The sequence below is a fragment of the Protomyctophum parallelum genome (assembly GCF_964188405.1).
Source record: "Protomyctophum parallelum genome assembly, chromosome: 20".
In the NCBI taxonomy this organism is placed as follows: domain Eukaryota; kingdom Metazoa; phylum Chordata; class Actinopteri; order Myctophiformes; family Myctophidae; genus Protomyctophum; species Protomyctophum parallelum.
Window position 1 is genome coordinate 44,786,182 of NC_139718.1, and position 288,358 is coordinate 45,074,539.

The window sequence follows — 288,358 nt, forward strand, 5'->3', positions numbered from 1 at the left end:
CACAGCCTGATGGTGGCGCTATAGTGTAGCAGAGTGACGTTGTTGACGTGAGTAGACGTTGTTCTGTTTTTAACCAGTGGTTCTCCATCATTCTCTTGTCAAGGACCCCCATTTTAGGTATTTGTCCACAGACCCCCAACCCATATAATTATGCCAGGGACCCCCATACACATGTCCATGTTTTTCCTCCTATTTCTTTTGAAATGAGCATTTCTACAAGCTCACAACAACACGTCACATCATCCACAACACTTTGAGAGTTTGTAGATCTGCTATTTTGAAATAGCCGATGTATTCTATACTATTAGTTTTAGTTTAGTTTATTTGCACATGAAAAAAAGCAAAGGTAAAATCAAAAGGGAAGAAATACGTTTGTATGAAAATGTGTCAGTTTGTCACTTATTTGTGTGTGTGTGTGTGTGTGTGTGTGTGTGTGTGTGTGTGTGTGTGTGTGTGTGTGTGTGTGTGTGTGTGTGTGTGTGTGTGTGTGTGTGTGTGTGTGTGTGTGTGTGTGTGTGTGTGTGTGTGTGTGTGCGTGCGTGCGTGCGTGCGTGCGTGCGTGCGTGCGTGCGTGCGTGCGTGCGTGCGTGCGTGCGTGCGTGCGTGCGTGCGTGCGTGCGTGCGTGCGTGCGTGCGTGCGTGCGTGCGTGCGTGCGTGCGTGCGTGCGTGCGCGCGCATGTGTGCACCTTTTTTGACTAGAGAAGGCTTTAATGACGCGGCCATTAAATATACCAACCACTCCCCCATATACCAGACAGTGGTTTTCAACCTGCGGTCTGGGGACCACCAGTGGTCCTTGAGGGGGTTCCAGGTGGTCTGGGGACCACCAGTGGTCCTTGAGGGGGTTCCAGGTGGTCTGGGGACCACCAGTGGTCCTTGAGGGGGTTCCAGGTGGTCTGGGGACCACAAGTGGTCCTTGAGGGGGTTCCATGTGGTCTGGGGACCACCTGTGGTCCTTGAGGGGGTTTTGCCTTTTCCAAGTATCACCGGTGCAACCTCGTTACATTTTAAGTAGCACCTTAATACATTAGGGGCCATATGACTAGATAATCTGAGCCTTTGCGTACACCTGTAAGGTATTCGAGGCTAGGGCAAGTGCTACAGGCTGTGATGGAGTCTGAAGAGGTGGGTTTTCAGCCTAAGGCGGAAGATTGGGAGTGAGTCTGCAGCTCTGATTGCAATGGGAAGGAAGTGCATTCCATAGTTTGGGATGTGTGGTGTGTTTTCCCGTCATTTTCCTGATTTATCCCGGCATTTTTATTTTATATTCTTTAATGGAGGGACATACAGGAGGCTGACATGAAATGGGGAGAGACATGGGGGGGTGACATGCAGTAAAGGCCGTCGGGATCGGGAGTCGAACCCGCGGCACACTGCCAGACTGGATTACCAGCCAAGGTGCCTGGACCGCTGAGCCACGGCCCAGGCCTGTACTGGTGTTTTTAGTCAATGTTCTTCCAGCTTCCCTGCGTTGCTGATCTGAGCGCCCGGGAGGGTTTGTAGAGTTCAATCAGACTTGAAATATATGGGGGGGCCATGGAGGGAGCGGGGGAGGGGCAGCGACCGGGAGCCAATGGAGGGAGTGGAGAAGGGGGAGGGGCAGCGACCGGGAGCCAATGGAGGGAGTGGAGAAGGGGGAGGGGCAGCGACTGGGAGCCAATGGAGGGAGTGGCGAAGGGGGAGGGGCAGCGACCGGGAGCCAATGGAGGGAGTGGAGAAGGGGGAGGGGCAGCGACCGGGAGCCAATGGAGGGAGTGGAGAAGGGGGAGGGGCAGCGACCGGGAGCCAATGGAGGGAGTGGCGAAGGGGGAGGGGCAGCGACCGGGAGCCAATGGAGGGAGTGGAGAAGGGGGAGGGGCAGCGACCGGGAGCCAATGGAGGGAGTGGAGAAGGGGGGAGACATGTGAGAATTTAGCCTGGTTGAAGACCAAGCGAGCTGCGGCATTTTAGATTAATTGGAGAGGCTTAAGTGAGCATGCCGGTAGGCCAGTAAGGAGGGAGTTACAATAGTCATGTTTTGACATTCAGTTGTTGTTTTTTTGTCACTGTGTTTTCCACAGACCACAGGGAGAGATTACGTTATCAGGAGATGGACTCACATTCATCCACAACAGAGGATCAGCGACAGATGGACCAGAGACATGGACCACTTGATGCAAGACTCAACCCTGTAGTAAAGTTGTACAGGATATGTACAGGTATATGTACTTATGGTTTTTCTCCCCAATGTATTTGTTATGTTGACACTGCTTATTGCATCCTACTGACTCTGGTACCAGTGAGGAGCCCCCACCGGGAGGACGTAGAGGCTTCGTCCTACTGACTCTGGTACCAGTGAGGAGCCCCCACCGGGAGGGCTCCTCGCGGTAGGGCTTCGTAGAGGCTTCGTCCTACTCCTCCCCCCCAACACTCCCTGCTGACGGTGCCGCCCCAGCCTGTAGGATTCTTTCCAGTCCCAGTGATGCAAACAGCCTGCATCCTGCATCCTTAGACTCACTGCATTCAGAACAAACAGCCTGCATCCTGCATCCTTAGACTCACTGCATTCAGAACAAACAGCCTGCATCCTGCATCCTTAGACTCACTGCATTCAGAACAAACAGCCTGCATCCTGCATCCTTAGACTCACTGCATTCAGAACAAACAGCCTGCATCCTGCATCCTTAGACTCACTGCATTCAGAACAAACAGCCTGCATCCTGCATCCTTAGACTCACTGCATTCAGAACAAACAGCCTGCATCCTGCATCCTTAGACTCACTGCATTCAGAACAAACAGCCTGCATCCTGCATCCTTAGACTCACTGCATTCAGAACAAACAGCCTGCATCCTGCATCCTTAGACTCACTGCATTCAGAACAAACAGCCTGCATCCTGCATCCTTAGACTCACTGCATTCAGAACAAACAGCCTGCATCCTGCATCCTTAGACTCACTGCATTCAGAACAAACAGCCTGCATCCTGCATCCTTAGACTCACTGCATTCAGAACAAACAGCCTGCATCCTGCATCCTTAGACTCACTGCATTCAGAACAAACAGCCTGCATCCTTAGACTCACTGCATTCAGAACGGACACAATCATGTCACCCTCCGGGGGTCCTGGGATGCAATTTACAATGTAGGCATTTAGCAGACACTCTTGATCCAGAGCGACTTACAATTAACAAAAAGCAAGAACAAAAAGCATGTCATACATCACATATATAAAAAGTAGTTATCATGAATCATGTATAAACTAAGAACGTAACAGTGGAGTATCTATGTCAACTATACATACTATATTATATATTATACAATATACATGTGTACTATAAAGTGCTATGACTACATAAAATGCAATTATAGTGCTGTCTACGTAACGAGCTAAAAGTCTGTCTAAAATACTATAAGTCGACATAAAATGCTATCTAAGGGGCTAGGCTAGGGCAAGTGCTACGGGCCATGGTGGAGTCTGAAGAGTTGGGTTTTCAGACTACGGCGGAAGCCAGTACTGTAGTCTCTAACGTTGTTGAAGTAGGACTCATAAAATGTCCCTGGGACCACCCTTGGGTCCCGGGACCCTTTACATTGAAAAAGACTGTAGGATTACGTGGTAAATGGTGCATTTATATAGCGCCTTTATCCAAGGCCCTTTACATAGATTGTGCATCAATTCACACATTCATACACCGATGGCGGCGGAAACCATTCAAGGCACCAGCCAGCACATCAGGAGCAATTAGGGGTTCAGAGTCTTGCTCAAGGACACTTTGACTCTAACTCTGGGGGAGCCCACAGGGATAGAACCGGCAACCTTGTGGTCCCCATCCAGCCACTCTACCGCTGAGCCACTGCCGCCCCCTTGGGACGTGCAGTCCCAATTATCACCCTCCCCACCTGGCTTCCCTCCCGGGCCATGGGGGGCGTGTATAGCACAGCCCAGTCTTTGAAAAGACAAATATTAACAAATAAATGAATGTAAATGTAATGCCTTTACAACCTCTGTTCCCTCTGTCATATTCTATCTACATTTTCAACCCATGTCACATCAATCAAAGTCATTATTAAAGTCCTTATTCACGTCACAAAGTCCTCAGTATTAAAGTATTTTTTGTATTCCTTCATTCCAGTCCAGTGTGTGGAGTCCAGTCTGCAGGTGAAGATCAGTTCTCCAGCCACGACTGGTTCTATTAAACAGGAACCTGAATTCCACCTTAAACAGGAACCTGAAGACCACCTTAAACAGGAACCTGAATTCCACCTTAAACAGGAACCTGAAGACCACCTTAAACAGGAACCTGAAGACCACCTTAAACAGGAAGCTGAAGACCTCCTTAAACAGGAACCTGAATTCCACCTTAAACAGGAACCTGAATTCCACCTTAAACAGGAACCTGAATTCCACCTGGATCTCAGTAAGTTTAAAGCACTTCATTTATTTTATTGGTTAAAGTGTGTCGGTACTGAGGGTGTAAAGATGAACCGATATGAATTTGTTATCGACTTAAGCATTAAAAAAACAATAAAAAAGTATTCTGAATGTGACGATGGTTTGGTTGTAAAAGTATTTATGGGTTCACAGAAGCTTTTCAGTTAATTCTAATTCTACTTCAGTAACTAACCTGCTACAGAAGACTCACTGATCTAACATTTACAAGTCATTACTTTCTAAATGGCTCCAAAACTGTGGAATGCACTTCCCATTGCAGTCAGAACTGCAGCATCACTCCCAATCTTCCGCCGTAGTCTGAAAAGCCACCTTTTCAGACTCCATCATGGCCCATAGCACTTACCCCACCCCCTTAGATAGCATTTCTGTAGACTTAGATAGCATTTGATACAGACTTATAGCATGATATGTAGACAGCACTATAATTTCATTGTATGTAGTCATAGCACGTCATAGTACATATGTATAGCATAGTAGTATAGATGTATAGTTTACATGTATAGCTTCATTATATAGATATTCCACTGTTACTTTCTTAGCTTACGCATGTTTCTTGATAAATGTTTTTATGTGATCTATTCCCATGCTTTTTTGTTCTTGCTTAATGTAAGTCGCTCTGGATTAAGAGCGTCTGCTAAATGCCTAAATTGTAAATTGTAAATAATAATGACTACGTCTCATTCAGCTCGTCTCACATCTTCTATGAGAGCGCTGCAATGTAAACAAACAACGACCACACTATTTACAGCACAGAGCGCAGTCAGCGCACCGTCACACTTCAATGTTGGAACATGTGGACAGAGAGTAATTGCGAACGCAGTGAGCCACTTACTATGACAGCAAGGGCTGAATGTCTGTGTGTGTGTCTGTCCCACTGTTACACCACCCGCCCGCCACCAGAGGGCGCAGCTGTAGCACACACACACACAGGGCGCAGCTGTAGCACACACACACACACACACGCACACGCGCACACACACACACACACACACACACACACACACACACACACAAGCTGCGTTCGCTTCACGCGTTTGCGCGTCTTACTTGTCTGTTGATACTTCTTCCAGACACTACTCTGCACTGAGGTACAAGATTCAAACCTTTTATAGAGTCTCTTTGTATTATTCTTCCTAGACTTTCTGCACGTCCCTGTGTGTAAAGAGGAGGCTCCACCTGAAGAGGAGAGGAGCTCCAGTCTGGTCCAGGAGGAACCACAACCTCCACACATTAAAGAGGAACAGGAGGAGCTACTTCAAAGAGCAGAAGAGGCTGGTGGGTCAACGTTGACATTACTAGCAGTGAAAAGTGAAGATGATGATGATGAAAACAGAGAGACAGAGCCTGTAGCCGGCACCTCAACTGAACACATGAAAACACAAGCTGATGTAGAGGACTGTGGAACATCACAACCAACTAGTGATGAGCAGCTCCTCTCTTCACACTGTTCTGAATCTGACACTGAAGACAGTGATGAGTGGGAGGAGACTAGGGGAGATCAGTCAGCTTTAAACACACTGAAATCACAAAACACACAACATGTGGGAGGACAGCGCAAACTGTCCCAGGACCTGAAATCATCAAAACAACCTGAATCCATGAGGAGTCATACAGGGAAGAAACCCTTTAGTTGTACAGAGTGTGGCAAAATGTTTAATTGGAAGAGTGTTCTAAAATCACACATGATGATTCATACAGGAGAAAAGCCCTTTTCGTGTACAGTATGTGGTAAAGGCTTTACTCAAACGGGTGCTCTAAAAACACACATGAGGACTCATACAGGCGAAAAGCCCTTTTCGTGTACAGTTTGTGGTAAAGGCTTTACACTGAAAGGTAATCTAGAAAGACACATGAGGAGTCACACACGGAAGAAACCTTTTAGTTGTACAGAGTGTGGCACAAATTTCTATTGCAAGGAAACTCTAAAAACACACATGAGGATTCATACAGGGAAGAAACCCTTTAGCTGTACAGAGTGTGGCACAAAGTTTAATTGCAAGGCTGGTCTAAAATCACACATGAGGATTCATACAGGAGAAAAGCCCTTTCCCTGTACAGTATGTGGTAAAGGCTTTACTCAAACACGTCATCTAAAATTACACATGATGACTCATACAGGCGAAAAGCCCCTTTCGTGTACAGTATGTGGTAAAGGCTTTACTCAAACAGGTCATATTAAATTACACATGATGACTCATACAGGTGAAAAGCCCTTTTCGTGTACAGTATGTGGTAAAGGCTTTACTCAAACACGTCATCTAAAATTACACATGATGACTCATACAGGCGAAAAGCCCCTTTCGTGTACAGTATGTGGTAAAGGCTTTACTCAAACAGGTCATCTTAAATTACACATGATGACTCATACAGGAGAAAAGCCCTTTTCGTGTACAGTATGTGGTAAAGGCTTTACTCTCAGACCTGTTCTAAAATCACACATGAGGACTCATACAGGCGAAAAGCCCTTTTTGTGTACAGTATGTGGTAAAGGCTTTACTCAAACGGGTGCTCTAAAAACACACATGAGGACTCATACAGGCGAAAAGCCCTTTTCGTGTACAGTATGTGGTAAAGGCTTTACACTGAAAGGTAATCTAGAAAGACACATGAGGAGTCACACACGGAAGAAACCCTTTAGTTGTACAGAGTGTGGCACAAATTTCTATAGCAAGGAAACTCTAAAAACACACATGGTGATTCATACAGGCGGAAAGCCCTTTCCGTGTACAGTATGTGGTAAAGGCTTTAATCACACAGGTACTCTAAATTCACACATGAGGACTCATACAGGAGAAAAGCCCTTTTCGTGTACAGTATGTGGTAAAGGCTTTACTCAAACACGTCATCTAAAATTACACATGATGACTCATACAGGCGAAAAGCCCCTTTCGTGTACAGTATGTGGTAAAGGCTTTATTCAAACAGGTCATCTTAAATTACACATGATGACTCATACAGGTGAAAAGCCCTTTTCGTGTACAGTATGTGGTAAAGGCTTTACTCAAACAGGTGATCTGAAATTTCACATGAGGACTCATACAGGAGAAAAGCCCTTTTTGTGTACAGTATGTGGTAAAGGCTTTACTCTCAGACCTGCTCTAAAAGAACACATGAGGACTCATACAGGAGAAAAGCCCTTTTCGTGTACAGTATGTGGTAAAGGCTTTACTCACTCAGCTACTCTAAGAAGACACATGATGACTCATACAGGCAAAAAGCCCTTTTTGTGTACAGTATGTGGTAAAGGCTTTACTCAAACAGGTACTCTAAAATCACACATGAGGACTCATACAGGAGAAAAGCCCTTTTTGTGTACAGTATGTGGTAAAGGCTTTACTCAAACAGGTACTCTAAAATCACACATGAGCACTCATACAGGCGAAAAGCCCTTTTCGTGTACAGTATGTGGTAAAGGCTGTACTCACACAGGTCATCTAAAATTACACATGATGACTCATACAGGCGAAAAGCCCTTTTCGTGTACAGTATGTGGTAAATCCTGTGTTAACACAAGTCATCTAAAAAGACACATGAGGACTCATACAGGAGAAAAGCCTTGACAATGAAGGGATTTTTCGCCATAATGTGCCGTTTAAGTCATATTGTTTCTTTATTGTTAATGGTGTTTAATGTTTGTGTTTGCACTGTTTGTTTTACATCACCATCACATCACCTAATCAACATGAGGTAGACTTTAACTGAACACTTTGATTGCCCGGGGTTATTTAATCCATTAAATCAGAGCGCCCAGCGATTTATAGCAGCGGAGCACTTTTACCGACGGACCGGATGTTATCCCGGTTCTGAGGCCAAATACAGATTATTATTAACATGAACTAATACGACGACCACTGACATAGAAACATAGGTTTTAGTAATATGACAACCACTGACATAGAAACATAGGTTATACTAATATGACAACCACTGACATAGAAACATAGGTTATACTAATATGACAACCACTGACATAGAAACATAGGTTATACTAATATGACAACCACTGACATAGAAACATAGTTTAACTTATAATAATATGACAACCACTGGCATAGAAACAGGTTTTTCAAAAAGCTGTTAATTGGGAAAACTGTCTAACTGGTATAAGCTGTGAAAGAGAAGTCCAGTTCTGGTCCATTTATTGCATTGTGCAGCACAGATGGATCAGACACGGACGCGTTTCGGCATCAAGCCTTCCTCAGCTTGTATATAAATAAAACAATGCAACAATTGGGACACATTTATAGAGCGGACCAGGGTGTCACAGTCAAAGCGGTCCATCTAGAAAAGCGGCTCTGATTCGTCTGTCCGCGCTGCAACAATGTAATAAATGCACCAGAAGTGGACTTGGGAGACTGGGAGTGCTGCATGGCTGTCTCTATATTTACACTGATTCTTCCTGAGCCGTGCACTCGGTAAACCATGTCCTATGCATTCATATTCATGCAATAATTGTTCTGTTCATTGATATGCAGTAAATAATGGTGTTGAGCTGCTGGGTTTGTGTAGCTGTTCACTGTGTGTTGACATGTATGTTGTTCACATTGTTACATTACCACAGTACAATATGGTAGATTATATTGTTACATTACCACAGTACAATATGGTAGATTATATTGTTACATTACCACAGTACAATATGGTAGATTCTATTGTTACATTACCACAGTACAATATGGTAGATTATATTGTTACATTACCACAGTACAATATGGTAGATTCTATTGTTACATTACCACAGTACAATATGGTAGATTATATTGTTACATTACCACAGTACAATATGGTAGATATTTTTTTTTTTACATACATACAGATTCTACTGTGTTTACATTCTACATAGTATTGTTTCCTTATAGCCTTAAACCCTTTCATAACTGGGGAAATTAATATTGGTAATGTTTGTGTTTGTTTTAATAAAGTTTTAATAAAGAGAAACACTACAGGTTCTCTATGTGTACTTTATCAGCTTGTAGATCTGTTTTTTTGCTTGTTTTCTGTTTCATTTCCAGTGTTGGGCATCGTTACTTTCTAAAGTAACGTCGTTAAGTTACTGGATTACTGCCCATAAAAAGAATCCCTTACCGTTACAGATTACCATTTTAGAAAAGTAACAAGTTTTTTCCGTTATTTTTCGTTACCAGACAATTAAAACCCATTTTTTAATGCTTGCGCAAGTTGGTTACATTGTATTAGGCTACTGCCTACCGTCATTGCGCCGCATTATCACGGCCTGGTTAAAAACGAGAATGATACACACCATGAACTGACCATAGACAATATATCCCCTTTACAGCTCTCTCTTTATTAACGAATATAAGTCGCCACAATCGCCAGCCTATACACGTAGGACTGGACAGAAAGAGCTAGTGCAGAGATAGTACAGACATTCAGACAATGCCATAAGGCTGTTGCGCTGCGCTCTGATGCCCTCTCCACACCGCGCGGCCGTGGCGCATGAACAACAATAACAACTCCACGTGTACCCACGACGACCCACGTATGAATTAGATAGTTTATAAGAAATGGCACGGCGGCCATCCTTGCAGGCAGTGACAGTAACATAATGAGAATCCTGTAGGCTGTAACCTGTTCATTTTGGGGGGCATCGACAACAGCCTGTTGATGATGAATGATACTATGAAACTTAACAATTCATTTACTAGTACTCACCTAATGTCATGACGCCGCCACGGAGGATATACCATGTTTAACGTAATTCCAAAGTGTTTAGCCTACATTGTTTAAGTCATAGACGCATGCGGTTTTTATGAACTTTGGCTAAAAGCATGTTGTTTTTATTATTCCACTACCACCCGGCACCACTACCACTGTCATGGTAGCTGGCTACAACCGAAACAACTTCCTCTTCCTCTTCAAAATAAAAGCTGCTTGTAACAATACTTTTATTTCTTAAGTGAACTACAGGATGTAGTAGACGCAGGATGTATATTACATGGTATAGTGGGCTTTGAAGGATATATCACACAGAAGGCAGGAGAAATAAACTCTGCAGGCAGTCGGGGCTTTATTATTTTTAAATCTTGCCAACAGAATGAACAGGGACACATTATAATAACGGGATTACTTTTTTGGAAAAGTAACTAAGTAACTAACTACTATATTGCAAAACTAACTAGTTAGTTTATTCCGTTACCAATAAAAGTAGTCCGTTACATAACGTCGTTATTAATAGCGCCGTTACACCCAACACTGTTCATTTCTATCTCACAGTATGTAGAATGGGTACATTTCATTATTTCACAGTATGTAGAATGGGTATATTTCATTATTTCACAGTATGTAGAATGGGTACATTTCATTATTTCACAGTAGGCTATGTAGAATGGGTATATTTCATTATTTCACAGTATGTAGAATGGGTATATTTCATTATTTCACAGTATGTAGAATGGGTATATTTCATTATTTCACAGTATGTAGAATGGGTATATTTCATTATTTCACAGTATGTAGAATGGGTACAGTTCATTGTATTTCACAGTATGTAGAATGAGTATATTTCATTATATTTCACAGTATGTAGAATAGATCAATACATGATTGTTTGATTCTTATTTTTTACAGTTTACATAAACAATTACAATAAACCCACATGATGGTTTGCAAACAATGATCAAGTGAATACCAAACTTGACACTCCAGATCCTTACGGGGCAGATTACATAATATACAACATCAAATCAAACACACCATTAGGCCTGTGACAGGAGACACATGTACCTACTTGAAGAGCTGGGATTGTCTTCTACTCCAGGCTCTAAAAACAAACTGGGCTGTCCTAAATACTTCATAATTAAATAACCAGTCTAACTTCTCCATCATCTTCCCAGAATAGATCAGGATTTCTTTGTTGCATTACCTCAAACAGTGGAAACCTCAAATCATCATACAGGGTACAATGAAACAAAATGAAATTAATTTTCCACATAATTTAGGTCACATAAAATACATAATCTATTCTCTTCTGGGACTGTTGAAAACCGCCCTACGTCAATAGCCAGAGGCAGGATACAAGTTCTCAACTGGGCACACAATGACCGCTGGTTTCTACTAGTTCTCAACTGGGCACACAATGACCGCTGGTTTCTACTAGTTCTCAACTGGGCACACAATGACCGCTGGTTTCTACTAGTTCTCAGCAGGACACACAATGACCGCTGGTTTCTACTAGTTCTCAGCTGGGCACACAATGACCACTCGTTTCTGGTCAGAAAGGTTTTGACATACAGTCTAAACTTTAGACCATAATAATGTCATTTGACCATTTAACTTTGTAATTACTAAATAGTTTTTGGTTCAACCTATTGATAATTTACCACAAAGCATATTCTGACAGATCTGCCTCTCTATAAATATAAAAAACGTCCTTCATCCAGGGGCCATTGTGTGCTTATCCTTCATCCAGGGGCCATTGTGTGCCTTATCCCAATTGAATACCTTTTTTGTTAACCTATCTTCTGGCAGATTAATGAGAGGGGATCACTTTTCCCTTTTTACAATTCAGAACTAGTATATTCATATGGTCCCTGTACCCAACATGGTGTACAATTCAGAACTAGTATATTCATATGGTCCCTGTACCCAACATGGTGTACAATTCAGAACTAGTATATTCATATGGTCCCTGTACCCAACATGGTGTACAATTCAGAACTAGTATATTCATATGGTCCCTGTACCCAACATGGTGTACAATTCAGAACTAGTATATTCATATGGTCCCTGTACCCAACATGGTGTACAATTCAGAACTAGTATATTCATATGGTCCCTGTACCCAACATGGTGTACAATTCTCAATGCTCTTTCCTGGAGTATACATACCAGTTGTTCTATAAGCATTCCTCCAAACCTCAGTAAATCAAATACGGGATAGGGCACTACAAGTCAACATTGAACAATATAAAATATACAACTTGCCACCAAACCAAGCAGAATATAGGCTTTTCTGCCATCTTGTGGTGACAACGGGTCATAGCAGAATACATTGTTTTCACTTTAAATTGCATGAGTGAAGCTTATGTAAAACATAACTATGAATATTGCCAGCTTTTCTAATGACTCACTGGATTCTTGTTGAGTTATTAATTTTGAATAAAATAATAATAATTTATCTTTTTCTTGTTGATAATATTAATTGGTGTCAACACATTAACATTTACTCCAGTACTGTTAACTACCTGCAAATAGCAGATCTACAAGCTCACAACGTGGCACAATGCAACATATTGTGAGCTTATAGATCTGTTTTATATAGTAAAACTATAGTATGTGCTGCCTATCATTCTGCTAACACTGTGAATACAGTAACATCTGAACGTCTACATAACAGTGAATTCTCAGATGACTGTCATCAGCATAGAAATGGAACGAAATGCCATGTGTTCTGAGGATGGACCCTAGCGGCAGGAGATATAAGGAGAAGAGCACTGGGGCTAAAATAGAGCCCTGTGGAACACCATACGACAACGGCGCCGGGGAGGATTCTGAGCCAGCAGCGCTGACAGACATGGTTCTGCCCGTCAGATAGGACCTGAACCACCCTAGCGCAGTTCCACATATACCCACTAGGTGCTGCAAGCGCCATAGCAGGACGTTGTGGTCGACTGTGTCGAACGCAGCCGTCAGGTCCAGCAGGACAAGAATGACATAGTCATGACATCATTAGCTATGAGGATGTCGTTAAATACCCTAACTAGTGCAGACTCTGTACTATGCCGGGTTTTGAAGCCAGACTGGAAGACCTCAGGGATCTTATGCTCCTCTAGGAAAGACTGTAGCTGGGCATAGACAACCTTTTCTAGTATCTTGGAGATAAACGGCAATTTAGATATGGGCCGAAAATGAGCCAACACAGTGGGGTCGAGGCCTGGCTTCTTAAGCAGTGGTTGCACTACAGCATGTTTAAAACACGTGGGAACAAGACCAGAAGAGAGACTGCTATTTATGATTTTCAGGACCATGTGAGCTACGCTGGGGAAAACCTCTTTAAAGAGGCGAGCCGGGATAACGTCGTGAGGCGAACCTGAGGCCTTTAAGTGGCTGACTACATCCTCCAAAAAGGACAATGTTACAGGTTCGAACGAGCTGAGCACGGCGGGACATGGGACACAGACAGAGGGGTCAGAGGCAGGAGCAGAGATGAGGGCCCTTGTATTTTCCACCTTGTCAATGAAAAAGTGCAGGAAGTCATTACATATGTCAGATGATTCAAAACAGACAGGCTGAGCGATATTAAGAACTGAGTCAATGGTTTGATAGAGTACACGTGGATTAAGACGGTTAGACTCAATAATATTCGCTAGGTGATCTCTTTTTGCCTCTTTGACAGTGTTCTGGTAGAAGAGCCAGGATTCCTTTAAAATCTGAGAAGAAATCTGCAGCTTATCCTTCTTCCATTTACGTTCTGCTTTTCGGCACTCCTGTCTAGCTGCACGGGTTCTGTCATTAAACCAGGGCTCGGGCTTTGCCCTGGGCAGCTTGGACTTCAATGGGGCCACAGAGTCCATTATGGTCCCACACGAAGAGTTAAACCAAGAGCACAGTTCCTCTGTGGGAACAGCCGAGACAGACGGGGCACACAACTGTTCAAAAGCAGCTGAAAAGCGACTAGCAGTGCGGGGGTTAAGAGTCCGACAGAGTCTAGCAGGAGCCCTAGATCTATTCTCCGTACAAGAGAGAGCAACATCAAACAGAACAGGGCAATGATCAGAGAACGTACTATCACAGATCTCTAGGTTAAGAATAGGCAGCCCATATGAGATAACGAGATCTAACGTATGCCCACGATCATGAGTAGGACCCGACACATTCTGCACCATGTTAAACGATTCAATAAGGTTTAGGAAGTCCTTCACCATCGGTTTATCAGGGCAACATACGTGTATATTCAGATCTCCGAGAATCAACACTCGATCATAGTTGGGCAATATTCCAGCCAGGAAATTGGAGAAATCAGTCACAAAATCCTTGTTGTATTTAGGGGGTCGATAAATGAGTGCGCACAAGACCTGCTCAATACGACCCAGCTCAAACACAGTCACTTCAAAGCTGGAGAAAGAAGCAGAACATTGCTTGCATTTAATGTCATCCTTATAGATGACCGCTGTTCCCCCACCCTGCCTGCCCGAGGGCCGCGGGGAGTTGAAATAGGAACAGCCGGCCGGCAACAGTTCAACGAGGGCGCTGCACTCACCCGCCGCCATCCACGTCTCTGTCACACAGAGGAGATCCAGGGCGCGGGAGCTGAAGAAATCCCTCAGGATAAATGTTTTATTTGTCAGCGATCTGGCATTCACCAGGCCAATCCTGACAGGGGCTGGAGCCTTTGATCCGGAGGAGTTAGGATCGCGGCGCAGTGACCGCAGATTGCAGAGATTCACCCCGCGTCTCCAGAGCTGAGGAGCGCAAGGACGGCAGGGCTGGAATAGCACCTCCAGGCTAGCAACAGGAGCGAGGCAGGTCGCGCTGGGGACCTGGCGTCGTTGCAGCAGGGCGGAGGGAGACGATAATCCAGGTTTCACGTGAGACAAAGACGAAAAGCATACCCGGGCTTTCAGCTTCACCAGCTTGCCACTCCGTTTGCCACGGCGGCGGAGACGTTTCCTCCTCGGCGGCGGGGACGCGACCGGGAGCAGATGAGTCGGGATTCCTGTTAGGAGCGGCGGCACGGTTTTTTGTTCGTTGTGGTAAAATTAACCAATAATCCTGGCATTTTGTCGGATATCCAGGAGGGATTGGCGATCATACACCAGCAGAGACTTAATCTGAACAGTGCCAAGGATTAGACACGGCAGAAACACAAACCAAAACGAGAGCAGGAGACGAGCAGCCAAACACACTGGCGCCATCACTCTAGTGGGTGTGGGACGGGGGTGGCACGGTCTATGATGAATTCCTGTTCTCTGAAGACGACTATGAAGAACGCATCTCCATGATGGATTGGACACAAGTGACTCCGGTGAACCAAAAACAACATTGTATTCGCCGTCTAACTATGATTGCTTGGTCCGTTCGCTCATCTTTGCCTACATATGCAGCTCTGATGCCGACGTGAGGAGTCTTGTCTGGTCCTCCATTATTGATATTAATGGGCTAATGACGACCACGATTCCATTTTCCACACAACGATATCCACCTCTGCTAGCATATGACTCAAGCTAGGCCACGTTTGATAAATCAAACTTTTCCCGTACCCAGTCTCTAAACAAGCCAACACGTCCTGACCTTTTAATAGAGTAGCTAAACACTAAAACCGCTAAAACCATCGACACCAATAATATGTCCACCATGTTCCATGCATTTGTCCAAAAAGACACTGAAAGTAACGCCGGTATTTTCACTTGCTGTCGCCATTGTGGTACTGGTTTGGATTCCCTTCGGACTATTTTCATGGTATGCACAGTGCTTCAGACCGGAAAGGGGAGTGTCCGCTCAGATTCTGAGTCTTTCTCGCCCGCCTAGTGGCGAAAAATAAAACTTCTGGGAACTCAGATTAACTAATGATTGACGCGACCATGGTTTTACCTCAGTAAAACTATACCTAAATCTAACCCTAACCCTAACCTTAACCTCAGTAAAACTATACCTAAACCTAACCCTAACCTTAACCTCAGTAAAACGATACCTAAACCTAACCTTAACCCTAACCTTAACCTCAGTAAAACGATACCTAAACCTAACCTCAGTAAAACCAACACAGTGGCTGGAGGGCGTTTCCAAGAGGCCGGGCGACCGATCGTCGAACTTACCGACTGCAACGTCGGTCGGCTCAAATGGATTTCACCCTTGCTGTCCACTCTCTCTCTCCTCCTCCTTAACTCCGCCTCTCCTTTCTCACAGTCGGGCCATGCTGCCTGCCTTGTGTGTGTTGTGTTTGACCATGGGTGTAGGGCAGGCCAAAAAGCCAAACTAACCAATCACGTATCGATTCTTCTAAAAAAACCTTCTTGCCATTTCTGGGCATTTTCAGGGCACCAAAACCATCTGGGCACTAGGGACATGTGGGCACCAGGACAACTGGGCACTAGGGACATGTGGGCACCAGGACAACTGGGCACTAGGGACATGTTGACACCTGGACAACTGGGCAGTTGTCCATGTGCCCACATGTCCCTAGTGCCCAGGTTTCCAGTTTGGGAAACACTGACTGTTCTACCTGCTAAAGTTTTTCAGAGGCAGATCTCACCAAGTCAAGGGTCTAATCTCTAATGTCAACTAAATTAGAGGTCCCCGATATGAAAAAGGTTGATAATCACTGCTATTAATACTAATTACAGAATGAATAACTTTGTTTTGATGGTTTGACAGTTTTACTGTTAGCTGCAATACAGACTTAGAACTTAGCACACTGTCACACACACACACACACAAACACACACACGAACACACACACGCGCGCGCGCGCGCGCGCACACACACACACACACACACACACACACACACACACACACACACACACACACACACACACACACACACACACAAGATACCAGCAACCAGGAATGAAAAAACAAGCCCAAGCGATGTTACAAGACAACACAAGCCCAGAATGACGAAGTCGCTTACAAAAAGCAAATTTGCCTGCCCTCAACAGTGATATACTTCTCCAGTACAGCAGTGCAGAACCGAGAGAGTGACATTCTTTTGGATGTATTAAACTGCGCAACTTTTAGCTTTTTTGATTGGATTTGCGGATCGATTTTTTTCATTTTCTTTTATTTCAATATGCCCCCCCTTGCCACATGCCCCTGTGCAGCTTCACATAGCGGCCTATGGTAAATCCGGCCCTGGGCAGTGTGCTGCAGCAACACTGCCTGAATTGCATTGAAATTGACTGGCTGGCCTGGCCTGAGCTTAGGAAAAAAGGCCACTAGGAGGCAGGCCACCCGGTCCTCCCGACGGCCAAACCGGGCCTGGCATGTACTTTTAAATAACCATAACATAACTTTTCAACCGATTTTCAAACGGTTTGGTTTGTTATAAACGTCAGAGACATCCGCATACTTATATGCTTTTATACGACGTTCATATAAAAAACTAAATTAAGCAGATAAGTGTCCTTATCATAGCCACGTTGACAACGTTTGTAATTAACCAACCCGTTTGTAAATCCGTCAAGATTTGAGCGAGTATGACTGTTTTTGTTTGAGCTGCCCCGAAGCAAGATGGCCGCCGGGTGAACTACGTCAAGACTTCGACTTGAGCCATCTAGCCTTTATCTATCATAGATATATAAAGGCTAGATGGCTCCCTTGGGTCATCAGAGATCCTAATTGTGTGCCAAATTGTAGGCTAGGCTATGCGTTTTGAGTAATTACCAAAACTGTAGGCTAGGCGGCCATTTTCAATTTTGTCAATAATTCACTTCCTGTTTCAGGTTATTTGGGGCACCCATAGAGTATTAAAAGGATAGAGACCCCCCTTAGATAGCATTTCTGTTGGCTTAGATAGCATTTGACACAGACTTATAGCATGTTATGTAGACAGCACTATAATTGTATTGTATATAGTCACAGCACGCCATAGCACATATGTATAGCATAGTAGTAAATATGTATAGTTTATATGTATAGTGTATGTATAGTTTCATTATATAGATATTCCACTGTTACTTTCTTAGCTTACGCATGTTTCATGATAAATGCTTTTATGTGATGTATTCCCATGCTTTTGTTCTTGCTTAAATGTAAGTCGCTCTGGATTAAGAGCGTCTGCTAAATGCCTAAAATGTAAAAATGTAAAGAGACTAAACTGGCGCGAAGCTCCGCCCCCTCCGCTATTCATGTCAGTGGAAGTTGCTCAGTGGCGTTTTGAAGCACACGGAAGACTGCCGGAAGTACCGTCTATTTCCGCATTTTTCGCTGATTCAGCATTTGGACACCAAATTTTGGTGTCCGGAAATGCGGAAATGCGGAAGTGCAAACGCCGTGAACGCGCCTGAATCCATTCATGAACGAGCGCTCCATGTCGAGTACGAGCAAAGACAAAAAAGAAAAAACAATACATAGATTTTCGTCTGTTTACATAGCGCACAGGCGCTGAACCAGAAACTTGAGAATTCTGACATTATCTAGGGATTTATATCGAAATGTTAGTAAAGACTTAGCAACTAGGTGGTCTATTTTACCCCTAAAATTAATGTATCAATATAATAAAACAGTTCCATCTGGGCAATGTTTAATGTTACAGTGTACTGTACACATGACATGATGGGTCCATTTGGTTCCATTGTACACTCACTTGAATTAGATTAACACTATAAGACATTTACTGTGTATGAATTCATAAATTACAGACTAAATGAAAACCACAATCTTTGAACATCTTCTGTTTATTAAAGGTATATTCAGTGATTTCACTCAAAAAACCTTAGGTTTCGTTTTTGGCTGTGGGACCCAGCCTTTCGTCCAATCAGGATAGAGAGTCAAAAACGAAACCAAAGGTTTTTTGACCCCCAGGGGTTAACTGGGGACAGGGAGGAACTCCTTATATGGCCAGCACACTCTATAGTAGGGAGGATTATCACAACAAAACAAAAAAATAAGTGATATTTGAATTAAGTGAAATCACTGAATATACCTTTAAACTCCAGGCAATATGAGGCAGTGCATTATGGTTCTTAGTACCTCACCAGTTGTGTAAAGATGCAACAGAATCAACAAACTCATTTCAATGAGGGAAATTATAAAATTACGGTAGTTTAAAAAAACACCATAAACTAAAGCATCAACAGCATGTAGTGATCCCAGGAAAATATCGTTCCCATCAGAAAGTAGGCTATACATTACTTTTCTTTACCTACAGCAGTGGTTCTCAAACTTTTCAGCCCACCCACCACCAAACAGTCTACCGGTAGTTTAGCCTAATCCCTTCCTAGTGACAACATAAATGGATCGGATCTGTAAAAATTCTTAAGAAATAAGCATTTGTACATTTAAAAACGGTGTAGCATTCTAGCTGACCTTGAGGCCTACAAAAAATAAGCTTTTTTTCTTATCAACTAGTCAACTACTACCAACAAGGTCAACTAGTGGATTTACTAGTTGAATAGTCGACTAGTTGCTTAAAGTACACTACATAGTTCTCTTTTGTTTTTGGACACAAGATCAGAATTTGTGTCCTCATTACATTATCAATGTATGGAAGTCAGATATGTCACACATCAGATGATTTCACAATGCTTAACATGGAATGCAATCTAATGCACAGTGAACATAAGGATAAAATAAAATAAAATATCTTCACATAAATAAATTTGCCCTGGCCAGTTTTGTGGTGTTTTTATTATTTATTTAAATAAAACCTCCGTAAAGCTATGATCTAGAGTAAGTACAAGAGGTAGTCTGACTCACTCTAGATTGTAGCTTTAAGTGATTGAACTATACTATCTAAAAATATATCATTTCCCAAAGTGGTAAAATTAACTCCATCACGCAGAAATTGGCCAGGGCAGTCAAACTTTATGTGAGGATGAGCAACAATGCTCCCACCTAATTCCCTAACAAAAGTAGCCATCTTACTGTTCACCCATTTTCTGGCCTTGTTTATCATCCCAGGACTTGCAGCACCTCGCCACTGGCATCTCTGGGTGAGCTCAGAGAAGATGATCTTCATCTGTGGGAAGGTGCTGCAGGCCCTTCTTCATCTCATTCAAGAGATCAATGCTCTTCACATTCGCCAGGTCGTTACCACCACAGTGCACCAAGAGGACATGTGGGGCTCTTCCTCCTTTCAGGCCACCCCAAACCAGGAGACCTGGGCATTGAGTCCAATATTGGACCCCATGGTCTGCCTGGCTCGCTCTTCCCCACGCCAGATATAGCTGCTTCCAATGATCCATATATCTGTGTGTTCATTACAAAAAAATAAAAAATACAAAATTAGATAAGTAAGACTTGTCCATTAGGCTACATAAACTGTCCATGGTTATTGTAGTTCACATTTGTATAGTTATTTTGTATTTAATTATATTTTCAACCCTTAAATCAATGAGAGTTTAGACTTGCCCTGAGGTCTTTCCAGATGTGCAGCAGCACTGTTAGCAGACAAAAGCACAGAATATGAAATTATGTCTCCCACCTGTACTGCTCTACAAGGCCGAGTACGTAGGCTACTACGTTTTTGGACATATCGACTTATTTGGGTAACATGGCATTGGTCCGACCTCCCGTTGGCCCGACCTCCCGTTGGTCCTACCGGTCGGACTAAAGGGAGCCCCTACCATTCCCCATAGCCCGACCTCCCATTAGTTCGACCCGTCTGGCAGTTCGCACTAAAGGGACGTCCCGTTGGTTCGACCTCCCGATATTCCGGCCACTGTCAAAACAGCTTTTTCAGAGCGCATTAAATGTCTTGTAGGCCTAATGTCATGTACATGTCTTGCGCGGAGATATCAGAACCGTTCAAAGCTGCTTTTTCAGAGAGCATTAAAGCAGCTAATCAATAGCTCATAGGCCGCCTGACATTGCATTCGCATTTGATTTAGGCTACGCACTGTGAATGTGTTCAGAATGTGTGCACCGAAAAATAGCCGATCTGCAATCTCACAAGCATGCATAAGACTGTCTGTCTGTCTGTCTGTCTTGTCTTGTCTGTCTGTCTGTCTGTCTGTTCCTTTATTGATTCCTGTCGGTAAATTAATGTGCCATAGAAGGCTATACATACAGGCTTTATATTGTCTATATATAACATGGAACGGATCGTACTGCCCTCTGCCAAGGCGCACGATGCACGCACGGTCTTCCCTGAGTGCTGCATGTGGTCGTGTTGGGTTGCGTATTTGTACTGTAGGCCTATAGCCTATACAGCCTATACTGTCTATATCATTATCCATAAGGACCCCTCCCCAATGGAAACAATTGGGCGTCTATCAACGCAGAAAAGACGGCGCGTGCACTGCGCCTTGGCATGCAGTGTCCGTTTCATTAACAGTTAATGACAGACAGTTTAACACAGGCTACGTATAGGCCAGACAGACAGTCTAATAAGTTATCGCTTGTAGATCGGCTATTTTCGGTGCGCACATTGTGAACACCCAGTGCGTATAGCCTATTGCCTTATCAATAATTTGATTAGGTCAGACATTAGGCCTACTATAAATATGGTGGGTGTTTATCAGTTTATCATGTGATTAATGTACGATGGATGCACAACCACATAGGCTATTATTTTGTACCTTGCACCTTGCGTAAAGACATTAACGTCTATAGGCCTATACTTCATGTGGGTTAATTAACGATAAAACATGTGAGAAACACATGAGCATTTAACTACAACTACTAATGACTAGATACTCCAATCTGTAAAATCATCTGAAACTAGTGAATACAAGCAGAGAGACAAATCATATATTATGAACTTTTATATATAGTTCAATCACAACATTTGTTAAATAAAATGTAACAAAAAAATTCTTTTTTTGTGACCACCACTCTGGTGCGTTATCCACTCAAAACTAAACAAATGTGCGCTCACATTGAATGCTGCATGGAACAAAAATCTCTAAAATAAAAATAATTGGCATATAGCTCTTGCCACTCTTTTTTCCAATATGAAACTTAAAAGAAGAAAACCATAACGAAAGAAATAAAAATGCATTTATTTCACATGAAATTGTGAAGTGAATACTGGATCGCCTCCCAGTACTCATCCAGGTCGCGGACACCCTGATTATAGTTGCGTTTCAGACGCGTAATTCTCTCCTCCAGGCGCCTCCATTTTCTCCTCTGTGTTGGTCTGGCCTCCCCTCCAGGGGGGCAGTCAGCCAGATATTTCGTGAAGCCTCATTTGAAATCGGTAGTTCATATAATGGCCTGTTGTGGCGCTGGACCGGACCCAAAAAGCCCCATAGCTCCATAGAGGCCCATGTATTTTGGCCCAACTTCACCTAGACTGTATTACCTTAATAAACATGGTCATGAATACTTTCTTCTTCCAGTCACTAGTTTAAAGTCTCATTTCTAATGTCATAATATTCTTTTTGGAAAATTATGGTCCCATTAATTAAAAAAATGACCATAAAGAAAAAAAACCATCGCGTATGTTCTGAGGGGCGTGGCTACCATTACAGTCTATGATCGGGATTCCCCTCCCACTCGAGTCAAAATAAAAACCAACGGAGAAGAAGGGGGGAAGTCCCGCCTCGTTGTCTGGGCAGCCAATGACCAGCTGGTATACAAAACGGAGCCAGCCAATGGCCAGCTGGTACCAAAGATGGCGACTTACATCAGGAATTAGCATATTATTACAGGCTTCATTTTACGTTCATGTTAGACCCGGGGAACGCTTTGTCCATATTTTTTACAGTCTATGCTCCCCTCTCTCAGCAGCTGCTGTTTGGACCTCCGTCAGCCGCTGTTGGTCCTTCACCTGGCGCAGGAAAATCCAGATGGATGGATGCTGCCTCTGGAGTGCCGCATTCCACTTCTGATGAAAACCTATAAACAATACAAACAATGGATGAACAGTGGTGGAAAAAGTATCAAACACTCCGTTGCAAATCAAATTAGCCTAAATAACGTGAGTAAACTTTCAAAACAACGAATTGGTTTCAAATATACTTAAGTAAAGTAAAAGTATAATCATTATGCAGAATGTACCATTTCAGGTTTTAAAATGTCTAAATTACATAACAATCTTTTGCAAATAGCCGATGCAAATGTATAAATGCAATGATTTAAGACGTAATTGTAATTCTTTCTAAATGAACTACCCGAAACGTCACTATATGCAGGCTAACTATTTGTGTACCTTATTGCAAAGTTTACTCAAACTCACCCTCGACATGGTTGTCTGAGTTCCTGGTGAAAACGTTCCACAACCTTGGAGGGAACAGGCTGTTTCCATCAATATAATTTCGCTCCAAGTATTGAATGAATTCAGCCAGCCTAGGGTAGCGCCGTCTCACTCTAACAGTGTGCGCCGATGCTGCATGGCGGTGAAAATTCTCACGGACCAAAGCCAGAGGCAGGTACCCCATCGCCATGAATTTTCGAATGCATCGCTGCACACTGTCGTGCCTTCGATATGGGCCTGCAAGACCGAGCTCCTGGACCCGTCGCCAAAGACTTTGGCAGAAATGAAAATAACATGCTGTTGGCCGACTGTCAGGAAGCTCGGTCTGGATAGCCAGCAGCAGGGAGCTCTCGAAATCTGTCACGATGCGCGTAGGTCTCCACTGGTGCCCTGTCACGCGACGCACCCTGCGCTTGACATGGGCCAAGATTTGCCTGTATTGGCCGACAGTCTTGCCGGTCACTAGGCACATCACCAACGGCACCACTCTGCCCAGATAGTTGCCATGAATTGTGACAAACTGTCCGTAGGGCCTGGGGCAACTTTTGAACGTGCCATCCATATAAATATCCTGGCACCTATATGAACGAATGAATGAATGAATGAATGAATTAATTAATTAATTAATTAATTAATTAATTAATTAATCAAAACGTTTTGAATTTTATGAATGTGTATACAGTTTTAACTCTTACCTGCCGAGCTTCTCAAAATTCCGCCTCTCTGCAAACACCAGAACACCCCAGGCATTGTCCTGGTGTGACAGAAACCGCCTCCCACGCCATGTCTCGGCCCATTCATTTTCTATCTCGACGTCATCCACGTGGTGTGGAATAGGAGGCACAAGGGCTGCCCGGGTCCTGTTCAGTTTGGACCTGACCGTTCCGAATTCGGGCACCACGACGTCTTCCTCAGCATCCCGAACAACCGCATCATACACCCTCTTCACAGGCCTTGAGGGGTCTGCCTCTACGGCGTCCACCATGGGCTGTTTGATGGCGCTGGTTTGGATCAGAGCCATGTCAGTGGGGTGGCCGTGCTCTGACACATTATGTACCTGGATATTGGCACCCTCCTCGTCCAGGTCAAAGACCTGTGTCTGCAACCATCCACTGCAGCCCTTCCTCCAACATCGCCAATAAATATTTTCTCCCTTCGCCTTATTTTTGCAATAACGGTACCCATCGTGTATGAGCATGCACCTTCCCTCCCTTATTCCCAGGTACGACATATGCCATGGCTGATTTGGAAAGAAATTCCTGCCACGAGATGCTCACCTTATATAATACTTAATACAGGTGCTGTGCATAAAAGTGATTGCACTCAAATTGGGTTTTGTGCGTAAAGGTGATTGCCCTCTAGGTGTTGTGCGTAAAGAGATTTCCCTCTACAAATTAATACATAGGTGCTGTGCGTAAAAGTGATTGCACTCAAAGTATTAATGCGTAAAGAGATTTCCCTCTACAAATTAATACATAGGTGCTGTGCGTAAAAGTGATTGCACTCAAATTATTAATTCGTAAAGAGATTTCCCTCTACAAATTAATACATAGGTGCTGTGCGTAAAAGTGATTGCCATATCACGCGAAAAGCAAATGGCGAGGGGCGCACAGAAAGCATGGATGCATAACCAGCCAAGAGCACTCGTATGATTTTATATTTTTACCTACATGTTACCGATTTTGGATAATAATGATAACACCCCTTCTCTATTTATTTATTTCCATTTTACTATAGTGTGCTATTGAACCATGAAGAAACCACTTGAGTAGCCTATTTCAGCACCATGGACAGCTAATACACCGGATTTAACAAAACAATTAATGGATAATCTCTTATTGTCAGAATGAGTATAGTCATTCCAGATTGTTTGGCTGCAGCCATTGCCATACTATAGATTTTTTTTTCTGACGTGTTTTGGCATGCAAACTTTGTTCTCTCAGATCACTGCATCAAACTCAGCACAGAAAGCAAGGTTTCATTCTACAAGACGACAGACATACTATAGAATGTCTTTGAATCTTATTATATTGTATATTGTATATGAATATATATCTAATACTACTGTTAACGATTCATTGCGATCTCAAGCATGTACAACTTGGCCAGTTATCCAAGACAGTTGGTGTGCATTTGACAGACTCGTCTGATTATTTTTTTAATGGCATGTAACTAAGAAAATGATCGGATGAGGAGAGAGAGAGAGAGAGAGAGAGAGAGAGAGAGAGAGAGAGAGAAGCACTCAAGACCGCGCGTTGGCAGAGGGCAGTATACGATCCGTTCCATTTTATATAGACAATATATAGCCTATGTATGAATAGCCTTCTATGGCACATGAATTTACCGACGGGAATCAATAAAGGAACAGACAGACAGACAGCTTGTGGATTTTTTAAGGTGGATTTACAAAATAATAGCCTATGTGGTTGTGCATCCATCGTACATTAATCACATACTGATAAACACCCACGATATTTATAGTAGGCCTAATGTCTGACCTAATCAAATTAAAGCCCATACAGGCCAATACTTTAATTGCAATCGGATTCAGCAATAAGACAATAGGCTATACGCACTGGGTGTTCACAATGTGTGCACCGAAAATAGCCGATCTACAAGCGATAACTTATTAGACTGTCTGTCTGGCCTATACGTAGCCTGTGTTAAACTGTCTGTCATTAACTGTTAATGAAACGGACACTGCATGCCAAGGCGCAGTGCACACGCCGTCTTTTCTGCGTTGATAGGAGAGACAGCGAAATCCATTCACGACGGACGACGTACGTCGCAACGTATATTTTTCCGTCGCGACGTATATTCGAGTACGTCCTGGCGTAAATATCAATTCGTCCCGGCAGAACGGACTCGTCGCGGCTATATCTACCCGTTTGCGACGTAATAGGTTGACTATTATTTTCCGTCGCGCCAGAACGGGACTCGTCGCAGCTATATCTACCCGTTGTGGCGTGAGCTGGACTCGTCGCGGCAGAACGTGACTCCTCGCGACTATATCTACCCGTTTGCGACGTGCGCCTCGCCGGTCCGGTCTCCAGGCGAGCCTGAGTGGTTCTCTGGGGTTCCAGCAGGCCTTTTTCCGCGCGCATCGTGCCCGGGGAACGGCCCACGCGCCCGGGCCTGGCATCACCGCGTGCACCTTGCCGGTCCGGTTCCGTGGAGCCCTTCGCCGTCCTCAGGCGACCCTGCGTTCCAGAACTGTCACCTCTTTTGCCCAACCGAAAATAGAAGATCTACCAGCTCCCCCGCGTCTGTGGACCCCTGGGGATCACGGTAGTCCACGGGGGTCCGTCTGTGTGTGTGTGTGTGTGTGTGTGTGTGTGTGTGTGAGCGTCTGAGCGCTTGTGCTCCTATCCGTGTGCCTCCCCCCCCCCACCCCATGTGGACCCTTGGAGGGGGGGGGGGTCCCCCCTTTGCACTTGCTGCGTATAGGGGGGGGGGGGGGGCTGATAGATAACCTACAAGGACATATGAATTTAATTTATATACACGGCTATATTCAAAGCTCACCGCGCTCGTATAGCGCATTGACTGTCTGTCTGTCTGTCTGTCTGTCTGTCGGCCGGCATCTGATCTACAAGCTCAGAGCGCGGTTCTGCGCAGCCCCGTGCGCCTTGTGGATCAGAGCGCACGGGGGTTAATGATAATACCCCCGGGCGGTACGGGTCCCCGTGGACCCTTGGGGATCAAGGGGGGCCACGGGTGTCCACGTTTGCGGAGACGCTGCCTTCATATTAGCCTACTTTAATAACAAGCAGCTGATCTACAATTGACAATTTGACATGTCATTGCGTCGTATTCTGTCTGTCTTTCACGCACGCACGCAGACATGTCACAGACCACCACATAACCATATTTGTATGGCCATATCGTTTATAGGCCTTATAGCTGAATAGCGCCGGCCGTCGGGGGTTCATTTGGTTCCAACCGTCCCATTATGGTCAACACTTATGATATGCTATTGCATTCTTCCAACTAAAGATTTAAATATTAATCTGGCAGCTCCGAAAATAGCAGAAGATGTAATGCAGTAAATGACATGGCACGGACTGGCTCAGAAAATCTCCCTGCATCATTATATCCAAAACCAGGCCTATACTGAATGTAGGCAATTGAATTCCATTACTTTTGTTTAAATCAACTGAACTAGACCAATAAAATAGTAGGCTAGTATTTATGTTTTTCGTTAATAATAATACATGCTGATTATTATTGAACGGTAAGTACGCTGGTATGTACGCTATGGTACACTATAAGCTTGTATATCTGTTTATTTTAAGCATGCCGCCGCATTCTGTCAGAATCTCGTGTGTGTGTGTGTGTGTGTGTGTGTGTGTGTGTGTGTGTGTGTGTGTGTGTGTGTGTGTGTGTGTGTCGCACGCGTGCGTGCGTGCGAACTTCATGACAGTGGTGCAGCATTACATTGTATTTTGATTTGAAATAAATAATGATGAATAGATGTCTATACTGTTGCTTGTGTGTGTGTTATGATATAGGGTTAGCTGGAACACACGCCCTGTATGATCTGTGGTGCGCATCTACAAGCTCCAAGTGTTGCGTCCACATGCAGCGCGTTGTGAGCTTGCAGATAGTCGGTGCCCCACTATAGAGAGATGGTAGGGTAGTGCCCAAGCCTATTCCTATATGATCTGTGGCTATATTAAAGGCCTTTTATATGTGATCTCACATAATGTGCGAGTCAGAGCTAACGTTACTCAATGATCATTTGCCGACTGATTGATATCACAGCACAGCGTGTGCTGAGAGAGAGAGAGAGAGAGAGAGAGAGAGAGGGGGGGGGGGGGGGGGGGGGATGTGCTCCGTTCATTGGCTCTATATAGGCCGTGCGAGACAGGATTATTTTAAATAAATATGTCTCTGTCTCTGCGTCTCTAGAGCTATAACATATATAGCACACATGTGCACACGTGTGCTATATTAGGCGGCGGGTGCGTTTTACCTTTGGGTAGGCTGCTATAGAATTGCGTTGGGGGGGGGGGGGGCTCTCGCCGCCGCGGATTTATTTATTTCCCAGATGGTCTAAAAATGAGTTATTTAGCATACTTTTACCAATGAATTAGCCTATACACAGACAGCGACTTTTGGACGTCTTTTTCTCAAGTCTCGAGTCAGTCAGTGTAGATTACCCCTCCAGGAGTAGCGGGTCATGGCTCTTCACAGACGGCACAGAGACAGCAGTCATTCCGCTGAACGTGTCAGTGTTGCTGCAGTGGTGTGGACTGTGAACCGTGAACCGTGCGGCACTGGTGGTGCTGCTGAGTGCTGACAGCCGACTCACAGCTTCTTCTTCTGAATTAGGCTACTTTATCTTTGCCTTGAAAAATACATTTTGCGTTTTGCTGTTTCCCAAAACAAACCAGCGCACGCTACTCTTTGCTACAAAGCGACTGGAAGGACGAGGTTTACAGACATACCAATAGTAGTCAATCATATGCTGATTAGGCCAGTTGCTGTATAGTGTAAATAGCCTATCCGATCAGCGATCACCAGGGGGCAGCGACAACACATACACACACACACACACACACACACACACACACACACACACACACACACACACACACACACACACACACACAATAGCCTTCTATAATGCTGCGCACATATATTATATATATATAAAAAAAATACCCAGCATAATTTTTGGGAAGGCTAAGCCTTCCCTAGCCTTACGCACCCGCCGCCTATATATGTTATAGCTGTGCTGTGATATCAATCAGTCGGCAAATGATCATTGAGTAACGTTAGCTCTGACTCGCACATTATGTGAGATCACATATAAAAGGCCTTTAATATAGCCACAGATCATATAGGAATAGGCTTGGGCACTACCCTACCATCTCTCTATAGTGGGGCACCGACTATCTGCAAGCTCACAACGCGCTGCATGTGGACGCAACACTTGGAGCTTGTAGATGCGCACCACAGATCATACAGGGCGTGTGTTCCAGCTAACCCTATATCATAACACACACACAAGCAACAGTATAGACATCTATTCATCATTATTTATTTCAAAACAAAATACAATGTAATGCTGCACCACTGTCATGAAGTTCGCACGCACGCACGCGTGCGACACACACACACACACACACACACACACACACACACACACACACACACACGAGATTCTGACAGAATGCGGCGGCATGCTTAAAATAAACAGATATACAAGCTTATAGTGTACCATAGCGTACATACCAGCGTACTATACCGTTCAATAATAATCAGCATGTATTATTATTAACGAAAAACATAAATACTAGCCTACTATTTTATTGGTCTAGTTCAGTTGATTTAAACAAAAGTAATGGAATTCAATTGCCTACATTCAGTATAGGCCTGGTTTTGGATATAATGATGCAGGGAGATTTTCTGAGCCAGTCCGTGCCATGTCATTTACTGCATTACATCTTCTGCTATTTTCGGAGCTGCCAGATTAATATTTAAATCTTTAGTTGGAAGAATGCAATAGCATATCATAAGTGTTGACCATAATGAGACGGTTGGAACCAAATGAACCCCCGACGGCCGGCGCTATTCAGCTATAAGGCCTATAAACGATATGGCCATACAAATATGGTTATGTGGTGGTCTGTGACATGTCTGCGTGCGTGCGTGAAAGACAGACAGAATACGACGCAATGACATTGACAATTGTCAATTGTAGATCAGCTGCTTGTTATTAAAGTAGGCTAATATGAAGGCAGCGTCTCCGCAAACGTGGACACCCGTGGCCCCCCTTGATCCCCAAGGGTCCACGGGGACCCGTACCGCCCGGGGGTATTATCATTAACCCCCGTGCGCTCTGATCCACAAGGCGCACGGGGCTGCGCAGAACCGCGCTCTGAGCTTGTAGATCAGATGCCGGCCGACAGACAGACAGACAGACAGACAGACAGTCAATGCGCTATACGAGCGCGGTGAGCTTTGAATATAGCCGTGTATATAAATTAAATTCATATGTCCTTGTAGGTTATCTATCAGCCCCCCCCCCTATACGCAGCAAGTGCAAAGGGGGGACCCCCCCCCCTCCAAGGGTCCACATGGGGTGGGGGGGGGAGGCACACGGATAGGAGCACAAGCGCTCAGACGCTCACACACACACACACACACACACACACACACACACACAGACGGACCCCCGTGGACTACCGTGATCCCCAGGGGTCCACAGACGCGGGGGAGCTGGTAGATCTTCTATTTTCGGTTGGGCAAAAGAGGTGACAGCTCTGGAACGCAGGGTCGCCTGAGGACGGCGAAGGGCTCCACGGAACCGGACCGGCAAGGTGCACGCGCTGATGCCAGGCCCGGGCGCGTGGGCCGTTCCCCGGGCACGATGCGCGTGGAAAAAGGCCTGCTGGAACCCCAGAGAACCACTCAGGCTCGCCTGGAGACCGGACCGGCGAGGCGCACGTCGCAAACGGGTAGATATAGTCGCGACGAGTCACGTTCTGCCGCGACGAGTCCAGCTCACGCCACAACGGGTAGATATAGCTGCGACGAGTCCCGTTCTGGCGCGACGGAAAATAATAGTCAACCTATTACGTCGCAAACGGGTAGATATAGCCGCGACGAGTCCGTTCTGCCGGGACGAATTGATATTTACGCCAGGACGTACTCGAATATACGTCGCGACGGAAAAATATACGTCGCGACGTACGTCGTCGTCGTGAATGGATTTCGCTCCACCTGGTTGATAGACGCCCAATTGTTTCCATTGGGGAGGGGTCCTTATGGATAATGATATAGACAGTATAGGCTGTATAGGCTATAGGCCTACAGTACAAATACGCAACCCAACACGACCACATGCAGCACTCAGGGAAGACCGCGCGTGCATCGTGCGCCTTGGCCATTAATTTACCGACGGGAATCAATAAAGGAACAGACAGACAGACAGACAAGACAAGACAAGACAGACAGACAGACAGACAGACAGACAGACAGACAGACTTATGCATGCTTGTGAGATTGCAGATCGGCTATTTTTCAGTGCGCACATTCTGAACACATTCACAGTGCGTAGCCTAAATCAAATGCGAATGCAATCTCAGGCGGCCTATGAGCTATTGATTAGCTGCTTTAATGCGCTCTGAAAAAGCAGCTTTGAACGGTTCTGATATCTCCGCGCAAGACATGTACATGACATTAGGCCTACAAGACATTTAATGCGCTCTGAAAAAGCTGTTTTGACAGTGGCCGGAATATCGGGAGGTCGAACCAACGGGACGTCCCTTTAGTGCGAACTGCCAGACGGGTCGAACTAATGGGAGGTCGGGCTATGGGGAATGGTAGGGGCTCCCTTTAGTCCGACCGGTAGGACCAACGGGAGGTCGGGCCAACGGGAGGTCGGACCAGCGGGGAGCCCCCCTTATTTGTGTATCCTGAAAGTAAAATTATATATAATTCTTATACGTAGTCTATACCCAAAGAATATGTTAGCATATGAAATGAGTGTAGGCCTAATATCATGCCAATATCTCATTTGGCAGACCAGTTGAAACACAAACTGTTATAAACTGTTTTAAATGTTTCAGTTAAAAGAAAATGACTGCACTTTGGTACGTGCGGGGCAGTGCTCATATAGGATTTGTGAAACATCATCCATTTTTCCAGATATGAATTAATCTGAATATAAATTACACCTGTTTTTAACTTCGGATATGTGCAGCAAACGGCATTTATGATTTATGACATCCAAACTCCAAATTGAACATTGTACCATTTAGGCCTATAAGGAAAATATGTTTATTCAGTCGTCTAATCCTAAAGTTTATACAGCTGTAGGTAGAATGTCTTTTAATACAACAATTGTGTTTGCTGTCATTTTCTTTCTTATAGCTCAGTAGTGACTCTGCATGCACTCTGTCAAATGTGGATTTTAATTTCTCAAATGATCCTTAAAAAGCAGTTTCTTTGTTTCTTCGTGGGATGTAGGCAGTAGGCTATATAATCAAGTTGAAATAGAAGATCTGAACCTACCGTAGCCTACCGTTTATCACCAAAATCCCTCAAATTGGTGCAAAGTTCTGCTTTCGTCTCGATCCTTTGACCACCGACAAGGCGACAATCATGCGTACTGTGTTGAAGCAGAAGCCAGCTATATGCAGATGCATCTGTAGTCTCGGGTCACTGTGACCAACACTGTGACATTTAATGTTTGTCAACATTATAGGAAAAAGGCTCCTTTCCCACGGAGGAGTCAGGGTACGGGGGGAAGGTGTGTTTGTGTGACTCTGTGTTTAGTGCTACGAACGTCTTTTGGACTGATGCGACTCAGTTAAGGAGCTCCCGACAAGACGACAAGATGCCAAGTTGTATTGCTTTTGACTGCAAGAGTAGATATATCCTGCGAGGGTCGAAGAAGACCGTGTCTTTTTACAGGTAGGCCTATGTTAAAATGTGCGTGTGACTGTTAGGCACCCGACAATCATAATGTATAGTTTAATCGCTGTTTTACAGAAAGGCTGCTGTGAGTTGTGTTATTTGAATTTTCGCCTAAACTATAATCTATATTCTGCTTGCCATGAGGATGACATGGCCCAGGGGTCTGCAACCTTTTCGGCATGATAAAAGTGCCTTGTCTTTATTTTCTTGATGGATCGCCGTGCCATATCGACATTACAAGACACCACATCCAAATTATATATTTCCATCCGATTTTGATTGTTCATACACAGCAACCTTTCTCTTCTTCTTTAGAAACATTTTCTTTCACATCAGCATGTATGATTTTTATACTCAATTATTTCCAGTCAGAGTTCAATGAATGTGAGTTTAAATTATTGTAGAATTATGTGCAGGATGTAATTTGCATACAGATGTGAGTGAACTTAATTAAACTGTAAACCTTTTTTATATAAATTTTAATTTAAAAGAAAAAGCATCTCTCTCACGCCAGTGATCACCTGTGCCAATGTTGGCACCCGTGCCGGTTGCCTACCCCTGTGACTATAAATCAATTACGGTATAAAGTTATAATATAGGATATCAGTGCACTGATATCCTATATTATAACGTTATGGCATTGACCAACGACAGATAGTTCAGAGCCCATTGTGTAGAATTAGAGAATGGGTCTTCATTTCACTTGGAATTGTCTTCAATCTGTATTGGTGTTGGCTGCTGAGTATTGTGGAAAGTAACTAACATTTCCAATTACAAAAAGTACAGTATTTGATGTAGGCTATAGTTGAGTATTTCTTTTTTCAATACTTTCTAGATGTTAAGAAAGGCCAGTATTAGGCCTACTGACAACAGTTGATCTAACCTTACATTTAAATATTATAGAAAGCATGATTTGAGTAGTCATGATATATGTGACTATTTGGGAAAATTGGGATGGCCTTATATTGTAAGCATAGTAAAGATCTCAACTGCTTTAACCCTTCCATTCTGTTATGGTAACTGCTGACCGTTGACTGTTTTTAACTTTAAATATGTAAAACGTACCCTTTATCTTTCTTTATTGGAACAAGGCTTCATGATATTCTAAGAAAGTTATTTTAGGGATACGCAAATCAATGAATTATCTTCATTTTACTTTTTTATGGTCTTGAATGTCAGTGACCCTAATGATTGTGTGTAGATTTCTAGTAAATTAAGTAATGCAGATGTGTAACAATAATTTTACTCTTGAGAGCGTTTCATTTTGCACTAAATTTAGGACCACTGGTTGAGACCCACTGCCCCAGGAAAGAAACCTTTAATGTTGACAAACATTGAATGTCAAAGTGATGTGTGAGAGTGCACACACACACACACACACACACACACACACACACACACACACACACACACACACACACACAATTTACAATTTACAATTTAGGCATTTAGCAGACGCTCTTAATCCAGAGCGACTTACATTAAGCAAGAACAAAAAGCATGGGAATACATCACAAAAAAGCATTTATCATGAAACATGCGTAAACTAAGAAAGTAACAGTGGAATATCTATATTATGAGACTATACATATAAACTATATATCTATACTACTATGCTATACATATGTACTATGGCGTGCTATGACTATATACAATGTAATTATAGTGCTGTCTACATAACATGCTATAAGTCTGTATCAAATGCTATCTAAGTCTACAGAAATGCTATCTAAGGGGGTGGGGTAAGTGCTATGGGCCATGATGGAGTCTGAAAAGGTGGGTTTTCAGACTACGGCGGAAGATTGGGAGTGATGCTGCAGTTCTGACTGCAATGGGAAGTGCATTCCACAGTTTTGGAGCCAGAAGGGAGAAGAGTTTGGGACGTGTGGAGCGTTGTCCCGGCGTTTTTAGTGAGGGTACTTCCAGCTTCCCTGCGTTGGCTGATCTGAGTGCGCGGGAGGGTTTGTAGGGTTCAATTCACACACACACACACACACACACACACACACACACACACACACACACACACACACACACACACCTGACAAATGTATACAGGTCAAGAAAGGCCAATCAATCGATCAATTCCACTTCATGAAGAGTAAGCATGTTTTTTAATGCTCTTTGCCGAGCTGTAGTCTAGTAGCCAGCCCATAGAGCCCCATTGTGAACCCGGACATGTTGAGTACACCAAGGTTTTATGTTAGAAATGTTTAGTATGGATCCCCATTATGTAGAAACCGCCGGATGCTAACTTGCATATGTTGAGCAATTTTCATAATTGCCATAATATGTGACCATACCAATTACAACCTATAGAAGGCAAAATATTCAAAATTTAATCATGCTTTATGTAGCATGTGACATGTCAAACTAGGGGGTTGAATCCATTCCAAGCATTCGTTTTGCAAAAAGAAAAAACACTCATTGGGCTAAAAACAGCCAAGTGGGAATGGCCGTTTTAAGCCCAATGAGTGTTTTTTTTGCAAAACGAATGCTTGGAATGGATTCACCCCCACAAAACCCCCACATGCTAGATAAAGCATAATGAAAATTTGAATATTTTGCCTTTTATGGGTTGTTAATGGTATGGTCACATACTATCCCAATTATGAAAATTGCTCAACATATGCAAGTTAGCATCCGGCAGTTTCTACATGCTGGGGATCCATACTAAACATTTCTAACATAAAACCTTGGTGTACTCAACATGTCCGGGTTCACTTTTTGGCTACTACGCTATGATGCCATTTAAATACATTTACGTTTTTAAAGAAGCATTGTTCTGTGGAACAATTTAATTGACCTTTTACATGATCTATCTTCACAGATTTCCTCTTCGTTTCAACAAGGACAAAGGTAGACCGCGTCATTGGGTGAGCAATGTCGGACGTGAGAATTGGACACCAGACCAACACTCCAGGCTATGTGAGTATCACTTTGAAGACTGGTGTTTTTGTTCAAGCCCGAGTGGGAAGAGGTGCCTCACTCGAAGCGCTGTCCCCACACTTTTCAACCATGATGACAGTACGTCCGAGAGACACACGGTAGGTGGTGGTACAGAGGAGGTGAGTGTTACATTTTTTCCGTTTGCACATGATCACAACTACGATCACAAAACTATTGGACATATTGATGATTGGGTAAGTGTGGTAGTTGTCTCAGATAATCTTGAGATAGGGCAGGAAGAACAAGATGTCTGTTTTCCTGCAATACAAGGACACAGCTCAGGAGTTAGAAGACACTATTGAACCAGAGTGCAATCCCCATGGTTTAGCAGCTAATTCTGTTAGTGACACAGCTCAGGAGTTAGAAGCCACGATAGAACCAGGTGATAGGCCTACCCATAGTTCAGCAGAAAGTGATTTTGATAGCGACGACGAGTTAGACAATGAGGTTGAGCGCAATCCCTTATATGAAGAACACAGCTACACTGTGTTTTTATCTCCAAAAACAATGAAGCGTTGTTGGCTTGACACAGAGGATAGACTGCAGGTTAGTGAAAAGAAAAGGAAAGTGGAGAAACAGAGGACCAGACGACTTAAAAAAAAAAAATCCACCCTGTCTGGTGTCCTCCATGAGTTGAAGCAGCAAGTGCTAATTTCCACAAGTTGTGCAGACATGCTGGAGGCAACACACAGTGGTGTGATAAAGGAAGTCATTGATAGAATGAAGACAAGGAAAAGGTCTAAAGTGTCAGATAGTTTAAAATCATTTGCCATGACGCTGCACTTTTATTCTCCAAGGGCTTATGAATATGTACGTCGCTGTTTTGATGATGCTTTGCCTCATCCGGACACTATCCGGACTTGGTACACCAACATTTCTGCAGATCCAGGATTTACAACACCTGCATTTTCTGCTCTCGAGGCTCATGTGAAGGACAGGAAACAAGAGGGTAAAGACACCTTGTGTGCTCTCATGATGGATGAAATTAAAAAGCATGTGGAATATACAACTGGAAAATTCCATGGATATGTGGACCATGGCTCTGGCGTAGTCGATGACTGCTTACCACCAGCCAAAGATGCCTTGGTTCTCATGGTTGTTGCCATCGACAATTCCTGGAAAATTCCAGTTGCGTACTTCCTTGTTGATGGATTGTCTGGTGGGGAGCGTGCCAACATCATCACAGAATGCCTTCTGAGACTCCGTATGATTGGAGTCCATACAGTCTCCTTGACGTGCGATGGTCCATCATGCCATTTTGCCATGTTGAAAGCCCTTGGTGCAGACTTAAATGTCCATAGCATGAGGCCCTCATTCATTCATCCTGCAGATAAAGACAAACAAGAGGATGAAGAGAAACAACAAGTGCATGTTGTTTTGGATGTGTGTCACATGCTGAAGCTGCTAAGGAATGCACTGGCAGACATGGGTGAATTTCAAAGCCCAACAGGCAAAATAAAATGGCAATACATTGTGGACTTGGTGAAAATTCAAGATGAGGAAGGGCTGTTTCTTGCAAACAAACTGAAGAAGGCGCATCTACAGTGGGATAGACAGAAGATGAAGGTCAAACTTGCAGCTCAGGTTTTCAGCAGCAGTGTAGCTGCCGCTCTAGAGTGCTGCAGGCAACTCACGGACCCAGTTCAACCACAGTTCAGTGGTTGTGAGGCAACTGTGGACTTCTTGAAAACCATTGATGCAGCTTTTGATGTTCTCAACAGCAGGAACCCCCTGGGAAAGGGAAACAAAGCACCAATGAGAACAGCCAACAAAGAGCGTGCAGTAGAAATCCTGCTAAAGGCAGATAAAACACTTTTTGAACTCAAGGATGACAAAGGGAAAGCGTTGCATTCTGGGAGGAGAAAAACTTGTGTAATTGGCTTCATAGCCAGTTCCAGAAGTGTAAGAAGTATCTTCCAAGAGCTTGTGGAGAAGCCCAATTCCCAATGCAAGTACCTCCTCACATATAAGCTCAGTCAAGATCACCTTGAGCTATTCTTTTCTGCGATCAGAGCACGTGGTGGGTTTAACAACAATCCAAATGCAAGACAGTTCACTGCTGCACGTCTTCTGGTTAAGCATCAGATGAAGACACACACAGGTAATTGTCTCGTCCTAGACAATACCAAGGTCTTGGAAGTGACATCTGCGTCAGCTAACACTGCACGTAGGTTTGACCTGAACCCTGTTGTGCCTGACCCGTTTGACAACAATTACGTTCCAAATGCTGAGTTCAAGAAGGAAAAACATAACTATGACTTGCAGAGATGCTTTGACAACTGATACCACTGAACATCGCCTGGTCTTCTTAAAAGATCGTGGAGGTTTGCAGAAAGCATCTAAGGGAATAGTAGCTGTGTGCCTAGAATCAGAGCGTTGTTTTCAAAGGATTTTGGCTATTAACTCTGGAAAGCTCCCAAAGGGAAAAGGTATAACATCACAGGTTGTCCAAGAAGAACTGAAACGGAGTGCTGAACGCAGTGCTGATGAGACCTGGTTCCCGGAGCTGAACGATCACATGTTTGAAACAACCATTGAAGACAACCATGTACATAGCTTGGTGAGAATGGCAGCGTCTATCTACTGCAAAATTAAGATGCACCATTTGGCAAGACGGGAAACATAAAAGATCCAATCAGCACCCGTTAGACATAAACTCACCAAAATGATTCATCACCTTCACCAGTAGCTACAGTACATGTTTGTTCAATGATTGTTCAACATGATTGTTCAAGTAGGAAAGTAATTCTTTGTGTGTTCTAAGTTTGATTTGTTGTGTATGGCCTATTGTACATTATGTTTGTGTTTATGTAAGCCTTTGTAATTTATATACATGTCTATTTATTTTCTAAAGTGAAATCCCCCTTTAAGTGTTTATGTAAAATATTTCATTGTGATTGTGTATGTTCACTATGTTTCTTTTATTTATGTACAATGTCATTACATACTATCAACAATAAGGACTATAGGTGTCTTCTATTTTGTTGAAATATACCGAGTTGATGGCTGATGGAATTGTTTCCTTGAATTTATTTACAGCGCTCTCGGATATACTTCTGCCAAGGACATTTTTGTCCAGTGGTGTATAATCATTCAATGTAAAATCGAAGGTTATCAGATAATGGTCAGAGAGGTCACGATTTTGTGAGAAAACTGTGAGGTGCTCTATTGTAATACCATAGACCAGAATGAGGTCAAGGGTATGGTTGAGAATGTGGGTAGGTTTATCTACACACTGAGAGAAACCGATTGAATCAATCAATGAGATGAACGCTCTGTTTAGGATATCAGTTCCTATGTCCGCGTGAATATTTAGATCACCAATTAAGATGATTTTATTAGACTCAAGGACTAGACTTGATAAAAAGTCAGAGAACTCAGATATAAATAGTGTGTAGGCGCCGGGAGTGCGGTACACTGTGATGAACATTAGGGGCTTGGGTGTGAAAGGTTGAGAATCAAGCTTTCAAATGATTTGTATAGGTGGCTTTGATTCTAGGACTAATTGTTAGGCTTGAATTGAAGATGGCAGCAACTCCACCTCCAATTTTACCATTGTCTCTGGGGATATGGGCATTGGTGTGACTTAGTGGGGTGGCTGTATTTAAACTGACATATTCTTGCTCACCCAGCCACGTTTCAGTCAGACAAAATAAGTCAAGACAATTGTCTGATATGATTTAATTTGCAGTGTTCCTTTTTTACATAGAGATATAATATTTAGAAATCCACATTTGATATTTGTATTTTGTGGTACTACTGTATTGGTTTTGATTTGTATCAGGTCTGTACAGCTCCTATTTCCTTTGGTTTGTTCAGTCTATATGATTTGTTCAGCCTGTACAGAGACTGTATAGTTTGTATAGAGAGCTGTGTAAGACTGCAACTCTGTTTCCTGGTCCCAACTCTGGATGGTCATAATGTATCTATAAAATCGTCCATATTTCTAGAGATGAGCTTTGCACCGTCCCAAGTTGGATGTATGCCGTCTCTCTCTATCAGACCAGTATTCCCCTCAAAGGTTTCCCAATGATTTATGAAGCTCACGTTATTATCTGGACACGGAGTCCGACACTGTCTTTGCGTATGTGCAAACTGACTCAATATTTATCTTCGTAATCTCAGATTTCCGAAGTCGAGTGTCGTTGACCCCGCAATGAATTACAATCCTATCATAACGATTACATTTACATACTGATAACCAGAGTTGTGTTCTTAATGATACGCCGCAGCTTGTGTTGCGGGCCATCAAGTGGAACTGAAGTCTCACTGTCACACTCAACGGGTGTAGCAGCGAGTGGGGAAAAAAGTTTGAAACGTGAAGTGGTTGGTGTCCCGTGTGCTTTTGTTTACTTCTACACTTTCGACCAGTATAGCAACCACCAAGCCGTCCTGGTGGTCCTGTTTGTGTGAGCCCCGACCAGCCACGGTCGGTGACCTCGAATAGTGGTGGGCTCCCCGTGGCTGTGTGTGAGCAGGGGCTAGGCTAACGTTTGCGCCGCTAGCTAGAATTGTTTCCAACTCGCTGAGCCTCGCCTCCAGTGCCGCAAACACGCTGCACTTGTTACACACGTCCGAAGCAACAAAGGCGTCAGGGCTGTAACTATACATATTGCATACGGCGCCAGAGAGAGGGCTAGAGCGAGAGGGGAACCTGCCGGGAGGGAAGGGGTGGTGGTGGTGGAAAGTCATCGCAATCGCTCGGCCAAGCCGACAGAAGGAGATGGTCTCCTTTCAACCTGTTTCACAAATCACATAGTATGTCTTGGCCATAGCCTACACATTATTTCAGGCGTGTGAGATATTTTTATGTTTTGCTTCAATCCCTGTACTCTCTTTTCTAGGTGTGGGATGCAGGGAGTGGTGCTCTCCTTCAGAAGCTACCCGCTGACCAGCCGGTGTTGGACATCAGCCCCTTCGTCGTCAACGGAGACCACTACCTCGCCTCTCTCACAGAGAAGACGGTCAAAATATATAAATGGGAGTGAACACGAGTGGAACGTCATCAATCTGAGCGGCCAAGACGGAGATCTCCGCCCTATCAAATCCCGCTCATCGCCCCGGACGGAGGTTAATCAAAAGACGGAACATTAGCAACAGAGCGCACCAGTCTACTGCGTGGGAGCGTCGATTGGTCAACATTCAATGTCATTTCCGGTTGGGACATCATCCAAAGTGTCCCCCCTCCCATTTTAATGTATGGGATTGACAGCTAGGTTCCTACAAAGAGGCTACCCGGCTGAGTGGATCAAAAAAGCCTATGACACGGCATTGAAACAATCTCGGGCAGATCTCCTCAAAAAGAGCGAGAGAAAAGAAAAACAGTTTTCGGTCACCTGCATTACCACTTTTTCTCCCCACTCGGGCGTCATCAAGCCGGTTTTTAATAAACACTGGCATGTCCTGACGTCTGATCCTGCTCTAGCGCCGATTTTCAAACACAAACCCTTGTTTGTAAACAAGCGAGGGCGCAACATAAAAGATATGCTTGTTCATGCAGACCAAAGGCATGCGCCTCTACCGGCCAGCCAGACACTGCTAGCCCCGCTACCCAACAGCAATTACCGCTGTGGCAGTTGCGCCCAATGCAACAATACATATAAAACTTATCATTTTGGCCACCCGCACTCTAACAAATTGTTTCCCATCAACCGTGTCATTACTTGTGCTTCCACTCACGTCATTTACATGCTGCGCTGTCCTTGTGGTCTAGCCTATGTGGGCAAAACCACTAGGAAACTTAAGATAAGGATAAGCGAGCATAAAAGCTCTATTAGAAGAAATGATAGAGACTACCCAGTAGCGGTACATTTCAAGGATCACAAGCATGACATATCTTCTTTACGTTTCTGCGGCATTGAACAAGTTGATCCGCCACACAGAGGTGGCGATCATGATTTGCTGTTAAAAAGGCGTGAAGCATTCTGGATCTTCACACTCCAAACATTGGCACCTAGAGGCCTTAATGATGAACTTTTATTAAATGTCATGCTGTGATCTTTGATTTTATCCTTCAGTTTGCTCCATTTAGTTTTTAACTTATTGTATTGTTGATGATTTGATTTTGTACCTGGTTTTAACCTCTTGTAAACTGTTCCCTTTTCTCCTTCACAGGGAAAGTTTCTCTTGAAGTTTCAACCTGCAATGTTTCTTGATCATGATTTTTGTATACCTTATTTAACAATATTACCATTTGTATACTGTCTTGATTAATATGGATTATTATGATTTTTCTTATTACTTTGCATGGGTGTATTGAGTTTTTCATATGACATTTTTGTTCTCATTTAACCATATGAGTACCTGTCACCTTAAGTTGAGTGATGTCATGTCATTTCTTTTGTTCTGATAGGCTTACCTTTAGGCCAGACAGCCTACAAAAAGGATGCTTGCTCATTTGTGTTCATAAAGATAGCCTGATGAAGGCCGCATAGGCTGAAACGTTGCTACATTTCCCTTTAAATAAATTGGTGGTCACTGCATTTGAAGACAGTGTGCGGTTGTTTTTTCCTTGTTCATTTTTGGGGCACCGTACCCTCTCCTACGCACCTGTCGCTTGTAGGTGTGCAAAAGCTTTGCATTTCAATGTATGGGATCGAAAATCTTAAAATGTGAATAACTCTTGATCTAAATCAATAATTGCAATTCTAACTAAAGAATATGTTTCTGACGGCCCATCGCGGTCCCGTCACTAGTCGCGTTAGATGTAATCATTTGGTTGCCGATCCTCCAAAGGGTCTTTTGGCTACATGTACTGTAGCTACTTTTAGCTCCTTCTAAGAGCTGTTTATTATGTTTATTTGCTATGCAAAATTATGCAAGTTTTTAATGCATGCCCCAGCCAGTTGTCGGTGTCCCTTTTATTCCCATATATGGAGTTCTTTGTCAGACATCCACACTAAAGACTACACAAAATGTTCACGCAGGTTTACATTCTTTACGGCGACAATATAGGATAAAGGACTTAACGGGAAGTTAACTTTCACTATCTTAACCGAAGCATATAAAATGTATGCTGTGCACGACTACGGGTGTGTGTGTGTGTGTGTGTGTGTGTGTGTGTGTGTGTGTGTGTGCGTGTGTGTGTGTGTGCGTGTGCGTGCGTGCGTGCATGCATGTTTGTGTGTGTGTGGGCACGTGCATAATGTTCATTTCAGCTTTATTTATTCAGGGAAGGCCAATTGAGCGCAAGTTCTCATTTTCAATGACACACTGATTACAGGAAAACAAAATGACAATATGACAACATTCAAATGTTCATAGCGCACAAATACAGACACATTTCAAAGTGTTATTGAACAAGTCTTTGTAGATTACAGATCACTTACAGATCACTCACAAATGCAGATCACTCAAATGTCCAAGTGATAAGTAACTATACTGGTGGTTAGGGTTAGAATATATGGCCCTACTTGCTCTAATTCTGTTGCGGTTATGATAAGAGTTTTGTTGCATTACCTTTATTATAATGTAGTTTATGTTTATGTATCAGGAAATACCTGAGTTGCACATGTCCATTGTTTTGTAGGGCACTGTGATAGTAGCAGGACAAGTAGTGAGGCAGACCATTTTCTGCTAGTATCTCCCTTGTTGAGAGAGTAGAGAGATGAATGTCACCCATTAGCCCCCCTCTAGGATGTGGGAGCTGGATGAAACTGCCCCCGCCTCCAGAGGCGACAGTCCCGGCCTCCCCACTAACAAAGTGGAGCAGCTGGATTCGATTGTCCTCGCCGCGGCGGCTGGGCCGAACACAAGGCATCCTTCGGCCAGCTCCACTCCAGGCCCCTGGATAACGATGTCCAGAGGGAAACATCGGAGCCCCCCCCCCCCCCCCCCCCTTCATGAAGTGAAGCGATCTTCCCTTCAAAACATCCTGCACAAGCTCTTGGAATTGTAGGAGTTCAGGCATTACATTATTTTAGTTTGACCCGGTTCCACACAGATAAATAGTGTGACAATAACTGAACTACACTATGCTACACCTATGCACTGTGAGGCGTTGTGAGCTTGTAGATCAGCTATTTTCACAATGTTTGCCTTTTTCTTACGTCATTTGGTATTTACTTTGTAAATGTGCAGATGACCTGTATACACTTTATGTTGGTGTGTGTACTATTGAGTGAGAAAACAATGTTGCACAATGCACATTAAGCTAATCATCTGGCTCATAAAATCTGGCTCATAAAATGTACTGAACATGTCTTGACTACAGTCGACAGGACTTAGGAGTTGCAGGAAGGATCTCATGGTTGTCCTTAACGAGGACTTAGTTCTCAGGCAGTTATAGTTTTGCATTTGAGAATTAAGAGGCATGTATGAGACAAATGACACAACATTCCACAGCTGATCTTTGTTTGCAACACTGTCATAACCTTTGATATGATCATCCATCTTTGGAATTTCACAGTTAATGCATGTTATTTCTGAGTTCTGATAAAGACATTGTGTTTCTATCACATCTTTACTGTCAAAATTCTCAATAAAGGTTACAGGTTTAGAGGTTGTATTGAGAATGGCGCCTCTGCATATTGTACTATTTTAAAACAGGGTAGGGGAGACGGGGGTAATGTGAGACACTTTTTACATTTGCTCCCCTGTAGGCGAGCTAAAATGATATATCAGTCAAATTTACATATTTCCCATTCATTTGGGATGTTTCCTAAAAATGGAAATGATTAGAATGAATCCAAGACAAAGGGCAGTGAACATATGATTGTTTTAAAAAAAGTGGTCAGGTGTCTCACTTTACCCCAGGGCTGGGGTAAAGTGAGACAGACCATCAAAATCAATGGGGTAAAGTGAACCACTTATTCTTTTCACTTTAAAACTACCATAAAAACACTTGTTTTAACAGTTAGAACACTGACAGCTAGCTTGACAACCACACATTCCAAAACTAATGTCAGACTAATAACAGAATCATGGGAATTGGTCATTAACCACATTTTCTTTCTAAACACTTGAAAGTAAGTCTGAACAGAATCAAAGACAACATTCTGTAATTCAAAATGTTTTAATTAACATTCAAATGATTAGAACACAACACACACACACACAATTCACATCTCTACAAAAAGCAACACTTGCTAAAAGAGATAAACGTTTCTCTCGGTCGAAGTTTCCCCCCATTTAACCATTAAGACCGGGAATGTATCTGTGTCACTTTAGCATAGTAGACAGCAATTGGGTTCGGAACACTTGACCCTTAGAGCAGGCTAGTAGGGGCTCAGCACCATCAGAACCAGCTAGAACAGCTACAGCTACAACTAGGTCTACTCTACATTCCAGCCAAGGTTACAGTTTGTAAATACATCAACGATGTGATTATAATCCATTTCTAATGGATGAAGCCTTGGCCTGGAAGAGAGGTTATCAGGTGGTCTCCAAACGTCTTAGAGTGTTTCAACCCTCAACAACTACACTCTCCAGTTGGCGGGTCAGCAGTGATTTGGCCAAGTCACTGCCCCTCTCCTCCAGGCCCCCAGCTATAGACAAATCTGTGGAGGGGCGCCCCGGGCACAGCCATCACCGAGGTGAAACCAGCTATAGCATTGGCCACACCCGGCCAACAGGGAACGCAGTGACCTGCTGGCCAGGTGCAGCAAACCAGTGCTGACCACACCCCAGCGACCAGCTCGCCCAGGGAACCCCCCGAAGATCCACCCACTGTCCTTTCTGTCATGCCTGAACCAACAGGAGGCTCCCTCGGCATTGTGTGTTCTTGGGGGACTGCAGGCACTGAGGTCTCTAGGACTATGGTTTGCCTCATGCCTAGGGTTCTCCTACGTACATCTCACCAGACTGTTCGTCTGTGCGGTGTGCATGTGTCCATCCTTGTCCAGTGTCCACACTTAGCCTTACTCTGGTGTATTTGAGTCAAAGAAGCCTTATCTGTCACTGGCATTGTTGTTGTCGTTGAATCTGTCCTATCGAGTCTCCCTTCCTCCCCTCCTCTCGGGAGACTCTGGGGGTATTGCTTATTTGTACGTTCTGTAGCTTGCTTGGTGCCCTCTTGCGAGTGCTGCGACAGGGGTTGCTGGCCCCTGTTACCCCGCCAGTCTTTCCTGGAGGTCAGCTGTCTCTCCAGCGTCACTGACCTTCCTCGGTTGCCATCCAGACTTTCCTGGAAGTCACTGGTTTCTAAAGGTGAGGATTTGCTCTCTCTGTGTGGTTCCTCCACGCTGTTTAGGTTGTGGCAGCTTCTTCGCCACATCACATTTCAGAACATGTGCCACATCGTTTTCCTTTATAGCAAATGTGGGTCTCTCCCATGCTTTCGTGTTTCCCAGGATTCTTCTGATAATTTGTGCAATTGTGCATATATTTCTGGTGAATTATCTTCTTTTCTGCCTTGCTCTCAGCGGCTGCCTTCTCCATCTCTACAAGGGCGGTTCCACCCCATGTTGTCTTTCTGGTGTATCTTGGCATTTTCTACAATGTTTATGACATAGAAAATAAAACATATGCAATGTAATATTAGATTAAAATATGTTTAAAACTGAACTTAACTTGTGCCTCATGGTGGGGTAATGTGAGACAGTGTCTCGCTTTACCCCAGAGCATTTGTCTCACTTTACCCCACACCCACATTTTGGTAAACAGGACCTCTTTTAGCAATACAGGCTAATCTTCAGCTAGCAGCAATCTCATGGATGTATATGATGGTAGTTCATCAACGTGTATGATTTAAGTTTTTCTACCTGAATTAATTTGCTTTGACACAACAGCTGATTAAGTTGACGACAAGAAAATTTACTTTTACATGCAAAAAACATATTTTTGTGAAAAAAACATGCTTACCACAGCACAATAAGGTCCTCTCCTCCATGGCAGGTAGGAAATGGGAGGGGCTTCAACATATAATGGTCACATGACACAAATGTCTTGTGGTCATGTGATACAGGGGGTGTCTCACATTACCCAGTGTCTCACATTACCCCCGTCTCCCCTACTATTGAGCTTCCAGGACCTGAAAGAAACATTTAATTTACATAATCAGGACCACTTTACGATACCCAGTTATATCTTTCCTTTAAGCAAAATGACCCCAGCAAACTCATAATCATGCACAACTGTTTAACCGGCATAAAAAAATTGGATGGCACAAAACTTTTTACAACTCAACGCCCAAAAAAACTGAAATCTTGATTATTGGCCCTGATATCAGCTCAAACCCCATTCGACAGTCCCTCGGCTCACTGGCAGATAATGTTAAACCCACGGCAAAGAACCTGGGTGTATTTTTGATAATAAAATGAACCTAGACTTCCACGTCAAAAAGGTCACCCAGTCCTGCTTTTATCATCTACGCAACATCACTAAAATAAAGCCAATTCTCACGCCCCCGGATCTAGAAAAAATCATGCATGCATTCGTATCTTCCCGCCTTGATTACTGTAACGGACTCTACACAATGCTAAGCCACTCCTCATTATCCAGACTTACCGTAGAGCACACATAACCCCGGTATTAGCTGGACTGCATTGGTTACCCATCAAGGCCAGAGTAGATTTTAAAATCCTTTTAACCACCTTTAAGGCACTTCATGGACTGGCCCCACTGTACATCCTCAACCTTTTAATTCCTAAGGATAATGTGAGACCCCTCAGGTCCTCTGATAAAGAACTTTTAAAAATCCCAGTGACCAAGTTAAAGGACAACTTTAGTTTTTTTCAACCAAGGTTCATGTTTTAGTTTGTTATTACACTGATAAAAGTGGATCTGACAAACAGTAAATGTAACATGATTCAATCTGTTATGATTAACAAGCCACATTTAAGTATGTTCGTTTACAAGAAAATGTCAAGTATTTCGATTATCAAAAATACAAGAACGTGTGCATTTATTTATGCAATGGATTTATTCACTTAATTCTACCCAATATTGTTCTGTACCCTCACACAATGGTCAAAATGCATTAAAATGTACGGGCAAATGGTTATTAGGAACAGTAAATGTAACATGATTAAATCTGTTATGATTAACAAGACACATTTAAGTTTTTTGTGTACAAGGATATGTCACTTTTTTCGAGAATCATCTCTTATTAATAATACAAGAACGTGTGCATGTATTTATCAAATGGACTCATTTACTTAATTCCAACAAATGTTGTTCTGTACCCACACAAAATGGTCAGAATCCAGTAAAATATACAGAATTAAGCCTTGGAAACCTGGACACGCCCCTTCAATAACCTTTTCCCATTCAAGAAGTCCTCCTGTGTCCTCACATCAGACGCCATTTTCACAGCACCTGCACAAACTTCACTTCACTCTTCACTTCACCATTTTTCACGTTTATTTAAGGTAAGATTGAATAATATTAGCCGCATTTGATTGAGGTTCAATTTAGCAAGTGTTTACATTATGTTTTGTTTAGTAGCAGCTGTAAAAAACTTACTGTTTGCTGCTTTACAACACACATCAAAGCAGACGCACGTGTGACGCCAGTGACGGTTTCGCACCCTGACATTTTAATGGACGCGCTACGTGTGAAAATAATATAATATAATAATATAATAATTAAATGTTTAAGGCCTATTCATAGTTTAGTTGTGTGTTTTTGATGAACGTGCTACTGCAGTGTATACCTATACCCTCCATGGCCAACACTTCCTCAAATTGAACGGCCGGGGGGAGCACACCGAGTACCTAGCCCTGGTCCAAGGCTTACAGTAAGCCTTGGACCAGGGCTAACCGAGTACCCGGCCTCGGTGTGGCAAAGTAGAAACGTGGAGAGAGTGTTTTGTAACAAGCTAGCAGTGGTGTACATTTATTTGTGTCAAATAGTCTGTATGGCTGAAGATAAATGAACACATGACGTCGGTGGGAGAGTTGTTGCATACCGGGCGCGTTTTGCGGAAAACCGAAACGCCACTTAAAAATCCGAATTCGTGCACTGTGTGTGGAGATCTTTATTGTGTGTTTTGGACACACGGCGTGTTGTTTTGTGTCAGCTGAAGTTTCATGTCAGATGGTTTGTGTTGCGCTAAATCTCAACCATGCGGGGCTAAACTGAAACAAGTTGTTTGCATGTATATCGCTGCCTGCATGCGAACCGGCCCACGAGATGATTTAATCCCACTTGTAGAGCATACATGTATGAGTCTGTAAAAAAGCTGTGCTCAATTAAATGTACTGTTAAAGCGATGCATGCCCCTCCCTCTCTCTCTCTCTGCTACTGCGTGTCGAGTGTTTGATTGATTGAAATATTTATTAACAGTTTGCAGAATGACAGTACATTTCAAGCACAAACTCAATACAAAGACTGTTAACTGTGAGCAGGCCCTGTGCCAGGATGAAATGACTGAGGGGGGCAATTGAGATTTTTGAGGGGGCACAAAAAACGTTTTTTTCTTATTTTGTCAATGTCAATAATAAAATATAAAACTCCACAGGGGGGCAAAGGGGGTGTTTGCCCCCTTAAATCAACCTCTTTGCCCCCTTAGATCAAAAGTGGATTTGTTTAGTTGCAGACAAAACAATGGTACATTTCCAGGCATTCAATTAACACATTGAGTGCTACATTGTGAAATTTTCTCAGGCTTGGTGGTGCTGAGCGATTTACATTGGGACTTCTGAACTTTTTCGGGGCCCACAGCGAGGGGCCTCTTATAGCGAGAAAAGAATTATGAAATAAATGATGATTCTACCATCTTCCATTCTGGAGATGTTGACCTTTTTCTAACACCTGCTTTTGACTGCACGCTGCTCGCTTGAAAAAACAGCAGAGATATGGAAGGTTGAAGTTGACAGACATTTCAGTTCATTTTTTTTTTTTTTTTTTTCAGTTCAACAGACCGATATAAAAATGAGCACAAATACTATCCTATACATACCATACACCGAATGAAAGCCCTGAATGTCTACTTTTAGGAGGAAAACAGTACACATTGTACACATATACAGTTTGACAGTAATTGGTCATTGAATTCAGCTTGTGTCCACCAGAGATAACTAAGACTAAGACATGGACCTGAACTGCTCAATATTCACAAAATAAGGCCTATAGCGACATATACATACTATATACCGTATGAAACATAAGACTCTCTGCTTTCATAAGAAAGTGAATGTGAAGTGAGCAGTGCAACATTGCACTGCTCACTTCACATGGGTGTGATTTTTATTATTATTACAGTAGAAGTATTTTTCTTATGAAAGCAGAGAGTCTTATGTTTCATACGGTATATAGTATGTATATGTCGCTATAGGCCTTATTTTGTGAATATTGAGCAGTTCAGGTCCATGCATTTTCTGAAATCCTCTCGTATTTTAGACAAGACATGGACCCGACAACTAAATATTCACAAAATAAGGCCTATAGCGACATGTACATACTATATACCATATGAAACATAAGACTCTCTGCTTTCATAAGAAAAATACTTCTACTGTAATAATAATAAAAATCACACCCCTGTGAAGTGAGCAGTGCAATGTTGCACAACATTAAATGAATGGCGGTGGGAGGGGATTCAGATTTTACAGGGGCCAGTTTCGAATTGCAGCCTTCCGTAGATGCCGGCATAGAGGACTATACTACACATTTTGCAGGTGTGTGTGTGAAGCACACCTGCCCCAAATATAATGTCATTGCTTATTGGCTACATTTATGTACCTGCTTGTGATTCATGCATTTAAAGATATGTCTTTTTATCAGATGTCTGATAAGTTGTTTAACTATGTTTTTACTGTGTCAGTCTTCTCGACCGACCGGCACCCCACCCCACCCCACCCAGACGTCAACTGCAGCCTGGACTGGAGGCGTTCACATGCAGTCACACAGGTATTCTTTTGAGCTCTGGTCCTAGATTTGTTTTGTCTGACTTCTATGCTTAGAGAAGTATTTCTCACATTCTAGTTTAAACTGCTATTTCGAGCATGCACAATGTACTGTAGTCATGAGGTTTCACTAACAGTTTTTACTGTGATTTCAGGCTTCTCGACCGACCGACCCACGCCACCCCACCCACCCAGCCAGCCAGCTGACGTCCACTGGAGGCGTTCACATAGTGTCACACAGGTATTCTTTTGAGCTCTGGTCCTAGATTGGCTGTTTGTTTTGTCTGACTTCTATGCTTGGAGAAGTATTTCTCACATTCTAGTTTAAACTGCTATTTCGAGCATGCACAATGTACTGTAGTCATGAGGTTTCACTAACTGTTTTTACTGTGATTTCAGGCTTCTCGACCGACCGACCCACGCCACCCCACCCAGCCAGCCAGCTGACGTCCACTGGAGGCGTTCACACAGTGTCACACAGGTATTCTTTTGAGCTCTGGTCCTAGATTGGCTGTTTGTTTTGTCTGACTTCTATGCTTGGAGAAGTATTTCTCACATTCTAGTTTAAACTGCTATTTCAAGCTTGCACAATGTACTGTAGTCATGAGGTTTCACTAACTGTTTTTACTGTGATTTCAGGCTTCTCGACCGACCGACCCACGCCACCCCACCCACCCAGCCAGCCAGCTGACGTCCACTTGAGGCGTTCACACAGTGTCACACAGGTATTCTTTTGAGCTCTGGTCCTAGATTGGCTGTTTGTTTTGTCTGACTTCTATGCTTGGAGAAGTATTTCTCACATTCTAGTTTAAACTGCTATTTCGAGCATGCACAATGTACTGTAGTCATGAGGTTTCACTAACTGTTTTTACTGTGATTTCAGGCTTCTCGACCGACCGACCCACGCCACCCCACCCACCCAGCCAGCCAGCTGACGTCCACTGGAGGCGTTCACACAGTGTCACACAGGTATTCTTTTGAGCTCTGGTCCTAGATCGGCTGTTTGTTTTGTCTGACTTCTATGCTTGGAGAAGTATTTCTCACATTCTAGTTTAAACTGCTATTTCGAGCATGCACAATGTAATGTATTCATGAGGTTTCACTAACTGTTTTTACTGTGATTTCCGGCTTCTCGACCGACCAACCCACGCCACCCCACCCAGCCAGCCAGCTGACGTCCACTGGAGGCGTTCACACAGTGTCACACAGGTATTCTTTTGAGCTCTGGTCCTAGATTGGCTGTTTGTTTTGTCTGACTTCTATGCTTGGAGAAGTATTTCTTCTCATTGGAGGCTCATTGGCTATTTCAATACAAGGTTGTAGATCAGCTATTTCCTTTTTCTAGGAAAATCTTTGAATGTAGAGAGACTACATTTTTTGGAAGCGTTTTACCCATTGCTGGCTGTCTGAATACGATAAAAACAAAGTAATTAAAATGTTGACATATTATTGCTTATAGCAGCTTTAATCAGACCGATGCCGATTAATCAAACAACTAGAATTGGCCGATACTGATTTTATGTGGCGTGCACACATAAAAACATTTTAACAAATACTGTACACTTTGAAACAATTATACCTCCTTATATGACAATAAGACCTGATGATCATGTTTTAGGGTGGGAAACAATCATGGCACTCCATCTTTAAGTTTCTGTCTGACTCAAACAGTTAATCTGTGGTCTAATACAGTATGCGACATGCACAATAATAAACTCTTTGTATAGCACTTTTCATGGCGTCAAATGCAGCCCTCTATATTATTTAACTCATCCACGCCTTTAATTTTTTTTATTTATATATAAAATAAATAAATAACTAGCTTCGGTGGCAACGAGGGCCAAAACTGGTATCCACCTGGTGGCACTGGATGTTTGTACATAATTATAAAGTTTTGTAATGGACATCCAATTTAAATCACCAGCTTTTCCATTTATTTGTTTTACTTTTGAGGTCGGACTGACTGGCAGACAACATCCTGGCCGTAAACTGGGCGCCATGGGGTGGATTTGCAAGATCTGTTCTTTTGTTGTGCCAGAAGAAAAGGAACTTCTGAGGCACTATATGTTAAGACATGGCCACAGCGAGGTCTTTCACTGTTTACATTCCAATTGCCCCAGCTCCTTCCAAACCTTGAGTGCCCTCAAATCACACTTGTTAAGGAATCATTCAACAAGTCAACAAGTCAATAACAAGTCATCACAAGAAGGCATTTGTTTCAAGTGTGAACTTTGCAGTTCCAGTTTTTCCACTGAGAAGGATTATTTCCAACATCTTGGAGTTCATCTTGAGAAAAATGAAATGGTGCGCTGTGTCTATAAAGACTGTCATTATGAGGCAAATGTTAAAGGAACTTTTGCATCACACAGATCCAGAAATCACGCTGCACATTCTTCAAGTAACTTCCGTGCTGAAATTGTGCATAAGTATCAGTTAAACATTGCAGATATTGAAGAAGCACATTCTTCTGAGACATATGAGGATTCAGGGGCACTGCCAATGGCACATGATGATGCAGGGGCACTGCCACATAACGGTTCAGGAGTGTATGAACGTGAAGAATTAAAAGAAGATGAAATTGAGCTGAAATTAGGCCACCTTTTATTAAAATTAGAAAGCATTAGTAATGTGCCAAGCACGTGCATTACAGACGTTGTTGCAGAGCTACAGTTTATATCTTCTTCTGTGTCAGGTCCTGGTATAAGAGATACTGTGAAGTCTTGCTTGAGGAAACATGATTGTGTGCTTGAAGAGTTGGTTGTCTCGGATTTAGTAAAAGATTTGAGTGAGTCAAATCCCATAAGTACAGCTCTAAGAGCTAATGGTCGTCTTGCGACGGCTTACAAAAGACAGGCCTTTTATAAGAAACATTTTAATGTGGTTGAGCCTGTAGAATACATCCTAGACAAGAAAAGTGGTCGAACTTTTCAGTATATTCCCATTCTTCAGTCATTGTCACAGATATTGAGCCAGAAAGACATACAGGAGAAAGTGTTCACTTCATACTCTACTCATGAGGGCAGTTACAGGTCATTTCATGACGGCACGCATTATAAAGAAAATGCACTGTTGTCCAGTGAAGAAATGTCTCTTCCTCTCTTGTTTTATGTCGACGACTTCGAGGTTTGCAACCCACTGGGAACCTCAAGAAATAAACACAAGATAACTGCTGTGTATTGGGTATTGGCAAATGTTCCATCACAATTTCGCTCTACATTAAGGTCAATTTATGTAGCTGTGCTTTGCAAGGCTGTGGATGTAAAGGAGTTCGGTTACGAGGCAGTGCTTGAGCCACTTTTAAAAGACCTTGTCCAGTTGGAAGAGGAAGGGCTCTTTATTCCTCTGCTTGGAAAGAAAATCAAAGGCACTATTATTAGTGTCTTAGCTGACAATTTGGGTGCCCATTCAATTGGTGGCTTTGTGGAAAGCTTTTCTGCATCTCACTTTTGCAGATTTTGTTTGGTGAAGCAGTCAGATTTTCAGGAAAAAGAAGTAAGCCTTGGATCATTCAGAGAGAGAACAAAGCAAGAACATTCTGTTCATGCACAGACGGCTATTGAAAGTCTCACTCACTGCTGTGGTGTGAAAAAGCACTGTCCCTTAACAAATAAATTAAAATATTTTCATGTTCTATCAGGGTATCCACCAGACTTGCTCCATGACCTGTTTGAGGGAATAGTACCTCTGGAGCTGGCTTTGTGCCTTAAAGAGCTGATTAATAAAAAATATTTTAATTTAGCTCATCTAAATGATGAAATCCAAACGTTCCGTTACAAGTGGACTGACAAAGCAGACCGCCCACAGCCTGTGCCCATTAACTTTGCCAAACGTAGGAGTATCGGTGGAAACGCTCATGAAAATTGGTGTTTGTTATGTCTGCTCCCTTTTCTTGTTGGTAAGAAAGTGCCAGAGACTGAACCTGCATGGCATCTTCTAATGCTTCTTAAAGACATTGTTGAACTAGTGGTTTCTCCGATTCACACAGATGACACAATTGGATACCTTTGCAACTTGATATCGGAACACAGACAGATGTACTTAGATATTTTCCCGGAGTCCAAACTTATACCAAAGCATCATTTCCTTGAACATTATCCACAGCTAATCAAGGCTTTTGGACCAGTTGTAGATCTATGGACCATGAGGTTTGAAGCAAAACACACTTTTTTTAAGGAAGTTGTTAGACATACCAGATGTTTTCGCAACATTCTACTGTCTCTTGCTGTTAAGCATCAGTTCATGCTAGCTTATCATCTGCATGGTACAGACATACTCAAACCTGCCCTCAGTGTCTCAAATCTGTCCACATTGCCTTTGGATATGCTCAAGGAAAGCTTACAGGAAGCAGTGCAAAGAAAGTTTCCTGGAGAGGCATGTGTTCAGTTGGCCAATACAGTGACTTGCTATGGCACCAGTTACTCAGTGGGAATGATCTTGCCCTATGGATCCACAGAGGGGCTTCCGGGATTTGTTGAACTAAGTCTGATCTTCATTATACATGGCCAACCTGTATTTGCTGTGAAGTGTCTACTTTCATGGTACAATGAACATCTTAGGGCTTGGCAATTGGAAGACACAAGACGGATGACAATCCTTGAGCGACAGGAATTGACAGACTCCTACCCTCTTGCAGCATACGATGTTGATGGAAAACAGTTTGTCACCTTGAAACGTCACATTCCTATTCAAGAATAGGTACTATTACTCCTTTATTTTATTTTTCATTCACGCACGCACACGCACACAAAACTTAAAATTTTAAAAATATATAAAAAAAAAATAACAAAAGAGGAAAAAAAGCTCTGTCAGACTGCCACAACAGCTGCGTTCGCTTCCCGCGTCTATATACTGTAATTGTACTAACTGATTATTGCTGTCCTAAATTCAACTTAACCAAGTGTGGTTTTGTTTGTTTTCTCTCCTAATATAGAATCATCATGTCTGCCATACTGCGTGTCATGCTGAGAGAGAGCATACTGAAGTTTCGCTTGTCTTCTGGAATCCCTCAGACTGTGGAGGAATTGAGGCAAATATTAAAAGAGTCCTATGCAATTGAAGAAGAGTTTAACATTGACTACCAGGATGAAGAATGTAATGGTGCTTTTTTCACGCTGCTTGACACCAACGACATAGCGGACAAATGCACAATCAGGGTCACCTTTGCTCAGCCAATGATCAACCTATCAGAGCTATCTGTTGTGGATCCTGTTGCACTCCAGATGTCCAGTTCTGCAACTTTATCCGTTTCCAGTTTATCTGAATCAGATACCATAATCCTGACTCCACAGAGAAGCTCCTCCGCCTGTTCCTTTACAACTACCTCGTCCGGTGATGCCACAACTGAGGCTTTTCCAGGAGCCAGCAGCTCCTCCCTTCGTGATGTCACATGGCCAGCTGAGTTTGACATACCTAAATTCTCCACAGACACTCCGCTAATTCTAGAAGCTGGGGATGAAGCTTACAGAAAGGATGGAACCCTGTTAAACCTTTTTACAGTAAAAAGGGACATTCTGCAAAAAATTGTAGAGACTGTCTTTGCCTACACTCCCTATCCTTCCACCTCACAAAATGATCAGGTGTTTAAGGCCCTGATTAAGAAGCATCCATGTTTGAAGGACCGATGTTCGGAAAATGGTATAAAATGGTGGTTAACAAAATATAGAACCAAGATAGAAAATTACAGAGCAAAGATGAGAGCCCTCCCAGTACCAGTACCAGAGCTACAAGTGAACACTCTAAAGAGAAAATCAGGTGCAAATAAGACTCCAGCTAAAGATGTGAAAAGGCAAAGAAGTCGGAGACGAACTACCTCCCACGTCATTGTGTTGGTGAAACAGATGAAACTCTTGAAGCAGTCAGAGTGGAGCTTCTCTACGAACACAAGAAGAAAGGCAACACCAAGGTCATCGGTGAGAAGATGGACAAAACCTTCTCATTGCGTAGAAGTGACATCATCATCAAGAAACCACCAGTGATTGACATCCAAGCTCGATGGCCTGCCCTGTTCATGCCTTCCCAGGTGTGTTTTAGGTCATTACTTTGCAATCATCATTGCTTTGACAAATTGACACTTAAATTATCCTGTCATTGTGTGACACTTCACAGTCTAAATGTTCAAAATGCAATGTTAAAAGAGCACTTAACCCATTTTAAACCTTAACTGCATTGACTATTGGTCATCAGTAATGCTCATTAAAAGATGGCACCAATTTTGTCAACTCCAGAGGTGGGCTATGGACAGTTAAGAAACTTTCCTACTATCATTGATAAGCAATAACCAAAGTGATGCGTCCCTTACAGAACATGGGTTGCCGTTATAGAGTTAGGTTTCTTCCTTTTTTTTGGCCTGTCTCTCTAATGAATTGATGTCTTTCTGTCTCTCAGATCGAGCACGAGTTCTGTACAATCACCCGTAAAGTGCTGCAGTCAACGTTCTTGGGGAAGTTGGATCTATACACTCCAAAGCTACTGGGCCTGTACCGGAAGAAGGGAGGAGCTCTCGGGAAGAAGCTAGATGAGACACTTGGGCTCAATCCCAATTCCCCCCTTCGTCCTGGCCCTTAGCCCTTGCCCTTGCTTATGCGCGTTCACGTGAGGGGGAAGGGTTATCTCAATTGTCTTTGGATGGAGGGGAAGGGCCGAGGGTGAGGGGTAGAATCCCCTTCGTTTGAAGGGATATCTCGACGGGACTTCAAACGGAGCAACATCACTGAGGGCTGAAAGGCGGACGAGGTAAGAAGCCTTTTATGTCCTTTATTATGGAAAAATATTATAATAACCAATATTATTTGAATGTATTAACAATCTGCATCGCCAAAAATATCGCAATCTCTAGCAAAGGTTAACGTTACTTCACGTGAACTAACGATATGATACGGCGTTGCATTCATACAACGTTACCCATTCATTTGGCGCCGCATCGGCGCTTTATTCTTTTTTATTTATCGCAGGTGCGCCGGTGATACAACTCGGATGCAAGCTAGCTTATTAGCAGGCATCAGTCCGACCCCCCAGCTGAGACCACGATATGTCAACATTCTGCTTTTGGAGCTCTTAAAAGCCGTGAAATAGCCTACTGTACCTACATAACGCTGTCACTGCATAACGTTGGCTACTCGCTGCAGTGATAGCTATGGTTTTATCATGACCAATGTTAAACTAATCCCCACAAGTTGCAAAACTTGCATAACTAATTAGCAATGGTGTTTTTTCCCCAGGCAAACCAGCTACGGAACAGATTGCAAGCTGCTGTGCAGACTGTACATTGGATGGAGATGAATCACAATGGCATTTTCATTGATAGAAAATGACTCTGTTCTTAATGATATTAAAAACAATGAACAGTGACCACAGCCCCTTCTTTCTATACTGTAAATTGTTTTTCCTTTTTCTAACCCTGTATATATATCTGTACCCATGCTATACAAACTGTTAATACAATAATCAATTAATCAGGTACAACTGTTGAGCAGGTGTCAGAATGAGCTATATCTAGATGAATTACATTCTGCATGGTGGGCTACCAACATGAGACAAAATTACAATATATTTATTTCATCATAACCACAGCAATGTTATATTTACGTTCCATCTCTACAGCTTAAATCAAATGGAAAGTAGTTTCCAAAGTGGGTTATGGGCTAAATGATAGTTTGTACACTCTCAGAGTTAATTAACATTGATTTTACAATATAAATTGGGGGTCCTAGAGACAGAAATGCCATCAAAGTTTGGGGACCACTGGCCTGTAGTGAGCTTGCAGATCAGCTATTTTCTGAGAACAGGTTGTATATCAATATCTACAAGGGACGTTCAATATTTAGGGACGTTCCAATTCCTAGGGGGATGATTTATCTCCCTACCCCTTGACACTCATTATGTAGGGACAAGGGGAAGGGGCAAGGGCTGAGGGGTAGGGTTAAAAAAGGAATTGGGAAAGGGCCTTGAAGTCTTAAATATGGCAAGTACTTGCAGTAATGTAACATATCGGTATAGGAATGAAAGGGAAGGTGTGCAATGGTCATGAGACCACATATGTTATATGGTTTAGACACAGACAGCTATGTTATATGGTATTCAATTCAATTCAATTCAATTTTATTATAGTGTCAAATCACAACGAGTTGTCTCAAGACACTTTACAACCAACAAAGATCCACCCAGAGCAAGCAATATTGCGAATTTGCGACAATGGCAACGAAAAACTCCCCTTTAGGAGTGGAGAAAACGTCAGGCAGAACCCGACTCTGGGGTGGGCGGCCATATGCCTCGACCGTGTCGGGGGGGGGGGGGGGGGGGGGGTAGAGGGAGAGAGAGAGAGATAGACAGAGAGAAATAGACAGAAATAGACAGGTGGGCTCCGTGGAGGGGTCTGGTCCACATCTGGTTGAGCTCTGTGAGGCCGGGTCCAGGTCACACTTCTGGTGGGCTCCATGAAGAGGCCTGATCCACGGTCACACTCGGCAGTCAGTTGGGGGTTAATATTAGAGGTCCACAGAACTGCGACGGGGAGGACGAAAAGAGACTCCGGGGAGAGATTCCCCGGATGTTGGATTAGTGGCAGGCCTTACTGGAGCCTATATAGTGTATATTACAAGTACTGCTGGGAGACAGACCCACACAACAATGTACGACTATGTATGGTATCCAGCTAGACTTGGAGACAACCCTAGCTATAGGCTTTGTCGTAGAGAAAGGTTTTCAACCTAGTCTTGAATGTGCAGAGCGTGTCAGCCCCACGGACCGAAGCCGGAAGAAGGTTCCACAGCTGAGGTGCCTGGGACCTAAACGCCCTGCCTCCTATTGTAACTTTTGATATTTTTGGCACAGTAAGCATTTTTGCATACTGTAGACGCACTGGTGTTCTATTTGGTTTGTAGGGATCAATTAGATCTTTGAGATATTGTGGTGCCTGACCATTGAGAGCTTTGTAGGTAAGAAGAAGAATTTTGAACTCTATTCTGTGTTTGACAGGGAGCCAGTGTAGGGAGGCCAGTGAAGGAGTGATATGGTCTCTTCTTCTGGTACCTGTCAGCACACGCGCCGCAGCATTTTGAACTAGCTGTAGGCTTTTCAGAGACTTACCTGGGCAGCCTGATAATAGCGAGTTGCAGTAGTCCAGCCTTGAGGTAACAAATGCGTGGACAAGTTTTTCTGCGTCATTTTTGGATAAGATGTGCCTAACCTTTGCAATATTTCGCAGGTGAAAAAAGGCAGTCTTTGAGATTTGTTTGATGTGCGATTTGAAAGACATATCTTGATCAAAGGTAACTCCCAGATTCTTTACAGTGGCCTTGGAGGCCAAGGTAATGCCATCTAGGGAAAAGTTCTCATCGGCTAGCTTGTCTCTTAGGGGCTTAGGGCCGATCACGATAACTTCCGTTTTGTCAGAGTTGAGAAGTAGGTAATTACGGGTCATCCAACTCTTTATGTCTTTAAGACATGCTTGAAGTTTGACTAATTGGTCCGTTTCGTTCGGTTTCATCGATAGATATAATTGAGTGTCGTCCGCGTAACAATGGAAATGTATAGAGTGTTCCCTGATGATGTTGCCCAGAGGGAGCATATATAAGGAGAAAAGTATTGGTCCAAGCACAGAGCCTTGTGGGACTCCGTATTTGACCTTTTCACGTGTTGAGGAGCCATCATTGACATCTACAAACTGAAATCGATCAGACAGATAGGACTCGAACCATTTCAGTGCGTCACCCCTGATGCCAACCAGATTCTCCAGTCTCTGTAGCAGAATGTGGTGGTCAATAGTGTCAAATGCAGCACTAAGGTCCAGCAACACCAGTACGGAGAGGAGGTTATTATCTGCTGCAGTCAGGAGGTCATTTGTAACTCTCAGCAGTGCCGTCTCAGTGCTATGGTTAGCTCTGAAGCCTGACTGAAAGCCTTCTAATAAATTGTTATGTAGAAAGTCACATAACTGTTTGGCGACTGCTTTCTCGAGAATTTTGGAGAGAAATGGAAGGTTCGATATAGGTCTATAGTTCGCTAGAATGCCTGCATCAAGAGTAGGCTTTTTGAGTAGAGGTTTGATTACCGCTACCTTAAAAGATTGTGGCACGTAGCCTGTCACCAAGGACATATTGATCATATTGAGTAGGCATGTACCAACCGGAGGCAGGACCTCTTTGAGTAATCTAGTCGGAACTGGATCCAGGGTACATGTCGTTGATTTTGAGGAAGATATCATTGAAGTGAAATCAGAGAGCTCGATTGGAGAGAAACTATCCATATATATATTTGGGTGTGCGGCCATCTCTGAGACCACCATATTTGGAGGCAGTCCAGTGGGAGCCGAGAGTAGTTGTAGATCAATTTGATCTCTGATAGTTTCTATTTTGCCATTGAAGAACCTCATGAAATCGTTACTATTGAGAGTTGTAGGAATACGTGGATCAGTGGAATCGCAGCTTTTTGTCAGTTTTGCCAAAGTATCAAAAATAAACTTTGGGTTACTTTTGTTTTCCTCTATTAGGGATGAATAATAGGTGGTTCTGGCCGTGTCGAGAGCCTTTTTGTATATTTTGAGGCTATTCTGCCAGACTATACATGATTCTTTCTGTTTGGTTGAGCGCCATTGTTTTTCAAGTTTGCGAGACGTTCGCTTGAGGTTTCTAGTTTCCGAGTTGTACCATGGGGCTAGCCTTTGTTGCTTTATTACCTTCCTTTTCAGGGGAGCAACAGAGTCTAGCGTATTTTGAAATGAGCATGTGACACTATCAACAAGTTGATCGAGTTGAGGAGGACTATATGTGTGGAGGTCCTCTATTTTGTTGAAGTATACTGAGTTGATGGCTGATGGAACTATTTCCTTGAATTTATTTACAGCGCTCTCAGATATACTTCTGCCAAGGACATTTTTGTCCAGTGGCGTATAGTCGATCAATGTAAAATCGAAGGTGATCAGATAATGATCAGAGAGGTCACGATTTTGTGGAAAAACTGTGAGGTGCTCTATTGTAATACCATAGACCAGAATGAGGTCAAGGGTATGGTTGAGAATGTGAGTAGGTTTGTCTACACACTGAGAGAAACCGATTGAATCAATCAATGAGATGGACGCTCTATTCAGGCTATCAGTTTCTATATCCGCGTGAATATTTAGATCACCAATTAAGATGATTTTATTAGACTCGAGGACTAGACTTGATAGAAATTCAGAAAACTCGGATAGAAATTGTGTGTAGGCGCCAGGGGGGCGGTACACTGTAATGACTATCAGCGGCTGTATTGATTTCCAGCTTGGGTGTGAAAGGTTGAGAATCAAGCTTTCAAATGATTTGTATGTAGCTCTAGCTCTAGGACTAATTGTTAGGCTTGAATTGAAGATGGCAGCAACTCCACCTCCAATTTTACCATTGTCTCTAGGTATATGTGCATTGGTGTGACTTGGTGGGGTGGCAGTATTTAAACTGACATATTCTTGCTCACCCAGCCACGTTTCAGTCAGACAAAATAGATCAAGACAATTGTCTGATATGATTTCATTTACTATTGTTCCTTTTTTGCGTAGAGATCTAATATTTAGAAATCCACATTTGATATTTGTATTTTGTGGTGCTACTGTATTGGTTTTGATTTGTATCAAGTTTGTAGCCTATGTACAGCTCCTATTTCCTTTTGTTTTTGTTTGTGCAGCCTATATGGTTTGTTCAGCCTGTACAGACTCAGAGACTGTATAGTTTGTATAGTTCTGATTTGTAGGACAGGTGGGGTAGGCGGCTGCACTGGAGGAAGCACAGAGAGCTGTGTAGGACTGCAACTCTGCTTCCTGGTCCCAACTCTGGGTGGTCATAATGTATCTATAAAATCGTCCATATTTCTAGAGATGAGCTTTGCACCGTCCCAAGTTGGATGTATGCCGTCTCTCTTTATCAGACCAGTATTCCCCTCAAAGGTTTTATAATGATTTATAAAGCTCACGTTATTATCTGGACACCACCTAGACAACCAGCGGTTGAGTTGGCGCATACGGCTAAACATGTCATCATTAATCATGTTTGGCAGGGGACCAGAGAAAATTACGGAGTCCGACATTGTCTTTGCGTATGTGCAAACTGACTCAATATTTATCTTCGTAATCTCAGATTTCCGAAGTCGAGTGTCGTTGCCCCCGCAATGAATTACAATCCTATCATAGCGATTACATTTACTTTTAGCAATAAGTTTCAGATTTGATTCGATGTCGCCCGCTCTGGCCCCGGGGATGCATTTGACTATGGTTCCTGGAGTCTTTAATTTCACGTTTCTCATTATAGAACTACCGATAACCAGAGTTGTGTTCTTAATGACACGCCGCCGCTTGCGTTGCGGGCCATCAAGTGGAACTGAAATCTCACTGTCAACGGGTATAGCAGTGAGTGGGGAAAAACTGTTTGAAACGTGAACTGGTTGGTGTCCCGTGTGCTTTTGTTTACATCCACGCTTTCGACCAGTAGCAGCCACCTTGGCCCAGCCGTCCTGTTTGTGCGAGCCCCGACCAGTCGCGGTCGATGGCGAAGGAATGCCCCTCGACCGTGAATGGTGGTGGGCTCCCCGTGGTTGTGTGTGAGCTCGGGCTAAGCTAACGTTTGCACCGCTAGCCAGAATTGACTCCAACTCGCTGAGCCTCTCCTCCAGCACCGCAAACATGCTGCACTTGTTACACACGTCCGAAGCAGCAAAGGCGTCAGGGCTGTAACTGTGCATATTGCATACGGCGCAGGAGAGAGGGCTAGAGCGAGAGGGAAGTCCGCCGGGAGGGAAGGGGTGGTGTTGGCGGAAAGCCATCACAATCGCCCGGCTGAGCCGACAGAAGGGGACGGTCGCCCCGCCAAACAGCCAACCCGAGTAGCGATAAGATCGCCACAGAGTAGGATAGATAACAGTGACAGTGTGTGTCTGAATCACAGCAGCGCAATACAATAATGTTTGGTGTTTGTCCCGTTCGTGCTGCTGACAACAACACAGCCGCCAGACAGCATACAGGCAACACAGGAAATGACGCAACAGGCTTACCGTCTGCGAAATGGGTCCGAAAATGTGTATAGACACAGACAGCTATGTTATATGGTTTAGACACAGACAGCTATGTGATATGGTTTAGACACAGACAGCTATGTTATAATATGGTTTAGACACAGCCAGCTATGTTATATGGTATAGACACAGACAGCTATGTTATATGGTTTAGAGTAGACACAGTCACACTGAGGAAAATACAGGAAACAGAGCTGTAGGTAGCACAGACTAAAATGTTGAGGGTCTCTATGGGAGTAACAAGGATGGATAAGATCAGGAACTACTAGTGCATCAAGAGGGACAGTGCATGTTAGATGTTAGGTAGATAAAGCCAGAGAGGCCAGACTGATTCTTTTTTGTTTGGACTGTCATGTACAGAGGAGGGATAGTGAAAATATATCGGTAGAAGGATGCTGCTGTTGGAACTGCCAGGCAGGAGGCCTAGTAAGACCAAAGATAATTTATGGAAAGTAGACTTGCAATAGTGTTGTGGTTAGTTTAATGCACTTCTGCATTCTAATATCTGTACTGTACAATCTCATTTCATGTTTGTAGGACCACAGCATTGAGTCCCGTAGGGAAGCAGTCATCAGAGGCCTCATCGTCTTCCTTGGGGAAAAGGCAGAGGACTTGATCAAGGACTACACGGTAATGAAAATCTACCTCTGTTCTAAACTCCTTGCTAAAAGGCCTAGCCTATATGAGATAGGATTTAATATCCTGATAGATGACTACATTGTGAGGTTTTCACTGTCTGTGATGATTTTGGATGCCATATCATCTGCTGGTGTCGGTCCACTGTGTTTTATCAAGTCAAGTCCAGAGTCAGCCTTCTACCATGCGATTTGTTGTTGACAAGCTTTATGGAGATGCTGATTTGCTTTTCTAGCAAGACTTGGCACCTGCCCAGTGCCAAAACTACTAGCGGGTAACTGGTATACTGACTGTATTGTTATCTATGTTGGGAGAAGGTGTGACACAACAATACAGCTGCTATCAAACTGGGCTTCCGCAGTGCAGACTGCAGAGAGAGCAAAGACAAATCTATGCACCTTTTGTTTTAGCATATTCTCACTGTCTCTGTTTTTCCCAGGTATTTGATGAAGATGATACTGCAGCTGTCCAAGAGGCCATCACTTCAAGTGTCCTGAGCATCGTTGTGTACAGCAGAGGTGGTGCAGGTCTCGACAGAACGGCCGGAATAGCCATCGAGGGAGCTGAAGTCCTTTTCGGTATCCCAGATGTTCCAAATGCATGCAGCTACCTCATGGGCTTGATGTATGCCTTGGACCTTAGCTACCCCAAGAATCTGAAGTACACTTTTGAAGTATTTCAGAAAATCTTTCTTGAGCTGGACACAAGTGACACAATGTCGCCCAAAGTATATAGTTTGAATACATCGTTAAAGTTCTGATCTTTTCATGGAGACCAACAGTTCTGATCTTTTCATGGAGACCAACCCAAACAATTAAAAGTATGTTTTAAAGGTCATTATGGCCTAATGTTTTCAATGAGGATAGCCCTCAGGGCTACTTCTAAAATATTTAAATGTGCTAAGGTCATTATGGCCTAATTTTTTCAATGAGGTTAGCCCTCAGGGCTACTTCTAAAATATTTAAATGTTCTAAGGTCATTATGGCCTAATGTTTTCAATGAGGATAGCCCTCAGGGCTACTTCTAAAATATTTAAATGTTCTAAGGTCATTATGGCCTAATTTTTTCAATGAGGATAGCCCTCAGGGCTACTTCTAAAATATTTAAATGTTCTAAGGTCATTATGGCCTAATGTTTTCAATGAGGATAGCCCTCAGGGCTACTTCTAAAATATTTAAATGTTCTAAGGTCATTATGGCCTAATGTTTTCAATGAGGATAGCCCTCAGGGCTACTTCTAAAATATTAAAATGTTCTAAGGTCATTATGGCCTAATTTTTTCAATGAGGATAGCCCTCAGGTCTACTTCTAAAATGTAAATGTTCTAAGGTCATTATGGCCTAATGTTTTCATTGAAGCTAGCCCTCAGGGCTACTTCTAAAATATGTAAATGTTCTAAGGTCATTACGGCCTAATTTTTTCAATGAGGATAGCCCTCAGGGCTACTTCTAAAATGTGTAAATGTTCTAAGGTCATTATGGCCTAATGTTTTCATTGAAGCTAGCCCTCGGGGCTACTTCTAAAAAAATATATATGTATTGCTATGTTCCAAAACATTACCTCTGAGACACACGTTCTGTGTCAATGGACTATTTGAAGGCAGCTATTTTTGAAAGGTTTTATTTATGTTTTTGTTATGCACTTATTTGCTTTTGTTTTGCACTGACAAAATTATACACTTTTTTGTTTCTTGGTTATATGCACTGATAATGTATAGAAAATATGTCCTTCCATGGAGGGTCTATGTTCAAATTGGAGGAATGAATAAATGTTTTTTATGATGCCATTTGACTCATGCTGTGCGGTGCCGTCGGACAAGACAAACATTTGTTTATGATTATTTTCAGTTTGTAATCAGAAGTTATAACTTTATTACAAACTGAAAATAGATATTTTTATCTGTATTTATTTTAGAAGAAATGGTTTATTTATTCTATATATATATATATATATATATATAGAATAAATAAACAATTTCTTCTAAAATAAAGAAATACACCATTTTTATCTGCATTTCTTCTATAGAGTGGTGTTCATATAAGACAAGACAAACATTTATGTTTATGAGTATTTTCAGCAGAAGTTGTATAGAAAAGAACATGGTCATAGGACATAAACATTTGTTTGAGTATTTTCAGTTTGTAATCAGAAGTTCTATAACTCTTACAAACTGAAAATACGCATTGATCTTTTTTTTATAAATGGGGTGGCATTTCTTCTACATAGAAATTCCACCCCAGTTTATTAAAACAAATCAATGAATTTAATTGAGTCAAAAAGTTACTTTTATTATACAAGACTAGTTGTTGTATAAAATACTTAATCCATTCAATTCAATAGTACATACATTTTCCAGTAAAATCTACAAGACATGTCCAGTAAAGTTTACTGGATCTACAAAATATGTCCAGTAAAATCTACAAAATATGTCCAGTAAAATCTACAAGATATGTCCAGTAAAATCTACAAGATATGTCCAGTAAAATCTACTGGATCTACAAGATATGTCCAGTAAAATCTACAAGATATGTCCAGTAAAATCTACAAGATATGTCCAGTAAAATTTACTGGACATATCTTGTAGATCCAGTAAACTTTACTGGACATATCTTGTAGATATTACTGGACATATCTTGTAGATTTTACTGGACATAACTTGTAGATTTTACTGGAATTTGTAGACTATTGAACTGAATCGATTACGTATTTTATACAAGAACTAGTCTTGTATAAAAGAGTAACTTTTTGACTCAATTAAATTCATTGATTTTTTGTATGTGCCATATTTTTATCAGTGTAGATAAAGTAAAAGATGAGTGTTCATCTTTTTTTCATTTGCTGCTTTCTTTCGTTTTAGGGATTTTAGCTGTTTTTGACAGGGGGGCGGGGGCATTCGAGCATGGGGCTAAATATGTATTTTTTTAGGCCTACACTTTTATGGTGATTAATTTTTTTATGGTTTACTATAGTCCCAATAAACGCCTGGAAATTACATCTGGCCACAGAAGATCACAGGATCTACTGAATGTGAAGGTATAGCCTACTGGGGGAAGGCTTATACTGTGTGTATAGGCTCAATATGTCAGTTTGTCACATTCAATAGATCCTGTGATCTTTTGTGGCCAGATGAAATTTCTTGGGGTCTAGTAGGACTATAGTAAATAATAAAAAAATAAATCGCCATAAAATGTTGTAAAAAAATACATATTTAGCCCCATGCTCGAATGCCCCCGCCCCCCTGTCAAAAACTGCTAAAATCCTTAAAACGAAAGAAAGCAGCAAATTAAATAAAATGAACACTCATCTTTTACTTTCTCTAATAACAACCTAAAACATGAACCTTGGTTGAAAAAAACTGAAGTTGTCCTTTAAAGACAAAAGGTGAGGGCCTTTGCAGTGGTTGCACCTACCTTGTGGAACGCTCTGTCCTTGCCTCTGATAAATTCCAAGTCAGTTGACATTTTTAAAAGCAGTTTAAAAACGTTTTTATTTCGTAAATACTTTCCCCATGTTGTCACTTGATTTCCTCTGCAGGTCCGTTTGTTTTGTCTCAATTTTAAATCTTTGAGTATTGATTATGACATATGTATGCATGTATATTATGTATATATGTGTATGTGTATATGTGTACATTTACATGTGTATATGTATGTGTGTATGTTCGTGTTTGTGTATATATGTATATATATATTTATTGCATTATTTTACTACTATGTTTGTTTTAACCTGATTGTTTTATATTGTGTTCAGCACTTTGTAACCTTGTTTCGAAAAGTTCTCTATAAATAAAATGTACTTACTTACTTACTTACTTACTAATATATTAAAGTCTAACTCATGTTGCTATGATTAGGTGATGTAATACAAATGGTGTCAAAACAAACACTCAATTCTCTTTATGTCATTTAATGTTTGTGTTAGGGACAAGATGAAGTCAATTCTCCCTTGAACATTGAACTAAAAACAAATTAAACCTGTATATAGGAGGGCGCCCCTCAAAAACACAAATAAAAAGTATGTCATCATGACATCACAGGTTAATCTCTACTCCTTGAGCTTTTGGGCCTGTGGCTCCCTGGGTAAAAGGGTTTCATGCAGATAGCATTAAGACTTGCTTATGTTGCTTATGTGGCTAGCGGGTTCGTCACTCTGCTAAACAATTGATAGGAATATGAACCAACCAAGTGGAGTCCACTTCGTTAAACTGGAGTTTCCACTGCATATTTATCTCAACATTAAATATGAAGACGGAGTGATTTTTATAGTGCTGTCTTTTTGTTATATATTTACTGTCAACTTCATCATGTGTTGTTCAGCACAATAGTTTCTCCTTCTGATTAAAAACTGTTTAAAGGCAGAATAAAATGCATTAGACACGTCTGAATGTGGATTTATTCATCACTATGCACGTAAGACAGTGAATGTGAAAGAATAACGGCATGCACAAGTCCTTCAACTTATTGAATTAAACTAGATATTAGCCACACTAATTCAAACATACTGCAGCTTTCTTAAAACAAAAAATGAGGAAAACTAGGTAAGCATGCAGGTTTATAAAGTGCAGTGTAAACAGGTACAGGTATTCACAATGTTGGTGAGCAAATAGTGATCACAAGGGGGTTCCACTGTGCCTCAAGCCTGTAGGCTCTCAGGAGCAGGACTGGTAACAGGTAGAAGGAAGGCAGTGAAGCCTTTTATTCAACAGGGTGCAGGGTGCTCCTTCAAACCCAGCAAATAGTGAGGTTTTGTGTGTGTTTACTGTAGGTGTCATTCATCACAGTGTTAGTTTAAAGCTGCACACAACATGCAACATAATTGTCTGTCGGGTGGAAACCTCATGTCCAAAATCAGCAAAAAGTGTTGATTTGTGCCGTGTTTTGAGCTTGTGGATCTGCTACTTTTGATGCTTTTGTGACACTGTTGTATGACCAATTAGGTTGTTAAATTACGAAAACGAAAAACTGAAAAATTTAACAGATAAGAGGTGTCTGCCAGAGACAGGTTTCTGGCCAACAGCAACAATGCACAACTCTTAGCCACGATGCAAACATGTGGTTAAAAAGGGACAGCAAACCAATGTTTTGATGGAAGCGTTGGTTTCCTGTACCTTTTCAAATACATAAATGGTAAAATGGTAAATGGTGCATTTATATAGCGCCTTTATCCAAGGCGCTTTACAGAGATTGTGCATTACATTCACCCATTCACACACACATTCATACACCGATGGCAGCGGAAACCATGCAAGGCACCAACTAGCACATCGGGAGCAATTAGGGGTTCAGTGTCTTGCTCAAGGACACTTCGACAGTAACTCTGGGGGAGCCCGGGTTCGAACTGGCAACCTTACGGTTACCATCCAGGCACTCTACCCCTGAGCCACCACCGCCCCTATAAATACATGTTACATACATCGTGTGTCTGGCCTCCTCCTCCTCAAAGTGGCACTATATGTACTGTATCTATATGAATATATGGTCATGTTGTCCAATCTGTATGGTAGAACATGTTAATATAACTTATACAATTAGGGCGTTTGTATTTGGTCTCCCTGCTCCTCTTATTGAGACATATACTGTGTCTAGGTGTCGAGTCATGACCTTTGACCTGATCCTGTGTTGGGTATTGACACGATTTGTTTTACCTGAAGGTCGATATTAAATGTGTCACCTCATCTGATCAAGCAGAGAACTAAGGTGTGCCTACTGTAGCTTTAACACATCAGGCATACTAGTTCTAAAGTCCTCGTTTATTTTAGCCCACAATGTAGGCATTTAGCAGATGAGTTCCACAGTGTAATGACTTTGGGACCCAGTTGTAAAGCTACGGCTGCTTAGGCTATCGTATGCCCATCAGAATCCTCTGATGCACACACCCTGCTCACACGCCTCACAGTGGGACTCCTCATGGGGGCCGTTGAGCTCTCTTTTGAAGGGCTCTTTGTACTTTTTGGCTGGCATTTCATCGTAGAACTTGACCCCGATATTCTCCATCAGGTGATCCAGGAGGACGTTGATGTCGGCGGGGGAGAAGCACGCCTTCTCCATCGGGGCGTCGCTGCACTGCCTGCAGTTCTGGCGTAGAGGCCTCACCTTGACGGTTCCCTGGCGGCCCGTAAGGCGCATGTAGAACATCACCATGGCCCGGCAGTAAGCTAGTGCATACAAGATATCTGCACATTTATGCAGTTACAATGAAATTACAATTTCACTTAGTAAGAGACCACACCTTCGCTCAAGTTCAACCATTTATTGGTATATTGAATGATGAAAGGGGGGAGGGGGGGGAACCCGGGATGGGTGAGACTCAGGATGGGGGTGTAGTCTCGGGAGAGGACGCTGTGTAAGCGCGCTCGGAGAGCGGTCGTCTCTGCTCCGGAACTGCCCGGGTTCCTGAAAGAGAAGGAGACAAGTGTGATTATTGAGGTGGAGGTAGAAGGGGTGGATGGAGGGTTTGTTCTGGATCACGTAGTGAGAACAGGTAGATGTTGGCGCACAGGTGTATTTATACTGTGGTGATTGTGGCAGGATTGGCCAGGTGATAATGACGGGCAGGTGAGTTTGATAAGGAGGGGAGTGATTGATAAGGAGGGGGGAGTGGTTAAGGTCGAGCGGAAGGAGGCCTCTTCTCCCGAAACTACGTTGTATAAATACAACTTCCCTTCACTTAGTAAGAGACCACACCTTCGCTCAAGTTCAACCATTTATTGGTAAATTGAATGATGAGGGGGGAGGGGGGGGGACCCGGGATGGGTGAGACTCAGGATGGGGGTGTAGTCTCGGGAGAGGACGCCGTGTAAGCGCGCTCGGAGAGCGGGCGTCTCTGCTCCGGAACTGCCCCAAAAAGAGCTTGCTGGGAGACGAGTGATGGACTGGAGGGAGGGAGCGAGTGAGGATCTCGAGAATGGGGAGAGGGTTTAAAGGCGGCCTAGGTGGAGATGGGCGTTTTGGACATCCGTGATGTTGGTCCTGATGTAGGACTGGTAGGCCTGGGAGGACCAGCGGCCGAGGATTCGGATGAGGTGGTCCGAGAGGCCTCGTCTAAACGCGGTGGTGGCTGCGCCGATGCGGAATGAATGGCCGGAGTAGAGCTGGGAGGGGAGGCCAGACAGAGTGAGGATTCGGCGGGGGTGCTTGTGGAACCAGGAGCGGGTGGCGATGGAGCCCGTCTCTGTGGTGAACAGGGGGTCGTGTGGTGAGGCGTTGAGGGAGCATCTTGTGGAGACGTAGCGGAGAATGGGTTCGTGGGGGCTGAGAGGGGGATCTGTGCGGAAGAGGTGGATTGCTGAGGTACGCCCGAGCTGGTCTGTCTTGCTGTGTTTGAGGGTGAAAGTGAGGGAGTCGAAGGAGTGGAAGGTGATGTCGGAAAGGCTAGGATGTCGGGAAGGGTCGGGAAGGGTCGTAACGGGCGGAGGAGGAAGTGAATTCTGCGCAGCGCAGGAACCCGAAGAAGGCAAGGAGGAACATGCATTCAAGGGTTAGGTCGACCAGGGGGGACAGGTAACCTGAGCGGAGCGTAGTCAGGCATTTGAGGAGTGTGTCGGAGGCGAGGGGCTGGCGGCCGGAGGGTGCCGGGGCTTCGGTGCGGCGAAGGCCTCGGAGTAACATGATGATGTGGGGGTGAGTGACGGACGGGCATGGTGACCCGTGGAGAAGTTTATGGAAGAAGTTGATGCCGCTCAGGTATACTTGTGTGGTGGAGGTGCGAAGGCGGAGGTGGGAGTGGGCGTAGGTGACGAAGGCTGCGATGACCGGGAGGTGAGTGGAAGGGAAGGTGATGCTGGAGATGGAGTGGAAGCGCTTGAAGGCGTTCCAGGCGGAGAGGTAGGTTGTAAGGGTAGCCGGCGAGAATCCGTTGAGGATGTGGTGTTGAGCTTGGATGGTGAGCTGACGGATGAGGGGGTTTAAATGAATGTTGTCGCCGAAAAGGGAGGAACTGGCGTGGGTTGGGGGTCCGCCTCGGGGGCGAGCTGCCGAAATCTCTGAAATGAGAAACGAGAGAGGGAGTCAGCTATCTGGTTGTGGTGACCTGGGACGTGTGCCGCACGGAGGATGAATTGGTGAGTGACGGAGGTCCAGGTGAGGCGGCGGAGGAGAGGTGAGATGTCGGGGGAGTTAGAACGGCCTTTGTTTATTATCGCAACGGTGGCTGTGTTGTCGGAGTGAATGAGGATGCTCCTTCGGGACCATTCGTGGCCCCAAAGAAGCGTGGCTATGACGACTGGGTAGAGTTCGTGAAGGGCGGAGGAGGGGTGGGTGGCGGAGTGAGACAGGGTGGTGAACTCTGGTGGCCATGCTGAGGCGAACCAGCGGCCTTGATAGTAGCCGCCGAAGCCGATGGAGGGGGCTGCGTCTGTATAAAGCTGGATGTCTTCTGGGTGGGTGGTGAGGGTGTCGTAAAACAGCGTGATGCCGTTCCACTTGGAGAGGAGGTGGTACCAGAGGCGAAGGTCGGTGCGGCATGGCTCGGTGATGGTGATGAGGTCGTGGAGGGAGCGTACGGAGGATGCTGTGGTGAGGAGGTGGGATAGGAAGGGACGGCCTTGGGGGATGATGCAGAGGGCGAAGTTGAGGTGACCGAGGAGGGACAGGAGTTGCCGTTTGGTGCAGCGGGGCGTGACCAGGTAGTTCTGAAGGAGGAGGGTGATGCGGTCTAGTTTCTCCTGGGGGAGGGAGGCTTTGAACGCCACGGTGTCCAGGGTGATGCCGAGGAATTCAAGGCGGGTAGCGGGGCCGAGGGTCTTTTCCTCCGAGAGGGGGACTCCAACGTCTGCAAAGACGGACCTGAGGATGGAGAGGCCGGGTGCGGGGTGGGGGGGAGGGGGCTCGACGATGAGGAAGTCGTCCAGGAGGTGTACTAGGTGGGCTATGGGGTGGTTGTTGATCAGGATCCAGCACAGGGTGTCTGAAAGTGCGTTGAATATTTTAGGGCTGCTTTTGCATCCAAAAGTGAGGCGAACGGCGAAGTAGAAGGAGTCCTTCCACTGGACTCCGAAGAGGTGCCAGTAGTCGGGGTGGATGGGGAGGACCTTGAATGCATTAGTGATGTCGGCTTTGGAGAGGAGGGATCCGCGGCCTGTGAGGTGGATGAGTTTGATGGCGTGGTTGACGGTGTGGTACTGCATGGAGAAGTCGTGACTGGGGATGAGACTGTTGATGCTGGGGATGTGTGAATTGTGGGTGGTCTACGACCAGGCGCTTCTTCCCTGAGTACTTACGGGTGGCGATGCCAATCGGACTGATACGATACAGAGGGAAGGGAGGCTCGTGGGAGGGCCCCATCATGAAGCCCTCCTTGACCTCTTTGGCAAGCAGGGTGTCGACCGTTGTTGGGTCTTGGGTGGCTGACAGGAGGTTGTGGGAGGTGTGGGAAGTGGTGGGGATGGCTAGCAAGCCGGGGTGGAATCCGTTGGTGAAGCCGTTGGTGAGGAATTGTACGAACTGGCGGTCGGGGTGGTTGCGGAGGGTGTGGGAGAGTGCTGGGACTTTGACAGGGGTGCTGAGGTGGCGGCGGGCTAGTCACGTGGGGTTGTGAAGGCATGCTGCACGGCCGTGAGCTCCTCCACAGAAGGAGCAGGCATGCAGCATCCTACAGGATGACTGAGAGCAGCCAAGGTGGTTGAAATTGTTGCATATCATCCTGCCGGATTGATAGTAAATGGGCCTACCTTGCTTGTCTGTGGCTGTGGTGGGGGAGATGAGGCTGTTGGCGGGTTGTTTGGGGACTATAGGGGGCGGGGGGGCTGCGGAGTATGGGGGGGGTTGGGCTGCGGAGCGGGAGTGGGTGGATTGGGCTGGAGGGTGGGCGGAGGAGGTGGATGTAGAAGCGGATGCAGGTTTGGTTTTGGGCTTCTGGACGGCCGTGATGCAGGCGGAGGCGGGGTGGGAGGGAGCTCTACAGACCTCACAGGAAAGGGAGGCCCTGGACGCGAAGACCCTGCAATAGAGTTCGTGGTCCAGGACCCCCAGTACACGGTCTGGTTGAACTGCTGAACGCACGCAGCCGCCTGGGTGGTGAATAGGACGTGGTATGTGTAGTACCCCGTGCCGCCGAACCGAATGGCCAGCTCCAGGACCAGGGTGAGGTACTGGTCCAGTTCGGCTCGGCGGCTAGGGTACGCGGAACACACCACGTCTCTATACAGAGAGAATGCAAATGCAAATTCTGTGGAGGTCAGGTCCCGTGACCGTGTGGGGAGGGGTTGGCGGAGTTGTGCGAGGCAGCCGAGGGGGGTGATGAGTTCTCTGTTCCTGATGGGGGTCTGTGAGTGATGGTTGAATCAGTTCTGCCAGGTCTACATACGTACCATTCAATATGAGGGTGCGGAGGTGAGGCGGGACTGGGGACGGCCTGGGGACGGCGGCCTGCGGGGGGGCAGCCAGGGTGGCTGATGCCAGAGTGAAGGTGGGGGCCGGGGGCTGGGCGGAGGGCATCTGGAAGGCGGGGGGGAGGGAGGGGGGAGGTGTCTGGGAGGTTCCGAGGAGCATGGAGGAGAGCATCGAGAAGACCTGGGCTGGGTCGGGAGGAGGCGTGGCCTGGGTGGTTGCCGTGGTGGCGGAGAATGCAGGGGGGGGCGGAGCCTGGCCGAGTGCGGCGGGGGGATGCTGGTGTGGCAGGGGGGTGCCCTGAGCACCGAGGCGTGCTGGGTGATGAGTGGAACGAGCCCTGTGGCGCTGGGTGCGCTCGGGGTGGGCAGGAGGGGGCGAGTGGTAGCGAGCCTGGCGCTGTGGGGGCTCCAGGTGGGCAGGAGGGGGGGAGGGGGCCGGGCGGCATCGTGACTGGCGCCTGGTGGGCTCCGGACTGGCGGGGGGAGGAGGGGGTGGTGGGCGGCGGTGAGGCTGGCGTCGAGCCTGGCGTTGGGTGGGTTCCGGGTGGGCCTGGTGGCGGGCTTGGCGCTGGGTGGGCTCCGGGGGGGGAGGTGGCGAGCGGTGGCGAGACTGGCGTCGAGTTTGGCGCTGGGTGGGTTCCGGGGGGGGAGGTGGCGAGCGGTGGCGGGACTGGCGTCGAGTTTGACGCTGGGTGGGCTCCGGGGGGGGGGGGGGGTGGCGAGTAACGGAGAGCCTGGATGGGTGGGGGGGGGGGAGGGGGGGGGTGGCGGTCTCTGCGAGGCTGGCAGGCGGGGAGGGGAGAGGGGGAGGTGGGGGTCGAGTGCCCGCTTGGCGTTGCTGAGGACGAGGGTGGGGAGGAGGAAGGGGATCTCTTGCGGGTTCGTTGTTGAGATCGACCACGGCGGAGAGACAGGGGGGGGAGGGGGAGACGGTGTGGTCCTGAGGTGCTCGGCGATGGACTTGAGGGGGGGAGGGAGGAGGCACTTGCTGGCCTGAGGGGAGAGAACGGGAGGGGGGAGGGGAGTTGGAAGAGGGCGAGGTGCGACGCTGCGACCAGCTGCGTGACACGTTTCCGCGACTGCCTGCGTGGCGCGATGCCTCACCTGCCGGCGTGCTCGTAGGGCGGGGAGGGGGGTGTATGGAAGACTGCCTACGTGAGGAGGGGGAGGGGAAGGAGGTTGGAAGTGGGCGAGGTGCGTCGCCGCGACCGCCGCCTGCAGTGCGTATTACGCGCCCGCCTGCGGGGCGCATTGACACACGAGCCAGCGTGCTTGTGGGGGGGGGGAGGAGAGAGGGAGGAGGGGGAGGAAGGGTGGTTCGTAGCAGGCGGTGCGTGCGCCGGCCGGCGTGTGTGTGAGGGGGGGGGGGAAGTGGGCCGCACACGTGCCTGTTGTAGCTGCCGGGAGGCAGGAGGGGGCGGGGCCGCGCCGCGTCCAGGTTGGCTTGGTGGTTTCGCCAGCCATAGGGCGAACAAAGTCGCCTTTCTGTCTGTCCTCTGAAAAGGAATCCCTCTGGCCGTGAGCAGGCGCTGGAGTCCGGACACCGTCCAGTCAGCGACAGACAAATTTAGTTGGCCGAAGCTGGCTATGACTGGGGCGACCGAGGAGGAGGATCGCGAGGACGTGGCGCGGCTGCTTCTGCTGCTGCTGCTGCTCGGTTCCGCCGGCCTTGGCTGTGCCGGCGGGACCGAGCGCGAGCTTGACATGCCGGTGTCGGGAATAGCAGACACGGCACGGCTGGAGCTTCCTGACGAAAATAAAACGTCTTCGCTATCTGAAGCGTGAAGCTCCAGCTCGCGCTGATTGCGAGAATCCATTTGGTGGATTTTTTCGCTGCAGCGGGGCTGCGGCTTCCTCTCTCTTCTCTTCTTGTGTGGAGAAAAGAAAAGAGAGAGAAATCCAGCGAGAAGCGCAGCTGCTAAGCAGCACTTTAATGTTCGGTGTAGGACACGAACACGGGTATTTTATGCTTAAATCACGACAGTATACAAATAAATGCACCGAGTAACGAGTGATTTAGCTTAGATTGAGAGCAGTAGCCTATAGCAAATGAAACGAACGTGGATGATTGACGGGTTGTCAAAAGGCTTACGTTTCGTATATGCAGGTCGGCGGGGACAGCAAGAAGAGACTTCTGGCTTGTCGGGTTCTGGATCACGTAGTGAGAACAGGTAGATGTTGGCGCACAGGTGTATTTATACTGCGGTGATTGTGGCAGGATTGGCCAGGTGATAATGACGGGCAGGTGAGTTTGATAAGGAGGGGAGTGATTGATAAGGGGAGTGGTTAAGGTCGAGCGGAAGGAGGCCTCTTCTCCCGAAACTATACGTTGTATAAATACAACTTCCCTTAATACCAAATTGGCCAAATTGTCAAACATTGTGAAAATAGCTGATCAACAAGCTTATAGTTTGTGAATACCCATGTCAAACTTGAATGCCTAAGTGTTTGTCAGGGTGGGGGTCCTCAGTTCAAATATGCTTATTTTGGGGAGTCGCATGATCGCATCCTGAAACGTTTGGGAACATATATAGGCCACTAACCTTGCAAATGCAACCTTTTTACATCGTTTCCAGCCAAGAGGTGGTTTGTTCGGCACAATACTATGGTCAAACTTCAAACGCCAAGAGTCACCTCGGTTGAGCTTTGCAGCCTTTGCCTGGAAAATGCGCACCCACTTCCCTGGCATGATTAGATTTACAGAGAAATAGAAAGTAGCTATATTGTGTAACTTCTCCAGGTGTCTGTGGGTGTGTGCTGTCTGCAATTACTGCATTTTAATATAAGCACTGCAGGCAGTACACTGTTGCCAGATTGTGTGACCTGGTTGTGTTTTGGTTAAAATGAAACTAATAGATTTGTCTCCACCAGGCCGAAGGCATGGGGAGAGAGTATGTTTTGCACTCCGTCCGTGTGTGAGTGGACGTGTGTGTGTGTGTGTGTGTGTGTGTGTGTGTGTGTGTGTGTGTGTGTGTGTGTGTGTGTGTGTGTGTGTCATACAGCACTTATCTGTTCGTGTCCTGTGTCGTTTTGTATTACCTATCACTTGAGCAACCCTAACATGAACTTGTTGAGTAATAGTCAAACCTCCCTCCTGAAATACCAAAGTTATTCAACAGCATATTGCCTGCCTATAAAATGACATTGAGACAAAGTTCATTGTAAAGCTTGGAGCAATCTTAACGGTGCACAAGTCTTCAATGAACATGAATCTGTCTAATGCCAAATACAATACATCTGCATTCCCGCTCGGCTGACGTTACATTTGCGATGAGACAGTGTTTATTGTAAAGCTTTGAGCAATCTTAACGGTGCACAAGTCTTCAATGAACATGAGTCTGTCTAATGTCTAATATAAGACAACTGCATTCCCGCCCGGCTGACGTTACCGGTACATTTGTGGTGCGATAGTGTTTATTGTAAAACTTAGAGCTATCTTTACGGAGCACAAGTCTTTATAATTAACACTCTAAAATCATTCTAACATCTAAAAACACACACACACACACACACACACACACACACACACACACACACACACACACACACACACACACACACACACACACACTTGACTTTGGATGGTTGCTGTCACCCCACTAGTGACTCAGTTGAGCTGATGTTCCTGACACTACTGGTAAAATTGACAGACACACACACACACACACACACACACACACACACACACACACACATACTTGACTTTGGATGGTTGCTGTCATCCCACTAGTGTAGTGACTCAGTTGAGCCGATGCTCCTGACACTACTGGTAAAATTGACAGGCACACACACACACACACACACACACACACACACACACACACACACACACACACACACATGACTTTGGATGGTTGCTGTTATCCCACTATAGTGACTCAGTTGAGCCGATGCTCCTGACACTACTCCTGTTGATTGACAGGCTTTTTGGATGAGTTGAAAAGAGTTTATGCCATGATACGTCTGTGATTTTTCTTTTCTTCTTTAATACACATAACTTTCCTCCATGCATTAAGGTTTGGTATGGCTGCTGTGTTGTGATGACTTCATCTTCTGGTTTGAGCTGGACACCTGTGACCTTCAAGCTAAAGTTTACATTATAGCTATAGATATATCTCTCATGACAGCATGTATTTCACACAGTTAACAATTTCATTTTTATTTTCTTCTATTTTCTCATTCTGTTCTCATAATATTGATATCACATATCAAACGTTTATCCATCTTTATGATCTTTTTTGTGCGTAATTGAGTCTTTGCAACACAATTACACATTTGGAAGAAATGTCCAATATTGCTAATCACACCAACACACACACACACACACACACACACACACACACACACACACACACACACACACACACACACACACACACACACACACACACCAATGTCATCCCAGTAAAGAGAAGTCCTGCCCAAGAGAACTCCTGCGCTTCAGCCAGCAGAATTTAAAAGGGTTCGTCACTGCTCAACAGGGACAACTTGCATCAGATGCACCCAATTTCATCCCCTCTCTCATCACCATTTCTCCACCACTGAGAGTAACATAAAATGGCAAACAGCAGGTGTACACAGCAGATCTACAGTAGCACAAGTTCAGCAAGTGACCTTTCCATTTTAGCTATTTAACGTATCAAGTGGTTATTGAAATATCTACAGCATCTGGTGTCTTTTCATTAATGCAGTTTTACAAATATTTTAGATAAAGTTGTTCGTTTAGACTGGTTTAGACTGTATTCTATCTCCATCAAAGTGTTCTGGCAATTTTATATTTTGTAATGCTTTATCTTCACAGATAAAGCAAGATATCACAGTGTAGTGACAGGTTCCTGAACCAAGTTCACAATTCATATTGTTCAGCCAGTTCAATTAAAATTCTGTCTTCAGATCCCAATTTTGTTTGCACACAAATGGAATAGCCTACATGTATAGTTTATGTCTATGTATAATCCTCACACTTAGTCCAGTGATCACAAAGCTGATTAACTCACTAAGCACAGAAGCACTTGTGAACAATGTATACGTTTCCCTTCTTCAAATATGGAAAATGACTGAGTAAAACTAGCCTTTCTGTCTGGCAAATGACAAAAATAATAAATTTTGATGTAAATGTAAAATCAATGTGAAAAAGCTCAGTCAGCAATCTTTATTATAGGCTGAGTAAAGGGAATGTGCTCTGTATATTCTAACTATAGTATGGACGCCCCCTAGTGTCCATGTTTGTTCATCTTAAATTCTGTTTTACAAGGTGACAAGATGACAAGATTTTTTAGTTTAAAGGTATATTCAGTGATTTCACTTAGCCTGGGCACCATTTCATTTCGGTATATGATCCGGGCTGGAGCCGGATGATATGCTTACGTCATGTTGTAGGCAATGGTTTGCCTACAACAAACAGGATGACAGGCTTCACAAACAGGAAGTACCCAAAATAATTCCCCCTCCCCCGCGATCAAAATGTTAGTTTCCCCCGACTTTACTCGCCAGTTGCCATTGTGCCGCACTCCGCACTCTCGCTTCGCTACGAGTTGGATTGCAATATGGATATACCAAACGAACTATTCAAAGAAGTAATTGAAGAAACTTGTCGGATTCATAAAATTCCTGATTTTAAGCCACTACAGCGGCTTTGCATTAGAAGTTTAATTGACAACAGAGACGTTCTTGCTTGCTTACCAACTTCTTTCGGTAAAAGTCTTATATTTCAATCGTGGCCAACGGTATGCAATCTTCTAGGAAAGTTTTCGGTCAAATGGCCCAATGATGGAATTGTGCTAGTTATCTGTCCGCTTATCTCGATCATGGAGGATCAAGTCCAGCTACTGAACTCCAAAGGCATATCTGCGGCGCGTGCAGGAAAACAAATGGACATTGACGAGAGAATAGCAAAGGGAGAGTTCTCTATTGTATTTGGCTCACCTGAACTTTTTGTTGGAAACGATTACTGGAGAGATGTGCTACAAAAACCGTTATTTCAACACCGTTTACTTGGCATAGCAGTGGATGAAGTGCACACTGTGATTCAGTGGTGAGTAATCCATTATAACAATGAAACGGCATGAGTTATTTGTTTAGGGTAAAATAAGATGGTGAATATTAATATAATTGTTAATGTAAGGCTAACATGCTTTATGACTTTTGTTTTTCCCAATAACTGGCCTAGCTATTACTACTACAAATGCTAATTAAACAGTGTAATACATAGGTAATTATATTTTTCCAAATACAAACTCAGCTGATTTTATCTTCAATATATCCTGAATAACAGAAAAAAGTTGCCTGGAATTGTCTGAGTGTTAAATGGCCTGTACAGTAGTAGCCTGGGAACCCCCCCCCCCCCCCCCCCCTCACCAGATTTGCATTCTGCCTGACCCCTCAGGCAGAATGCAAATCTGGCGAGGGGGGAGGGGTTTACCCAGGCTAGTACAGTAGGCCTATGGCCAGTTTGGCCACCATAGACATCCAATATAAGGCAATATAGTGGCTATGGCCAAATATTTGTTGTGTGCAACTGCTGTGGGTTAAGCTGAAAGCACTGGTCTGTGATTAATGTTTGACAATCGTTTTTTCTTTCTTTAAAAGGGGCCAGGAAAAGGGAGGTGGAACACCCTTTAGGAAATGGTGTGGCCTTGTAGGTGAGCTTCGTTCACTACTCCACAGACGTGTACCACTGTTTGCAGCAACAGCAACTGCATCAAAGAAGACCAGACTGGAGCTAATCAAACTTATGGGAATGCAGGACTGTATTGAGATCAATGTGTCTCCAGATCGGCCAAATATCAGACTTGCCGCAAAGAAGGTGACATCTGATGCAGCAAAGACATTTGCATGGTTGTGTGAGGAACTGCAAACAAAGGGACCAAGAGCAGAGAAAATAATGATATACTGCAACAGCATTTCAGAATGTACAGAATTATATCATGTTTTTAAAACTGTTATGGGAAAGGGTTTTTGCTATCCACTGGGTGCTAACGATGTTTGTGACAATAGGTTAGTGGATATGTACCATTCTGCAACTGATGATGATGTACAAGAGCATATCACTAACTCCCTGAAAAACCTCCAAAAACTCCCTGAAAAACCTCCAAAAACTCTCTGAAAAACTCCACTCTCAGAGTGGTAATTGCCACATCTGCACTAGGTATGGGGGTCGATTTAAAAGGCATTCATATGGTAATCCACTATGGACCAGCGAGGGAAATAGAGGATTACATGCAGGCCATTGGAAGAGCAGGGAGAGATGGTGCAGACTCCCACGCTCTTATATTGTATCATGGCAGACAATTGGTGTGGGTATCAGACCAGATGAAAAAGTATGTGGAGACCATAACTTGCCGCCGTGTGAAATTGCTTCACATTTTTGATGAGGAAAAGACAAAGCCACTTTCTCCAGGTCATGGTTGTTGTGATGTTTGTGCTAAGTTGTGTGATTGTGATGATACATGCAATGGCAGACCTAGTGCGATGGAGACTTATGCCGATGAAAAGCTGGCATGCAGAGAAAGGAGTGTCAGCGGTGCACAAAAGCAAGAACTTCACATGCTTTTACAGGACATGCTTGTATTAAACATTGCAGAACCGGCACTTCCCAGCACAGAGTCACTGTACAGCTGCACAACTTCTGACTCCAGTCAACAGGAATTAATATCTGAGGTGGTTGATAACATTTGTATTTTGTTCTCATTGGAAGACATTTTTATGAACACTCAAGTGAGCACCATGGCACAGGCAAAGCACATTTTACAAGTCATCTGTGATCTCTTTCATGATGTAGAATCTGAAATTCCATAATTCTATGCATATTTCATGTGTGTTGTGTGCTCATGCATCCTGTTGTCATCTATGGGGGTGCTAGAATACTATATGCTTTGCTGTGTACTCTGAAATAAAACATCTCATCACTCCATCTGCCGTCGTGCTGTCTCACAAACTTTCTTCAGTGCTCTCACTGCTCTCACAGTTTTAACAGTATGGTATGAACCAGATACAACAATGACATAGCTTGAATGATGATCAAAAATGTACGGTGTATATAGTGCAAATCCCCTAATGATGGCTGGTCACCCCCCCCCCCCCATTATTCCCTTCTGTTTAAAAAAAGTAAATGTTTTTCTCAGGACGCTGGAATTATAAAAATGCAGAAGACAATCAGTGCAGTCAACACAACCCTTTTGATATTTTGTTAAACCTCAAAAATCCTCTAATCAAGATAAGCAAATTAGCAATGGAGTTTTCTTTTTACCTAAAACATTTTTATAACATATGTCATTCAAAATTGTGTTTTCCACCTGGTTCACCTGACGAATATAAATATGCAAACCTCAAAATCCTGTCACGTTATAGCATTCATATTTGGGTGCTTACTTTTACACACTTATTCATCCTCACACACATTTCTAAACATACATTCAAGTTGACGCATGTATGTATTGAAAAATAAAATGGACTAAAGATGCAAAAATCAAAAAGCATGTGGATCAAATCTGTTGGAGAAAGCATTTATTCACATGGACAAAAATAATTCCAATGCACTGTTCTTACCTAAAAGATCACCAGTGTATTCGAGACCCTGCAGTGCTTCTTTTTCTCTTACATTTTAAGTGTTATAAGCAAAAGCAAATAGTTATCCTTCGCATGCGTGCGCACACACACACACACACACGCACACAAACACACAGTGGAGGGCAATATTGAAGTGCATTTAGTTGAGGACTAAACATGAACACTTGAATATTTGTATTTTTGGATACTTACTTACTTACTTTAAATCCACTACGTTTCAAAGTCAGACCGCTATACAGCACTTTTGAATCAACCTTTAAAGAAAAGAAATATTCTAATTAAAGCACTTTATCTCTTTGTCAAATATATTTAAAAAGATTATGTATCAGAATAACATTAAAAACACAATTTGGAAATGATGCGCACGTGCATGCGTGCGTGTGCGCACACACCCACACACACACACACACACACACTTTTTCCACACAGAACAAGTCAGGGGGGAACAAAGACGACACAGGGGTGTAGCCACCAAACACGAAGGCAGCAGTTATTAAATTGCAGTTGTTCAATTTTAGTTGACATGGAGGGAAGGAATAGCTGGCACTTTTTTTTTAGTGTACATCAGAGAGGAACTGATCAATAAAGGCCACTAGAGTTGCTTTATGGGCCATCACTCTTTTCTCATTGATCCATTTTTTGACTTCTGCTTCTTTTAAGTCACGGATTGGGTTTGCCTTCTGTTTTTTGAAGCAGCTGTAGGACCTCCCTGGCATAAAACGGAACACCTTGTGTTGATGAAGTATATCAGCCATGAGAGTGATGTCTGCTTCTTTGTTTGCAGCAGTGTGTTTCCCCGAATCAGGTTTTAATTCACAGCTTTGGTCAAAACACTCAACAAAATCTTTCATCTCACCAATGGTTTTGCTCATAGCCTGTGCAATGGGAAACTGTACATTTGCCCCAATCCGTTCTATGCATTGTTTTGTGTAGAGCACATAATGCTCACAGTTCAGATCCATGGACATATTATTGTGAGCCTGTCCACTCGGGTTCACTGTTCGGTTCCACTTGATCCGGTGAGCTTCACTGGGACTGAGTCGGGCTTGGAGGTCAAATTGAAGTTTAAGGGCTTCAAGGCAGTAACGATGACGGCCTGCCTGTTTGAAGTACAGCATCTTAAACTTCCACAGGCTACAAATCCTCTCTCCATCGCCCTCCTTTATCGCATCTTGGAAGTCACGTTCAAGCAAAGCCATCTTCAGGAATGCAGAGTGATAATTCCACACACCATCTGTCTCTGTCATTGATGCAGCCCCCTGTGGCATTGTTGCTGTTGGTCTACCATGGCAGGTGAAATGATGGACCTTTTTTTCGTGTTCCGTCAGCTGTTTTGAGTCTTTGAATTCTGGATGGCTGCAGGCATCAAAGAGGCACCTGAAAATGACCTTAGGCTGAGGCTCAGTGTTCGCTTTAGAGTTTACCGTGATATTTTCATTCAAAATGTACTTTGACACAATGTTTGACATCTGACAATCAAACCACTTTTGATCTACAAAACTTGGTGGGCAGTTATTTTTTGGAGAGTCAATTTGTGACTCCAGGGTAGCTCCAGGGTAGCTGCCATGATTAAGGCATCAGTCACATCATGAATGAAAGTGTCATTTGCTCTGTAGTGCTCTCCAAGTGCTGACTTATTCACATCTTTCCTTTTAATTTTGTTACGAAGTTGGGACATTGTACGTACCTATGTCAACGGCGGAAGATTGGTTGTAGAATAATTTGTATATGACGTCATTAAAATTCATACTGCAGTGGAAGTCAGCCACTGTTGTGATGATTCCATCCTGTCTTTTCTTTTTGGTGCTGCTGTTATTGATTGCAAGTATGGCTTTGTCCGAATTTTGCTTTGTTAGCTGATCTCCCGAAATTGTGACTCTGATGGGTTTCATGCTGGTTTGGCCGTACCTTTCTGATTTGACATAGGGCACGTATCTGTCATGGATGTACTTGATAGTGTCGATCATGTCCTCTGACTTCTTTTCATCTACATCTAGCAAACCCAATGGTATCGTTTTGGTTTTCTGGGACATGGTTGTGGAGTATATGTGTGGCAAATGCCAATTTAAATTGTCTTTATATTCAGCAAAGATGGGAAACAGACTGACCACCACTCGACCAACACATTTTTCGAATTCCGTTTGGAGGTACTTGTTGTCCAGATCATTTGGAATTATTTCCTCAAATGGGATATCAAGGACTGACCTTTGAATGTCATCCGGAAGATGGGCAGCGCTGACTCTCTCCCGGCCGCCTAACAGTAGTAACCAGTGATAATCAAGTCTCTGATGAGACGTTAGGTGAATCCCAATTGGGAGTGTAGACACTGAGAAGTGCGTATTTCTGGGTATATGACGTCACAGCGCCGCGCCCGGAGTGCTTCCCAATCCACAGGGCTCTAAATACTCGGTCATCTAGTGCACTAGGGCCGCGCACTAATTTCCCCCGCCCGAGACCGCTTCCTAAGACCAGTGGCGATGTACCCTGCCTGGCTGAGAACCTTGCAGTGTACATCGCCACGGCGCAGCCGTTCTGCGCATCCGGCATTTCTATTTTCTCTCCCTTCGCCACCAGCCCGAGCGCAGCAAGAAGAGGAAAAACATGTCGGAAACTAGTAAGTTTTATACTCTTTTATACTACTTTTAAAAGTGTTGTTGTGTCACGGAAGGTAATTTTAATATCTTTGGGATAGTATTTAGTTATTTAAGATATCAAATGTATCATGACACAGCCAAATAAAAAATATCCACCGACGTTGTCGGAGATTTTCGCGTTACAGTAACCCGGGGACTGGGGGCTGCCAGCAGAGAGTTTTTATAAATAACAGCTATTATATTATTGTTATTATTATTATTACTACGTCGAGTCTATGGTCGAATCTGATTTAACCTGACTCCCTGCAAAGAAAAAAGAGTCACACTGGTGCGTTCCTCCCGACCAGTCTGTTGTGTTATTCACACCAACACAACAACCTGTTCTCGGGACAGTCAAATGCCCAACATGGTGGTAGTAGTAAAGTAAACGTGACTGAGATGTTACGTCTTTAAATGTTGTGCTTAAACTAAACATGCGTTGTTGGACATGTCACAACGAGTCCGACTAGTATTTGGTTTAAATGGCGCAGCCTACTCTGGATTATTTTGGGTCGGTAAAAGCCTAATTTGACGTGGCCTAATGTATTTTTATTGCATTTCTCAGCAATACAAGACGATTCAACTGAGGGCCAGGGCCAGGCCAGTGAGGCTGCCCAATTCAATTACAAATGTAAGTTGTGTGTGTGTGTGCGCGTGTGTGTGTGTGTGTGTGTGTGTGTGTGTGGGGGGGGGGGGGGGGGTATACACTCAGTCAAATGTTATAAATTACTGTAGAGCAGTGGTTGCCAAAGTGGGGTCCCCCAGGCAGGCAGGTACACTCAGAGTTAAATTAACTTTGATTTTACAATATACATTGGGGTCCCAGAGATAGAAATGCCATTAAATGGGGGTTCATAGCCTAATTCAGGTCAAACTGGGGGTCCCTTGAAATGAAACTGTTTGAAAACCACTGCTAGAGCTGTAAAGACATTTTTATGGGGGGTCTGTCCCTGGCATATCTTTTCTAATGGGGTCCGCAGGATAATGAGTATCATTTTGGGGGTCCTTGACATGAAAAAGTTTGGGAAGCACTGCTATAGAGGACTAGATGAGTAATGTCCCAAACTCTTCTCCCTTCTGGCTCCAAAACTGTGGAATGCACTTCCCATTGCAGTCAGAACTGCAGCATCACTCCCAATCTTCCGCCGTAGTCTGAAAACCCACCTTTTCAGACTCCATCATGGCCCATAGCACTTACCCCACCCCCTTAGATAGCATTTCTGTAGACTTAGATAGCATTTGATACAGACTTATAGCATGTTATGTAGACAGCACTATAATTGCATTGTATGTAGTCATAGCACGTCATAGTACATATGTATAGCATAGTAGTAGTATAGTTTATATGTATAGCTTCATTATATAGATATTCCACTGTTACTTTCTTAGCTTACGCATGTTTCTTGATAAATGTTTTTATGTGATGTATTCCCATGCTTCTTTGTTCTTGCTTAATGTAAGTCGCTCTGGATTAAGAGCGTCTGCTAAATGCCTAAATTGTAAAATGTTTTTTTTTTTAGGGACGGTGTCTTCAAACAAAAAATTCATCCAAATGAGAAGGGACCACGAGGACCTGTTCACAGGACAGAAATTCACAGCAACTGCTGCGTGGAGGTTTGTGGTATTTCGTTTGTTTTCTTTTCAAAACACTTCTATTATGACCATTAAATATTCGGTATAAGAGTTACAGAGACATACCGTAGCTCAAATAAAAGCTAGAATCCTCTGCTTTCACCAGGAAAAGAGAAAACATTTCTATCATGCTTTGTTTTAAAAATGTAGCCATTTGAATGAGTCTAGCAATTTTCAGTTTCACTTTTCAGTCTCGTTTTTGATCATTCATATTACAAGACACATATCACTTTTGTGAATATCCAGCAAGCCGAATTGACTTGATCTTTCTATTTTTACACAACACAGGAAGGAAAAAGCTTCTTTACCTAGAACAAATTATTAGAATAAATTACAGACAGAATGGATATTTCAGAATGAAACTGACATTTCGCTTCACAGCATTTGAAAGTGCTGACGTACCTGTGGTCAAAGCCATTTGCCCTTCCGGGTCAATCCACCCTAGCCATGCCCGTAAACTTGACGCTTATGTAAACACCTGCGCCACCCCAAGGTTACATAAATGTGTTTGTGGTCATTTGGCCCTTGCAGTCTCTATTGTGTTAATGTGGTGTATTTACTTTAATCTCTTAGTGCCATTCTGGAGAAAATGGATCTTGCCGACAAAGTTCTTCCGAAGCAGGCCAAAAAGAAGTGGGAGAATTTCAAGGCCAAATATAAAGTAAGTATGTAATTATACCTATAACTGTTTTTAATCATGACATTTAATAGCACATGACCTGGATGTTCCCTCATCAAGCTCAAATCTCAATATTATCCTCATAACAGCAAGTTATTCATTTCTGTAGTTATTTGGTTACAGCCATTTGGTTACAGTCAAGTTATACTACAGTATTTGGCTCCACCTGCATCTTAATGCCTACAGTATGTGGCTTTCTTCATAAAATGACAGGTAAAATCATTTCACATATTTTGGAATGTGAAAAGAAATCAAGTAGCTATTTAGCTGACTGGAGTGGAGAGTGACCTAGCATTTAGTTATCTTTAGTGTAACAGAGCCTACTGCCTGTCCAGTAGTCTACACTGACAATTAGTATCACTTGTAATATGGTTACTGCACATACTATAGCCTAATAATAGTGCACAACATAGATACTGTACAAATTCTGAAGTGTATCTTTAAAATTTTACCAAAATGGAATATTGGATCCAAATCTTTGTATCGTCTTTGCTAAACAGTTAGAAAAAGGCACGGAACAAGACCCATAATGTATAAAGCCCACGGCAGAAGACCTTCAACACTAACTGTTGTTCAACAGAGAGATGATGTTCATTAAACCCTGGCAAACCCAAATTCAATATACTCTCCTCATCATATATCATGTTGAGAAAACTACTCCAGTAAGACCAGAGTGAGAGCATGCAGTCTCGTCATGAAGACTGAATAGGATACAACATTGTTGAATAGGATACAACACTGTTTAAAGGAGAATTCCATACTAAAAGGCTTTCTTACCTTTCTTTGTAGTTCATCAAAGAGGTCCAGGTGTTATTTTGTGCAAAATTCGCTTATTTCCATCTAAATAAGTAGTAAAGTGTGCCGCTTGGGTTATTATTTACATTATGAAGAGAGGATATATATACAAAAAAAATATAATTTTGAGCGATGGAAATAAGCTAATTAGCACAAGACCCCATACATCCCATTAAATTCAATGCAATTCATTTAGGGTTTATGGTAGGGGAAATAGCCAATAAGGAGCTTTTGCACAAAATAACACCTGGACCTCTTTGATGGGGACGTAACAACTACAAAGAAAGGTAAGAAAGCCTTTTAGTATGGAATTCTCCTTTAACATTCATTTGTGGGAAGGCCAGCACAATTGATTGATTGATTGATTGATGGATTTAATAGTTTATTAGACATATGTTAGGTTATAAAGTTCAACTGGAGCCACAAACCACCAGGAAACAGGATTTTGTATTATCCAGTTTTATTTGGATAATAAAGGTTGACATTCAGATCAACTTTGACATTGACACTTGTGATGATTGCCTTGATGGTTATTGAAACAAGTTCAAAGACGCATAGGGAATCATCTGTTCATGCACACAGCAAACAAGGGTGGCTGCGGGCTGTGCATGTGTTTGAAGACAAAAGGACAAGTGAGCATGATCCAGGCCTGCTTTATTGGGAGGAAGTGAGGGAGGCAGTGAGGCACTGCCACAAGTCCTTCCTGAGCCATGGTGGGGTCTCCTTGTGGAGCGGAGGGGAACTTGCCCTTTACAGTTTGTGACAGCCGCCCCCGGATTTGTGCAGCAAATGCGTTCCTTGATCACTTGAACAATAGATTGCCTGAGGAAGAGAGGAGTCAGGCCGCCCCATCAACAACATTTCACACATTTGGTGTAACAGGGTCAGGGTCAGCAAGGTCATTCCATGCATTACGGCCACAGAAGCCAAACGGAAGTTCAGAGCTTTGGTACCTTGAATTTGGGGTAACTACTTGACCGGGTGCACTTCGGCAAAGATGAGATGTATTTAGGACAATCTCCAACGATGAGATGTATTTAGGACAATCTCCAAGGATGAGATGTATTTAGGACAATCTCCAACGATGAGATGTATTTAGGACAATCTCCAAGGATGAGATGTATTTAGGACAATCTCCAAGGATGAGATGTATTTAGGACAATCTCCAAGGATGAGATGTATGTAAGGGGTTTTGAGTTCAGAGTAACCTTCCACTTCAATCAGGACGGTGTGTATGGCTGTTTCTGTTGTTGGTTTCTTCTGGGATTTAAGGGAGTGGGATTAGTCTGGAAACGGGGGGTATGTTGTCTGGGAAGAAGGAGACGTTCAGCCGCCCAATGGGACACGAACTTGGGGCTGGTGAGAGGCATTCAGCCTCCACGTGTTGACCAGATCTTCAGGCTGGTGACAAGGGGTTACCTCGGGCGGACGGCCCGGAGGCTGGATAGGAGCGGAACTGGCCGCCCCAATCAGGAACGAAGGTGGTCGGGATCCAGGGGACCACGGCCGTCGACACGACCACTCTGGCGGTCGACCACTGTACGGGAGCCAGACTGGAAAACCGCCGACACTGGCAAATTCGGTCTCTCTGCCACTCTTGAACACAGGAAGTGATGGCCTGGGTATCCCATATGCAGAGGCTATAAACAGATCCATGGAGTTGGGGGTTTGAACCTGTGGATAAGCAGATTGTGGCTGCTGGTATGATGTGGCTTCTAGCATTGGTGGTTGGCTACTACTGATAAAACTGGGCTGTACAGGGCCAGGCATGGATGCAGTATAGGCTGGGGCATGGACAGTAAATGGAGGTGGAAGTACATGGTGAGTAGAGAGGGCAGAGTGTGTTACACTGGCAGCTGCATGGTGACTGGAGGATGGCATTGTCTGGGCAGACCTGAGAGGGATGGACAGCGATGCAGCTTGGGCATGAGCTACATGGGGAAAACTGGGAGCTTGAGTAGGGCCTAAGGGCTGCATAGTGGCTTGGGCAGGAGCTACATAGGGCACACTAGGAGCCTGAATAGGGCCTAGCCCTAAGGGCTGCATAGTGGCTTGGGAAGGAGCTACATAGGGCACACTGGGAGCCTGAATAGGGTCTAAGGGCTGCATAGTGGCTTGGGCAGGAGCTACATAGGGCACACTGGGAGCCTGAATAGGGTCTAAGGGCTGCATAGTGGCTTGGGCAGGAGCTACATAGGGCACACTGGGAGCCTGAATAGGGTCTAAGGGCTGCATAGTGGCTTGGGCAGGAGCTACATCTTGCTGTATTGATTGGAGCATGGAGGATGTTGGAGATGGCTGGGCGGTTGATGATGTTAGGGGATGTGAGTCAGCATTCATCGTTCTTGAGGAGGCAGGAGTGAATATGGGGGGCAGGCCATAGAATGAAGAGGTGGCTTTTCCATCAGGAGAGGGAATGAGTGCCGCAGCTCCCTCAGGGTGCTCATCAGAAATTATATTCTGATGAATAAAGCTGGAAACAAGTTGGGCTGACTGAAGCTGGTGCTCTTTCATGCGGATGCGTCGGTCCATGTCGACCTGTCTGACGATTCTCTCTCTCTCCTTATGTGCATCCTCTTGCGTGTGCTGAGCAGCTCTGGCTCTCTCATCAATTGACTTACATTGTTCATCAAGCTGCTTTTCCTCCTGTCGTTGCCTTTTAAGCTCCTCTAGTTCATCTCTCCTTTTCTTCTCATCCAGAACACTGATTTGGAGATCACTTAAGTGTGAAGCATGGCTACTGCTGCTTGAATGCCTACTTAATTGGGACCTAGCCTGGAGACTAAAGCATGATTTTCGAGTCCTCCTGCTGTGAGAACTTAGGGCACCGAGGGACAGTGCAGGTGGCCTTTGCTGTGAAATACCATACCAATCAGGGTGGCGTCTATTCCTTTTAGGTCTAACATCAGGACCTGGAAGGGCGTCATCAGGTGGTGAAGGGTTTTGATCCTCTTTGTGAGAGGAAGTTAATGATGGCTTTGGTGAAAGGTGAGGCTCTGTTTGTGTTTGGTGAGGTATAGTTGGACTACTAGGTGTAATAGTTTGAGACTGTGGGGTGGCTTCTTCTGTGAAAAGCTGGGTTGAGTCTGTTACACTAGTAGCAGGTATACTCTCAGTGGACAGGGCTTCTTCACCATTCTGTGCATCGGCCATTGTAGGTGGTCACTGTGTGGTTGTGGCTCAGTTTCCGGGTCGAAGGACCATTTTGTTAGGTTATAAAGTTCAACTGGAGCCACAAACCACCAGGAAACAGGATTTTGTATTATCCAGTTTTATTTGGATAATAAAGGTTGACATTCAGATCAACTTTGACATTGACACTTGTGATGATTGCCTTGATGGTTATTGAAACAAGTTCAAAGACGCATAGGGAATCATCTGTTCATGCACACAGCAAACAAGGGTGGCTGCGGGCTGTGCATGTGTTTGAAGACAAAAGGACAAGTGAGCATGATCCAGGCCTGCTTTATTGGGAGGAAGTGAGGGAGGCAGTGAGGCACTGCCACAAGTCCTTCCTGAGCCATGGTGGGGTCTCCTTGTGGAGCGGAGGGGAACTTGCCCTTTACAGTTTGTGACAACATAAATGTAAAATCAGCAACAGAGTACAGTCATACATTCAGTCCAAAAGGGATAGCACAAAAAAGTCCTTGCGGTCTTGTTGCAATCAGTTCATAGACAAAACCAGGACTACTGGTCAGAGTACCAGAGACAGGCCTTCACATGCAGCATCAGAAAGATTGATGAAGTTGTACATCGGCTGCTCTCGTACCCAGATCTCTTTGCATATGACGACAAATATCATAAATAATACCTAAAACACTACATCTCTAAACGAAATATAGCAGCTATAAAACAAATAATTAGAACAGCAGACCAGTGTCTATGTCAAAGCTTACTGAAGTAGTTTTTCTTTAAATACATGAAAGTGATGACAAGTCATCACTTTCAATAAATAAGAGTTATGACATACTGAAGATACAGATTTTTTTCCCCATCTGAAAATTATATTTTTATGCAACTCCTATGCAATATCACAATAGTACAATATCCCAAATCATGGACAATATCCAGTCTAATATCATGATATGGATATCATATTGATACAAGGGATGTCCCAATCAGAAATGAATAACTTGATTATCTATATTTATGAGGATAATATTGAGATTTGAGCTTGATGAGGGAGCATCCAGGTCATGTGCTGCAACATAATAATAGTTAGTAGTTCCACTGTAGGCTTTCCATATTTCTCTGTACTATTGTTGAAGCGGCATCTATTTGTTCACAATTTATCATTTCTCAAGTTTGAACCTCTCAGAGCTTCCATTGTGAATCTACATGACTTTAAGTGCCTCAACCCCCAGACGGACAGGCTTTATTTTTAGTTTGAGCTGTATAACTTTAAATAACAATTTCACCACTTTTGCAGTAAAATATTTTTATACAAGAATCCATTTCATGTATGGGAGGCCTTAGAGATGAGGAAAAACTATGTTGTGTTTGGTCCTAACTCCGGTAGGGGTATGCCGACTTCTGGGGGCCATTGTCGCAGTACTAAATAACCTGTTAAGCCAGTGGTTCTGAAATCTTCATTTTCCACTTTCCTTAGGAGTGCAAATATCCTAAGACTGGTGAGGGGGTGGATGGCAAGGCCACAGCTGCCTCATGGCTTTATTTCGCCCAGATGGACGAGGTTTTGGGGCAGAGGCACTCAATCAACCCCCCTGTCCTGCTTGCCTCCGCTGCTGTGGACACTGCTGTACCTGCAGCTGTACCAGAAACAGTAGTGTCTGCGGGTACAGCTGGAGAAGGGTCAGGGACACCAGGGCCCAATGTCCAGGCTGGCCAGAAAAGAAAAAGGGTGAGAGATCATGATGAGTTCCTGGAACTAATAAAAGAGGACATGAAATTACAAAGGGAAGCGGAGGAGAGGAGATCTAGAGAAAGCGGAGAGAGAATGGACCGGCTGTTTTCTTTACTGGAGAGAATGGTAGATAAATAGTTTAAAATGTAGTAGAGTAGAGTAGCCAGTTCACGTTCGGTGCAATCAATTTGTGTTAAATGTACTTTTTATTTATTTATTTGTGTTCTACTGGAATTAATTTATTAATTTATTTATATATTTATATATTTATTTTATATTTATATTTATAATTTTATATTACAATAAAACAAACTTTGGCGCGCTACTAGTCCTACATACTTACACCTAGAAAGTCAGCCTGCCTTTCCCATATATAAAAGCATATATAACCTACCCAATACTGGTTACCCCCATCTGGCAGCGTCAGGTAACAGTGTTTTGTAATGATTTCCATTGCCTTTTTTTTTAATTAACTTAAGCAGTTGACATTTTGTTTTAAAACTCTATGAAACTTGACATGGTGCACCATGATTGCATACTTGTGTTCTCCTCAATTAAGTGTAGACGTTTACACTTATTTTTTGAAGTTCCTATGACTTTGTAAATAGTTGCATTTACTGAGAATTGTTCAAATGTTATTCATACAGATACTTTACAACTGAATAAGTATTCACTTTTATTTTGGATGACAAAAGCACAAAATAAAGTGTTTAACTTGATTTCTCCAGTGTTTTGCATTCCATTTGACCTTTATTTCCTATTTATTTATTTGGTATAAGACATGACATAATGCACCATGATTACATAGTTCCTACTGACTTTGCAAATACGGTATAACATTTTCTCAGAGTTGAACTGTTTTTTTCACCAACGGCAGCAACTAGGCTACTATATTCAGCATGACTTGCCCATCAAACTGCAACATTAATATTGGTTACAAAATATATGGATAACTAGTGATATCTCTACCACTCAGACTGTGGACGAAGGGCATGGCACAACACTGTGAATGTCCCAACGCCACTACCATTTCATGTATAGGCAGGTATGCATTCTGGGCTGTTCTTACCCACAGCTCTGGGAGGTCGCTGAGGTATGTTGCACCATATGCATTCTGACTCTTTGGTGATGTAGGGTAGGCTCCTGGTTCATACCACAGCTAATTTGATGAAGATAAGAGTGAGCATTATCAAGTTATAGGCTTTCTTTTTGTCTCTTTTGCCCTATTCGGATTTGCCTTTTCAGAGATTGGGGTGGGATTTGTTTGAACCCACCCTGTAGCTTTCCAGTAGCTAGTTGACCAGGTTGTCCACCTAGGTTGTGATCAGTGATGGTCCTAGATATCATTTCTGGTGCACAACCTTTCACAACGCTCCAAGTCTGTAAAACCACTTTGCCCCCTGGGTATAAGGCAGAATACCCTGAAAAGTATTTTCTTTGGTAAATGGTGCATTTACAAATGGTGAATATGAGTGAATGTAAACACCCACTGCAGTTTCACAGTCAGTGAAACGGGGAAGTTAGAAATGAGAAATGAGAAATGTCCGCTTTACAAGCATGCTAACAGCCAATCAAATACAGAGAGCTTGTTATATTCTTGAGTTATACCTGAATGAACACAACGAGGCATGTTTTCACCAAGGCTCGTCTACTGAACTATGAACTTCACAGGCCAATCTAGAAAATAACGATTAGTTAAATATTCACATCTTGAACCAGAGCCAGTCATTCACAAAATCAGGTCATGTCATTTTTTGGAAAGCACAAGCCTGAGCGGTAGCAGATGTCACTAGATAACATGCAGAAATATGGGAGATGTGTTACCAACAATAGATTCAGGCGTCAGACAATCGATTAATAACGATTGCATTTATTAGATTTCTTTTTACCAACTCATTTATTCCACAAATTACATGTACAGTATATCCAGAACTGAATCCCTTCCTTGAGGTCGATTCTACAAATGCCTTCCAAATCCTAACAGTTCTCTGTAAAATGTATGTTCCTATATCAGTGGTATATAGCGCACATCCAGTTCCTGTCTGGTGCTGGACTAAGGTAAGTACAGTGAAGAGAGGAGAGTCCGCACACAGGTTTGCTCCAAGGTGTTTGCTTTTTATTCAATACATAAATAAATAATCAATAAATAAATAAATAAGGCACAACGTTTTCGGCCGTGAACGGCCTTCATCAGGTGACCTATATCAGTGGTGTCATAAACCTCAGAACGATGCTCTCAGAGACATTAACAGGACTTGTCTGACTTGGGCTCAAGCATGGAACCATGGTTGTGCAGAAACCTTAAAGATAATGGAGGTGTACACAAAATTAATATGCAGTTGTATAAAAGGTTGATATATGGTTTTGGACAGCTGTATTTCTTTTTATACCACATTTTCTGCCAATAATTCTGCTCTCGAAATAAGAATCAGAAGAAAAATAATATTGTACTGGTCACCCTTGTCTAAAACAACTTTGATCGAGGCACCAAGTAAGAATGAAGTGATAACGGACATAAAAAAATACAATACAAATAAGCTGGAACAGCCTCACTGAAAACAGCACCCCATCGAAAAACAAGACAAACAGCTTCTGCAAGCAAAACAAGGCATTTTAAAAACAGAGTTTTAGTTAGCAAATAAGGCAGGTTCACATGTATTTGGCATTGCTAGTATAAAGAATCATGGTCCTGAGTGTCTTTTTAAAATCAAGCGATTCAAACATGGAGCCAAAAGGTAATGCTACTGTACACTGGTGTCTTTCTCATCTAGAAAGACGACCTAAATAACAACAATGTTCTCTCACCAAAGATGCAATTCAATTGATTGTTTGGATGGAATACATCGATACAAAACACATACTATCGCTTTCTGCCCCATTCTGTGATTACATTTATGGCTTTGCACAGACTCGATAGACTAACTGTACACAATTAATTGCTGCCACACGTGGCCAGCTAATCGCTACATCCAAAGAGTTCCATTCTAAAATGCCATATCATCCTCCATTTGAGTCCCCTAAAGAATTAGCATCACACATAAGCACACATTTTATGACACTGAAGTAATGAACCTTATGAAGGCATCTGCTTACCAACTACAAAAATGTTTGACAACAGAACTTGTGCTTAAACATATTTCTTCCCCAAAATGGAGAAAAAGCATTTTGGAATAGAACTCACCATTTCCTGTCCCACATTGACTTCCAATTCAACCTTCAACAAAATACAACAATGGCTCGAAGGTTCTTAAAGAAAGGCACAAACTAGGCTTCCGGTTTACCTTGCCAGTCCTGTGGCAGAAAACAAGTTTCAAACATTCTCTCAACATCCACAGAGAGAAAATAAATGAAGGAAAAATGACAATAAAAAGCTCACATTTATACAGACTGTACAGCTTCCAAATGATGCATAGAGGGGGAAAAAAGTTAGTAAAACATGTTCTTTGATGGTGTGGACACACGGCCTGAGTTTCGCCTGAGCAGAGAGTCTCTGGCAGTCTTGTTGGACCTCCGTGAACTGGACCGCCTTCATGGACGGGATGCCACAAATGAGACCCTGGTGTCCTCTGGCTAGCAAGTGGGGCATCTGGGGTGTGTTCCACTGTCCACCGCAATGTTCAGGTGGGTTTGCAAGGCAGGCTGAATCGACGGCTGCCATGTCACTGGAACATTGTTTTTAGAAAGAGGCAAGAATAGAAAACATTACAAATATTTCCTACGGTAAATATTCAAAACCTTTCTAAGTAAATGGGAATCAGTAGATATACGGTACATCTGTTCGACTTGCCTGTTAATAGTCGTGGTCAACATTTTGCACCACCTCCTCCTCCAAACCATTCACCTCCGCAGTCAGCTGGGCGTGCCACAGGTCCCCGCTGACTGCCTCCAACTCTCTCTCCCCCTCATCCTGTCCCTCATCTTCCACCTGCTCGTCCTCCGGTGCCACAACATCCCCTGCGTCCAGACAGATGTTGTGCAGGACGCAGCATGCTGTTATGACCTGAAATCATATGGTTGGGGATGAATTACAGTTACTGAAAAAGTCTTCTTAACCACATTAAGCCTATATTTAGTTGACTGGTGTAGGAACTCTATAGGCTGTTCAATGATTACTTACATAGGGTACGAAGGTGTGGTGCACCTCCTGCGCATGGAGGAATATGGACCGCCACCTGGTCTTCATCATACCAAAGGCACGCTCAATAATGCCGCGTGCCCTGGTATGGTGGTGGTTGAACCGCTGTGCGGCATCGCCAGGTACTGGCCGTCTGTAGGGAGTGATGAGAGGGAGAGGGAGTTGGAGGCACGGGTAACCTCCATCTGCGAGGATGAAGTGGTTTGGAGGAGGGTAGGTACCTAGAATTTGAAATTACAATTTAGGCATTTAGCAGACGCTCTTAATCCAGAGCGACTTACATTTAAGCAAGAACAAAAGCATGGGAATACATCACATAAAAGCATTTATCATGAAACATGCGTAAGCTAAGAAGGTAACAGTGGAATATCTATATGATGAAACTATATACCTGAACTGTACAGTGGGCTGTAGCGCAGCACTCTGGCGTCGTGCACCGACCCAGGCCAGCCCACGTACGTGTCCAGGAAACGGCCCCGATGGTCACACAGTGCCTGCAGAATAATGGAAGCAAAAAGCTTCCTATTCTGGTAGCACTGGTGATCGGGGCCGTTTGGTGCAGTGATTCGGACATGGCAGCCGTCGATCGCTCCAGCTGCTCTGCTGAAAGCAGCGTGTCTAGCCAGCCTTGCAAACCCACGGGTCACTTCCTCCAGGGCTTCAGGGGTACTGGGGAAGTAGATGACCCTGTGGCGGTTGGCCACCACCTCCCTTGTGACCCTGTGAACAATGCGGTGGACAGTGGAACGAGGAATGTCAAAGGCATCTGACACAACCCTGTATGATGCTCCACTTGCCAGCCAGTAGAGAAACACCAGGGTCTCAAACGTGGCACCCCATCCATGGCGTCGGTCTAGGACAAGGAGATCCAACAAGACTGCCAGGGACTCTCTGCTCAGGCGAAAATCAGGCCGTGTGTCAACACCATCAAAGAACCTGACCAGGACAGGCACATGCAGATTGACCCTGCAGTATGGGCCTCTCGGACCTCTTGGCTGAGTTAGGGAAAGAATGAGAAGAATTAGGTTGGTCGGTCTTACAGTGTATACTAAACCAGTTTTAAATAACTGAGTGACAACATTTGTAAGATTTGTTTTAGATTACACAGTAAAATAATATTGTTATAAATGTAGGCTATCCATTTGGAGCTGAGAGCTGGCCTGGTTTAACCTTTTCATTCATGTATGCAAATGTGATTAACTAAGAGTAGCATTCTGATGAATTCATTTCTCTCAGTTGAATTAACATTTTATACCCACTGTACAATAGGCTATATAGGCCTATGTGTTTTAAATGTAAAAGTAGACCTATATTGTCAAAGTAAAATGACATTATAGCAATAAACTTAGCCTATATGAAAACGAACTAGCTTTAGCTGGCTGTAAAGGTATATAGGCATACACACATTAACCATGAACTTACTTACTCATCATTTGTCCTTCCCAGCCTGAGATAGAACAAGCGCCGACGAGGGCGCTGTTGCATCTCTAACTCCTCCAACATAAAATAAAGTAAAAAATATAAAATAACGATGTCTAAATCCATCTTGCTGGCAAGAAAGAAATTGAGCACGAGCAAATAAAACGACTAACTGGGTCTGTAGGAGACTGACGTCACTGACGCGGGAATATAGAAGCGGGAATTTATGCCAGTATATATATAATATACAGAAGATCTACAAGCTCTGCATAGTGCCGCCGCGCTATGAGCTTGTAGATCAGTTATTGTTGGTGCCTGCTGTGCTATCTAAGAGACTGATCGTTATTTATCCACCAGGGGGTGGTGGTGCAGATGTGATTTCATTTTTTTATTTCTCCCCGGCCTCCAAATATCTTTTTGTGATAATTCTCCCCCAAGGGACTACAGGAAAATATATGACACCCCCCCCCCCCCCCCCCCGCCATAAACGACATGTATATATATTCACACCAACATTATGAGAAAATAAAAATAACACCACAAATGAAACGCAAATTGAGCAACTATGATCTAGTTTTCATATTAATCTCTCGCTGTTTTTCTTTCTCCTACCTCCTTCCCAGCATTGTATTGTATGGATCGGGTTTTTTTAAAACTCCCAAAGCACCCGTTTATATATATACTAGCTAATAATCCATGCTATATTATTTATGAGCAGCAAAATCAGTTTAAATACTAATCAAACAGATGCGACGATGGTCTGTATTCTGTAAAAACATTTATCATTATGAAGTGCATTATGTATAGCAGGCTATAGGCTATGCAGTTTGGTATATCCTTCCTTTCAGCAACTCTTTGCAACGAGTCAGGACTCAAGCCAAATCAGATTCGACATAGTAATAATAACAATAATAGACTTTTTATAGAATAGCTTTTATTTACACTGCACCCGACACCCGGGGAAACAAAACAACTGGAAACGAAACGCATGCAGGCTGCAAACATCCACAACAGACACACACGGGCACCACGTCGCCCTGCAAGAGAAACGGGGGGAATCGCCTCGGCCCACGCCGACAAAGGAGAGGTAAAATCGGCTACAGCTCCCTGCTGACAGCCCCCAAAGCGAGACCTACGGTTCTCTGAATTCTCCGACGCCGTTGTGGGATATTTTTAAATAGGCCCTTTTATGATTAATTGACCACATACATGAAGTTTAAACAACTAAATACTCCCCAAAAATTACTTGAAAGTAAATTCCGTGGGCTAAAAAGGTAGTTTTAACTACTTTTAAGAACACTGCAGTCAGTCCGTGTAAACAGCAATGGCCGCCAGTCGAGAACGCTGGGGCACCGCTTGGCTCCGCCCAGCTCCACTCGGCTCCGCCCAGCTCAGCCAAGTGAACGCTGTCCCAATCCACAGCCATGCCCTCTGCGTGTGCACTATGCCACCTCCACAGGGTAGTGCCAGTGCAGTGCCCTACCCTATCCTACCTAGTACCGCACCTTGTAGGGTGAACACTCCCAATTGGGATTCACCTATTGTTATGGTGTGGGGTCGGACAGAACGATCCAGGTTGTCCATGGTTATTTGAAATGGTGTCAGTGAAGTGGCCTGCAGATGAAAGAGCATAACAATTAATAACTTATTTTAGGTTGACAACACATTTTCTGTTACAGTCCAATATTGTTTTATACTGTCTCCAAAAACCAATGAATACATTAATGTAATATCAAAGCCATACCTGTATATCAGCGCCTGGCAACATTCTTTGACTCTCTGGCTCTGCTGCTGAGGTACGGGTGGGTCTATCCTCTTGTTCAGAGTCTTCTGAATCCTCAACATCAACCCATTCATCTTCTTCTGGCCTCTCATCAATGCAATCCTGTTCTACATTGCTTCCCTCACATGCTTTTTTCCATTCCAGGATCTCTTTGTCAAACGTTCCACCCATCTCTTTTAGTTTCTGCAAAGTCAGTTTGTACGAGACACAAATGCCTTGTGTCCGAAAACGGTGAAAGCAACGTTTTGTCGCTCCTGCATGCCTTAATAACAGTGAGTTGCGGAACATGGGTGCACACATACTCCGTGAACGAGCATTAAGCATCATTGCTCCAGCCATAGTTGCAATCCGTTTTTTTGTTTTAGCCTCAGTAGTGTCAGTTGTGGTGGGCTCTTTTAGTGATTTTGAAGTAGCACTTTCGATGAACTTAATTAATGTTGGCGCACTTGTCCTCCATTCCTTAACTAAGTCCTCCCAATGGAAGTTCTTGAGGGACTGTAGGGAAGTTTTACGTAATATGGAGCCAAATGCAGTACGTGTGATGGCAGCACACTCTTTTTTTAAGAGATTCATCACCTCTGAAATGACCAACTCACGAAGTGCAGGTACTGCCATCAGGTCATTTGGCAGGCATTTGAAATGTCCCTCTGCCGCATGGTGTGCTATCCTCTGATGTGCCCCCATCTTATTAACCTTCCAGTCCTTCCTCATTCTGCGATATCGTCGCATGACAATAGGTGTGGTTGGAGGTGCCACAGGAGAGATGTCCATCTGTGTATTACACACTAAAGTCAGCAAACACTTACAAAAGTAACACAGGCAGTATTTAAAATAATTATGATACAGTGTAAATACATTAGTTTAGAAAAAAGAATACATACAGACTCTGGGGATGTGAGCAGAGTGGTAGCAGGCTGTGGTTGTGAAGCAGTAGGTGTCCTTTCTGAAAGGCCCCCAGCATCACCCTAATGAAAAAATATATATGATAGTAGACCAAATAAAAAAACATCATATCCACACAGTATATAACAATCTAGCACACTCCTAATGGAAAAATAATGCTATTCAAGATGTTATTGAATATATTTGAATTATTTTTTGCTTACATTGTATTGCACTTGAACAATTCTCACCTTTTTCTGCCCAATTGCTGAAGTTGGAGGTGCAGCAGAAGAGGATGATGATGCCTTTGCTAAAAGCACCCTAGGAACGATCTAAGGGCACAAAAACATAGTGGCCAAAATCAAAAACATCATATCCACCCAGTTTGTCTTCAATTGACAATCCCCCAGGTTTATAATGGAGGGATTACGGAAATAACACTAGATAAGATTACATTAAGACTACATTAACATGTAGTGCATATATTAAAATTTGTATCACGCACATTGCATTCAACAATTCTTACCTTTTTCCATCTGACTACAGCAGGTGAGTGAGGTACAGAGACAATCGCCGTCTGTGCATTAAACACAAAAGTGTAATCCGATTTATATACTTAAAATATACAGTACAATTACATTACATCTATGTTACATTTAGGTTAAATACAAACCTGATCAGACTCTGTGAATGTCAGTGGAGTGGTATCTTCTGTTTCTTGTAGCCTTACATCAGGCGCTGGGGCTGATGCAGTAGATGCATTTGCTATAAGGATAGCATCCTAATAGAACAAAAACATATCACACATACATACAATACAAAATCTCTCCAAATACAAATCGAGTTAAATAAAATTGATATGCCTCAATGGTGGCACAAATGTAATAAATGGTTTCTTACCATGCCCAAAACATGAAAGGTGCACAAACACAGAGAACGTCATGTGTGATGTGGTGAAAACGTGGCAGGGGAATTCATGTGCGACTGCAATTTATCAAGACAAACGTTTACCTTTGTAGGAAACAACATCTCTGGAGCCTCTGAGCTTTTGTGCAGTCCAGAAACTGGTCTGTCAATAGCCTTCTGAAATGACATATTATGAAATATAACCACAAAGACATAATTTATTTTTAATAATTAAATCGTATTAGTAGTTTATTTTTCATGCTATTAATCAAATACCATACAGTGGCAATCTATTCTCTACACAGGAAAAAGACAAACCTGAGAAGACTCTGTGACTGTCGTGTCCCGTTGCTCCACAGCAGGCGAGGGGCCTGATGCAGTAGGTGCCTTTGTTAGAATTCTCCCAGAAACAGCCTAATAGGAGAGGGGGCAAAAAAATACACACACACACACACACACACACACACACACACACACACACACACACACACACACACACACACACACACACACACACACACACACACACACACACACACACACACACACACACACACACACACACACACACAATTCTCAACAACTATGCAAATAAAGACTAAAAGTGGTTTTTAGGAAAGAGAAGGGAAAACGTGGCGGAGAATTCATGTCAGTGTCACATGAATTCTCTGACACGTTTTCCCAAATCACATTATGTTGACATTTTATTATGTACAGCGCTTTGGATAAAGGTGACAAACCTTTACTGTTCTCGGAGACCACATCACTGGAATTTTTGAGCTTGTCTGCACTCCAGAAACTGGTCTGACGTCAGCTTTCTGAAATGTTGTAAAAAATAAAAACAAAACTAAATAAAATTTGTTTTGTTTTGTAATTGCTTGCTGTAAAGCACAATACGGTGTACGACTCTAAGAGGAAAAAAGCAAACCTTGACAGACAGTGGGACAGTGACTGGAGTGCTAACTTCCGGTTGCATTAGAGCTGGCGAGGAGGATGCTGTAGAAGTCTTGGCTGAAAGGCCCCTAGCAGCTTTCTAATAGAACAAAAATATGATATTACACATACAATAAAAAATCTCTCCAAATACAAATACAGTAATATATTCGATATGGCTCAATGGTGGCACAACGCACACACACACACACACACACACACACACACACACACACACACACACACACACACACACACACACACACACACACACACACACACACACACACACACACACACACACACAATAACAATTCTCACCATCTATATAAAGACTGTAAGTGGTTGTTACTCAATGTGCTTCTATGGTGGCTCGGATAGAAGTGTGTATAACACCAAGAGGTACGCAAACACAGTGACAGAGAACATCATGTGATTTGGGAAAACGTGGCAGAGAATTCATGTCAGTGGCACATGAATTCTCTGCCGCGTTTTCCCAAATTGCATGATGTTGACATGTAAAGCGCTTTGGATAAAGGTGACAAACCTTTACTGTTCTCGGAGACCACATCACTGGAATTCTTGAGCTTGTCTGCACTCCAGGTCTGATGTCAGCTTTCTAATAGAACAAAAATATGATATTACACATACAATAAAAAAATCTCTCCAAATACAAATACAGTAATATATTCAATATGGCTCAATGGTGACACACACACACACACACACGCACACGCACACGCACACGCACGCGCACGCGCACGCACACGCACACGCACACACACACACACACACACACACACACACACACACACACACACACACACACACACACACACACACACAAATTGTTACTCAATGTGTCTATGGTGGCAATGTAATAAGTGGTTGCTTACCAACATCAAAGGTACCCAAACACAGACAACATCACGTGATTTGGGGAAATGTGGCAGAGAAATCATGTGCCACTGCATTTTATCAAGACAAACCTTTACTTTTGGAGGAGACCACATCACTGGAATATCTGAGCCTCTGCTCTGAGAAACTGCTTTCTGAAATTTGAAAACAATATTAAAACATGAACAAAACAGAAAATACTTTTATGTGACAGACTTTTGTTTTAGCTTACTTTGAAACACAATGCAGATGCCAACTCTATACAGTGAAAATTCAAACCTGGGCAGACTCTGTGGATGTCGTCAGTGGAGTGATAACCTTTTCAATGTCCTGTTCTATTACAGCAGGTGAGGGGGCTGCTGGAGGGTCAACAGGTGTTGCTAAAATTCGCCGAGTTTCCTGAAATAATAAAAAGACATAAAAATATGTGGCACGAGGAGCAGCAGGTGAAGCAGGAGCAGTCTGCAGTGAATACACCGGTAGAACACTTCAATGACAGCCACCCTAGTGCATGATGAACTAATGCTATTCTCGATATTCAATATATTGAATTTAATTTGTCACTTACTTTCAATTTCCTCCAATTTCTCCGCAGAAAAATAGTAGGACCCGGAGCAGGCGGAGAGGTAGTATTGGGAATGTCAATCTCCATCTGTACAGTAAGTACAACAGTAGAATAACATGTAGAACACAGCACATACATTACACCATGATGTTACATTATGGAAAATTACTAACCTGGACACCCTCTGTCATGTCTTGTTGCATTACAGCAGGTGAGGGGGCTGCTGGAGGGTCAACAGGTCTTGACCTTGTCCTCCAATCTTTCTGCTGAAAAATAGTAGGACTTGGAACAGGCGGAGAGGGAGTATCCATCTGTACATTAAGTACAAAAGTAGAATAACATGTAGAACACAGCACATACATTACACCATGATGTTACATTATGGAAAATTACTAACCTGGACACCCTCTGTCGTGTCTTGTTGCATTACAGAAGACGAGGCTGATGCACTAGCGCCCTAATAGAACATAAATAACAATAAACAATAATAGTTATAGCAAAAGCCGAGGATATAACATCAGTTTCCCAATCTACAAAAATAATAAATAAAACAACAGTGTAAGTAATTAATGTTATTTGTACAGAAATTGATGTTGTGCATTGTCTAAATTAGAAAAACAAATCATAGTGGCATTTGTTGTTTGACTCTCTGTTTCTGTGCATTCTTTTTATAGAAGTCAAGACATCAGTTTCATTCACACAAATAAACTATAACTTTTATATAGAATGACAACTTTCTATCCAGGTCCATTGGTCTTGCCCACTTCCATAAATGTTTTCATTCTTTAAACATATATATAATATACACTGAAGGACTTTTTATGGTAAATTGTAATTCTGTTTATTTTAATGTAATCTAGAGTGAATGCACGGTTGTTGCATGGTTGTTATGCTTTAATGTATTTATTTTGTGATATCTGTAATGTAGTTCTTATTTAAATTTTTGTATGTCACCCATTCTTGAGATAAGGGACAAAACTTTTTTCAAACTGGATTTTTTTTTTTTTTAAGATACATTCAAATCAAATGGATGTATTTGTAGACACAGGTCTCAACTACCAATATTGAGAAGGAACAGGTTTTTCGCATAACATTTCTTTCTAAAATGGGACATTTATGCACTTAATACCCGATTCATGTCAACTCCGTCAGACACACTAAAATACCTTTTAATTGAATTTGATAATTTCAACAATAATATAAAGTCCTCAGTTCTCTTATAATGGCTTTCAGTAATCAAGTTAAGTAATACAATTATTTTAATATTGTTTTTTTCCAATATCACACTATTATGAAATATCCAATTTCTCAAATCCGTCATTTCAACCTCTATTTTCAATATTATAACATGAAAACCATGTAAAAAAAAAAAAATCATCATTACGTATCATTTCAGTTGGTGTTTCAATACATATGCACAAAATATTTAACATCACATTTTCTATTTCTTTGGAAATTAACAAAAACATCACGGGACGAACATCTGACGGAGTTGACGAACATCTGACGGAGTTGACAAGTTTAACTGATTTAGGTTCTAGATCACCTAGGATCTTGATTCTGGTGACTAATCCCACATTTTCAAGGATGAGGAATACAGTGGTACTATTTATATTGGCCCTGTGACCATGGCAGCCATTTTCAAAATGGCAGCCACCTGCTGTTATCTTACAATAACTCAAGTTCTACACCACCTAGGATCTTGATTCTGATGACTAATCCTACATTTTCAATGAGGAGGAATACAGTTTTATCTATTTAGATTTATCCCGTGACAATGGCAGCCATTTAAAAAAATGGTGGACCTGCTATTATTTTACCAATTTAGTCAGGGAATAGGCCTATTATCAGAATAATGTCAAATCTGTGAATACATTTCTTACCAAGAATTTTTTCACCAATGTGTTTGTAAAGGTGTCTACTAACATATCCCACATTGGTTTCTATTGAACCACCCTAGAGGCATTTTTGACAGCTGCTGAAAGTTGGGTACCATACCAAGTGGCTATGGCAAAACTAGGGAGTCTATGGCCAAACTAGGGGTCAAACCCCTTGGGCTAAATTCGGCCATATATCCACTTGCCCAAATGTGCTGACCTCATTTTGTGATGATGGCTATGGCCGTTTTCAGCCCAAGGAGTGTTCTTCGTGCATAGCTAATGCTTGGAATGCATTCAGAATCATGAAAACTCCCTAGTTTGACATGTCACATGCTACTTAAAACATAATGAACATTTTGCCTTATATAGGTTGTTGATGGTACCCCAACTTTCAGCAGCTGTCAAAAGGTCCCCTAGGGTGGTTGAATATAAAGCAATGTGGGATATGTTAGTAGACACCCTTCCAAACACATTGGTGAAGAAAATTCTTGATAAGGAATTTATTACCAGATTGTATTAATATCCCCTGACTAAATAACTCATCTTCTAGACCACCTAGACCCGACTTCACAAACAGAGACCCGATTGACACCTAAACAACAAGTTTGGACAGCCCCACCAATTAGTGTTACGGAAAATAGCAAGTGTCTACCCTAGGCCCAGAGGGAGACACAGAACTTAGATGCGGCTCACATGTTGCACGACTCCTCAACAAGCTGCCACCAGGGATGAGAGCTGAATTCTGCCGCACAATGCTCTGCGGCCCAGGAGCAACCAACACCCTGTTGGAGTTCTCTGAGTGGTTGAAGCATGAGTCCTAGCCATATAGCCTGTGCAAAGGCAAACACCTTGAAGACCTGCTTGAGGTGAACAGTGAGCAGTGAACAGTGAGCGAAAGACTGAAGACAGAAGATCTGCCTTCAGGACTATCAGGCAGGATGTGCAGACACTGAAGGCATCAGTGTCGTTCTGTGTCCCCAGCATGTCAACCAAAGCAATGTTACCAAATCAAAGGAGCCTTCACCTCAAGTCACCTGGGGCTGGGTGAGCAATCGTATCCTGTATCTAGCCTCACAACTAAATACAGACACTTGGCCAGACTGCCGTTTGAAAGGGTCAAACCCTTCATCCTGATTGGGGAAGACCACCCCACCTAATCACACCAACCAAACAAGTGAGGTTGGGGCCTCCAGGTGGGCCAGTAGCCATCTGCACAAGACTGGGCTGGACCCTGCAGGAAAGCAATCTCCAGCCAAGACAATGTAAGTTGACTATAACAGAGCCCCAGAACAAAGAGCTCATGAGAAGGATGGAGAAACACTGGCAGGAGGCCACCAAGATACAACGCCACACTGCAGTGGCCAGTGAAGTCAAACTGTGCGTCTGTACCTGAAAGAGACAAGTCAAAGGCCAGAAAGCCCACCTCCTTTTAATGTCCTGTCAGTAGCAACTCAACCTGCACCTGAAATAAGCCCTGACCCCTCCCAGAGAAAGTTCATCCTTGAAAATGTAATGATTAGTCGCCAGAATCAAGATCCTTGGTGGTCTAAAACTTGAGTTATTGGTAAAATAACAGCAGGTTAGTGGTCACTTTGAAAAACAATGGCTGCCATGGTCACAGGACAAATCTAAATAGTACCACTGTATTCCTCATCTTTTAAAATGTATTATTAGTCGGCAGAATCAAGATCCTATGTGGTCTAAAACTTGAGTTATTGTAAAATAACAGCAGGTGGCGGCCATTTTGAAAAACAATGGCTGCCATGGTCACAGGACAAATCTAAATAGTACCAATGTATCCCTCATCCTTGAAAATGTAGTCTTAGTCACCAGAATCAAGATCCTAGGTGGTGTAGAACTTGAGTTATTGTAAAATAACATCAGGTGGCGGCAATTTTGGAAAATGGCTGCCATGGTCACCACGAGACAAATCTGTGATGGCCCTATAGCCAAAAATGTTCCTTAAGGCATGCTCTAACTGTGTGCCAAATTAGAATACGTCCCATTATTCAAAAACTATAATTTTATTGTTTTAGGAACACTTTTGTCAACTCCGTCAGATACATGTCAACTCCGTCAGACACAAAACCTGACGGAGTTGACGTCTGACGGAGTTGACAAAATGTCATTTGTTTTCATCTTAACCCTCTGTAGTACAATGTAGCCATTTTGTTTTTGCTTCATTTGTTAGCTAAACCTAACCCTAAACTTTTATAATAAACATTATTTTGGAATTCTTAACAAAGATCATAATAATGTCCTGACGGAGTTGACATGTAAAAGCTGTGACCACCCTGATATCAACATTGTTTGTTTAAAATATCAAACAATTTAATGCTTTTCAGACCAGGTGCTCCACAGTTGCAACAAATACAAACGGGACTTGGAAAAGGAGTCTTCAGGCTAAATCTGTCGACAATATTTTCTGATTAATTTAAGACTTTTAAAAAACCTGACGGAGTTGACGGGAGACGTGGGACACACATTTGATATGAGATATCTAATGGAAAATATAAATTAAAATTATTGTGTATATTGTTTGCTATGTTGTTGACAATCTACTTTAATTTAGTATGTATATTTATGTGATTGTGACAGTATTAGACACTTTTTTAGCAGTTTGAAATTATGACCACTTGCTGGGGACAGGCTAAATACAGGCGTTTTTGGGTACAGTGCCTGCTTTTAACTAATTCAGATGGCATATGAAAACAATTATAATGAAATTAATGGCATAATAATACACAACTGTATTACATTTAACTTTGCAAGTGCTTTTATTTTTATTAAATTTATTTATTTTTAACAATAATAAGGCTCTTATGTGTGGGACATGTTTTTTCCACTTTTGTCCCTCATCTCAAGAATGAGTGATGTATATTATTCTGTGAGGACCCCAGGAAGAATAGCTGTTGCCAGGTGTAACAGCTAATGGGGATCCTAAATAAACTAAACTAAACTAAATACACATAAAAACAAACATCAGAAATTAAGAATATAATATAAAATGCAAAAAGAACATAATCTCGTTTTCAAAACGCTAAAGAATGTGGAAGTAAAGTTAGAGAAAGAGAGAGAGAGAGAGAGAGAGAGAGAGAGAGAGAGAGAATGGGGGAGGGGACCCTCCCACAAATAACAGTAATGGATCGTATATTATAGCCATACCAGATCACCTCTGGAATTTTCTGTACCTTGTTGTTATTGTATTGCATTAACTGTCGACATGTGTATGTTGTAGGCCTATCAATGTTTTCTTTACTTTTTTTCATTGACCAACGTACCCCCTTCTTCCTTTTTTTTGTAAAATGTAAATAACAACACGTACAATGTAAATTATGCACAAAACATTTCACACAATGTCACCCATGTTTTCAATTATGTAAACCTTGATGTTACAAATCTGATTCTGATGTAGGCCTATCATTTGTGAGCAATATGAAATAAAAACTGAAAATGAGAAAAAGGGGAAAAAGTTGGCCTATAGCCTATTAAATCAATTTGGTCATGATTGGGATTTTAGAAAGTCATAGGCTATGGCATTTAAATGTAGTACACAGTATTTTATAATGTTTCCAATTATGCCTATAATGTCCAAGCTTAATGCATTAATATGACATTATACACGCAGTTTAAAGTATGTTACATTACCGTTAATTCAACCTCCAAGGGCGAATCTTCTCCAAAAAGTTCTTGTGGTGAACGAACCAATTCCTTTCCGCATCTTTTCCGTCTTGTTGGGTCTCCTTTGACATTTTTGGTCGGGGTTTTTTGCGATGCCATTTCTATATCTTTTCTTTAGAGGTAAATCTTAGAGTATACTCTAAGAGGTAAATAGATCGACAACAGGAGGACCCGCATATAACCTGTAAGTAACTCAATTACTTGCGCATGAGTGACTCTCTCTCGTAGCCGATGAGAATAGAATTTCCTCGTGGGATAACAAACTAAACAAAACGTATAACAAAGGGATAGCAAAGACGCTAAATAATCTCTAAAAAGCACACTCACATTTATATTTATTTTGTATTTTAAAATTCAGCGAAACTAAACTACGCCGCATCAGAAGCATATTAATTGGTAGGAACTAGAATTATGATCGCGGGGAAGGGGGAATTATTTTGGGTACTTCCTGTTTGGGAAGCCTGTCATCCTGTTTGTTGTAGGCAAACCATTGCCTACAACATGACGTAACCATATCATCCGGCTCCAGCCCGGATCATACGGACTTTTGGAACAGAGACCAGGCTTTCCTCAGAGGCGGTGGAAAGCCTGGTGAGGCGAGGTTAGATTTCACTCAAAAAACCTTAGGTTTCGTTTTTGGCTGTGGGACCCAGCCTTTCGTCCAATCAGGATAGAGAGTCAAAAACGAAACCTAAGGTTTTTTGACCCCCAGGGGTTAACTGGAACTCCTTATATGGCCAGCACACTCTATAGTAGGAAGGATTATCACAACAAAACAAAAAAATAAGTGATATTTGAATTAAGTGAAATCACTGAATATACCTTTAACAAAAAGGCTTTGTGAAAATGCTCAAGGTCTACCGAATAATTGCCATACAGTGTTCAGTAACAGCCTACAGGGGTCGTATCGCCAGCCGTTTCATAAACTGACAATACCAGGTGGGTTGACAATTTCATACTTGATGATTGTGTACTTTATTAACAGTTTGCCGAGTAAATTAAAGCACAGAAAGTAGGCCTACAGTTTAATACAAATACAATGCTAAAAGGATTGAACCCAAGAAAGGACTACTGGTATATGGCTTATTGTTCCCATTAATAATAATAAAACGTTATTTGTATAGCACCTTCATGACATGAAATGCAGCTCAAAGTGCTTTACAGAGCAATGGAGAAAGAGGCAAAAGCAAGGCAAAGACATTAAAAAACAAGCAGTAATGCTGTAGTATATTGGGCTACTAGAGTACCCGTACGGGGAACGCGCATGGTCACGTGATACCGGATGCCGGTCAGTTGTAACTTGTGATTCAACCTGAAGAACTATATAAATGATTGACTCATTGATATTCCAAATCTGGTGATCCTGTCGACTTATTCTTACAACAAACATACATTACATGGTGTCAGAAGAAACTAGGAGAGAACGGCAAGAATGGCACACTTCAAACCACCGCCGAATTTGAGCCTAGAAGGGAATCTAGCCGAGAATTGGAAAACGTGGCTGCAACGCTATGAACTTTTCTGTGTCGCCAGTGGAGTGGCAGAAAGGACTGAAGTGGTGCAATGCGCGACATTCCTTCATGTGGCGGGGGAAGAAGCCATAAAAGTGAGTAACACGTTTGTTTTCACCGACGAGGAGAAAGACAAGATTGCTGTTTTGAAACAGAAGTTCAAAGAATACTGTGAGCCGCGGAAGAACATGCCGTACATAAGGCACATGTTTTTCACTCGTGTACAAGGTCCGTCAGAAACAATAGATGCCTATGTTACAGACCTGAAATATAAAGCGAAAGACTGTGAATTTGGCAACCTGTGCAACTCATTGCTACGTGACAGAATTGTCTGTGGGATACGTGATGATCAAGTAAGAGCCAGATTGCTCAGAGAGGCGGATCTCACGGTGGATAAAGCACTCGATGTGTGCCGTGCAAGCGAGATAACTTTCACACAGATGAAGGCTTTGCACGATGAAGTCGACGTGCACAAAGTTAGCACTACAAGAGCCTATAGAAAGGGAGGCAGCAATACAAGAGAAAGCCCCATGACGAGTGAAAATAAAGTTGACTGTGACAGATGTGGCTACAAGCATGAGCAAGGGAAGTGCCCAGCCTATGGACAGACATGCAGGAAATGTGATAGGAAGAATCACTATGCAAAAATGTGTCGTGCGAACAGTCAACCGAAAAATAGGAAGATGCATGTTGTGGAAAAGTCTCATGACACTGACGACAGTGAGACGGAAGAAATGTTCATTGGAACAATAGAGATGAAAAGCATTGATGCTGTTGAAAATGCAAAGAGTGACCAAGACAGATGGTCTGAAGAGTTGTTAATAAACAAAAAGAGAGTCAAATTTCGAATTGACACTGGAGCTGACTGTAACGTCATGTCAGCAAAAACGTTTCACATGTTGGATGTCAGTGGAAAGCTGCGTGCATCAAGCTGCAGGTTAGTGGCATACTCTGGCCACAAGATGGAGCCCTTGGGCAAAACGTCAGTCACCTGTCAGTACAAGGGCCAAAAACACAAGATTGACTTTGAAATCATTGAAAAAGAGGCACCAGCGATCCTGGGAAGGGAAACGAGCACAAAGCTGAAAATGGTGAAGAGGCTGTACAGCACAGAGAAGGAAGACAACATACAGAAGAATTATGAACATCTCTTCTCTGGACTTGGCTGCTTACCAGGTGAGCACAGCATCAAGATTGACCCGGAAGTGAGGCCAGTGATACATGCACCTAGGAGAGTCCCAGTTGCTCTAAGGGACAGAGTTATTGAGCAGCTTCATAAAATGGAGCAGTCAGATGTGATCACAAGGCAGTCCGAGCCTACACAGTGGGTGAACAGTATGGTGACAGTAGTCACACCCAAGAAGATAAGGATTTGTATGGATCCCAAAGATCTAAACACAGCAATTAGAAGAGAGCACTATCCACTCCTCACAGTGGAGGAAGTGGTGTCACGCATGCCGAATGCAAAATATTTCTCAGTTTTAGATGCAAACCAAGGGTTTTATCAGATTAAACTGGATGAAGAGAGCTCCAAGCTGTGCACATTTAACACACCCATTGGACGATATCGCTTCAAGAGGCTTCCCTTTGGCATCTCGTCAGCGAGCGAGGTGTTCCAGAGAGCTGTGGCCCAGATGATTGAAGGATTAGATGGCGTGGTCAACATTATTGATGATTTGCTGGTGTGGGGGGACACATTACAGCAACACGATCAGAGGCTGTTAAAGCTACTGCAGAGAGCAGATGAAAATGGCCTGCGATTCAATAAGAGCAAGTGCAAATTCAAGATGACAGAAGTCAAGTACATTGGCCATACACTGAGTGCAGAGGGGCTAAAGCCTGATGATGAGAAAATAAGAGCCATTGTACAAATACCCCCACCTGCTGACAAGCCAGCTTTAATGAGGTTCATGGGGATGATTCAATACCTAGCGAAGTTCATTCCTAATTTATCTGAAGTCTCTGCACCTCTAAGGCAGCTGCTGCAGGAAGAAACAGAATGGCACTGGGAGGAGCCTCAAGAAAAGAGCTATGAAAAGCTGAAGCGACTGATTACTGAAGCTCCCACTTTGAAATATTATGATGTCAACAAGGCTGTGACGCTGTCTGTGGATGCCAGCTCGGAGGGCATCGGGGCTGTGATGCTGCAGGATGGTCGACCTGTGGCATACGGCTCAAGGGCGCTCACAGATTGTCAACGAAGGTATGCTCAGATTGAAAAAGAGCTCCTAGCCATAGTATATGGATGTGAGAAATTCCATCAATATGTATATGGCAGAGAAGTCCAGGTGGAAAGCGATCACAAACCGCTGGAAAGCATTTTCAAGAAGCCACTGCATCAGGCTCCCATGAGGCTGCAAAGGATGCTGCTGCGACTTCAAAAGTACAACATTGCAGTGGCATACAAGCCAGGAAAGGAGCTTCACATTGCAGATGCGTTAAGCCGTGCATATCTACGTGAGCAGAAAGAGAATCTTCTGGAAGAGGAACTGCAGGTGAACTGGATCACGCCACAGTTGCCTATATCAGAAGAAAAACAGGAAATGTTCAGAAATGCAACCGCACAAGACCCTGTACTGCAGGAGCTAAAGAACATGACTATGCAGGGATGGCCAAAAGACAGGTCTGCTGTGCCAGACAGCGTTCAACCGTTTTGGACATTCAGAGAGGAGATCAGTTTTGCCTCAGGACTGCTATTCAAATCTGAGAAACTCATTGTGCCGCAGCAAATGAGAGCACAGATGCTTGACAAGATACATGAGTCACACTTGGGCATGGTCAAATGTAAGGAAAGAGCCAGAGATGTTCTGTATTGGCCAGGCATGTCCGCCCAAATTGAACAAGTTGTAGCACAGTGTGCTATCTGCAATGAGCACAAAAGTAGCAATCAAAAAGAGCCGCTGATCTCACATCCACTGCCGACTAGACCTTGGGAGAAGGTTGGCACCGACATGTTTCACAGCAGTGGCTCTGAATATCTTCTATGTGTCGACTACTTCTCCAAATACCAGGAGATAATGAGGCTGAGCGACACCACCAGTAAGGGTGTTATAACAGCCATGAAGTCCATGTTTGCCAGACATGGCATACCAGACATTTTGATTTCCGATAACGCCCCAGTATATGCCAGTGCGGAATTCAAAAGCTTCGCACTTAGCTGGGAGTTCAGTCATGTCACCTCAAGTCCACGATATGCACAGTCAAATGGACAGGCAGAAAAAGCTGTGCAAACCGTCAAGAGACTGCTCAAGAAGTCAGGTGACCCATACATAGCGCTTCTGGAGTACAGAAATACACCACTGGAAGGTGTGGGCCTGTCGCCTGCCCAGATGCTGATGGGACGTAGGCTCAAGACAAAACTACCAGCGTCCACCTCACTACTCACACCTGAGGGTGCGCTTGAAGTTCACAACAAGCTGAAAGAAAAGCAAGCTAAACAGAAAATCTACTATGATCGTCATGCCAAACACCTACCTGAGCTTCATGCTGGAGAAAATGTGAGAATGCAGATGCAGTCTGGGGACACTTGGAAGCCAGCTGTAGTTCTGAGGAGTCACGAACAACAACGTTCCTATATGGTGCGTACACCTGAAGGCAGGATGTTCAGAAGGAACAGAAGACATCTCAGAGGGACTGCTGAGAGAGAGTTTCCATCTTCTGATGCTGAGCGAAACGCGGATGTGGATATGAACTGTGACAACCCAAGGCTTGCTGAACAGGACAATTCACACGCACACACCTCAGCACACACTCCACAGGAACACATTGAGTCTGCTCGCTCTCCCACTCAACCATATCGCACTAGATCAGGGAGACAAGTCAGAACTCCAGCGAGGTTCAGAGAGTAGGAACACAAATGTGGACGGTTTATTTTGCACTGAATCTGGGTTTTTACTGCATGGTTTTGTGATGTTATTTGCTGAAGAATGTAAAAAAAAAAAAAAAAAGGAAGCTGTATCTGTGAATGGTGACATTGATTTTTTTCCCCTAATGTGTTTGAGTAAACAACTTAAGAAGGGGGATGTAGTATATTGGGCTACTAGAGTACCCGTACGGGGAACGCGCATGGTCACGTGATACCGGATGCCGGTCAGTTGTAACTTGTGATTCAACCTGAAGAACTATATAAATGATTGACTCATTGATATTCCAAATCTGGTGATCCTGTCGACTTATTCTTACAACAAACATACATTACAAATGCAATACAGTGCACTGTATTGCATTACTGCTTGTTATTCATGAGGACATGGATAACAAAAAAGATCAATTAAAAGCAATGTTGCCTACAAGTGGGTCTTGAGCTGTGCTTTAAAAATGTCTACAGAGGCTGCCTGTCGAAGGTACAGTGGGAGTTACATTGGGGTGTGATTATTCAATACCATAGAACCATATAAAATGGTTAAGTTTACTGTTGCTACTATTTAAAACGTCTCGCTTTGGTGACAGTAATTTGGAAGACGCACATATTACAGCAGTTACAATTAAGAACATAATATAAAAAGGAATGTATCGATTATAGAACTAGCCTTAATTGCATCTTTATTCATGACGAGAGTCAGAAAAACACGAGCTCCCACAACATAACGTGTCAGTTTTAGTAGGCTACTATTTAATTTTTAGTTTTGGTTTCTGAAAATGCATTTTCTTTTCAATAAAAAGCTGGAAAAACAAGGAGACTCGTGTTATTGCAACAAACACTATATAGCAATGAGTACTTTAGTATTAGTACTAAAATGTGGTGGAAAGCCTGGTGAGGCGAGGTTAACTAAAATGTCTCGGATATTACTCTAAGATATTACCGTATACCAAATTGTCCCTCTCGGCTCGCCGTACTGCCTCATCATCATCAGTGACGAGACAGCTAGCTCAGCTGCTAAGTTGCTACAAACAGTAAACATGGCTGCTGACGTTCAGAGCGCCGCCGTGGTGACGGCAGCAGAGGAGGATGAAGACAACATTCTGTACGATCTGCTCATCAACACGGAGTGGCCTCCAGAGTTGGACACTCAGGTGGGTCAGATTGACGCTTCCCGAGCTCCACGCTGCGCCGTGGAGTGCGTGGGGAGACGTCGGAGGAGCGTGTTACATGCATGTTTGCTGGAAGCAGGTCTCCGACAGACAGTCAATGGCGGAACCTGGACTTTAGCAGTTGTGCCATTTTACAACCCCGCACATCTCTACATAAACGTTCAGGTTTCAAACACAACGTGCTCACCCCCAGAGCTACGGGTGTTAGGACTCTCCTCGGGTGGTGTAGAAGTACCCGTATCGTCCCTTTTGTTCAATAAAAAGCATTTTAAAATCGCTGGCCATTTTCTCCCTCATAAATTTATAATGGAATCAGAGTGCAAAACACCTCCCCAACCGATAGGGGCGCCTAGTTGAACGCATAAGACGAAAAAAAATTGACAATGGCCACCGATATGATTAAAATCCTTTTTATTGAGCGACAGTGAAGATACGGGTACTTACACCCAACCGAGGAGATTCCTAACATCCGTAGCTCTGGGGTGATACCTTTATATTTGTAACCTGAACGTTTATGGAGATGTGCGGCTTGTAAATGGAGGAAGTGCGTAGGACAGGCTAAAGTTTTGTTTATATACTCCTGGCTGTCAGTTGGATTTACCGAGATGGCCACGTCGCACTTTAATGACAATCATTCATCATCACAAGTTAAAATTTGGTTTTTAAGTCTTTTTCATATCCATTATTTATTTGCGCCACCAGTTGATGACATTTAGCCTCTCAGACCTAAAACTAAATAACATGTTGTTGTCGTTGGATAAGACTTTTGTCCACTATTCCATTCTGTATTGATGTTGGTACCATTAGAAGAGATAACAGGCACATGTTGATCAAAATAACAATTCTTCTACATCCTCCAATTGTGTAGACTTCTTGTAAATTAAGTAAGGCAGATGTTTAACAACAATGGAACTCTTGAGAGCATAAAATGAAACCAAATGGACCCAAGTATCTAATAACTTATTAATAAGGGTCCATTTAGGTTGCCAACTATCATTTAGCTGGGGACCACCTGGAACCCTCACAAGGGCCACTGCAGGTTGAGAACCACTGCATTAATATGAAACACATTGTTTTTTTTTTAATTATTTGTAAATTAATTATGACAAATCCTTTATTCCAACATGTCTCCCCCTCTGTGTACAATAAAACTAAAAATACATTTGGATATTAAATCCGGTGTCATAATGCTTCGTCACTCTCTCTCTCTCTCTCTCTCTCTCTCTCTCTCTCTCTCTCTCTCTCTCTCTCTCTCTCTCAACTAAAAAGCAAATGGTAGATCTTCCTTTTCCTCGGATCGAGACAGCTCACACGACAGGTTAAATCATTAGGCTTTATACTTGGCTAAAAGTAGTAAGTTTACATCAATCTGAATAATAAAGTATTGATGTTGTTTTCCCCTCCATGTTTATTAAATATGAGAAATTATTTGTGTTTCCCCTCTATGTTTATTAAATATAAGAAATTACTTGTGTTTAACTTATACTTCCTGCATAATAGAGCGTCGCAGTCCCTCCCCCTTTCAGAAAAACGAGTGGCCCAGGAAATGAAAACCCAATGCATTGGGTTTTCATTTCCTGGGCCACTTGTTTTTCTGAAAGGGGGAGGGACTGCGACGCTCTATAGGCTAGTAAATAACATGTAAGTGGGTGCAGTTATACATATTACTGTGTCACAGTTCGTTCATTCAACATACAATGATTATTACTACGTCCTTACAGTGCACGTCACGGGTATTTAAAGGTAGTGTAAGTGATTATCTTTGGTTACAATTAGTGTTAAAAAGCACTATATTGTGATGGTACTCATTGCTATATAGTGTTTGTTGCAATAACACGAGTCTCCTTGTTTTTCCAGCTTTTTATTGAAAAGAAAATGCATTTTCAGAAACCAAAACTAAAACTTGGAAACCAATTTTTATAGAGAACGCAGTCAGGATACAGATTAAACTGGTGAAATTGTAAGTGATGACACAAATAAATGACTGGGGCGCGGTAGCACTGTAGTCGGTAGTGCTGTCGCCTCACAGCTGGAGTGGGTTCGAACTTCGATTCCTGCTGGCGACGCTGAGGGAGTGTTCTCTCCTCCGTGTCATCAGTACCCATAGCCGAGGCGGGGTCGGCGAAAGGGCCTTTCTGTGTGGAGTTTGCATGTTCTCCCCGTGTCTCCCTAGTTACCTATCCTCACAAAAACATGCAGTAATCCTGGTCTCTAAGCTGCCTCCCCCTGGCCAGCCAGGGCGCCTGATGGAGGGTAAAGGAACTGGTCGGAATAACGTGTTCCTTCCACTCGCTATGTCCTACCGGGGGAAATCCCCCCCCCCCCCCCCCTCCTGGCAGGTGAAAAGAAGCAGCTTGGACTCCTCATGCATAGAATGAAGCACGAGTTCAGTCCGCTGCTCTTCCCAGGTTGGCAGAGGAAGTGTAGTGCCCAGGATTGCATTAGATAATTGACTAGTGATTTAACCTTTTACCAAAAAAACCTTTTGTTTTAACCAAAACATATCACTTACACTACCTTTTAATGGAGGTCATGTAGTTTAATTTACCAGCATAAATTAATTATCAATCATCATATAAGTTAGTGCACAGTAATCATCTTCAGTGTTAATTTAATAGTTATTTGATTTGACATTGTGTACAAATTAATGGAAACCAAATTGACCGATAATCATATAGACTAATTTCTGGGAAAATAGAGCGTCGCAGTCCCGCCCCCTTTCATGACGACGCCAGGCCCAGGAAATAGTTCCCAATGCATTTTTCCTCATAGACATTTCAAAACGTATTTATTTAAAGACCTTATAAGCGTAGTACAAAGCCAACTCTTGTCGTGACAAATCATGACAACAAACACAATATTTTGGACCAAACAAATAATTACAAAGAAGAAAAACAACAAACTGCCGTTTTCTTCTTCTTTCTAATTATTTGTTCAGCCTGAATAATTGTGTTTGTTGTCATGATTTGTCACGACAAGAGTTGGCTTTGTCCGCGACGTAAACGTCTTTATATAAATACTTTCTGAAAAGTCTGAGGAAAATTAACGGGGATTTATTTTCCGGGTCTCTCGAGGGGGCGGGACTGTGACGCTCTATAGCAGCAGACTAATAACAGGGCGTTGCACACAGAAGTTGTTCAGTTCTTTGGCACACGTCCATGCCATTGTGCGTCAAAGTGTGAATCTGTTTTAAAGGTTCCATTTGGCTCCATTTGTTTTAGTATAGGTCTACACTACATTTGTGCACTCTCTGACTGTTTAATATTTGATGTATGACATTTTACATCTTAATAAATAACTTTGTAATTTATTTGCAGCTACGAGGACACAAGGAGCAGAGCTCCTCCGTCATTGCAAAAGCGGTGACAGGTAAGAGCTGAATGACTAGTACTTTATGGGTGCGTTCTGGTGATGGACTCAGTTTTTGGAGTGCATGCTGGGCGGTCACGTCGCAGAGCACACCGAGTGTGGCTTATTTACACACTTTAAACAGAACTTTTTTCCCTGGGCCATTTTTCTCCTCCGCAGCGATGCGCGCAGCATGAGTGCACATGCAGCGGACAGAGAGAGAGAGAGAGTATACAGTCAGACTGGCTGGCACACACTGATTGAATATTTTATTTACATTTGCATTAACAACAAAAAAAACAGACACACACAGGGCTTGACGCTTAGCATTTTTCCAAGTAGCACGTGTGCGACTAAGTTGAAGAATCTAGTAGCACACAAATTATTTTAGGAGCACGATGAAAAGTTATCAAATAATGTGTTTTTGAGGGGCGCTAGCCCCTCCTATGTATACCGGTATACATAGCTTTAGTCCCCACACATCTCATGATTTGCCATTGACAATTAAAGGGGAATTCAGGTCAAATGTCCACTAAATGTTGTCCCCACACGTCTCAATATTTGCCATTGGCAATGAACGGAGAAATTTGGTCAAAATTCCACTAAATATAACGTAAATTAAACATTAAATGCCATTGAAAGGAAAATGTATGTCATATGCAAACGAGCAAATTAAACCAATCACAGCTAGGTATTCTGATGTACAAGATGATTCATGATGATGTATGATGATAAGAGTGTCCCTCACTTCACCCAGGTGTGATTTTCCTTTAATAAAGTGATATGAGGTAGGGACGGGCAATATGGCAAAATATTGATATTCATCAGGATATCATTTTTATATAATCTATATAACCAATTTGTTTTTATGCTGATAGACTATTTATTTTTTATGCAGATAGATAGATAGATAGATTCATTAAATTATTATCTATATAGCTATCTATCTACAGTATGTTGATCATGGATGCATGGATTGATAGACAGACTATCCGTTTTTATCCTGCTGTTCTATCATGTGATATTCGATGCAGGGCAAGATGCTCGATTGTGAATTAAATTGTAACATTCTCCTTGGCTTTGACTGCTTCAGACAGAACATCTGACACACAGCTACAGTAGACTATTAATTTACTAAGCTGGTAACTTACTCGGCTGCCTACCGTCACACAATGGATGGACCACTGATATTTATCCAGCCAGGTCGGTGATTACTAATATCATTCATGCTGTGCAACACATGCTTTTGTAAGCGACGCTAAGGATTGTTTTGATCGATAATAATCCATCATGTGCGTGCGCGCGTGCACTCTTTATTTGTGCGTGCAGCCGTGCACAGTGTTTCTCCCGCGTTTGGTTAAAAGTTGGCGTTTGAACTTTACAAATAAGTTTAGTATTAAACGTGTCGGGGACGCTATCATGCTGCGTTCGCTCTGACGCTCTGTGCTCAGTGCTGCCTGCGAGGGAACAACAGACGCACAGCACAGAGTGCTAAAAGGGGGAGGGCCGAGGGCGGTGCGTTGGAAGCAAGGGGAACAGATCTTCAAGCTAAGGATGCATCGAGCCTCGACACGTTAGCTTGTAGATCTGCTCTTTTTGGCGAACGACACCGCCGTACTACAAATATAAATGTATGTATAGAACTGAAACTAATAGAATGTGTATTGCGGGATCAGAGCCTTAATTGTCTTTATCACGATTGAACGGTCAAATTCTGTAGTCGCACCAGTGCTACAAATTTAATTCTACAACTCGCACTGTGCTATTTTTAGTAGCATATGCGACTACCTAGTCGCACTGTCGAGCCCTGGACACACACACACATGATGATGACTTCATATCTCCCGGGGGTAAAGGGGGGTTTTCAGCGTCTGGTGCGCTCATGCGCCCACATGTGGCGGTTAAGACCAATAGCTGATCCGCACACTTTTCCACACGTGGGGCAGGGGTGTGTTGAGCCTGGTTGGATAGTCCCTGCAGCGCACTCATGCCGCTGCCTGCGCTTCTCTGCGCGTCTCAGGGATGTCTTCTCCTCCAAGCGGGAGACACCTGAGTTGCAGGAGGAGCACCAAGCGTCCCGGTCTTTTTTTATCCTTTCCAGGTTTGAGGGTGGAATGTTGCAGCTCTTTAGTAGCACCTTTATGTGGTCCTTCTGTTGGCCTCCTGCAGACCTCTGGCCGGATTGAACCTGGCTGTAAAGGACCTGTCGAGGTAGACGAGCTGCAGGCATGCGTAGCACATGGCCTAACCAGCGGAGCTGTCTGCGTGTCTGTGTGTGTGTGTTTGCACACACACACACACACACACACACACACACACACACACACACACACACACACACACAGTAGCCTACGGGTCTTCTCGTATAAAATCGGACATTACACATAATGACCGACAGACCCGAGATCTGAGGGGGATACGTCCGATTCCGACCCTACCCGAGTGATTACAATAAAACACGACTCCGACCCGAGTGGGTCTCGGGTCAACTTGGGTATTTTCGGATTCGGGGGACCCGGTGAAGAGCTCTACCTGGAACTACTGTACACATTTCCAGATGGGGGTCGGCGGCCAAATACATATCGTTTTGGGGTTCCTTGACATGAAAATGTTTGAGAACCACTGACATAGAAACATATAGATTTTTCAGAAAACTGTCAGTATTTAGAAGGCATTTGTAGAATCGTCCTCGGGTCTAAATGGGCTAAGCAGTTAATGTGTTAAAGCCTTGGCCGAGGTAAATGATGAACACTTGTATGGTGATGTTCTAAATGCTTGCCTTGCTGGCTTAGCTTTCGCCACCCGGGGAGCGCTCGGGACAACGCAGTGATCCACGCACACTGGACAACCTTCTGAGTAGGGTCGGTCAAGTGTGGGCACTCGGCACACCTGGGGTGCGCAGCACACCGGATCTTCGAACGACAGCGCACTGAATAAACGGACGAAAAGAGTGCGCTCATTGTGGATTTCTGAACGCACCCTACATAGTTGTATGTGCTAGCTTTGTTGTTCACACGTTTGTGGACTTAAAAATTAGTTTGCAATAATTAAAAGTTCATACCATTTGTGTGTTGCAGGGCCCTTCCGTTTCTTCCTTCACTATTTGTGGTACAGGTGAGTCACATTTCATTGTGTTATTATCATCAGCTTCACCAAGTTCCCGACCAATTTCGGCGTGCACCCATATTTTGGCGTACGCACAGTTGATAAATGAGGGCCATAGTAACATAGTTCCATAATGACATTGCTGTTCCTTGGAGTGGTTGCACCACTCAAAAAAGTATGACATTTATAGAAGTGTCACTAATTTCAGTTATTTGTCATATCTGCCCTGTGCAATTTTGTATTACGAACCATAAAAGGCAAACAAACACAATTAAATTGTTAATCGCAATGATTTGTGTGAAAATTAATCCTCAGCTTCGTAATCGTGACCGACCTGACCGAGTGTTCAGTACATTTATTGTGTCTTTGTGCTCATTGGCTATGATGTTGTATTTGCTGGTTCAAAATGTAACATTGATGATGTGGTATTGAAGTGTAATTTTTATTTCTGCCTCTTGGCCAGTTCCCACTTTTTACTGATTGATTTTACTGGTTAAATAAAGGTTAAATAAAAATAAATAAAATTGGCTGACTTGCCCTGTGTCGCAGTGCTCATTGGCTGCCCGCTCTGTGTCTCTGCACTGATTAGCTGACTGTCGTGTGAGTTTAGGTGCTGCCACACTATCAACAGAGCCGCGCACGTTTTCGGCTGCGTGCAGCTTCAAAACCGGGTTTTTAGACAGCTGGTGGATGGAAAAAAAGCTCCACTTCCGCGGACGACTTGTGCGACGGCCAGCTTCCCGGAAGTGCTCTCCTCCGTGTCAATCTTAATTCCCATCCACCAGCTGTCTAAAAACCAGCTGTGCACACGCATCACAGCTTCTTCTGTCCGCGGCGCAAAACCGCTTTGCGCTTAGGTGTGGAAAGGGCTTCTCTGTGTTCATTGGTTGACTGCTTCGTGTGTCTCTGTGCTCATTGGCTGATCTCAGTCCCTCCAGCTCGTTCCTGCCTCCCGGGTTGGTCCGCCTGGCCAGCAAGCAGATCAACTGGCAGCTGGTGCTGGGAAGGTACTGTACAGTACACACACACACACACACACACACACACACACACACACACACACACACACACACACACACACACACACACACACACACACACACACACACACACACACACACACACACACACACACACACACACACACACACACACACACACACACACTTGTTTATTTCAACAGCAAATCTTTATTTTAGTTTTAGTCATAGTCAATTTCATTTTCAATAGTTTTCATTTAGTTTTATTCACATTATTCACCTGGGACAATTTAGTGTTAGTCTAGTTTTAGTTGACTAAATGTCATAAAATTGTAGTCGACTAAATCTACAGTTGATTTAGTCGACTAAAATGTATCTTTGGTGGGCCTTGATGCTGTCTTAATGACTGGTTTTACACTGAAAATAGCTGATTGCAGCGTTGATCTAGCCTAGATCTGCTAATTTGCAGTTCTGCTATTTTGTAGATCTGGCTGTCATTAATTTAATTAAGTTTTAGTCACATTTTAGTCATCTGAAATGTTTTTTAGCGTTATTCTAGTTTTAGTCGATTAAAATCATACGACTTTAGTTGACAAAATCCACAGTTGATTCTGTCGACTAAAATGTATTTTGTGAACTTGTAGATCGGCTATTTTCAGCGTGCAGCCAAGCAGCGACGTAGAGTCTGTGGGGGCCACGGGGCCATGGCCCCCATGAAGAATCCTAGGGCCCCTTTCGGCCCCCATGAAGATTTTCGTGGACATTTTACATTTACATTACATATTTTCTGGGAATTCCGAACATTTTGGACCTCTCCGCCGGCAATCTGAGAATCCCATCGTCAAATATTCGGGAAAACAGCGCCTCCCCTGTTGTTCCTCAGGCAACAGTCTGTCTTGAGAGACACCGGCCGTCCAAGAGGTGTTAAAAAGTGCTAATCTGTTTCTTTTGTAGTTGTTCTTGAGGCGTGACATAAAGGGCGCGTTCGGAAATACCACACCGGAGCACACTCGCCTATTAGTTTGCATTGCACAGTGGGCTCAGTGCGCTATTTCCGAACGCGCCCAACACTGATCAAGAATTCACCAAAGAGACCTAACCACAGACTAGTGAGGATTGATCAAACTCTTCGGCTCTGCAGCCAAGCATAAAAGGACTTGTCTTTTAGTTCTGCTCGATCAGCAAATAAGCCTTTAGTCTCTTTTTTGAGCATGCCATTATACATTAGATCAACATTTTAACCCATTTAGACCTGGAAACGATTCTACAAAATGTCTTCTGAATCCTGACAGTTTTCTGAAAAACCCATGTTTCTATGTCGGTAGTTCTCAAACATTTTCATGTCAAGGAGCCTCAAAAATATATGTAATTGGCCGCCGATCCCCATCTGAAAATATGTTGTTCCAGGGACCCCCCCAGAAACAAAGATTTGAGTTAAAAACGTTCACTCTAAAATAATATATATTCAAAGATTCGCGCCACATTTTCACGATTTTTCAAAAATAGCAGACCTACAAGCTCGTAGTGCAGGCAGCGCTATGAGCTTGTAGATCTGCTATTTTTCAATAGCTAAAGTATAACATAATGCTTGAACACCAACAGGGGTTCCCGCCCGAAATGGGTTAAATGTTAAATGGTCACCGATCTCAAGTCAAACCTTTTTCTAAATTGATTAGAAACTGTTGAACTTTTTGACAGAACCATGGGTCAAAGCATCAGCAATCGGTGGTCTAGGGATCGACATCTGGGATCAATCTTGTCACGCTGTTCGTTACTTTAAGATTATATAGTATTTTGCTTAGTTGGTCAGCAAAATAATGCACAATGTCCAGTCTGCAAGGACCTTTACACCCCTAGCTGCATCCGTACATCACAACTCTTGCTGTTATCCGAAATGAACTGACTTGAGAGAGAAAAATAAATTAACGGCCCTTCCTCTGTTTTATTCTTTCATTCTCTTTCTCTCTCTCTCTCCCTCTCCCTCTCCCCACAGTAATGGCAAACTGTTGGCAGTTGTTCAAGACCAATGCGTGGAGATTAGGTAAGTGTGTGTATGCACTGTGTGTGTGTGTGTGTGTGTGTGTGTGTGTGTGTGCGCGTGTGTGTGCATGTGTACGTGCGTGCATGCGTGCGTGCGCGCATGCAAGCTAGCTCCAAGGGCAAAAAGGTTGGGAACCGCTGATCTATTTCATAAAATGTCACACCGTGCCCTTGGGTGTTGTCATATCGTAATTATGTGTGTGCGCATACGCACATGTCTCTACAGGTCTGCGAGGGATGACTTTGGGTCAATCATCGGGAAGTGTCAGGGTAAGACCTCTTACAAATGAATGCTCTCTTAAATGTCCTATTGTATTATTATTTTAAATGTCCTATTGTATTATTATTTTAAATGTCCTACTGTGTTATTATTTCCGACCTGTCTGTAAAGCACTTTGTAACATTTATGTACAATTCATTCATTGATGAGGACAGTGTCGTGATCTTCATAGATCTACAAGCTAACAATGCGTTGCCAATCGACACGTTCGCTTGTAGATCTGTTCTTGTTGCATGCGCACAAATGTGAGATACACGCTTGCAAGTCAAGTCATAGCAGATCTACAAGCTCATAGCGCGGCTCGAGTGCTGCGCTACAAGCTTGTAGGTCTGCTATTTTTGAAAAATCGTGAAAATGTGGCCCAAATCTTTGAATATATATTCTTTCACAGTGAACGTTTTTAACTCAAATCTTTGCTTTTGGGGGGTCCCTGGAATTACATATTTTCAGATGGGGATCCGTGGCCAAATACATATAATTCTGGGGGTCCTTGACATGAAAAAGGTTGAGAACCACTGATTAACAGTTTGACTGCGGAAAACGATTTATCAGACTTTTAATCAACCCCCCTTCACTGCCGAGATTGTTGTATTACCTTTAGAGCATACGCTGAATTATTTGGGCTTTTAATCCGCGGAAATCGAGCGAAAAAAGCTTCCTCTGTCTGTTATGAACGATCGTACCACCCGCCATCTTGGTACACCCGGAAGACGCAGCACAGGAGCCTCCTCCATGAGGCGTTGAACCCCATTCGTTTACATTGGCCTCAATTTCCCAGAAGCCCTAGCAGCCCACAGCATGTGACGATTTCCGGTTTCATCTCAAAACAGATGCATCTTCTCTCTTTCTCCGCGGCGATGACGGATTTTCTTTTTTTTGTTTACATTACGGCGGATTAAACACATAAAACAAAAGGCGCGTATGTCCGATATGGCAGCGACAATAACCTGGAGTAATCCATTCAAAGCACGGAAACTGTTAATAAAAACAGAGGTTTTTAGGAAAACTGTTAGGATTTAGAAGCCTTTTTTTTTTTAGAATCGTCCTCGGGTCTAAATGGGTTAAAATACAAAATTCAACAAACTATAGTTTATAGTGAATAAATAAACGCCCACCAACACACAAAAAAATACTTCCTGACTTATTGTGTGTGCACGTCGTTGACAGTGCCCAAGGACCCTCACCCACAGTGGCGCAGGGTGGCATGGAGTCACGACTGCACGCTGCTGGCGTACGCCGACAGCACAGGCACCGTGCGCCTCTTCGACCTGATGGGCAGCGAGCTCTTCCTCATCCCCCCGGTAAGCAGTAGAACTCTTCCTCTTCCTCATCTCCACGGTAAGCAGTAGAACTCTTCCTCTTCCTCATCTCCACGGTAAGCAGTAGAACGCCACCGCCTGGAAAATAGAACTGGTTCTATCGGCGCGCCAGGCGAGGCGCCAGCGCGTGTCGGACGCCGCCGGTGTGCAATAGGTTCATTGAAAATAATGGAGGCGGCTGTTTTGACGCGCAGCGGTCGCAGAAGGTGTGTGATGGGCTTAACTCTTCCTCTTCCCCACGGTAAGCAGTAGAACTCTTCCTCATCTCCACGGTAAGCAGTATAACTCTCGTTAAACGCTCGTTTAAACCATGATTCTTGTCATTTTCTTATTGACTTTCAGGGCCCAGGTCTGATAGAAGTGTTGCAGATGATCTAGGAGCTGCTGTAGTCCTTTACAGTTGGACAGCAGCACCAGATCATCTGTAAACAGATGATCTGGGAGCTGCTGTAGTCCTTTACATTTGGACAGCAGCACCAGATCATCTGTAAACGGCAAGCATTTAATCTCTGTGTTTTGCCGAGAGTTTAAGGCCAGTGAGTCCTCCAGTGATTTTGCCAATTCATTTATATGAATGTTGAACAAGGTTGGACTTCTTAGATCGTTGCCCTGCATTTAGGGGAATACATCTGTTCTTTTGTTGCCAATTCTTACTGCACATTTGTTATTTGTGATACATTGTTTTAATGTGTCCTTCCCCCCACGCCACTTTAAAAAAAAAGTGGAATAGCAAAGCCCTCATGCCAAATTGAGTCAAATTCATTTTCGAAATCTACAAAGCAGGAGAAATGGTTGGATTTGTGTTTTTCTACGAGGGTGTGTAAATGTGGTCGGTGGTTCGAGGTTTTGGTCGCTCTCTCTCTCTCTCTCTCTCTCTCTCTCTCTCTCTCTCTCTCTCTCTCTCTCTCTCTCTCTCTGAAAAGCCACCTTTCAGCAAGCCAAATGGAGAGGAAATGATCCCTTGAGGTGGCCTTACACTAACCGATAATCGGGCATTTTTGACGCTCGGGGGTGCCCGACTCAATCGGGAGCGATCCCCGGGCATAAATTATCGTCTATCTGCACGTGACCCATTGGCTTGATATTTGCTCTTCCCCCGCAGCCCCCCCCTCCTCTCCTCCCCTCCCCTCTCTCCTCTCCACTCCCTCGGAGGCAGAGCATCCTGTGGGTGAGCTGCGCCCGAGTTTTAAAACCGTGTAATGTGTGCGGCATAAAATAATCGTATGAAATAATCAGGCCCGATTATCCTGTAGTGTCTGGCGCTATTTCAGATTGAATAAAAATCGGCTAGTGTAACGCCACCTTTAGGAACCCCTTCCTTCTCCCCCAACCTGTACATGTTTTTTGGGATGATTTGAAAGTTGTTATTTTTCATGTCATGTAGGGATGCTCCGATCACGTTTTTGTGGGCCGATCCCGATCTTTTTTAATATATTTTTTTAATATTGTTAAAAAAAAAAAAAAAAAAAAATCTTTTACCTGGCAACCCGCGCCCCGCGGTCATTTTCCGCTAACCTGAGCGGGGCTCCCTAGCCTGCTGGAGGGGCTCCCATCATCCCATGCACCCTCGAGAGAAAAAAAGAGGAAAATAAATGCAGCCTTGAGCCTACCAAATATGTTGTGCTCTTGTGGAGCTGCTTGATCACCTCCTCCTCCTCCTTTCCCCAAATTGCCAATCCCAATAAATCCAAAAGTAGTGTGAATACTTCCACAGCCTAATTACTAAAGGATAAACTATCAGTCTTATCCGAAATCTGTCAATTTGTGTCAACTCAACACGTGTCGACAACGCATTGTCAACAGAAACAGAAGCGGTGTGTCACACCAAAAGTGGTGGCCTATAGAATCCTGTAGCCTACATTAGAATCATCACGCGATCCTCACCCCTACACAGCTGCAGTGACGGATTAACCCCTCTCAAGGCCCTGGCGCTTCACCAAATCAAAAGGCCCTACAGATTCAGCCAATTAATTAATTAACATGCATGCGTTTAGCGCATATCCACTACTGCCTGTGCTGCCCGCTGACACACAAGGCACTGCCGTACTGGGCACAGCCTTTTCAACTTCAGTCTCTGCTAAACTATTATGTAAGGACTAGGAGATTACTTTATGGTTATTAATACAGTCATTAACAAGAAACATGCATGGCAATGATGAGATGGGGAAGAAACGATGCTGTTTCATGTATTTTCTTATAGCCTACACCCTACTGTATTCAACAGCCAAACAGCTGATTGATGGACCACGCATATCATACCTTCCTGAAAAAAGCTATTCAGGTCCTGTGGGTGCAGCGTCACTGAAAACTTTCATAATAGCAATTAAATAAATTTACTCACGAGTGCTGAAATCGTGAAATGGAGGATGTAAGAACACACTTTTGTTGCATTAGAGCAGGGTAAATATGAAGTTTTGCGCCACGGTCTTGTGTTTATATTCCTTGTATATAGGCTGTATGTTATCGTAACAACACACGTTGTGTGTCGGAGTTAGGGGGCCTTCCTGAGCAAGGGGGCTTCTGACGGCGTCGCTTACTCGCCTCCCCTCTGTCAGAGGAGGAAGCGACGCGCAGCCGTCCGGGAACCCCCCCAAACCGACTGCCCTCCCGAAAACTAGCTGCTACGGAAACTCACTGCCACTGCAGGCAACATGCACATTTCTAAGAAAGTTGTATCAGGGCACACTACTTGTCTAACTATTTGGATTATAGTTAGCTCCTTTTGCTGCTGCTCAATGAGAAAAAAGGTAACGACTGGACTGGAGCTCCCTCCCTCGCTGGGGTGAAGACGTGCGTGCTCTTTCTCGCTCTCTCTCTCTCCTCTCTCTCTCCCCCCTCCCACCCTGGGGTGTGTGGGGGGGTGGGGGGATTCGTTGCGCTGCCAGTGCTACACTTCTCCATTAAGCGGTGCAGAACCGAGAAAGTGACACATTATTTTTGGATGTAAACGGCGCAGCTTTTTGCTTTGGAGATCGGTTTCGCGGATCGGTGGATTTTGCATGGCCGATCCGATCGATCGGTGATCGGCCACCGATCGATCGTAGCATCCCTAATGTCATGATTATGAATTGAATACCCAGGACCTGAATGGAAAGGAGACATTTTGGACTAATACATCAATCAATCAATCAATCAATCAATCAATCAATCAATCAAAGTCTCTCTCTCTCTCTCTCTCTCTCTCTCTCTCTCTCTCTCTCTCTCTCTCTCTCTCTCAGGCGGTCAGTTTCCCAGGTGATTTCAGCTACGCCGCGGCCGGTCTCATCTTCCTGGAATACACGGCCAGCGCCCAGTGGTCAGCCGAGCTGCTCGTCATCAGCTACGGAGGCGGGCTCAAGAGCTACCTGGTCAGGTGAGCGCCAATTGGCTACCGGGGGCGGGCGTGTGTGTGTGTGTGTGTGTGAGAGAGAATCTAATTAGAGGTGGGAGGCATTTGTGGCAGATTTACTCCTTGTCCTCACAAAGCACTGGCTTGTTTTTATAGCTTCATCTTTTAGTGCGCACGCCACACGCACGCACACACACACACACACACACACACACACACACACACACACACACACACACGTCTGTCTATTTGTCTGTCTTTCTCCTACAATGTTATCATTGTTTTCACAGCATTGTCTAGCAATTTAGCCTCTTAATACTGCTTCATATTTAGTGCTGTGTCTCATTTATTCAGACACCCAAAGAGCCTTTTTGCCACAGAGTCTGAAACTTAATTTAGTCCACTGCAAACTCCATAACACATTCAGTGATGTAAATAGGTTTTAAATGTTTTTGCACTCTCTGTTACAGAACCTTTAGGGTCCACTTGGTTTACTTCCTAACTATGTAGCTGGAACTCCCACTATGATAACCACTGTCCTACACAGTCTGTGTGGACATGCACGCAGGCACACACACACACACACACACACACACACACACACACACACACACACACACACACACACACACACACACACGTGTGACTCTGCCCCTTCCCCTATCAGTGTGGGAACCAACCAGAGCTTCCAGGAGAACCACAGCTTCAGTTTCTCCGCCCACTACTCCCGCGGCATCACGGCGGCCGTTTACCACCCTGGACACCGGTGAGTAGTGACCCCGTGACCCCATGACCCTGTGACCCCGGAGTCCAGCACCATATGTGACTCTCTTTTTTTTTTTTTTTTTCGGCTTACGCCTTTTATTGATTTTTTTGAAGGGACAGACAGTAGGCTGACAGGAAACGGGAGAGAGATGGGGGATGACATGCAGTAAAGGCCGTGTCGGGCTCGGGAGTCGAACCCGCGGCACACTGCGACTGGATTACCAGTCAGGTGCCCAGACCGTTACGCCACGGCCTGGGCTGTGACTCTTTGATACAGAGACGGGTCACGTGCAGCAAGACAGACGAGCTGTTCAGGAAAGGAGAAAAACTGTTCTTTCACTGTATTTCATGTCAAGGACTCAAAAGAATTATATTCAGTCCCCCCCCCCCCCCATCTGAAAATACGTTGTTCCTGGAACCCATCGGAAGCAAAGATTTTAGTTTTAAAACGTTCGCTCTGAAAGAATATATATATATATTCAAAGATTTGTGCCGTGTTGTCACGATAAAAAAAAAAAGGCAGACCAGACCTACAAGCTTGTAGATCTGCTATTCTTCAATAGCTAAATCATAACATAATGCTTAAAACACCTAAAGGGGTTCCCGCCCAGAGTGGGTTAATAGCACAGGCAGACTCTTCACATACTAAAACAGTGGTTCCCAAACCTTTTCATTTCAAGGACCCCCAAATTGACACTTATCAGCCCGCGGACCCCCCATTTGAAAATATTTGCCAGGGATCGCCATAAGAGATTTTTACGGCTCTAGCAGTGATTCTCAACCCGTTCAATTTCAAGGACCCCCAGTTTGACATGCAGTAGTCTATACGGACCCCCATTTAATTGTATTTCTATCTCTGGGGCCCCCAATTTATAGTGTAAAATGTAACTAACGGGTCCATTTGTTTCCACTTGTACACTCTCAGAGTTACAGACCCATAAGGTCCCATTGGTTCCAAACTAGCATTTAGCTCGGGACCCCCTGGAACTCCCTCAAGGATCCCTGAGGGTCCCCAGACTCCACTTTGGGAACCACTCTCTACTACAGCATGTCTGAAATAAAATAAAATAAATGCTTAAACATGTAGCTAGGTGTACGGTAATGTAGCTAGGAGTCCACAGAAGTGAACCTTTCAGGCCTGTTTTCTCAACTCACTGTTTTCTCCTTAGCCATTCGTCATTCTCAAAGGGGGGCCTGGACTGTGACGCTCTATAGTTAATTGATATATATATATATATTATTTTTTTTAAATTTTTTGTTGTTGTTACAAGTAATTTGTTACATTTCTATTATTAACTTTCATTGTGTTACGGGTCGTACAGTTCCAGGAGAGTAAGGGAACCCTCTTTGAGTAGTTTCAGTTCGTCTTAATCCGTTCGTTCCCAGTTACAGGGTTCATGATAATTATACATCAGTATTCCATTATTTTTGTTGCTTAATCAAATATTTATTTGACCATTGACGATACAGGGCCAGGCAATGGCATCTTTGTATGTGCGTTCCTCGGCCACACACGTGCGCACGCGCAGAAAGTATTACATTTAAAGAAAACCACCCATAAGGTAAATCAATATAAGGTTTAACCCCAAAATAAATTATACAAAAGGTTTTTCAATGGATTCTGGTAGTATTGGGCATGCTAAAAGTCTACCAAAATCTACTCCCCAGAAAGCCGTAATATTCAAGATTGCGTCCCAGACGGAGTTCAAAATGGCCATATCTCAAATGGGAAAACATTTGCAGTATTTTTCAACTTATTCTAGTACCTCTGGACATGCTTAAGAACATACTACAAATTTAGGAAAATATACCTTCGGGAAAGGCGTCATTTCCAAGATGGCATTAAAAATGGCAGGCTTATAAAGCTTATAAACAGCTATAGCCTACTTATATGAACATACAAAAGATTTAGGAAAATACACCTTCCGGAAGGCTTCATTTTCAAGATGGCGTTCAAAATAGAAGCCGGAACCGCTATACTGTATATCTCAATAGAAAAAAATGGATACAAATTATTTTTCACTTAATTCTGGTAGTATTGGCCATAGGTGTGCTGCCCCGTGGGAGGTTAGGTTTAGGGTGAGGGTTTGAGATAGGTTGTAGTTGTAGGACTAATGACTGGTCTAACCAATGACTAGTCTAAACCAAAAACTGTCTAAACTAAGTACTGCACCCAATTTTATCAGTGCATAGCAAGGAAAAATGTGCTTTTTATTTTTTTCTAATTTCGGAAAAACATTCGCTTCCTATACTGTCTCTCTCCATGTCAGGCTGCTGCTCATTGGAGGATGCGAGTCATGTGACGAGGGCACGTCCAGAGCGTCACGCTGTGGCATCACAGCCTGGAGGTCACTGTCGGGGTCACCGTACTACAAACATGTGACCAGTTACTATGACGACGTCAGTGGGGTGAGCGGCGAGCACGCACGCACCCACGCACACAAACACACACACACACACACACACACACACACACACACACAGTCACACACACAGTCACACAAACACACACACGTGCCGTGCTGAACTAATTAGTTTGTATCGTGGATGTAGCTCATTTCGCCTCTTTCCCAAGCGTTTTCGCTCGGTGTCGCCTGGTGTCGCGGAACATCCACGCCCATTTCAACACCATCAATTGTTCTGGGTGCCTGCCATGCAATGGCAGAAACACAGGTTGAAATCCGCAACACATACTTAATCGCAATAATAATCAAGACACGAAACTTTGACGTCTATGGCCGGCCGCACGGTTTACCAAAGCCCCACAATATATACATCGAAACGTGCGGCTCGGCCGGGAATGGTGTGCTTGTGCTTTTCTTTCCGTTTCGGGTTACCGTGCCGACGTAATTCGCAATAAACGACGCGAAAAATGCCCCATGCAAAGTCAATGGGGAAACGCGGGTAAAAACAGAAAACGACACGTTACTTTGGAGCCACATTACTCTGGCATAATGTTACGTAGAAACACGATTTAAACCTCAAACAGCACACGAGGCCATCGACTTTGTTGTGGTTCAGACGGAATTCGAATACGTTGCACGGTTTGCCCGCTATCGCAGTTCAAAGTGTGTGTGGTCTGAGCAAAAATCTCGACTCTCAGTGTCGCACGGCCAGAGAGAGAGCGGGTCAGAGGGAGAAGCCAATCTGAAGACTGTAGCGAAATTCTCCAAACAAATCGTCATCACGGCCAAAATATTAACTTTACACGCATGGGTTTCGGTAATTTTGTAGCCACACTCGTCCTCTTTCACCCAATGTCACAACCACAGCCCAGATTCATACGGTACGTGAACTACAGCCCTGAAAGCGACAGGTGTACCATCATAATGTGTCATACAACTCCATGTTAAATGCATGAATGAGTCAGCAATTTTTTCATCACAAACACAATTTCTTAACTCGCTCTCATAACCACGTTTTTTATCGTACCAATACCACGATCGCACACGGCGTACCTCAATGTCTCGGGTCACTCACGGCGAAAACAAAAATTGCATTTGACGTTTACTTTTTGCGATAGAGCAATTTGTTCGGACATACGTTCTCTCACTGAGTCAGTGTGGTTTTAACTTTCAATAGTGTTTGCATTCGCATAGACTAGCCCTAGCCCAGGTGAAATTGATACTTTGTTAATGATTCAAGGTCAAGTTGACCACCTCTCAAACACGCGCACACAAGAACGCACATGCACGCACATGCACACATGTGCACGCACACACACACATTGAAAGTCAATGGAGAAAATCGGGGAAACACGTAGCTCTGTCATTTCTCGACCGTTTCAGAAGCAGGGCGGCTCGCCGGAACCGGGCCGCCCCCCTGAACGAAACCAAATGGACCCTTACAGCTCAGACATCTTAGCATTAGCATGTTAGCATATTAGCATTAGCATGTTAGCATATTAGCATGTTAGCATATTAGCATGTTAGCATTAGCATATTAACATTAGCATGTTAGCATTAGCATGTTAGCATTAGCATGTTAGCATTAGCATGTTAGCATTAGCATGTTAGCATGATAGCATTAGCATGTTAGCATATTAGCATTAGCATGTTAGCATTAGCATGTTAGCATATTAGCATGTTAGCATTAGCATGTTAGCATCAGCATGTTAGCATTAGCATGTTAGCATATTAGCATGTTAGCATTAGCATGATAGCATTAGCATGATAGCATTAGCATGTTAGCATTAGCATGTTAGCATGATAGCATTAGCATGTTAGCATGTTAGCAGCATGTTAACATTAGCATGTTAGCATGTTAGGATTAGCATGTTAGCATGTTAGCATTAGCATGTTAGCATTAGCATGTTAGCATTAGCATGTTAGCATGATAGCATTAGCATGTTAGCATTATCATGTTAGCATATTAGCATTAGCATGTTAGCATATTAGCATGTTAGCATATTAGCATGTTAGCATATTAGCATGTTAGCATTAAAACAGGGCTCAAATGCTGCACAGACTTGGCGAGCTTCAGGCACCCAGTAAAATTTCTTGAAATTTTGTTTCTAGTTAACCTTACATTCTAACGTGAAGACGTTAAGTTACTATCATGGCTGGAAATGGACAGATCTAGGTTCAAGGTTCAACTTTATGGTCAACAAGACCAATTTCAAGTAAAAGGCACGTCAAATTAATTGTGTCAGTGTTGATTTTGTCGACTAAAACAAAGACGAAAAATATTCGTCGACTACCTTTTTTCACTGACGAAAACTAAATGGAACCTAAATGAAAACTAAGCTATGATGACTAAGACTGAATCTATTGACAATTTCGTCAACAAATAAAAACTAGACTAGATGGGAAGGGACTAGTGGATACAAGAGATCCAGTATAAGTAAAAGACAAGTAATTTTAAACTTTGTTGCATGCTGAAAATAGCAGTTCTACAAGCTCACATGTCTTAGCGTGATGCATTGTCTTGTCTTGTCCCTCTGACCCGCTCTCTCTCTCTGGCCGTGCGACACTCTAAGTCGAGATTTTTGCTCAGACCAAACAGACTTTGAACTGCGATAGCGGGCAAACCGTGCAACGTATTCGAATTCCGTCTGAACCACGACAAAGTCGATGGCCTCGTGTGCTGTTTGAGGTTTAAATCGTGTTTCTACGTAACAGTATGCCAGAGTAATGTGGCTCCAAAGTAACGTCTCGTTTTCTGTTTTTACCCGCATTTCCCCATTGACTTTGCATGGGGCATTTTTCGCGTCATTTATTGCGAATTACGTCGGCACGGTAACCCGAAACGGAAAGAAAAGCACAAGCACACCATTCCCGGCCGAGCCGCACGTTTCGATGTATATATTGTGGGGCTTTGGTAAACCGTGCGGCCGGCCATAGACGTCAAAGTTTCGTGTCTTGATTATTACGATTAAGTATGTGTTGCGGATTTCAACCTTTGTTTCTGCCATTGCATGGCAGGCACCCAGAATTATATAATTAATATAAAATACTACCTGACCTGTATTGACATGTAGGCCTATGAGCTGTTTGAGAGTGTAAAAGTGCTATATAGTATGCATTATTTATATTATGAATAAATAGTAGTCATTACATCTACTTGCATTATGATATGATTTAGTTGATCTTAATGGTTTAAAAATATCACGGTGTATCAGTGTTAACTTGGGGTACTTAATTACATTGACCATTTAGCAGTATGAAATTGACAAAAAACTAAATCTAAATGTTAGTAAAGGTATGATTTGGAAAGTATACATGATTTGAATGAATCTGCCATCTGCACTCTACCCTACCCCTTCCAACGTATAGTTCATGCCATAAGGTTTTATAGGTTTAACAAACAGCATACACAATATTAAGCCTTAAATGTCAAATGTCCAAATCATAACCTTGACCTCATTTCAGACCATTTTACAAAGCACACAGGCTTCTCAGTACCCACTCTTCTGGTTTAAATTCACATTTACAGTTACTAAGGCAGTAGCCTGGAACTCACCTATGCTTTTTATGGCATAGGCAGCTCCCGGCAGGATCCGCCGGGAGAAACTATGCGCAGCTGCGCGACATGAGACTAATTACTTAGAGCGACAGAGAGAGAGAGAGGAGTGTGTGTGTGTGTGTGCGTGTGTATGTCAATTTTACAAAGGTGCAGACGATCAGAAATCAGCAGAGAGTGAGCAATGTTTGCGCTACTCTATGCCGAATTGAAGTGGACTCAGACCCAGACTTTTTTTTCATCCCTGGAAATAAAAAAGTCTGGGTTTCCGAGGCTACTAAGGCAGTGGTTCCCAAAATGGGGTCCTGGGACCCCCATGGGTCCTTGAGTGAGTTCCAGGGGGTCTCCAGCTAAATGATACTTTGGAACCAAATGGACCCTGATGGGTCTGTAACTCTGAGAGTGCAGGTCCATTTGGTTCCATTTGTATACTCTCAGAGTTAAATTAACAGATTTTACAATTTAAATCGGGGGTCCCAGAGGTAGAAATGCCATTACATGGGGGTCCATAGACTAATGCATGACAAACTGGGTGTCCTTGAAATTAAACGGGTTGAGAATCACTGCTAGAGCCTTATGAAACCCCCTTTCTACTGGCCAATCGCTCACTCACCTTTGCAGAGGTAAAAAAAAAGAAGATATCTGATGTTTGTTTTTTATCAGAGCTTCATTGAGCCTCGGAGCTGATGCGAGCATGGGCGTAGTGTGCGCCCAAAGTCACCCCACGCCCAATACAAAACAAAGATGAATCCCACCCGTAACGTAGAAATGGTCGGAAATCCCAGTACAGTCAAAATATGAGCGTAAATTGCTTAGTTAATCGATGTGCCCAATGTGTCAAACAAATAAATGTTTACACAGACACGCAGTTACATTAGTGTGTGTGTGTGTGTGTGTGTGTGTGTGTGTGTGTGTGTGTGTGTGTGTGTGTGTGTGTGTGTGTGTGTGTGTGTGTGTGTGTGTATGTTAGTCTCAGAAGAGAGGATTCTTCAGGCTGCCCAGCCTCAGGCTTTTCTCCAGACAAGGAGATGAACAGGTACCTGTCTGTCTGTCTGACTGTCTGTCTCGATTCAATTCATATAGAAATGAGCACGGAATGTGATGTATACTGATGTATGATGACATGTGTCTGTGCGTTCGTGCGTGCAGGATGGAGTGTTCCGGTTCAGTCTCAGTCCGGACGGCAGTCTGCTGGCGGTCATTCACTTCTCTGGTCGTCTGTCTCTGTGGGAGATCCCCTCGCTCAGACAGAGAGCCTCCTGGAGCCAACAACTGCAGGTGTGTGTGTGTGTGTGTGTTAAGGCTGTCCCCATGCATTCAAGGTTCAAATGTTCGCTCGTTAGGGTTGGCACTCAAATCTTAATTACTGTTTTTTTTTTTATATTATTATTATTATTATTATTATTTTTTTATTAACTTGAAAATATATCTCGGCGAGAATGCGATATGAGCATGTAAAAAAATTTCTAACGCATTCCTGTCAGAAGTTATGATTTTTTAAAGAAATCTCTCCTTGTTCTGCTGTTCCATTGAATGGAATGTCTGACGCGTCTCTCTCTCTCTCTCTCACACACACACAGTCACACACACAGTCACACACACACACACACACACACACACACACACACACACACACACACACACACACACACACACACACACACACACACACACACACACACACCAGCATGATCGCTGATAGGGGGAACTGTTCTTACTAGCAGCCATAATATATTAGCATATGCTCTCTAGCATCACATAGCCAAGAAGGAGTGAACTCTGATCATTGTTAAGCAAAACGGTCACAGAGATTCTGCTTTTTCCCTGTGCCCACTTCAATGCGTTTCTGAAGCTGCATTCATACACATTTGGAACAAATTAACGAGGGACAGCTAATGAGCAAGCTATGCTGTCAACTCGCAGATCAGGCGTTTTCGTGGAGCCAGTGATTTGACGCTGTGTGTTTGTGTGTGTTTGTGTGTGTGTGTGTGTGTTGGGAGAGAAGAGAGAGATTGATAAAGAGCGGGGGAGACGCGCTGCGCTCTGATCGAGACGGATATCTCAATTGTTATTTTTTAAATTAATTAGAATCAAATGGTCCGGATATTCGCTCGAAAATTCCTGCCGAAGTTCGAGTCCTAAAAAAAGGTCTAGGGTACAGCCTTAGTGTGTGTGTGTGAGTGTGTGAGTGAGAGTCTCTAAACAGGCAACACGGGGGAATCCGCCAAACATGCAAATTATTGGCCGAAACCGAATACTGGATATAGGAAACAGTTGGCCGAAAACCGAATATGATTAATATTATATATATATTTTTTCCCTTACCATTGCTGTCATGGCTGTACCTTAAAGCTACCTGATTTATGGCAAAATAAATGGTTGTGGCAAAACTTACCTTAAATAATAATCACTATTATGGGTCCATAAAACATTTTTTCAGCTCTTTTGAATGCATTTATTGCATACACTATTCGGTGATATATTTTCTGCCTATTCCGGCCGAAATCGAATAGGCCGAAAACAATTTTTTTGCCATTTTCTGCCGAATATTTTCTGCCGAATATTTTCTGCCGAATATTTTCTGCCGAATATTTTCTGCGGCCGGATATTCGGCGCATCACTACATGCAATGTTGCAGGGCCCTCACGTTGCGGAGCTCCTAGAACCACGCTCACGCTGCATTGGTGAATGCAAGCGGACCATGTACAATTTAGGCAATTAGCAGACACTCTTAATCCATTCTCGGGGCGGGAACCCCTTTTGGTGTTCTGTGTACAGTATTAAAAAAAAATGATTTTCAGAAAGCTTAGGTCAGGATTTAGAGGGCTTTTTAAAATTGGCCTCAGTCCAACATGGATTTAACCGTTTAACCCAGAGTGACTTAGGCCTACAGTAAAAAGTAAAATGTTAATACATATAAATCATCGAGGATAATTCGTAAGCTAAGAACCTAACATCCGTGTAACAGTGGAACACCTATTTAATGTAACTATGAGTATACACTACAGACCGCTATGTCTACATAACATGCCCTCTAAATGACATATTGACAACAGCTGTCATAGTGAAGTATCTAAGAAGGGAGAGTGTTCTTTCAGTGCACCAGAGTTGAGATCATTTAGGCTTATATGATCCTGGATGGCTTGATTCTAGGCTTAAAGTAATTGATATAAAATATATATTGTGTGCGTCCTTAAAGCTATGCTCTATACGGTCATGCATTTCCCTCAAAGTTCTCTCTCTCTCTCTCTCTCTCTCTCTCTGTGTCTCTCTCTCTCTCTCTCTCTCTTCTCCCCTTACCTCCCTCTCTCTCAACCTTGCAGCCAGGATTTGAGGACATCAATCCGGAGTGGAATGCTTCTCTGGAGAAGAGGAAGAAAATAAAAGGTGGGTTTTTGAAAAACCTGCTGTGTTGTTGTTGCCGCTGACACGAGCAATTTTTTGGAACGGAAAGGGCAAAGGGCCTTTCTGTGTGGAGTTTGCATGTTCTCCCCATGACCCCTAGTTACCTACCCTCACAGAAAAAATGCAGTAATCCTGGACTCTAAAACCACCTCCCCCACCTCCCCCAGTTCGCGAGACATGGCCAAAGCATTTTCGGGGGTCCCCAGCCAAAAACTTTGAGAACCCCTGCCCTAGTGGACAGCGTTGTATTGTAATGCAATATATCATATTGACCTATTTAGTTTATATGTCAGTCGTTCGCTCTGAAAGAATATTATATATTCAGAGATTTGCGCTACATTTTCACAATCTCAAAGCAGATCTACAAGCTTGTAGCGTGGCACCGAGTGCCGCACTACGAGCTTGTAGATCTGCTATTTCTCAACAGCTTAATAACAATAATGCTTACAACACCAAACAGGGGTTCCCTTCCCGTCCTGAATGTGTTTAACCCATTCTGGGCGGGAACCCCTTTTGGTGTTTTAAGCATTATGTTATACTTTAGCTATTGAACAATAGCTGATATACAAGCTCGTAGCACGGTGCCGAGTGCCGCGCTACGAGCTTGTAGGTCTGCTATTTTAGAAAAATCGTGAAAATGCGGTGCAAACCTTTGAATATATATTCTTTCTGAGCAAACTCAACTTTTTTTTTTAACTCAAATCTTTGCTTCTGGAAGTTCCCTGGAACAACATATTGTCAGATGGGGGTCGGCGGCCAATTTCATATAATTCTGGTTGTCCTTGACATGGACATGTTTGAGAACCACTGACATAGAAACATGTTATTTTTTTAAGAAAACGGTCATGATTTAGAAGACATTTTGTAGAATCGTCCTCAGGTCTAAAAGGGAATAAGGCTTAAAGGACAACTTTACCGGGGCGCCTGATGGAGGGGAAAGGAACTGGTTGGAATAACGTGTTCCTTCCACGCGCTACGTCCAACCAGGGAGCAACTTGGACACTCAAGCATGAAGGAAGCATGTGTTAAGTCCGTTGCTCTCCCTAGGTTGGCGGAGGGTGTGTAGAGCCCAGGATTAGATGATTGACACAGGGGTGAAAAATGGGTTACAAAATCGTGGGATAAAAATATATATATTAAAAAAAAGGACAACTTTAGTTTGTTCATGTTTTAGGATGTTATTAGAGAAAGTAAAAGATGAGTTAATTTATTTTCATTTGCTGCTTTCTTTCGTTTCAGGGATTTTAGCTGTTTTGTACAGGGGGGCGGGGGCATTCGAGCATGGTGCTAAATATGTATTGTTTGTTTTACAAAATATTATGGAGATGTTTTTTTAATTATTTACTATAGTCCTAATAAACCCCAGGAAATTAGATCTGGCCCCAAATAAATCACAGGATATACTGAATGTGAAGGTAGCCTACTGGGGGGAAGCCACACTGTGTCATATAGGCTCAATGTCAGTTTGACACATTCAGTAGATCTCGTGATGTTTTATGGCCAGATGAAATTTCCTGGGGTTTATTAGGACTATAGTAAATAATAAAAAAAAAAAATCGCTATAAAATTTTGTAAAGAAATACATATTTAGCCCCATGCTCGAATGCCCCCGCCCCCCTGTCAAAAACAGCTAAAATCCCTAAAACGAAAGAAAGCAGCAAATAAAAAAAAATAACACTCATCTTTTAGTTTCTCTAATAACAACCTAAAACATGAACCTTGGTTGAAAAAAACTAAAGTTGTCCTAACCAAGTCCTGAATGTGTTAAACCCATTCTTGGCGGGAAGCCCTTTTGGTGTTTTAAACATTGTTATCATTTAGCTATTTTAAAAATTGTGAAAATGTGTCGCAAATTTGGAATTTGGAAAGTTTTTAACTCATATCTTTGCTTCTGGAAGGTCCCTGGAACAACATATTTTCAGATGGGGGTCGGCGGCCAATCTCATATAATTCTGGGTGTCCTTGACATGTAAATGTCTGAGAACCACTGGCATAGAAACATGAGGTTTTTCAGAAAACTGTCAGACATTTTGTAGAATCTGATCTCAGGTCTAAATGTGTTTTAACCCATTTTGGGCGGGAACCCATTTTGGTGTTAGCATTATGTTATGCTTTATATTGAAAAAAAATTGCAGATCTGCAAGCTCATAGCGCGCCACCGAGTGGCGCGCTACGAGCTTGTAGGTCTGCTATTTATTTATTTATTTTTAAATCAAAGAACCACTGACATAGAAACATTAGCTTTTTTCAGAAAAATACATTTTCTAGAATCTGATCTTGGGTCTAAAAATGTGTTTCAACAGAGAAGGAGCAGTACTTCCCCCTGGTGGACGTGAGCTGGTGGAGCGACGGCGCTCTCATCCTGGCCCGCTGCTCGGGCTCTCTGACCGTGTCGTCGGTGCGCACGCTGCGCAACCTGCTGGGCAAGTCCTGTGAGTGGTTCGAGCCGGCGCCGCGCCTCACCGCCGCGCACGACGGAGGCTTCCTCAGCCTGGAGGTACAGTTTTGACGGCACATTTTTTTAAAATATATTATGGTCTTTTGAATGGTTTTTCATTTAGTTTTACTGTACTTTTGATTTTTTTTTGTCAAATAGGTTTTTATTGAACAGATTATAAATTGTTACACAAACATTATGATATGAAATACATTTTTCTTTTATAGAAAACAAAGAATGAAAGAAAATACAAAGACCAAAAAAAAAGACAAAGAAATCCCTCAACCAATTTACAATTACAATTTACAATTTAGGCATTTAGCAGACGCTCTTAATCCAGAGCGACTTACAATAATCAGGAACAAAAGCATGGGAATACATCACAAAAGCATTTATCATAAAACATGCGTAAGCTAAGAAAGTAACAGTGGAATATCTATATTATGAGACTATACATATAAGCTATATATATACTACTATGCTATACAGTACATATGTCCTCATACCCTCAACCCTCCCACCCATACTGCTCAGTGACACTATAGAATATATAGATACTATAGAATAAGATGATAGAAAGCTCATGGAAAACATCTGAAAAGAAAATGGCGTACAGTCAACCATATCAATGGTATCCTGTCTATTATTTTTTTCTACTCAAGTAATGGACAAGGGGCAGCCAAACCTTATCAAACTGTCTCTTCCTGTTTGTACTGTTGATTTTGTGACTAATTTTGACTGAGGGACTGCCATTGGATCTTTTTAGTTTTTTTCTTTTTTTATGTCGTATGAAAGCAGGGAATCGTAGCTTCAAATTTACATATTGGTTGTACAGTTTGACCCACCAGTTTTGGAGATATGGCTTATAGAGTAATGTCTTGCAGAGAAACGGCGAGTTAAGAAAACAGGCTTGAAAGGTTCACTTCTGTGGTCTCTAACATTACACCTACATGTTTAAGGCCAAGCAAAATAATTTGTTGGTCTCCTGTTTTTTGGGCAGAGTCGGTAGGGAATTTATTTTAGTATATTAAAAAATATATATATTTTTTTCCCTACAGCAATGATGGATAGGCTTCTTCTTTAATAACTTCAATATTTTCCCGAGTATAGCTACTAGCTAGAGCTACAGGTTAAAAGACAAAAAACATAGCTAACGTATAGCTAACGTGGAAACATAGCTATTCAGTGGATTTTCTGGGGTTTGGAAGCCTTTTGAGCTCCAATGAAAACAGGCAAAACAGTGAAAACAGTGACATCTGCTTTGACATCCAATTGACAGGGATTTGCAGGTTGTGACAGTAAAATCAGAGCACTTGTTTGAGCCAGAAAACCCCCAGACATTGAACCTAAAACATTTAAGAATAATTACAAAAACGTAATTTTTTTTTATGCCACAATCCCTTTAAACAAACCTAAGTACAGTTCCACGGGTCACGTTTGCACGCAATTCTACTTTTCCCAGTGCGAGGTGGGCGTGGCTCACAAGCGAGGCCGTGCGGATGGCGCGGAGGACAACGAGGAGACGGGCGGCGACGAGTCGTCGGACTCTGACGACGAGACGTCTGCCAGGGCTCGCTACCTGGGCTACGTCAAGCAGGGCCTCTACTACGCCACGGAGATGGAGCGCTTCGCCCCGCCGCGCAAGCGCCCGCGCACCCTCGTCAAGAACTACCGCCTGGTCAGCCTGCGCTCCACCACGCCCGAAGAGCTCTACCAGAGGAAGGTAAGGGGAGGGAGGGAGGGCGGTCGACCTGGTGGGGGGCCTTGAGGAGGTTCCATGTGGTGGTTCCCCAATTGTTTGTTTGTTTTTTTGTCCATCAAAAAAGCCAATTTGAATTACTTCCTTTGAACAAAATGGAATTCACCTGTCCGATTCCCATATCCTTCCAAACACAGCTGATTTTCATTTTTCATTTTCATTCAAGATGACATCCAGACAGTGTAATACTCATTTTAAACGTAATCAGCACACTCAAATATGTATCTGAAAACATCATAGATTAGAAATAAGCCACGTGGCAGCAAACAAGCTGAGCTGTGCCGGCTTTCTCTCCCTTGTAAACAAACAGACTGCACCCGTGTGCAACACGGCTAGTAATGTCCCATAGCCCGAAGGGATGCGACACTCTGATTGGTTCAGTAACGTACAGGCTTCCGTTTCAGAGTCTGAAACTACGAAATAAAATGACCCAAAAAGTAATGGCAGTCTGACTTTAACTGTATATGCCCGCTAAACTTGAGGTTTACGGGCAAAATACAGTGCCCATAATTGCCCGTTAACTCCTCTTTTCATGCAGTGATGGTAAACGCAAGGTTGCCAGTTCGAATCCGGGCTCCCCCAGAGTTAGTGTCTTGAGCAACACTCTGAACCCCTAATTGCTCCTGATGTGCTGGTTGGTGCCTTGCATGGTTTTCTGCCGCCATCGGTGTGTGAATGTAATGCACAATTTATGTAAAGCGCCTTGGATAAAGGCGCTATATATAAATGCACCATTTTCCATTTATTTCCTACTACTGTGTGTGGATATAATCAAATGCTTGTTTTTCCCAGATCGATAATGAGGAGTATGGCGAGGCTCTGTCTCTGGCTCAGGCCTACAGTCTGGACTCTGACCTGGTCTACCAGAGACAGTGGAGGAAGAGCACGGTGTCTGTGGCCTCCATACAGGACTATCTGGTACTACTAATACTATTTATATTGACCCGGTATACCACCAGTGTTGTTTTTGGCAGCAAATTTCAATTTTAGTTTAGTCATAGTCTTTGGAATGAAACTAGTTTTAGTCACATTTTAGTCACCTGGAATGTTTTCGTGTTGGTCTAGTTTTAGTCGAACATAATGTGTTTTGGCGGGCCTTGATGCCGTCGTAATGACTGTTTTTTTACACTTAAAATAGCCGCTCTACAAGCTCACAACGTGTCGCAGCACGACGCGTTGTGGGCTTGTAGATCTGCTATTTTCAGCATGCAACCAAGTGGAAATAACTTATACTGGATCTCTTGTCCACTTACTAGTCCCTTCCTAACATTTTAGTCTAGTTTTTATTTGTTGACGAAATTGTCAGTATATTTAGTCTTGGTTTTAGTCATCATAGCAGTTTCCATTTAGTTTTTGTCGGTGAAAAAAGGTAGTCGACATTTTTCGTCTTGGCTTAGTCGACAAAATCAACACTGTCTGGTAATGTATTATAAAAAATATCATTTATATTGACCTGCTCTACCACAGACAGTGGAGGAAGAGTACTGTGTCTGTGGCCTCCATACAAGACTATCTGGTACTGTTTATATTGTTCATATCCATATTTATATTGACTTGGCTAAGAAACTGCATCGTCAATCGCACTGTTCTTGCTGGCATGCTTGTCAGTGTTGGCATTTCAGTTCACGCTTTATATCACAGACATAATGCAGTTTGTATAATTATGAACAATAATAAAATGTAAATTATATACAATACAATATATTTTCGTGAACGGAAATGGCAGCTTCCTTACTCTGATGTCGGGAGGTGTCGTTCCAGTCTATATAGCATTCGGAGATTGTGGAATAGTTGTCTGGCTAGGCGAGACTATAGGTCTCGCCTAGTCATAGGCGAGACCTATAGTATTCTTCTTTCAGAAGACTTTTGATTTATTTCAACGTCAGGCATAAATGGGTTCAACCTAGAGGGCAGCACGAGTCCACCCGGACCCGAATACCCGAGATCCGACCCGAGAACCGAGCTGGGTCGGGTGCAAAATATTGACGTGCCGTCGGGGAACGGGTCGGTTCCATTTCAAAGCTACGGATCTCGTTTCAGGTATCTGAAATGCAGAATACCCGAAATAACCGCGAGGATCCGAGATTTATAAATTAAACCCTTCAACTTTAAAAATAGGTTTCAAAAATAGACCTGCGTGTCCATATTGTCTGTTGAACAGAGTCAACGAGGGCTGGGTCTCGTCATGCACCTCGACATGAGCGAGAGCGCTCTCTCTCTCTTTCGCTTGCACACAAACACACACACACGGCTATATAATTAATGCAATCATGGCGGCCCCCTTCAGCGAGCGAGGTGAAACGCAAAGCAACAAGCAATGTGGGACTAACCTCGCATCACCAGGCTTTCCACCTCGGAGGAAAAATGTGGGACAGTTTTGTTGTGATTGTCAACAGCTCTGGTAAGAATGTCGGTCGGTGCGCAAAAATGCACTATAGCCTATATGCAAGTTTGCAACCCTCCTCCTCCGCTGCGCTGTCTCGAGAGGCGGCGGCCTGCACGTTGCTCATAGAGAGCATTCTCATGTCATGTTAAAGCATATAATATTGCAGAGAACACACTACGGGTCCGGATCTCGGATCGGATCAGCGCCGTTTTGGTCAAAACTTCTCGGCTCCGTTTCGGACCGGATCCAAAACTTTCGGGTCCGGTTCTGGGCCGGGTGCGGCCAATTAGAATGTTCTCGGATCGGGTCGGTTTTGATATCACCGGGTCCTTTTCGGACCGGGTCCAATTTTATGGACCCGTGCTGCCCTCTAGTTCAACCCCTCCCCTTCGTCCTTTCAGAGTAATATCAGGAAGCGTTCGTGGGTGATAAACCTTAGAGTATATATTAAGTTTCTCAAAAGCGCATGAGGCGATTTCACTCCTCCTTCCGGGTATAGGAACAGAGTGCATTTTGGGATTGATTGCCCCAATAACATGAACACGCTGGCTGTTGACTATCATTGCGCCGTTTGCGCGCATTCACGTATGCAACATTCGTTCGCGTGTCATGGGCCCAATAACACGAACGTGCGCAATGATAGTCAACGGACCAGCGCTGGCTGGAGCTGCAATGACAAATTCGGCCACTATTTCCATTTGGCCTCAGGGTTTCCTCCGGATGCCATCTCTATTAATATATATTCTTAGTGCTAAACCCTTCCTCTTTCTCCTTTTCAGAGTAAAATCAGGAAGCGTTCGTGGGTGCTAAACCCCTCCTCTTCCTCCTTTCAGAGTAAAATCAGGAAGCGTTCGTGGGTGCTAAACCCCTCCTCTTCCTCCTTTCAGAGTAAAATCAGGAAGCGTTCGTGGGTGCTAAACCCCTCCTCTTCCTCCTTTCAGAGTAAAATCAGGAAGCGTTCGTGGGTGCTAAACCCCTCCTCTTCCTCCTTTCAGAGTAAAATCAGGAAGCGTTTGTGGGTGCTAAACCCCTCCTCTTCCTCCTTTCAGAGTAAAATCAGGAAGCGTTTGTGGGTGCTAAACCCCTCCTCTTCCTCCTTTCAGAGTAAAATCAGGAAGCGTTCGTGGGTGCTAAACCCCTCCTCTTCCTCCTTTCAGAGTAAAATCAGGAAGCGTTCGTGGGTGCTAAACCCCTCCTCTTCCTCCTTTCAGAGTAAAATCAGGAAGCGTTTGTGGGTGCTAAACCCCTCCTCTTCCTCCTTTCAGAGTAAAATCAGGAAGCGTTTGTGGGTGCTAAACCCCTCCTCTTCCTCCTTTCAGAGTAAAATCAGGAAGCGTTCGTGGGTGCTAAACCCCTCCTCTTCCTCCTTTCAGAGTAAAATCAGGAAGCGTTCGTGGGTGCTAAACCCCTCCTCTTCCTCCTTTCAGAGTAAAATCAGGAAGCGTTCGTGGGTGCTAAACCCTTCCTCTTCCTCCTTTCAGAGTAAAATCAGGAAGCGTTCGTGGGTGCTAAACCCTTCCTCTTCCTCCTTTCAGAGTAAAATCAGGAAGCGTTCGTGGGTGCTAAACCCCTCCTCTTCCTCCTTTCAGAGTAAAATCAGGAAGCGTTCGTGGGTGCTAAACCCCTCCTCTTCCTCCTTTCAGAGTAAAATCAGGAAGCGTTCGTGGGTGCTAAACCCCTCCTCTTCCTCCTTTCAGAGTAAAATCAGGAAGCGTTTGTGGGTGCTAAACCCCTCCTCTTCCTCCTTTCAGAGTAAAATCAGGAAGCGTTTGTGGGTGCTAAACCCCTCCTCTTCCTCCTTTCAGAGTAAAATCAGGAAGCGTTCGTGGGTGCTAAACCCCTCCTCTTCCTCCTTTCAGAGTAAAATCAGGAAGCGTTCGTGGGTGCTAAACCCCTCCTCTTCCTCCTTTCAGAGTAAAATCAGGAAGCGTTCGTGGGTGCTAAACCCCTCCTCTTCCTCCTTTCAGAGTAAAATCAGGAAGCGTTCGTGGGTGCTAAACCCCTCCTCTTCCTCCTTTCAGAGTAAAATCAGGAAGCGTTCGTGGGTGCTAAACCCCTCCTCTTCCTCCTTTCAGAGTAAAATCAGGAAGCGTTCGTGGGTGCTAAACCCCTCCTCTTCCTCCTTTCAGAGTAAAATCAGGAAGCGTTCGTGGGTGCTCCATGAGTGTGTGGAGCGCGTTCCGGAGAACGTGGACGCAGCCAAGGAGCTGTTGGAGTACGGACTGAAAGGGACGGACCTGGACGCGCTCATCGCCATCGGCAACGGAGAGGACGGGGGCAGGTGGGCGTGGACGCGCACGCGCACACACACACACCTACACACCTGTGTCTTGATTTGATTGATTTGGGGAACTATTTTTTTAATGCTAATATATCGGATTCTTCTTCCAGGCTGTGTTTTTGAAGAAAAAAAAAAGAAACTAGCTTGATTTGCGGCTCATTCCTATAAAGGCTATGACCGTCGCTTACAAACATCCACGGAATACGTGACGTGGAGATGTTACACTTCCTAGTTGAAATGAACCCGTGGCCGTGCTCGAGTAAGAATTCAGCCACCGTATGGCGGCGAGTGTGTTAATACACGTTCCTTCCAACACCATATGACTTCAGCCCTGCATGCACACTTTGAAGTGCACTTGTTCAGTGGATGTCTATGCGTATGATTTAGACAAGTAGTACTGCAAGGGAGTGTGTGCTATATGCCTATACTGTAAAGTGTGCGTGGTCCAGGTTCATCATGCCCGGGGACGTGGACCTGGATGACGTTCCCTACGAGGACTTCCTGTCACCGGACCAAGAGCTGGAGAGGAAAAAGGAAGTGGAGAACAACAAGAGACGAGAGCTGCTGGCCAAGGTCACCTTCAGCAGGTACTGAGCACGTGTGGCATACAATACAATCACACCCTTCAGCAGGTACTGAGCACGTGTGGCATACAATACAATCACACCCTTCAGCAGGTACTGAGCACGTGTGGAATACAATACAATCACACCCTTCAGCAGGTACTGAGCACCCTTCAGCAGGTACTGAGCACGTGTGGCATACTTAAGCAATAAGCCACGAGAGGTCTCAGGTTACCGGGTCTTCTACCTCCCAGCCAGTGCTTGATGCGCTTGATGTATTTACGGGGCTGCCTGGAGCCACACATTCACAGTCATATGAGCCGGGCGGTGCTTAGACGCCCGCACGGCATGCGTTTGTAAAGCAATCAAGCGCTCCCCTTCCCCAGTTCAGCTACAAGGCTGCAGTTTGATACAAAGTGATTGAAGCAGTGGGTTATCGGTGAAATTTACACCGGTCACGTGACGGTAACCAGCCAATCAGAATGAAGTATTGGGACTACCCGTTTTAGAAAATACAATCACACCCTTCAGCAGGTACTGAGCACGTGTGGCATACAATACAATCACACCTGTGTGCAGTGAGGGGCCGCTCTTATCATCATACATCATCTCATTCCGGGCCAGTCACAATTTCCGTCCTCACCTTTACTTTGTCTTCAATGTTTGCGTTTACACTATGACCTAAAATTTGACATAATTTGACTATGACGTAAAAATGTACACTGACGTAACATTCTCCATTCATTGTGGATGGGAATTTAATGGTTTTTTGTATAGGACAAAGTTTGTGGACATAGGAGGGGCCAGCGTGCCTCAAAAATCTAGATGCCTCATTATTGCAACCTCATTGGCCGCTGTGTGTGTGTGTGTGTGTGTGTGTGTGTGTGTGTGTGTGTGTGTGTGTGTGTGTGTGTGTGTGTGTGTTGTGTGCGCGCACATGCACGCGCTCTCACATGCAGGTTGACTCTGGAGCAGAAGGAGTTGTGTCGGAGTCGTCTGAAGCTGCTCTCCTACCTAGACCGACTGGCCACATATGAGGTACTACTACTATTTATTTATTTGACAGGGACAATGCTCATTACTCAACATGTCAGTTTTCACATCCATGTAAATGTGCGGCATCCCCCGCCGCACCATGACTAGAGACTGCAAACGTGACTCCAGAAAGTCCCACTAAGGTACAACACCAACCCGCTGTCACAGGAATAGTAATATATGTACAGAATTGCAATTCCGTACATACATGTTGTAGCTAAACAAAATTTGGCCCAGTGCCTCGTTCAGTTGAGTCACGGTGGCATTTGGACTCACCAAAGAGTGTTTCTTGACGCGCTCGCCTCGCCCACAGCCTGGTTCCTCCAAACATGCACCCGTGTGTCTACTGTTTGTGTATTGTCCTAATTCCTACGGTTGTGTGTTTCTAAAGTTCCTATATTCTTTCAGTGACGGTGGTAGCGATAGCTGACGGACGGTAAGAACTGTCGCATCTCTTGCAGTCAAAACACGCCGGCTAACACATGTGTGTCTATTTTATCAATGAGTAAGTAGGTGCCGTGCTCAGCCCACCACCAATGATTCAACTGCCCTCTAGTGGCCTGGCGGAGCAACAAAACCACCACCATATAAGTAGTAATAATCAAAAATATATCAAAACACCCATATTGGCTCCTACAATACAAGACCCAAACATCTGTACATATGACACTGAAACACGTCCCCGTAGACAATGACGGAGGGGCGCCGTCTCTATCCAACTTGAGCCACGTGAGGCACCGCCGGGTGAGGCGCTAACCGAGCAATTCGCCGTGTCGAGCGTTGCGGAGTTCGGTAGAGCCCCGTCTGAGTTGTATAACCAATAGGCAGAGAATAGTGATGTCAAACCCGAACTCACCCCTTCAGCTCCAACCGAACACGGTGAAATTGCACTTCCGTGTTTGTGCAAGTCATGCCTCTGTCAGTATTTTTTTGTACGAAGTTGCAATTCCGTACATATGTACTATTTTCGGTGAGGTCGCGTTGACAACACGCAAGACAATGGAATGCAAGCTGACATTATAGTGACTCGAGTCATTTCTTGTTCTTTTTTCCTTAATGTCAGAATATCGCAGCAGAAAGTGCATGCCATTTTTCACGGTTACTGCATGGGACCAGAGAGTGCTAATGATGTCCATGTTGATCTATCGTCCACAATAAAAAAAAACATATGTTGACTGCTAACAGTGTTTATCATCGAGAGGAAACCAATCCAACCATACTAAACGACATTGTCCTGTTAGATGTCTGTCTGTCTGTCTGTCTGTCTGTCTGGACATTGCCATGGAAACCACGTCCCTGTCAGATTGTTTTGTAGCTAAAGGCTATCCATCGGACACGGACACACACACACACACACACACACACACACACACACACACACACACACACTGTAAACACACCCCTCTATCACCAAACTTACCCTCTTTGTCATCTCTCTGTGTGTGTGTGTGTGTGTGTGTGTGTGTGTGTGTGTGTGTGTGTGTGTGTGTGTGTGTGTGTGTGTGTGTGTGTGTGTGTGTGTGTGTGTGTGTGTGTGTGTGTGTGTGTGTGTGTGTGTGTGTGTGTGTGTGTGTGTGTGTGTGTGTGCGCGCGCGCGCATGTGTGTAGGAGATACTTGGAGGAGCTCACGTTGCAGAGGAGCGATACGACGCACAGTTCTTCAAGAAGTTCCGCAGTCAGAACATCGTTCTTTCAGCAAGGACCTACGCACGGGTAAAATAAACCTGTTTATCTTAACAAGGACCTACGCACAGGTAAAATAAACCTGTTCATCTTAACAAGGACCTACGCACAGGTAAAATAAACCTGTTTATCTTAACAAGGACCTACACACAGGTAAAATAAACCTGTTTATCTTAACAAGGACCTACGCACAGGTAAAATAAACCTGTTTATCTTAACAAGGACCTACACACGGGTAAAATAAACCTGTTTATCTTAACAAGGACCTACGCACAGGTAAAATAAACCTGTTTATCTTAACAAGGACCTATGCACAGGTAAAATAAACCTGTTTATCTTAACAAGGACCTATGCACAGGTAAAATAAACCTGTTCATCTTAACAAGGACCTACGCACAGGTAAAATAAACCTGTTTATCTTAACAAGGACCTACGCACAGGTAAAATAAACCTGTTTATCTTAACAAGGACCTACGCACGGGTAAAATAAACCTGTTTATCTTAACAAGGACCTACACACAGGTAAAATAAACCCCCTGTTTATCTTAACAAGGACCTTCATGTTATACTATAGCTATTGGAAAAATAGCAGATCTACAAGCTCATAGCGTGGCCCCGAGTGCCGCACTACAAGCTTGTAGGTCTGATATTTGAAAAGTCTTGAAAATGTAGCGCAAATCTTGGAGGTGGTCTCTGGAACAACATATTTTCAGATGGGGGTCGGCGGCCAAATACATATAATTCTCCTTGACATGAAAAAGGTTGAGCACCACTGACATAGAAACATAGGTTTTTGTCCTTTTAACCCACTTAGGCCTAATAGAATCCATTGATTTTTTTTCTTTTATCCCTTATTATGGTTTTTAACCATATACTGGCCCATTTAACCCATTCTGAACGGGAACCCATTTTGGTGTTGGCATCATGTTATGCTTTAGCTATTGAAAAATAGCAGATCTACAAGCTCATAGCGTGCCACCGAGTGGCGCGCTACGAGCTTGTAGGTCCGCTATTTTTTTTAAATCGAAGAACGATTTTTAGAATCTGATCTCAGGTCAGAATGGGTTAATCAGACCAGTGTGTGTCCAGTGGAAACCTCATATGAATCTGATCTCAGGTCAGAATGGGTTAATATTAGATTAATTGCAAACGGACCACTAGGGGGCGAGCCCAACTCGTTTACGATGCTTTTTGAAAACCCTATAACAATACCTAACACCATGCCAAAAATCTAAAACTTGTCAACAAGTGCACGATTATAACACATTTGGATTGGTTCATAAAGCAGTGCATGTTGGTTATCTCTGGTTTCTAAAGGTGTGTGTGTGTGTGTGTGTGTGTGTGTGTGTGTGTGTGTGTGTGTGTGTGTGTGTGTGTGTGTGTGTGTGTGTGTGTGTGTGTGTGTGTGTGTGTGTGTGTGTGTGTGTGTGTGTGCGTGTGCGTACAGGAGAGTAACGTGCAGGCTCTAGACATCCTCTTCACGTATCACGGAGCTGATCTCCTGCAGCATCGCCTGGCACTGCTCTACAACTTCCCAGAAACCACCTCTCCTCATGAATACTGCCCCCTACTGCCTGAGGCCTGGTAGGACGCTCGCACACAAATACACACACACACACCCACACCCCGAGCAATCTTCGTTCCTACTCTCACCTATGGTCATGAAGTGTGGGGTCATGGCCGAAAGAATAAGGTCGAGAATACAAGCGGCATGAATGAGTTTTCTCTGACGGGTGGGCAGGCATCTCCCTTAGAGATATAGGGTGAGAAGTTCAGTCAACATTATTGATCTGTTGTATATGAAACCATCATAAAGCAATTCAATAATATTCATATTGTATACGTTACAATCTTGATTGTGCTGTGTAAATCAATGTGACATTGCAACATGACAAGGCTTCCTCGCCATTCCCAAATAGACTACTAAGATGCGACAATACCGACAGACCATTAACGTATCCATCAAATTTGCTTTTTTCAGCCAAAATGTAATATATAAATGTATTTTTGGGGCTTTTTTCCCTCTATCTTTCCCTATATTATGGGGGGGGTGGGTGGGATTTAAACTTTTAGCCAATTGCAGTGCGAGGTTCAACCCAGCAATTTGAATGAAAACGCTATGCAATTTCATTGCAATGTATAATATTATGCCCATATCTTAGTTTCACCATTGTTCATGTGAAATGGAATGATTTAATATGTAAGCCTATTGAAATGATGAGAATCGCTATGCATAGCGCATGGTTGGGTGGTCCGGCCGGCTTGAAGCATGCATTCAACCTGTGCTCGCCAATGGTGACAAGCCGTCACGGATCATCATAGCGATTTTTCTTCATTGCAATAAATAACCGTGGACAGAGTAGTTCACATGAACGATGACATTTTTTTAATGTTATATTTAGCCATACGAGCGCAATATCTATAGCGTCCCTCCCAGCAGCAACAACAATCCCATAGCCTGAAGTGACCTGGATCGGCCAATAGAATGACAGTGGGAGGGGGGGGGGGGTGGAGCTATTTGAATTTTGTGTACAGACAAATCAGGAGAAAATCTACTTTGTTATCGACATTTCTTTATCCCAGCAACAAACTCGCGGGGAGAAGAGATTCAGGGATTGCCAAATGCACTTTTTTGACTAGTTGCACTTTATCAAGGGAATGTGTGCAATATCTCTGTTTTGTATGTTGGGTGTTTCATGGTGTTTTTCCTTTTCTTATGTGAACGTGTCTGTTATTTGTATGCAGCTGTGACTCTGTCTCCAAGACAAATTTCTCCCAAGGGAGACAAATAAAGACAACCTTGAACCTTGAACCTTGAGAAGCAAACCACGCCTACAAATTTTTAGGAGACCATTTGTAGGCTTTGTGTACCATTTCGCATCTATAGTGGCTCCAATGAAGTTGGCCCATCTTCATAAATGCACCATCTTTGGTCACATCTCATTGATGTTTTAATGGCCACTCTGCATTATGTTCGCACACGACAAACGACAAAACAAGAAGTGCTTGTTCATCCTCCGTGTCTTAGGACTCAGTGCTGTGCTCTGTCCGGTCCGTTGACACACCTGCAAGTATTGATTTAGTGTGTGTGTGTGTGTGTGTGTGTGTGTGTGTGTGTGTGTGTGTGTGTGTGTGTGTGTGTGTGTGTGTGTGTGTGTGTGTGTGTGTGTGTGTGTGTGTGTGTGTGTGTGTGTGTGTGTGTGTGTGTGTGTGTGTGTGTGTGTGTGTGTGCACCTCAGTGTGGACGATAATGGAGAGCTGCAGTTGATTCCGTGGGACGAGCAGAGACACAGAGATATGGACTGGTGTGAGGCAGAGGAGTGCAGGTACGCATGCACGCAAGTATGTCTAGAGTCTTGCTGTGCTATTAACTCATTTTGGACAAAACACTATTTTTGTTTTCCCTCTCTCTCTCTCTCTCTCTGTGTGTCTTTCTATGTCTCTCTCTCAGATCGGTGTTGGATCAGACTCAGTGTGAGGACGACAGCGTTCTGTACGAGGACGCTCCGGAGCTGCTGTGTTTCCGTGCGGCCACCCCCTCCATCGATCAGCTGACCCACTGGTACGGCCTCCGAGCCCAGAGCATAGACGCATGCTCCAGACAGGTAGGAAGCTTTTCACTGTGACACACTGCTCCAGACAGGTAGGAAGCTTTTCACTGTGACACACTGCCCCAGACAGGTAGGAAGCTTTTCACTGTGACACACTGCTCCAGACAGGTAGGAAGCTTTTCACTGTGACACACTGCTCCAGACAGCTAGGAAGCTTTTCACTGTGACACACACACTGGTACCGCCCCCGGGCGCACATCATAGATGCATGCTCCAGAGAGGTAGGAAGCTTTTCAATGTGACACACTGCTCCAGACATGTAGGAAACGTTGAAAATGAGGGCTTGCCCTCAACTGTATTTCCGAGTATAAATAAAGGTGAGAAAGAAAGGAAGGTTTTCACTGTGACACACTGCTCCATTCAAGTAGGAAGGTTTTCACTGTGGCACACTTCTTGCTCTAAACGTAAACAAACCTTTCTTAGTTGTCGGTCCTAGTGGTAACATTTTAATAAAAACTACAATAAAAATAAATGAGCAATAACTAACTTTATTGTGTGTGTGTATATAAAAACGAACTGAAATTATAGACAAAATGCCCTTGGTTTTCATTTGTGGATGGATTGCTGGTGGTTCATCTGTAATTGAATTCATTTTTTTATGCTACCGTTTGCTGAGTTTTTATTACACAATACTTTTCAATCCTGCACCTGACACACAACCAAGGTATGAAACGACTAAAACTAAAGCCCAAACCACACCGCTAGTGACTTGAAACAAAAGGACCCTTATGACAATAAACCCTGAGACTGTACAAATGGACTGGTATGGGTCCATTTGGTTGTAGGTACACCCCCAGGTAAGCCATTCTCATTATATAGCGCACCTCACACACAGCTGTCAGTTGGGGGTGCATACTTAGTTTAGACTAGTCATTGGTTAGACATGGGTTAAGGTTAGGTTTAGGTTTGCTGCCCCATGGGAGGTTAGGGTTAGGGTGAGGGTTTGAGATAGGTTGTAGTTGTAGGACTAATGACTGGTCTAACCAATGACAAGTCTAAACTAAGTACTGTCTAAACTAAGTACTGCACCCGTCAGTTGTAGTGTTGACATTGGCTGGGCAGGTATTAAAGAACATCTCTCATATGTGTCAAAATCGCGGTCCGCGGCAGTCTGCATGGGGGTCCGTGGGTACAGCGGGGGTCCCCGTCTCGACTGAGACTCAACTGTGTTACTGTTACCCATTAACTCAGCGGGTGTGCGCTCATGCAGGTCACGCACTGTTTAGCTGCGCTGCGCTGTTATTCTGAAACAAGTTGGCCTAAATACTTCTGAGGCATCATGGCGGCGGGTTAATGCAGCCAATGATAATGATAGCTTGCTAGCACTGCACAAAAAGCATGGAATGCGGATGTGTATATTACAGGAAACTCCCGTTAAACTTTACAAACAACTCCGGTAAACTCCCGAATTGTACCATCACACCTGTATATTACCTTATATTAACTGTATATAGCTGCTAAACTTGAGGTTTACGGGCAAATCTCGTGCCCATAATTGCCCGTTAACTCCTCTTTTCACGCAGTGTAGTACGGGCACTACGGCAGCCAATGGGAGAGATAGCTTGCTAGTCCAGAAAGACACGATTGTTCATAAACCAGCTCTCTAAACCAGCTCTGGTAAAAAACTATATTCCAAACAACTAAAACTAAACCAAAATGTGCCACTCAAAAATCCAAAACTAGTATAACCGTGGTGCTCTGTCATTGGTCGGTTCAGGTGGACTGTGTTCTCTGTCATTGATTGGTTCAGGTGGACTCTCCTCTCTCTCATTGGTTGGTTCAGGTGGAGTCTGCTCTCTCATTGGTTGGTTCAGGTGGAGTCTGCGCTCTCATTGGTCGCTTCAGGTGTTCTGTGCTCTCTCCTTGGCTGTCTCAGGTGGACTGTGCGCTGTCATTGGTGCGTCTGGGGAAGGAGCGTGACATCCCGGGGCTGGAGGGGCTGTGTGACGACCTGGTTACCATGGAGACGCTGGTGTACGAGACGCGCTGCGACCTGAGCGTCACGCTGCGACACCTGCAGCAGCTCAGTGACATCGACAAGCTCCGCCTCCTCATGAAGAACGTAAGCTACGCCCCCTCCTCCGACACCATCTTGGGCAGACTTCACATACTAGAGCATGTCTGAAATAAATATCAGAGCTGAAATAGACATGTAAATATGAAATAAATGCTTAAACATGTAGCTAGGTGTAATGTTAGAGACCACAGAAGTGAACCTTTCAGGCCTGTTTTCTCATCTATGCAAGACATTACTCTATATGACATATCTCCAAAATTGCTGGGTCAAACTGAACAACCAATATGTCACTTTGAAGCTATGTATTTCTGCTTTCCCATGACATGAAAAAATGAAAATGTAAAAAAAAAAATCAATGACTTAGCCTCGGTCAGAATCGTCATGTATAATTGAGAATCACAGTTCATATCGAATCGGCACCCTAGGTATCGATGTCATATTGAATCGGGGGGTAAGTGAATCCCCTAAGGCCAAATTCCAATACCCAAAATCTCGGCCACTTGCTCACTCACACTCGGTCACTCCAGCATGGCAAATTATGGTGAAATTGGTGACCTGCAGAAATATGTGACCATCTTGTTGACTTCACACAACTTACATGGATCCATCAAGCCATAATGCTACTTACGTTAGCATCGGGTAGCTAGCTGTTGTCACAACACTGGGTCGCCCATATTAGATCGCCGGCACCATAATAATCCATCCAGTCTGTTTCTTTCAATCGACTGTATCTCTTATTCCTTGTCCCAGATGGGTCAAAACAACCTTTCTTTGACGGCACAGAGCCGACGATGTGGATCCCTCCAGTGCCCCGGTATAGATCCATTTGGTAAACAAGGCCTGTCCAGGACCCGTTTCACTTACTAGTTTATGTTCACTTCCGGAAGTCTGTAAATGTGGCTTTTCAAAATAAGAGCTCAACTGGGAAATATTCTTGCGTGAATTTGATCCTCAATAAATGCTAGCGGGCTAAGTGTTAAATGTGTGGCCTGAATACCGCTGGGTTGAACTCTGCTAATGAACAAACTGCAACGTTTTGCATTCGGACCGACGGACACTGACATTATGTGACGTCTACACGATTCAGTCTCCTCCGGAGCGCTACGTGAAGGACGCCTTCCAGTGGATGATGCCCTTCCTCCACCGCTGCGAGAGACAGACGACCGGGACCTCCAAGACGCTGCTCAGAGAATACCTGGTCGGCCTGGCCCTGACGGACCTCACGCTGCCTCTGGGGGTGTTCCAGCACTGTAAACCTGACGTGAGTAGAGAACAGCTGGCCCTGACGGACCTCACGCTGCCTCTGAGACCCCCTTTCCACCGGTTGGTTCCGGTTGGAACCCGGTTCAGTTCTTTTTGGTTCTTAGTCCATGAGCCAGAGCTCCAAAATTGGAAAGTTAATTATGAATTGAGTGTGCAAAACCATACCTATATTAGATTGTTATCACCATGACACTTCCCCCAATTGATTACTTACACGAAGACAATGATTTATTGTATTTTTACATTTTACATTTTTAGATATGCAAATGAGGCATTATGTAGGAAATTATGCAAAATAAACAAAAATATGAAAAAGGTACTACTGTGGAAGGGTTATCATGTATTAATTTACTTGTATTGGACCTATAAACAATGCAATATAGGTTTAGTTTTCCCACCAATTTTGGAGCCATGGCTCACTAAGAACCAAAAATAACTGAACCGGTTCCCATTGGGAAACAACTGGTGGAAAAGGGGTCTGAGAGTGTTCCAGCACTGTGAACCTGACGTAAGTAGAGAATAGCTGGCCCTGACGGACCTCACTGTGAACGCACACACACACACACGCACGCACGCACGCACGCATGCACATACACGTGTGACATGTAACAGAGTAGCATTCCTCTCCTCTCAATCCATCTCAGTTTGATTCAAAGCTACATTCATTGCCATAGGGAACATGTGTCTACACTGACAAGCGTGTCGAATGAAACAAATGCGCGTATACAATGTACTATGCATGCATATACAGCAGTGGTCTGCACCCTTTTTGAAACAAAGTGCCTCGTTTTTTTACTTCCTACATAGTCAGTGTTTCATGTCAACATTGATTTTAATGACATTTCCAGCATACTTTTGATTGTTCACGGATGCAACCTTATGCCCTTAAAAACCTAATGTAAATTATCTTTCACAACTGTCAGACGTATCAGTTTGAGTGAGTGTGTGAGTTTATTTTTATCTTATTATTATTGATATTATTATTATTTTGTGTATTCTCTCCTATCAGTGCCAACAGAAGATCATGGGCGATCCAGACCAGTTGATGACGGTGGCTCTGGAGTGCATCTACAGCTCAGAGAGAGACGACCAGCTCAGTCTGTGCTACGATATACTGGAATGTCTGCCTCAGAGGGGATACGGGTCAGTGCACACACACACACACACACACACACACACACACAAAAAAAATGGCTGGGTTAAAATAACCCATATTGGGTTATTTTTAACCCCCCTCCTGGTTTACAAAGGGTCCTATTCAACCCCTGGGTTATTTTGACGCAACAAAATGGGTTATTAATTTTGGCCCATAATTTGGGTTATAACTTGGGTTATAAAAATAACCCATTCAGAGGGTCAGCATAACCCAACTTCCAAGTTATTTTGACCCATAATGTCGGTTATGAATGAAGCATTATTGGTTCAATCAATCAGTCAATCAATCAATCAATCAATCAATCAATCAACCAATCAACCAATCAATCCCAACTCTCTGAGCCAACAATAAGGTTACAGAAATCTTATAACCCATGAATTGGGTCCCTATATCCTAGGAAATTGATATGGCTGGGATGGGTTACATAAGTGTTTTTACTGTGTATAGTTGCCTGCAAGAGGCATGAACAATCTTTGTTGGAGCAACCATCAACAACAAACCCTTTCCAACAGATACTATACATATGAATGGGAAAAGGGGAGAGAGACTGACCAAACAAACAGACATTTACATTCATGGTTTTGCTAACAAATCACATAAAACAACATATCACCAAATAATACCATAACAAAACACTAAACACAACGACCCATAACATACACATTCTAATATTCAAATAATAACACATATAAGAACAATAACACACGGTCCTTGGCACCCCAGTGTATGCTGGGAAATGGACTTCCTCTAACCACTCCCATGGGGTGTGACCTATCCGACCCAACAATTGGGTTACCCTCAGAAAAATAACCCAGAAATCTTAACCCACTTTAAAAACCCATGAATTGGGTCCCTATAACCCAGGAAATGGTTATGGCTCTGGAAAATAACCCAGAAATATAACACAACGCAAGTAACCCAGGAATTGAGTTACAGAAATATCCCACATGTTTTTAGTGTGCACACACACACACACACACACACATACTTTCTTTATTTGAATCCGCAAATTACAATTAATCTGACAGGGAAACGAATATAATGCGGTTGACAGTTCATGTTCACTTAACTCCTTTGCTGCCCCTAGTGTTAGCTAGGGCTGCAACTAACGATTAATTTCATAATCGATTCATCGGCCGATTATTTAAACGATGAATCGATTAATCGGATTATGGCACCTTTTTGCAATTACTTAAAAAAATTAGCTTCAAATTATTTTAGGCATGTTGTAACTAACAATAAAGACAATAAAAATGAATACTCATTCAAAATTAATATTTTACCCCCTTTTTTATCCAATTTGATTTCATTGCCATTCCTACTTGTAATGATACTGTAATCTGTAATGTTGACCGTGTATACCTGACTGTCTCTTTCCATTTCTATCTCTGGGACCCCAATTTTTATTTTTTTATTTCTATGGTAAAATCAATTGTGAGTCCATTTGGTTCCATTTTTGCACTCTCTGTTACAGACCCTTTAGGGTCCACTTGGTTTACTTCCTAACTATCTATAATGTAGCTGGAACTCCCACTATGAGAACCACTGTCCTACACAGTCTGTGTGGACACGCACGCACGCACAGTCACACACACACACACACACACACACACACACAGTGCACACAAGTTACAATTAGTAGCATGCTAGCTGATAGGGGAAACCGTTCTTATAGCAGCCATATTGGCATGTTCTCTAGGGTCTAGGCTCTAGTATCACATATTGCTAAAGTTAAACAGCACTGAATAAATCATTGTTAAGCAAAAACGTTCACTTCACGGAGATTTTTGCCCTGTGCCCACTTCAATGCGCTGCTGTGATTACACAGGTGGAACAAATGAGGAGCTAACGATCGTTAGCAAGCTACACTGCTATAGTGCTCGTCGTAGACAGCCTGCAAGCTCACAGATTCAGACATTGTGGAGCATTTTTTGTCATAAGACAAACAAATATGGACAGTGGCCGTGCTCACAAATGCCATGTTTTGGGACCTGTTTGGGGCATTTTGCAAGCAGATCATCGCAGCCACAGAGCTGACGCTCTCCCTCTGTGTGTGTGTGTGTGTGTGTGTGTGTGTGTGTGTGTGTGTGTGTGTGTGTGTGTGTGTGTGTGTGTGTGTGTGTGTGTGTGTGTGTGTGTGTGGGGGGAGACTGAAGTTGGGAGAGATGGGTAGATGCGGACCGGGCGCTCTGGTCACGTTCAAGACAATGGCTCGTTCGGAAATAGCGCACTGAGCCCACTGTGCAATGCTAACTAATAGGCGAGTGCGCTCCGGTGTGGTATTTCCGAACGCGCCCATTGTGTTGTGTTTATACCGACCCGTTGCATATTGTTCGTTCAGCCTAGTGCCGTTACTGAACGGTAAAAAGAAAGCAGCTTTACGTTACATTTTAATGTTGGAAAACACCCGCGATAATAATCGATAAGATAATTCGGTGGCAACGAATTTAATTATCGATTTTTATCGATTTAATCGATTCGTTGTTGCAGCCTTAGTGTTAGCATGCTGTTACTGCCCAATATGCCGCCCGTCCAGGCCCACTATGCGGAGCTTGTTGTCCTTCCAGGTTAAACAGGAAGGTGGGGGCCTCCGGGAGTAGGTGAACACCACTCACATTAGCCCACAGCCTTTAGCTAGCAATACAACCAGCTACATTTTTTCAGCGATGCGATACAACATCACAAATGATTTACGATTGTCGGGTGCACGGCAGCGCACCATGGACGGCTCTCAAACCTTTGGAGATATGGTGCTTTGAAAATCGGGTTATAATGGAGGCTCAACAGAGCTGGATTAAAAAATTGCTATACTTTGCTATACTAGCCGGAGCAATTCTACAAGGTAAACAAACGGACGAAGCGTTCATATATGGATTAAACGGTTGTCTACGCTTATAAGCGTAGCTGGCATAGATACTGTAGGTCCCATTAGCCTAGCTACGTTTATAAGCGTAGATGGCAATAAAAAAAATGCACTTAAAGGGTAAGGCCACTTTTTTAGAGGTTTGGGTTGTTTTCCTACCTTATTATGGTCAAACTAGTCCAGTCCAGGAGTTATTTCGCTCCATTGTGCAGTTTTATAGAAAATAACTTTATAAAAATACCAGCCCAATGAGCCCATTGACTTACATTGTAGCGGGGAAAATGCTCTCAAAGTCACTCTTTTAGCACATGAACGAACGCAACAAAAGCTGATTCTGACAGTTTATGACATCAGGAAAACTCATGCGGTTTTATTTTCGTGTTTTAACGTATATTTATAAAGGTACTATTTTGTTTGGAGAGACACTGAAGCTGCAATGCGGTCTTCCGTTTCCGGTTTCATTTGTAAACAAGGAAGCACGCTGGCTGCCTGTGTTGAGAGCACCCAATCCATCTGCAGTCGAGCAGTACCCGACACAGACACCCACGGCAAGCAGTCATAAGTTTGTAGGCTTACGATACTTTTAGAACGGAGGATGAAGTGTGCTGTTCCAGGTTGTTGCAGTTAGAGTTGGACCAATCGGATGGTAGTACCGCGTCACGTGAAAACAGAAGTGATTCGGTTGGCGTAAGCATACCTACCAGATCTTCTTTCTACACAAATTAGTCAAAACAAGACAACGTTGACATTTTTTATTAAAAATAAAACCGCATGAGTTTTCGTGATGTCATAAACTGTCAGAATCAGCTTTTGTTGCGTTCGTTCATGTGCTAAAAGAGTGACTTTGAGAGCTGTTTCCCCGCTACAATGTAAGTCAATGGGCTCATTGGGCCAGTTATTTTCTATAAAACTGCACAATGGAGCGAAATAACTCCTGGACTGGACTAGTTTGACCATAATAAGGTAAGAAAACAACCCAAACCTCCAAAAAAGTGGTCTTACCCTTTAAGGATACACATGGCCCCTTCTCCTCCACACAGACAAACTGCCTAGAACAGCCGAAACGGAGCAGTATTTGTCAAGTTGTTTGGCTTCGTTCTTTGTCATGCCACCTATTATTAGGCCACTCTTAGTCAGTTCATGTACATGGCCCAGGCTTCCAAATAAAGGTCTACACACACCGGCTGCGAACGCCGCACATCAAAACAGCCGCCTCCGTTATTTTCAATGAACCTATCGCACACCGGCGGCGTCCGACGCGCATTCACGCCTCGCCTGACGCTCCGATACGCCACTGTTCTATTTTCCATGCGCTGCCGCGTCGCTGCGCACCCGGTGTGTGATGGGCTTAACAGTATGACGAATCGATACCCGAGGTTTGTTCAAGTTTCAATACTTTATTGCCATGTCACATGGATGCACTACATCCATGTGTTATGTGTGTGATGGATTCTAGCTGTTGTTCAGAATCGTGATGTTTATACAAAGTGGAGTGTGGAGGCCAGGGTACCGGATTGACTGATTGTACTTGGTTGGTAATACTGGCAGTCTAGCTTTGATGGTGAATTTTAAAACATCCTCCCCAATAGCAGCTTTTTTGTACATCGAATGTGACACGGAGTGATCAGCCGAATCAAACAGGCCAACTTTCCCTGCAGTCGAAGGCCACGCCAATGTTCTTTGGCTTCAGTCTGTTTCGTACTAAGCAGGACTCTTCTAGCCGTTTCTACCTGTAGTCTAGAGTCCGCGCCCTGGTGGGTGAGGGTAGCCTTCACTACCACGCTGGAGTCTGTAATTAATCCGTCAGAGATGAGCACATTTTCATTGTTCTTTGCCCATTTTAGCTGGACTCCTGTCCCATGGCACAGGTCATTGAGATCTGGCCAATCAGACCAGACCCCAAAGCCCTTGGCTTTGTGAGTCCAGTTTTCCAGAGTCTTTTATCCTAAAGCACAGAAAGGTATTCTGGTCTGTGCCAGCCAGGGGGACCTTCCTCCTGTGCAGGTCCAGTAGGAGCGATGCCCTGGCCATTTCTCTGAAGGTGCCATCATCATAATTTTGAGCATGTGTAGTAGGTGGCTTAGCCTTGTAAGCTGCATAAATCCACTCTACATTTGGGACGTGTGAGTTTAGGCCAACCATTTGGAAGGAAGAGTATGTCTCGTGTGTCATAGCTGCATTCAGAAAAAAACGCCCAAAATGCAAAACTCTTCAAAAGCATAAAGCCTTCAACAGAAAGTCCAAAATGCAAACCTTTCAAAAGGCACCACGTAGCAAGTCCAAAACTCAAACCTTTCGGAGTGCAACGCTAGGAACAACAAGAGCTCAGGGACAACAGAGTATGTTCTGACGGTGTGTTAGTGGAATGAGTCCAGTCTTAAAGGGAGCAGGGTGATTGCAGAAGTGTTCTCAGGTGTGGAATGGGCATGGCACTGTTGGGCTGAAGAGGGGGTGGAAACAGGTGTGACAATGACTGAGAGAGGGAATGGAGAGTGGGAGTGGCTGACGTGGAGCCACTCCCATCCCACTCACATCGTGTGAGTTTAGGCCAACAACATTTTACAAAGTTTTCAGAGTTGGAGTGGAACGGCAGAATCTGTTACGTTCAAATCATAACTGAGAAGAAAGAACACACTGCTTTCACAGGCCCTCGTGCACGCAGGCATGCACGCAGGCACGCACACACACATGCAGGCTCACGCACGCACGCACACACAGCTATTGCAAATGCATCTCAAATATGCACCTAGTAACATTAACAATGGTAGTTAACAAAGGGTGCGGGATGTTGTTAATATTTCACAAAAACAACATCGGTGTTCTCCGGTGCTTCACCTCCATGCTGCCACCCTCCTGTGCACACAGGCACACACACACACACACACACACACACACACACACACACACACACACACACACACACAGGCGTCATTTGCATGTGCGCATCACTGATGCATGCATATGAGCGCTCTCATGTGCCCTTCAGTTTAAACAAATATTGTCTTTTTTTGTAAAAGTATTTACATTTTTTTGTTGCTTCTAACATGTGTTATTAGAAGATACACTGATCTAATGGAATCAGAATCGGTTGAATCAAGAACTCAACACTTACGTTTATTGTACTACAGTATGATGCTGTCAGAGTTTTTCAGAATAAAGGCACTAGAGTGCTAAGCAGATAGGCAGATTTTACTCTGGAAAAAGCCCCGCCTTCCTTTTCCCCGCAAAACCGGGAGGTATTATCTTCCATTACTACCTTGCGCTGTCAAGTCTGATCTCTCTTTAGAAGAGTTTATATTCCAAACGAGATGCTTGATTAAGTCAGAAATGAGGACAGGACATTGCCGTTCTGATCAAAACCATGGACAGCAACGTATATTCAGAGATAATAGACGTGTGTGTGTGTGTGTGTGTGTGTGTGTGTGTGTGTGCGTGTGCGTGTGCGTGTGCGTGTGCGTGTGCGTGTGCGTGTGCGTGTGCGTGTGCGTGTGCGTGTGCGTGTGCGTGTGCGCATGCGCGTGCGCGTGCGCGCGCCATCTTACAGACCAGAGACAGACATCACCTCAACGCTACATGACCAGGTGGACAAACTGGAGAAACATCTCAGGTAACGCACACACACATTCACTAGACAGATTAGTTTAGATAATTTAGAACCATGGACAGCTACAGTTACTACAGAGCCATGAACAGCTACAGTTACTCTAGATAGAACCATGGACAGCTACAGTTACTTCAGAACCATGGATAGCTACAGTTACTATAGAACCATGGACAGCTACAGTTACTATAGAACCATGGACAGCTACAGTTACTATAGAACCATGGACAGCTACCGTTAATTCAGGACCATGGACAGCTACAGTTATTTCAGGACCATGGACAGCTTCAGTTACTTCAGAACCATGGACAGCTACAGTTACTACAGAACCATGGACAGCTACAGTTATTTCAGGACCATGGACAGCTACAGTTATTTCAGGACCATGGACAGCTACAGTTACTATAGAACCATGGACAGCTACAGTTAATTCAGGACCATGGACAGCTACAGTTATTTCAGGACCATGGACAGCTACAGTTACTATAGAACCATGGACAGCTACAGTTACTATAGAACCATGGACAGCTACCGTTAATTCAGGACCATGGACAGCTACAGTTATTTCAGAACCATGGACAGCTACAGTTACTATAGAACCATGGACAGCTACAGTTATTTCAGGACCATGGACAGCTACAGTTATTTCAGGACCATGCACAGCTACAGTTATTTCAGGACCATGGACAGCTACAGTTATTTCAGGACCATGGACAGCTATAGTTATTTCAGGACCATGGACAGCTACAGTTAATTCAGGACCATGGACAGCTACAGTTATTTCAGGACCATGGACAGCTACAGTTAATTCAGGACCATGGACAGCTACAGTTATTTCAGGACCATGGACAGCTATAGTTATTTCAGGACCATGGACAGCTACAGTTAATTCAGGACCATGGACAGCTACAGTTATTTCAGGACCATGGACAGCTACAGTTATTTCAGGACCATGGACAGCTACAGTTACTATAGAACCATGGACAGCTACAGTTACTTCAACATTTCAAATGTTAATTCATAATAAAGTGATACTCTAAAGTGATGACTGACGATATCGTGTGTGTGTGTGTGTGTGTGTGTGTGTGTGTGTGTGTGTGTGTGTGTGTGTGTGTGTGTGTGTGTGTGTGTGCATGTGCGTGTGTGCTGGCTGCAGTGTGGTAGAGGTCCTAGAGAAGCATGGTCTTCAGAAAGCCATCTCCTACGTGAGGAACAGTCAGAGCAGTGAAGAGGAGGCTCACCATCTGATGGTCAAGCTGTGTCGCCACACTGGACGCAAGTATGTGCACACACACACACACATGCACACACACACACACACACACACACACACATCACATTTTTAGCTTGTAGATCGGCTATTTTCAGAGCGCAACACCCGAGCGCAACCACATACATAAACATAAAGTGATCTCTCCTCCGCTAGTTCCTCCCTGACATTTTAATCTGACATTTTCTGTGTGTGTGTGTGTGTGTGTGTGTGTGTGTGTGTGTGTGTGTGTGTGTCCAGAAATCCCCCCGTCAGTGAGTCGGTGTGGAGAGCTCTTCTCCAGGACCTGTTGGACATGCAGCAGAATGTCTACACCTGCCTGCAGCCGGAGACCTGCCACCAGGTGGCGCTGCAACGCAACACGTACACACACACTCTCTCTCTCTCTCTCACTGTTTTACATCCATCCGTTTAACCCATTTAGGCCTGACGTCCACATTTAAAACAGTCTTCTAAATCCTAACAGTTTTCTCAAATACCTCATGTTTCTATATCAGTGGTGCTCAATATTTCATGTCAAGGACCCCCAGAATGATCGGTATTTGGCCGCCAACCCCCATCTGAAAATACGTAGTTCCAGGGACCCCCCCAAAAGCAAAGATATGAGTTAAAAACGTTAAGAACATGTATATATAAAGATTTGCACCACATTTTCACGATTTTTCCAAAATTGCAGACCTTCAAGCTCGTACGAGCTTGTAGATCTGCTATCTTTCAATAGCTAAAGCATAACATAATGCTTAAAACACCAAAAAGGTGTTCCCGTTAAGAATGGGATAAAGCAGCGATTGAGGTCAGCCAGTGGTCCCTGAGGGAGTTCCAGGTCCTCCCCTAAAGTATAACATAAATAATGCTTAGTTAACCCATTCTGACCTGAGATCAGATTCTAAAAATGTCTTCTGGATCCTGACCGTTTTCTGAAAAATCCATGTTTCTATGTCAGTCGCTCTTCGATTTTTCAAAAATAGCAGACCTGCAAGCTCGTAGCGCGCCACTCGGTGGCGCGCTATGAGCTTGTAGATCTGCTATTTTTCAATAGCTAAAGCATAACACAATGCTAACACCAAAAGGGGTTCCCGCCCAGAATGGGTTAAAACACAAAAAGGGGTTCCCGTCCAGAATGGGTTCACAGCATTGACTCCACAAGCACGTAAGTCTAACAGTAGAGCTCACATCAATCTGATTAGGGGTGGAAAATAAAATCGTAACGTAGATGGCAATAAAATTGTTAAGCTGGGGACCAAGGGTACACCCCTCCATTCCGAAACAACGCTATTCCCATACTGGGTCTATTGAAGCTGGCGCGCTACGAGATTGTAGGTCTGCTATTTTTCTTTTTTCAATCATAAAAATGCGGCACAAATCTTTGAATATAAATTCAGAGCGAACTTTTTTTCTTTTTTTTTTGACGTCAGGCTTAAATGGGTTAAAACTATCCTCTCTGTTGCTCCAGGTGTTTGTGGAGTCAATGCTCTGTGTTTATTAAACTCTCCTCTGTTGCTCCAGGTGTCTGTGCAGTCACTGCTGTGTGTTTAACACTCTCCTCTCTGTTGCTCCAGGTGTTTGTGGAGTCACTGCTGTGCTCCAGCCGTGTGGAAAACATCCGTCTGGCAGGTCAGCTCATGCACTGCTCAAAGGTACGTCGGCCTCTGACCGTCCCAGAGAGAGAGAGAGAGAGAGAGAGAGCTATTTAACACTAATTATGCTGATGAACCACGGAGTGCTAAGGACGTGTACACGTGTCCTAGCGAAGGTCTTCTTTTTATTGATAAAAATATGTCGGCCTCTCCTTCTGCAGCGTACTCCTTGGTGTTTCGTGCATGCATACTGCCGTTCACTCCCTTGTTTACGGCTCCAAATGAACGCCTCGTAACTCTAAATCTAGGGCGCTCTCCATGGTTTTGACTTCTGACGTTTCTCGTTTGGAATATTAACGCTTCTAGAAAGACTTTAGCGTGACCAGCGTGAGGCAAGAACGGAAGATTATGCCTCCCGGTTTTGGGGGGGTAACGGAAGGGAGGGGCTTTTCCGAGTAAAATCTGCCATTCCTGCTGGCACTCTAGCGCCTTTATTTTGAAGAATTCCCCATAACACGTATTTGAACAACATATATAACATGTTGATTTATTGATTGATTGATTGACACGGTTACGGTAAGTTAGGGCATTGCTCTGGCATGCATTGCAACAACTTGCATTGTTGATGTTGTATTTTCTTTTCTGTACTGTAACATGTTAGTGACATGTCACTAGGGATGGGAATTATCAAGTCATTCATTGATTGATACATTTTGATAACCCTTTTGTTCGATTAACCGGTTAGCTGTTTCATGTGTTTCATAAGAATCTACATTTTGCTGATATACAGAAAGAATACAAAATACATTTTGACATTTTATTGTGTGATAATTACAGGCCTTGTTTGTGATGTGTCCATCACTGTTCCCAGGTCAGCTTATAGGACGTGCTAGTGACATGCTTTGTTGTGGCCATCCCAGGTCAGCTAATAGTACATATTGTAACATGTTATAAAGTGTCCATCACTGATCCCAGGTCAGTCTGGACGTACTGTAACATGTTATAAAGTGTCCCTCACTGATCCCAGGTCAGCTAATAGGACATAATTGTAACATGTTATAAAGTGTCCATCACTGATCCCAGGTCAGCTAATAGGACATACTGTAACATGTTATAAAGTGTCCATCACTGATCCCAGGTCAGCTAATACGACGTACTGTAACATGTTATGAAGTGTCCATCACTGTTCCCAGGTCAGCCAGGATGTGCCGGTCAGCGTGTCATTCCGGGGCAAAGCTCTGTCTCTCAGAGTGTCCTACGACAGGAGCGTAGAGCTGGTGCTGGCGGCGGCCAGAGAATACTTCAACTCCTCCACCGCACTGAAGGACCCATGCATGGATCTGGCCAGGTGAGAATGCTTGATTGAATCCTGAATTGAGTCCTGGAACGCACGTGTGTCACCATCGCTTTTTTTGTTTGTCATTTTAAACCTTTTTCTTTTTAACTTTAGCTGTTGAACAATAGCAGATCTACAAGCTCATAGTGTGGCAAGTGCTGCTGTCGATGTTCTATTTTGGAAAAAATCGTGAAAATGTGTGCAAATCTTTGAAACAAAACAAAAACAATGTACGCATGCATTCCATACATTCCATACCATATGGACCTATGACATCATTGACTCACGACAGGAGCAGTCCCTATTGATTTTTTATTTATGAAATAAATAAATATTTGAGGCATTTTTATTTTAGAGGGCAAGTATAATGTTTTAATGCATATTTTTCTCATTAGCCAGGGTTGCTTTTAAGATTTAGAAGACTTTTTGTTTTAATCGGCCTAAGATCTAAATGGGGTAAGCATTGTGTAACTTACAACTTAATTGCATTTTGAGTCACTACTGTGTGTGTGTGTGTGTGTGTGTGTGTGTGTGTGTGTGTGTGTGTGTGTGCGCGCGCGCGCGCATCAGGGCGTGTCTCCAGCTCATCACAGATCGTCCTCCAGCCATCCAGGAGGAACTGGATCTCATCAGCGCCCTCTGTCTGCTGGAGGACTTCAGTGTCAGCATCCTGCCACTGCAAGGTACCAAAACAAAAAGAAAGAACAAGAAAAGAAAGACAGACATGCCATATCTGATTTTCTTCCCGTAAACGCCATTGCTGTAAATCAGTGGTTTTCAATCCTCTTCATGTCGAGGACCATTATTTATTCTGCATTTGAGCCACGGACCACCATGATATAGCCTCTCAGATGCAAATCAATTCCATGCTGTATTGATGTGGTACCATTTAGGAGAGAGAACAGTCAAATGTTGATAAAAAATAACAAATTTATCATTTATGTTTAGCCAATTATGTAGACTTCTTGTAATGGAAGTAATTCTGATGATTAACAATAATGTAACTCTTGAGAGCGTAAAATGAAACAAATGGAACCGTAATTTGTTTTTTCCTCTGAAAAATACTTGGTTTGCGTCAGATTTATCTAAACGATAGTATTTGTTTTGGGTGGATGAAATCCACTTATTTATTTCTTAAGAGAGAGCATGTTGAGCTGTGCTGCCCACTGGTATTCTAATGGTGTTGTTTTATTTTACATACATTAAGTTCTCTAAAATTATCACATATTTGTTTCAATGAAGTGCTTTTAAATGCAACGCTTGCTCTCTTCATGTCTGTCTGTCTGTCTGTCTGTCTGTCTGTCTGTCTGTCTGTCTGTCTGTCTGTCTGTCTGTGTCTCTCTCCCATGCAGTGCGCCTGCGGTCGAACCGTGTGTCGGTGGTAGAGCAGTGCATCTCTCAGTGTCCTACGGCCTACAGACAGTCCGCTACGCTGCTCAACCTGGCTGCACTGCTCCGAGTGGCAGGTACACGAGCTCGCGCACACACACTCGCGCGAGCACACACACACACACACACACACACACACACACACACACACACACACACACACACACACACACACACACACACAGTATGCCCAGTAGGTTGGGGTTCAGGGCTTCATACTGTATTTGTTTTGATCTCGTTGTCTTCTCCTGTGTGTTCATTGATCTCTGACTCACATCAAAGAGCCTGCTCTGCCACACACGCACTCACGCACACACGCATGCACGGTAGGCCTCGGACCTACCATGCCGTTCTGACCGATCAATAAAAGAATGCTGAATTAACTAGCATGTATTGGTAACTTTGACTGCACAATAGCCTCCAAATTTAACCTCCTTGTAGGCCTATATTATATAGGCCTATATACAATCGAATGTTATTCCATTTAATTTGCTTGCACAATGGGACAGTAGTGTTCACATAATAGGCCTACATTTAACTCTCTCTCTCTCTCTCTCTCTCTCCAGGAGATGAGGAGGTGAAGCGTAAAGGTCAGGTGTTGACCCTGCTGGCAGAGCAGGCTCTGCAGTGTCTGGACTTCAAGGCGTCTTACATCCACTGTCAGGACCTCATGCACGCAGGTACGCGCACACACACACACACACGCACGCAGTTCGATCGCTATAAAAATCCAATGACTTTGGGGCCACTTCGAGAATGGAAACTGACTGCAGTGTTGTTTTTGGCAGCAAATTTAGATTTTAGTTTGTGGAAAGGTTTTCATTTAGTCTTTGACATTTTAGTCACCCATGGAATGTCTCAGTGTTGGTCTAGTTTTAGTCGTCTAAATGTCATAAGATTTTAGTCGACCGAATCTACAGTTGATTTAGTCGAGTTGATGCCGTCGTAATGGCTGATTTTACACTTGCTGAAAATAGCCGCTCTACAAGCTCACAACGCGCCGCGCTGCTCACAGGGCTGGGAGGTCTGCAGTCTTCTGGGACAGTGCTGATGGTAGTTTGGTCCGTGTTCTCCCCAGGTTACTCCCCGGGCTGGGAGGTCTGCAGTCTTCTGGGACAGTGTGAGGGTTACGCTGACCTGGCCGCTCGCCAACAGCTGCTGGCCTTCGCCCTGACCCACTGCCCCCCCGACAGCATCCACGGGCTCCTGGGGGCCTCCAGCGACCTCCAGACACAGGTCTGTCTATACGTCTGTACGTCTGTACGGTCTGTCTGTCTGTCTGTACGTCCGTCCACCTCTCACCTCGCTGCTATAGTACCTTGCCCACCATTGGTTCTTATGGTGGTTTGAGGGTTAAAATTAGGGGCGATCCGATCACGGAAGATCGGGACCGGTCACGCGGAAGGTCCAGACCCACAGGAACGCTACCAGGGTTAGAGTTCTCATTTTCTGCCCGAACCTGACCCGGCCCGGCCCGGCCCAACATTTTAGGGCCGGGCCGGGCCCAAAAAATATGCTAATTAGTCGGGCCAGGGCCGGGCCTCGGGCTCTGTGATTTTCCGTGATTTTTAATTTTTCTTCTTTTTTCAAAAATTATATTATATTTATTATAATAAAAATAGCAATTCTGTTATTTGTGTAATGTGTAGGCTATATAGCCTACACGTATGTATTTATTATGAAGAGGGCTGCGCTATCGGCGATTCACTTGTGACAGGAGGAAGACGGAGGAGTGGAGGCGGGGGGCTTGGAATGGATTACTGACTGTGCAGGCAGAGAGAAGTGAACGGTGGGGTGGTTGTTTAATGTTTATACCGCTGGCTGGCCTCTGTTTTGTGGCGCACCAAATTAGCTTCAGTTCATAATACTAAATGTTTTATAAATCAATCGAATTATCACACGATAGACTGCAACATGACAAAAACAGTTGGACTGAGGCACTGAGCCATCTCGTTAAACCCAGCTGGCTGCGTTGAATAACCTAATCATTAGGCCTAATCAACGTCATATAGTCACCACACCAACCATCCATATAATTCTGTAGTGTATGATCTGACCACGCAATGTTACAGTCCACTGCAGGCTACAGGCTATTTGATTTACAAAATGATTAGTATTATAACCGCCGTCCCTCAGTGCGGCAGCGGCGCTCCTCGTTATATGTGCCCGATTTAAAATAACAGATCTCTAAGCTGTCGAGACACGCCATGAGCGGTGTAAACTTTGTAGGCTATGTTTGTTCTTTTGGACACCGAACGGGGACGATACTTGGGGTCTTGGACATAGCTTCACTTCAGGAAACGGGGAGCTACTCACCAGTCACCACCACTGGAAATGGAATCCATTCGAATTATATGGAAATGGTTCATTAACAGTCTAACGTGAGCTACATAAATCCTTTATTTCGGCGATAAGTCCATTGAACTCCGTTCTCACTCTCACACAGACACACACTGAAAGAAAAAAAAGAACGCCACTTTATTGCATGGCCAGCGCAGCAGCACGCGCCGTCAGTGGTTCACTGACGGCGCGTGCTGCTGCGCTGGCCATGCATTAACACATTGAGTACGCCGACTGCCTTCAAAATATAGGCTATAGAATACCGGAGGTGTCTGATCGCTTTTACTTTGAAAGCCATGAACCGGAAACACTTTCCTAAAAAAGTTGACTTTACAAAGTGACCTCAACATCCCCGATCATCTTAATATATTGTTTTACGCTCCAAAAAGCGTTCATATTTTGCGGGAGAGACGGATGAGGAGCAGAAAATAAGCGCCAGCATATCGCTCTATTCATCACCACGGAGAGCGCCCTGGATTAGGAGCTACGAGTCATTCTTTCCGCCTCGCTAACATGGGAGTCAATGATAAGCTAATAGTTGCACTGAGCGTTAGCATACGGCAAGCGAAAAGCGAAATGCCAAAAAAATAAATAGGAAAAATTCTGAATATTAATATCTCGCCCCGCATCGCTGGGATGTCGCTAGGACGTCCTCAGACGTCCTTAGAACTCTACTCTACTCTATCCTATGACGTTCTCAGGCGTCCTACGTGCTGTAAGTGTTAAAGTGGCGTTCTTTTTTTTTCTTTATCGGGCTTTATAGGGCTTCGGGCCTAACATTATGGTATTTTTTAGGGCCGGGCCAGGCTTCGGGCTGACCCAGTTAGGGCCGGGCCGGGCTTCAAATTTCGGGCCCGATGAGAACTCTAACCAGGGTGCCGGCCCGATTCCGCCGAGCCGCCCCGCGTCCGAAACGGTTAAGAAATGACAGTTACCGTGTGGGGGTCCCTCTACTGTACACTCTACTTCAGGGGTTCCCAAACGTTTTCGTGTCAAGGACTCCCAGATCAGAGCCACTGATACTCAGGGTTCTTGGTTGATGGTCTGATACTCGGGGTTCTTGGTTGATGGTCTGATACTCGAGGTTCTTGGTTGATGGTCTGATACTCGTGGTTCTTGGTTGATGGTCTGATACTCTGGGTTCTTGGTTGATGGTCTGATACTCGAGTTTCTTGGTTGATGGTCTGATACTCGTGGTTCTTGGTTGATGGTCTGATACTCGAGGTTCTTGGTTGATGGTCTGATACTCGGGGTTCTTGGTTGATGGTCTGATTCTCTGGGTTCTTGGTTGATGGTCTGATGGTCTTTGAGGGTTAAATGTATACTCTGCTGTTTCTCTGCTCCAGGTGTTGTACCAGGTGGTCAACTACCAGATGATTGACCCCACGGACCCCCACAGAGGACCGGAGGAAGACCACGCCCAGGTGTGTGTGTGTGTGTGTGTGCGTGCCCGTGCGTGCCCGTGCAGTGTTATTTTCCAGCGTGTTTTGTGATATATCTGATGAGGTGTAAATGTTACGTTCAGGGTTGTTCCACTACCTCTCCTGCCTGCTTTGTTCTCTCCCTTTCCGGATGTTATTCTATCCCCTATACTGACTAGTACAGTTGAATTTTTTCATATTGGTCCTTGTTTGCAACCCACCGAGAACCCAAAACGTTGGCTCTGAAAGAATATACATTGAAAGATTTGTGCCACATTTTTTTTTTTTTTAAGATATATATTTTTTGCGGCTTACGCCTTTTATTGATTTTTTAAGGGACAGATAGTAGGCTGACAGGAAACGGGAGAGAGATGGGGGGATGACATGCGGTAAAGGCCGTGTCGGGTCCGGGAGTCGAACCCGCGGCACACCGCGACTGGATCACCAGTCCGGTGCCCAGACCGTTACGCTACGGCCTGGGCCTGTGCCACATTTTTCACGATAAAAAAAAAAATAGCAGACCTACAAGCTCGAGTGGCACGCTACGAGCTTGTAGATCTGCTATTTTTCAATAGCTAAATTATAACATAGTGTTTAAAACACCAAAAGGGAGCCCAAGATGGGTTAAAACGGCGTCGTCGCTTGTCGTTGGAGTTGAAAAATATTCCAAAGATCACAACAACCGAGCGGAGAAGGAATGCACGCGCTGCGCGGCACCGCCGCCGCCATTGTAATGCATTCGGCCTCAGTTTCCCAGAATCCTTTGCCATGCCAGTGTGATGACGTCATCAAAATATGTCACCTATCCCACTCTGTCCGATGGAAACCCCGTTTGGACTTAAAGCGTATTAACAAATGAACTGCTCATGACGGAACGTTACTCCAATTAACCCATTCTGACCGGGCACCCATTTTGGTGTTGGCATCATGTTATGCTTTAGCTATTGAAAAATAGCAGATCTACAAGCTCATATCGCGCCACCGAGTGGCGCGATACGAGCTTGTAGGTCTGCTATTTTTGAAAAATCGGAGAACGACTGACATTTTTAGAATCTGATCTCAGGTCAGAATGGGTTAATCAGACCAGTGTGTGTCCAGTGGAAAACTCGTATGAATCTGATCTCAGGTCAGAATGGGTTAAGCATTATTATTGATATCAAACCCGATCGCTGATTTCTTCTTTTTTCATATATATATATATAGTATACAGGCTGACTAAAAAGCTGAATAACTCAAAATCTAATGAGCTCTACATGGTTTGGATACAACGTGCAATGTTCGGAGGCCAATGTTGATCCCGATTGGAACATTGGCGCTTTCTAGAGCAAGGATGGCTTCATTTTAGCTCGCTATAGCATTGACCCTATTTATTTAGCACCTAAGATGGCCAAACTGGACTTGAATTCAGCGCGTGTCACATTACAACCGGCGCGGCAGTCTGCGGTTGGCTCTGCGCCCGCCAGGTGGCAGTCAACTTGTTTTTAAAAACGTGTGTTAATTTCACTCTCTCCTTTCCCCCCCCCCACGCCCGTCCTCCTGGTCCCCTTGCTCCCCCCCCCCAGACCAGTGCTCCCCGTCGGGCCTCCCCCGTGGGGGCAGCGGGGGTCCTGCTCCACAAGACCACCACCAAGACCATGGAGGTGCTGTCCACCACGGGACTGACCACCAAGGCCGTGCTGAGCGCCGTCACGGACCACCGCTGGTGGAAAGACTCTCTCAGCTACCTCCGCCCGCTGACCGTAAGAACGCGCCACACAGACAAGGGAACCTGCATGCCCTACACACCGCCGCCACCACCGCCATCTTATACTGATAAGATCTGGGAGGTCTTTCTGACACCATTTTGAGATTTTTAAAGTTGATTGTCTTTGCCCGTGAAGCTCACAGAAGGTTCCCCTTCCATGACTTTTCCTAAATATCACTTGTTTTTTTTTTTTACTTTTTTCATCTGAAACATTTTCTAAATGTGCTATTTTCAAAAGATTTTATATACATGTACAAGCTCGGGCCCGGATTGCTGTTAGCCGTCACTGCTGCCGACTTGGACACGAACACAAGCCTCCCCGGGACCTCGCGAGAAAACGCCCTCCGCACCCGCAGCAATGTGCGCGCCGGTTCTGCCGCGCAGACTTACCGCGCGAAATACCCGCATTTAATACATTTACCCCAAAACACACACCTAGCTTAATGTAGGGGGCACCGATTGCTGTGCAACATCCCCCTCATGTTCTCAACCCCCAATTCGGCTACACCACACACACTAAGCTGCACAATTCTCCACACGCAACACAGGACCCTTATTGGCTAGCCCGCTCACATGCCGATCCCCACGCAGCAAAACACAGCTGTGATTGGCCAGCCAGCCACACACACCATCGCCACAACGCACGCAGTCGGATGCCAAGTTATTCCGCGCATTATTTATTTCCCAGTCCCACCACGGTCTCATAGTAACCTTGCATCAGTGTCACTGCAGTGCAGACACGGACGTACCGTGTTCACACTGTGGAGGATTTTTGGCTCGCATCGAGCCAGTGGAGGTTACGAGGGAGGGGGACTTGAACTGTGCTGACTGAGTGACTGTGTGTGTGTGTGTGTGTGTGTGTGTGTGTGTGTGTGTGTGTGTGTGTGTGTGTGTGTGTGCATGTGTAGTTTGATTTCAGCATGTTTTACTCCCATGCACAGTTGCGCAGTGCACACCATGGGGGACAAATCAGCTTTTCTAATCGGCTTTCCACCCCCTGCCACTGTGCCCACAAACGCATGTCCAAGAGGAAAACAATCTAAACATTATATACTAACGTCAGCATCGGGCAGATCAACACACACAAGTGTTATTAGTTGAGTTTTCTAAATGAAGTGCCTCTGAATTGTAACGGTGTGTTTATGTCAGTCAGCGATGCGATCCATTGTTATTCATCCACCACCGTGCCATGCGCACGGACTGGAGAGAGACGAAGTGTTTCTCTCCCTTCGGCTCATGTAGCCCTCATTGTAACTACAAATATTGTTCCCGAAGAAACAATGTGGGGTCACTGCAATCCAAAAGATTGTAGGTCTAGTATAAATCAGTCAAGGTCCCCCAAAACATATACGGTACTAACTAATATATCCAAAAAACAGCAATTTATTGTAAGTAAACAAAAACAGTACAAAGCTGTTTAATGTGTGCCTATTTAATGTCATTTGATTTGCTTCGACGTGAAATTAGTTATCATATATCTGATATCTTCAGAAGAAGACATTGCACATTGCAAGAGACATTTGGACTAATGATTTGTAAGACCTGTTGTATTTGTATTGTAGGTATACTGTGCCAAAATGCAGTTTTCTATGCATTGAAGGGGTATTGAGGGGTTTGACCCAAAAAACAACAAATAATAATACCCATCTGTTAATACATGTGCAGGGCACAATACTGGGTTTAAAAACACAGCTGAAACATGAAGTGGAGTCTGTCAAATCCTGCAATTTCCTTCTTCCCATTGCTCTGCAACGTAACTAAGATTCTAGTTTCTTTATACAAATGAAAACTTGTGAACAGGGACATTCTGCATAATGAGTACTTTCTACTTGTGGTACTTGAAGTACATTTTGATACCAACCCCTTTGGTACTGCACCCACATATTTGTAGGCCTACTTTAAATCAAGTTCATTCGGGGTGAATACTTAGTTTAGACTATAGTCATTGGTTAGACATGGGTTAAAGATGGAGTGCCACAATTTTTGTATTTTTCCAGTTTGTCATGTGTCTATGAGGTGACAGTACTTCATTAGACACCCTGGAGTCGTGTTTATGTGCAATAGTGTAATAACTTTGTATTTAGGGTTTCTTCCTGGAGGCTGAACCCTTGACAGTCAAACGGGCCAATGATATAAACACTGATAGTGTGACGTATTACTATTGCACGCACACACGCACCTCCCCCTCTATATATTTTTTTAAATACGACAACCTCTGTGGGCGGAGCTGCCTGCCACATACACACGTGTGAACTGAATGGCGCAGCCAGTTTGCTGCTCTGTGCCTTTGTGTGGCAGATTTTCTAACGGTAATTTCACACATTACCAGTTCACAGCAGAGCAGGCTGTTTTTCGTTAGATTGGAAGCAAGTAAATGTTCACATCGGGTCCTCAGGATTAATCAAGGAAACCACAACAAACTCAAGGAGTAGGTTGTTTCTTTTATAATCACAGTGGTCAGGCTTTGATACAGAGTGTAGTGTCACAGTGTGCATTCTTGTTGGCTGTTGTAGTCAATATGTAGGTCCTAATAATATATAAGGCTGTAAAGTCAAGAATTAGAAGTATCTGTTGTGTCGCGCTGGAAGTCATGTTGCCATGTCTGGCTATTACAAGCGACTTGGGCTTGTTTTCATATAAGTAACTTTCAGGGGAGATGTGGTTGACTTGAATTGGTTCATGTGAAGGACCCTCAGATTAATATGTTGTTAAAAGGATTGGTGTTGTTGAAACGTTTTCATAAATATTCAAGGTAATTTCTGTGACTTTTTGTGGACCTGGTTGCTTGTTTCTTTAAATCTGAAACTCAATGCAGTCAGAAGGAACATTCATGATGTAAATTGAGTTTGATCAGAGCAATAGAAGAGTGGAGAGTCTTGTGTCCAGAGCATCATGTTCCTAGGGCAGTGCAAGTGTTTTGTGTCAATAAAGGACAGTTCCAATGCCAGGGTGCTTAGCTGGAGGAAATCAATAGCCTACAATATATTGGCAAATTATTCATGCTAAATGATCTATCAAACTAATTGTTTCTGCTGTTAAACTATGATTTAATTGGATGATGAGCTGAGCTGATTGTGACAATAGGGTCAATATAATTGTAGGAAATACATAAATGATTAAAACAAAATCAGAAAAAACAGATCTGATATGGTATGGATGAGTGGATTATAGGCCTATGCATGGATGGTGGCAGTATAAGTGCATAATGGTGCTTATCCGATATCTCAGAAATATGGGAAGTGTTCACTTCTAACATTCACAAAAACATGAGTTTTTGTTAGATTACAGACACCAATTTGTCATTTTGTAAACAAAAGGGCGGAGCCGTGGGCTGTCCTTTTATAAGGAGGGGGAGGGACTAGGACAAGTTGGTGGTCTTAAAGGCGGAGGGACTGGATTAGGTGGGTGGTGATAAGGTTAAACTCACGCATACCTAATGAACTGGTGGGTGTGTCCACATAAAACCATAATTTTAACAAACACTGTACACTTTTTTGAAAAAAATATACCTCCTTATATAACAATAACACCTGATGATCATGTTTAAGGGTGGAAAAAAATCACGGCACTCCATCTTTAAGGTTAGGTTTAGGTGTGTTGCCCCATGGGAGGTTAGGTTTAGGGTGAGGGTTTGAGATAGGTTGTAGTTGTAGGACTAATGACTGGTCTAACCAATGACTAGTCTAAGTACGGGTGCACTAAGTACTGCACCCGTTAATTCAGATTTTCTTTCTGGCCATGACGGCGCATACATACATCCACACAAGCTAAAGTATAACATAATGCATAAAACACCAACAAGGGGTTCCCGTCCTGAATGGGCTGCATATCCCGTCCTTTTCACCCAGTGAAAACAAAAGGATGTTCTTCACGTCTCCTCAGGGTACCAGCGGCGACTCTGAAGGAAACCCGGAAGGGGCGGTGCCCAACGCCAGCCTAGAGAGGCAGGGCTGCAGCCCTTTCTACCAGGACCTGGTGGATGATCCCTACGTCGACCAGGTGAGTAGCGATGGAGCTTGTTACTTTACTTTTTAACCCATGTAGAGCCTGAGGACGATTCTACAAATGTCTTCTAAATCCTAACAGTTTTTTGAAAAACATCATGTTCAGTGGTTCTCAAACATTTTCATGTCATGGACCCCTCAACAGTATAACAATAATTATTGGCCGCCGACCCCCATCTGAAAATATGTTGTTCCAGCCAGGGACCACCCCCAGAAGCAAAGATTTGAGTTAAAAACATTCGCTCTGAAAGAATATATATTCAAAGATTTGCGCCACATTTTCACGATAAAAAGAAAATTGCAGATCGCAGAGCTCGTAGCGAGACACTCGGTGCCGCGCTACGAGCTTGTAATGTAGATCTGCTATTTTTCAATAGCTAAAGTTAAGCTATAACATAATACTTAAAACACCAAAAGGGGTTCCCGCCCAGAATGGATTCATTGATAACGAGCAGCTTAACGATCAGGCTTATCGAGCCGGGATCTTATTGACCATTTTCTTTTCAGAGTCAGGACGTGTATGTATTTATATATGTATATGTATACGTATATATTTCAGTCAGGACGTGTATATATTGATCTGTATATTGTATTATTTCAGAGTCAGGACGTGTATGTATTTATATATGTATATGTATACGTATATATTTCAGTCAGGACGTGTATATATTGATCTGTATATTGTATTATTTCAGAGTCAGGACGTGTATGCATATACTGTATATATGTATATATTTCAGAGTCAGGACGTGTATGTATTTATCTATATGTATGTATATATTTCAGAGTCAGGACGTGTATGTATTTATATATGTATATGTATACGTATATATTTCAGTCAGGACGTGTATATATTGATGTGTATATTGTATTATTTCAGAGTCTGGACGTGTATGCATATACTGTATATATGTATATATTTCAGAGTCAGTACGTGCATGTATTTATCTATATGTATATATTTCAGAGTCAGGACGTGTATGTGTACGTATATATTTCCGAGTCAGGACGTGTATGTATTTATCTATATGTATATATTTCATAGTCAGGACATGTATGTATTTATCTATATGTATATATTTCAGAGTCAGGACATGTATATATTTATCTATATGTATATATTTCAGAGTCAGGACGTGTATGTATTTATCTATATGTATGTATATATTTCAGAGTCAGTACGTGTATGTATTTATCTATATGTATATATTTCAGTCAGGACGTGTATATATTTATCTATATGTATGTATATATTTCAGAGTCAGGACGTGTATGTATTTATATATATGTATGTATATATTTCAGAGTCAGGACGTGTATGTATTTATCTATATGTATATATTTCAGAGTCAGGACGTGTATGTATCTATATGTATATATTTCAGAGTCAGGACGTGTATGTATTTATCTATATGTATGTATATATTTCAGAGTCAGGACGTGTATGTATTTATCTATATGTATGTATATATTTCAGAGTCAGGACGTGTATGTATTTATCTATATGTATATATTTCAGAGTCAGGACGTATATCACTCATTCTTGAGATGAGGGACAAAAGTGGAAAAAACATGTCCCACACATAAGAGCCTTATTATTGTTAAAAATAAATTAATTTAATAAAAATAAAAGCACTTGCAAAGTTAAATGTAACACAGTTGTGCATTATTATGCCATTAATTTCATTATAATTGTTTTCATATGCCATCTGAATTAGTTAAAAGCAGGCACTGTACCCAAAAACGCCTGTATTTAGCCTGTCCCCAGCAAGTGGTCATAATTTCAAACTGCTAAAAAAGTGTCTAATACTGTCACAATCACATAAATATACATACTAAATTAAAGTAGATTGTCAACAACATAGCAAACAATATACACAATAATTTTAATTTATATTTTCCATTAGATATCTCATATCAAATGTGTGTCCCACGTCTCCCGTCAACTCCGTCAGGTTTTTTAAAAGTCTTAAATTAATCAGAAAATATTGTCGACAGATTTAGCCTGAAGACTCCTTTTTCAAGTCCCGTTTGTATTTGTTGCAACAGTGGAGCACCTGGTCTGACAAGCATTCAATTGTTTGATATTTTAAACAAACAATGTTGATATCAGGGTGGTCACAGCTTTTACATGTCAACTCCGTCAGGACATTATTATGATCTTTGTTAAGATTTCCAAAATAATGTTTATTATAAAAGTTTAGGGTTAGGTTTAGCTAACAAATGAAGCAAAAACAAAATGGCTACATTGTACTACAGAGGGTTAAGATGAAAACAAATGACATTTTGTCAACTCCGTCAGACGTCAACTCCGTCAGGTTTTGTGTCTGACGGAGTTGACATGTATCTGACGGAGTTGACAAAAGTGTTCCTAAAACAATAAAATGATAGTTTTTGAATAATGGGACGTATTCTAATTTGGCACACAGTTAGAGCATGCCTTAAGGAACATTTTTGGCTATAGGGCCATCACAGATTTGTCTCGTGGTGACCATGGCAGCCATTTTCCAAAATTGCCGCCACCTGATGTTATTTTACAATAACTCAAGTTCTACACCATCTAGGATCTTGATTCTGGTGACTAAGACTACATTTTCAAGGATGAGGGATACATTGGTACTATTTAGATTTGTCCTGTGACCATGGCAGCCATTGTTTTTCAAAATGGTCGCCACCTGCTGTTATTTTACAATAACTCAAGTTTTAGACCACATAGGATCTTGATTCTGCCGACTAATAATACATTTTAAAAGATGAGGAATACAGTGGTACTATTTAGATTTGTCCTGTGACCATGGCAGCCATTGTTTTTCAAAGTGACCACCAACCTGCTGTTATTTTACCAATAACTCAAGTTTTAGACCACCAAGGATCTTGATTCTGGCGACTAATCATTACATTTTCAAGGATGAACTTTCTCTGGGAGGGGTCAGGGCTTATTTCAGGTGCAGGTTGAGTTGCTACTGACAGGACATTAAAAGGAGGTGGGCTTTCTGGCCTTTAACTTGTCTCTTTCAGGTACAGACGCACAGTTTGACTTCACTGGCCACTGCAGTGTGGCGTTGTATCTTGGTGGCCTCCTGCCAGTGTTTCTCCATCCTTCTCATGAGCTCTGTGTTCTGGGGCTCTGTTATAGTCAACTTACATTGTCTTGGCTGGAGATTGCTTTCCTGCAGGGTCCAGCCCAGTCTTGTGCAGATGGCTGCTGGCCCACCTGGAGGCCCCAACCTCACTTGTTTGGTTGGTGTGATTAGGTGGGGTGGTCTTCCCCAATCAGGATGAAGGGTTTGACCCTTTCAAACGGCAGTCTGGCCAAGTGTCTGTATTTAGTTGTGAGGCTAGATACAGGATACGATTGCTCACCCAGCCCCAGGTGACTTGAGGTGAAGGCTCCTTTGATTTGGTAACATTGCTTTGGTTGACATGCTGGGGACACAGAATGACACTGATGCCTTCAGTGTCTGCACATCCTGCCTGATAGTCCTGAAGGCAGATCTTCTGTCTTCAGTCTTTCGCTCACTGTTCACTGCTCACTGTTCACCTCAAGCAGGTCTTCAAGGTGTTTGCCTTTGCACAGGCTATATGGCTAGGACTCATGCTTCAACCACTCAGAGAACTCCAACAGGGTGTTGGTTGCTCCTGGGCCGCAGAGCATTGTGCGGCAGAATTCAGCTCTCATCTCTGGTGGCAGCTTGTTGAGGAGTCGTGCAACATGTGAGCCGCATCTAAGTTCTGTGTCTCCCTCTGGGTCTAGGGTAGACACTTGCTATTTTCCGTAACACTAATTGGTGGGGCTGTCCAAACTTGTTGTTTAGGTGTCAATCGGGTCTCTGTTTGTGAAGTCGGGTCTAGGTGGTCTAGAAGATGAGTTATTTAGTCAGGGGATATTAATACAATCTGGTAATAAATTCCTTATCAAGAATTTTCTTCACCAATGTGTTTGGAAGGGTGTCTACTAACATATCCCACATTGCTTTATATTCAACCACCCTAGGGGACCTTTTGACAGCTGCTGAAAGTTGGGGTACCATCAACAACCTATATAAGGCAAAATGTTCATTATGCTTTAAGTAGCATGTGACATGTCAAACTAGGGAGTTTTCATGATTCTGAATGCATTCCAAGCATTAGCTATGCACGAAGAACACCCCTAGTTTGGCCATAGACTCCCTAGTTTTGCCATAGCCACTTGGTATGGTACCCAACTTTCAGCAGCTGTCAAAAATGCCTCTAGGGTGGTTCAATAGAAACCAATGTGGGATATGTTAGTAGACACCTTTACAAACACATTGGTGAAAAAATTCTTGGTAAGAAATGTATTCACAGATTTGACATTATTCTGATAATATTCCCTGACTAAATTGGTAAAATAATAGCAGGTCCACCATTTTTTTTAAATGGCTGCCATTGTCACGGGATAAATCTAAATAGATAAAACTGTATTCCTCCTCATTGAAAATGTAGGATTAGTCATCAGAATCAAGATCCTAGGTGGTGTAGAACTTGAGTTAATGGGAAATAACAGAAAGTTGGCGGCCATTTTGAAAAATGTCTACCATGGTCACAGGACAAATCTAAATAGTACCAATGTATCCCACATCCTTAAAAATGTATGATTAGTCACCAGAATCAAGATCCTAGGTGGTGTAGAACTTGAGTTATTGTAAGATAACAGCAGGTGGCTGCCATTTTGAAAATGGCTGCCATGGTCACAGGGCCAATATAAATAGTACCACTGTATTCCTCATCCTTGAAAATGTGGGATTAGTCACCAGAATCAAGATCCTAGGTGATCTAGAACCTAAATCAGTTAAACTTGTCAACTCCGTCAGATGTTCGTCAACTCCGTCAGATGTTCGTCCCGTGATGTTTTTGTTAATTTCCAAAGAAATAGAAAATGTGATGTTAAATATTTTGTGCATATGTATTGAAACACCAACTGAAATGATACATAATGATGATTTTCTTTTTTTTTTACATGGTTTTCATGTTATAATATTGAAAATAGAGGTTGAAATGACGGATTTGAGAAATTGGATATTTCATAATAGTGTGATATTGGAAAAAAACAATATTAAAATAATTGTATTACTTAACTTGATTACTGAAAGCCATTATAAGAGAACTGAGGACTTTATATTATTGTTGAAATTATCAAATTCAATTAAATGGTATTTTAGTGTGTCTGACGGAGTTGACATGAATCGGGTATTAAGTGCATAAATGTCCCATTTTAGAAAGAAATGTTATGCGAAAAACCTGTTCCTTCTCAATATTGGTAGTTGAGACCTGTGTCTACAAATACATCCATTTGATTTGAATGTATCTTAAAAAAAAAAAAAAATCCAGTTTGAAAAAAGTTTTGTCCCTTATCTCAAGAATGGGTGATATGTATTTATCTATATGTATGTATATATTTCAGTCAGGACGTATATGTATTTATCTATATGTATGTATATATTTCAGAGTCAGGACGTGTACGGGTCCTTCAGCACGGTGCCTCAGGAGAACTTCGCCGAGGTTCTGCTGAGAACTGGCAAGCTGGCCGAGACCAAGACTGAAGGACAGGCACCGTTCCCTGCTACCGAGGGTACTCGCACACACACTCACGCACGCACGCACGCACGCGCACACACACAGGCAGACACACACTGTTATATGTATTCAACGCTCTTTAAATAGCTGCATATTTACCTCTCTCTCTCTCTCTCTGTCTCTCTCTCAGTTTTGTTACAGTTGGCCAATGATGCGTTTCCCAGGGACATGACGCTGGCGCTGGCCTACTTACTGGCCCTGCCACAGGTTGGACACACACATACACACACACACACACACACACACACACATATATTCAGTCTATCTTGGGGTGGCCACAGCCTCCCGTGCCAGAACAAACGGGTATAATGAAGTCTGGGACTGAAGTATGGATATAGTTTCTCAGTGAAGGTGCAGCCAGTGAAAGAGCAAAGGTGAACTCTGGCCTCCACATCATGAAAGGAGACCAGACCCTCCTCATAATCCACAAACACTCCCACTTTCTGGACCTTCTTTCTTACAGGGAGGAGGACATCAGGGTCATCAAGAGCATTATTCTCATTTTCATTCCCCAACCCTATAGTCCAGTAACCATTGAAGTGTAGTTAACACTCGTATCGCCCTAGGCGAAATAATTACGCCCGACGCCCAGGACGGAGATTAATCAAACGACGGAACATTACTTGTTTGATAACAGAGCGTGGTAGGAACATGTTCCCCTCCCCTCATACTCTCCCTCTCTCTCCCTCTCTCTCTCTCTCTCTCTCCCTCTCTCTCTCTCTCTCTCTCTCTCTCTCTCTCTCTCTCTCTCTCTCTCTCTCTCTCTCTCTCTCTCTCTCTCTCTCTCTCTCTCTCTCTCTGCAGGTGGTGGATGCTAACAGGTGTTTTGAGAAGCAGAGTCACTCTGCCATCTCCCTCCAGTTGGCTGCATACTATTATTGTCTGCACATCTACACACACCTGCTGCCCTGCTTCAATGACGACACTCACACCCTCTACCAGGTCAGCGCCGTGTGTGTGTGTGTGTGTGTGTGTGTGTGTGTGTGTGTGTGTGTGTGTGTGTGTGTGGAGATACAATTGGACCCGGTCCGAAACGTGACCGGTGATTTCAGAACCGAACCGCTACGGATCCGAATAACATTCTAATTGGCCGCACCCGCCCAGAACCGGCACCGAAAGTTTTGGATACGGTCCGAAGCAGCGCAGAGAAGGATTTGACTGTTTGGAACTGGTCCGACCAAAACGGGCTGATCCGATCCGATATAGATCCGGACCCATAGTGTGTTCTCTGCAATATTATATGCTTCAACATGACATGAGACTGCTCTCTATGAGCGACGTGCACACCGCCTCTCAAGAGGGTTGCAAACTTGCATAGGCTAATATTTAATTAGTGCATTTTAGAGCACCGACATTCTTACCAGAGCTGTTGACAATCACAACAAAACTGTCCCACATTTTTCCTCCGCGGTGGAAAGCCTGGTGACGCGAGGTTAGTCCCACATTGCTCGTTGCTTTGCGTTTCACCTCGTCACCTTGTCATGGTTTGTTGTGGGGAAGGCATATTTCGCCATTTCAACAGCCAATGTCAAAACTAGCTTGTTCTGATCAAAAACGCAGCCTGGAAGAAGAATCTGAGTTAAATGGAAGGGCTCTTTTTTTCCTGTTTACTTCATCGCACGGCAACCGGAGTGATACAGACGCGTGCAGAACAGCATTATGAAACGCAATCAATAAATATAAAAAAACACACCCCTGTGAAGTGAGGGGCAGTTCATAGAAAAGAATACCAGCACTCAAATGTTATGATTCTTCTTTATTTTTCATTTCTCCCCCAGTAGCAAAACAACAGGTATTCCTCAGCGTAAATATGAACAATAATGGGAACCTGGGTGTCCCGAGTGCACCATCTCTCTCTCATATTATTCTGGGATTATGCTGGGGCAGAAACGAAAAATAAATAAGAACCCTTTTGGATATAACATCGTGAGAGCTGGTATTATTTTCTATGAACTGTAATATCTGAACCGTGCACCCCGACTGCTCAATTGAGTGCTTGCTTCTCTTCCTTTCTTGAATCGAGGGGGGCAAAGAAACGACGTCCAAGACGATCTCGGCGGCAAATGCATTAGCGCGCTTGTTTTCTCCCGCTGTCTCCCCTTACAGGCCGACCCCAAGGCTCTGATCCGATTGGTCACGCAGCACGTGTCGACGCACTGCGACTGGCCGGAGGAGCTGGAGAAGCTGATTGGCCAGCTGCGTGCGTACAACGAGCGCCTGACGGATCTGACGCAGGCCCAGGTGCTGCGAGGGCTGGGCCGCGGTGTCCATGTGGCGCGATTCAGCTCCGACAGCGACTACAAGAAAGAAACCATCCTGGGCCTGGCAGAGTGAGTTATTAAAGTTATTATAGTCAACTACAACTAATACATGGGCCTGGCAGAGTGAGTTATTAAAGTTATTATAGTCAAATACAACTAATACATGGGCCTGGCAGAGTGAGTTATTAAAGTTATTATAGTCAAATACAACTAATACATGGGCCTGGCAGAGTGAGTTATTAAAGTTATTATAGTCAACTACAACTAATACATGGGCCTGGCAGAGTGAGTTATTAAAGTTATTATAGTCAACTACAACTAATACATGGGCCTGACAGAGTGAGTTATTAAAGATGGAGTGCCGTGATTTTTTTCCACCCTAAAACATGATCATCAGGTCTTATTGTTATATATAAGGAGGTATAATTGTTTCAAGAAAGTCTACAGTATGTGTTAAAATGTTGTTTTTATGTGGCTATGCCCACCAGTTCATTAAGTATGCCTGGTTTGCCTGGTGGAGGGTGATGGGTGGTGATCCACCTGAACTGAAGCCGCACCCACAGCTGTAGTTGTATGATAAAGGGGGAGGGGTTAGGGGAGGGGCTGATAGTGTGATGTCACTATATTACTGTTTATTTCATTGGCCCGTTTGACTGTCAAGGGTTCATCCTCCAGGAAGAAACCCTAAATACAAAGTTAATGCACCATTGCACATACAAACGACTCCAGGGTGTCTAATGAAGTATTGTCACCTCATAGACACATGAAAAACTGGGGAAATACAAACATTGTGGCACTCCCTCTTTAATGTTATTATAGTCTACTAGAACTAATAAATGGGCCTGGTAGAGTGAGCTATTAAAGTTATTATTGTTATTAAAGTTGTTATAGTCAACTACAACTAATACATGGGCCTGGTAGAGTGAGTTTTAACCCATTTAGGACTGAGGCCGATAAAAGAAAAGAAAAAAAGTATTCTAAATCCTAAAAGTTTTCTGAAAAACCTCTGTTTCTATGTTAGTGGTGCTCAACCTTGTTCATGTCCGCGGACCCCCATCTGAAAATATGTTTTTCCTGGGACACCCCAGCAGCAAATATAGAACGTTCGCTCTGAAAGAATAATATTCTTTCAGATACACATTTTCACACATTTTCAAGCTTGTAGACTTTTACTCTATTCAATTGTTGAATAAAGCAGGACTTTCACACTAGTTAAAATGTTGAATACAACACGACTTTTACAACGTTGAATACAACTTTTCAGGTCGTATAGACGAGTCATATTTTGCAGTGTGCTGCAAAATCTGGGTAAAGTCAAGCCTTTGGTTACATAAGCGTGTGCATTGCAACGACCATTTCATTGTAACACATCTCTGTTCCAATTGCATAAGTGTTGCTGCGTCTTCTCCAAAACTATGGAATGCACTTGCCATTGCAATCAGAACCGCAGAATCACTCCCAATCTCCCGCCGTAGTCTGAAAACCCACCTCTTCAGACTCCATTTTAGCCCCTAGCACTTGCCCTGGCCTCAACGACCTTACGGGCATATGCAAAGGCTCAACTTCTAGACGTAGCACTCTATATTATAATTGTCATAGTTTAATTATGCAGATATTCTACTCTTAAAACACAATCCATGCCAGTACACTACGATAGAAACGCAGACCAGTGGCCAGCGTTTCTATTGTAAAAAAAAAAAGAAACGCCAAAGACGCAAAATGACGTCCTGGCACAGAGGGTTATAGTGCTTAAAACGTCACCTGTCGTTCCTTGGCTGGGAATGGGTTAAACAGATGGTAGGTTCGTGGATTGTTGATGACTATGTTTTATGTATTTGATGCATTTCCATATGGTGTTCTTGCTTACTGTAAATCACTCTGGATTAACCCATTCTGACCGGGCACCCATTTTGGTGTTGGCATCATGTTATGCTTTAGCTATTGAAAAATAGCAGATCTACAAGCTCATATCGCGCCACCGAGTGGCGCGATACGAGCTTGTAGGTCTGCTATTTTTGAAAAATCGAAGAGCGACTGACATTTTTTTAATCTGATCTCAGGTCAGAATGGGTTCATCAGACCAGTGTGTGTCCGGCGGAAACCTCGTATGAATCTGATCTCAGGTCAGAATGGGTTAAGAGCGTCTCCTAAATGCCTAAATTGTAAAGTGTGCGTGCGCATGTGTATGTGCGTGTGCGCGTGCGTCATTGCTTTCCCCACACCATAGAGCAGATCGCTGAAACACTGTCGCACATCTTGAACGGCTGTCATGCATACAAAGGAATGTACATACAGTAGCACGCCATGATAGAATAGTGGAACTCATAGCAAAGGACATATCAAAATATCATACATCTTCAGTGAGAATGTACAAACATGATTCCAGGGTCATTCCATCCATGCTCCAACTCTGTGATAACCCAGACATATTTACATATTTGACAGCTAATACACCAGATGATATTGTGGTCGATGAAGAGTCCATGGATGTGTCTGTATTAGAGATGGCCTGCACCTTTGACCCTAGCCTAGAGGAAGCCTTTATGACCAAGGTCATTAACCGTCTTCCTGCCATTGCCGAAGCCCTTCGGCAATTGAAGCATTAATTTGATATTAACGCTTGCTGCCATTGCCGAAGCCCTTCGGCAATTGCTCTTTTATAGTGCTTATGATTGATCAAGCCATAATGCTACTCACGTTAGCCGGTTAGCTAGCAGTGTTGCTAGCACTGCACTGGATCGTTCATATTAATTCACCGTCGCCATAAGAATCCATTCTATCCGTTTCTTTCAATCGCCTGTATCTCCTATTCCTTGTCCCAGATGGCATTTTTGGTCAAAACAGCGTTTCTTTGACGGCACGAGCCGACGTTGTGGAGTGCTAAAATGTACCGGCATGATTCGATCATGTAAACAAAGGTTGTCTTGGCAACGTAAAGCTGGCAGGGATAAGCTCACTTCCGGTTGAGGCAAAATGTGGCTTTTCAAAATAAGAGCTCAAATTAAAAAAATGCTGGCATGAATTAGGTCCTAATTTCTCAATAAATGGCAGGAGTAAAAGGGTTAAATACCAACCACTTCTAAATACCATCTCAGAGCTGGGCTGTAGGTGCAGACTATTTGTCTTTATATTCGGCAGGCTAGGGCATTATACGCACAGACTGGTTGTTAGAGGGTTCCAACAACTCGGGATGCCCAAAAAGGAGGCAAACAGGCTGGCAAAGTATTGTGGTGTCTCTGCTATTATCGGCAGCCGTCACATATGGCGGAGACGCTGCTACTTATACCCATAGATGCTGAGTGACATGCCTATTGTAACATAATGAAAACACATGACATGATTTTGTAAGTGTAACTCTACTGCACCTTTACAATAGGCCCTGCGGTAAGCCCCGCCCGCTCGCTCAGCTGCCTCGATACCGTTGTTAAGCAGGACAAACATCAGCGAACCTCCATTGAGGACCGTGTTATGTCGGCGTTTTTCCGAAGAAGCATTCACATCAACAACATTCATACTATAATAACGCCATGGTGAAACGTTGCTGTTGGGCGTCCTGCAACAGTGCTTCATAGGCACCCAGAACGTTTGGGGCATTTCTTTTTATTCCTTTCCCGTGGGTGCGCACAATGTTTACATTCTAGAGGAGGAAGCGGCGGTGGCGTCACTCGTTCACCCTCCCTGCTACTATCATACTAGTATTAACGTCAACCTTTACTAAACAATGGTTAAATCAATCGTCTAATAAACAACAAACAACTTACCATGGAGCAAATGGTGTGCTTTGTAACTTTCTAGTTGCTTGTGTTGGACGGCAGCCACATAACTGTCTTCAACCACAGGCTCCAGTCACGTCCCCTCCCACTGCTGTTCAGAAAAAAAAGAACGCTGCTTACCCCCTTCTGCATGCAAAAAGTGAAGGTCCGCTAATGGTCTAAACTATTTTCTTTGCCGTTCTTAAATTCAAAATAGTTTAGACCATTAGCGGACCTTCACTTTTTGGATACAATGTGCAGAAAATGGTAAGCAGCGTTCTTTTTCTGAACCGCAGTGGGAGGGAACGTGACTGGAGGCTGGAGACCAACACAAGCAACTGAGCGTGGAGATTAGAAAGTTACAAAGCACACCATTTGCTCCAAGGTAAGTTGTTAGTTGTTTATTAGACGATTGATTTAAACATTGTTTAGTAAAAGTTGACGTTAATAGTATGATTTAGTAGCAGGGAGGGTGAATGAGTGACCGCCGCGTCCTCCACCTCCAGAATGTAAACATTGACATGTGCATGATGTGCGCACCCACGGGGAAAGGAATAAAAAGAAATGTCCCAAACGTTCTGGGTACTTATTAAGCACTGTTGCAGGACGCCCAACAGCAACGTTTCACCATGGCGTTATTATAGTATGAATGTTGTTGATGTGAATGCTTCTATTCCTCTTCGGAAAAACGCCGACATAACACGGTCTTCAATGGAGGTTCGCTGATGTTTGTCCTGCTTAACAACGGTATCGAGGCAGCTGAGCGAGCGGGCGGGGCTTACCGCAGGGCCTATTTGTGTCCTTGTATGTATCTCCTTTGTGTGGACATAAATAAATGGTTAACGTGTGTGTGTGTGTGTGTGTGTGTGTGTGTGTGTGTGTGTGTGTGTGTGTGTGTGTGTGTGTGTGTGTGTGTGTGTGTGTGCAGGACCCTAGATGACAGCGTGTACAGGATCTCGTTGTCTCTCGCCCAACGCTACAACATTCCTCTGTGGGAGGTCTACATGACACACCTGGAGTTCCTGTTCACGGACAGCGGGTACGCACACATGCACGCACGCACGCACGCATGCATGCACGCAGAGTTTGAAATCAGCAGCTCAGCTTGTCGACACCATCAGAGTTCACAGTGCGTACTAGAGGTGGGATAGCCTCGGTACCCAGGCTTTTTTAACCCATTTTGGGCGGGAACCCCTTTTGGTGTTAGCATTATGTTATGCTTTAGCTATTGGAAAATAGCAGATCCACCGAGTGGCGCGCTACGAGCTTGTAGGTCTGCTATTTTTGAAAAATCGAAGAACCACTGACATGAACATAGCTTTTTCAGAAAAACTGTCAGGATTCAGAAGACATTTTTAGTTTGCTTTCGGCTCAAAAATGAAAAGCCTGGGGAAACGCATTGGAATATCTGGTATAGGAAGTGGGATGCCAACTTGTATTTCTGTAACCAATCACAGAGGGGCGTCACTCCACATTCGGTGACATCAGTGATCTCTGCTGTGTTCTACCGGGGGGGGGGGGGTGAATAAATGCCCTTTGACGAAGTATTCCGTCAATTAAAATACAACCATTGTCTGTCTTTGTCGGAATTCATGTCAATTTATGAACGTTATCGATATGAACCGGTTTTGCTTCAACGGATTCGCACCAGGGAAAATGTGCGTGCGAATCCCATCGAGTCCCATTTAAAATAGGATTTTCCCTCGCCGTTTTCTCAGTACAGTCCGTGAACCGCAATCGCTTTATATGATAAAGCGGTGAAAAGGCGATTTGATATGAAAAGGCGATATCGGCGGTAAATGAGGAAACAGTGACAGCATAAATTATGATATGGTATCAATGTATCATAGATATATATATAAGAAGGCTAGATGGCTCACCCGCGCTCTGGCCAATGGAGAGCGACGTTGCTACGTAGCGGCCATCTTATCTCCGGGCAGCATAAAATTGTGTCATGTACTTTTAAATAACCATAACTTGCTCAATTTTTCAACCGATTTTCAAACGGTTTGGTTTGTTATAAGCACCAGAGATGTGCTTTTCTACGACGTTCATATATCTAAAATTAAGCAGATAGGCGTCCTGAATCATAGCCAGGTTAAAGTTCTCAAACTCTGCCCGAACCCGACCAGGCCCGACCAAGCCCGGGCCGAGCCTCGGGCTCGGTGTTTTTCCGCGATTTTGTTATTTTTCCTTTCTTTTTTTATAAGAGTGTTATTATAATGAAAATAGCAATTCAAAGTTATTTGTGTAATGTGATTGTGTATACATGTATATATTATGAAGAGGGCTGCGCTAGGCGATTCACTTGTGACAGGAGGAGAACTGGAGAGGGGGGTCGCATCGCACTGGCATTTCAGACTCAGAGGCCTCGTACACACATCAGGCGGCCATGAAACACAGACAGAACAGATCATGTCCGTCTGGCATGTGTGTACGAGGCCAGAGCAGCATACAGCCTGCCCCACAGTCCTGCACTGCGCACAGGCAGTACAGTAGAGAGAACAGTGAACGGTGTGAGACTTGTTTGCTTGCCTTGCTAACGCTGGTTTCCCTCTGGTTTGCGCAACAAACGAGCTACTAACCACCAGTTAACCTTCCAAGTTGCCATATGCTTAAATATTTTATAAAATCAATCGGATTATCACAGCTGAAGAAGCGTCAGGTTTGTTGCACTGAGTCTCGCTAACCCAGCTGGCTGCGATGAATAAAACCTAATTATTAATCAACGTCACCAAACGATCCATGGTGATATATAACTTAAACGCTGCACGTAAAGCAACTTCACTTCAGAGGAAACTAAGGGAGGGAGCTGCAGCAGCTATTCGTGTTTACTCACCAGTCACCACCACCACTGTATGGAATCCATTAGAATGATTGGAAATGGAAGTTATGGAACATTAATAGCCTATTCTAACGTGAGTTAGAATCCTTTATTTCGATAAATCCATTGATCTCCGTTCTCACTTTCACACTGAAACACGGCGCCGCTGCGCCGCAATTTAGTGTTGCTTTTTTTCTCTTTTTTCTGTCTGGCTTTTGGCGGGCTTTGGGCTTAACATTATGGTAATTTTTAGGGTCGGGCCGACCCAGTTAGGGTAGGGTCGGGCCGGGCCAACATTGTTGGAACTTTTTTGGAACTTTAAGCCACGTTGCCAACGTTTGTAATAAACCAACCCGTTTGTAAATCCGTCAAGATTTGAGGGAGTTATGACTGTTTTTGTTTGAGCTGCCATTGAACATACCGTACTGTCGCCCCGTAGCAAGATGGCCGCTGGGTGAACTATACATCAGAGACTCCGCCTAGAGCCACCTAGCCTTCATGTATGTCTATGTATGGTGTCTTCTCTCCTCAGGCTGTCCACGGAGGAGCTGCAGCAGCGCAGTGACCAGCTGGGCCTGCCGGAGGCGCTGCGGGCCGACCCCGAGGCCTTCCGCCGCCACATGACCAAGTACGTCCTGCCCAGCGTGGCGGGCCGAGACCTGGAGCGTCTGCTCTACTACTACACGCTGCTGGAGGCAGCGGCGGCGGCCTACGGCGGCCAGCCACGCCCCCAAGACGCCGCGCGCATCACGCCACAGTCGCACCTCAAGCTGCTCAGGAAGCTCCGTGCTGTCGCCACCGGTGAGCTATCTGTCGGTCTGTCTCCGTCTCAACAAACATTAACCCATTTAGACCTGAGGTCGATTCTGAAATAAAATGTATTCTAAATCCTAAAAAAATCAATATGTTTCTATGTCAGTGAGTGCTCGCTCTGGAAGAATATATATTCAAGGATTTGCGCCACATTTTCATGATTTAAAAAAAATAGCTGATCTACAAGCTCGTAGCGCGGCACTCAGTGCCGCCCTATGAGCTTGTAGATCTGCTATTTTTCAAAAGCTAAAACACCAAAAGGGGTTCCCGTCCTGAATGGGTAAGATGTTCCACTGTTACGTTCTTAAGGTCATTACACACTGGCGAATTGGCGACGCGATTTTTTTTTTTTTGAAACGAATTTAAGTCAATGCAAGCTTCCACATCAGTGGCAAATGTGCAAAAATGCGACAGTTTTCGCTCTTTATTTGTTCGCTCTGGTGTCGAATTTTCGCAGGCGAACTGCAACACCTCTGACCAATCAGAATGTAGCCCAAACTGCGTTGCTGTGTATAAACAGCGGCGTACCGTACAATAGCTGTCAACAGAGCAGCAGTGCCTTCTCTTCAGGGTATGAAAGAAAAGATACCAATTCTGACATAACACAGGGGAAGAGTGGAGTTGAGGAGGAGAGGAGGAGAGGACATAGAGTGGAGGGGTGGCGAATATAATCGCACAATCGTGTCATTTTTCGGATCGCTTATTAGCATTTTGTTTTATTTTAAATGTTAAATGAAAGCAGGGAATCATAGCGTCAAATTGACATATTGGTTGTTCAGTTTGGTCCACCAGTTTTGGAGATATGGCTTATAGAGTAATGTCTTGCAGAAAACGAGTTGAGAAAACGGGCTTGAAAGGTTCACTTCTGTGGCCTCTAACATTACACCTAGCTACATGTTTAAGCATTTATTTCATATTTACCGTAATTTCCGGACTATAAGCCGCACCTGAATATAAGCCGCACCAGCCAAATTTAGGGAAAATCCCATATTCAAGCCGCACCGGACTATAAGCCGCACCAGACTATAAGCCGCAGCTACGTTAGCTCAGAGCCTGAGATGGCTCTGCGTTAGCTGTACAAATCCATAGATTAGCCGCACCGTTGTATAAGCCGCAGGGTTCAAATCATGGGTAAAAAGCCGCGGCTTATAGTCCGGAAATTACGGTACATGTCAATTTCAGCTCTGACACTTATTTCAGACATGCTGTAGTATGTGAAGTATGTTTGTGCTATAAACTCATTTTGAAAAAGAAAAAAATATATATCAGTTTTTCTCCTCTGGTGAAAAGCTGGAATTTGTGCCATGGCAGTCTCTCAGTCAAATCTGGTCACATAGTATTACTGTGGCCTCGAGTAGCGAGCCCACACTGCAGGAACAGCATTTCCTAGTTGTGGACGCGGAGTTTCTTCAGTTACAAATTACTATTTTGTCTTTGGAGACTGTGGGAGGAGAGGGGGGTGGGCCTTATCATAATGAATCAAATATATGCGATGTGGATGTGTCTGAGGGAATAATTTGCATACACTAATATCGCAAGCCAGAGAGAAATGACATGGACTGGTTATATCAGAGTGGTGATTTAGGCTCAAGCCATTGGAAATACGTTCAAGGGACATAAACGATATGATATAAAATTTTAAAAACATTCCCATCGGGGAATACCTTTTGGTGTTTTAAGCATTAATATCATACTTTAGCTTTTGAAAAATAGCAGCTCTACAAGCTCATAGCGCGACACCGAGTACCGCGATACGAGCTTTTGGATCTGCTATTTTTTTAATTTGTGGAAAATGTGGTGCAAATCTTTGAATATATATCCGTTCACAGCAAACGTTTTTAACTCAAATCTTTGCTCCTGGGGGGGATCCCTGGAACAACATTTTTGTTCAGATGGGCCTCAGCCAGCAGACAAATACAGATATTTTTTGGGTCCTTGGCATGAATGTTTGAGAACGACTGACATAGAGTCATGGGTTTTTGAGTGGTGCAACCACTCCAAGAAGCAGCATCAGCAGCACAGGTAACTTCAAACAAGCTGTAAATGACCTGAGGGACAAGGCAAGAAGAGCTTTCTGTGCCATCAAAATAAACATTAAGTTAAACATCCCAATACAAACCTGGCTAAAGATACTAGACTCTGATATAGAACCCATTTCCCTCCATGGTTGTGAAGTCTGGGGCCCACTTGCCGATCAAGAATCGGAAAATGGGATAAACACCAAATTGAAACTCTGCATGCAGAATTCTGCAAATCCATTCTCTGCATCCAACGGAAAACACCAAATAACGCATGCAGAGCAGAATTAGGACGATACCCACTAATTATCAAAACCCAAAAGAGAGCATTGAAATGGTATAAACACCTAAAGGAAAGTGAACCGGACACGCTCCACAAAAAGGCCCTCACACACAGTGGATCCCTGGAAAAATGTCCCCTCATCCAGCTAGTTCTGGGACTAACACAAGCACAACCACCAGACAGAAAACAAACTGGACTACACCAAATCATAAGAAAACAAAAAGAAGGCTAGCTCACACACTGGAAAAGATCTACTCAAAACCAGAGCAAAATGGAATGCTATTTAGCTCTAAACAGATAATACACAGTAGCAGAATACTTGAGCACAGTAACTGACCCAAAACTAAGGAAAACATTAACTCGATATACAGTAGACTCAGTGAACACAGTCTTGCGATTGAGAAAGGCCGCCATAGGCAGACCTGGCTCCCAAAAGAAGACAGGCTGTGCACCCACTGCACACACAACGAGGTAGAGAAAGAGCTACACTTCCTAACCGTCTGTCCACTGTACCAAGACATCAGAGACATATACTTTCCACGGATCACCCAGAGTGTTTGAAAACATGACTAATGACAAAAACCTCCCATAGCTGTTGGGTGAAGTACAACAATGTGCAAACACAGCAGCGAGATTTGTGAGTTGCTGTGACTGGAATGGAATACAAGCACCTTAAGTCATACAAACCATATGTGTACACTGTTTATCAAAAGTATAAAGCTAACGTATTATATATGGATGTATATTGTATAACTATCTCTGACAGAAAATGCTTTTTATAGTTTCACAAGATAGTATTACCCAAAGTGCTAATATAACACAGCTCTGTTTACACCTTTATTTAATTCCTATTTATATCCAATATGTATTTGTAAATACATTGTTCTCTTACATTGTCTTGTTCCACTTCTGCTTTGGCAATGTAAAGGTACAGTACGTTTTCTCATGCTGATAAAGCTCCTTTGAATTGAATTTAATTGAGAGAGAGGCAAGGGGAGAGGGGAGTTGCACCACTCAGTTCACGCGGGTGTGATTTTCAGACAATTGTCAGGATTTAGAAGACATTTGTTGACTCGTTCTCGGGTCGAAATGTGTTAAAATGCATGTGGCAGTTCCATTAATAATGATTATTTGTTGTTGTATTGTATGTTATCAAAACTCTCTCTCCCCCTCCCCCTCTCTCTTTCTCTCCCCGTCCCTCTCCCTCTCGCCCTGTCTCTCTCTATCTCTCTCGCTCTCTCCCTCCCTCTCTCCCTCCCTCCCACAGGACTGGACTATCGTAAGTTGACAGACGAGGTGTCAGACCCGCTGCTGGCTCTGTCTCCAGTGCTCACCAGTCACAACGTGTTGTCCATCTCCAAGCTGGCCGGCCTGCTCCCGCTGCCCGGTGGCGGCGAGGCCTCCTGCCTGTCGGCCAGCGCGGTGCACGGCGCCTGGCTGCACAAGCTCTTCTGGACGGGAGACCCCCACCTCCTGAAGAGACCGCCGCAGAGCCCGCAGGACTTCCTGCACGCCTACGACGTCTGCGCCAAGTACCTGGAGAGGCTGAGCCCCGCCCACGCCGTCGGCTTCCTGGACGACGTCACCTTCTCCCCCGAGGCGGCCGATAAGGTGAGTCCACTGAAACTATGAGATGTCACCTTCTCCCCCGAGGCGGCCGATAAGGTGAGTCCACTGAAACTATGAGATGTCACCTTCTCCCCCGAGGCGACTGATAAGGTGAGTCCACTGAAACTATGAGACATCACCTTCTCCCCCGAGGCGGCTGATAAGGTGAGTCCACTGAAACTATGAGATGTCACCTTCTCCCCCGAGGCGGCTGATAAGGTGAGTCCACTGAAACTATGAGATGTCACCTTCTCCCCCGAGGCGGCTGATAAGGTGAGTCCACTGAAACTATGAGATGTCACCTTCTCCCCCGAGGCGGCTGATAAGGTGAGTCCACTGAAACTATGAGATGTCACCTTCTCCCCCGAGGTGGCTGATAAGGTGAGTCCACTGAAACTATGAGATGTCACCTTCTCCCCCGAGGCGACTGATAAGGTGAGTCCACTGAAACTATGAGACATCACCTTCTCCCCCGAGGCAGCCGATAGGGTGAGTCCACTGAAACTATAAGACCAAAAATTTTCCTCAAATACCTTTTTTCACTGACGGAAACTACATGGAAACTAAATGAAAACTAAGCTACGATGACTAAAACTAAGGCGATTTGTTTTTCCTCGTCTACCTTTTTTCACAGACGGAAACTACATGGAAACTAAATGAAAACTAAGCTACGATGACTAAAACTAAGGCGAATGTTTTTCCTCGACTACCTATTTTCACGGACGGAAACTACATGGAAACTAAATGAAAACTAAGCTACGATGACTAAAACTAAGACGAAAAATGTTCTTCGACTACCTTTTTTCACGGACGGAAACTACATGTGCGCAAGCATAGCTAGTGCGCAAGCATAGCACGCAAGTACTTTTCGACCGCTACAAACTGTCAAATCTCAGTAATGACTACTTGTGCCTGATACGGCAGTGGTGCCAGATTACATACATGTATACATAGGAGCAGGGCAGGAATTTCACGGCGGCCACGGTGGTGGCCGTCGTTGCCCCTCTCTTTGGCCGTGTGCCCCTCGAAAAATGATATGCCCATACGGCCACATGGCCGCAGTGCCCCGGCGGCGCCCACAGCAGTTCATTTTACCGTTTTTCCTCTGCACAATTTTCCAGTCATTACAGTAACCTTCCCCAGCCGCCTCGCGCAGACTTATTGTGTAGTTATTTTGCCTCCTCCGCTCCATGCACGCACTGACAGCTCTCACTCACTGACACTCGGCCCGGCTGGCGCGATGCTTCAAGATTATTATCACACAGAGCCTGTGTGTTAAGACCAACGTGACTCGTCTTCATGGATATGAACTCACAAAACAACACCACGCAACAGCATAGACTGCAGGACTCCTCCACCATTTACCACGCTATCGTCTGCTACGTTAGTGTAGTTAATGTATTTCGGCGGGTCTTGATGCTGTCGTAATGGCTGATTTTACACATAAAAAAGCTATCAGTCCAAAAGGGATAGCACCAGAAGAAAAGTCCTTACGGTCTTGTTTCCACGTAGGCCCTATGCAATCAATTCATAGACATCATGTCTATGAATTGATTTGCATATGTCTAAGACATGACAAGATTTGTAACAAGATTCAGTATCGACACAGGTACAAAATATATAATAAAAAATTCAATATCACAGGATAACTAACACACTGGAAGTACAGGGAGGGGGGAAAGGAAGGGGGCAGATAATTTCCTCCCTCTTGGGTCCCTTCATGTTCTAGGGATGTACCGATGAGACATGTTGGCCGATATCGGTATCCGATATGGCCGATAAGCGATGTCGATATGATCTCAGTCTGTAAATTTGGTTTATATACACTGTCTGTTTGTCTGTCTGTGACTCTCTGTCTCTCTCTCTCTCTCTCTCATCAGCTCGATGTGGAGGTAAGGTCGGAGGTCATCCGTCGCTCCAGCAGAGCGCTGCGTCAGCTGGAAGAGAAGTGGAAGAAGAAGAGAGGGGGAGGCGGGGCCACGGAGGAGGAGGAGGGGCTTAGCTACGAGCAGGCCGTCGCCCACCTGCGGCAGTCCCAGGCCCACCTGGAGACGCTAGGCCACGCCTTTGTCATGTCACTCAGAGACAGCCCGGAGGTAAGCTGCTGTGTGTTTTCCTGTGATGAATCTCCATCCTGAGCGTCGAGCGTTGCTATTTGATAGGACGGAGACCTCTGTTTATGGCGCTTAGGGTTTTAACCAGTATGGAGGACATTGTGGTACTGCGTCAAAAGACGATCTAAATAATGTTAAATAAAGGCTTGCTTGGTTTTATCTCTCTCTCTCCTCTCTCTCTCTCTCTCTCTCTCTCTCTCTCTCCGTTTATCTCTCTCTCTCTCTCTCTCTCTCTCTCTCTCTCTCTCTCTCTCTCTCTCTCTCTTTCTCTTTTTCTTTTTCTTTCTCTTTCTCTTTCTCTTTCTCTGTGTATCTCTCTCTCCCCGTCTGTCTCTCTGTCTCTCTCTCCAGGTAAAGGTTAGAGGTTACAGCCGTGCGTACGACCTGTCACGCTCGGAGAGCTCCAAGGTGCGGGAGCTGGCGGTCACCATGGCAACAGACGGACAGCCGCTGCAGCAAATCAGAGAGCTGCTGGGCGTGGCCGTGGGCCTTGGCAACCTGTCAATCAAGGGCGTTCTTCAGGACGCCGTGGAGAGACTGGTGTCTGCACTGAGGTACTGTAGGTCCCATAGGCCAGAGGTACGGTCCCATAGGTCATATGTATGGTCCCATAGGCCAGAGATACTGTAGGTCCCATAGGCCAGAGGTACGGTAGGTCCCATAGGCCAGATGTACTGTAGGTCCCATAGGTCAGAGGTACTGTAGGTCCCATAGGCCAGACGTACAGTCCCATAGGCCAGAGGTACGGTAGGTCCCCTAGGCCAGAGGAACTGTAGGTCCCATAGGCCAGAGGTAAGGTCCTATAGGCCGGAGGGACGAGAGACTGGTGTCTGTCTTAGAGTATATAATGAATAGATATATGAATAGATATATTGTTGTGTTATTCCCTGATATAGACTGAGATGATAAGACGAGTCACTGGTACAAGTAGATAGGTTTATTGAAGTCCACAGAGCATTGAAGTCCAAAGAGCAAAGTATTATTCCATATACAGTTCAGAGATATCCCATCCAACATGCTATCCCGACGGGGTGCATGCAAAGCATAAATCGGCCGGAGTCCCCTGCCTGCGTGGTAGACTGACGTTCTCGGCGCATAACCTGGGTTTAAATACTCTTTCGGCCCAGCCTCTTCGCCCACTAAGGGTTGGTGGGAGAATTGCTGATTTTCCCGCCGGCGGTTTACCAACCCTTAGAACTGGCTAGATCGGCCCCAAACTCCCCTTTTGGGCGAGTCTTGCGGCGCGACCCGTAGGCGCTATGGCATTAACGACTTGAGATTTTTCCCAGTCGACTTGTCGGACAGTAAAGTTGAAGTCGTATCGATTTATCGTTTCTGGCGGCGGGGGGGAGGGGGCGGACGCGGACGCGCGGGGGGGGGGGGGGGGGGGGGGGGGATTTAACAGGGGCGGGTGGAGCTGCCGCGCGCTCAAATACGGAGCATGTCAAACATAGCACTGCGCATTCAGTGGCCTCTCCAATATGACACAGTCACAGTGCATGTATCATCTATATCAGAGGTTCCCAAACACCGGTGGGACACGTGGCACTGGTACGCAAGAGGGGAATTCTAAGTTTTGCGTCGTTTAAAAATGTCCAATCTTTGTATCTTTAGCAGCAGCAGCTGTAGGCTATTTTGTGACGATCGCGTTAATGAAACCAAACGCTACACGCGGTTCCGGTACAGGATTATTATTTCATGTGAATCATGTCAAAATGAAAAGATGATGTTATCCAGGTAAAGTAGTGGTATTGGCACACAGCGCAGCAGCAGCACCGAGAACACAATAAGAGATATGACATTAGTATTCTCCTCCTCCTCCACAACTCGATAACGTTCTCATTTGTTACTCATTTTCTGAGCCATGCAAATAAACAACAACCCGCACTGACCGGAGACGGAGAGGTTCATGTGCGCTGCGCGTAAAGCTTAGCCAGAAACAGACAGTCATTGCGTCAGAGACTCAGCCTTTTCCATAGCTCCAGTCATCACCCACATAGTTAACCTCTCCATCAAACAGGGACAGGTCCCCCAAGATTTTAAACTGGCCAAAGTAACCCCCTTGTACAAAAAAGGGAGTAAATTAGAACCCGGCAACTACCGCCCTATTTCTATTCTAAGCTCCATCTCGAAAGTGATGGAAAAAATAGTCTATGAACAGGTTGAAAAGTATCTTGCCACTAATAAATTGCTGTACGAGTTCCAATCTGGTTTCAGAACATCCCACTCCACTGACACATGCCTCCTCTATTTGAGCGACCACATCAAACACGAGGTGGACGCTGGAAAATACTGCGGCATGGTCATGCTGGACCTCCAAAAGGCTTTTGACACCGTGAACCACTCCATACTGGTTAACAAGCTTAAAGCTATTGGTTTTGATAGCACATCAGTGAGCTGGATGCAATCCTACCTGGAGGGGAGAGAACAGATGGTGGAGGTGAACGGAACACTGTCCCCTCCCCTCCCAGTGAGCTGTGGCGTCCCACAAGGAAGCATACTAGGGCCTTTACTGTTCCTAATATATGTTAACGACATGACTTCAGCTTGTGACTGCAGCTTGTTCCTGTTCGCAGATGACTCAGCACTGCTGGTCTCGGACAGGAACAAACTGCAGGTTGAAAAGACCCTCAGCTCTGAACTCGGTAGAATCTGCACCTGGCTCGCTGATAACAAACTATCCTTACACCTGGGAAAAACTGAATCCATCCTCTTCGGATCAAATAGTAATCTCAGCAAGGCAGATGGCTTCTTGGTTAGAGTGGGTGACAATATTATCACACGAAAAGATCAAATTACCTACCTAGGTTCCATCCTGGAGGCCAATCTTTCCGGTGATAAGATGGCCACCAACGTAATCAAAAAAGTCAATCAAAGAACAAGATTCCTTTACAGGATCTCCTCACTGGTCAACAAAAACACCTTGAAGACCTTAACAGGAGCCCTCGTACAAGGTTTCTTTGACTATGCATCCACCTCTTGGTACCACAGCACCTCAAAGGCCCTTAAAACAAGGCTCCAGACCTCCCAAAACAAACTGGTCAGGCTCCTACTTGGCCTCACCCCCCGAACCCACCTCACCCCTGCCCACTTTGACTGGCTGGGATGGCTTAGGGTCGACGACAGAGTACAGCATCTTGCAATGGGTCTGGTCCACAAGATTCGATACACCACCAAGATACCCATGTACCTGTCTAAATACTTCCTTAATGTAAACGAAGTCCACACCCACAACACCAGAGGGAGTGCAACAAACCATGTACAACCCAGATTCGGCACAAACAAGGGACTAAATTCTTTTCGCTCCTATGCCACCAAAATGTGGAACGCCCTTCCAACAGTCATTAAGACATGTGAATCCCTTGACTCCTTCAAAACCGCTCTCAAAGGGCACCTACGGATGGCTGCAATTCGAAACTGGCCTCTGTAAAATCTGAATCCCCCCCACCCCCCCACCCCATTTTCCCTCACTGTATATTGTATCTTTTCCCTTTTTTGCTTCCCATATGATGAATTTAGCTACATAGAAATGTCTATTTGTATGTCTCTAAATGTTTGTATGTCTTTAAATGTTTTGATGAATTGAACAATGTGGACCCTGTTGTAAACAAGTGTAATGCTTAATTGGGTCGTCCACTCACAGTTGACAGTCTTTGTATTGAGTTTGTGCTTAAAATGTACTGTAAATTCTACAAACTGTTAATAAATATTTCAATCAATCAATCAAAAGCATGCATGTAGCCTCGGGAACCCAGACGTTATATTTCCAGCACGGAGGTGAGGGGGATATCGTTTGGGGGTAACGTTTGCGTGCTTCTATCTGTTACTTCTCTGACACAGCGCAGTTCAAACAGACTTCAGCCAGTCTCAATAGTGGGACACCGCGCGCTGAGAGCCACATAGCCTACACAGCTGCATTTGGTTTTTAATTAAGGGCGCGTTCTGAATGCAATGAAAAAAGGGGAGAAAAAAAAAAAAAAAAAAGCTCAACTTTCGACTCGCGCTGCTGCGAGTCGACTCGTGACTCGTTTATCGATAAATCGTTTTTTTGATGAATGCCTTAGTAGGCGCCACGTCGTCGATAATATCACGTATCATATTGTGATGTCGGATTCGTGCATATTTAGCATCGGTGCCGCCGTTATGGTTTTGCTGGATTGGTGTTATTGGCTGGGGATATTACTTTCTGTGTCAACAACAGCATTCCTCCGGCCATCTATCATATGCGGCCTTTTGGGCCTGGCAGGCCCGACCGTGCTGTCCCGAATACTGCCTCCCTGCAGAGCAGGCCGCGCCACGAGGTTTCCACCGGACACTCACAGTCGGCTCCGCCAGGCCCCCACCCTTGTGCCGCAGGCCGGTGGCTTGGTTACCCCCGAGGTCATTCCTCGTTCAAGCTCCCTTCCTCAGCCTTCGCCCTATAATTATGCTTTCCCTCTGTGGCTGCAGCTACAGGCCTCCACCCAGGCAGGCACCCCCGCCCGTGCAAGGTCTTATGAGGACAGAGCACACAGTATAATTCCTCCATAATTCCTCCAGTACACATTTCTGAAGTATATAGAACATTATAATCCTCCAGTAAACATTATGGAGTACAGTGAATATGGCAATATCGTAATATGGAGTACCGTGAATATTACAATCCCTCAGAGTACCTTGAATACATGTATGGAGTACAGTAAATATGCATGACCTTTGAATACATTTATGGAGTACAGTACATATGCATGACCTTTGTATGGAACCTCAATTATTCTCCAACAATATGAATAGAGACGGCACCCGGAGGAAACCCTGAGGTGAAATGGACATAGTGGCCAAATTTGGTATTGCAGCGTGGGCCCAAACACATGAACGCGCTCGTCCGTTGACTATCATTGCGCATGTTCATGATGACATGTGAACGCTTGTTTCTTACGTGAATGCACGTGAACGCGTGCAATGATAGTCAACGGCAGCGCGTTCATGTGTTTGGGTCCAATCCATCCCAGAATGCACTCTGGTCCTACTTGGAAGGAGGAGTGAAAAATCCGGTGCCGTCTCTATTCATATATACTCTAAGGCAGGGGTTTTCAACTGGTTTTGACCCAGGGACCACCATTCTGACTAGGAGCATCCTGGGGACCACCACTATTGTGTCGGGTGGGTTCATCGTAGATCTATGATGGACCCACCCGACACAATAGTGGTGGGGCATTCATGAACCATGGGTTAAGATTGTTTTTGTTTTCTTCTTACTTGTTACTCACTAATCACACTATCACAGGCTACATTCATGAGCTGGACAAAAAAAACTATGTTTCAACGTATTTTATTATCAAACGTGTTTTTTACTTGTACTAAGCATGACTCAAAATAAGTCTCAAAATAATAATCAATTTCAGTTACACACACACACACACACACACACACACACACACACACACACACACACACACACACACAGAAACAGAATATATATTTTTTATCTTATTCTATTTTAATAATCTTATTTTAACCAACCTACAACCTGCACTACATTTTACTATAGGCCTTATACAGTACCTTTCTAACAGACAGAGGGAACTGTTCATTGTGTACCGTCACTTTAACCCTTGGCCTACAATTAACGGAAAAAACGGATCTAAAAATCTAAACCTCCCGTTAACGGAATAAACGGAATGACAATCAATATCAGTTATCGGGCGTATATTTTTTCGCTAATATTAACAGTTTCCGTGCCTTGAATGGATTACTCCAGGTTAATGTCGCTGCCGTATCGGACATACCCGCCTTTTGTTTTATGTGTTTAATCCGCCGTAATGTAATGAATCAAAAGAAAATCCGTCTTCGTCGCGGAGTATGAGACTGGATGCCTTCGCTGTGATGACAAAACCGGAAATCGTCACATGCTGTGGGCTGCTAGGGCTTCTGGGAAATTGAGGCCAATGGAAATGCATTGGGTGCAACGCCTCATTGAAACCAATCTTGTGTGCGTCTTCCGCGTGCACCAAGATGGTGGATGCTACACACAGATCATAACAAACCACGGGAGCTTTTTTTGATGGATTTTCGCGGATTAAAAGCCCAAATAATTCAGCGTATGCTCTAAAGGTAATACAACAATCTCGGCAGTGAAGGGGGGTTGATTAAAATGCGGGTTAATCGTAAAAAACAGTCAAACTGTTAATATTTTTGGATGTAATTTACCAAAAAACGGCCGAAATCCGCGTGATCGTGCGCTATCGTGCACGCGCGCCGTCTCTATGTGCGTCGCTGTAAAAAATGTGATATTTTGCGATCTTTTGGGGTTGATTTGAGGTTAATTTGACTTAGTTATGAAAAATATAGCATTAGCTTAGCAATCCGGACCAGCCAAGCTATTGACTAGGGTCAAAATACTACAGGATGTTGTTGATCGTTGAACCGGAAGTGACTTAGGAAGCGTAATGGTGCTATCCCGCCATCTGGTGGCGAATCGAGAGAATACACTATCAATGAAAAAAAAATGAAAAAACATCTTTTCAAGCCACCAGATCTTTCTTGTATGTTAAAACGATGAATTAAAATATGCCAATTTGTTACCCAAACAAAAAAATTGGGACTGGCAGTCCAAGGGTTAAAAGCGTAATGTATACATCATCGTACGACGGTGTCACGCACCAAAAATAGCCAATCTACAAGCTCACATCACACCTGGTTGCATCGCGTTGTGAGCTTGTAGCTCTGCCTTTTCGGCAACGATAGACTGAGAAGTTGCACATTGAATACGTCACGTATTACGTGAGACTATTAAATCGATCCGCGGCAGATATTATAACTCTATGGCAGGGAGATTTGACTTTCCCAAACGTATTATTATGAATTGGATGAATAACTTATGGCAACGTCTTACCGTGCTTGCCTTGGGCAGTAAGCAGGGTAAGCACAACATGCGTTGGGTGGAAGAGCAGGATGGTTGTTCCGCGGCAGCAGCTGAGCTGACGGCTCCGTCAGCTGCTGCAGAAACAAATTCTGTGCGTGATATGTTTACATCGTGAGTTGTTGTTTTTTTTAGTTTATTTGAGCACTTGGACTTTTTGAAATGTTAGATTCGACTTAAGTTATTATTATTATTATTATTATTATTATTATTATTATTCACAAACAAGTAAAAAGAGTGCAAATAAGTTTTATATACAGGGCTGCACACAACTTTTTTGGTCTAGTACTCAGAGGAGCACCTGGAGGAGTTTCTTGGTGCTCCTAAAATGCGCCGACCCGTCTCGCCGGATGGATAAAAGAGGGATGAATAACTTATAGCAAAACGATATTTATTGGATGACTGGGGAGTCAATGGAGGATATCGCAACTCTAGATTTAGCCATAGATTTAGCTCTTGTTGTAGATTCATCCCATTATTAAAAAATCTAAATTTGCTAAAATCTAGGTCCATGTGTGGTCCAGCCCTATGGAATGCATATTCTAATAAAAACAACTTAATACTTCCTAAGGATAATATGAGCATCAAAGCAATATTTAGATTTTTTATTATTTTGTATTTAAATAACCGATCTACTAGCTCACAACGTGTTGCTCACACACGTTGTGAGCTTGCAGATCAGCTATTGTTTTTAACATGTGACACATCGTATGGCGAAGCATACATCAGGCTTCACTTTTGTTTTTAGCTGAGGCGACGTAGTCAGACAGTCAGACACACATGACTCCTCGGTGCAAAAATAAACAGTGTACACTACCCGACTTTACGATAATAACTATAAGGGACAGTATGTCGAGACACGGTGTTCATGTTGGGCAGCAGCAGTGCCAGTCCGCAATGCTTTAAACTCTTCCCACTCCACTATGTCGGAACTAAAACCTTAGTACCCGTAAAAAGTCGGCGGCCGGTGCCTAGGCTGTCACACGAGCAACCATGCTGCTCCAGCACCCGGAAAACAAACACAAGCACAGCGGCAAATGGGAAGAGTGCAAAGCATCCAAAGCATGCCGTTTTACACCGGGGACTACAGTAGTTTGCTATCTGAAACGGAGAAGACGAAACTATTTGTGTCAGGTTTTCTCACCTCCTCCCAGCAGAAAGCAGCATGGAATCCTCCCCCTTTTGAGTAAGGATGCGCTGTGATTGGCCACAATGGCCAGTGCACTTGTGCAAGACGTGCTGTGATTGGCCAGTAGCCACTTTGAGTGGCAGTCGGTGGAAAATGCTCTCGCCACAGAATTTACTAGTATTCTGGCCATAATAAATAATCATTCTAGGCGGCCCCGGCTGTTGGTACGCAGAAGCACTTCCCGGTGCTTGATTGACAGCGCATTTTGAATTTTGACTGAAAAAATATAGATTCCCTCATTGGTCGCTGTAGTTCGTTGGAGTGACCTGTCTCCAACGGGAGGAGGAGGAAGTCAAGTGGAATCCTGAAGGCACATTGTGTCGCTGCCACTCAAGTGACTACTGGCCAATCACAGCACGTCTTTTCCGGGACATTGCCATAGCAAGTGCTGCTGGGAAAGTAGCCCCGCCTCCCCAGGCTTTCCACCTCTGAGGAAAGCCTGGTCTGTTTCCATTTGAAACGTTTTGTAAATATGATCTTAGGCATAGATATACCTACTAGGTCTGGCTATTTCGGCCAAATCGACCGACGTCCCCCTTTCTCCCCCACTCGTCTAAAGATCTTCAGCTACTTGATCATGGTGGCCGCACCGAAATTGCTCAGAGTCAGACGAAATAAGACATTAGAGTTATATATTGTAATTTTTATATAGAGGGGGAAACATTATAGGCTACGGCTACGCGTGTGTGTTATCGATGTAATTAATATATATTTGATTGATTGTGCCAAAGAATCGCATCGGGTCAAACCGACCATGCAAACGAAAAAGTTTGCATGTTGTTTTCGATTGGTCCTAGAATGTCTTTGTCCTCAGGTTTCACGCTCTGATCACCGCCCATTAGCGTGCTTGTGTGTTTGTAAACACAGAATTATTCTACATGGCTATAGTATGGAGGAGCATTTGGGTTATACTTTACAGAAAATAAACAAAACCACATAGCTACTCGCTCAAATACGCTTCCCAGCCTGGAGAATATACTTTCACCAACACAGGCTAGAAGCTAGCTAGCCTAGTTAGCTAGCTGTCTGTGTGTTGTGTGTTATTTTTTTACCTCCACCCCTCTTTTCTTTAACCCATTCTGACCTGAGATCAGATTCATACGAGGTTTCCGCCGGACACACACTGGTCTGATGAACCCATTCTGACCTGAGATCAGATTCTAAAAATGTCAGTCGTTCTTCGATTTTTTCAAAAATAGCAGACCTACAAGCTCGTATCGTGCCACTCGGTGGCGCGATATGAGCTTGTAGATCTGCTATTTTTCAATAGCTAAAGCATAACATGATGCTGACACCAAAATGGGTGCCCGGTCAGAATGGGTTAAATCATAACGCTCATTCTTTGCTCATTTAAAAAAAATCTAAATACCATGTAAACTACGAGATTCGGGCTTTCATTTGGTATATAGATCGGTTGTGTAGGCCCTCTCTACGAAACGGTATCAAGTGAAAAGGAAATGTCGGGAAATCAGTTTATAGTGTAAAAGATTGGATATACGTCGTTCAAATACGGCTGTTAGCACTGTTAATTCAACATCCGGTGAGGGGAGGATACGGATCATGTATGTATTGTGTATGGAAATCAGCGCATACAGTGGGTGGGCTTTAGACCGGATGTAAGCCTTGCACACTAAATAGAAACCAGGCATGTCACATTCTAACTTAATTTCAGTTTACCAAACTATAATTATAGTGATGGTGTGAGCGCACGTTATTGTATAACAGCCAGAGCCAGGCACATTGCTCAGAGTCAGACGAAATACGACATTAGTTATATATTGTCATTTTTATATAGAGGGGGAAACATTATAGGCTATGCGTGTGTTATCGAACACAATGCACAATGTACTGTAGGATGTAGCATTTATTCATATTATACACAAGCAATTTAATTGAAAGCAGCCTTTGACTAAGAAAGGAAAGAGGTCGCAATATATTGTTTCCGTTTCGGGAGAAATAAAGTCATTGCATGACAGCGCTTTGTGAGCTGGCAGATGAGCCATTTTCAGGGGGCCACCATGATCAAGTAGAGTGGGGGAGAAAGGGGGACGTCGGTCGATTTGGCCGAAATAGCCAGACTGAGTAGGAGTGATTTTTTTTCAGACATGCTAGTGTTAACAACTAATCATCATTTGTATTGTGTGTGTGCGTTTTCTTTTCTCTGTTTCTGTGATAAATGGTCCTCCTCTGGCGACACACACACACACACACACACACACACACACTGTGGCGATTAGCGTCGCCACGCACGCACACCACGCACGCCCATCTGTGCCGTCAGTTACACTCCAGACTGATACGTCTTTTTATGCACTGACGTCACGCACCTGGCTAGCGCCAGGAGGAAGTGCTGTGGCAGCCGCGGAGGCTGGAGGTGGTTTGTTTGCACCTAGTTACGGTTGTTTTAGCGAGTAACTCCTTAAGTTTATTAATCGTTGTGTGCTCGGATCGCGTTGGATATACAGTGTGGAGAGGATCACGCAGAGGAGGACGTCCCGGCGATCGTTTGGATCGGACGCCTTGGAACCGTGGGGATTAAACACCACATTTGTACGTCCGTGAGTAACAACGAAGAGTCACAACCGAACAGCTGAGGGGTTCAGGGTTACACTTACAACCTAACGGATACCGTGCGGGTACAGCAAACATACTGTCGGGTTTTGCGTTTGGGCCAGGACGGGATACTGAACTGTGAACTGTGAACCTATGTGCTGTGAACATTTCATTATACACCTTCTTAAACTGCAACTCTACCGTGTCTGTGTTTATTGTGTTTACAAGTGACTCTACAGGGTGTGCAGTGTGGTGCGGACCACGGTATGCTGCACAGCCTTATGCAACGGTTACCCTATTAACTAACATTTTGTCAGGATACAACTGCCTGGCTGGCACCCCAGATCCATGATCTATAACAAACCGTTACAACACACACCCACACACACACGTGCCTGTGAAATACCACTGTTTCCCCTTGTTTACCAGAGTAGTCCAGCCTTGTCAATAAGATTATATTTTGCTGGCCAATAAGAGTTTTGCCTTCAGTCTAGATTGTTCATTATATTCACCCATTCACACACATATTCTAGTATGTCGGGAGTTGCCTATTGTTGGTATCAGCTGGTAACACGCAGGTGTCTGCTAGAGCCCTGGGAGTTGTAGTCTGTTACAATGTGTTACAATGTGCTAGACCCCTGGGAGTTGTAGACTGTCCCCGTTTCAATGTGCTAGACCCCTGGGAGTTGTAGTCTGTCCCTGTTAAAATGTGCTAGACCCCTGGGAGTTGTAGTCTGTCCCTGTTACAATGCGCTAGAGCCCTGGGAGATGGAGTCTGTCCCCGTTACAATGCGCTAGAGCCCTGGGAGATGGAGTCTGTCCCCGTTACAATGTGCTAGAGCTTGTAGTTCAAAGGCGAGAGCTCTACTGACTGAGCTACCCGGACAAGGCGGACATGTGTCCCGGTGGAAAAGTGATGCATGTGCATACTCTCTATCGCTGTGCAGTTGTGTATATGGAATACAGGCGATTAAAACATGTGTTTGTTTGTTTATTTGTTGTCTCCAGCGGTGACGAGGACGCCCTGAAAAATTACCCACAACCCCTCGGGGTTCTGGAGGCCATGGTGACCTCTGTGCACAATGCGGTGCAGAGCGGGTAGGTCATGTGACACAACAATGTAAACAGCGTTGTATTCACTATTAATACAGTGAGACATAATAGACCAATTCATGTGCGACCTAGGTGGGTTTGGAAGCATAAAGCTGCCAAATGAAATAGCAAATAAGAAAATCAATTGAATTAAGAAAAATGCCTTTTTAATCTTCAGGTCATTGAATTTTGGCAGCTTTTTAATGCTTCCATAGGTGGGCCCCATATGGGATCAGGTGGGCTAAACAGTATGGCTCCCAAGTGGGCAGTGTGTCAGCTAGCCTCGCCTAGCGAGACTAATATCCAGTATTTGATTATGTTTTTCCTGCAATGCCCTTCCCCATATTTGCACACTGGGCCCTGGTTGGTTATAGCCTGGATCCAGACGAATCTGGTTGGCTCGTCACCACTTTGACCGTGAAGTCCTCCCACGATTGAGAGGGGGCAGACTTAATCTGCCTGGGCCGATATGCAGTGCAACGGATGCAGATGAAGGCTGGCTACGCCAGGCTAAGTGTCAGCGGGATCGACACGGCTCCTAAGTGGGTTTTGGTGTGTGTTATTGAAAAATAGCAGACCTACAAGCTCATGGCGCGGCACTCACGAGCTTGTAGGTCTGCTGTTCTTGCGGCACAAATCTTTGAATATATATTCTTTCAGAGCGAACGTTTTTAACTCAAAATCTTTGCTTCTGAGGGGTTCCTGGAATAACGTATTTTCAGATGGGGGGTCGGTAGCAAATTACATTCTGGGGTTCCTTGACATGAAATATTGAGCACCACTGATATAGAAACATGAGGTATTTCAGAAAACTGTCAGGATTTAGAAGACATTGTTTACATTTCGAGTGGGTTCTCCCACTAGCCTACCTATATCCCTCTCTCTCTCTCTCTCTCTCTCTCTCTCTCTCTCTCCCCCCCACCCCCCACACCCCAGTGACGGCGCGGTGACCTCAGACGACCTGCTGGCTTGGCTGCGTCCGTTCTGCGGTGCAGCTGCGCTGGCGGTGCGTCCGCGCATCCACGTGCTTCAGATCCTGGAGAACAACTTCAGCCTGGGAGAGCAGGACGCCCTGCTGCTGCTGCTCTACCGGACGCAGGCTGTGCTGAGAGACACACAGGTAGCACGCACACACACACACACGCGCTATTCCTGTAAGGTTGAAATGGGAGTTGTAGTTTTACCTGCAGTGCATTCTGGATGTTGCAGTATTATGAACTGTTGTCGCTGTTGTTCCCGTCAGGTTGAAATGGAGGACGTGGAGAACGAGGACAAGCGCTACGCCCTCTTCCTGGGTCTGCTAGACCACTCCCACAAGTGGGAGGAGTTTCAGTCGCTCATGCTCCTCCTCCAGGCGTGGCCGCCCATGGCGAAGGAGGAAGTGTAAGGTCGCACACACACACACACACACACACACACACTGGAATTACACTATACTCAAACTTGACATTTAAAAAGCATGTTAAAAATGTAGCCAATAAAATCAAATTCAATTTTCCAATTTCAGACACATAAGACCATATCTAACAACAGATGCAGCCAAACTCTTCATGCATGATTGTTTCACAACCTGGTCACAGACAAATCAGACAACTTTAAAAACCCATAGAATCACTTTACAAACGGACATTAAAAACACTGGATCAAAAGCCCAACCAATACCACAATTGCCATATAGTTCAAAAGTACAACTTATTTAATTTTGACGGCTTTAAACACTTTGCAGATGCCTGCCTCATTTAAATAAATAAAAAACATTTCTCTAACACACACACACACACACAGAGCCCGGCTCTGCGCTCTGAGAGAGAGCCGTATCCGGTACTTCACAGATGGAGGTCTCCAATTGCTACCGGCTCACGTGCACGGGCGTGAAGCGCCCATGCGAAAATAATTGGGTATTTCCGATTATAAAGTCGTTATTTTCGGGTAAAAAACGGGTCTGCACAGCAGAAATAGCCTAAAAAAAAAAAATCTTACATTTTTGATGAGCCTGCTCACTGGTCATATTAACTTTTTTCAATATTGGCATAATTATTGCCTATATGGAAAATAACATAAACACATCAATTTAAGTTGAACAACCAATGTCAATTTGAAGCATTCCCTGCTGAGAGAGAGAGAGAGAGAGAGAGAGAGAGAGAGAGAGAGAGAGAGAGAGAGAGAGAGAGAGAGAGAGAGAGAGAGAGAGAGAGAGAGAGAGAGAGAGAGAGAGAGAGAGAGAGAGAGAGAGAGAGAGAGAGAGAGAGAGAGAGAGAGAGAGAGAGAGAGAGAGAGAGAGAGAGATGCGTCTCTCTAGTCTCTATCACATGTTAGAGAGAGAGAGAGAGAGATAGAGAGAGAAAGGGGGGGGGGGGGGGTCGCGTTAGCATCAAGCTAAGCGTACGTTCGTTCCATATAAATGACAGATCGACATCGCTCATGGGGCTTCTGCAGGCATGCAGCTCCAATGCCCCATGCGCCTAGTAGATCTCTCGTTTCGATCACTTTCCCCTCCGAGTCAGCGGCCGCATGGACATGGACAAGTACCTGGGTCGTTTTATTTATTGTTACCTGGCTGGCTGCTTGTGGTCACGACCATCCAACTTTTTGGACCGGGTCCGTCATTCGTGAGAATGTAAGAAGTCAGAAGCCCTTTCTGCAAACTCCTGCCCTGTGCGCGCGTTCACGTTGAGTGAGAGTGAACGGAGGCGGAGCCGCGGAGGGAGGGTGTGTGTGTGTGTGTGTGTGGACAGTCTCACACACATACAACATCATGACAAATTTATAAATAAATTAGGGCTGTCAATCGATTAAAATATTTAACTCGATTAATCGCATGATTGTCCATAGTTAACTGTGATTAATCGCAAATTAATCGCATATTTTGTATACGTTCTAAATATACCTTAAATCAGTGGTTTTCAAGATTTTTCATATCAAGGCCCATTATTTATTCTGCATTTGAGCCACGGACCACCATTTGATGAGATTTAGCCTTCCAGACCCAAACTAAAGAACTGTAATGATGTTGGCCAATGGTACCATTACGAGAGATAACAGGCCATGTTGATCAAAATAAATTTTTTCTAAGTTTTCTAATTGTGTAGACTCACTGGGAGAGAGAGAGAGGGGGAGAGAGGCGGGGCTCACTGACTGCCTGCATTCACATGCATGCATCTCTCAACCATTCTGTCAAACTTCACAGTGCGTTAATCGCGCATTAAAAAAATGAGTGCCATTAAAAGGATTGTGAGTTAACTAGTTAATAGTGCGTTAACTTTGACAGCCCTAAAATAAATATATTATAAGCTTTTAATCCAGAATTGATCGATGTCACCATGGGCCACATACTATACATACAGTATAATACACGTACAAATAATACAAAACAAGAAAAGAATTGTACCAAATGGATGTGACAAAAGGGCATGTTGGTCCAGAGAGGGCCACTAGGGGGAGGTCAAGCACCCCTTGGCGTCTACGTATGCATGCCCCTGGAAGGGACAGTGGTGACAGAACAACAAGGGAAACTACCAGAGGGGACTGTAAAGTGCCAATCAGACGTATTGTGTTTGGTAAAACAGTCTTCTCTGTTAGAGCCTCCCATCACTGGAACAGTCTCCCTACAGAATTAAGAGAGACCTCCAACTATCTGACCTTCAAATTCAACCTGAAAAGGTGGCTAAAAACAACTCAAATCTGTAATCATGAGTAACTATCAGCACTATTTAGTATTTATCACCGGTGTCATTTCTCACTTCACTTGCCGTTGTTCTGTCCCCTGTACCATGTTGATCTGTTCCTGTATTGTACTGTATTGTATTGTGTTGGGTGCTTGCACACATGGCATCAACGCATGGTGTTGTGTGCAGGCACACTACACTTTGTCTTTCTTTTATCTGTATTGTACTGTGTTTTTGTATGGACGTGGTGTTGGGTGCTTGCACATATGATATGCACACATGGCATCAACGCATGGTGTTGTGTGCACTGTGCACATTTTTGTATCATTCATTTTTTAAGAGCCTGCCCAGGGACTACAGATGAAATGTAGTTTCGGCTAACTCTGGCCCATTTACATTGATGTGAAAACTGACATGTTGATTAATGAGCTTTGTCCCTGTCATGTAAATAAATGAAATAAATAAACACTTCCATGTCAGACATAGTTTCCCCACATCATTCTTCACAACCTCTTCCCACCAGTGTTAATTTTGTATTGTATTTGTAACAATTTAGTAGACTAAATCAACTGCAGATTTGGTCTACTAAATTGTATTTTGGTGGACCTTGATGCCGTCGCAATGAGTGATTTTACACTTGCTGAAAACGGCCGATCTACAAGCTCACAACGTGTCTCGGCGTAACGTGTTGTGAGCTTGACGAAATTGTCAATATATTCAGTCTCAGTTTTAGTCGTCATAGCTTCGTTTTCATTTAGTTTCCATTTAGTTTCCGCCAGTGAAAAAAGTCGACGAATGTTTTTTTTTGTCATAGCATTTAGTCGACGAAATAAAGCTGTGATGTGACGACGGATTTGATTCCGATTGTGATTGGCGTCTCACAGGTGTCAATCAGAGCGTAACCCCTGGGTGATGTTGACCTCCGCTCTGCTCGCACGCTGTCCGGGGTCGCATGGAGGCCAGGGGTCAGAGGTCGACCTGGGTCAGCAGGTCGTGGCAATGGTGCGATCCCTCTACGACACCAGACACAAGCTGTCTGCACAGGTACCTGTGTGTGTGTGTGTGTGTGTAGTGTGTGTGTGGGGGGGGGGGGGTGTATGTGTGTGGGTGTTTGTGTGTCTGTGTTGCGTGTTGCTGTGGACATATTTAGCTTTCAGGAATAAACCAAAAATATACAGGTTAAGACATGTTTCAATGTTATAACCACAGTTACCACACCTGGGGGTCTATTAACAGTTTGACTGTTTTTTACGATTAACCCGCATTTTAATCAACCCCCCTTCACTGCCGAGATTGTTGTATTACCTTTAGAGCATACGCTGAATTATTTGGGCTTTTAATCCGCGAAAATCCATCAAAAAAAGCTCCCGTGGTTTGTTATGATCTGTGTGTAGCATCCACCATCTTGGTGCACCCGGAAGACGCACACAAGATTGGTTTCAATGAGGCGTTGCAACCAATGCATTTCCATTGGCCTCAATTTCCCAGAAGCCCTAGCAGCCCACAGCATGTGACGATTTCCGGTTTCGTCATCACAGCGAAGCCATCCAGTCTCATACTCCGCGACGAAGACGGATTTTCTTTTGATTCATTACATTACGGCGGATTAAACACATAAAACAAAAGGCGGGTATGTCCGATACGGCAGCGACATTAACCTGGAGTAATCCATTCGCGGCACGGAAACTGTTAAAGTAATGTAAACTCCACATACAAAACACCTGGGGGTCTTTAAGAGAATGATAAATAAACGCATACTGAAAGGACTTCATGTAAACCACAACATTGTGAAACAATTACAACGCTCTTTGAGTTACAAACGGATGAATACATTAATAAAGTTCCTCTAGAGAGGAACAAACACTCACTTATCTTGTGCGTGCGTACGTGTGTGCATGCGCAAGTGGGTGTGTTTCCTCTTAAAAGCATTATGTGGCTCTACAGTCTCTGAACATCGATTAACCTTTACTGTATGTTCTGTGTTCTCTCTCTCTCTCTCTCTCTCTCTCTCTCTCCAGTGCGTCCTCCACATAGCGTCACTGCTCCAGGATCAGCCAGGTCTTCAGCTCTGCTCCCTCAAGCTGATGGCAGAGAGCCAAGACCAGCACCTGCTCCGACTGACCCAGGATCAGATCAACTCCATGTCGCAGGTACCACCTGTGAATCATTTACAGTTCTCAACCCGGCCCGGTCCGAATAATTAGCATAATGTTAGTCTTTTATTTTTCTTATTTTTTGAGTGGTGCAACCACTCCAAGGAACGGCAATATCCGTGTTAACCTATGTGACTATGAGTACCAGTAGGGGCAAAAGTGGCGCTGTTGTGCCAGAAACAGAGAGAGAGAGATGGTGCTGCACTGTTGCCTGCTTACGAGAGAGAGAGAGGGGGGAGGGGAGTTGCACCACTCAGTTCACACGGGTGTGATTTTTTTCTTGTTTGAGGGCCGCTAGCCCCACAGGTTTAATGTTGTTTTTTAGTTCAATGTTAGTTTTAAAAACGCCATTGACAATGAAGGGAAAATGTACGTCATCTTGTCCCTAATACAAACATTAAATGCCATTAACAACAAATAGAATTTAATGTTTGCGTTGGCACCGTTTGTTTTACATCACCATTACATCACCTAATCAACATGAGTTAGACTTTAATATATTAGCGACCCTCACTTGACACGGGTGTGTTTTTGGCGTTCTCTGCCAAGGATGAGCAGAATTTGAGAAATTGAAATTGACGTGACTTCACCTGTGGCTTCCCTGTGAGGTTAGGCTTAATCCCTTAATTCCAGTGGAACGTTAACCCATTTAGACCTGAGGCCGATTCTACAAATGTCTTCTAAATCATAAACAGTTTTCTGAAAAACCCTGTGTTCCTATATCAGTGGTTCTCAAACTATTTCACGTCAAGGACCCCCCCCCCCAAAAAATATATATGTATTTGGCCGCCGACCCCCATCTGAAAGAATATTTATTCAAAGATTTGCAACACATTTTTGCGATTTAAAAAAAATAGCAGATCTACAAGCTCGTAGTGCTGCGCTACGAGGTTAATGTCTGATGGTTATTATTTAAGCAATTATTATAGGCTTATTGCTTTTCTAAAACGTTTACAAACATATAGCATTATTAACCTAATAAAACTATTGATTTCACAAAAGTAGCTTTGCGCCACCAGAGCGAGCCACATAACTTCCTTGTTGTGCTCGGCAAGTAGGCTATGTGACGGGAGAATAGCGCTTGATGTCTTTACGGGGCTGCCTGGAGCCACACATTCACAGTCATATGAGCCGGCCGGTGCTTACACGCCCGCACGGCATGTGTTTGTAAAGCAATCAAGTGCTCCCCTTCCCCAGTACAGCTGGAATCAGCTGCGAATGATATAAAGTGATTGAAGGAGTGGGTTATCGGTGGAATTTACACCTGTCACGTGACGGTAACCAGCCAATCAGAATCAAGTATTGGGACTACCCGTTTTAGAAATGGGTTTTCATTTCATAGACGCAAGACAAATCCCCAAAACGGTCTCTCTCTCTCTATCTCTCTCCCCCTCCCCCCTCCCCAACCAGGAAGTAGCGGCGTCGTCCTCCCGCGACGAGGAGCTCCTCGCTCTGCTACTGGACGCCGGGCTCCTGGTGGGCGTGGCCTCGTCGGCGCTGTACCCGGCGCTGTGCGCCCGCCTCCTCTCGGAGCCCATTGGACAGCGACGCTGGGACGTGGAGGAAGCCGCCGCCCGCCTCCTGGCGGCCGGACACGCCCCCGAGGCGGGCTCGCTGCTTCTGGCGCACCGCGGCGCCCACCCGGCCGTCGGCACCTTCGGCGCCGCGCTGGCCGTCCTCAAGAAGTGGCTCTGATGATTGGACGATGGACCGCAGGGGCACCAATCTATGCTTTAGACCAGGACTTTGACCATGGAGATGGCCACTATATGTCCACACTAACTACCAGAGGGCCACATTGCATATTACTGCTGTAGCAAAAATAGCCGATCCACAAGGTCAAAAGCTTTTTGAGCTTGTAGATCGGCTATTTTTTGCTATTATTTGTATTGCAATCGTGAATTCTGTTTGACTATTTTTGAATTGGATTATTATTAAAAAAAAAAATGTAATGCCTTTAATATTATAGTTATGTTAACTTCATGGACTAAATACGAATTAATTGGACATAAAAAAAAATACAATTACATTTTAATACTACTAATTAAGCTACTAATTTAGACAATTAGAAGTAATTGAAGCGGATCAATAATATATCAGTATTTACAACCTGTGGGCCGCATTAAGTGAAGACGCGGGGGCCGCATGTGGCCCAAGGGCCGCCAAGTTACCCATGTGTGCTTTAGACGAGCACACTCGTCGTCCTGTCAAATAAGAAAGCGCTTGGGGCAGAAGGAGGAGAGAACACTGGAGCAGCGCGGACATTTGAACCCATTTAGACCTGATGACGATTCTATAAAAGTCGTCTGAATCATGACAGTTTTCTGAAAAACCCCATGTTTCTATGTCAGTGGTTCTCAAACATTTTCATGTCAAGGACCCCCAAAAATTGTAATTGGCCGCCGACCCCCATCTGCAAATATGTTGTTCCAGGGACCACCCCCAGAAGCAAAGCTTTGAGTTAAAAACTTTATATACGAAAGAATATATATTCAAAGATTTGCGCAGACATTTTCGTGATAAAAAAAAAATAGCAGACCTACAAGTTCACAGCGCTGCACCGAGTGCCACGCTATGAGCCTGTAGATCTGCTATTTTTTCAGTAGCTAAAGTATATAACATGATGCTTTAAAACGCCAAAAGGGGTTCCCGCCCAAAATGGGTTAAACCTTTAATTTTCATGAGAATGTTTATTTCAGCCAAAATGTTCATTTAATGCGTCAAAGTATCCATATTTCCCGTGAGGTTTAGCAGTGATCAAATGGCTGCTGTCGCTTCCGAGATGATCCTGCTGTGTTACGATCATACTGGGGAAGAAAATAAAATAAAAAAACACATACACACACGACGTGTGGTGCTGGCTGCTCAACAGCACCACTGGTTGGCTGCCGGCGGTATTGCAGTTGTTCATACTCCAGACAGACATACACATGCGGCCAGTCAATCTGTTTAATAATGATTCGACGCATTCACGCACTCACACATGGCCATGTGAGAGACGAGACACACACTCACACATGGCCATATGCATGTGAGAGACGAGACACACACACTCACACATGACCATGTGAGAGACGAGTCACACCTAATCTACAAGCACACACACGTTTGTTTGTACAATGTCTATGTCATAGTGTCACAGTTTGTCTTTGCCACGCCCCCTTTACCTCACAGACTCCAAATAAAGAATAATGTAATCACGTCAAGTGGTTGTGTGTTTTCATTCTACTGAATCATATTGCATCATATCGATAGAGCAGCTGTTGAAATGGGACATTGGTTATAACGCTCTTCATCATTGTTGTCTCCACCAGGCCGAAGGCATGTGGGGAGAGTATGTTTTGCACTCCGTCCGTCCGCGTGTCCGTCCGTCCGCGTGTCCGTCCGTGTGTCCGTGAACAGCTAATCTCGGCCACCGTTAACCCGGTCGATGCCATATTTTGCACACACACTCCCTGGATGCCAACCATGAACACTCTGCCCCAAACTTTCCAGAACGGCCTGTTATAGCGCCACCAGGAGGCCGCTTTGTGCAAAACAAGTTTTTGCACAGTACACCTACAGATTTTGTCCAAACATCACGCAAATTGGTACACAGTCTCTCTAGAGCCATTCAACGAAACGGGTCTTTCAGATTTATCAGACTCCATCCTGATTGGTTAAGATTGGCTTCCAAAGTTCACAGGAATGCTCAGTTTCAAACAAAATGCTGCAAATCATGAACACATCGCGTGATTTCCGTGAAATTGTGCACCCACATTCCCACTAGGCCGAGGACGAAATGCCACATGAACAATTTCAACTCAGCCTCGCTATAACTGGCCGAAAAGTGTTTTTACCTCTAACTGCACAGATCTGTGGATAACCTGGTGGAGACCTGTGCCCGGAAGGGCACTTTTTCTAGTTCCATCTTGTTTAGCCTTCATTTGAGAGAAAGAGAGAGAATGATGTGAATGTGCTGCCAGATTCTCTGCCGTGTCATTCCAAAACCTACCCGGATCGTGTCTGTTTCTGTGATGCTTGGCCAGCATGGACAATTTTCATTGTTTTTTAACATATCTCAAAATGGACCATTTAAAGATGGCGACCACCACTATACTAGAAAAATATTAGATGGCATCTTTTTGACCAAACAAGAAGGTAGATTATTTTTTTCTTTTAAGTGTTCATTTATAGTTGGGTAAAATTAGCTTAAGTTGTGGCAAATCTGGGGAAAAAGATCTTACCACTAGCTTTCTTCACAGATGTGTTCATAAAGGTGTCTACTATCACAAAAAGATTTGTTCCAAGCCAACTCCCTTGGGAAACTTTGTGGGAGACAATCAAAGGTGGGGTACCCAGAGGGCCTAGGCTAAAAGCAGGACATTTTTTTAATTGGCTAATATGAGCTTGTGAGGTGTGTGAATAGGCATATTTTGGGGTGCTGAATCCGTTCCAGCCATTCAGTAAAAATGACTCCCTGGCCATAAAATTGGCTGCTTTTGTATGTCCCAGACATGTGTAATAAATAATGTGCCATGTTATGCACATGTCAATGGATGTTTAAGGTGTTTTCTTTTCTGTTTGTGTGTTGGGTTTGTGTGTGTGTGTGTGTGTGTGTGTGTGTGTGTGGCGGGGGGGCATATTCAAATATAAAGATCATTAATACATCACAAATGCATCTTAATTAAAACTAACTGTTGAAAGAGAAGTATAGATGGACAAAAGAACAATCTTTAGCTGATTTATTCTTTTCAGAATAAGAAAGACTTTATTGTCACACCTTAAAAATAATTAACAGAAAAATAAGGGTGAAATTTATTATAATGATACCTAGGTATCACCTTGCTGGCAAGATGACTAATTGGCACGATGGCTGTGGTCTGAATATGGCCAATAGCTGCCATCTGTGAAATATGCAAATTAGAGGTCCACCCAATCATAAACAAGTCTTATGATGACTCCTCAGTCATTCAGTTCATTCATAAATTAATAAATAAAGAAAATATGGCTATATCACTATATAAAAAGATCAACACATAATAAAAAACTATGGTGCTAAAAAGAAAGTAGGCCTATGCTTTTGTAAACAAGTACAAATATGAATAACCATGATACAACTATCTCTACTCTTCCAACTTCCTGGCATCGGCCTCACTGTTCTTGTCATCTGGCTCCTTTCCATTCACTCCTTGCTTTTTACAGAAGCACCTGAGTATGTACAATCCGCCTCACAGTTGCAACTGAATGTACTGGAGTATGATTGGAAGCTGCGAATCTCTGGTCTGGATATAAACTCATAGAGTGCTGTGCTGTGGCTCCTGTTGTCGGGGGCAGTTTTTCTGGTCTGATACTCCCAGTAGCGGCCTGCTTGCTGAAGTGAAATGTCCAGTCCCCAAAACTTTTGTGAAATTTCCCATGGAACATGAACTTGAATAGTTCACAGCTGGCTGTGATGGTGTCCTCCTTGTTGGCTTGGGTGTCCAAAACTTCCATAGCCCTCTCCACTTTGTCAGTCTTGCAGAATTACTACTGCTACTGGGAGTATTGTCGTATCTGGAAATCAATAATTCTATGCAATAACCCATGTTCTTGTGCAAATGTACTCAAACTGTTGTAGCCTATTCAGTAGGTCTGGCTGGCTTAATATGCAAGGCAGTTTGTCTACAAGGCCTGCCTTTGTTATTCAAAGTCAGGGTGTTGAGGGTTTGTTTATACTCTGAGTTTAGATCCTGCTCACACCTAAGGATTTTACCATGCTAGAAGATGAACAATGGATCAAGGGCCTACAGTGATTTACCTTCTGGGGAGGCGCCAAAGGCCAGTCTGGAACAATGAGTATTGTAAACCCTTGATAACCAGTCAAAATTGAATGTAACTGTGGGTCATTCTCGGCGACGGCGTAAGGCCGTCGGACCTATGCTGTATGCTCTGCTGTGCTGTGTACTCTGAAATAAAACATCATGGAACTTCATCTCGTCTGTCTGCCGTGCACATTTTCTCTCCTGTATTGTTTTTTAATAAAAACTGCCCCCAACAACAGGAGCCGCAGCACAGCACTCTCTCCGAGCTTATATCCAGACCAGAGATTGGCTGCTGCTGCAAAGTCCATCACTGGATACCACCACCAACTTACTTACCGGTACTTACTTACGCCTATCGCCTAACCTTGGGCATAGGCCACGAACAAGAGCTCTCCAGGCATCCCGGTCCTGGGCCATTTTCTCCAGCTGTCCCCATGTATGGCAAGATCTCTTCACATCTACATCTAGGTCACGCCACCAGGTGTTTCTTGGTCTGCCCCTTTTCCTTCTCCCTTGTGGGTTCCACCACCACCAAGCTTCCATCCATAATCTCATGTACTGGAGTTTGGATGGAAGCTTGGTGACAAAGCATATGAGTCTGAACCATCAATGAACAGACCCCATCACACCAGACTATCTTCTGAAGTTAGTCAGTTGCAACTATGAGGGGGAGCTCACACTGCATTTTAGTGCACAGTGCATTTCTGCTTGTGGTAACTTCCAAGGCAAATTTCGCAAGAACAACAAGCTAGATGACGAGCAGTGAGGGAGATGAAAGGGAGTTGGAAGAGTAGATAGTTGTATGTTTATTTGTATTTATTGTTTACAAAAGCATGACTTAGCCCCTTAGTGTTTTATTATGTGTTGATCATTTTTTATATTGTGATATATTGTGAGCCATATTCTGTTTATTTATTTTTATTAATGAACTGAAATTTGGCACATTCATTCCCCCCTTATTTTACTGTTAATTATTTTTTAAGGTGTGACAATAAAGTCTTTCTGATTCTGAAAAGAATAAAGCAGTTAAATCCATTAAAGATGTCCCATCTACTTCTGTTTCAACAGTTAGTTTCAATTAAGATGCATTTGTGATATATTAATAAAATGCTTTTTGTATTTTAATATGCCCCCCACACCAACACACAAACAGAAAAGATCTGTTTTCCCAGATTTGCCACAATTTAAGCAAATTTTACCTAACTAATATGGGGAATCCAATTAAATATTCTGATTTGAGGTGTGAGGAAACTGCTTAAAACTTACAATTATTGGTATGTTTCAAGGTAATTTTGCGCTAGTCTAAAATGATATACGTTTATTTAAAGGATAATCCCCTTGAGATGCCTCATCTCATTTTAGAGGGGGTCCTCCTCACAGATGAACAGTACATACAATACATACAGTACACAAACAATACAACACATCCATAAATACACACAGGACAATACGGAACAAAATCTCCCAAAGATAGCCGCTCCCACCCCACCGATTCAACCCATAAATAACAGGGTTCTTGTGGAAAAAACAGAATACTCAAAGCACAATAAAACCATGAAAATGAGCAAAGTACATAGGCTACATGCGGTAAAAGGACCAAATCATTCCCAGATGTAGCCCAGGGCATGCTCAAATTATTTAGCTACGGCGCCCAAGTCAGCGACCTTCGGTGTTGCCACAGTGGCCAAACCCAATATAGTCACCCAATATAGCTCTAAGATTTGAACCAAATGATCTACCAATGCAAACTTGATACGTGTTTCACATTTCTGGATAATTAGAAACATGGTGAAAGACTTATGTTTATGATTGGGTGCACCTCTAATTTGCATATTTCATGCAATGGCAGAAACACAGGCTGAAATCCGCAACCAATACTTAATAATACTCGTACTCGTATATGTTCCGAAACTTTTACCTCTATGGCCGGCCGCACGATTTACCAAAGCCCCGCAATATATACATCAAAACGTGCGGCTCGGCCGGGAATGGTGTGCTTGTGCTTTTCTTTCCGATTCGGGTTACCGTGCCGACGTAATTCGCAATAAACTATGCGAAAAATGCCCCATTCAAAGTCAATGGGGAAACGCGGGTAAAAACAGAAAACGACACGTTACTTAGGAGCCACATTACTCTGGCATACTGTTTCGTAGAAACACGATTTAAACGTCAAACAGCACACGAGGCAATCGACTTTGTTGTGGTTCAGACGGAATTCGAATACGTTGCACGGTTTGCCCGCTATCGCAGTTCAAAGTGTGTGTGGTCTGAGTAAAAATCTCGACTTAAGAGTGTCGCACGGCCAGAGAGAGAGCGGGTCAGAGGGACAAGACATTGTGAAGACTGTAGCGAAATTCTCCGAACAAATCGTCCTCACGGCCAAAATATTAACTTTACACGCATGGGTTTCGGTAATTTTGTAGCCACACTCGTCCTCTTTCACCCAATGTCACAACCACAGCCCAGATTCATACGGTACGTGAACTACAGCCCTGAAAGTGACAGGTGTACCATCATAATGTGTCATACAACTCCATGTTAAATGCATGAATGAGTCAGCAATTTTTTCATCACAAACACAATTTCTTAACTCGCTCTCATAACCACGTTTTTTATCGTACCAATACCACGAAAATCGCATTTGACGTTTACTTTTTGCGATAGAGCAATTTGTTCGGACATACGTTCTCTCACTGAGTCAGTGTGGTTTTAACTTTCAATAGTGTTTGCATTCGCATAGACTAGCCCTAGCCCAGGTGAAATTGATACTTTGTTAATGATTCAAGGTCAAGTTGACCACCTCTCAAACACGCACACACACGAACGCACATGCACGCACATGCACACATGTGCACGCAGACACACACATTGAAAGTCAATGGAGAAAAACGGGGAAACACGTAACTCTGTCATTTCTCGACCGTTTCAGAAGCAGGGCGGCTCGCCGGAACCGGGCCCAAATGGAACCCTTACAGCTCAGACATGTTAGCATTAGCATGATAGCATTAGCATGTTAGCATTAGCATGTTAGCATTAGCATGTTAGCATATTAGCATGTTAGCATTAGCATGTTAGCATTAGCATGTTAACATGATAGCATTAGCATGTTAGCATTAGCATGTTAGCATGTTAACATTAGCATGTTAGCATGTTAGCATATTGGCATTAGCATGTTATCATTAGCATGTTAGCATGATAGCATTAGCATGTTAGCATTAGCATGTTAGCATTAGCATGTTAGCATATTAGCATATTAGCAAGCATTAGCATGTTATCATGTTAGCATTAGCATGTTAGCATGATAGCATTAGCATGTTAGCATTAGCATGTTAGCATGTTAGCATGTTAGCATTAGCATGTTAGCATTAGCATGATAGTATTAGCATGTTAGCATGTTAGCATTATAATGTTAGCATGATAGCATTAGCATGTTAGCATGATAGCATTAGCATGTTAGCATGTTAGCATTATAATGTTAGTATGATAGCATTAGCATGTTAGCATGATAGCATTAGCATGTTAGCATTAAAATGTTAGCATGCTAGCATGTTAGTATTAGCATGTTAGCATGTTAGCATTAGAATGTTGGTGGCAACGTAATGCGCAATGAACTAAGACAAAATACCTCATTGAAAGTCAATGGGGAGACCTGGCTCACATGTAACCAAATGGACCCTTCTGAGAGGCTAAATGTCATCAAATGGTGGTCCGTGGCTCAAATGCTGCACAGACTTGGCGAGCTTCAGGCACCCAGTAAAGTTTCTTGAAATTTTGTTTCTAGTAATTTATATATTTTTTTAATTATATATTTATTGTAGAATATTATTAATATCACTTTTGCCCGAATTCTACAAGTAATGGAAGTCTCATCTTTCTGCATCTCTGCTCTGCCTCTTTGGGGGGGGGGGGGGGGTTCCAGGTTTTATTTTTTTGTGCTATATAAATAAAGTTTGATTTGATTTCATCATCATCATCATCTGGGGATGTGTTCTCTCCATGTCATCATGCAGCGCCCAAGATGGGGTCATTGATGAAAAGGCCTTCAATGTAAAGTTTAAAAAATAGTGCACGCCTATGCACTATCATATCTCACTGCATTCAGGATGCATGCGCACGCACGCTCGCACGCACGCATGCACACACGCACACAGTTAATGATGAGTGTTTTAACACCCCTCAGCTTTATGCTCACACATTGACCACAGTTTGTTTCCCTAATTCTAGTAACAAACTGTCAAACTTACGGTATACACCCCCTCCACCACAGGCACCAACTCGTTTAACCCCACCTACACTAATAATTGTTGACCTGTCACATGGTTTCACATGATAAAAGACACACGGAGGGTAACTGCAGAGAGACAGATCCCTCGACTTGGCAGGTATATCTAAACTGACAGACGTCAATCATAGAGTATGCTGATGACAATGAGGATGAAGAACGTAGCGGTTATAGTGGCCTGCATGCTGCTCATCTTCTCATCTCTGGATGTTCTGGTCCAAGCGAGTAAGTGTCATTTCTTGTCTGTCCTTAAAGGATCAGTTCGCCACTATTACATGGCCTTTGTCATGCTTTAGTATGATATCCGTTCATGAAAACAATAAAAATATTTACATTTGGCGAAACCGCCGCGGAGAACGAGTCATGTAATGAGCCGCTCTAAGGCAGAGGCACGGTTATATCATTTCCTACACTACCCACAGTGCATTGCGCGACATCCGCTCCCGCGAAGCCAAAAACCCCCCGCCAGAGACCGGGCTTTGTAGCGTGTAGGAGTTTGATGAACCAATACCGAGAGCGAAGTTGGAAGCAGTATTGTGATAGAAAGTAAGTCAGTTTTACCTCATATTTAGATTTAGTAGCAGTATTAGTAGTAGTAGTAGTAGTATTATTAGTAGTATTAGTAGTAGAGGAGACGGAGTAGTAGTAGTAGTAGACTGAGGATTAGTAGTAGACTGAGGAGGAGGAGACGGAGACACGATTAGTAGTATTAGACGTAGTAGTAGTAATAGTAGGAGACAGTAGTAGTAGTAGTATTAGGAGTCTAGGAGAAGGAGTAGTAGTAGCAGGAGTCGAGTAGTAGAAGGAGACAAGGAGTATAGAAGTAGTAGTGGTGGTAGGAGTCTAGTAGTAGTAGAAGGAGTCTAGGAGTCGAGTAGTAGAAGGAGACAAGGAGTATAGGAGTATTAGTGGTGGTAGGAGTCTAGTAGTAGTAGAAGGAGTCTAGGAGTCGAGTAGTAGAAGGAGACAAGGAGTATAGAAGTAGTAGTGGTGGTAGGAGTCTAGTAGTAGTATAAGGAGTCTAGGAGTCGAGTAGTAGAAGGAGACAAGGAGTATAGGAGTAGTAGTGGTGGTAGGAGTCTAGTAGTAGTAGAAGGAGTCGAGTAGTAGAAGGAGACAAGGAGTCTAGGAGTAGTAGTGGTGGTAGGAGTCTAGTAGTAGTAGAAGGAGTCGAGTAGTAGAAGGAGACAAGGAGTCTAGGAGTAGTAGTGGTGGTAGGAGTCTAGTAGTAGTAGAAGGAGTCTAGGAGTCGAGTAGTAGAAGGAGACAAGGAGTAGTAGTAGGAGACTAGGAGTAGTAGTGGTATTCTAGGCTAGTAGCTAGCAGTAGCATAGCTCGGACTTGGTTATCATGCCTACGTATTGTGTTGTGCCTGGGTGTGATGACGCCAGAAAGATGAAGAAGTTCCTGGCCCCCTCGTATCACCGTTTCCCTAAATCGGATCGGCGGGAGCTTTGTATTCAGTGGCTGAGAGCTATTAAAAACCCCCGGTACGACGAGAACACGGATCCAGGAATTCTTAGCCCTCTTCGCGTGTGTGGTCAACATTTCACTCCAGACGACTTCACCCGCAATGTAATGGCAGAGTTGATGGACAAGGGAAAGCGTAGGAAACCACAGACATTGCTGAAGGACGACGCTGTTCCCTCTGTATTCCCCCAGCCTGGGGCATCAACATCCCTGCCCCTCGTCAAGAGAAGCACAACAGAGGTATGATTGCCATACTAAGATGTGTATTAGTAATGTAAAAGCAAAGGCTGGCCACTTGACTCATGTAATGCAGAGCTGCCATGTCTCACCCTTTGAGTGTGACAGTCACGCAATTTAACCCTTTACCACGCACCACGCCACACATGCCATTTCACACGCATTATAATGATAAATAACAATTTTCTCTGCGGCTCCGCCGCGTAATTGCACGCTCATGTGTGCGTCCTCACAAACGGTAAAATAGCCGATCTGCATGCAATGCTGATATATGCAGGAGGGTAAACAGTGGACCAAATCGTCAGCAGGGTCCCTGACTGTGTGACGCATGGAAATGAGCCATGCGGAGTTTAACATCGCTTCGAAATATTTTTTAATGGAAGACAATATAGCCCCCACAAGTTACAACAAGTCAGTAAGTGACCTGTGACTATCTCTCTTCTATAATGGTGTGTGGCGTCTCTTGCGTGATATGAGGAAGTGGAACGGTGCCATAGCCCATGCACATTATAGGGACAAAGTCGTGTGTGTGTGTGTGTATGTGTGTGTGAAGTGAAGTGAAGGGGGAGGGGCCGCATCGCTACTTGTTTCTGTTCATAGAGAGAGAGCCCACAGATGTGTTTGAACTAAGAAAATGTAAAAATAAGGAATTTTCCCACATTCCAGTTTTCTGACATATTCCCCAATTTCCACTGAGATTATGGGGTGAATGAATGTGGCCAGACCCATCTTCTCTTTCTGTCATAGTGTGTGTGGCTGGCTGGGTCTGAGCACTATGTGTGTGGCTTGCTGGCTGGCTGGGTCTGAGCACTATGTGTGTGGCTTGCTGGCTGGCTGGGTCTGAGAACTATGTGTGTGGCGTGCTGGCTGGCTGGGTCTGAGCACTATGTGTGTGGCTGGCTGGCTGGGTCTGAGTACTATGTGTGTGTGTGTGGCTGGCTGGCTGGCTGGGTCTGAGGAGCATAGATAGATAGATAGATATCTTTTTCATTTCTACTTCAAGCATGAGGAGGCTGTCAGTGCAGGGAGAGCAGCTGGCATGGAGGTGAAGACATCAGTGTTAAGGTTAAATATCAACGTTAAAACGGGCCAAATCGACATTAAAAAAAGCCATTTCTTTTCGCCGCCGCCCTTCGGACGGCGTCGAACACATTAAGACACTAGAGTCTCACTCTTGACATTTTCTGAAATATGGCAGCCCTGTGTAATGTAACACTGATTTTAACACTGTCATGTACAGGTACCGTACGTGACAAACACTACATAACAGTGAATAATATAGTGTATGAATTGATTCTTATACATTCTCTCTTGGGTTAACTTATAGCTGGTAAAATAATAGTGATTCAACTCTTCTTTATTTTGGTAGGACCTCCAGGGGTCCATGGAGAGACCCAGCTGTGCTTCAACAGCTGACCTGGCCAAAAGAAGCAGGAAAGAGGTATGGTTGGAGTTAAAATGCTGTATAAGCAGCAACCTGTGTGCATATTATGGTGTGTGTGTGTGTGTGTGTGTGTGTGTGTGTGTGTGTGTGTGTGTGTGTGTGTGTATATAATATATATATAAAATGAGGAATATACAAGCAAAAGCTAGCCACTTGACTCGAATAGCACTGATTAACATGTGTTGTCAACCTCTTCTCTGTAGAGTCGCCCACCTACAGAGGCTTTACATGAAGAGGTCCTCTTTAGTGAGGTAAGAAAGTCACTGTTTATTAGTTTTTTGAGACCCACTGCCTGAGGATGTGTAGAATGAACCAGGTAACAGACACTGGCAAATGGCGATTGCATAACCTATGGGTATTGGGTACATATGGTTATTATTGTGATATCTGTAAATTAATTTGACCTGACTGACTGTGAGTGTTGACTTAATGCACATTATCACCTATATGCAAAGCCATGTGACGTCATCACGTGCCTGCGTGCACAACTACACACTGTGTTCTACCTGAGCATGCGCAATAAAATCTTGATTCATTCCTGACTGAAACTATATCGAGGAAGCACGCGTTTTCTTGATGTGACCACCATCCACTATACGCTATAGGATGGCTAATAATACAACAGTGAGAATGAGATTTGAGAATGCTAATAAATTTTTTATTGTTTAGTTTGTAGCTGGAACACCCTCCTCTTCAACACCAGGCACGCCAATCCCATATGGGCTACATAGGCTAGGTCAATCTGTAAGTACCAGTTTACTTGTCTCCGTTAGCTACTAATTCACATGTGAATGTGGAATCATGGATAAGTAGCTAATTGTTTTTCCATTGTACTTGGGAATTGTTGTTGTTTTCCACATCAAGCTGCACATTTGAACTACAAACTGTAATTCTTAAAACCGGGAAAGCATCTGTGGAATTTTATGTATTTGCATTGGCTATTAAAATGGCAGATATATATGTTATGCATGTTCAAAAATAGCAGATGTATTTCTGAACCCCTGATTTAGAAGCCATTTGTAGAATCTGCCTCAGATGTGGTTAGAGTGAGACATTATCAACGGCCATTGTTGGTGTGGTCAGTGTTGTCTTATTTATTTATTTTTTGCTCTACACTTTCTTTGTAAATTAGGCTCGTATGGACACCAGTAGCAGCAGTGCTGAAGCACTAGACCCGAATGATCCACCATATGTCACTGAGGATGACTCGAGCACCACTGCCACCCCAGTTTCATCTCAGGAGGTGAAGGTGGAGGTGACTGGTTGGCAGGAGCCGAAGGTGATCGTATATCAGTCCAGGATCAACAAGCTTTTTAGGATGTGTCAGGAGTGTGGAAAGCCCATAAACGACACACACGTGACCTATGTCGGGGCACAAATGAAGGTTCGATGGGACTGCCTTGGAGGACACTCTGGGACTTGGACTTCATCTCCTGAAATCAGAGGCATGCCTGAGGTGAACTTGCTCAGTGCTGCCTCTGTGCTGTTCACAGGGACAACCATTACAGAGTTGGTGGATTGGGCTGCACTAATGGCCGTGCATATGATCCAACCCACCACCTTCTATGACGTCCAGAAGGCATACTTAGGTCCTGCCATTGAGGCACAATATGCAGAACAGAGGGACGAGATTCTGGCCAGACTGTGTGTTGAAGAGGAGGAGTGGAAAGATGGAGCCGGACCAAACATACCAGTCCACCTGTCCGGAGATGGAAGGTGTGTACGAAGAATATAAAGGAAACATCAGAAATAGTAGTACTTGTGTGTGTGTGTGTGTGTGTGTGTGTGTGTGTGTGTGTGTGTGTGTGTGTGTGTGTGTGTGTGTGTGTGTGTGTGTGTGTGTGTATATATTATATATATATATATATATATATATATATATATACACACACACACACAATGAAAACGGTATTAGTTTTAGATTCATTGCATTGATTGAACGTTGTTTTGTTTTTTTTACTTCATCACCTCAGATGTGACTCACCCGGGTATTCGGCCAAGTACTGCCATTACACCATGATGCTGGATGGCACGCAAGAGATTTTGCAGACTGACCTAGTGCAGGTAATTTAGGTCGTTATTGCATAACGTAATCGACTGTTACTATATATTTTCCCCACCCTTCATCCCTCTAACTTCTTGTGCTTCTTGCAGGTTACAGAAGCCTCCAGTTCAGTTGCCATGGAAGCACTTGGCTTCGAACGGGCACTAAACACGCTCCTAGACGTGGGACTGCAGGTGGAGGTGGTCGCAACTGACCGGTCACCCTCAGTGAGGAAAATGATGAGGGATCAATATCCAGACATCAATCACCAGTTTGATCTCTGGCACACTGTCAAAGGCAAGTGCAAGATCATGTGTAAATGGATTGTGATTCATAATCTCTGATTTGACATTTTCTATAACCCAACATTGTTTTCATATTTAAATTACTATTTCAGGTTTCAATAAGAAGCTGATGGCAAAATCCAGGAAGAAGGGTAGGGGAGAACTGGCTAACTGGTCAAGGTAAGGACGGATGTTCATAAGACACCCATAGCTACACAAACACTCACGTTGAGTAGAGGCAGACATCTCTAGCATGTAGCGTAAAAAGTGTTGTGTGTGTGGGTTGGGGGGGGTGTCATAGGGCATTATATCTAAGTTTTCAAGCGATCAAATGTACTAAGGTATATTGCCTAAGGGCCGATTCATACTCCTATTTTACTCCTGTTTCGGCGCTGTAGTGCTGAAATTATTTCGGCTCGTCAGAAATTTTCAGTAGCACCGAGGAGCCGACTTTAAGATGGTACCCGCCCCCCGAACCTCAAATGATGTCACATTGTAGGCTCTACAGCGCCGAACCCACTTTTATTCGGCTCTAAAAAAGGAGTGTGAATCGGCCCTAACACTTCATGTGTCACACACTGCAAAGGAGTGTAACTTGTGTATTGTTTCACCAATTAGGTCTCTGAGCAACCACATGTGGTTCTGCTCTGCTTCATGCGGTGGCAACACACAGGTATGTGATCATCATATCGTTGCTGTTGGGAGGAAACCAGGTTGGGAGGAAACCAGGTTTTGATTCATTTTTTGTTGCATAAGTCAGTGCTATTGAACACCCTTTACGTCTGTGTTGAAAATATTGAACCAATAGAAAGTAGTAAATTCTTTGGATAATTATTTTATAATATTTTTCATTTCCTGGAAAATTAACATATTGGTCACAGAGGTCCATAATTGCATAATGTTTTTGATGCAGGAGTTAAAACGTCGATGGCTGTCCATACTGCACCACGTCCAAGATGTGCACAGCTGGACTGAGGGAGAACAGAGCTATATGTGTCTCCATCGTCCTCTGATTCCAGAGATGCGGAAGAAGAAGAAATGGCTTTCAATGGACTCCCCGGTATATTTAGATACAATTTACTTTTTGTATGTTACTGTGTTAGGGCTATAAAGAAAACTACACAGTCTGGATTCATAGTTACATCAATGTGATCTCATTTTAAAATATTAGTACTACTCTCTGCAATTATAATGTTGCAAGAGAGACATGCGATGACACAAGTGCGTTTTGAGACTGTTGTAGAAATAAGTCGAAATGGAAATAAGAATAGTTAGAGAATCAGTTCCCAAATTAGCAGGGAGAAAATTCATCATTTACACGTCAATAATTGTGCAGCCCTTCTGCAGAATAAAGGTGAATTGTAATTGCAGGTATACCAGGATCTGGAGAAGTTAGTGTGTGACAAGCGCCTCCTGAAAGACCTTGATCAGTTGGGCTTATTCAAACATACAGGTAAAATAAAAGCTTCATGACATCGTCATACTGGTGAAAAGTAAATGTAGTGAGTAATGTGAACAAGAATATTATATTGTATCCATGCTTACATTATGTGTACATTCTATTATATGTTCTTACAGGTGCCTTGGAGGTCTTCCACAGTGCACTGTTGAAGTACATGCCCAAAAGACTCCACTTCTCCTACACTGGGATGACAGAACGAGGCATGCTGGCAGTCCTCGAACACAACGAGAACATTGTGAAGAGAAGACAAGCCACCCTTGCCACAGGTTATTGTAGTACATTTTACTCAAGCGAGTTTATTTCTTTCCACCCTTGATTAGTCAAAATAATACCATCTGTGTGATACTGGAAAGCTACATTTACACAATTGGTATCGCTGCATTCAGTAGAACCACACCTTACATGTGTTATGATATTGACTTTTTTTTGCCCATTTTGACCTGAGATCGGATTCTAAAAATGTCTTCTACATCCTGACATTTTTCTGAAAAAGCTATGTTTATGTCGGTCGTTTTCAAAAATAGCAGACCTACAAGCTCTAGCGCGCTATTTTTCAATAGCCAAAGCATAACATAATGCTAACACCAAAAGAGGTTCCCGCACAAAATGGGTTAACCTGTAAGCCTTCTTTGCTGTCCATATCATTGTCAGTACTGTGAAGCTACCTTCCTTCTGTAAAGATCCATGTCTACCTGTCCTTATCATGTACATTACAATTTATTTCTAAATGTGACTTAGCTAGGACTTTACAAATAATCTACGTATGTCTTGCTCAATTTCAGGTGGACCCCGCACCAAACAGGCTTTCTGCAAGAGGACAAAGGGGTGGGTTGTGAAGACACTCTACGAGCCTCACACACACCTCTTCCTCGCGCCATTTCCCTGAGACTTGATCCAAAGGTGAAGTACCAGGTGCAGACGTCATCGCTGGAGCGGAAGGCTGTAGCAGCCAACATTGCTGCAACACCAAAGCCCCCGAAGGAGCAGGCAATTCTTGCCCACAAGTCAAGATTTAACCCAAGAACCTGATGTCTTCTAAATGCTGACAGTTTGGTTCTCAAACATTCATGTCAAGGACCCCATATATATATTTGTAAATATGTTCAATCTCCTGTGCACTTGACATCTGAGTGTACAATAAAACACAAACCTTGAAATCAAATTTATTTTTGTATTGTTCATTATTTAATGTACATAATGTAGTAGGCAGACAGGCGGTCTTGCAGGCCACGGAGCTGGAACAGGAGACATGCTGTGGCAAAGAAGAGGTGGTGAAGGTCAATTCACTGTCTGTGTACAAGTGTGAAACAGTATAATCTTAATTCTTCTCATGTCCCTTGATGTTTATGACTGTATTTACAGCACAATAGCACAGATTTGATCTGACTGTAGAGCACTTTGGTTGACCACTGGTCTTTGTAAAGAGTTTGAGTTGATTTACTCACCATCACAGTCCATGAAAGAGGTCCTCAGTGGGAACGAAGCCTCTGTATCTACCATCTGGGCTCAGGTATTTCTGTCTCACCTGGTGAATGGACACGGGAAGAATGGGGTACCTTGATAAATTGGCATGTTTTCCAAAATGTAAAAGGAAATAAGTGTGAAGTAATGGAATACATCATACCTGGTTAATTACACACGCTGGCAGAGGAATACGGTAATGTCTGCCGAGCCTTTCCCCTTGTAAGACCCATTCCAGTGTTATTCTGTACCCAGCCAAACGATACTGCCTACAGTGAGAAGAGAAGAAAAGTACAGTCGGCATGCAATTCAATTCAAAGGGCTTTATTGGCATGAGAAAACAAAGTTTACAAAGTTTACATTGCCAAAGCAGTTTGGAGTGCCAGTTGTTGCCACAGGGTGGTGCACTGCATGCTACCTGTCGGAGTGTGTGTAAGAGAGTTATGCCCAACACACACACTTGTCAAAATTCTATTTTTGCAATGGCCATACATTATATTGTTCCTGGAGGCTGGTTCAAAATGGATCATAACAGGTCTGTAACTGACTGTACAACTGGAACCAAATGGACCCGTAGACGTAGGGGGTCCTAGCAAATAAAATGAGAACCACTGTATGTGCCATAGTGATAGTAAATCAGTGTCATACAGACATAAGTTATGATATCGGGGAACACTCTTGCACTGGGTCACACACACACACACACACACACACACACACACACACACACACACACACACACACACACAAACCCCCCTTACCCGTCAGTCAGTGTCCTTCCTGGTCCAGCAGGCTTCGGCTGTCTCTTCCAGTTTATTTTTGGGATCCTAAAGTATGTCGCGAGTATATGCCGATCTAAAAAATTATGAAAGCTGGTGTGTGTAGTCATACACACACCAGAGCTATCTTCTGTGCCAAACTCGTCAAAAATAAATTGGGCACGGGGCCACTCTCTGCAGCACAGCGACTCGGGTTCTGTTGGCATAGGTGGGCAACGTCCACACAGACAGTGCACATTGCTGTTAGCCCTCCTGGGTCTGTCACCCTGAGGGTCTGACACCTCAGCTTCCCGCTGTTCAAGTTCCCGCTGCTCCATCTCTTCCTCAGTATACTCCGGTTCATAAATAAGGCTCTACAGTGGATTCTGCTAACATATTAAAAAACTCATCGTCGTAGTAGTCATCATCTGAAGCAGCCATAGCCAACGTCTACTACTACTACTATCAAATTCAACAACGTGTTCTAATAGTGTCTCCGTCTCCTCCGTCTACTATACTAGCTTCCAACACAAGTCCCGTACGCGTTCGTTCCTGCTAGTACGGCAAGCCTACCTGTCCATTAAAAGCTGGATAGTAAGATCCAGCTGTACTCTGTACATCAATGTGATCTCATTTTAAAATATTAGACATGTACTACTCTAAGCCCTCTGCCTTTACCAATACTGTTGTGCTTTTACTGAAGTACACTTTAAATTCTGGACTTTTACTTGTATTACTATTTTCTACTTTTTCTGCTGGGATTCTTGCACACTGTCCGATTTTTGTAATCTGAGTAGAGTAGGGACAAACTTTGTGTGGCTTTGTTTTTTAATCCTTATGTTACAGTAAGTACAATAAAACACATTCACTGAAATTAAGTCAGACTTATTTCCATTGTGGATGATTTGTATCACGGTGGCCTTTGATGCAATATCATGACAGTTTGAGCCTCAGAGTATTAGGAATTGGTCAAAATGTATAAATACAATAGGCCTACATGAGATAAAATAAAACAAACTTGACATCAAATCAACTATATTTTAATAGTACTGATTTACATAAATATATTTTATATAAAAACAGGGGTCTATGGTTGAACTGTAAACTAACAAACTACATGTACAATCATAAAAGTGCATTAGTCAGAGGCAGGTGGTTTTCGCTGGAGCTGCTTCTGGCCAGAACAGGAGACGCACATGCTGTGGTGAGAGAAGAGAAGACAAGAGTCTGTGTGAGACACAGCTAGCCTATAGTATAAATACATTACAGTATATTTACTACATTTCACAGGACTTTGGTTGAACACTGGTCTTTGTAAAAGCATATATAAATATAGCTCTGATCCATAGCACTACTGTAACGCATTAGAGCTATGGACCAGAGATAATATAACTATGTGAACCTTTATTGAAAATGATATTCCCTTGTGATGTCATCTAGTTTTCTAGGGGGCCAAACAAAATACAGCAAATACAGTAATGTGCTTTATGTATAAAGTTTGAGTTGATAACTACGATACATAATCGGGGATTATATATAGTTATAAGATGATAACCTGATGATTGTATTTATATATATATATTGTATGATAACGTAGTTATGCTTATATATATATATATATATATATATATATATATATATATAATTATAATATATCATGAATAGGTTACATTGTACAGAGTGCTGATCAACACTTTCAGTCACAGGTCTGATCTGCTGTGGTGCGTGGAGGCGGAGACCCATCAACCTGTCTGCCCACCCCCTCGTCACCAGGAGCCAATCTGTGCTCGGAGGACGGACCTGGGAAGACTACTTAGCAGCACCTGTGACACTCAATCATTGGCAGTGTCTCTCAGTTTCCCCATACTGAGAGCACGCTGTCCAGAGGAGCTAGGGAAAGCTCAACATCATGAAGCTGTGTGTAACCGTAGGCCAGGGGCAATATCTGTGTGGAGCCCCTGAGCTGACTATGTTTCTGTGATTCCGTAGGCCAGGGGCTATATCTGTGTGGAGCCCCTGAGCTGACTATGTTTCTGTGATTCCGTAGGCCAGGAGCTATATCTGTGTGGAGCCCCTGAGCTGATTCTGTGACATTGTGCTAAAGACACAACTGATTATAATTATATATCTATATGTAGAGATATAGATTATATAATATAATTTAATATACGGCGTATGGGAGCGTACTTGTTGTAACTCTTTGTTAGGCAGTAGTTAGTGTAGGCAGCTTAGATAGTTTTGAACTTGTGTAACCCCTCTTTTCCTTTTTATTGGTTAGAGTTAGGTCAGAGTGTTGTGTGACTTTAGCATAGGGCTAGATAGTTTTGATTGTTTTATTAGTTGCCCCATGTAGGGAGAGGGCACATGTGGGGCTAGACTCTAGAGCGTCATGTGAGCCATGCCCATGGCTAACTAATACATTGCTTCAGATGGCATGCCATACAGTTTATTATTGAATGGTTGAATGAACACCGAAAAGGTGTAAACTGAAGCCGTGCCTAGCCTCTGACACTTATGTAAACAATACGGTGTGGCGACACGCACAACACATAAGCTGTAAATACATTGAACACTTACTTCAATCTGAATGTCCCTCTTGGTCCATCGGGCAACTTCCAGTTTAGTTGAGGCATCCTGAACGCATGTTCCCACTTCCCAGTAAAACAGTCAACACTATCTGGGCTTTTTCTGGGCAGAAATGTTTGTGTGTGACGTACTGGTCCAGGGAAAGCTTATAGCTACTAGCTAGGTCGCTCCAGCAGGCATCAATCCACACATCCACAAATTGTCCCCGTCAATGCATTCCTTCCTCCGTATATTTCTGGTTCATAATATAACGACCCTAACGCAGATTCTGCCAATATGTATTTAAAATTATCTCGTCCAAAAACTCCCATGGAGTAGCCATACTGACTCTTTGTTTTCGTTTGTTGTGGCGTGGGGTAGCCATATACTGACTCGTTGTTGTTGTTGTGTAGACGAGGATGTCCTTCGCGGCTAGGCTAGCTACGGCAAGCCTACCTGTCCACAGCTCCCTTGTAGTTTCTGATAGCCTACCGAGGGTCTTCCACCTACGTCACTTTGGGACAAATACGTAGGTGGAAGACAGCTTTGAAAGTGCGCCCACGGAGCTACAGACCACCAATGATAATATACCGGGGTATTTTAGCATATATGCTAATGATAAAAAACACACATAAGGTTTAATAGTGGCGAAGTGGTCCTTTAATAGTTAAAATACGGATGATTACGTTTTTGTTGTTCAAATTAGTTTTTCTTTATTCCACTAATTGGGTCCCTGTGCCTCTTTTTCACTCTGCCTCGCTCCCCCAGGCAATGCTGACAGCATTGGCCCAGCGGAGTGCTGCTTCACGTACCGCGCCGCACGGCTGCCTAGCTCAAATATTGAATGTGAATACATAGTGTAGTACAAATCCTGGTGTGATCTTCTTAAAAAAGGATCATAACACACGTCTAAGGTATTTTTTCCCCTGACTTTCTGTTGGTAAGGTTTTGACTCTTTCACATCAGTGCACGGCTGATTCAAGCCATGCATTTAGGGGTAAAAAGGTACCTTTGTACATATAAATAATGTAATGTAAACATACAGCATTTTTTTATTTAGCAATTAAAAGCATGGGTCTAAAACTACAAGTAACTTCATGGAATAAATTATAGCCTACGTGCAGTTGACAGTGTGGAGTGGTTAGTGGATGGGGGGGTGTTTACAACAACACCGCTCGCTCGCTCGTTGAGAACAATGGACTCGCGGCCCTCACCGCCGACACAGCGATGAACAACAACAACAACACCGCTGGCCCCCTTCCTCCTCAACCAACCTGCATCATGCTGGATATACACGCTAATATCCCGGTTGTGAATCCTATATTCGCAAGGACCGAGCGTGTCCCAGGCAAAGGCAGGAGACTGAGGAGTGACCTGCTACCGGCGACAGTCAAGGCCCAAGACACGGTCAACACCCCCATCTACAGGCATGAAGAGTCCCCGCACCCAACCACGGGGGACATCGCATCTGGAGACGGACCTTGTCGGCCTCATCGGCGTTCTTTCCCGGCTTTTTTTCCAGTCGGGACCATGGCTCAATCAACCCCACCAGAGCCCTCAACGCCCTCAAACTTTGACGAGGGACCCCTCCCCCCACCCGCAGCCCAACTCCCGGCACCCCCCACCCTCCCCCCACCCGCAGCCCCACTCCCGGCACCCCCCACCATCCCCCCACGGCAACCCGCGGCCGCAACTACTGCAGACATAAACAATGGACCTCCCTATTTTAACATGGAGGACATAAACAGTATTGCCAGCGTCAAAGGAATCCATTTGTTTCACCTGAACATCAACAGCCTTGGGCCCAAACTGGCTGAGGTCAGACAAGTGTTCCAAAGCGGTAAGGTAAACATCCTAAGTTTCTCTGAAACAAAGCTGGACGAGTCCACCAGGGACCCAGAGATAGAAATAGAGAACTATACTATCATTAGGAACGACAGAAACAGGCATGGCGGTGGCGTGTGCATGTATATTCACAAAGACACTGAATATGTTACTCGTACTGACTTACAGCATGATGAAATTGAAACTGTGTGGGTTGAATTAATTTTCAAAAATGCTAAATCAGTATTAGTTGGCACCGTCTATAGACCGCCCGATCAGAATGGGTTCTATGATATACTTGAGGGGTGCCTAGCTGGGGAGGAATGTGTAGAGAAAATCCTGATTGGCGACTGCAATACGGATATGCTTCGTAAGGAAGCACCTGTGTTTAAGTCATTTAGTCGGTTTTGTGATCTGCATGGTGTCAGTCAGCTAATTACCCAACCCACAAGAGTGTGTGATTCTACTCAAACTGTCATTGATCTCATTCTGACCTCGGACAAATCCAGAATCTCCAAGAAAGGGGTTATTGTATGTGGGCTCAGTGATCATTTTATGATTTTCTGTACCCGCAAAATACAAAAACTAAAGTTTGACTGTCACAAAACAGTCATATCTAGGGACCTCAAAACCTACTCTAGTGAGGCCTTTAACCTTGAACTGGAGAGTCTGGATTGGTCCGATGTGCTCAGGAGCTCACTAGTCGAAGAAGCATGGCTTGGCTTTAAAACCAAATTTACATCAGTACTAAACATCATGGCTCCTTTGAGAACCATCAGGGTCAAAACCCGCTCGGAGCCATGGATGAATTCGGACATACTGACTGCAATGAAAGCCAGAGACAACAAATGCTCTGAACTTCTTAAATGCAAGTCCATGCTAGCCAAGCGCTTCGACAGTAATCTCCAAACCAAACTGTGCAACCTAAAAACCCAGTGTAACAAGCTAAGAAACGGTGTAATTGCCATGACCAAATCTGCCAAATGTAACTTTATCAATGATAAAGCCGAGGAAATCAAAAACAATCCTCGGGAACTCTGGAAGTTACTAAACAACCAACTAGGCTGTGGTCAGAAACTAAAAACCAGGTTTACTAACATAAACATCAAATCGAATAACACCCTCATCACTGACAAGCTTGATGTAGCCAACCACCTGAACATCTTCTTTACAAACATTGCAACAAAGCTGGTTAGCAAACTGCCCTCCCACTCTTGGCGTTTTGGTGTAGAGCACATCAAAGCCTTCTACAAAAACCTTGGTGTTTGTAAAGATGATTTCAAAATGGCAATGGTAACAACCGAGGAGGTACTTAAAAAACTGTGTGCCCTCCAACCCCACAAAGCCACTGGCCATGACAATATCCCCTCCAAATTTCTCAGAGACTCAGCCTTTTCCATAGCTCCAGTCATCACCCACATAGTTAACCTCTCCATCAAACAGGGACAGGTCCCCCAAGATTTTAAACTGGCCAAAGTAACCCCCTTGTTCAAAAAAGGGAGTAAATTAGAACCCGGCAACTACCGCCCTATTTCTATTCTAAGCTCCATCTCGAAAGTGATGGAAAAAATAGTCTATGAACAGGTTGAAAAGTATCTTGCCACTAATAAATTGCTGTACGAGTTCCAATCTGGTTTCAGAACATCCCACTCCACTGACACATGCCTCCTCTATTTAGTCCTGCAACAAACAGTCAAAAAGTGCTTTAGTTTTCGAGATACCCCTACCGGAGTTAGGACCAAACACAACATAGTTTTTCCTCATCTCTAAGGCCTCCCATACATGAAATGGATTCTTGTATAAAAATATTTTACTGCAAAAGTGGTGAAATTGTTATTTAAAGTTATACACCTCAAACTAAAAATAAAGCCTGTCCGTCTGGTGGTTGAGGCACTTAAAGGCATGTAGATTCACAATGGAAGCTCTGAGAGGTTCAAAACTTGGCATACTTGAAGCCAGAACATACCTCTACATTCTAGAAAAGACTGAATGTCAATATCTGAATGTCAATATGAGATATAGTCATTTGAACACATACTTACAGTAGGCGGAATTGTACATCTATATAGATGTCTTCTCTACTTTGTAGTGACTCTGGAATGGATTGTCATAGCAACACATATGATGGCTTGTAGGAAAGGTGAGGTTCTACTGAATCCAGCAATACCAATTGTGTAAATGTAGCTTGCATAATCGTGGAGTTATGGCACAAAACATATATGGTGTCCCAAACGGGGGGAAATAAAACTAATGAAATCTACAGTATCACATTAGTTTTATTTTTACTTCACTTATCAAGGGTGGGAAAACATAAACAAATCACTTGAGTAGAAGTCCCTAAAATGTATGAAATGTCTCAAACTTGAGAAATGAGAAATTGTGAACAAATAGATGCCGCTTCAATAGAGAAATATGCAAGCCTAGATTGGAACTACTAACTATTATTATGTTGCAGCACATGACCTGGATGTTCCCTCATCAAGCTCAAATCTCAATATTATCCTCATAAATATAAATAATCAAGTTATTCATTTCTGTTATTTGAGTTATTTGGTTACAGTCAATTTATACTACAGTATTTGGCTCCACCTATGTGCATCTTATGTGATCTTATAATGTGAAGTGTATCGGAAATCGGTCATGACATTTTTAAATGATCAGATCAGGAGCACAAAAATGTGATTGGGACATCCCTAGTATCAATATGATAGCCATATCATGATATTAGACTGTATATTGTCCGTGATTTGGGATATTGTACTATTGTGATATTGGAGGAGTTGCATAAAAATATAATTTTCAGATGGGGAAAAATCGGTATCGGCAGATACTCAAAATTAAAATGATCTTACTAAATGGTGCTCAACAGAGAGATGATGATGTTCATAACACCGTGGCTCTATATACAGACAATATGCTGCAGTAATGAGCAAGTTGCAAATGTTGAGTGAGAGCATGCCTGCACCAGTCTCATCAAGAAGACTGAATAGGGTTGATAAAACATTGTTTAACATACAAAGATATTTTTCATTTGTGTGAAGGCCAGTACAAGACCAGAACATCTGACAGCCATTATGGCTGGTACTGGTATGTGTACCAGAGACTTATGGTCCTTCATGCAGCATCAGAAAGGTTGATGAAGTTGTACATCATCTGCTCCTCTCGTACCCAGATCTCTTTGTGTATGATGACAAATATACAATAATACTGGTAATATGCCGAGGCGGCAGTGCCTCAGGGATAGAGTGGCCAATAGAGCGGCTGGATGGAGAACCGTGAGGTTCGCAAGACAAATTTCAGTGTGAACTAACAATATACCGTTAGTACTATATCATACCATATTCTCAGTTCGATCCAGGGCTCCCCCAGAGTTAGACTCTGAACCCCTAATTGATCCCCATGTGCAGGTCGGTGCCTTGTATGGTTTCCTCTGCCATCGGTGTGTGACTGAATGTGTGAATGTAATGCACAATCTATGTAAAGTGCTTTGGATAAAAGCTCTATATACTGTAAATGCACCAATTTCCATTTACGGTATATAAACTCCTTGACTGTTATGATGACATACTGAAGACGCTGACTCTGAGGAAGAAGATGATATTGTCTAAATACAAACCCTGGAAACATACAGCATTATAATTTGTAGAACATGGAAAGTCTGATGTTGCATGCTCTAAAAGTGTGCCCATGGGAAATGGGCACAATGAGAGAAGATGCAAATATCCAAGAAAATCCAGAACTACTACATAGACCTGCAGATATATCGATGAAGAAAACCATGGACCAGTGTCTTCAGTATGTCATAACTCTTATTTATTGAAAGTGATGAAGAAAGATGTTAACTATTTCAGTGAGATTAATAAAAGCTTTGACATAGATACTGGTCTGCTGTTCTAATTCTTTGTTTTATAGCTGCTATATTTCGTTTAGATATTTAGTGTTTTAGGTAGCATTTATGATATTTGTCATCATATGCAAAGAGATCTGGGTACGAGAGCAGCCGATGTACAACTTCATCAATCTTTCTGATGCTGCATGTGAAGGCCCTGTCTCTGGTACTCTGACCAGTGACCATGTGAAGGCCCTGTCTCTGGTACTCTGACCAGTGACCATGTGAAGGCCCTGTCTCTGGTACTCTGACCAGTGACCATGTGAAGGCCCTGTCTCTGGTACTCTGACCAGTGACCATGTGAAGGCCCTGTCTCTGGTACTCTGACCAGTGACCATGTGAAGGCCCTGTCTCTGGTACTCTGACCAGTGACCATGTGAAGGCCCTGTCTCTGGTACTCTGACCAGTAGTCCTGGTTTTGTCTATGAACTGATTGCAACAAGACCGCGAGGACTTTTTTGTGCTATCCCTTTTGGACTAATTGTATGACTGTACTCTGTTGCTGTTTTTACATTTATGTCTAATAAACTATTAAATCCATCAATCAATCAATCAATTGTGCTGGCCTTCCCACAAATTAAACAATATATTTGTATGTTAAACAGTGTTGTATCCTATTCAACAATGTTGTACCCTGTTCAGTCTTCTTGACGAGACGGCATGCTCTCACTCTGGTCTTACTGGAGTAGTTTTCTCAACATGATACAGTATATGATGAGGAGAGGAGAGTATATTGAATTTGGGTTTGCCAGGGTTTTATGAACATCATCTCTCTGTTGAACAACAGTTAGTGTTGAAGGTCTTCTGCCGTGGGCTTTATACATTATGGGTCTTGTTTCGTGCCTTTTTCCAACTGTTTAGCAAAGATGATACAAAGATTTGGATCCAATATTCCATTTTGGTAAAAGTTTAAAGATACATATAGATAGAATTTGTACAGTATCTATGTTGTGCATTGTGCACACTATTTTTAGGCTATAGTATGTGCAGTAACCATATTACAAGTGATACTAATTAAGTCTATTTTCCATTCTGGTGAAACAGTGTCAGGGCAGGGTTCTGCTATTGTCAGTGTAGACTACGGGACAGGCAGTAGGCTCTGTTACACTAAAGATAACTAAATGCTAGGTCACTCTCCACTCCAGTCAGCTAAATAGCTACTTGATTTGACAAGGTTCATCTCATCTTTTCACATTCCAAAATATGTGAAATAATTTTACCTGTCATTTTATGAAGAAAGCCACATACTGTAGGCAATAAGATGCAGGTGGAGCCAAATACTGTAGTGTAGTATAACTTGACTGTAACCAAATAACTCAAATAACAGAAATGAATAACTTGATTATTTATATTTATGAGGATAATATTGAGATTTGAGCTTGATGAGGGAACATCCAGGTCATGTGCTGCAACATAATAATAGTTAGTAGTTCCAATCTAGGCTTGCATATTTCTCTATTGAAGCGGCATCTATTTGTTCACAATTTCTCATTTCTCAAGTTTGAGACATTTCATACATTTTAGGGACTTCTACTCAAGTGATTTGTTTATGTTTTCCCACCCTTGATAAGTGAAGTAAAAATAAAACTAATGTGATACTGTAGATTTCATTAGTTTTATTTCCCCCCGTTTGGGACACCATATATGTTTTGTGCCATAACTCCACGATTATGCAAGCTACATTTACACAATTGGTATTGCTGGATTCAGTAGAACCTCACCTTTCCTACAAGCCATCATATGTGTTGCTATGACAATCCATTCCAGAGTCACTACAAAGTAGAGAAGACATCTACATAGATGTACAATTCCGCCTACTGTAAGTATGTGTTCAAATGACTATATCTCATATTGACATTCAGATATTGACATTCAGTCTTTTCTAGAATGTAGAGGTATGTTCTGGCTTCAAGTATGCCAAGTTTTGAACCTCTCAGAGCTTCCATTGTGAATCTACATGCCTTTAAGTGCCTCAACCACCAGACGGACAGGCTTTATTTTTAGTTTGAGGTGTATAACTTTAAATAACAATTTCACCACTTTTGCAGTAAAATATTTTTATACAAGAATCCATTTCATGTATGGGAGGCCTTAGAGATGAGGAAAAACTATGTTGTGTTTGGTCCTAACTCCGGTAGGGGTATGCCGACTTCTGGGGGCCATTGTCGCAGTACTAATTTGAGCGACCACATCAAACACGAGGTGGACGCTGGAAAATACTGCGGCATGGTCATGCTGGACCTCCAAAAGGCTTTTGACACTGTGAACCACTCCATACTGGTTAACAAGCTTAAAGCTATTGGTTTTGATAGCACATCAGTGAGCTGGATGCAATCCTACCTGGAGGGGAGAGAACAGATGGTGGAGGTGAACGGAACACTGTCCCCTCCCCTCCCAGTGAGCTGTGGCGTCCCACAAGGAAGCATACTAGGGCCTTTACTGTTCCTAATATATGTTAACGACATGACTTCAGCTTGTGACTGCAACTTGTTCCTGTTCGCAGATGACTCAGCACTGCTGGTCTCGGACAGGAACAAACTGCAGGTTGAAAAGACCCTCAGCTCTGAACTCGGTAGAATCTGCACCTGGCTCGCTGATAACAAACTATCCTTACACCTGGGAAAAACTGAATCCATCCTCTTCGGATCAAATAGTAATCTCAGCAAGGCAGATGGCTTCTTGGTTAGAGTGGGTGACAATATTATCACACGAAAAGATCAAATTACCTACCTAGGTTCCATCCTGGAGGCCAATCTTTCCGGTGATAAGATGGCCACCAACGTAATCAAAAAAGTCAATCAAAGAACAAGATTCCTTTACAGGATCTCCTCACTGGTCAGCAAAAACACCTTGAAGACCTTAACAGGAGCCCTCGTACAAGGTTTCTTTGACTATGCATCCACCTCTTGGTACCACAGCACCTCAAAGGCCCTTAAAACAAGGCTCCAGACCTCCCAAAACAAACTGGTCAGGCTCCTACTTGGCCTCACCCCCCGAACCCACCTCACCCCTGCCCACTTTGACAGGCTGGGATGGCTTAGGGTCGACGACAGAGTACAGCATCTTGCAATGGGTCTGGTCCACAAGATTCGATACACCACCAAGATACCCATGTACCTGTCTAAATACTTCCTTAGTGTAAACGAAGTCCACACCCACAACACCAGAGGGAGTACAACAAACCATGTACAACCCAGATTCGGCACAAACAAGGGACTAAATTCTTTTCGCTCCTATGCCACCAAAATGTGGAACGCCCTACCAACAGTCATTAAGACATGTGAATCCCTTGACTCCTTCAAAACCGCTCTCAAAGGGCACCTACGGATGGCTGCAATTCGAAACTGGCCTCTGTAAAATCTGAATCCCCCCCCCACCCCATTTTCCCTCACTGTATATTGTATCTTTTCCCTTTTTTGCATCCCATATGATGAATTTAGCTACATAGAAATGTCTATTTGTATGTCTCTAAATGTTTGTATGTCTTTAAATGTTTTGATGAATTGAACAATGTGGACCCTGTTGTAAACAAGTGTAATGCTTAATTGGGTCGTCCACTCACAGTTGACAGTCTTTGTATTGAGTTTGTGCTTAAAATGTACTGTAAATTCTACAAACTGTTAATAAATATTTCAATCAATCAATCAATATGCAAGTATCTAGGGGTGGAGACAAGTATCTATTGTCGCACCCATTCCTGGGCTCAAATTCTAGGGAAACTTTGAAGAGGGAATTATCTAATTTGGCATTTCTGGTTCAACAAGTTTCAAATGGTCATATCTTCTTCATTTTCCCACCAAGCAATAGATCATATGAAAGGTTACAGTGTGCAGTTTCATAATATGTAAAAAACTGAAAAATGACCATGTCCCCCTTGTATATCAAACCACTGGCCCCGGTCACTTAGAGACACAATAGCCTTTTGTTATTTTTATTGCTAGAGAAGAACTATATGATCGACTTCACAATCAACAAAATGTATTGAATGTATTGAATATTGAAATGTTCTCTCTATGTCTGTCTGTTCTAGGTTTACAATGCGGAATGGTGCCAAGATCTGCGCCGACCCAGCTCAGAAATGGGTCCAGATACTCATCACCCATTTGGAGTCCAACAGACCTTAACACCTCGTACAAGAAAGTTCCAGACAACCAGTCGGTTTTAGGACAAAATGCTTTGAGATGAATTCCAAGCTTTGCTTCAGTCAGTGGTTAATATAATCCACCAGGCTTTAATAGTTTTGTTTGTGTTCTATATCCTGCTTTAAACATCAATTTAGAAAGCAAAAAAAATGCATTTTCCTTTAGTTGTATCAAATGTAGTGCTTTAATTGTGCATCTCAATGATCAGTTGTTGAGATTAACCGTTTTTTTCTTCAACAATAAAACAAGCAATTCCGGCAACAATTGGTAGCCTATAAGTCAAGTTAAGTCAAATTAATCAAACAAATTCACCAAAGTGATGCACAGACCATATAGCAGCTAATTATACAACTGACATAAACATCAAGACAGGCACAAGTAAAGCTTACACGGACATAGAGGCATGTCTGTTCTGTTTGTTTTCATGGACTGTTGATGGACTGTGTGTGTCTGTGAAGTCAAATCCAAAATGGCAGGTCTAATTTTCAAACCACTGTAGAAGAAACACACTTGAGGTGCTGTCTCCAACTAAATTGCAGGGCTGTCCGTTCCTTTGGCGATACTACTGAAATCCCCAGAATGCATGTAAATGCTTAGCAGCATGCATGTGTATAGTATTGTAGCCTATGCTATATGTATGTGCAATTTATCGTGAATGTTTTTCTGTCTCAAGCTGTAACATAAATAACAGACCATCTTGAGGTCAATATGTCATTATTTATGCATCTTCATATCCTTTCTTTCATCATCATCATCATCATCATTCTTTATCTGACCTTGTACAGCACTTTGGTTGACCACTGGTCTTAAATAAATGTGCTCTAGAAATAAAGTTTGATTTGATTTAACACAAAAAATGCTGGAAACGTATCCATACGCTTTATTAATATCGAACGCCGTACGCGCGAAGCGTATGTATACGTTTTATACGTTTTTTTATTGCTTACTGTACATCAACGTCCTATGCTCCAGGACACCGAAGAAAATAACAGCGATTCTCTCCAGGAAGCTCCAATATGTGATCCGGGAGTAAAAAGCCCCTCCCTCCTGAAAAGAGGTCTGTCTGTGGCGAAGACGCTCCCTCCTCCAATGCCTCCATTACACGTATGGGTCTGCACGGCAACGGCATAGACCAACGCAGATGTCAGGGCATCTAAAATGGAGTTACCCATACTCTAGTATTAGTCTAGTGTCTGTGAATACACTCGATTCCCCCTCCCCTCCTGTTTCTACATGGTTTCTCCCGAGGAATCTTTGTGGGGGGAGTCTGAGTCTCTTCTGCCCGGATCGCATTGCAGTTTGAGTTCCCTGGCCCCAGGCCACACTGCGCCTTGTAATCGCCTTGCACCGCGCTCTCATTCTCGGAAAAAGATATAACGCAGTCGTGTCGATTTGCCCTCTGCCAGTATATAAACCAAGAATAATCTTCAACGATCGCCATTTCATAACGTTTTCAACACGCACACGGCACACGCCATGATCAACTAACTGCCTGGCTACGTCTTCAGTCTTCACCAGCCATCGCTATCCGTTGTGTGGATCGCCATCGCGTCTTCACTTTGTTTGTTTGGGCAAGAAGCACGATCAGCGATGGAAAAGAGCTTTATATCCACGGCAGATAAGTAATGACGTATTATCGAAGGACCGCCATGATCAACTTACTGCCTACGTCTTCGTCAGCCAATGCAGCCATCATCGCTATCCGTTGTGTGGATGTAGGCTATATCCACGGTATCGAGAGAGACGCCCGGCTGTGATATAGGTCTTATCACTGCAATTATAATGAATAAAAAGGCTACAATCACACAACGGATAGCGATGGCTGCATTGGCTGGTGACAACGTAGCCTCGGTCCCAGGCAGTTAGTTGATCATGGCGGTCCCTCGATAATACGTCATTACTTATCTGCCGTGGATAAAACTCTTTTCCATCGCTGATCTCTGCTTCTTTGCCCAAACAAAGTGAAGATAGCGTTGTCCAACAAAGCAGCCAGTTATTTGATCATCTCTCTCTCCTGTGCTTCTTTCCTCAAACATGTCCAGACATGTCAACCTCAACCACTAAACTCACCGATCCAGTAACGCATCTCACCGTTATACTATCGTTCTGAAGGCAGATATAAAAATAAACATAAATAAATTATTGTCATATACATACTACACACTGAATGAAAGCCCTAATTGTCTACTTTTAGGAGGAAAACAAATACATAATATTGATCCCATGTACAGTTTGTCAGTAGGATATTGAATGCAGTTGTTCAGGTCCAACTATTATTCACAAAATAAGGCCTATAGCGACATGTACATATTATATACCGTATGAAACAGAAGACCCTCTGCTTTCATAAGAAAAAAACTAATACTGTAATAATAATAAAAATCACACCCCTGTGAAGTGAGCATTTCCTCATGAAGTTATCATAGCGAGTTATAAAGGTTTAAAGTCACAGAGATTGACAGGCAGATATAAACATAAATAAATTATTATCATATACATACTACACACTGAATGAAAGCCCTGAATGTCTACTTTTAGGAGGAAAACAAATATACAAATATATACAAATATAGTTTGTCAGTAATTGGCTATTGAATGCAGCTTGCGCCCACCAGAGAGGATTTCAGAAAATGCATGGACCAGAAGAACTATTATTCACAAAATAAGGCCTATAGCGAAATGTACATACTATATACCGTATGAAACAGAAGACTCTCTGCTTTCATAAGAAAAATACTTCTACTGTAATAATAATGAAAATCACACCCCTGTGAAGTGAGCAGTGCAATGTTGCGCTGCTCTGAAATCCTCTCTGGTGGGCGCAAGCTGCATTCAATAGCCAATTACTGACAAACTATACATGGGACCATGTGTATTTGTTTTCCTCCTAAAAGTAGACATTCAGGGCTTTCATTCAGTGTGTAGTATGTATATGATATTATTTGTGTTCATTTTTATATCTGTCTGTCAATGTCTGTCAACTTCAACCTTCCATATCTCTGCTGTTTTTTCAAGCGAGCAGCGTGCCTTCAAAAGCAGGTTTTAGAAAAAGGTCAATATCTCCAGAATGGAAGATGGTAGAATCATAATTTTTTTTTTTAAATTGAAGTGGACATGTTTGGCCTACTTTTTATTTATGCGATGTGATTCTAGCTATAAGAGGCCCCTCGCTGTGGGCCCCTAAAAAGTTCAAAAGTCCAATGTTAATCGCTTAGCACCAGCAAGCCTGAGCAAATAGAAAACTCTAGCATACAATGTGTTAATCATCATCATCTGGGGGTGTGTTCTCTCTGTGTCTTCATGCAGAACTCATACCCAGATGGGGTCATTGGTGAATGGGCCTTCTGTGTGGAGTTCGCATGTTCTCCCCCGTGTCCCCTAATGGCCCCTACACATTGTAGGAGTTGTCGGCGAGTCATCAGATCGTTATGTATTTCACACTACAGGAGTCTTTTTTAAATTCTATTCTACTGTTATTATGGCTTTAGTGGCTTTCACACTAAACTAATGATCGTCAACTATAAGCATCACACACTGCAAGAGTTCACCAAGATGCGATCCAGACCCGATACATAGGCCTATAGGCTACATCACTTTTTATTCCAATTCATTTTGACATCTCACACACGCGTGCAGGACGCCGTGATACAAGTGCGAGACAGACACAGGACACGGATGCCTAGCTCTCTCTCCTGCGACACAGCCTGGAATAGCGAGGCTACACAGGGCAAAATGTTTGTGATACCGTGTAGACTACGCGCGCTACATTAAAGAACTCTCTGTCTCTCTCCGGACTCTGCAAGGCAGGGGCGTCCTACTCCCTGAGCCAGGCTTGCACTTGACCGCATATACCTATAAGGATGGAAGACTCGAGCACTGTGATGTGGAGACAGCTGGACAGACACTTCACAGGGGTTGTCAAGTGGGGTCCTACTTTCACCCCTTTTGGCGTTAGCATTATGTTATGCTTTAGCTATTGAAAAATAGCAGATCTACAAGCTCATAGCACGCCACTCGGTGGCGCGCTACGGACTTGTAGATCTGCTATTTTTGAAAAATCGACTGACATAGAAACATAGCTTTTTCAGAAAACTGTCAGGATGTAGAAGACATTTTTAGAATCTGATCTCAGGTCAAAATGGGTTCACTAGGAAAGACCAAACATCAGACATGGGAACCCTTTAAGATGGTTTATTGAACAAGGGTGGAGAATGGTCATTGCTGTCACGAATGCCATTGCATGGAGTAAGAAAGCGGGGTATGGTTGTACAACATAAACATCCATTGCATACAACATGGTGGGCCAGCATGGTCGTCTATGAGTGCGCTCTGGCATGCGAAGCATGGGAGCGCAGTATATACGGCCATGCATGGCAGCAAGGTCGTCCATGGGTGCGTATGGTGCGAGGCACAGAAATACGCACGAACATGAACGGCCAGGCTTGGAATACATAGTGGAGCAGCATACGTAGTGAAGCAGCATGGTCGTCTATGAGTGCTCCTCATGCGAAGCATGGGGAGCGTAGTATAAACGGCCAAGGCTTGGAATACTTAGTGAGGCAGCATGGTCGTCCATGGGTGCATAGAGTGCGAAGCACAGATTACGCACGACATGAACGGCCAAGGCTTGGAATACGTAGTGAAGCAGCATGATCGTCTATGAGTGCGCTCTGACATGCGAGCATGGGACGCGCAGTATAAACGACCAGGCATGGAATACATAGGGAAGCAGCAAGGTCGTCCATGGGTGCGTGTAGTGCGAGGCACAGAATTACGCACGACATGAACGGCCAAGGCTTAGATGAATACATAGTGGGACCCGAGGTTCGAGGGGGCGGACCCGGATACTTTGGCTTAGGGGTCGAGGCGTGGGCCTGAGTGATATAGTAGAAACCCCTTTCTGGAACCTGCGAGTATGGAGAAGGGAGGGAGGGTGGGTTACAAGAAACTGGCACAGGGCACTTTTTGACGGTTGAGTTTAAGTACCCACGGTAATGGGCGACGTAGGAGTGGCCAGGCTAGTTGGAAGTGGGTGAGTGGTGGCATGGTTGGCAAGGGCGGAGTATTGGTTGGCAAGGGAGGAGATGGCAGGCAGGTGGGTTGTCTTCTGCTTGGCCAAACCTCCCGAACCTTAGTTGTTCCAACTCCATTTCACTAGGAAAGACCAAACATCAGACATGGGAACCCTTTAAGATGGTTTATTGAACAAGGGTGGAGAATGGTCATTGCTGTCACGAATGCCATTGCATGGAGTAAGAAAGCGGGGTATGGTTGTACAACATAAACATCCATTGCATACAACATGGTGGGCCAGCATGGTCGTCTATGAGTGCGCTCTGGCATGCGAAGCATGGGAGCGCAGTATATACGGCCATGCATGGCAGCAAGGTCGTCCATGGGTGCGTATGGTGCGAGGCACAGAAATACGCACGAACATGAACGGCCAGGCTTGGAATACATAGTGGAGCAGCATACGTAGTGAAGCAGCATGGTCGTCTATGAGTGCTCCTCATGCGAAGCATGGGGAGCGTAGTATAAACGGCCAAGGCTTGGAATACTTAGTGAGGCAGCATGGTCGTCCATGGGTGCATAGAGTGCGAAGCACAGATTACGCACGACATGAACGGCCAAGGCTTGGAATACGTAGTGAAGCAGCATGATCGTCTATGAGTGCGCTCTGACATGCGAGCATGGGACGCGCAGTATAAACGACCAGGCATGGAATACATAGGGAAGCAGCAAGGTCGTCCATGGGTGCGTGTAGTGCGAGGCACAGAATTACGCACGACATGAACGGCCAAGGCTTAGATGAATACATAGTGGGACCCGAGGTTCGAGGGGGCGGACCCGGATACTTTGGCTTAGGGGTCGAGGCGTGGGCCTGAGTGATATAGTAGAAACCCCAAAAGTATCGTTCTAAAGTTACCAGACCCTGGAACGGTGGGCGTCGTGGAGGGCGCGTTGGAGCAGACGTAGCTGTGATGGGCCTGGGAAGACCTTCGGGCCGAGAGTCTGGGTTATGTGGTCGGGAACTCCCTTGTTGGAGCTGTGACGCGGCTCCAGTTCTGGAGGGGTAGCCGAAGGAGTGTTCCGAGGAGAGTCCTGGTCGGCGGGGACCAGGTGGAGGTAGGAATGGAACCAGGAGCGGATGGCGACTGGACCGCTGTTGTTACGAACCCGATGGCGTGCGTGCTGGGCGTGTCGGGTGAGTGAGTGGTTAAAAGGGGCTCATTGGGCTGAGGGAGGTGTTGGAGATGCGGGAACCCAAAGAAAGCGAACAGTGAACTTGGCTTCGAGCGTGGCATTGGTGAGGGGCCTGAATAGCCGGTGCGGAGGATGGAGCTGGTGTGGGTTAAGGTGTGGGGGGTTGGTGTTGGGGAGAAAGGTGTTTTGCCTGTTTGTCAGTGCAGATGGGGCGGGAGTGGGAGCCGCCACAGAAGGTGCATATGTGGAGCAATTTGCATGACGACAGTTCGCAGCCTCCCTCATTGAAATTGTTGCATAGCATTTGTTTGCCGACAAACACCAGCGGGCGGCCGCGCCTGTCTTTGGCCTTGGAGGAGGTGGGGAAGACCTTGCTGGAGGTGGTGACGCTCAGTAGGGGGGGGGGGGACGTAGCTGGTTTGGTGTGCGGCGTGGGGGCGGGGCTCTGGAGCTCTGAAGGTGCAGTGGGTGGTGGGATGAGTGGGGCAGTTGCAGAGACTGCATGATTCAGAGGTTTTACCGGCAAAAATCCTGCAGTATAACTCCAGCTCGAGGGAGCCCCAGTAGGTGGTGGTGTTGAAGTGTTGTAGTCTGGAGGCGGCCCTGGCGGAGAATTGACGGTGATACTCGTAAAACAAGCTGCCTCCGAACCGTGTGCAAAGGTCCATGCAGATGTAAAGATGATCGTCCAGTTCTTGGCGGCGGGAGGGGAATGAGGTGCATAGAATGTCTCTGTATATTGAAAATGCTAGTACAAACTCTGTGGGTGTGAGGACGGCGGAGGTGGATGGGGAGAGATCTCGGAGGGTGATGGCGATTCCTCCGAGATCTACTGACCGGTGTTGGGCTGTGCTGGCGGAGGGGCGTATGAGGGATGAGAGGTCGATGTCCGTACCTTGTAAGATCTGTGAACGGAGGTGTGAGGGGACCATGGGGGCGTTGAGAGCGATGGCGGATGGCGGGATGGGTGCTGGCGTTGCTGTGAAGAGGGAGAAGGAGGGGGGGGGGGGGCGGTGGGGAACGCTGGGTGGGGGGGGAGAGAAGACACATTGGTGTGTGGGGCGCTAGGTGCTGCTGGGGGAAAACCTGGGATGGCTGGGGGGAAACCTAGGGGGGATGGGGCTTGATAATTGTACTGAAAGGGGGGGTGGAGGTGGGGTGCTGCTGCCTGCTGGAAATGGGGGGGAGGAACGGGTTGGGCATGGGGGAAAGAACCAGGAGGATATAGTGATGGGGAGGTGTGAGGTAGGTGGAAAACGCTGGCCGTGTGGGGGGTGGAGAGAGCTGAGGTGGCTGGAGCTCCTTCAGGGGGGGGGGGGGGGGTGGAGAGGGTGGATGTCTGGTGAAACCGGCTGCCTCTGGAAGGTCACGGTGGCTGCGGGATGTTGTGTGGCGGCCTTCCTTGTCCCGCGACGTGGCGGAGCTGCCTGCCGCGCAACAACGCCGCCTCTCGGCCGAGCAGGCGCCTGTTGGTCTTTTCCTGGGCGCGTGACGTCGTGTCGGCGCGACGGACCTGCGACGGCTGGTGGTGTTGTTGTGGTGCTGTTGCTGTTGCTGCGTTGGCCGGTGCGGGTGGTGGTGAGGAGGTTGAAGAGGCTTTGTTTCCTGGCGGTTCTGGTGAATGGTATCCCTTTGGCGGTGAGTGCACGCTGGAGACCGACGACGGTCCAATCCGACATTAGCGTCGGCGCCGAGTCATTCGTGCCGTGCGAGGAGGCGCCGCGGCGGTTTTGCTGGAGAGCTGGGGAGGGAGATGGATCCCCGCGAAACTCCCGGGGTGTCCGGTTGAGATTGGACGCGGCGGGACGAGGAGGTGCCACGGCTGCTGACCTGGAGCCGTGCTGGCTCGGTGGTGTGTCGGGCACGGCATTTGGATCGGCGACATCCTGGTGAGTACCGAGAAAAATGTCGTCGTTCTCCTCGGCGTGAGCAAGAAGCAACATGTTGAGATCAGGCACCGCGAGTCCTTGGTCTGACATGTTTGGTTGCTGGTGGTTAGCTGGCTAGGTGGCTAGGTGGCAGAGGAAAATACACGATTTTGTCTCTGGTAACGTGTGGGTGTGCGTGTTTACAAGAAACTGGCACAGGGCACTTTTTGACGGTTGAGTTTAAGTACCCACGGTAATGGGCGACGTAGGAGTGGCCAGGCTAGTTGGAAGTGGGTGAGTGGTGGCATGGTTGGCAAGGGCGGAGTATTGGTTGGCAAGGGAGGAGATGGCAGGCAGGTGGGTTGTCTTCTGCTTGGCCAAACCTCCCGAACCTTAGTTGTTCCAACTCCATTTAACCAATGCTTCGCTGATTTAACCCCACGACGTCTCCAGTAGGTTCAGCAGTGCATTCTGGTGTCCCAGAAGCACATCGACGAGTGCCAAAAATGGTCCCCGAAAGCATAATCGGAGCAAATATCGTGCAGTGTGTACGAGCCATAAGGTAGGTAGCCTGGTTAACCACTCCCCCTGGAAAATATGAAACGAAATGTGTAAGAGCCATATGATGTCATTGTAATTGATGTCGTCACAATGTAGGGCATGTTCAAGGCCAATTAAGTTGCCATGGTATTTGATGGGTCCCTAATCAACTGCAGGTGTTGCTGATAGGCAGCGGCACACTGTTGTCACCGTTTTCTACTGTGCAGCCATTTATTTAAGTATTTATTGTATATGCTGAGGTGACCGATCGGCTATGATAATACATATCGTTTATTTTATGAACTCAAGTAACAGTTTGGACTTCAGTTTTTCAAGCACACCTCCTTGCCTTTAGTATAGGACTTTGGGCACTACAAAATGTCAGGTGAAAAGAAGCGGCTTGGACTCCTTAATTGTGCTTTGAAGGAAGCCTGAGCTATCAGCCTGGTAGCTATTCAGCTACCAGGCTGGCAGAGGGAGACCTTACAAGAACTGTGTGATGAAAACATTATAGTTCAAAACAAAATGCACGTCTATGCACTAATATGTCACTGCATTCAGGATGCACATGCACACACACAAACACACACACACACACACACACACACACACACACACACACACACACACACACACACACACACACACACACACGCACACACACACACACACACACACACACACACACACACACACACACACACACAGTTCACAGTTAGTGATTGTATTAACACCCCTCAGCTTTATGCTCCCACATTGACCACAGTTTGTTTCCTTAATTCTAGATAACAAACTAACAAACTTACGGTACACCCCCACCACCCACCACCAAGGCACCAACTAGTTTAACCCCACCTACACTGATAAGTGTTGCGAGCTGGCAGATATTCGTGCATGATAAAAGGCACCGTTAGCAGAGAGACAGATCACTTGACTTGGCAGGTATATCTAAACTGACAGACGTCAACCATATCCATAATCATAGAGTATGCTGATGACAATGAGGATGAAGAACGTAGCGGTTATAGTGGCCTGCATGCTGCTCATCTTCTCATCTCTTGATGTTCTGGTCCAAGCGAGTAAGTGTCTTATTTCCCTGTCTTATTATTGTTGAAATGTGTTTTTCTTTATTCCACAAATTGGCATGGCTGTCACGATTACACATTTTTCTTGACTATTAATTTTTGCACAAATAATTGTGATTAACGATTAAATTGTGTTTTTGGCAACATATGAATACATTTTTTTAATTTCCGTTTGGCTTTTAGGCTTCGTAAACAAATGGTGCATGACACATAACTGTGATAATTGGATGACTTTAGACTTCATATATGAATGGTGGAAACAGACGATCTACAAGCTCACGCTTGTAGCTTCCACAGTTTCCGAAAGTCCAACATGGAAAGGATTATGACGATTGTGCAAAAACAATTGCGATTATCTCAAATAATTGCCAATAGACAATGATTTAATAATTGTGACAGGCCTATAGGCTACTAATTGAGTGACTGTGTCTCTTTTTCACTCTGCCTCGCTCCCCCAGACAATGCTGACAGCGTTGGTCCAGCGGAGTGCTGCTTCACCTACCGCGCCGCACGGCTGCCTAAGGACAAAGTGAAGGCGTTCCAGCGCACACACCTTCACTGTGCTACGGACGGCGTTGTGTGAGTATTACGTTACACTTATACTGTATTGTACTAATTCATAACATAAACACTGAACACATTCTAGCGTGCAGTTAACATTATAGGGCCCTGTCTTGCACTCTGCCTTATGCCTAAACTTATTAGGCATATTTTACTATTTTGGGGGAAAAAAACATTTTTTATGAAGATTTGTTTTTGGCTTTTTTGCCTGTATTGATAGTATCAAGTGAAGATGGACAGGAAAGAGGGAGAGAGAGAAGGTCATCATGAACAGGACTCGAACACGCGACACGCTGTCAGGCCAAAGTCTATATATGTGGCATGCGCCTGGACCACTTGGACAGCAGGCGCCCCGATAAACATTTTTTTTTATATTTTCAAATTTCAACTAGCCGATCTATCATCGATGTGAGCTTGTAGATCAGCATTTTTTTTAAATGGGATTTTTTTTTGAAAAAAAACGTTTAGGGATAATAAGGGAAGAGGCAGCGCACAAGAGATATACTCAAATTCAGAATAGTACTGTCTTCACACAAGCAAGGGTCAAGATACCAAGTTTTCAAGATGAAAACAAAATAAAAAACGAAAAATAAAAAAGTCAAACGATTAGTCACACACGTTACCGCAGTGAAACGTGTTCTCTGCATTTGACCCATCTCTTGGATCGGTGAGCCCCAGTGTGTGCCGCGCTCGGGAATCATTAGTTGACCTCCCAGTTTCAGTGCGGACACTCTAACCACAAAGGCCACTGTCTGGTAGACTATGCGGAAGGCTAAATATACTGACAATTTCAACATACACAGGTTCTCTGCATTAATAGATACAGTATGTGACAAGTATAAAGCAATTAGATTATGAATTGAGTCACCTGTATTTATGACTTAAAGTCGGGGTGATGTGACAGCTTACCAAAGTCCTTACAGTGGTGCTAGCCCCGTACGGTCTTTCAAGAGACAAGAAGGTGGCCACGCAAAGTGCAGATATTGAATTGTATCTATTAATCATGCTACATAATAGTCCAGTGTCTTGTGATCCAGTGAGGAAGGATGAAACAATGTAAAATACTTGAACAGGGTATAACCACAATGTGTGTTATCCTTTTCAGCCTTAATGACCGACTGTACCATGGGCTGTTTACATTTTTGACTAATTCAATCAATAAATCATTCGATCAAAACAAAAACTTAAAGATTAAAATATTCTCTCTATGTCTGTCTGTTCTAGGTTTACAATGCAGAGTGGTACCAAGATCTGCGTTGACCCAGCTCAGGCATGGGTCCAAGCTATCGTCAAACTTTTGGAGTAAAACGTTGAACACCGGGTACAAGAAAGTTCCAGACAACCAGTTGGTTCTATGGCAATGTTTTAAGATGAATTCCAGGCTTTATTGCTTCATGGCAAATACAACAGGTCACCCAGTTAGTGGTAACTATACTTAATATGCCAGGCTTATTTAGTTTTGTTTGTTTTCTGCTTTAAACAACAATTTAGAAAGCAAAATAATGCATCCTTTTTTTTAACGATTTGTATTAATCAAATGTAGTGCTTTAAACATGCATTTTAATGATCAGTTGTTGATATTAACCGTTGTTTTCTTCAACAATAAAACAAGCAATTTCGGTAGCAGACGAAAAAACATTTTTGGTTCCATAATTAATACACACATTGGTTTGGTGTTTGCATGGTAGCCTATAAGTCCAGTCAAATTAATTTATGAAGCAAAAAAAATATTCACCAAAGTACTGTATACAGACCATATAGCAGTTAATTATACAAGTGACATAAACATCAAGAAAAACACACTTAGGCACAAATAAAGCTTACACGGACATAAAGGCACAAGATGAAAATCTGTCACGTCAGAGTATTCAAACACTAGTGAATAAAAGTGAGTTTTGAGCCTGGACTTAACCCATTCTGGGCGGGAACCCCTTTTGGTGTTTTAAGCATTATGTTATACTTTAGCTATTGAAAAATAGCAGACCTACAAGCTCATAGAGCTATGAGCTTGTAGGTGTGCTATTTTTTAAATATCGTGAAAATGTGGCGCAAATCATTGAATATAATATTCTTTCAGAGCGAACATGTTTAACTCAAATCTTTGCATCTGGAAGGTCCCTGGAACAACATATTTTCAGTTAGGGGTCGGCAGCCAATTGCATATGATATCGGGGGTCCTTGAAATGAAATAGTTTGAGCACCACTAACATAGAAACGTAGGATTTTCAGAAAAAACTGTACTGTTTTTGTACATTTGTAGAATTGAACTTAGGTCTAACTGAGTGAAAATAGCTGGCAGATCTGATCAGGAGGGTGATGCTGTCATTTAGATGTTGGTTGTCGTCATGATAATCAGTAGGCCTATTACGTATAGCTCTAAATGACCACAGCAATCATTGCTATACAGAGTGATTGCTCCGTAACCAGGGGGTCTCCCCATCAATTCAGCTATTTGGTTAAAAATAGAAAAACATAGAAAAAAAAAAGTTCGCTCTGAAAGGAAAAAGAAAAAGCAGACCTACAAGCTCGTAGGTCTGCTATTTTTCAATAGCTAAAGTATAACATAATGCTTAGTTAAAACCGGGAAAGCAGCTGTGTGAATTGAGAGTTATTCAAAAATAGCAGATACTAGTAAATACTGTACAATCCGTGGCCAAATTAGTATGCATATCATTTTCAGGGTCCTTCTTGACATGAAAACGTTTGAGAACCACTGATATAGCAACTTTAAAAAAATAACAATTTCATCCAATCAGGAGAGAGACCTCATACAGGATAAACAAATTAAATCGGAACGAATAAATTATTATTATGATTACACCTGTTATATCATAAAGTCAATATTTTCATTATTATGTAATATAAAGACATGTCTGTTGCTAATTGACAACATTTTACGGTTCAATAAATGTACGTTAAATTCCTCATAGACATGTTTTGCCTATACTTATTTCTATCTTTCTGTCACATGCATTACTATGACTAAGTATTTGGAATGCATACACAGGAAATGTGGAGATGTCAGAGATACCACTAGAAAGAGAGGATATAGAGGAAAATATGTAATGACAAATATAATGATGGTAAAAAAAGCCCAGCCTGCAGTGCAAAGCCATGCAAGAGCATATCTACAGTATGCATCAGTGCATTCAGGGTGCACACACAGTGTGCCTGATAAGAGTACACAGATTACTGATGAGTGTATTAACACCTCTCAGTTTTCAGTTCTCAAAATAAACACTGGCCACAGTTTCCATCCTACCTGCACTAATATGTGGCAGTATTAAGACTCACACGCCACAGCACAGCATATATATACAGTGGTGACCTAATCTTTTCTGCAACAGGACACTCTCTGTAACCAATAGTCAAACATGACACACACTTTCTGTAATTGGTACATGTCTGTAAATATCCAGTATATATCACGTTGCATATGTGCTACCATAAATAAAAATAAGAAAAATAAACTTTGGCTAAACTTTAAAAGAAGAATACTGTTGATTTGATTAAGTTGACATATTGTGGTCGAACATAGGTTGTGGTACACCAAAGAGAGATATGACAGTACAGTAAAATATGAAATGTGCTGACAGAATGTGAGAAGAAGGGGGTTATAGTGAAACTGAGTATGTTATGTAAATTGGTCTCTTAATGTTGTCACTGTCAGCGTTGTTTTACTGGAAAGCATATGGTTGGAGTTTTACCACACGCTCACAAAGCGAAAGCGTTGCATGGTGATACGCTCTGAAGTAGCCTACTATGTCCACTGTGCTGTACTCTACCACTCTGTGCTATATTGTTAATCATTAATCATTCCAGCGCACACACCTTTACTGTCATAAGGATGGTATTGTGCGAGTATTACGTTACATTTATACTGTATTGTAGACAGTATACATGAACATCGAATACATGGTGCAGTAGCAGTTACAGTTAGTTAGTTAACTAACTAACTAACTTAGTTAACTAAGTTAACTAAGTTAACTAAGTTAAAAGAAAAGCCTGTTCATTTTATTCAAGTATTTATTTAAAGACGTTTACGCCGCGGACAAAGCCAACTCTTGTCGTGACAAATCATGACAATAAACACAATAAACAATAAACACAAGAATTAGAATTAGAAGAAGAAGTAGAAAAGAAACGGCAGGTTACAACACTTTCTTTATTGTTTTTCTTCTTTATTATTATTTATTATTTATTTCCTGGGCCTGGCGGGACTGCGACGCTAGACTCACATAATAGTGTTTTCACACAAGGGTGCGTCCCGGACAGGGCTGAGGTTCTAGCCTGCCCCAATGGGGCAGAAATTATAAATATTTTTTATATTGGCTAAAAATAAAATGTTGCATGCACGCACACAAACACACACACACACATATCCGTAATCGCATGTTACAATGACAAACTGCTATGTGTGGTCTCTTGCCCGGATGTTGTTGTGTCGGTCGGTGGTGGAAAAAGGCGACCGCGAGTGTCTACTGCTACAGCCCGTTGAAACCCCTTGTATTCACCAGAAACGGCCCCCTCAATGTCGTTTCTGAGATACAGAGCTGTGAATGGTGGGCTTAGACTGGAAGTGGATGCGCGCCTGGCGGACTAGGGTACTAATTTAAACCTTCGTGTTCCTCGTTTCTGGCGGACTCTGTGTTAACTACCCCCGACCCCACTTTGAGAACCAATGTGCTATTAAGCTAAAGTCTAAAATATGCTTTCCTGGATTGAATGTGTTAAAAATGAAAATCTAGCTGTCTGTTCGAGGTTTACAATGTGGAATGGTGCCAAGTTCTGTGCTGACCCAGCTAAGAAATGGGTCCAGCATAGCCACGCTATGAGCTTGTAGATCTGCTATTTTCAATAGCTAAAGTATAACATAATGCTTAAAACACCAAAAGGGGTTCCTTTTGGTGAATGGATCAAAATGCTTTGTTTGGCTTTGTTCCTGTTTCCCCCCCCCCCCCCCCCCCCTTTTTCATGATTAAGCATGCTTCATAGTATAGGAACTCTTTGCAGATATCAAGTTCACAACGCGGGGCGGCACGACGCGTTGTGTTGTGAACTTGGAGATTGAATATATTCTGTGCGCAACACCGCCGAACGTCGGAGCATAAATTGGTTGTTTATAGATTGATTGACAAAAAAACTGCAGATAGACATACTACAGAGATAAACATGCTCTTTCTTTGAACTCCGACCGGGGGAATCTCCGAAACCCCCCCTGTCTGGTGATAAGAAGTGGTCTGCTCACTCCTCCTATCATGCATTGAAGGAAGCATGAGTTCAGTTTGGTGCTCCCCCCAGGTTGGCAGAGGGAGAGTATAGCACCCAAATGGGTTACAAGTTTCACTCATTTTGTTGAATGAGTATTATTTTTTTATTGTCCCAAAATAACCCCACTGTCAGTGTCCCGTGACCCCATGTGGGGTCGCGACCCAAACTCTTCCGCTATATTGTGTTAACAGAAAGAAAGAAAGAACAAAACATAATTCAGGTTGGGATAACAATTTCATCCACATTCAACAAATGAAACTGGAAATGATGCGACAGATACAGTACATAAACAGACACAACCACACTGTACAAATGCATAGGCAAAAAGGCAACAAAATATAGGGATAAGGGGTAAGGCAGGGGCAAAATTAGGACAACTATAGGCTCTTACAAGCTTATCATAAGTGATGGTAAAATATAACGGCTAGACATAAGCAATAATTATATGGTCTACCTCTTATATGGTCTACCTCACATGCAGGAGCATAATCTATGTATGCATCAGTGCATTCAGGATGCACACACAGAATACAGATAAGTGTAAACACTGACCACACTGTTTCCGTTATTATAGGTATACCTATACCCCCCCCACACACACACACACACACACACACACACACACACACACACACACACACACACACACACACACACACGCAACAGCATACAGGACAGTCTCTGTAACCGATAATCAAACCTGACACACACTTTCTGTTGCATGTGCTACCATAAAACAAATGGAAAAATACACTTTTAATAAACTTCAAAGGAAAATGAAAAAATAGATTTCTGTTTCTTTTTTTGTACATTGATATTAATTGTTGGTTTAACATAGGTTGTGGTACACCAAAGACAGACATGATATGTGCTGACAGAATGTGAGAAGAAGGGGCGGTTACAGGGAAACTGAGTATGTTACGCAAATAGTTTTCGTAATGTCATCACTGTCAGCGTGGTTTTACTGGTGTTGTAAATAATTTTAAAGGACACTCTAGTCCTCACCGTGCATAAGAGACTTGTCAGTCAGTCAGTCAGTCAGGCATTATTCCAAGCACTTTTGTCTAATGCAGTCAAAAAAATCTGAATTTTGCTGAACAGGTCTATAACCTTTATATTGCGGTCTACCTATAGAGAAACTGGCCGAAACACGTCCGTTTCTCTACATAGACATATTTTTCAATGTCTTCATTAAAAATAAAAAAATATTATAAGAAACTACTCGAGAGAGTGCAGATATTCCTTTTTAATTGACACCCACTGGTGTAGTGCCCTCAAGCAAGGCACTGAACCCACGACGGCTCCAGCACACTTTCACTTTGAGAAGGCACACATCACTTTCACTTTGAGTAGGCACGCACATACACGTTACTTTCACTTTGAGAAAGCACACAACATCATGCACATTCTTTCACTTTGAATAGCATGTGGTAAGAGCAGACCCATCAGCATCACCACAGCCGTTGGGAAATAACTGTTTTTTTTTTTATATATATATTTTATCCCACGATTTTGTAACCCATTTTTCACCCCTGTGTCAATCATCTAATGTGATCCTGGGCTCTACACACCCTCCACCAACCTAGTCCCCATATATGGGGGACAAGGCGGACTTGAACTCATGCTTCCTTCATGCCTGAGTGTCGGAAGTGTCCAAACCAACACGACCATGCCTCTTGTCCCAACATGACCTCGATCCTCAAGAACTGGATTCCTATGTATTTCCAATGGTCGTTGTTTCCAAGTAACAGAGGCTTTCATCTGTGAAATGAGACGATGCCAACATTTAAATGATGTCTTTCAGTTTCATGATCACAGACCAAGCATCAGTGTTTTTAGGAACACGTAATGGTATAAACAAAAGTCAATCGTCTTATAAGGTCAACTACAGTACATTCCCTCATATCGTTCCAATCAATACATTTCCGCGGACCGTTTGAAGAACTAGAATCAGGGTCAGCTTAGGTTGGGTAGGTATAAGATTAGGGTTCTGGCTAAATGTGTGTGCTGTATGCAGAGAGAGAGAGAGAGAGAGAGAGAGAGAGAGAGAGAGAGAGGGGATTATGTTTGTGAGCTATATTATGTGTTGAAAAGAAAGAAAATAAATCAAATGTAGTAATTGAAAAAATCAGGTATGGTGCATTTATATAGCGCCTTTATCCAAGGTGCTTTACATAGATTGTGCATTACATTCATTCATACATTCATACACCGATGGCGGCAGAAACCATGCAAGGCACCAACCTGCACATCAGGAGCAAAATGCGGTTCAGTGTCTTGCTCAAGGACACATCGACACCGACTCTGGGTAACCCGGGATCGAACTGGCAACCTTGCCGTTACCATCCAGCCACTCTACCCCTGAGCCACCGCCGCCCCTGGGTAGCACCCAAAATGTCAAAATACTGGTCATTTGAATAATTAGTTACAGGCAATTTGAGGCATTATCGTAAAGTTACACATCCAACACAGTGCAGGGGGATTAAATACAGTCTTAACCCAAAAAGCATTAGAATCTTTATCCCATTCTGACCGGGCACCCATTTTGGTGTTGGCATCATGTCGTGCTTTAGCTATTGAAAAATAGCAGATCTACAAGCTCATATCGCGCCACCGAGTGGCGCGATACGAGCTTGTAGGTCTGCTATTTTTGAAAAAAATCGAAGAACGACTGACATTTTTAGAATCTGATCTCAGGTCAGAATGGGTTCATCAGACCAGCGTGTGTCCAGTGGAAACCTCGTATGAATCTGATCTCAGGTCAGAATGGGTTAAATACAGTCTTAACCCAAAAAGCATTTGAATCTTTATAGTATCAATATTTTAGCTATACTCACTCCACAGTGGGTGCTATTGTATGGAGTAGGCCTACGTGTGTATATCCATTGCATTTGTCTTTGGGACAGTTTCTTTAGAATATCATGCCTTCTGATATACAGTAGGCATCACGGTTATCTGAATCCCACAGAATTGTAATGAAGAGCGTGAGTCATGATTTGCTTCAGCATGGTGCACGGATTGCAGTTTTGTCAAGGGACAGACACATAACAGCATGTAAAAGACATGCGTCAGGCAGTTACCACATCTATACACTGAAAATACATGTCAGTACAGTAAAGCCTTGATAGTATAGGCCAACCTCCTGTGGATCTGTTCCATGGAAAATGTTCTGTGCCTCGGAATGCTCTAGACACACCCCTGTGGAAAGAGATAAATAGAGAGGGAAAGAGAGAGAGAGAGAGAGACAGACAAAGAGAATCCGAATCAGATACAACTTGACTACAACCATAATAATGATGATGACCATGGGGATGAAGAAGATACCAGTTATTCTAGTGGTCTGCATGCTGCTGTTCTCATCTCTGGATGTCCTGGCAGAACAAGACAGTAAGTATCTGGTCTGTACTAGTTTTAACCTACCTTTTATTTATTTTTTTACATTTTTCATATCTGGACGTCCTGGTAATAGAAGGTAAGTTAACTTGATTTATAGATCTATTATTTATTTTTTTGTAAAATTCCTTTTGGTATCCACAAAAGCTCTATGATAGAGTAGTGATACATGAGTAAGCGAGCCCACTATATTATTATTATTATTATTTACTTTATTTAGTGCTATTTTCTTATTGCTATTTTCTTAGCACACAAATGAAAATCTCTTTATCGCAGTCTAATGTTGGCAGGTAGTGTGCCGTGTAAAAAAATGTCCAGGCAAGGGTCAACCTGACGAGCTAGTATCTCCTCTCTCCCAGACCAACCAGCTGTGTGCTGCTACAGCATTTACCCCAAACGCGTGGCTATGAGACAAGTGGCGAGATTCGAGCGCACAAGCGTCTCCTGTGCTAAAGACGCCATTGTGTGAGTATTATGCTATACTTACTATTGTATTGTACATGATAACATAAACACTGAACACATTCTGCAGATGCAGTTCCAAGAAAGAACACCAAGAAAGAACTGCCATGTCAGCTACCAGTTAATGCAGATTATATGTTTTCTTTTTGCCATTTGCTTGAAAAGCATCCTGGCCTATATTCACTACTACCTCTAGAAGCGACCGTAGTAGACACTTTTTCACCTCTAAGCCAATGGGAGACTTAACCATAAAAGTCTGCCACCCATAGTCTGAACGGCATAAAACCCATACTCTGAACGCCGCAGCCGTGAGCTGAGGCAGAGGCACACTGATTATAGATTCAAGATTATATTGGGCAAGAATATTGATTACCATACAAAATAATTAATCTAAATAAGGGAAATTATGATTATGCTCTCTGAGTTACTGAGATTACTACATTGATCAAAATGGTCACTAAATAGTACATACTAGCCTACTGAAATATTCAGTATAGACACAGGGTAAAGCAGATTTTAACAAGTTCTCTTCAAGAATAATTTCTACAAGAATGCAGGTCCTGAATGGCCGTTGAGTGTATAAATGAGGGTCCATTTGGATCCATTTGTATACTAGTATACACACTCGTACAGGGGTGTTTCCCGTGAGCCAGCATGCACAATAGCAGCACCCTGACTCTGTTTGACCAGAATGGAACAGAGCCTTCGTTAGTATCAATGGTAACACCACAGGAAGTAAGTAGGGAAGGGGCCCAGAAGCAGATACGGCACCGTCTCCACTTACAATGTACGTTTATGAAACACGTCGATGATGGAAAATCTTCTCTCTATCTCTGTCTGTTCTATAGGTTCACAATGAAGAATGGTAGGCGGTTATGTGTTGAACCAACTCAGAAATGGGTCCAGGACATCATCCCCACTCTGTCCAGACAGGTCTAACGACACGCCAAAGTAGAGGGTTCTGCAGAGAGACTCTGGGCGGTCTAATACTTGCTACAAAGCAGTTCCAGACACTTTTGTGACAATGCTTTGAGATGAACAGCAAGCTTTGCCTCATGGCAAATGTAAATGGATGTAAAATATGGTCTTGTTAATTGCGTTTGCTTTTTTCTCAATCTTGTCAATATTGTACTTTAAACAACAAGAGTTGTTGTCCTTTAGGTATGATGAATTGGATCGAGTGATTTAAACATGTACATTATGGTCAATTGCTGATATTGCTTTCACATACAATAAAATAAAGCATTGTATGTCCTCCTAAGTAATGGATTTTGGTTGTGTTTGCACAGTAGCCTTTTTTCAAGTCATGTCAAATCTCAAATTATTAATATTTATTATATAAATTATATTTAACAAACACATTAGCCAAAGTAGTAGAACTATATTGTGAGCTATACTGTAGAAGGGGGAAGTAGGCTACATTTCTGGTCTGGTCTTAAAATCAATTCTCAAGCATTCTAGCAGTCAGTGAAGAGGCCAGTATATAAACTGTAGGGGTAATATAGTATAGATAGATCTTTATTTGTCATTGCAACGTGTACAACGAAATTAAAAGTGCCAACCAATCAGTGCATCATATCACAAAACAACATACTGTACAAGATAAAACAAAAACACATGACTTCTTGTTATTGCACAACCCCAGCAGCCCTAATGCACAAGCATGTCATTTTCAGCTGTTATCGCACAACAAACCCTTATTGTACTTAAGATAATAAATAGTAATAGAAGGTAATAGATAATAGATAATAGAAACTAAAAAGTGTCGCAGCAACAGATCATTTTTTAGCAGCATTGAGTGCAACTACCGCTGTGGGATAGAAACTGTTACTGAATCTGTTGGTCTTGGACTTGATCACTCTGTACCGTCTGCCTGATGGCAACAGTTCAAACAGTGAGTGAGCGGGGTGGGAAGTGTCTTTTATGACAGCGGTCTCTGTGTAGTTCTTCCAGTGTGGGGAGAGGGCAGCCAACGATCTTCTGTGCCGTATTTAATATAATATAGTATTGTCTTGCACATGGAAAAAAGGAAGCATACATATCCACACGGATATATTTAAGCTCCATGCGTGCGATATCACACATCTGTGACAGCTAAAAATATTATGTTATCATGTTGAAGTCTAGTCATGGGCAGTGCACCCCAGCGGCGAGCAGAGGACAGTGTCTCTAGGATACTAGAGATGGGACAAAATAATACAATACTATTATTATTATAATATTGGTTAAATTAAGAATGTCTAAAGTATATTATATTAAAGTATTACACTAAGTATAGATATTTGATACAGTAAAGACAGCAAGACAGAATATGTGTGTGTGTGTGTGTGTGTGTGTGTGTGTGTGTGTGTATGTGTGTGTGTGTGTGTGTGTGTGTGTGTGTGTGTGTGTGTGTGTGTGTGTGTGTGTGTGTGTGTGTGTGTGTGTGTGTGTGTGTGTGTGCATGATTAAGAGGAAGCAAGTGGATCAGTGGGGTTAGACATAAAGAAGGTATACCCCATAGGCCCTTTCTGAAACCAGTCCCTTGACTTGAAGTGCTCTCGGGAGGTTCCCTCGTCAGGAAGTGCCCCTCCAGCTGAATCAAGTTCCCTTGATTAGGGTGCTGCTGGGTATAAAAAACTGTTTGGTAATACACTCGCCATCCTTGTGAAGAAACAGGAAACAGACACCATTCGTTGCCATGGTTAACATCATGCAATTGTGTTACCTGTTATTTTGTTTGTACAGTTATATTGCATTGCATCGTGTATGTTTGTGTGACATGTGGATTTCATTAATATGGAAAAAGGAAATACAGCATGACTGTCAAAAATGACATGTCATATACATCCATGGTGTTTATAAATCATTGTGTTAAAAGTTGTTTTGTTTGTGTGGTTTCATTTATAGTTTTTCACGGTGGGGTAAATAAAGAGCCCTTGTGAACATCAGTTGGAGTGTTGTCTATTCTGCATCAGATGAAGATTGTTTAGGAGGAGTTTATTTATAATTTATTTGTGGTGGTACTTCCATTCGTAGGTCGCGGTTTCCATGCGGACAGAGAGCAGGGCTGCACAAGGCAATAGATCGGCACAGACTCGCTCTTGAGGGCTTTATAAGCCACTTCCACTCAAGGCTGCTTGATTTCGGACGACATTTAATATGGCGCAGCCTCACGTGAACGTGCATATCGAGGGCAAGTGTGTAGGGCGAGTGGCGAGGAGCTGGTTTCAGAAAGGGGGTTAGGGTCAAATGTGGAAAAGAGTGCGGAAAAGAGTGAATAATGAAAGGGAAGATGCACAAGACGGTGCTATGTTTTATGGTTTAGAGACCAGCTATGTTTTATGGTTTAGAGACAGTCACACTGAGGAAAACACAGGAAGCAGAGCTCGAGTTAGCAGAGACTAAAATGCTGAGGTTCTCTCTGGGAGTAACATGGATGGATAGGATCAGGAACGAGTAGGCTACATCAGAGGGACAGCGCATGTCAGATGTTTTATAAAGCCAGAGAGGCCAGACTGAGATGGTTTGGACATGTACAGAGGAGGGATATCGGTAGAAGGATACTCGAGGTTGGGACTGCCAGCTAGGCAGGAGGCCTAGAAGAAGACCAAAGAGAAGATTTATGGCATGTAGTGAACGAGGAAATTATGTTAGTTGGTGTGAAAGAAGAGGAGGGAGAGGACAGGGTGAGATGGAGGCCGATGATTCCCTAGGCTGTGGCGACCCCTGAAGGGAAAAGACTAAAGGAAAAGAAGATTTCATACAGTAATGCCTATGAATCTCACCCCTGACAAAAACTCCATATTCTAATTCTAATTTAAAAAAGGAAACTCACTTAACACACTTAACTATAACTAGAAATGTTTGCTCCTCAGCCCTGCACCTTATTTAACCTACCGGCGGCCATCGTGGAAATGATGCCTTTCCAGAACTTAGATTTTCCTAAAGGTTTAGTATATTTAACATACCCAATTATTTGGGGCTTCAACCTGACTTATTTAATATTGGATTCATTGCAAGCAGACCACTAAGGGGCAAGCCCAACTTGATGGTTTTTGAAAACCTTATGTGCATACCCAACACCAATGATGACCATGCCAAAAGTCAAAAACGTGTCACCGAATGCACAATCTTGATAATTTTGTCCGAATTCCCTCCCAGTTAATTGTGCATTCACACTCTCCAAAGATCTGGTTTATAACGCCGTCATAGATAATAATATAAGGTTTTCGGTTTTGGTTTAGTTTTTGTACAATAGGACACAATCATTAATTGCCCCTATCCTTGTCTCTCTCCAGCTGCCAGTACGGTTCAGAGTTGATTTTAAGATTCTTTGTTTGGTGGTTTCCCCCCTCCTATATTAACATAGACCTTCATACACGGTCATAATCGAGGGTGGGTTACTGCACAGGCCTACCCGGCCAAGGCCCTATAGGGGCCAAAGAGCTTAGGAGGGCCCTAAGACATGACAAGAGCAGTGGAACCTCTGACATCCTGTTGGGATGTATGGTGTGTCTGTGTTTTGTGCATCTATGAATGTGGACTGCAGTAGTTCTCAAACCTTTTAATGTCAAGGACCCCCAAATTGACACTTATTAGCCTGCAGAGACCCCCATTTGAAAAGATATACCAGGGACCCCCATAAGAGAGGATTTGTACAGCTCTAGCAGTGATTCTCAACCATTTTAAATCAAGGACCCCCAGTTTGACATGCATTAGGCTACGGACGGGACCCCCATTTAATGGCATAATAGTTCAATGTATATTGTAAAATCAATGTTCATTTAACAATTCTGGCTGTGTACTTGTACGTGAGACACAGTGTATTGTGTCACAGTGTACTTGTTATGTATTGTGTACTGCCTGAACAGGCTACGAGAGACATCTCGGTGACAGCAAGGTCAGCCTTGCTGCAGTATAGGCACGGTCTGATGTCTTGTGGTCACGTCATTATGATCCAGCTCTATATATGTTCCTGTATGTGTAATAAACTTTGTGAACCTTTAGCGTGATACTGTCTCGCGTCGCGTTATTGTTCTACCGGGCCCGCTGCCGCTGTCGCCGTACCAAAGGTATACTTCAACCGGATTGTCACACACCACCCAGCCGGCACACACTACCTGTCTGTCAAACCAGACGAGGGTCCAGTACTTAGAGTTTACAACAATAACTATCCACCATTTAGCTGGGGACAAGCTTCACTTCAACTGCTCACTCTTAACGTGTTGCTCAAGCCACTAAACCTCCACTCAGGAAACACTAACCACCTCCTCCTCCGGAGTCCCCCCACCAAGCTCCGCACCATGCACAGGCCTTCTATTCAGCTGCCCCTCATACCAGTACTCACTAGTGCACTAAGCTGCCCCTCATACCAGTACTCACTAGTGCACTAAGCTGCCCCTTTCATACCAGTACTCACTAGTGCACTAAGCTGCCCCTCATACCAGTACTCACTAGTGCACTAAGCTGCCCCTCATACCAGTACTCACTAGTGCACTAAGCTGCCCCTTTCATACCAGTACTCACTAGTGCACTAAGCTGCCCCTCATACCAGTACTCACTAGTGCACTAAGCTGCCCCTCATACCAGTACTCACTAGTGCACTAAGCTGCCCCTCATACCAGTACTCACTAGTGCACTTTTGCAAGCAGGTTTGACTGTCCGATAGGAGTTTTCATATAGGTCGGGAGTGGCTTATTGTCGGCATCAGCTGGTAACACCCGGGAGTCTGTCCCATTACAATGCACTGACTAGACCTCTGGGAGATGGATTGCTGAGGTGGAGCACCACACCTACCATCAGCTCACAGCACATATCGCATGACTCGCTGCACCCATTCCGAGCTATACGCTATACGCCGAGTTGGCGGTGACCGGGATCGAACCCATGGACTTGTGGTCCAAAGGCGAGAGCTCTACCCGCCTGAGCTGTGCATGTGTTCAACAACACAGCCATGCAAAATAACATTGACAGGTGTCGAGAGATTGCCATCCGATAGCAACGGTTTCTAAACTATTTGGATTGACTCCCGTTATGAAGCCAGAAATGTACTTCCCCCTCCTACAGTAGATCACAATACATTTCTAACTACTTTGGCTAATGTGGGTTGTTGTAGAATATGTACATAATTTATATAATAGATATTTAAAATATAAATGATGACTGGATTTGACATGACTTGAAAAAAGTCAAACACAAACGCAACCAAAATTGATTAATTAGGAGGACATACAATGCTTTAGTTAAGGGCTAATTATAGGGCACAAGTGTGCCAAAAAACACATTAGAGCCCAATGTGCTTTTACGGAATAAATCTTTGTCCCACATGCACATGCTTGCAAGTAATAATGTGTTGCAGGTCTTGTATGTGCGTGTGCATGGCATGATATGCCTAAATAAATGAAATACAACAATACACATAAGAATGGCTATGTAGCATTGAAACGCCACAGCGTGCACAGTAAGCATATTGTGCAGTCTAGACAAATTGATAGTGCACGTGCATCAGCTCGGCACATCCTGGAAGCTCGCACATTGTTAAGATGTGGTATACTAACTAACTTTAAACCTCTGAGCCTTCCGTTCTGGATATGTGAACATTGACCACAGCTTGTTTCCACACACACACACACACACACACACACACACACACACACACACACACACACACACACACACACACACACACACACACACACACACACACACACACACACACTTTCCACCCACCTACGCAAATAAAAGGGCCGATAGAACAGAGAGAGCATCATAGATGTAGTGAAGCAGATAACGCTACAAGTTCAGACTACAACCATATTCAATAATAATCATAGTAATAATGATGACCATGGGGATGAAGAAGATGCCAGTTATTCTAGTGGTCTGCCTGCTGCTGTTCTCATCTCTGGATGTCCAGGCAGCAGAGAGTAAGTCTATTTGGCTCATCTGGTTTTAATGATGATATAGAATGACGTAATTATTTTTCTTGTTATTCCATAAACCTGCCTGTGTATTTCTGTCTCTTTCTAACTCTGTCTGTCTGTCTGTCTGTCTCTTCCAGACAGCTTTGGTCCAGCCGAGTGCTGCTTCAAGTATCGCGCCGCACGCCTGAATAAGGTCAAAGTGGTGACGTTTGAACGCACAAATATTCACTGTGCTAGCTTTGCTGTTGTGTGAGTATTAAGCTATTCTTACACACACACACACACACACACACACACACGCTGCACACGCACGCACACACACACACACAGACAAATAAATATAAGCAGTAACTCACGACAGTTACCGTACTATTGTGAATGTATCATGCCAATGGGGTTGTTTGCATAGTTTGCAGATTGAACCATTTTATCTAGAAATAAAGTCATGTACACTGGTTAAAAAGGTGCTGCTGTGTGTATATTGAAATTGGCTAATGGGTGGGTCACTTTGACTCAGACATAACCATATTGTTCACTCATATAGCCTAGCCTAGACTAGAGTTCCCACTTCAGACCCGTATATGGTGTGAGTCATCATACTGACTGTCATGACAGGTTCAGGTTTATTTGTCATAATAATAATAATAATTTCCATTGTATGTATACTCTGTATCTATACATATTATGTATAGATACAGAGTATAAATACAATGGAAATTATTTTGCTCAGAACACTCTCATTCTTATATACACAGGACATAAACAAACATCTTTAGTGCAAAGAAAAACACAAAAACACAAAACAAAGTGCAAGTGAAGTGACAATACAGTGCAATACAGTTATGACAGCATATAACGTCAGGTCCGAATCGGATTGGCGGTTGAGGTGTGAGGGCTGAGGGCAGTAGTGTGTAGTGGCCTGAACCTCTAATCAGGAAAGGTTCCTGGTGGAGACCGATTGATCGAAAACAACCAACAAAGTCTGCTCTCAAAGGAACACACTATTATAGCTGACCAAATGAAACACCTTTCTGATGAAAATGTTCTCTCCGTCTCGGTCTGTTCTATATATAGGTTCACAATGAAGAATGGAGCCAAGATCTGTGCTGCCCCGACTCAAGAGTGGGTCCAGAAACTCGTCACCCATCTGGAGTCCACCGCATCCATTTGAGGGTTCTGTGTGACGACGTGGGCCACCCGACGCAAAAAGGCTCCCGACAACCAGGTGTTTTTGTGACGATGCTTTGACATGCCACGCCAAGCTTTGCTTTATGAGAAAACCATACCAGTTAACTATAGTGACAACTGTAATTCCCCAGGTTTCTCAATGGTTTTTAATGTCCTTTACACACCGGGAGTGAGACGAATGAACAAATGGTTCATGCATATTTCACATCAAACTGTTAAAAAAAAAACTTATCTTCTGTCTATGCCTTTTTGATCCATGTTTTTTTTTTTGGTATTTTTCTGTTAAGCACTTTGTGACTTGTTCTTAAAAGGTGCTATATAAATAAAGCTTTATTATTATTATTATTATACTTTGTCGTTGTTTTATTTGCAGATGCTTGTATTCACGGTGAAAAACTGACCTTGTAGAGGAGAATTATTAGATAACTTTATGGCCACGTAATATTTGTGTTCTGTGTGTATACATAGTATACTCATAACATACTATAAACAACAGTATAAAATAATGTAATCGCATGAGATAAATGATCCAGTGTGTAAAGACCTTTACTATATTTTGGTGCAAGTGCTGAACATGCAGACATTCAAAGCTGTATTATTTGCTACAGTACATAATATATCTACTGTATTGAGTTAGGATTACTGTACCCTTTTGCATTTACGGTATACTCAGTATACATACAAACTGTAACTACATGCTCTGAACAATGTGTTTTCAGTTTCCTTGCTGTTGTGTCATGTCTGATCATGCTCTGCAGTGTTTATATATATTTGTGTGTCTAAAATCTGAACGTGTTGTTTCATCTTGACATTCTAATGATCACATTTACTTACTTTTATCAGGGAAATTAACATCAATGATGACGTTTAGGTGAAGAAATATCATAAGAAAATATATTAATTCATTAATTCAATATGTTGTATTATTGCAACGCTGGGTGTTACAGGGTTAAGCACTGATTAAATGGTTTTGGGGTGATTGACTTTGACTGAACTCTCTGAGGCTTTGTGAAAGTTGGCCTTGCAGCAGTTTGAAAGTTCTGTCTTGTGTTCAAACTACAGAACCCACAAGTCTGTATAATGCAAATACGTGTGCATCATCCTTACATTCTCTTCTGTCTCAGTGACATCTCAGTGTTTACCCAAACTTGCAAAAATAAATTCTGAATTAACCACTTAAGCCCTATTTAGTATTTAATAGGAATTTGATATATAAGCTCGGTTGTACAGATGCAAATTTCATGAATTATTTAAAGAAAGAAAAAAAACCCCACTGTGAAACCATGCTGTATAAACTGCATGTTCTCTCTAAAATAAAATGCGTGAAATCTGACAGGAAGTTTATTACTTCCTGTTCTGCTCATTAGTCGTCCTGAGAGAGAGAGAGAGCGAGAGAGAGTTCCATTTGTACACTCTCAGAGTTAAATTAACATTGATTTTACAAATTAAAATATAAATTGGGGGTCCCAGAGAAAGAAATGCCATAAAATGAGAGTTCGTACTGTATGTCAAGCTGGTTGAGAATCACTGCTAGAGCTGTAAAGATCTTCTTATTGGGGTCCCCATGGTGTATCTTTTCAAATGGGGGTCTGTGGCCTAATTAGTAATTAGTGTCAATGTGGGGGTCTTTGACATGAAAAAGTTTGGGAACCGTTGTTCTACAGAGTCTGCCTCGTAGTTTCGCCAATGTTTAACCCATTAAGAGCTGAGGCCTACAAAATGCCTTCTAAACCAGTCAGGGACGTGCAGAGGTAATTTGATGTGCAAGGGCTGGAATTCAGGTCCCATACTGCACACAACACCTCAAACATGGACACTAGAAAAGTGGTCCTCCAACATTTTTATGTCTAGGACCCCCAGATTGATGTATATGGCCACAGACCCGTAGCTGAAAAGATGTACCAGGGGCAGGGACCCCCACGATTGAAGGAATTTATGTGACACATTGTGAGTCGATTGTCCATTTTTTGTAGCCGATATAAGAGCTACGACCTCATAGCACGTCACTTAACGCACTATGAGCTTGTATATCTGTATATCTGTAATATTTTAAGTCCAATATATCCCCCCCACTTTGAGAACCACTGCTCCAGAAACTAACACCACTGGACCCGACAGAACATATGCCACATCAACTCAAACTTAAAGGTATATTCAGTGATTTCACTTAATTCAAATATCACTTATTTTTTTGTTTTGTTGTGATAATCCTCTCTACTATAGAGTGTGCTGACCATATAAGGAGTTCCTCCCTGTCCCCAGTTAACCCCTGGGGGTCAAAAAACCTTAGGTTTCGTTTTTGGCTCTCTATCCTGATTGGATGAAAGGCTTAGGTCCCAGCCAAAAACGAAACCTAAGGTTTTTTGAGTGAAATCACTGAATATACCTTTAAGGAAAGACATAAAGCAGTCACACATGACAACCCAGTATTTATAGTGTCTTGAGCTCGTTAACAAACCTAGTTCATCTGGTCCTCACAGGTGATGTCACACTCAGGCTCATCAAGGCTTCAGGGAGACGAGCGTGGAGATAAGAGAGGCATTGGGTAGCAGAGAATTAGGTGACAACTGTGAGGTTTTTGTACAGGGGTCAGATCAATATGTCCCTGCCATTTATCCGTGGCAAGACTTGGACTTGTCTGTGGCAAATTAAATATTTAGTTTTGATCATAATTAAGTCCCAATTAGGCTACTGCATGAATGTTAGGTCACATTCATACCAGAGAGCTTTGCTGCGATTAAAACGAATCCTGCTGCGCATTTTCAGAAAGTGAACTTCGTTTGGCAGGTGTGAAGGCTCATTCGAATCGTAATGCGTATCAAAGAACCGCATTATACTCCGAGCAAAAACGGGGGTTTCGCTTCGCTTCCAATCGCACTTGATTACGATTCGGTGCAGGTGTGAATGCAATCCGCAGTAAATAAAGGAAATGAAGCAAACAATGTGGCGGGTGAGGAGCTGAACATAGTTGGAGACGGAGAAGGCATATTTTACGCAGCGCAAAGGTGTCCCGACAGTCCCGTTACCGTGGATAGACGTGGTCGAATGAGGAGACTGCAGCCCTGATCGAAATGAGTACATTAATCAATTGCTTAAGAAAACACAAACACTGCAGTGCAGTGTAATAGTATTATAGCCTACAGAATATTCTGTCTGTCTGTGCGTGCCGTAAACATGGAGTGCTGTCACTGTGTGGGGACTAGTAGGCCATGAGCCAAAATTCCCAAATTGCGCGTTATGCATCCAAAGGGTGGGCAATTTTATTTTAGATTTTCTGACTAGCTGTACATCTCTACTTTATAGTTTGGCATGATAACCATTGCAAACTCGTAGCTTAGTGGTGGTTATCATGCGTTGAATATGTGGACCCCTATATTGTCACCATCAAAATGTCCTAACAAATATATGGATAACTTTTGAACCTTAACTTGTGTCAAGACTAATGAAACCACTTTTCTGCATAATTAAAACATGGGAAATTGTTTGGAATGGTTATTGTACTTGTTCAAAACTTCTATATATGCTTAAATGGCATTTTAATGCAATATTTCCATCCCAAATATGATGATTTTGAAAAAAAGCTATTAAATATACCCATTTTAAAAGTGTATGCTGAGACCCAACATGTTTCTAATGGCAATAGAAAGCTGCCCATCGTTCTAAGCTTCGATTTGAGTGGTAACATGTGGTTGTACCTCCTGACATACTGTCAGAAATGTGATAAGTGATGACATGAGCCAGCGTCCCAAAATTGAGCTATGGTATCAAATGGGCGCGGCAAGGCTTGGTGTTTCTTTCACTGCACTGGTAGAGCCCCTGTTTTCTCTCTCTGCATTCTTGATCGAGTCCTCCCTATACACATCAAAGACCACATCAATTCTCTTGCTCCTGGATCCTTCGTGCAGTATTCGAGTCAGTACTGATTTTGCAAGTTGAGAGAAAGTCTGGTCATTGCCCTTCATCTTCTGAACCAGGCTCATCCCATCAATGATGGTGGCAGATGGCAGGGGTATGGTCTCTGCTGGCAAGACCAGCTTCTCCAGCTCCCTAGCTAGTACAGCTTTGCTTGTTTTTCTCAGTGTCCCGTCTCCATTGGCAAGAGCCCATGGTAGTGGCCCAAGTGGGTGAGAAAGAACCTCTCTCATCTGTAGATGGCGGCTCTGTGCCACGAGAACCATGTGAGCAAAGAGCTTCCTGTCTGCCTGTAGAATAGCCTTTTTTGGGTTACTTGCAGATGGCTTCCTTCGAATGTCTGAAAAGGTTTTCAGCTTTTTCTTCGTCAGCTTGTCATGGAACTGGGTCTTTGGTGTTTTGTCCTCAAGTCGGTCCCGCTTGAATGTCTCATATGCTTCCATGCCAATTTTGTAGGCATCCAGAAGATCCCTTGTTATTTCTATGGGGGACAAGGTGCCTGTTGAAATGCTGACAAACTCAGTTTCATTAGAGTCAAAAGGGTTTATCCAGTCATCATCAAGGAGCTTCACAATGGATTGTACATCAGCTTCATCCTTTGTAATCCTTGGCATCTGCAGGTCTGGGTGGTTGAGGTGAGACACTCCGCAATCCACCATTATTCTGAGCTGCTTGAGGAATGTGCTGCGGTACTCGGATGTCAGGTAGTACCTCTCCACAGCAGCCCGATTCAGACTGAACCCCTTTGTGCCTCCTGCTGTCTGGGTGTCCCGATTCACTGTTTCCTCAATAGTTTGATCCACAGGGATCCGTCCAAAGGGATTCTGGCTACCAATCTGAACACTGAATCCACCCTGAATGAAATTCTGGTAGACTTCTGGATGATCAATGGGCAGACGGGACATTGTGGCATAGTAGTATGGCAGGAAGCGTGCATAATTGACCTTATCGTAGGCAAAGCACCATGGAATCATGTCATGTATTGATTTGAGGTGAAGCAGCCAATCCCCCTCTCTTGATGCGCAAATCAAATCCAGCATGATCTCTACCATGTCAAGGTATGACATCAGTGGCGGTTGGAAGGTCCCACGGGCCCCGAGGCGAGATTGACAGCCCGGGCCCTACCCCCCCCCCCCCCCCCCCCCCCCCCCCCCCCCCCCCCGCCGCGCGCGCGCCACCACCGAACGCCGAACGGGACCGTAAATACCACTTCGGACTAAACCCCTGGCTAAATGTGGCTCAGTTGCAGCAGACCCGCAATGAATACACAGGTTGCATATTGAAAATCACGTTACATGTTGAAATGTCCATAACTATTAATTCCTGACGGAGGTAATCAAATACTGGAGGGTGTAGGGCTGCTACTCACTTGTGCCTGCCGTCTGTAGGCTACTGTACATGGCTGTGATGAATGGGACAGCTTCGGGATTCGGGAAAGTTGATTAAATAGTCTCTTAATGTTTCAATTCAAGTGATAAAGTTCACGTGGGCATGTCCGTCCATCTGTATGATTAGGCTACTGTCTTGGTATTCCTTTCATTGCGACTTCACTCACCTCCAGTGCATGTGGATGGAGCTGCTGCTGTTGTGTTTGTATTCCACCTTACTCCATCTATCTTGCCCTCTTTTGCCTGTGGTAATTTTATGTCTTGTTTATGACTGTTCAAATAATCAAAACTCAACTTTATCAGGCGATTGCAGTGCAGGGCTAACAACTGTATACAGACACAGCGTGACAGCGAACATACCGGAGCAAATCCATCTACTCTAGTACTCTAACGTGCAGCCAAGCAGCCCATTTTAAACCTTCTATTTCCTGCCTGCGCCGTGCAGGGCCCTTCACAATAAAGCGTCACCCTTTGACTCCCAATGAAATACATTTTACACTGCTTATTATTGACAGGAAATGTAGTCTTAGTTGCGGTAACTTAACAGCGTGTTTGTGGGAGAGAGAGCCAGAGAGAGAGAGTGAGAGAGAGAGAGAGAGAGTACACAGTTTACTAACACGCATCGGACCGGCCGGCCGGCCGGCCGGCCGGGCCCCCCCCCCCCCCCGGGCCCTGAGGCGACTGCCTCGCCTGCCTCGCCTATATCGCCGCCCCTGTATGACATCCAGAAAGCTGCCAGAGGGTTGCCGTTTCTGAGGGAATCAAGATACTCTTGAAACAGCTGTAGGATGTGAGCACAAGATGTGTCATCTATGAGCGCTGTGAAGGTTGTCTGTGACACCAGATCATGGAAACCTGATATGATCTTCAGGGTTTCTTCCAGATGGTGAACCTCTGCTCTGTGGTTGACCTGGATCCATGACAGAAACCCCTTCCATGCTAGCCTCATCATGGCCTCATAGACAATTTTGTGAAGCCTGACAGCACGGTTGTACCTGCGCCCTTCCATCACAGCTGTGATGGAGCCTTCTGCGATGACACCAGACTCCACACACAGGTCACGGAGGCCAGCATCCTGAAACCTCTTCCCAATGGTCGATAGGAAGTTGCAGATGGTATGGAACGCTCCCATCCTCAATATGATGTTACTGAACTTCTCATGTTTCCAAATGATTTCTGTGGCCTTGGCGTAGAGAGCTTGGTCAAAGACACAGACAATCTCGTTCAGTTCCAAGGTCTCCATGATGTTCAGAGTTTGGGTGAGGATTTCATTGACAGTCGACATATCAGTAGCTGGGGCATTGATTGTTGGTAGGTAGCCCACAGTGTCCTGGACGACTTGTATGTCAGTGCGGATGAGGATGTTAAATCCAGTCAATTTTGGGACGCTGGCTCATGTCATCACTTATCACATTTCTGACAGTATGTCAGGAGGTACAACCACATGTTACCACTCAAATTAAAATGCCATTTAAGCAGAGGTTTTGAACAAGTACAATAACCATTCCAAACAATTTCCCATGTTTTAATTATGCAGAAAAGTGGTTTCATTAGTCTTGACACAAGTTAAGGTTCAAAAGTTATCTATATATTTGTTAGGACATTTTGATGGTGACAATATAGGGGTCCACATATTCAACGCATGA

General features: G+C 43.6%; 3 protein-coding genes and 1 long non-coding RNA gene across 5 annotated transcripts; all 4 read left to right on the top strand.

Annotated features, from left to right (window-relative positions):
- Nucleotides 1-87,164: 87,164 nt before the first annotated feature.
- On the top strand, nucleotides 87,165-93,636 carry LOC310878332. Its single transcript, XR_014570892.1, has 3 exons — nucleotides 87,165-87,223; nucleotides 87,815-87,902; nucleotides 93,325-93,636. It is a non-coding gene; the product is annotated as an uncharacterized lncRNA (long non-coding RNA).
- A 23,429-nt stretch (nucleotides 93,637-117,065) lies between these two features.
- nbas (NBAS subunit of NRZ tethering complex) lies at nucleotides 117,066-225,474 on the top strand. 2 transcript variants are annotated; one of them, XM_083791852.1, is made up of 53 exons: nucleotides 117,066-117,184; nucleotides 120,520-120,571; nucleotides 123,628-123,664; nucleotides 124,585-124,662; nucleotides 126,629-126,676; nucleotides 126,902-126,945; nucleotides 128,123-128,256; nucleotides 131,493-131,626; nucleotides 132,270-132,368; nucleotides 134,638-134,776; nucleotides 139,299-139,364; nucleotides 139,478-139,606; nucleotides 141,652-141,715; nucleotides 144,037-144,230; nucleotides 145,633-145,893; nucleotides 146,722-146,847; nucleotides 150,445-150,596; nucleotides 151,046-151,183; nucleotides 152,119-152,197; nucleotides 153,803-153,907; nucleotides 155,325-155,461; nucleotides 157,117-157,203; nucleotides 157,329-157,482; nucleotides 159,365-159,550; nucleotides 160,593-160,766; nucleotides 161,778-161,911; nucleotides 168,332-168,394; nucleotides 169,545-169,667; nucleotides 169,899-170,001; nucleotides 171,218-171,295; nucleotides 172,429-172,583; nucleotides 173,142-173,254; nucleotides 173,924-174,037; nucleotides 174,527-174,640; nucleotides 175,039-175,196; nucleotides 177,647-177,724; nucleotides 179,284-179,460; nucleotides 183,348-183,464; nucleotides 188,936-189,059; nucleotides 189,195-189,271; nucleotides 189,869-190,006; nucleotides 191,171-191,394; nucleotides 196,006-196,116; nucleotides 198,434-198,702; nucleotides 202,283-202,626; nucleotides 204,504-204,719; nucleotides 205,089-205,291; nucleotides 216,389-216,478; nucleotides 217,409-217,592; nucleotides 217,716-217,855; nucleotides 221,022-221,181; nucleotides 222,156-222,287; nucleotides 223,701-225,474. In XM_083791852.1, the coding sequence occupies exons 1-53, from the start codon at nucleotides 117,071-117,073 to the stop codon at nucleotides 223,983-223,985; spliced, it is 7,155 nt and encodes a 2,384-aa protein (XP_083647978.1). In that variant the 5' UTR covers nucleotides 117,066-117,070; the 3' UTR covers nucleotides 223,986-225,474. The 2 variants fall into 2 exon arrangements, with proteins under 2 accessions (XP_083647978.1, XP_083647979.1); XM_083791853.1 differs by lacking the exon at nucleotides 145,633-145,893.
- Nucleotides 225,475-263,464: 37,990 nt separating this feature from the next.
- On the top strand, nucleotides 263,465-265,499 carry LOC310877807 (C-C motif chemokine 14-like; the record flags this gene model as incomplete). The annotated part of the gene is made up of 3 exons (XM_083791756.1): nucleotides 263,465-263,626; nucleotides 264,091-264,211; nucleotides 265,418-265,499. The coding sequence occupies exons 1-3, from the start codon at nucleotides 263,536-263,538 to the stop codon at nucleotides 265,497-265,499; spliced, it is 294 nt and encodes a 97-aa protein (XP_083647882.1). The 5' UTR covers nucleotides 263,465-263,535.
- Nucleotides 265,500-280,038: 14,539 nt separating this feature from the next.
- LOC310878333 (C-C motif chemokine 4-like) lies at nucleotides 280,039-281,429 on the top strand. The gene is made up of 3 exons (XM_083792616.1): nucleotides 280,039-280,227; nucleotides 280,362-280,473; nucleotides 281,299-281,429. Exons 1-3 carry the CDS (start codon nucleotides 280,140-280,142, stop codon nucleotides 281,393-281,395), a joined length of 297 nt encoding a protein of 98 aa, XP_083648742.1. The 5' UTR covers nucleotides 280,039-280,139; the 3' UTR covers nucleotides 281,396-281,429.
- The last annotated feature ends 6,929 nt before the right edge of the window (nucleotides 281,430-288,358 follow it).

Coding starts and splice junctions, on each gene's coding strand:
- nbas (XM_083791852.1), top strand. CDS start 117,071: ATGGCTGCTGACGTTCAGAGCGCCGCCGTGGTGACGGCAGCAGAGGAG. Junction 128,257..131,492: donor AGCTCTTCCTCATCCCCCCG/GTAAGCAGTAGA, acceptor TCTCTCTCTCAG/GCGGTCAGTTTCCCAGGTGA. Junction 221,182..222,155: donor GACACAAGCTGTCTGCACAG/GTACCTGTGTGT, acceptor CTCTCTCTCCAG/TGCGTCCTCCACATAGCGTC.
- LOC310878333 (XM_083792616.1), top strand. CDS start 280,140: ATGATGACCATGGGGATGAAGAAGATGCCAGTTATTCTAGTGGTCTGC. Junction 280,228..280,361: donor GGATGTCCAGGCAGCAGAGA/GTAAGTCTATTT, acceptor TGTCTCTTCCAG/ACAGCTTTGGTCCAGCCGAG. Junction 280,474..281,298: donor TGTGCTAGCTTTGCTGTTGT/GTGAGTATTAAG, acceptor TTCTATATATAG/GTTCACAATGAAGAATGGAG.